We start from the raw sequence: 252,221 nt of genomic DNA, 5'->3' as shown, positions 1-252,221 counted from the left end.
ATTCGTAGCTTTGTGATTGATGCATGCCTATGTAGTGATTCAGAACGATTTGAAATCAAATGATGTTGTTTGCCCAGGGCCAGGGAGTGTCCCCTAACCAAATGGGCTAATATTGCCCTGGAAAGGTTAGATCAGAGCTCATCAACCCTGTTCCTGGAGAGCTTCCCAGACCCAGCTGTAACTTACCTGATTCTGCTGGTCAGTGTCAACCAGCTAAAGTTAGAGAATCACAAGCGCTTATTAGGGTTGGAGTTTTTACCTGATTGAGGACAGGGGTGTTACCGGTCCCGAGGCTTTCGGTGCTCTAGTAATGGATTATTTTGGGTCCTTGAGTGTTTTGTGAGCTAACATTAACACCGCATGCAACGGGAGCTGATGGGCACTTAATTTTCATGCTGGTGTTTTGTTTCAATTGTGCATTGGTCAGCCATGTCATCTTTGGGTGATGAGCTTTGATGTGGCCCAAAAGGTTACATACTCTTTTCCTCACCCGGCCCAGGCAGAAGACTGGCCAACCCTTAGTCTAGTTCCTCTCTAGATTTCTTCCTAAATTTGGACCCTACTACAGTGTTTTTTTTTCCTAGCCACTGTGCATCAACTCTTGTTGCTTGCTCTTTAGGGCTTCAGGCTGGGTGTTTGTAAAAGCACTTTGTGACAACTGCTGTTGTTAAAAGGGCTTATCAACATTTAGGGCTCCACAATCAATCGAATTATAATTAAAATTGCGATATTGACGTGCAATATCCCAATCGCCAACTTGCGCGATTTTCAGATCTGAAAAGGTGAATGATATGCGCTTCTCACAAGGCAAATTTTGCCTAACCGTCTATGGTAATGGCACAAACACTGCAAACGCCACTGCATTAAATGAGCAGTTAAACAGATTGTTCGACACAGGCTGCACCTTCAAATTGGTACGAAGTGTAATATAGAAAGCATTTTAACTAGATTTTTATTCAGTTTAATAGCACATTGTAGGCTATGATCTCCATTTTTAAGTGGGATTACCTACGCCGTTTCATGTTTGAAAATCGCAAATCATAACCGTAATTGCAATATTTGTCAAAGTATTCGCGATTCAGTATTTTATCCAAATTGTGCAGCCCTAATCCAAATACATTTGATTGAGCTTGAAGCACAGGTGTGCTTCTCTGGGGCTTCGATTTAAAATGTATTTTTCGGTATATTCCAGGACCTAAATTCGGCGCTATTGGTCCACTCTGTGGCCAGAAATTCTGTCTGATTTCATGAGATCTGAGCTTGTCAAAATGTCACTTCACCACCCGGGTCACAAAACCAAAATGCTGTTCTTTCCCATCTCCCTTTGGTGGATATGAGTTAACTCTGCGTTTCAATAACTGGGTGACTGATTTCATCCTGATATCTGGTCCCAGGTGATCTGTGTCTCTATTGTCGTTAAGGTTCCATCCTGACGTTGTTACATATGTGAGAGGCATCATGTCTGGCCTGTTTGGTTGGTTGGTACATGGCTGTAATCCTGTGGTTGGAATACCGAAGGCATCTGGTTGGTTTAGTTTAGAAAGATGGGACAATAAATAATTCAAAACTAATTATTCCTTCAGTTTTATGGCCCATGTGCTCACCAAGGCCTTAATTGGGGTGATGTACGATGCTGGAGTACTTTTCTTTTCATTTTATTTTTATTCTGCCCTTCAAGCAATAGGTTTAGTCAAATGCTTTCCATCAGACGATCAGAGTGTGGTCATCCTGGTTTTGTCAAAGGGAAAGTAATAGAAAATGGCTTTGTCTAATAGGAAATAGTAATAACATTTTAATGGAGTGAAAACACCACTCTGGTAAGTGTCTAGACCCGAGGGGAGTTGATAGTTTAATTTTATTTAATTTCTTTGGCCTGCCACCATTTTTGGTGAACAAAGTTTTTGTTTTTCACTTGGCATGCCCTGGGCTAGTACTGTAGGACCAATCCTGTCCTGACCTCACAAATCGAAATCACTTCATTACTCAGCCATTTACAGAATGTGTATCTTTGTATTTGTTTACCTAGTGAGACCCAGATGTCCTCTCATAATAAACAAAGGGGCATTTTGACAGATGAGGACATTTGTCTAGTCTTCACCTAGAAGTTAAAAAATTTTTGGGTTAGGTTTTTGAAACATTTTGAATGGGAATGCGTATTGTCCTCAAATATTGAAAAACAAAAATGCTTGTGTTAACAGTGAATAACCCCATCCCATCCAACATGAAGTCAGAGGCAAAGAAAGCCGCCAAGATCCTCCGACAATTTACTGAGATTTCAAAAGGCAATGGGCCTGACAAACTCATCCCAGGTTTGTGTTCTTCCTGTCCCTCACAAATAGCTTATTTCTCGGGGTGTTTATATTAATTTATAATTATTTTTTTCATTATTTTCTTTTCAACCTTTTATACAATTTTGTCTCATTAAGATAAAATCTATTTTTCAAGAGAGAAGTCTGTCGCCTGTTCCCCCTCCTCGGCTGTCTGTGTGCTGGTTTAACCTGCCTTGAGTTGACTCATACCCGTTTGTCTTTCTCTCACTGTCTTGATTTAATGGAGATTTATTGCCATGTGAAACCTTTTTATTGTTGTTCAGTGGGTGGAAAATTAGATAAGTGTTATTAACACAAGTGATTTTAACACTCTCAAACTCTAAGTAAACATTTCCCTCGATCTCAACGTGGCTTGGTGATGTCATCTGGGTTTTAGCCGTTGAGAGTTGTCCATACCGACATCAACAGTCAGTGCTGTCACCCATGCTAACATTCCGGACCTGCTAACATGGTTTCTTCTGCCTTCAGCCAACATAATAGCGAAGTGCCAGGGCCTGGCCATCATCACCGTGATAAAAGGAGGCTTCATGATCACGGCCCGGGGTGGCAGCGGCATAGTCATCGCCAGACTGGCCGACGGACGTACGTGCACATGCACACACGCGCACACATTGGACACACTCATCGTCACTGTAGAGACATGTGCTCACTAAACCCTGTCTGTCGCCTGTCTGTCTGTCGCCTGTCTGTCTGTCGCCTGTCTGTCTGTCGCCTGTCTGTCTGTCGCCTGTCTGTCTGTCGCCTGTCTGTCTGTCGCCTGTCTGTCTGCAGGCTGGTCCGCTCCGTCAGCCATCGGTATCGCTGGTCTCGGTGGGGGGTTTGAAATCGGCGTTGAGGTAAGTTGACCCGCTCGATCATTTAATACCGGTTCTACTTTTTTATTAAACACTAGATCACAAATCACTTGGGCCATGTGTTGTAGTGTCATTTATTTCAAAGAAAATTCACGTTGATATTTTGATCACACAGCAACAAGGGCTGTGTGATTAGGATAAAATATAGCTTCTTTTTTTTTATTACCAAATTCTGCCATCACGATAGATTTTTTTCATTTTACAGTTTTGAAACATGGGTGTAAACCACTTTGATAATCTTACTTAAAAATAGATCTTAGAAATCCTAGCCAACCTTATAACTTCAACTTTTAACACGCATTACTGATTTGTTGGTGCAGCCTGTGTCAAAACAGCCTACTAAACTCATACCGTGGGGTTTGCTGTGTTTCTGCCAGTCATAGTTAGGCAAACGTTGTCACCCCTTTGAGGGATATTTTCTCCCATATTAAAAGTTTGCCGCCACTGACGTTTCAGCCGAAACACTTATCTGCTGTTGTTGTGTATGTTGGACAAGGTATCGGTAGCGCTCGCTTGCTTAAACCTGAGGTCTCTGCTAGCGGTTGCATTGTTAACTCGAGCTAAAATTAGGAAAGTTAATATGTTGGAACACAATTAGTCCAGCTATCTAAATAATCCACTAAAATACCTACAGCACCAACAGGAAAATCTGTTCCTGCCGGGTGACGTGTGTCTATATTCTGTTATGTTAATTGTCTCTATTAGCTGACTCACTGTGTTTCTATTTTGGTGTGTGGAACTTGATTCCTGTCAGTTTTCTGCTGAGTCACTGCTGGCACATGAGTCTCGTGGTGTTCAGTCTCAGCCGCAGGGGAATCAGAGCGCCATTGTTCTCTCCGCTGTCTGAAGGTTGCTAATTAAACCAGACCTGAAAATATCAGCTTCTTCTCTCCCTAAATCTCTCCTGCCTCTCTCCCTCGTTCTCGCTCGCTTTGTCTCTGAATTCAATTCAGCTTTATTAGCATGACAGTTATTACAGCCTGTTGCCAAAGGTACAGTAACAACAGGAGGTTACACTGTAACAGCACCATTCAAAGTGACATCAAGAACAACAATAACAAGCTTTTTCAGAAATATTCGGCAATAACAAAATGCTCCGAGTGAACAAGAAGTGCAAACAAACCAATAACCGCCATTACAATCGTATTGCTAAAGCTGAAGGGACGCCAAAATTAACACTAAGAACACAAATAAGTCATTGTCTGAAAGTAGCAACAACAAAAACATCAAGGTGAACAGTAACAATAAACATTAATACGCAAATAATAAATAGAAGGTAACAGTTAATCCCTTTGTGGCCCTCTCAGAGGAAGCGTCCAGTTGTGTCCCTCCCCCAGAGCATCGGCTTTTCCTCATCGGACAGTGTGGTGAATGATGGCACTAGTGGTTCATATGTCTTCTTATTATTTTAATCTCTCTAGGTATCGGACCTGGTGATAATTCTGATGCAGCGCAGGGCAGTGGATTCCTTCTCCAAAGGAGGAAACCTCACCCTGGGGGGCAACTGTACAGTGGCTGTGGGGCCAATGGGAAGGTACGCACAGACAGACACCCTTATCCAATGGGAAGGTACGCACAGACAGACACCCTTATCCAATGGGAAGGTACGCACAGACAGACACCCTTATCCAATGGGAAGGTACGCACAGACAGACACCCTTATCCAATGGGAAGGTACGCACAGACAGACACCCTTATCCAATGGGAAGGTACGCACAGACAGACACCCTTATCCAATGGGAAGGTACGCACAGACAGACATACTTATTAATAACTAGGTTCGGGTATTCATGATGGACTGACTGCATTTTGCAATCAATTGTCTTCTTTAAAACTTCTGCAGTTTAGTTTAGCATGCAAACTTTTGGGTAAAAGATTGGGTCATTGTGGTGTTCTGGCATGTGTGATTTGTCCTAAGTTTTCTTGAGAGGACCCATCTGAGCAATGTCAATCATATGGGTTTTATAAAAACCCTTTTTACATCATCAGTCACAAAGGGCTTATGCAGATACCCAGCCTAAAACCCCAAAGAACAAGCAACAACAGGAAATTGATGCACAGTGGCCAGGAAATACTCCCTGGTATGTTCAAAGACTGAGGGGTGGCCAGTCCTCTTGCTGTGCCGAGTGAACAAACAGTTTTCAAGCGGAATCTTGATCACCTGCACAACCAGGTAGACAAGGGACAAGCAGGTGGGATGTGGGCAGTGAAAGCAGGAATTGTCAGGCAGAAACTAGATCCGCAACCCAAGCGGGTAGACTTCAGACAGGGACCGGTTGGGCTCACCAGACAGACCTAAAGTTTGCTTCAAGGACTTCTGAAGATATTACAGAAGTTTTCTTATCCAAGAGGATACTTGAGCATAGAATTCAGATACATAGTAATCCCCTGGCACAACTAAGCACAGAACCTCTAAAGGGGTGGGGGGAATGTGGCGTACTGGGTGGGGGGTTGGGGGGAATGTGTCGTACTGGGTGGGGGGTTGCGGGGAATGTGGCGTACTGGCTGGGGGGTTGGGGGGAATGTGGCGTACTGGCTGGGGGGTTGGGGGGAATGTGGCGTACTGGCTGGGGGGTTGGGGGGAATGTGGCGTACTGGCTGGGGGGTTGGGGGGAATGTGGCGGCGTGGCGTGGGGGTTGGGGGGAATGTGGCGTACTGGCTGGGGGGTGGGGGGGAATGTGGCGTACTGGCTGGGGGGTGGGGGGGAATGTGGCGTACTGGCTGGGGGGTGGGGGGGAATGTGGCGTACTGGCTGGGGGGTGGGGGGGAATGTGGCGTACTGGCTGGGGGGTGGGGGGGAATGTGGCGTACTGGCTGGGGGGAATGTGGCGTACTGGCTGGGGGGAATGTGGCGTACTGGCTGGGGGGAATGTGGCGTACTGGCTGGGGGGAATGTGGCGTACTGGCTGGGGGGAATGTGGCGTACTGGCTGGGGGGTTGGGGGGAATGTGGCGTACTGGCTGGGGGGTTGGGGGGAATGTGGCGTACTGGCTGGGGGGTGGGGGGGAATGTGGCGTATTGGCTGGGGGGTGGGGGGGAATGTGGCGTATTGGCTGGGGGGTGGGGGGGAATGTGGCGTACTGGCTGGGGGGAATGTGGCGTACTAGCTGGGGGGTGGGGGGAATGTGGCGTACTGGGTGGGGCAATAATGGAAGTTTATTTCGTGTATTTACAGGATAACCCGAGATAATGGGATGTAGTCATCTAATCTCATGGTTTTGCTTTTCTGCATAATCGTTCAACCCAAAAAAATTATATTCCGGACATGCAACTGTTCAACAAAAGGACAATCAGGATCCAGAGTTTATTTTTAGAGCGAGGTTCATTCTGGTATTTGACAGCCAGTCTTTGTCTCATGTCAAATGAGCATTTCAGTTTTTTTTATTAAAGTTTCGAATATGGAATTGTATTCTCGTTATTTTTTAATGACCATGACTGGCATGTCACTCCAAATAAAGTGTGCGTGCGTGCGTGCGTCCGCGCACCTTGGAACCTGTTCCACGGATCATTCCACCGGCCCTCAAACAACAGTTAACCTGCGCCAACACGAGCAACCCCTATTTACACATGCACACCTTTTCACCACTCTCACGTCTGTCACAGTCAGGACTTTCCAAAGCTCACACATGATCCATTATGACGTGGTTCACAGACAAACACACACAAGTTGATAGAAAGTAAAAACTGTCAGAGTTACAGCTTTAGGTAAGTCCGACACTGTATGTCACAGGCTTTGTGCCATTCTAATTGTCTTGGTGCATTCATAAACACCACAGGTAATGTCTGTATACTGAATTGCATAAGAACCGCCCTCAGCCATGGTTTATTGCTGATATACCACACCCTCCTCAGGGCTCACAACTTAAACCTACTGTATGCAATGTATAAATAAACGGTTAACCACTGCGTGGTGTCACTCATAATTTAGGCCAGGATTCCCCATCTGTGTCCCAAAACACCTGGGCAAACACTTGTGATTCAACCTATCAGCTGTTTGTCAGGGTTGAATTGTGTACGTCCGTGTGCTGTTGGGGTATTGGGGGACCAGAGGTGGGGCAGCCCTGCTCTGAACATCCAGATTCAAGTTCCTCTGTCTTTTTGTAGGAACGTGGAGGCCGACGTAGCTCTGCGTAGCACTGCAGCGGTCTTCACCTACTGTAAGTCCAGAGGGCTGTTTGCCGGAGTGTCTCTGGAGGGATCCTGCCTGATCGAACGCAAAGACACCAACTGCAGGTGGGTGGGTGTGTTCTCCTGTTCTGCGACGAGGCCATTTGGCCAGCCCCCACTATCTGTCCTGGGATTAGGTTCAGAATTTGGGATTTCTGGGTTAGAATTATGGGTTAAGGTTAGGTTAATATCAGGCATAAAGTTAACTTTAGGGTTAGGTTAATGTTAGGGGTCAGTTATAATAGTCAAAATTGCCAGTCCTCAACTTGATTGGTTGTAGGGAGGGGAACATCAATACAATGTAGTATTACACTATTGTTTTTGACAACTTGTGAAATGGCTGAATACAGTAGCATATATTTTGTTAGCATATACATTGATCAGCCATGACATTATGACCACTGACAGGTGAATTAAATGACACCGATAACTTCTTTATCATGGTACCTGTCAGTGGGTGGGATATATTAGGCAGGAAGTGAACATTCTGTCCTCAAAGTTGATGTTAGAAGCAGTAAAAATGGACAAGTGTAAGGATCTGAGCAAATTTGACAAGGGCCAAATTGTGATGGCTAGACGACTGGGTCGGAACATGTCCAAAACTGCAGCGCTTGTGGGGTGTTCCCGGTCTGGCGCGGTCAGTACCTATCAAAAGTGGTCCAAGAAAGAAAAAGCGGTGAATCGGCGACAGGGTCATGGGCGGCCAAGGCCCATTGATGTACGTGGGGAGTGTAGGCTGGCCCATGTGGTCCGATCCAACAGACCAGCTACTGTAGCTCAAATTGCTGAAAAGGTTAATACTGGTACTGATGTATATGGACCGTTAACCCTAGGTACAATGTGCTTTTGCATACATAGAAGATTTGTCTTGGAAAGTTCTGATTAACTTTCATTGACTAACTCATGATTCTACTGTATTATTCAAATCTTTTTGGCAGAATTTGTCCTTGGAAGTATGATTTAAGTGTGTGTGTGTGTGTGTGTTAGGTTCTACTCTCAGGAGATCCGTGCGTCGGCCATATTGAACGGGGATGTAGAACCTCCCCCCGAAGCTCATGACCTGTACGCTATACTGGACAGCTACGCAGAAAAATACAACATCGAGTGGGCGGCCAAGCAATTAGGACAGAAGGTACTAAAACACCACCACATAGTGGTCAACTAAGCTCCCAACACAGAGGGTAGATCTGTAACTGTGTGTCTGTATGCCCTGTGCTTCTGTGTCCCTACATCACCCAGGCTATAGAGTCCAGCAAAGCCCCAGTGAGACCCAGAGCCCCTGCCTCACAGAGATCTGCCAGCGCGTACATGACTGAGGGTAACAGACACGCACGTGCACACCGTTACATATGTGGGAGTTCACATGCGCGTTGGCCGGGATCCTCCTCACTCTTGCCGCACTTTCCTCTGACTGACTGTTTTTGTGTTGTCTGTTTTAGCGGTGAAGCCCTCCCTCTATCCAAGTGTCTCTGCCTTTAAATCCGACAGCGCAGGTTAGTGCCCCCCCCCCCACCCCCGCCTTATCCTTCTCCACTAAATGGATTTGGGGAGATCCTGGTAAGTTTGAACTTCAACCGTGTTCCTGGAGATCGTCCTACAGGAATGTACTCTTTTTAATCTAGAGCACCTGGTTCTATCAGTGTGATGGTTGATGCTTATCAGCTGAATTAGGTTGGAGGGTAGATCCCCTTCAGGAACAGGGGCGGAGTTAAAACCTACAGGAGAGTAGATATCCAGGAATAGGTTTGGCGTGTCCAAGCAAAAACAAAACAAATCCATCATGTGAATTGAAGACAGGTTGAATCCAGTATTGACTCTTTCAAGCACACACACACACACACACACACACACACACACACACACACACACACACACACACAGTCACATTTTCTCCTGCTAATGGCTGTCTATACTGCTGACACAATTGTTTGATCATTCTTCAGCAGCTCAGTGACAAGAGGAATGCTTTCTTTTACACAGTGGGTGACAGCCAAAAGCACAAACCAATGTCGACGTGTGTGTTTGTGTGCGTGCGTGTTATTGCTGCAGGTGTGAGGTGATGGCAGATATGTTTATGTCCAGGTGACGTATTAAACTGTGACCTCAAGTCCCGCCAAAATAAACATACCGCCTTCTCAAAGCACTTTGGGTAATGTGATCCGCTAGCTACCGTAATATTGTTTTTTGTTTTGTTGATCTTTTGCTTAACCAGAAAGGTTACACTGAGATTTACAAGAGAAACTTGGCCAAGATAAAGCTTTTAATCTCTCCCTCTCACTGTGCTGGTACTGCCCTCAAGTGGTGAGACAGGCTCAGTGTTTGTGACACGGGGGGGGCGTCTTCTGAAGTATTGTTTCTTGTGTTCCAGGGTCCTATAAGAGCAGTCCAAGAACTGCCCAGAAGGACAACGGTATGTGTGATTTCACGAGAATCTCTATAAAATATACATTTGTGATATTATATGTGCACCCCACATTACAAAAATATATAAAAAAGAAATCATTGTACTTGTCAACATTACAGATGGTCGAAAATAAAGGTTTAATATTCAGCATGTGAAGCTGAAACTATTCCTTCACACATTGGTCAACATTTGAAACGTTTCGCAGGCGGTTGATTTTTGAATGCGCTGCCTGACATGATTGTCCCTGGTTCCTAGGTGGGCTTAGGGCATGGGACGATGAGCCTGTAGTCGTCAGGGCGATACACCCATTCACAGGGCAACAGCCTGGCGACTTGAGCTTCAACCCTGGCGACGAGATCACCGTGGTTACCAAGACGGAGTCACAGTATGACTGGTGGGAGGGGACCCTGAACGGGCAGACCGGAATATTCCCTGCTAATTTTGTCGCCTACCCCTGAACACGTGAACACACACGCCCTACCCCATCACACACACACACACACACACACACACAATTATTGCAAGGTGGAGAATTTTTGCACACCCTTAATCTCCCAAGATTTACACACACACACACACACAGCGTGCCTTACTGTGTTTAAAGCGATCTAGGGATGAAAGGTCTTTCTTCGGGGTTGTGACTGTGTCTGTCAGCACTCACTGCACTTTCCATACTATCTACATGAACTGTGCTTCTCATCTCTTCCTGGAGGATCCAGGTCGGCTTAAGGTCAGCGTTACGTTTCCCGCTGATCGCGTCCAGGCTGGTTTGGGGGGTGGGGTCATGGAGCTGGCTCCTGGGCCTTAATGGCGCATTGAAGAGTCGATCACCTTTGTTGTGGTCACTCTGTCCATGCTGGCATTTTATTATCATGATGTAAAAGGCTTAGCAGAGCCAATCATCACTCCTATTCTGCTTCTCTGCCAGCCATCACAGCTGCTCTCTGGCAACCTAAACCATAACAAAGAACCGTGTGGAAGGACAGATTAAGCTCAGCCCAGTTTGGGTCTGCTTGAAGCTTTCTTTAAGGGCCTGGGACAGAAGAACATGGTGTTATCAGCAATGCTGCCTGCGCTCCTTTTAATTTGCTGTCGTTCTTTTATACTGTAGCTGTTATAGTCCCATAGAACTCTGACTTGAAAGAGGGATTAGGTGTAGTGAAGTAAATAAAATGTTTTGTTTCCGTGAGGAAAGCATTGCAGAGAATAATGTATTCAATGTTCCGAAGTAGATGTTCTCATTGTGGAACATGGCAATACGGCCATTTTTATGATACTCGATCAATGTATTTAATGTTAAATAATATTCTTATCTTAAAGCCTGTATGCCTTCCTTAATGTGTGGATATCATTAAAGAATACTTTGCCTGTAAGGGTGTTGTTTCTCTTCTGACCGGCAGGGGGCGATATACTGTCTGTTCAGCTCCACACCTGTCCTGTTCTTTTAACCTTCAAGTAACTCTTCTGTCATGTTTCATACTATTGGATTTTTGCATGCTAGTTTTAATGTAACATTGGTTATTTAAAGTTACTGCAGTGTTTTCAACCATTTGACCTATAATTGAGTGTTATGGTTCTCTACACCAGTCTTACAATGTGAGTAGATTGCTAATTGGCCACTGCATCTTTACCTAAACTGCTGATTGGCCAGCTCCCATGCCCCAGCATGTCAGTGATTTTTGTATTTTTTGTATTTGTCGTCCCAACTTTCTGAGTGAGATTTCGTTATTTTTCATTCAAACTTTGGCCATATACAACTGAAAGCTGGATGAGCTAAAGTCATTTGGATATGAGTTAACAGAATATTAACCTTTCCAAGTTACTGGTTACTGAAGTTGCTCTCTGGGGTTTCAGGTGGGGTATCTGTATTTGCTCTGTGACAACAGCTGATGTACGAAAGGATTTGACTGGACAGGTCCACAGACCGTGAAATGTCTGTGTCCATGTGTTCAGGGTGAATGAGGGCTTTATCTTGATATGGTGGATTACTGCCCAGGAAAAGGCACACACATTCTTATGAAATGGAAAATTCCACAGATCGCAAAGGACAGGAAATAAAGACACTGTAGAACATTCCTTGACCATCTGTTGCCCCACAATGGCACGAAATAAAGGCCCGGTCAGTCATTACAAAAGGGCAGGCAATGTCACTGGACATGACAACATTCTTATCAATAAACCACAGTGAGAAACGTCTACTTTTTAATATTTTGGTTATCTGTCTGACAATGTTATCCAATGTGACTTACATTCAGCAGTCATGGCAAGAAACATTTCTATAAGCGCAATTTCTACATCTGAAATATGTACAGTGCATGTCTTTGGACAGTGACACCAGCTGTGTTGTTTTGGTTCTGTACACAAACACTTGAAATGATTAAATGATGATGTGGTTGAAGTACGATTTTTCAGCTTTAATTCCACATCAGATTAACCATTTAGAGGTAACAGCATGATTCTTGGTTTGGGATTTGGAGTTGGTTACTGGTGTCTAAACACAAGGACCAAAGAAGATTGCAAGTCGAGATGGCCTGATGATGCAGATAAGTCAGAAGAAACCAATTGGAAATGGCCAACACTTCAGTCAAGGCCAAAGTCAACCATTTGGTCCATTTAGAAGAAAGCCCTGGTTAGTTTGGCCATTTGCCGAAGACTACACCATACAAACTACAACTACTTGTTAGTGTTTTTTTTAATCCTTAGACAAACATTAACAAGTCCAAGGGGTGTGTAGTCATGGGACTGTATGGCTGGCACCTATTAGCTGCCACTGGAACTGGCTCAATTCAGGACACGATATTCTGACTATTTCTGAGGTGTACAGGAACATCTGGTCAGATCCAATCAAATGTCTCGGCATTCATGGGACTTTACCTCGCAGCAGGACAATGAGCCAATTACAATGGTGCAATGTTCTTGGCTGGCCAAGTTAATCAACTGGCCTGAATCCATTTGAGCGTAAATTTCACTTGCTGAAGACAAGACTGAAAATCCCCAGAAAAAAAGCAGGACCTGAAGAAGGCTGTAGCACACGCCTGGCAGAACATCACTAGGGGAGAAACCCAGAATTCGCTGATGTCGGTCGGTTACAAAATACAGCCATTAATCAAAGAACTCAATATGATGATTTCATGTAATTACTCTCTTTCTGGAGCTGAAAACTCAGTTTTCGCAATTTCTGTTTTGACAAAGCCCACTCAATTACTTTTCCAGCTTTCATGAGTAACCCCCTGGAGTACAGAGCCAAAAGAATGAAATGTGTGCAACTGTCCAAATACTGAAGGACTGCAATGTATCTTCAATGTCCAAAAATACATAGTTTAAATGTCCAGAAGATATATACATAAGCTTTTTATTCAAAACCAAAATGGAAGTTATGTGGTGGGAAAAATATGCTAATTGGCTCCCTAGGACACTGCTTTTATTTTTTGAAATAAACACGAGATGAATATGGTCCCTTAGACTCAATAACCAAAACCACATCTAAGTCGAATTATTTCCAGTGGTTTATCAATGTTGATCCTGCTTTCAGGTCAGCTTGACATGAAACACTGGCAGTTTAAGTATGGTTAAAAAAGATTAATTTTGCAAGAATAACTGGTGTCCGCGCTCTCTCTTAACATCTGTTTTTACATAGGTTTAGGTAATCACGTTTCCTTACATCACACGCAGTGTTTAAAGAATGCTCTCACCAGGCCTTTACAGGAATTAGAAGATGCTTAAAGTTCAAAAAGATTAAAACAATTAAAGAAAATAATGTCCAAGGGATAGTTTTGGATTTCATCAATGAAGGCTTCAATCTATATCCCCAGATTCAGATGAATGACAGTTTAAAGGAATCCAACTAGCATCAACTAGCACAATAACTGGAATGAGCATGATAGCTGTTGATTATGCTAATGCTAGTTAGCTATAGCTTGCAAAACTCATGCTGGATACAGAACCATATAACTTTTTTTTGCCTCAAGTGGAGGAGTTGAAGTATCTAGGGGTCTTGTTCACGAGTGAGGGAAGGATGGAACGGATTGACAGACGGATCGGTGCAGCTTCTGCAGTAATGCAGTCGATGTATCGGTCTGTCGTGGTGAAGAAAGAGCTGAGCCGCAAGGCGAAGCTCTCGATTTACCCGTCAATCTACGTTCCTACTCTCACCTATGGTCATGAGCTTTGGGTCATGACCGAAAGGACAAGATCCCGGATACAGGCGGCCAAAATGAGCTTTCTCCGCAGGGTGGCCGGGCGATCCCTTAGGGTGAGAAGCTTGGTCACCCGGGAGGAGCTCAGAGTAGAGCCGCTGCTCCTCCACATCGAGAGGGGTCAGCTGAGGTGGCTTGGGCATCTTTTTCGGATGCCTCCGGAACGCCTTCCTGGGAAGGTGTTCCGGTCCCGTCCCACCGGGAGGAGACCCCGGGGAAGACCTAGGACACGCTGGAGGGACTATGTCTCCCGGCTGGCCTGGTGGGAACGCCTCGGTGTCCCCCCGGAAGAGCTAGAGGAAGTGTCTGGGGAGAGGGAAGTCTGGGCATCCCTGCTTAGACTGCTGCCCCCGCGACCCGGCCCCGGATAAGCAGAAGAAGATGGATGGATGGATGGATAACTTTTTTTTTTATTATTCATGCTCTGTGGGATGATTTTTGTTCAGTAAGAACAATGTATTTAAAAAAGGTTAATCTCCTGTATATCCTAGAACAAACCAAAGGTATTCCCATGTGCATTAAGTTGTTTTGTCCTCTGGCTGGCTCAGCTGGTTTTATATTTAAAAAAATGAATAAAGTAGCCCCCCCCTCACATCCCCTAAACCTGTCAATTCTGTGGGTGCTCTCCCTAGAATAAGTTCAATTAGCTTCACATTCCAGCTCAGGACTACAACTTGTCCACCTGTCACTAACGCGTGAAGGCTAGTAAATACGTGGCTTGTCGGCTGCTGAAATCTTGAGACAACACTAAAACACCAATGCTTGGGCTAATTGGTGCCGACGAAATAATCATGAAAGAAATAAAGCAAGGCTATGCTGTGAAGTGGGGTATTTGAAGTGACATTCCTCGTTACGGATCGTGCTTGGCCGAGCAACATTTCTCCAGACAACGGTTATTAAAAGAATTGTCCAGTCACACAAAGGTTTTCTGTGCATCAACTTTGAACTGCATCTTTAAATGTAATGCGATAGACATTTTAAAATTCACATTGTTTCGGAAACAGAAAGTATGATGAAAGCAGGAAATGAAGTGGCTGATTGCAGTCTGGTTGTGCTGGTCCTCATGTCGTGTAATAGTCACTCCACTCAAGGTCAAGGCAAGGTTAACCACGAGCTGGCATGTAAATTCTAAAGGATTCATCGCCATAGTAAGAAATGTGTCTAAAGGTGAGCCACTTCTGTGTGACGATTTAACCCGAGTTGAGCTCAGAGTGGACCAAAGTAACCCCGCAAACTCCTCAACTCTGACTTGTGGGATAGCGTTTTGGTGTGTCTTGTTCGAAGGAGTCATATCTTGGAGCGCCATGGCACTTTACATACAAGTGTCTAAAAATTGTGTGTGTGTTTTTGACTAGTGTATGTGCGTGTGGCTTGCGTCGGCTGAGTTGAGTTCCTGTGGATTGTGGGAGGCCTCTGGGTCCGTCAGGAATGGACAGGCCTTGGCTGCCTGGGCGTTAGCTGAACGCCTGTCAGAAAACACAAACATACGTCACACACACATTACAGCCGGGAAGACTTAAACCCACAGTGTGTCTCTGTTTCAATGGCCTTCTCAGTCTGGGGCTGTATCAAGATGTTATCCAGTGGTCTTACAAAACAGCAGACTCACAAAAATACAAAACTTGGATTTAGCTTTTTAAATGAACCAGAAAATGTGTCGAAATGTACAATCTTCCTTTGAACTCTGACCAAACTGAAACAGGCAGCCAGAATTCAGAGGTTGAAAGAGATCATATTACATGTTGCTACAGGGAGGAGGGGAAATGGAAATGGAGACAGAGTAAATAGCTGATCTGAAATTAGAAGTTATGTTACACACAGACACATGTTTTTCTATCCTTCTGTTTTCCCTATTCCCTAACCTCTAAACCCTAAAATGAACGTAAACAACCCTATCTTTATACATAAACCCTAATCTAACCCCTAATGCTTACACCTAACTAACCCCATTTCTAACATTGATCTCAGCTGTATGATTTTCTGTGAACATCAGCTGGAGAAATAGTTTTTTTCTTGTGCTGACAGGTTAAATATCTATGGGGTGACTCCCTATAAGTACAAACCCTAACCTTTACCCTAATTTTTATTTCTAATATTTTGCTATTACAAATCTTTTAATTCCTGAACAATGAATTCTGTAATAATCTGACATATAATTATAAAAAATTAAGAATATTATAATTATTAGTTCAGTTTTACATAAATCAACAGGAAATAGTTAAAGATAGCCTATATAAATATATAGTATGTAGCTTTAGAAACAGTCATTGAAATAAGACATTTTATAATCTCACATAATAATTACAAAATTACTTAAGCCATTTCCCTGACCAGTTTAGATAGCATATTTGATAATACAGCAGTAAAAATACAGCAATATAACATGAAGTTGTTGCAGTATATATATTCAGAGCCATGTTCTTGTAATGCTTAGATAAAATATTTCAAATTAAGAAGTTCTGAGGTTGCTTGTACACCTGCCTCACTTAAAACTTCTTTTTTTAGGCCTCGTCTATAAGCTTCTAAACACTAACTTTCAAGGTATGGAGAGTTTGTGCGTGATGTTTGATAAGGTCTCTGACCCTAACATAGAAATGTTTTCTTGGTGACCTGAACATTGACTCTTATCATCTAGTTGCCTGTTATTTGAGATGGGTTATCACTCAACCAAGTAGTGTTTCCCAACAGTGTTAGATATCTGGGATATCAACGTATATTGATTGTATCTTCACTAGTGTTGCAAAACGTTGCTACAAAGCAATTCCAGTTCCCATTAGTTGTTGTGGCAATAACAGCGAAAGCCAAAAGAACCAAAGGCTTGAAGTCATTTTTTAAGAGCTCATCCAAAACATTTCCTTTTTTTGAAGATCTAAAACATGTACTCTGCTCTGATGTGTGAACGCGATTCAAGATGGAGCACTTGATTGTTGTTTGTACAATTATCCTTGACAGTTGTTGACAGACATGTTCCTGTTACGAAATTAACTGTGAGAACACTTATAGCCCTTGGAGTAATAACGAATTTGGAGTTACAGAGACTTGAAAAGTGATCCGCAAAAGTTGGCAAACTAGTCAGTAGATGAGACTGGACTGATGTCAATTAAGAAATGTTGCAAATAAACATTACAAACAAGAACAAGGAAAAAAATAGATATTATTAAAAACAAAATGAACCACAACCAAAAACAATGTATCAATGCCAACCTCAAAAAATATTATGGGCAGTAAATCAAATTCATATCCATAGTTTATTGAAGTTGACGGTTCATTTTTATGAACATGACCTTTGTTCCCTGTGGGAGGGAATGAGGTACCACTAGTAGGGAAAGACGCATCATGCAGCATAACAGTAACACAGTGATAACTGATAAGGCCCAATCGGTCTGAAGCCACCAGCAGCCCCACCTCTGAGCTCAGTGTACCAAGCAAGTACCTGAACTCACTAACACCTTGCCAGATCTAAAACCCGCCCAGTCAGTTCTCTCCCTGTTCTTAGAGAACTCATGGAGACATTCATTTCAAGAAATATGAAGGAAAAAATCACTGAAATTGTACTGCACAGAGCTCAGAGAGCCGGTGATTAGGTAATCCAAATGGATAATAAGATTATAGTTGGAGCTGTAGTTTAAATTTCACCGCAGCCAGTGATGTTATTTATTATAATTGGCCATTCCATGGTTGGAGAGTTTCTCTACAAATAGAACCCAGAGAGTGTTCTTCAAGAGGAGCGTTGGAAGTATGTTCAGTTCACGACAGACCGTCTCTATACAGGAAGTCACGTTCATTCAAAGCGCGACAGTAATTAGCCAACGGGGCTTACAGTACTGAGATGTGTATTCCGGTTGCGATGCCTAGAAAGCAGAGGCACGACCGGAAGTTTCTTTGAGATTGAGTTATGAAGACAGAGTCTGTAACATCATGAACAACCGACTACCAAATTGCTGCAGTGAATAATTGAATTAATGTCCCTTGACGACTGGGTACGAGGTCATAATTTCAGCCACTTTACGAAACGGCTGGTTTCCAACAGGAGCGTCTCATAAAATCCTACATACAGTGTGGTGTCCCTCAGGGCAGGAGCCTTTCTCAGTTAAACAACTCTATCTTCCATGTAATTCGTCACTTGTCAGACAGGAAGGCACAGTGACTTGTAAGCCAAGTGATGACCCATAGGCAAATATTCCAGATTATACAGTACACACATGCGGTAATTCCCTATCATAGAAGTGTTTGCGGGTGTTTGGGACGCGCATGCATGTGTCAAAGGTCTCTTACCGTCTGAGGCATGATGACCAAACGTGTGGCAGGGTTGATAGGGAAAGTCTAGGCTGTCTGTCACAGTCCGCCAGCGAATCAGGGAGCGGCACACCACTGGTCTCCGGTAGCAAGAGACAAAGTCCCGCCCCAATAATGGGGCCACTCCCAAAAATAATCATGGAGGCCACTGGGATGGTTTCCCCACTGGGACTGATGACTGCATTAAGAATACAGCCAAGCCTGTAACACAGACACACCAACCCCACACACTTCTGTCTGAAACACATAAACACACAGACACACACACAGTCAGAATAAACCCCAACCAGTGACAGACAAACCCCACACACTTCTGTCTGAAACACATAAACACACAGACACACACACACACAGTCAGAATAAACCCCAACCAGTGACAGACTAACCCCACACACTTCTGTCTGAAACACATAAACACACAGACACACACACACACACAGTCAGAATAAACCCCAACCAGTGACAGACTAACCCCACACACTTCTGTCTGAAACACATAAACACACAGACACACACACACACACAGTCAGAATAAACCCCAACCAGTGACAGACAAACCCCACACACTTCTGTCTGAAACACAGACACACACACACACAGTCAGAATAAACCCCAACCAGTGACAGACAAACCCCACACACTTCTGTCTGAAACACATAAACACACAGACACACAGACACACACACACAGTCAGAATAAACCCCAACCAGTGACAGACAAACACTAACCCCACACTTACAAAAGTACTTACAAAAACACCCTCATATCTCAAACATACACACATTACATAAATGGACAGGCAGTCTGTTAGTAAAGCATGGAGATGAACAGGACACACTTTGATCCACGTGAGGGAAGTGGATCAGGATTGACTGACTGGTCCTCTAAATGAAGGTATGTCACAAGATATATGAATCCCTATCTTTTATGAATCCCTATTCTTTATGAATCCCTATCCTTTATGAATCCCTATCCTTTATGAATCCCTATTCTTTATGATTCCTTATCCTTTATGAATCCTTATCCTTGATGAATCCTTATCCTTAATGAATCCTTATCCTTTATAAATCCCTATCCTTTATGAATCCCTATCCTTGATGAATCCTTATCCTTTATGAATCCCTATCCTTGATGAATCCCTATCCTTTATGAATCCCTATCCTATATAAATATCTGTCCTTTATGAATATCTATCGTTTATCTATCTATCCTGGGACAACATTTTTCCCAGTGAACCTTCAACTAACCCTACAACCTACCCCTAAATTTAACTCCTAACCTTTTGCCCAATAAATGGACTCACACAAAAACACACAAAGATTCCAAGAGAGACAGACTGACAGAAGCAGTCAGACAGGGAGACAGACAGGGAGACAGACAGAGAGACAGACAGGGAGACAGACAGGGAGACAGACAGAGAGACAGACAGGGAGACAGACAGGGAGACAGACAGGGAAACAGCATACCTGATGACGGTTGGAAAGAGTTCAATGCCGTACAGCAGAGAGACAAAGACAGTGGTCTGCATACACAGCTTCCCTACCAGGGCCAGAGCCATAACCAGGACCGGAATATCTATACACACACACATATACACAAACACATACATACACAATTATACAAGCCTTTGAAATGTGTGTGCGCTTTGTACATGTGATGTACATGGCTGTGTGTGAATGTGTTTTTGTTTTGTGGCTGTGTGCGTATGTGGTTGTCAGTGTATGAGGCTGTGTATTATGTCTGTGTGAGTGTGTCTGTTTTTCTGTGTGAGTGTGTCTGTTTTTCTGTGTGTGTGTGTCTGTTTTTCAGTGTGTGTGTGTGGAAATATGTTTGCATTTCAGTGTGTGTGTATGTGTGTGGCTTTTTTTCAGTGTGTGTGTGTTTGTGTATCTGCATTTCAGTGTGTGTGGATGTGTTTTTGCATTTCAGTGTATGTGAAAGTGTGTGTGTGTGTGTTTGTGTGTGTGTCTGCATTTCAGTGTGTGTGTTTGTGTGGCTGTTTTTCTGTGTGTGTGTGTGTGTGTCTGCATTTCAGTGTGTGTGAATGTGTGTGTGTTTATTTACCACAGAAGCGTGATACCAACAGGGATAGCAGACAGAAGGAGCCACTAAGGAGCAGAGACAACATGCTGGTTGGACGTCTGCCACACCGGGCCAATAGAAATGGAACAAGCAGGCAGGGGGTCTCTGATAGGCCACTGAAGAACTGAGCCAGGAAGACGTCCACCCCGAACCGCCCCACATTCATACAGATCCCGTAGTAGGTCAGAGCTGATGCTAACCTTACACACACACACACACAGAACAGAATTGTCAAATAGTCCGGACAACTTTTGTTAAACACACACCCTACACAGACACACACACTATACTCACACTACACAGACACACCGTACAGATATATACACAAATACTACACACGCACACACACACAACACAGACCCACCATGTACAGTACACCCACTATACACACCATACACACACACTACATACTACACATACACCATTCACACACATTATATACTACACACACATTATATACTACACACACACACCATACACACACATTATATACTACACACACACACCACACACACACATTATATACTACACACACACACCATACACACACATTATATACTACACATTCACCATACACACACATTATATACTACACATACACCATACACACACATTATATACTACACATACACCATACACACACATTATATACTACACATACACCATACACATAAACACCTACCCAATGTAACCCATGATGGCCAGTCGCAAGAGGATGGTGGGACTCCTCATGTGTCCTAAATCGGAGAGTGTGTGTTCCTCCTGGGATGGAGTAGCTGTCTTTGGTGTGTGTGTTTCTTTGTCAGGAGTGTGGGTGTATTTCTCAGGTATGTGTGTGTTGCTGTCAGTTGTGTGTGTGTCACTGTCTGGTGTAAGTGTGTCCAGGGGGACGTCCTGCTCGGTCCTTGTGTCTAACAGCTGGAAACAAACAGACCACACAGACCACAAACAGACCACAAATAGACCCCACAGACCACAAATAGACCACAAACAGACCACACAGACCACATTTACCATTAGTCACCATTTTCTGGTTCAACAACAGTGTGGGCGCATATAGTTCAATTAGAAATAAACACTTGAGTTATTTACTGGAAAGTAATGAAACAATAGGACTGACAACTGTGTAAGACTGGTGAAATGTATGAGGAGATGGTGGGGGGCAGTAGAGTTGAGCTGTAGATGCTATGCGGATGGTGTTGGTAGTAGTGTTGGGCTGTAGAGATGGTGTTGGTGGTGGTGCTGGACTGTAGAGGTGGTGTTGGGCTATTGTGGTGGTGGTGTTGAGCTGTAGAGATGGTGTTGGTGGTGGTGTTGGGCTATAGAGGTGGTGCTGGTGGTGGTGTTGGGCTATAGAGGTGGTGTTGGTGGTGGTGTTGAGCTGTAGAGATGGTGTTGGTGGTGGTGTTGGGCTATAGAGGTGGTGTTGGTGGTGGTGTTGGGCTATAGAGGTGGTGTTGGTGGTGGTGTTGGGCTATAGAGATGGTGTTGGTGGTGGTGTTGAGCTGTAGAGATGGTGTTGGTGGTGGTGTTGGGGAGGTGGGGAACAGAAGCCCTCTGCTGAACACAGACTGACTGGGTAGTTTGATGAATCTGAGCTGACTAGCCAACAACACTGGTCGATGACTGGGTTGGATCGGGGTATCTGTGTGTGTGAGTGTGTGAGTGTGTGTGTGTGTACCAGGTCTAAAAAGCGTTTGTCTTCTGGACTGTGTCTGCTGTACTTCTCCAGGGTGTCTGTTCTCCTCTTCACAAGCAGCCAGCTAGGAGACTCAGGAATATAGCTAGGAGGGAGGGAGAGATGGTGGGGGGGTCAACACTGATATGACCATGATACGCTGGGGGGGGGGGTCAATACTGATAGGACCACGATACGCTGCAGGTTTCTTCCTGATCACACATGTGGGCGTGGTCAAAACACACGGCTCACCATCAACAAACAATGTTGATTGATTATAACACATAAGACTGTTGATTGATTTTAACACAAAACCACATTGAATTTTGATTTTGTTATAGTTGCTAATGAGTGTATGAATGTGTATTCACCTGTCATACCTGCTCGGTATGGGGGAGTTTAGCTATTATTCCAGGAAACATCCAGTCATTCATCTGGCATGTAAAAGCTAAGAACTTGATCCTATATATGACAAGTGTGAAATTCATGCCAAGTTAGAATGGATTACACTTGGTACAGCCTACTGCTTTTAAGAAAAGCCCATCTTGTATTGACAGAAATAAAAGAGAATTATAAGCAATGTTTTTAGCAGCAAATAATTCAGGTTTCAGCTTTGGGGTTAGGGTAAGGTTTAGGGTTAGGAGTAGTAAAAGTTAGATTTTTTTAAGGACTGTTAACTTTGGTGTCCCCATTTAAATGGCTTAGCCAGTGTGTGTGTGTGTGTGTGTGTGTGTGTGGGTGGGTGTATGTGTGTGTGCATAATTAGTACTTTGAACTTTTGTTAAAACAATTTACCTCTCCCCACCTGGAATGCTGCATAATCAAGTAATACTCCGTCACATTCCACACAAACTCTCATCAGTCACTTTCACTGGTGATACCAATCAGAGTCCTTTGTTTCAGGGAGTTTCAGGAAGGTGATCCCCAAATGTCACACATGGAGGGAATTCAACTTGCTTGGCCACTGTTGTCCTCCATTTCAGAACTGCTTCTATGGCCTTCCCTGACACTCCTGCCCCACAATTCAATTCTGCTCACCCCTGCCTACAGGCAAAAACTGAAACAGGAAGCGCCAGTGGTATGAACTGTACAGAGTGTTCACAACGCTACCAGGCTGCCCAGACGGACAGGGGAAATTTCAGGGCAGGCTGACAGTAAGTGTGTGATGGTGTGTTTGTGGCTCTGTGTGTGTGTGTGTGTGTGTGTGTGTGTATACTCACAAGAAGGCCGGCAGACAGACGATCTGGGGTATGGCCAACGCCAGGTGCAGCTGGACCCAAGTGTGTGTGAGGTAGACCAGCGGAGCCATGACGATCATGCCCAGGCTGAAGGAGAAGGACAGGAGTGCCGGGGGCCACATGCGATGCTTGGGGAGACTCCACTCCACCCCTAAACAGACACACAGAGACAGTGATGGGGGAGGTCCTCGGGGTGCTTGTCTTTGTCTCTTCTTGGACATTTTGTTTTGCTCTGTTGTTTGTTCCAAGTGCCCCTCAGGCGACCTCTGACAGTGGGGTCATGCCCACGGTCATTATTGGCCATGACATTGGAGCAATTAGGGTCAAGTGTGTTGCTCAAGGGCAGCTCAGCAAAATGTTCTCCTTGGGATTTAAACTTGCAGCCTTTGGTTATGGGTCCTAATGTCCACTACTTGAAGATTGGGGCAATGTTAATTCTAGGGAATAGGAAACATGGATTTCTGGGTCTAAGGTCCCCACAAGGACAGAAAGACAAACATATATTTTTGTAAGTGTGTTTGTGTTATTGTCTTGCTGAAATAAGCAAGGCCTTCCCTGAAAAAGACATTGCTTGAATGGCAGCATATGTTGCTCCAAAACCAGATGTGCCAGATGTGCAAGTCACCCATGCCATGTGCACTAATGCACCCCCATACCATCACAGATGCTGGCTTTTGAACTGTGCACTGATACCAAGATGGATGGTCCCTTTCCTCTTTAGTCCACATGGATGCGGCGTCCATGATTCTCAAAAATATTTTCCAATTTTTATTTTTCTGACCACAGGACACAAGACATGCACTCAGTCCATCTTAAATGAGCTCGGACCCAGAGAAGGCAGCGACGGTTCTGGATCTTGTTTATATCTGGTTTCTTCTTTGCATGGTAGAGCGACGTACTGTGTTCACAGACAATGGTTCGCGGAAGTGATCCTGAGCCCATGCAGTTATTTCCAATACAGAATCGTGTCTGTTTTTAATGCAGTGCCACCTGAGTGCCTGAAGATCACAGCCATCCAGTACTGGTTTTCCCCTGTGTCCCTCGCGTACAGAGAAACGTTATTCAGAGACATGTTATTCTCAAATTGCTGCACAATTTGCCCACGGTACACATTCTTTCACAGAGTGGTGAACCCCTCCCCATCCTCACTTCTGACAGACCCATCCTCTCTGGAATGATCTTTTAATACTCAATTTGCGTGCGCACGCATGTGTGCGTGCGTGTACGTGTGTTTGTTTGTGTGTATTTATGTGCTTGTGCGTGTGTGTGCGTGTGTTTGTGTATGTGTGTGTGCTTGTGTGTATGTTTGTGCGTGTGTATTTATGTGTGTGTGTGCGTATGTATTTATGTGCTTGTGTGTGTGTTTGTGCGTGTGTATTTATGTGTGTGTGTTTGTGCATGTGTGTGTGTATGTGTGTGTTTGTGCGTGTGTGTGTGTGTTTGTGCACGAGTATTTATGTGTGTGTATGTGTGTATTTGTGCGTGTGTTACCCAGGCTGAAACTACAGATATTTATGCAGCAGCAGGACACGCCGGCCAGACAGCGCAGGGCGAGGAAGAAGACAGCGTGATGAAGGACTGCCGGCAGTGCAGACGTCACAGGGTTGACACACACACACACCAGCAGTAGCACCCGTTTGCCGTACCTGGGTACACACAGAGAAGAAACACACAAACCTTGCATGTGCTATACTATATTGGATTGTATCATCTGGGCTACTGCATTTCGACAGCCAGAAAGACTGTGATTTTTGGCACATTGTGTGTGTATGTCACCTGTCAGAGACGGCTCCACCGAACAGCGATCCCACCAGAAGGCCAGTCATAAACAAGGTCTGGCCGTACGATAGAACCTCCGGGTCCAGACACTCTGTTCCCTGCGACACATTAACATTTTACAATTAAGTAATTTAACCCAGAGCGACTTACAGTTTGTATATACGTCGCTTGGTGAAACAAACACACACAGCTAAGTAGCGAGTGTATTCTAATCAGTGAATTGTCCACCACTGAAAAAGTCATAATTCGTAATACACATAGTTTACAAAAGACAACAGAGGTGGTGGCAGTGGAACTATTTTAGGTCCTCTCAAAAATGTTGTGTAAAACAATAGTAATTAGTAGTAGTAGTACATGTGTAGTAGAAGACAGTAGTAACTGTTTAGTACTAGTGGATAGTAGTAATTATATATATATACATACATATATATATATATATATATATATATATATATATACACTCACCTAAAGGATTTTTAGGAACACCATACTAATACTATGTTTGACCCCCTTTCGCCTTCAGAACTGCCCTTAATTCTACGTGGCATTGATTCAACAAGGTGCTGAAAGCATTCTTTAGAAATGTTGGCCCATATTGATAGGATAGCATCTTGCAGTTGTGGAATGCACATCCAGGACACGAAGCTCCCGTTCCACCACATCCCAAAGATGCTCAAATGGGTTGAGATCTGGTGACTGTGGGGGCCATTTCAGTACAGTGAACTCATTGTCATGTTCAAGAAACCAATTTGAAATGATTCGAGCTTTGTGACATGGTGCATTATCCTGCTGGAAGTAGCCATCAGAGGATGGGTACATGGTGGTCATAAAGGGATGGACATGGTCAGAAAAAATGCTCAGGTAGGCCGTGGCATTCAAACGATGCCGAATTGGCACTAAGGGGCCTAAAGTGTGCCAAGGAAACATCCCCCACACCATTACACCACCACCACCAGCCTGCACAGTGGTAACAAGGCATGATGGATCCATGTTCTCATTCTGTTTACGCCAAATTCTGACTCTACCATCTGAATGTCCCAACAGAAAGCAACAAAAAGTTGCTCTTCTATCAGCTTGAATCAGTCGGCCCATTCTCCTCTGACCTCTAGCATCAACAAGGCATTTTCGCCCACAGGACTGCCACATACTGGATGTTTTTTCTTTTCACACCATTCTTTGTAAACCCTAGAAATGGTTGTGCGTGAAAATCCCAGTAACTGAGCAGATTGTGAAATACTCAGACCGGCCTGTCTGGCACCAAAAACCATGCCACTTGAATATTGTACTATTATGTATGTATGCTTCCCTGGGAGATACTGATGTAGTTTCATTTTCTTGATGCATGGTCTGCCTTTTCACAGAATGGGTTTAGGATTAGAAAACGACTTGACTCAACTTGCTTCTCAATGCAAACACCAGTGATGAATGTTTCTTAACAAACAGCAGTGATGAATGGGACACATTATCTGAGTGTGTTTAAGTAGTATGAAAAATAACAATCTGATAGGATGACTGCAAATCATGCTAGAAAATCCTAAAGGATTTTTTAGCTTGGCCATTCAAGTATTACATCACACTCAATGGTATTTTTTAGGTGGGGCTTTTTTCTCCAATATATGCTTTGTCCACAAAATAATCTGAATATGAACATCTGAACGTGAAATGTTCACTTGCAGTTACTTTGAAGACCAACATAGATTATATCACTTTTGCAACAAATTGTGAATATGAAAATCAGGATGTGTTTCATTGTTACTAAACCTAAAGCACCTGTTTCGTAGTCAGATGATTATTGGTGAATGCCATGCAAACTGTAACAATCGAATTACAGTTAATTACGCCAAAGGAATCTATTCATGCAGCATAATTGCTGTTTACGCTGATTAAGACAATCATAATAACTGCCAATCATCCTGATACAATAATTGCTGTAGGGAATTTCAGTCAAGTCGCTAGGCAAGAGTTTACTCACATTTTCCCTTTTCGTATCGTTCCACCACGTGATCTCATCTTGCGTGTGTATAGATACCAATTGGAGTGACCCGTTCCCCTCGTGCTCCTCGGATGTTGAATGATTTTGTGTGCTTGCGTCAGAAGGGACCTCTCCGCGGCTTCGCTTTTCAGCCCCCAGCTCTCTGGAGAAGTTAGTACACAAGTAGGATGTCCGGCTGACCGTGAAGACGTCGACTAAAAATATAAACGCCGTGAAGATAAATATGAGAGCGAGTCGCCAGTAAACCGCGAGTTGCAATGGAGCCATGGACACTTCTGTTTCACCTTGTTTCTCCCTCGCTATCGCTTCCCTCGCTATCTGCCCGGCTGCAGGGTTGTTTACTCCCTGGTTGAGATCTTGAGTAGACTACACCGGGCAACTCCTGGAACTCCTGTCAACTTTCTTGTCAGCACGTGATGTAACCGCAAACTGTAATCATTACGAGGTCTGCTGGGGTGAATAAATAGCTACCTACCTAAAGTGGTCGTCGACCCCCCTCCGCCCCCTCTGCACGCACGCACGCACGCACGCACGCACACACACACACCTCAGGCACACAAACCATTGTAAGGATGCAGTTTAATGCAAGTGCCTGTGGAAAGCAACACACACAAACCATTGTAAGGATGTAGTTTAATTCTAGGATACTTATGCCTGTGGAATGCAACAAACACAAAGAAATGGGACGTGTTCAATAATGTTATGGTTTAAATTGAGGTTGGTCTTCATTTTTCACCTTAATACGTCAGTGAACTGTGACTTAACCATTTATACAACAGTCAATAGACTTCTAGCCCCATCCTCTGGCAGCGATCGGTCTGCACACACGGACTACGTGTATTACTGTTTAAGAATCTCTCTGAACGCTCCCTTGTTCTGCACAAGAGGAAACCGTAGACAGGGAACAGACGTCAGACCTGGCCAGACCCCTCTCACTCTAGTAGGTGTTCCCAAAATACATCTTGCTTAATTATCATGTCATTAGCCCTGATAAATTGTCCTTATACCACATCCCTTGAAGCATAATTACTTGACCGGGCAAGAAGGGGTTTTAGCCTCTCTCAGTTGAATTTAGCACCCTGCCCAAAAAAAAATCGCCCCTTTTAACTGGCCCCTTAGTCACTTCATCCTAGCGCCAGGCCTGTAACCTTAATGCACGCAAATTATAATCTGGACCTCACAGAAGTTCCTCCTTTTCCTCTTCATGTCCCATTTTGTGCGCACTTTTTTATTGGCCACCACGTGATTTCAACCCAGGACCCTGGTGGCAATGCGTGGAGTGACCGTTCGTAGAGTCACGCGCCTAAACTCAAACCCGAGTTTATGTCAGGCCTACTTACCTAAACATATCGAGCGAGACGCAGGCAGCGCTCACATTTCCCGTGATTGACGGCCACATTTCTGCGTGGTGCCTCTCGAACAAGCCGTTGTAAATTCAAACGCCATGGAAAGTAGTAAGATTATTATTTTTTACGTTTTTTCTACCAAGTGCATTTTTATTCTCCATTTCGTAATGTACACAAGCAAGGCAGTATGCAAGTTTTCGGCTCGTCCCCGGTGATCAGCAACCCTGCCTGGACCTAGCCTCCGTTTTGCCCCCCTAATTAAAACTTCCTGTCGCCTAATTAAAACTACCTGTCGCCGCTAGTAAAATGTGAATACCTCTGCTGTAACTAGTTCATAATGTGACATGAGTTCATTTTTCTCTAATGTAAAGTGTAGGTATGGGATTCAGACTTGTGTGAACCTTTACTGCAAAGACAAGCAATTGGGATGCCTGCGCTAATGAAGGACAATATTTTTTGATTAGTCATGCTTCAGATGAGGCATTTCTATCCATATGACTGTGAATACGTTTGGAAACGTATAGACTCCCACCTTTCAACTCCATTCCTCACTTGTTTTAGGCGTCCTCATTGTTTTAAGCAAATATTCATTTGTTTAAGGAATGTAGTTTTGTATCAAACTAGACCTGTTTGTGAATGACGAAGCCCATATTACCACAGTATTTAGGTTTATTTTAGCATATTACTACAATATATAGGCATAGCCTATTTTTACTAAAGTATTAAGGCACACAGAAATAAAGCCTATTCTTACTATGGTATTAAGGTCGATACTTAAGGCTACTATATAAATACTATAGTTTTAAGGCCTACTACTGTCACAGAATAAAGGCCTATTAACGCCACAATGTTTATGCTTATTAGTACTACAAAATAAAGGCATATTATCACATCAGTATTAGTAAACAAATATTATTATTATTTTATAACTTTAATTCGATGGCCATTTCAGTCTCGCTCTTGCTATCTATCTACAGTTGTTCCTTAGTTCTTCTTTGTCTCAATTAACTTCTCGGTTGAAATTCCAATAAACAAAAAAAAATAAAAAATTAGTAGCCTAGCCTAAACATCAAATAAAAGCATTCATTACAAACACATTTTCAAGCATTTCAAAATGTGATCATGTCATCAGAGTAAAGCTAAACAAGCGAGGTTAACATTACATAACAGCCCGATTTCATCCTGGAAACCACTAGTCATATATGGTGCTGGCCTAAAGGCAAAGAACAGTACAGTTGAAACTGTGTGTTTGTTAGTCCAGTCCTGCTCCCATCACTTCTAGCGGTTAGTTCTGTGGACGTTGGTCACCAGTGTAGCTGTAGCCGAAAGGGGCGTAGCGTATCCACTCGCCAAGCTCTGTAACCCGGCAACCAGACATTTCCAGCCGAAGCGCAGAGCCTTCCCCACATTCTAACGAGACAGGGGTCATGAAGACAGTGTCAGACACGCGCAGTCAGATACATGCACACACACACACACACACAGGGTACGCAATCAACAAGCTTTGACAAAACAGTAGGAAGACTTCAGGCTATTAGGTAAATAACTGAGATTTGAGGAAATGATCAGACTGGGTGTGAGTGTGTAACTGTGTGAGTGTGTTGTGGACCAGTTCTCAGTGTCAAATGTACTGTAAGAGCTTAGTGCTGATTTATTCAGTTTGCTGCTCTGCAGTAACTCTCCTGAGAAACAGCTAACCCACTCACCTTTATACGTAAACCAACCTAGGGGCAGCATAAAGCAAATAAGATAGAGCACATTGAAAGGTTGTGAGATAGAATCCCAGAAACAGTAATGTGAAAATAAATCTTTCATTTTGTCCTCAAGCATGGTAGTTAACTTACCCTAGTTTCTCCCCAGGTTGTGATTGTAACTAAGAATGTGTTCCTGGTAGGCCTAGTTCTTACCTGGTAAAATAAAAAATAAAAACACCCGGTCCTTGACCCGCCCCCTTCTGACCATTTGGCCAACCTCTAGATATTGAGCACCCTTGCACCACCTAAACCTATAAAAAATAGATAACTATCTGCAATATTGTGAGTTGGCACAACATTAAAATCATTTATGCGGTGAGAGAACGTTTTTGCTGCTGGTGGCCTTATTACAGTCATTGATTCAACAGTATGCATAGCATGTACAATATGTAAACACAGTTCACCAGTTAGTGAATATTTAACTGGATGAGTGACACAGCAACATGAAATAAATCAGTTCCAGGACACAGTGAATGTCTATATCAACCCAATAAACAATCTTAACTACCCAAAGCAAAATATAAAACATGATATTTTCTAGGCAATATGTTGAACCAGGTTCGGGTTCCCCGATAAACGCCTACCTTTCTATACTTCTTGTGTTTCTCTTTTGTCCTCTTCTTCTTCCCCTCTATCCTCTCCTCTATTCCTTCACTGCTCTGCTCCTCAAGAAGAGGTTTGTATCTGTCTGGTAGGAAGGCGATGTGAACTTCTCTGGAAGTTTTCCGAGTAGGACTGGTCGGTTTTCCTGGGCCATCGCGCTCACCCTCAATACCCGTGTCTCTAGTCCAAGGGGCTGTCTCCTGCGGGGTCTTCTTTCTATCCACCCCCCCTACTTTTTCCCCATCCTCGTCGTCGTACTGAAGCTCTACAAACTCGACTATTCTTGTCAGTTCCTCTGAAGCAGAACTGAATGACTTATTGTTAGATTTTGAACATTTCCGTCGCAACATGTCCGGTGTTTCGCAGGCGTGCTCGTGAGGTGCAACCTGAAGCAGACCTTTGGAACGACGGAAATCCACACATTGCGGGATCAGATCAGCTAAACATTCCCACCACACAAAGCGTAGAGAACTTTGATACTTTTATATAGTCTTAATAAAAAACATTTTCTTTTTATAGTGTGTTAAGGGCAGGAATTGACATTAACTAAAGTTCACGCTGTCTCTAAATTATAAATGAATACATGGGATCACCACAAACAACCATTAAACAATTTCAATTTAATAAGATCAAAAGAATAATTCAGCTTAGCTGTCCAAAACATTACTTTACATTGTTGACGGGGTGTAGCCTATTGCAGCAATGAAGAAAAAAACGAGGCCGCTTGTAGCGTACTTGAATTTTGTTTTTCCAAGTCCTTGACGAAGTGAAAATTGCATGAATTAATATATTTATTATTTAGTCCTATTATCTTGAATATATTTTATAATATAATTCGGCATACAGTCGGTATTTCACATTAACCCACCTAACACCTATCCGAGATCCGTGGCTAGACCTAGGTCGGGTTGATTTTTTCTTTTGTAGAGGCTTTGAGAACACAGAATTCTCCTCAATGTACATAAACTAAGTTTAAAAAAGCTAAGATAAAATAAAAGACTTGCTCTAATAATGTCCACTCTTTGTAGAACTATCTGTGGAAAAAAATTAAGAACTTGCAGTAATACACCACAGTAGGGAATTAAATAGAAACATAATAATTGCAGCAAAAATAAAACACAAACAGGTGTTCAACAGGATACTTCAGGAAAATGGTAGTTACCATAGGAAATCACAGTCAGATAACCTCCTTTATATGGGCCAAGAGATTATGTGAACTACTACAGACTTTTATAACAGTGAATAAACACACAAAAGTCACTGTGTAAAGAGACAAACTCAGACGTCTGTATCTATCAGTGAATTTCAAAGTTCTCCCCTGGGGCCCAGAAACATTTCTGCAGTTATTTTGTTGTAAAACTGACTTAACTCGGATTGATGATGAGTTGAATCAGGAATGCTAACTTTGACATTGTTGAAATTCACTGAACAACACTGCTGTTGCTTGGGCTTTCAGGCTGGGTTTTATGTAAAAGCACTTTGTGACAACTGCTGATGTAAAAAGGGCTTTATTTGATTAGAAATATATGGAGAGACGGGGGGCTAGTGGAGGGTTTTTGTTAACCCACAGTCTTGTGAATCTCAGTCAGTACAGCATGTCCCTTGCAATGCTAGGGTTGTGGGTTTGACAACCACAAGAAGCCTATATGAAAAGGTCTGCTTTCACAACTGTAAACTGCTCTGGAAAAAACTGCAACATTACTAAAGTGTACATGCGTTATGTCTGGAGATGGACACTAGAGGGTAGTACAATGCTACCCCTCTCGGTGGTGAGACAGACACTAGAGGACAGTAGAGAGCTAGTTATACAGTCAGGGAATGTTTAGGGGCAGTAAATGTCTAGTCCTCCAGGTTATTAAGTCAGGGAACATTTAGGGGCAGTAAATATCTAGTCCTCCAGGTTATAGGCAGAGATAGTCTAGGGGCAGTTAAGTCCTTCAGGTTTTATAGTCAGTCCAGCTGCTCCAGATGTCTGTGTCCGTCTTGCTGGCGGTGGGTTTTCATGTGGGCATTACGACTCTTCACTTTAGAGAAAACCCTGAGGAATGAGAGGGAGGAGGAGGGTGTTGGTTGAATATCAGGTCTGAAACATAGCTCCATTGGTTGTGGATGGCTCTTCTGCAACACCAGTATTCAGGGCTTGACCTCGTCGGGCTGCCTAATACGCCAAATGTATGCATGTATGACTGGGCTATGTCGCGGCTGTAAAATTGTATTGACTATGATGATGATGATCTTACTTGGTACACTCCCTGCACGGGTAAAGGGTGGTTGGCTGTGGGTGGGGCTTGAAGCAGGGGGGGCGGAGGGAGTTGTTAGGTGTGGGGCTGGAGCTGGCTGAAGAGGGGGAGGCCCTCAAACAGACAGGCCCAGAACTGTGAGTCCTGTGGGGCCTGTCTGGCTCTCGTTGGACTGGGCTACAGCCTCTAGAACCAGGACCAGCCTGGAGCACCGGACAGAAAGAGCTACTGGCGATCTGCTGACAGTCGTTCTGGTCGGAAATGGTGTGGAGATCCGTCTGGCCGTTCAGGCTGGGCTGAGTTCAAGAAACAGACAAGGATAAAGGAAATGTAATGGTATGTAATGGTATTATCTTTCTTTAATACTCTCTCACTTCAGTTCAGTTAAATTTAATGGAGCATGAGAAGCATGTGCATGAGGTTAGGAAGTCCATTTCCCACACTTTGTCAGCAGTGTGCTCATGGACTGTCTTCTCTAGACAGCCAGGTCTGCCTACAGAGTTTGCACATATGTTGGGTCTGCCAGTGATCAGTATTCCACGACTGTACTTGCAGTTTAGTGCCAGATTGCATTCCAGTTGGTTCAGGTATTCGGTAAAAAAATGTTTTATTCTATTTTGCTTTCCTGAGGCTCTTTGGGGTGAGCTTGTGTTTCTGGACAGAGCCCCAGAAACAGCTGGCTAAAGTTTTTTTTTTTCCAGCTTTATCTCTCTATTGCTGAAGCCTTTGCTATGGAAGGTTTGAAAATTGCTTTCTAATTCTGTCCAGCATGAATTCTGGTTTGGCGTTGTACATAAAACATTTTCATAGAATTCTGCATGCCATCAAAATATGGTGTTTGTCCGATTTGGGTAATTCTTGATTGGTAAGTGAACTGTAGACTTCAAAAACATTGAGGCCACTGGGTTCTATAACTGTTCTATAACTTATCTAAATAGATCATATCCTCTCTGTTTATCTCTACACAGAGACACTCACCTGTTCATCCTTGTTGCCCCCTCTGATGAGAGAGGAATTAGAATTGGCTGTGGGCTCTGAGTGTTCAGGTGATCTGGTGATTGAGAGCCTTTTATTGGTGAGGGTGCTGTTCACTTCAAGCCCCTCCCTATCCATTATGCCACCCTATCAGAGAGCAGAGATACAGTGTGCGTTTAAGCGGTTAGTCAATATCAGTCAACAGTAGAGTGACAGGGAAGGGGCTTCTGAAACATCTGAAGGTCAGAAACTGTAATGGTTGTCTTACAGCAATGTTCAGATCAGCGTTGTTTAACATCTGTTTAACGAAAACATTTATGACATTTGATCACATGATGTTTTGTAAAGTGAGTCAACATGTAGGCACAAGTTGGACACTTTTTATCCTCATAATGCAACACACTTTGAAAGCTGGTGACCTCTGGACAAAAGTGCTTTAATTACCATGAAATAATGAATTTCTGTTTCCAGCTTTAACTGCGGCATCTGAAGTTGTGGATAAATAATCAAAATTTGTGGCCAGGTAGTAGAAACCATGAGACGAGTGGTCCTTACATTGTCCTCAGGCAGTGTGCTGGGCATCTTTACCGGGGTCCTTACATTTCCTTCAGGCAGGTAGCTGGGCCACCTAACTGGGGTTCTTATTTTTCCCTCAGGCAGTGAAGTGGACAGCCCGACCGGGGTCCTTACATTCAGACGCAGCCTCCTCTTCCAAGTGTAGTAATACTCCACACACTGAGACACAGACTTAGTCCCCACCTAAACACAATCCACACGTTAAATACTTTTTTAGAATCCACAAATAATATGAATTGCTGAGGGTGTGTAAAGTAGTTGGTGATGGTGTGTAAAATAGTTGGTGAGGGTGTGTAAAGTACAACCCCATTTCCAAAGAAGTTGGAACGCTTTGTAAAATGTAAAGAAAAACAGAATGCAATGATGTGCAAATCATTAAACCCTACTGCTCTGGAAAAAATTAAAAGACTACTGAACCTTTTTATATATGCCCACTTTGAATTTGATGCCAGCAACACGTTTCAAAAAAGGGAAACAAGCTGGAAAAGTTGTGTACTCCACAGAAATCCCTAATACGCAAGGCACAAAACCTGGCCATGATCTCTGCATTAAAAACAGAGTTGGTGGGGTGCATAAAGTAGTTACTGATGGCTGGTGTGTATGGTAGTTGCTGAAGGTATGTAAAGTCACTGAGGGTGTGTAAAGTAGTTGCTGAGGGTGTGTAAAGTAGTTGCTGAGGGTGTGTATAGTAGTTGCTGAGGGTGTGTATAGTAGTTGCTGAGTGTGTGTAAAGTAGTTGCTGAGGGTGTGTAAAGTAGTTGCTGAGGGTGTGTAAAGTAGTTGCTGAGGGTGTGTGAAGTAGTTGCTGAGGGTGTGTGAAGTAGTTGCTGAGGGTGTGTATAGTAGTTGCTGAGGGTGTGTAAAGTAGTTGCTGAGGGTGTGTAAAGTAGTTGCTGAGGGTGTGTAAAGTAGTTGCTGAGGGTGTGTAAAGTAGTTGCTGAGGGTGTTTGAAGTGGGAAAATTTTATACCCTTACCATTGCATGTATGCTGTGGAAGTCTTTCTTGTACATCCTAAAGGCTTTATTCACCAACCTCTTCTCTAAAGGACTCCAAATATCACTCCCTGACAAAGAGAGAGAGAGAGAAAGGAAAAACAGAGACAGAAGGACAAAACCTCTCAGATAAAGCTGCCAATCATATGAGTAAAAAACAAAGAGAGCTGTAGACGGCCGTCTTTTGTCTATAATGTTACGGTTGTATGTTTGTTTTCCAACCCCCCGTTGCTATTTCACGTCTTTTATCTTCAATTGCTTGTAACGTTTGTTTTTAATATTATAATTTGTAATATTTGTTTGGACAAAAGCGAAAGTGACAATGAGAGAGAACAAGAAAGGTAGAAAGAGACCATGAAAGACAGAGATTCAGAAAGGTGAAGAAAGAAATCACGAGAGACCTTGATTAAATAAATTCAACAGTAGAAGGAATAGGAGCAGAGGAATGACGCCACACGACAGGAGAAAAGGAGAGCCTAAGAAAACAAGAGATGTATGCAAAGGGGGGCGCTAACAGAGGACAGACTACAGTCCCCAAGCCACATCATAAGACATACAAGCACAACCGATCTGAGAGCCCAGCAGGAATGAGTAGCCACATCACCCCTGATCACACCAATCTCATCAGAGGTGTAGAAGAAAGACAGACAACGGGAGAAGCACAGAGAAAAAGATGGACAGAAATACAGAAAGGAGCAGAGAGAGAAAGAGGGAGACAACTCCAACAGGTGATGAACAAGAAGCAGAAGAATTAGACCAAGACGGAACAAGAGAGAGATATGAAAAGGGGTTGGCAGTGAGGCGGGGCTAAAAGAAGAAATGAGAAAGATGGAGGAAGTGATAAAGGAATGTAACAGAGAGCAAACCCAACAGTCAAACTGCCCAGTCCCCCAGAGAAACCAACTGAACAGACCACCTCAAATCATGACCACAGCCTCAACACTAAAGCAGAACAGCTAATACCCGACCCAGCCCACCGACCCACAAAATCCACAGACCCAAGTCCTTATTGACTTATTGTATATATACATACAATAACAATAAAATAGTCCCCCCAAACAATCAGGGACACTAGCGTCCCCAAGGCACACCAAAAGACCCCACGGGCCTCAAGCAAGCACATTCCCAAACCCGGAAATATTCATCTGTACCCTGCTACCATGAATAGGCGTGCACCATTGTATAAGAGTATGTAAGCTGGAGTGGATCAAGTGTGATTTGGCTTGATTGCTAAGCGGGTTTGGAGTGGTTGCCAAACTGGCCTCTGCTCATATCCAAATCTCTCAAGTTCACTCCGGTACCACTCACCAACAATTCTGGTAAACTCTTTTAAACGTTGTAAATGCAGGACACCAAATGTAAATTCGTGGACATTTGTGAAACTAGTGTAGCCCCTCCCGCTGCAATTGAGCTAACTGAAACCTATGAGCTAACTGAAATCTACGAGCTAACTGAAACCTACGAGCTAAATGAAACCTACAAGCTAACTGAAACCTACGAGCTAACTGAAACCTACGAGCTAACTGAAACCTACTTATTGAGGAATATTAATTTGCCAGGCACAATACTGAGTGAAACAGAAATGAAGGATGCACAATGTGTATCACTTTAAAATGCACTTGTTAAACATGCACGTTTTATCCACTCATAAAATAATTTGTTGAATGGAAAGAGACACTTGTTACAAACAAATGAAAATGTTGTTACATTTGGTGATTGTATTGTCAACCATTAAACACGTATGTTTCTGCCACTAATCTCCAGGCTCCACAACATTTTTGTTTTCTTGTCAGATCATAACGCACTCTGTAACCTGGTTTCCCTCTAGGTTACAGAGTGGTGGTGATCCCATTCACCCAAGTGCCTGTCAAACAGGGAAGAGTCATGTGGAATGCCTTCTTTGTGTAAATCTGGCCTAACACACTGTTCTCAAACCAGGATTTACTTACTAATAAATCAGGACATTACCATAACAGAGGAAATTGTCCTGTTGTGTGTCACCCTCTCCCAAAATAGAATCCCTCTGATTTAAAAAAGAAAGTTTCTCCATTATTTAGAGTGAGGCCAAAAAAGTCCAGGCCAATGTGGTGACCTACATGAAATGAACTGAAAGAGAAACAGAAACCCTCAGCATACAAGGGACGAAAATCTACCTGAAGGTGACAGCATTCCACGCCATAATGTCCCCTGAGACTAAACTATGATAACAGAACCGCATTACCCAAATTCACAATGTACCTGAGTAGAGAAACATTCACTGATAAAGCATCAAAACCCAAATAAACCACATGCAATTAGGAAACGATATAGATTGGAAGGGAGATTTGAAAACCACCAAAGATCAATTGATGAAAAACCAATCAAATTCCTGCAATAAAGCTATAAACCAAGCATTAGAAACCCTGAGTAGTTAACATATCAGCTAAAAAAATTCAAGCAGAAAATTTAGTTAATTTTATTAGGTTAACAAATATGATAGTTTGAAGAGGAATGTAAAATGAGTTTGAAGCACCTACAAAACCAGTAAACAGCACACACTTTTACTAGGGGAAAGTGCTAAAACACTACAGAAACACATGGGTGACAAAAGAAAAAAGGGTAATGTGACTGAAAAATGTACAGAATCAAATCACTTGGAAAATCTAAAAACACAGCAGGCTAACCATGCAACATTATGAATTAAAGTGTGGATAAAACCTCTTATCCAACATTTTTGGCCATTTAACAAAAACAACTAAATCAGCAAAACCAATTACATGATGATTTACAAACTCCAAAAAAGCTATTAAAGACACCAGAAACCATGGGATTCTTTTAGCTACAGGACTAAATACAAACCTCCGACACAAAAAAGCCTGTATTACTATAGTATACTAAATCAAATGACAACATTTGTAGACCACAAATTCTAATTTGCCATTTAGAAACTCTCATCATTATTTCATTTTATATCCCATTCCGTCAGCTCTGGCATCTTCCACAACATTTGTGTCCAAGTTGGTGACTAATTGGATTACCGTGAGCAACCTTCTTTTGCAGGATCATCATCAGCATACATCAGCCTTTCCTCATTGACTAACAATATCCTGAACAAACGTCAAATCAGTGTAAAATTTGACCCCCTTTTTTGATTTAGTCTAGTCTTAGTCATTTTGACTAGAATATCTGATAGTTTTAGTCCGATTTTTAGCATTTGAACAATAATAATCTAGTTATTTTCAAAATGACAAAAACAGTGAGCTAAATTTAGTCAAAGTATTGCCTCATTAACTTATTGTAAACACATCTCTGATTTCTGTTTACACAAACATGTAGTCTAGTTCAACCAACACATTTTTCTGCATAACATTTTTTTTCTCAAATTGGTGGAAGAACACATTAAACTGCAGGAAATAAATGGGAAGAATAAATGCAGAAACATTTTATTGTATAAATGTATTTTAACAATTCTAAAACACTTGACACAACACAAATGCCATGCATTTGTCCAATTACATCAGATATGACAGCATCAACTAGTAGGAAGGAAAGCAAATCGAACTTATGTGAACATAACTCTCCCAACATATTGTAGCTAGCTAGCGTCATTATTATTTATGTGGTGGGGCAATGCACTTTTTAAATTAGGCATTGTGTATACTTAATTCCATATGGATATACACTGAACAAAATTATAAATGCAACACTTTTGTTTTTGCCCCCATTTATCATGAGCTGAACTCAAAGATCTAAGACTTTCTCTATGTTCACAAAAGGGCTTATTTCTCTCAAATATAGTTCACAAATCTGTCTAAATCTGTGTTAGTGAGCACTTCTCCTTTGCAGAGATAATCCATCCACCTCACAGGTGTGGCATTTCAAGATGCTGATTAGACATAATGATTATTGCACAGGTGTGCCTTAGGCGGGCCACAATAAAAGGCCACTCTAAAATGTGCAGTTTCACTGTATTGGGGGGGTCCAGGGGGGTCTGAAAACCAGTCAGTATCTGGTGTGACAACCATTTGCCTCACAAAGTGCAACACATCTCCTTTGCATAGAGTTCATCAGGTTGTTGATGGTGACCTGTGGAATGTTGGTTCACTCCTTTTCAATGGCTGTGCGAAGTTGCTGGATATTGGCAGGACCTGGAACACACATGTCCGGTGAGTATGCTGGCCATTCAAGAACTGGGATGTTTTCAGCTTCCAGGAATTGTGTACAGATCCTTGCAAGATGGGGCTGTGCATTATCATGCTGCAACATGAGGTGATGGTCATGGATGACTGGCACAACAATGGGCCTCAGGATCTCGTCACGGTATCACTGTGCATTCAAAATGACATCAATAAAATGCACCTGTGTCCGTTGTCCATAACCCACGCCTGCCCATACCATAACCCCACCAACACCATGGGCCACTCGATCCACAACGTTGACATCAGCAAACCGCTCACCCACACAACGCCATACACGCTGTCTGCCATCTGCCGAGAACACCTCTCCAAAGTGCCAGATGCCATCGAATGTGAGCATTTGCTGCAGTCAGGTCGAGACTCCAGTGAGGACGACAAGCATGCAGATGACCTTCCCGGAGATGGTTTCTGACAGTTTGTGCAAAGATTCTTTGGTTATGCAAACTGATTGTTGCAGCAGCTGTCCGGGAGGCTGGTCTCAGGTGAAGATGCTGTATGTGGAGGTCCTGGGCTGGTCTGGTTACACGTGGTCTGCGGTTGTGAGGCCGGTTGGATGTACTGCCAAATTCTATGGAACACCTTAGGAGACGGCTTATGGTAGTGAAATGAACATTCAATTCACGGGCAATAGCTCTGGACATTCCTGCAGTCAGCATTGCAATTGCACACTCCCTCAAAACATGCGACATCTGTGGCATTGTGCTGTGTGATGGAACTGCACATTTTAGAGTGGCCTTTTATTGTGGCCAGTCTAAGGCACACCGATGCAATAATCATGCTGTTTAACCAGCATCTTGATATGCCACACCTGTGAGGTGGATGGATTATCTCGGCAAAGGAGAAGTGCTCACTAATACAGATTTAGACAGATTTGTGAACAATATTTGAGAGAAATAGGCCTTTTGTGTACATAAAGAAAGTCTTAGATCTTCAGCTCATGATAAATGGGGGCAAAAACAAGTGTTGCGTTTATAATTTTGTTCAGTGTATGTCAAAATAGTTTACTGGAGCTATCAAATAAGGATGATGAAAAATATCAGAATGTTTAGCATTGTGCACATGTGAAATATCCAAAATGTAATTAGCTACTAGAAAATTATTACAGCACCTGTTATCGTTTGAGCAGTTTAACTGACATGTATGGAAATATCAGTTTCAAATGTAAGGAAGGAGGAGAGAACCGAAGATTCAAAAACATTTAGATATTTGACAAATTCGGGTATACCCACATCACGAATATATTGGGATGATGGGGTTTCAGATGTCTTTTGATGTTTGTTGTATCTTTCTACCTATAATTTGTACCAGGAGAGTAGCTATAGTGAACCCCATCACTCCTTACTAGGCTGCCAGATTAGAGAACAGTCGGAGAGGTTCCTCAGAAATTACCTGGGCAAAACATTTCTTTTCCACAAATGATTAACTTGGAAAGTGGAACCGCCCATATTTCGCCATCTTGGCTCCGTGGGTCACGTAACACATTCATTTTAACCATAGACGTTTAAAAAAGGGAGTGGTTATGGATGTTTGCAATGATCAGTCAGTCCGCAAAGCTATCAGGTGAACGATCACCTTCAAAGCTCGGAAATCACTATTGAAATGTAGATATATTGGAAAAAGAAAAGGGTGCAACACTGTGTACCTTTCGGAGAGTGAGTGGAAAAATTAACTACAAATCCCATCAAACATTGCGTCCTGTAGTGTCAGATCACCAACTAAATACACGTCACCTGGCCTATTTCCACATAGAGTGCGCAAACACTGATGCAGAGAAGCCAGTGTTGCCAGATGGGGCAGTTTCCCATAAAATTGGGCTATTTTTTATGACAGCGTGTGGGCAAAAATGGGCTTGGGGTGGTTTAATTGCAGATAGGGTTGTTTAGTAAAAATAGCGTTTGGGCTGTTTATTTGTGGAGTCTGCAGGGAGTTGTGGGTTATACTGTCACTAAGATCTGGCAACACTGTCGGGATGCAAATAGCTAGTATAACTTTGTTTGGTTACTAGCAGTGGTTAATTTGAGCCAGATCCTGCTGGAACAGGATTCTGCACCTCTCAGATTTTCTTCAGTTTGTTCTGGCACCTACTTTTCACAGATCTGGTGTACTGCGCATTACTTTTCCATCACTGTTTTCGCTTTGCACTGTAAACATTCCACTAGAAGCAATCAGAGTTCATAAAGTTTTCTATTCTTGCAGCCTCTTGAAGCCTTAGCACTCTCTGACAAGATTGTGAAAGTTTTATCTTTTTGTTGTCCGCTAACTGCGCTACCGATGTGTTTTATTTGCATCGATTTGCCAACTGGATCCATGTCTCTAACATGGCCCAATAGGTTCCAGGACCTCCCGATTTACAAATTAAGCATTGGTAACTAGCTATATTGTTATATATATATATATATATACACTCACCTAAAGGATTATTAGGAACACCATACTAATACTGTGTTTGACCCCCTTTCGCCTTCAGAACTTCCTTAATTCTAAGTGGCATTGATTCAACAAGGTGCTGAAAGCATTCTTTAGAAATGTTGGCCCATATTGATAGGATAGCATCTTGCAGTTGATGGAGATTTGTGGGATGCACATCCAGGGCACGAAGCTCCCGTTCCACCACGTCCCAAAGATGCTCTATTGGGTTGAGATCTGGTGACTGTGGGGGCCATTTCAGTACAGTGAACTCATTGTCATGTTCAAGAAACCAATTTGAAATGATTCGAGCTTTGTGACATGGTGCATTATCCTGCTGGAAGTAGCCATCAGAGGATGGGTACATGGTGGTCATAAAGGGATGGACATGGTCAGAAACAATGCACAGGTAGGCCGTGGCATTCAAACGATGCCCAATTGGCACTAAGGGGCCTAAAGTGTGCCAAGAAAACATCCCCCACACCATTACACCAACACCACCAGCCTGCACAGTGGTAACAAGGCATGATGGATCCATGTTCTCATTCTGTTTATGCCAAATTCTGACATCTGAATGTCCCAACAGAAATCGAGACTCATCAGACCAGGTAACATTCTTCCAGTATTCAACTGTCCAATTTTGGTGAGCTCATGCAAATTGTAGCCTCTTTTTCCTATTTGTAGTGGAGATGAGTGGTACTCGGTGGGGTCTTCTGCTGTTGTAGCCCATCCGCCTCAAGGTTGTGCGTGTTGTGGCTTCACAAATGCTTTGCTGCATACCTCAATTGTAACAAGTGGTTATTTCAGTCAAAGTTGCTCTTCTATCAGCTTGAATCAGTCGGCCCATTGTCCTCTGACCTCTAGCATCAACAAGGCATTTTGTCCCACAGGACTGCCGCATACTGGATGTTTTTCCCTTTTCACACCATTCTTTGTAAACCCTAGAAATGGTTGTGCGTGAAAATCCCAGTAACTGAGCAGATTGTGAAATTCACAGTGCAACACATCTCAACAACCATGCCACGCTCAAAATTGCTTAAATCACCTTTCTTTCCCATTCTGACATTCAGTTTGGAGTTCAGGAGATTGTCTTGACCAGGACCCTGTTGGACCCTGTTCGGGGCCTCCCCCGGGTAGGGCCACAGTGTTGCCAGACCCCCCCGTCTCAGTTCCATGGTGTCACGCTGCTATATTATTGTGCTGGGGGATATGAGGGATGCACATTCTAACTTTTCTCAGTCTCCTCCAGTTTTAAATTTTAGGAGGAGATGAGGTCCTGGTCCACACCTGCGGAGTACCTGGTTTGGGGGCCCGTTGCTGTCCCTGTCCTTGTCCACCTGGTCATACTAGTCTAGAATCAAATAGACTCTGGATTTAGCCCAGAGAAATGTATTTATTATTCTAATTGGACTCTTAATATCTCACCCGGCACAGCCAGAAGAGGACTGGTCACCCCTCTGAGCCTGGGTCCTCTCTAGGTTTCTTCCTAAAATTCGGCCTTCTTAGGGAGTTTTTCCTAGCCACTAAAATCCAACACTACTGTTGTTTGCTCCTTGGGGTTTAAGGCCGGGTGTCTCTGTAAAGCACTTTGTGACAACTGGGCTTTATAAATACATTTGATTGATTGATTGACCACACCCCTAAATGCATTGAAGCAACTGCCATGTGATTGGTTGATTAGATAATTGCATTAATGAGAAATTTAACAGGTGTTCCTAATAATCCTTTAGGTGAGTGTATATATACACTCATCATTAATATGGAATTTATATATGCATAATTAATTAATCTTTCATATTAGCTACAGAAACGTTATGTTAATATTTAATATCTCTATGGCTCAAAACAATGGATATTTTTCTTCAACAGTGGATCCTTTCCAAGTCTATACCATTGCGATGAGAAAGATGAAAACAATTCTGCTAATGCTCATTCATCCAACAGTGAGAAGCTCTCTTTCCAGAATCCTCCTATCCAATTGTAGTTAGATGTTTTCTTTGTATATATTTTATCAGTTAACGTATTGTCAACCGCCACTGAAATATAGGTCTTTAACAAATATTTTCGTAAATATTTTTGATGACGAAACTAACAACGCTACAAACACCCCTGTGACCCCCCCTAAAAACATCTGATATATTCAGGATACCGCACACGTGCACACACACACACACACCTGCGTAGTGGTAAGGTGTAACAGAGCTGGTTGTCTGTCGTATGAGCCCTGGCTGAAGCAGCATCTTCTCCAGGGTCACCTGGAGACGGAGAAAGAACAATGGGGTGCTGAAATGTTAAGACGGATTGAATAGCTGTATGAAGAAAGTAGTGGACTGTTCTAACTGTAGGCATTATAACAGTATAAGACACTGAGTATTTTCTCAACAATGTATTTCTGTGTTAGAATCTCAACTGCATTTCCTCGGTTCCCAATGGCCTCTGCCTTTGCATCCATCTTCAAACCCTTTGCATGAGAGAGGTTTCAGCCAATGAGTCTTTGATGTAAAGCATTTCGAGAAGGAAACAGGAGATGAGAAATGCAACTGAGATTCTCCCAGAGAGTGATGTTGCATCTTTCTGCCACTTCTTTGTGACTTCTTTCTTTTGCTAATTTTCCCTTTAAGACAAATAACATGTGATTAATGAATGTGATTGAATGTAAACTCTGACCAGGAAGTCTCCTTTGCTCTTTGATAGGCTGTGCAGGGCGTACTCTGAGTTAGTCCCGCCCCCCGGACACACACTGGAACATGACATCTTCAACAGACAATCCACTAGAGAGAGAATGAAAGAGAGACTTTTTTTTGTGTGTTTTTAACTATATAATTAACTTTTTTAATATTTCTAACATTTGTATTATTTTCCATTTTAGAAACTGCTCTATTTTAGTGTAAATGTTTCAAAGACATTGGGGAATAGCTAGATTGGAATATTGACCTACTGATTATTTTATAACAGTTTTATAACAGAAACCTAATAAGAAAGCCTAATAAAATGATTTACCGTTTGTTGCATTTCAGTTTTCTGTGATGTATAATAATGTAATATTGGGATTCCTAGTGTGGGACACTAGGCATATTACAAATGTGTCACATTGTTACATGAACTTGATTGAAGCTGTATTATAGTGTAGCATGAGCGCAATCCATAATTGTTCAAATAAAAATGCTATCACGTTTAGTCAAATCACAAAATAACTTTTGCATCAAAGAAGTGCTCTCTGGACTTGGAATTTGACGCTTTCACAGCTGAATGCATTACTTCCAGACACTTTGCTGCTAGTCAGTGCTAATCGCTCTCCAGGCTTGGCAACATGTTATTGTCCATGTCCAAAAAAAAAAGATTTTTTTTTAAATTGCATATTTACATGCAGCCGAGAACAATTAAATTGATGGTCCTATTGCTAATAGTTTTCTTGGTATTTCCTTTTTATCATTGTGATAGGCTCACGCTTTACCAACATGGCCTTCTCCCACTATTTACTTTGCCAGTATGGCGTGCCGGAATGTACTGGCCTACTTTTACTTTGGTATTTAGCCTGTTTCTGGCGTCTGGTTCATGAGTGTCCGGTGTCTTAGAGACGTCCATCTAACCGAAACGCTGCCCTACATCGAGTCAAACTAGTGCCTGTCGTCCCAAGGCGTGGTCACAGGATGAGAGTACCTCTATGCTGGGTGGAGGGGTTCTCCAGGTCATCCCATGGGGTCCACAACATCACTGCATTGTGCCGGTCTGAGTGGGCGTGTCTTCGGTCATGAAGAGGTGGAACTTCAGCCTGAAATCCCACCCCTATGTTGATTCTCCTGTGAGTGACGGTTCAGTAAGCAATCAGAGTTGTGTAGGCCACACAGACAAGAGTCTCTGCACTAGAAATAGTCTTGAAGAATGAAAGAAGATTTGCGCGTTGTGAGTCTCAAGCATTTTGCCGCTTCAGTTGTTGACAACGAATGAATAAATAAGGCAGAACATTTCCCTGTCCATAGTCCTGGTTGTGTTGCACATCAAGTTGTTGCCTGACTATTCTGGCTGCCACTGCTCTCCTGTCCTTGTCAATCTGGTCATGCAGCTGACTAGGATTCTGTTTATAGACCGTGGACACATTCCACATGCATTCATTAATTATTATAATCTTGTTCTCTTATAATCTTTACCCAGCACAGCCAGAAAAGGACTGGCCACCCCTTAGTGTCTTCGTATGTTCTGACCTACTAGGAGGTTTTTCCTACTGTGCATCAACCTAGTTGTTTCTTGCTCTTTGGCGTTTAAAGCTGGGTATCTGTAAAAGCACTTTGTGACAACTGCTAATGTAAAAAGGGCTTTATAAAAAACATTTGATTGGTTCGTTGAACAATTGAAGTTATGTTTCAGTGTCTGAATGGACCAGGTACACGTTGTGGCATCTTCAGTGATATAAGCAAAGTTGGTTAGCATTCTTTTGTGATCAAAAGTATATTTTAGCATGGACACTGCAATCTGAAGCATCTTCCATTAAAATGGTCTGTGGGTGGGACTTTGAACCTCTTCCTTCCTAATAAACCGGTGAACTCTTTGGGACTTGTGATTTCACCACCTTATGAGGCTTACAATCATACCCACTTACTACAAAAACACTGTCAATGGTGATGTGATCAGGTAGGAAGTCAGTAGAGGGTGATGTGATCGGGTAGGAAGTCAGTAGAGGGTGATGTGATCAGGCGGGAGGTCAGTAGAGGGTGATGTGATCAGGTTGGGGGTCAGTAGAGGGTGATTTGATCAGGTAGGAGGTCAGTAGAGGATGATGTGATCAGGTTGGGGGTCAGTAGGGGGTGATGTGATCAGGTTGGGGGTCAGTAGGGGGTGATGTGATCAGGCAGGAGGTCAGTAGAGGGTGATGTGATCAGGTTGGGGGTCAGTAGGGGGTGATGTGATCAGGTTGGGGGTCAGTAGGGGGTGATGTGATCAGGCAGAGGTCAGTAGGGGGTGATGTGATCAGGCAGGAGCTCTGAAGGGGGTGATGTGATCGGATAGGGGGTCCTTACGGTTTTATCCTGACCAGCTGCTTCTCAGGCGTCACCATGTCTCCGTTGCCCCTCATTAGAGAGCAGAACAGCCCAGTTCCTGCCCTATCAGGGCACAGCATGGGCGCTGGGGTGTAGGCCCCACTGACCCCCGTAGAACGGAGGAGACTCCGGAAGACCCCGGTGCACCCCCTGGAGGCCTGGCACGGGACGACCAGAGGTGAGGGTTGATGCTGATGCCTCTTTTTCTTCCACCCTCTCCTTACGTCTTGCTCCGCCTCCGGGCACTCCTCCGCGCCGGGAGCAGGGTGTCTGATGGGCACAGACACGGGCATCACTATGGCGACGGGAGACAATGGCCCTGCCCCCTCCCTCTAAAAGAGAGAACAAGAGACATTGAGAAAGAGAGTGAAAAGGAAAGAAAGAGAAAAACAGATATGTTTACTACACAGAGCTACAAGTTATCGTAAATGCATATTTCAGTTTCGAAACGTGTGTGTGTGTGTGTTGTCTAACCATCCTGGGTGTTGGTGTCCTGCTGGTCTGTCCTCGGAGGCCTCCGTGAGAACGCAGGTGTCCGTTCAGAGCCGGAAGACTCCTGAAGACCCTGTGACACACAGAACACAGAAGCCTGCTGACACACACACACACAGACACACACACACACACACATGCACAGACACACACACGCACATGCACACAGACACACACACGCACATGCACACAGACACACACACACAGATACACACAGACACACACACACAGACACACATGCACACACACAAACACACGCAGACACACACACAGACACACACACACACCTGCATCATCATCATAATCAATACATACAGGCTCCCAAAAACAACAAATCTCCAGGAAACCACTTTAGAGGTCAGGGATAAAACCTTTTTTGAGCCCTGTGTCATATAGGGACTTGGGTTTGCGCTGAGACGCTACAGCAATTAACGTCTCTCTCAAATGAGTCCCAGTTAGCGGGACTAACTGCATTCACACTGGCTGTTCTCAGCAACTGACGCTTTGTAGAAGATATATTCTGCGCTTGAGCAAGAAATGCAAAGTCCCCCTCCCAAGTTGACTCCCTCATTGACTAGCGGTTTCTTCCCCCATTTTCGAATTGTTTCAGAGGTGTGCCGAAGTTGAAGTGATGGGAAAAATCTTTGGAATAGTGCACATTTTCAGTGTTTCGATTGCCATTGGAAATCCATTCATTAAAATCCATCAGTCTCGTTCTTGTCTGGAAAACGTGTCGACAAAGCCCAATAACGTCCTTACCCCGCCAATTTTCTATATGTCACAACAGATTTGAGGACAACGATCCTAAGAAAGAAAGAAAAACAAGGAACATACCTACAGTTTGACGTCTCATCGTTTTCCAGCTGCTCTGTCAATGTCACCTAAAAGACAAGGAACATATAACAACCAAAATTAACTCAACACAGTGAAGTACAGCACAGTGAAGATTGAGCACAACAAGCTCATTAACTCAACACAGTGGAGTACAGCACAGTAGAGACTGAGCACAACAAGCTCCAACCCCATAGCAAATCAGAACACTAAAGTACCTGCATTTGCTGAGCTGGTGGGGAGCAGAGAGGCCCTTTATGATTCAAGTGTCTCATGTAGTTCGGGTTCAGGTGTGGTCCTTTGCTCTCTGGACTGACCCCCCTACCTGCTGCCCACCCTCCACACGGGAGGACGGGGGGGGAGTTGGAGAGAGGGCTTGGGCTAGGGTTATAGTAGGGGCTATGGTTTGGATAGGCGTTGGGCTGACAGCTCAGGCCGTAGTTATGGCTGGATTGAATGTGAGCATTTGGATTGGAGTAGGGACCAGCAGAGGAGGGGCTAGAGCTAGGATGGTTAGAATGGGGACTGGCGTTTGATTGAGGGCTTGGGTGTGGGTAGGAGTAGGGACTGTGGTTGGTTTGGGGGCTGTAGCTGGGGGTGGGGTTAGGCTGAGGGCTATATTTGGTTTGAGGGTGAGGGTTAGAGTTGGGGTGGGGATGGGCGGAGTTAGGGTACAGGCTATAGGAGGGGTTGGAGTTGGGGTAAGACTGGGGGCTCAGGTACCAGGGCGAAGTGGGTTCCAGAGGGGTGAGGGGACTCTGGGGGGGCTGCGTGTACAAACACTGGCTTGGCTGTTGACTGGCAGGGCTCTGAGCATGCATGTATTGGCTTGGTTCCTGGTGCTGTGTTGGCGTGTAGGACATGTGTGTGTGTGACTGGGTCTGGCTTTGTTCCTGCGGGGTCGGGTCTGCGGTACTGTACGCAAGTTCTTGTCTTTGGAGCTGGGCCAAGATATGGAGTCGGAGCTGATGGTTCTGGAGCTGGCTCTGGACTGACTGATGGTCACCGCTATCCGCCAGCTGGCTCTGAATGTCCTGAGACTGCTGTTCCATGAGACGGCTCTCCTGGTTGCTGTACATAGCCTGGTGGCTCATTTGGTCGTCCTGATAGCTGGCAGGGTTCTGATGGTCCATTGGATTGTCCTGATAGCTGCCGGGGGTGTTATCCAGGTCCATATGGATCTGTAGCTGCCTCTGGTCCACGTTAGCTGGGTGATCAACATGGTGGTTCTCGCATTGGTCCGGCTGATGGTTGAGGTTAGGTTCGTAGGCACGGCTGTGGTTCTGCTGGAAGCTGAAGGCGTAGCCTCGCACACTCTCGTCAGGGCGGCTCTCAGCCTGTTGGTCTGTCTGGTCCTGGGAGTAGTCCTGTGTGTAGTAGGGTTGGGACGGATGGTAAAGGGGGGACAGGAGCTGACACGTGTCCACATCAGAAGGGACCCCCCTGGGAGTTAAGTCCGTTTCTACCAGGTCCTGAGGCTGGGCCAGCAGCTGGGACTGAGAGAGAGGGGGCAAGCGCTTGGGGAAGAACAGGGGAGCTGGCTGATGGGCGCAGGGCTGATGGGACATGGGGGAGGGAAGGGGGGAGATGGGGGAGTAGAAACGGGACATGTGGATTTCCTCAGGGTCCATTGTGCGAAGACGCTGACTGGACGTCGAAACACTGGTAGTCACGCTAATGACTCTCACACCCGGGGGAGAGCGCTGTACTGCGACGCCTGTTGGTCCCTCACCAGCCCGCCGTCGCTGTCATCCCTAACACAACCGAGAGGAGAGAGGGTTAACTCACACGCGCTTCTTTTCCTACTACACTTCTGAGGACTTCTTATGGAGTCACTGCCAAACAAATCTCCAGGTCACCTCACCAATACGCCTTAGCTATTAGATCCACTGGATCATTCGAATACCTTAGAAACATGCCTGCAGGTAGAAGCAACCTCAGCAGGTAGAAGTAACAGTCACTGGCTGCCAGCTGCCCTCCACGGAAAGGTGCCCTCCAAGGAAAGGTGCAGCCAAGATGCTGCCATCCCATCCCTCCCCCGGGACACTTCGCCTGCCAGAGGATCAGAAGATTATCCTCTGGCAGGCGAAGGGAAAACAGGTACTACAGGTCAATCATGACATAAAAAGCCCTCTGCAAAAACCCACCTCTTCCACAGAGGCTAAAATTACTATTCTCTCTGTCAATCCACCTCAAAACTACCTCAAAACTTCCTGCAACCAAACATTTCCCTGCATCTAGATTGCTGAACATACTGGAACTTCAAACTGAAGCATGAATCAAATTATGCGCCTAGCGACTATTGTATGTCATTCTTTAAATTATACCAGGTAACATTCTGGGAATGTGTAACACCAGGTAATAGGGCAGCACGATATATCCTTTCAGCATTGACATTGCGATGTACGCATCCGCAATAGTCACATCGCAGAACATGCGATTTAGTAAGGTAAACATATATCAGTCTACAATATTTATATATTTTAAATTTTTTAAAACTAGCATTATATGTGTATGATATAATGTAATTTATTCCGATTTATGGGTTATTGGATACACAGTTTATTATTATTATTTTAAACACAGTGTTTGTTGCTGCACGTGGTTGACATAGGCTCTGCTTGCGCGTGACGAAATGATGAGCGAGAAAAAGACCGAAATTGATAATTTGGTTGCAAAAAGAAACGCATCGTCAATTATATGGAAATATTTCGGCTACAGACAGGATGATGTTGACCAAAAACAGGTACTTTGTCGAGAGTGCCTTGCAATTGTTGCCACAACTCGAGGCAACACGTCCAATTTGTTCGATCTCAATGCCCTCCAAAAATCTATTTCGGATGCCTTATTCAGTATTACACCATACGAGAAAGGTTCCAAACGGCAGAGAGAAATCACAGAATCAATCAAATTTCACGTCGCAAAAGACATGGTACCAATTAACACGGTTTCCAAAGAGGGTTTTGAAAACATGAATCGTTTGCTTGACAAGCGGTATGTAATGCCATCACGCAACTATTTTTCTCAAGTTGCCATCCCAGAGTTGTACGAGAAATGCAAGGCACAAGTTGAAAAAGAGCTGTCACAAGTGGAATATTATACAGCAACAATGGAATTAAATGCATCTATATTATGGGTTATCATTAAGTAAAATAGTTAGTGCTAAATTCATGAGATATAAGTTATATGAGAATGAATGTTTTTTATTATCAGTCTTTTAAACATAAAGAAAGCATGCTAAAACTCAACGTTTTATCTGTAAATAACTAATTGTGTAATCATTTGCAAAACAGTTTTATGAACCCAGAAGGAACTCAATCTACCTTCACATTCCCCCTTTTAGAAACAAGAATGGGGTTCCAGACAGAAGACGATCAGCAGGATACTAGAGCAGCAGAAGGCTATAACTCAGGTCCTGTCTGAGGACACAAAGACACGGCATCTAATTCTAACTTGGCAAGATATGGATGTCCTGGAATCTGTCAGTAAGTCACTGGGTCCACTGCTGGACTTCACAGATGCACTCTCAGGAGAAGACTGTTAGTGTCTCATATGTGAAGCCAGTTCTTCACCTCTTCAACACTTCAATGCTGCTAATACAAGAGGGAGACACAGACTTGACCAAGACCTTGAAAACTGAGATGTTGCACTACATCAACAAGAAATATAGAGATGAAGCTACTCGGGAGCTGCTAGATTCTTCTTGTTTGGGCCCCCGGATCAAGATGGACTTCATCAGTGAAGACAACAAGCCCCAAGTCAAGGCCAGAGTGGCATCAGAAATGATGGAATGCCAGGAGGAGACGTCAAGCAGCAGCACTGAAGTGGGGCCTGAAGTTGCTGATACGTCCCAGGCAAAGAAAGCCAAGAAGTCCTTGGGAAGTTTCTTTAAACAGAGCGGAGCTGCAGCAAAGGGTGATTCCACTCTGACCCACAAGGATGATGTGGAAGCAGAATTAAACAACTACCTGCTAACACCTTCCATAGACAAAGAGGAAGATCCACTTGAATGTTGGAAAACAAATAGAGTAAGCTTTCCACATCTCGCCAAGCTTCCCCACAAGTATCTATTCATTGCTGCTACAAGTTCCCCCTCAGAGAGGCTTTTCAACATTGTCACTTGCCAACGGCCATGTCTCAAGCTTGTAATGGTGAATATACTGGTATTCTTGGCCAAAAACCTTCATGTTTGAGTGAGCAATGTATACATGCTTAAAGTCAAGTTATTATATTTGAACAGAATTTAGATTTACTATATTATTCTACAGTTGTGAGAAAGACATTTATTTATTTTACTAGGTACTCTGTTTAGAAAGAAACCAGATTTTATACAGTTGAAAAGTTTAATTTAATCGGGACTTGTCTAGCCATGATGATCAACAGAGTCATTTTCCTTTGGCACTGTTGGTAAGAAACGTTTATTTTAAAAACAAAAAAAAAAAAAAAAAAAAAAACAAAAGTTTGTCCCCTCCAAGAACTGCCACCTTAACGTGGTGGAGGGGTTTGAGTACCCGAGTGACCCTAGGAGCTATGTTGTCTGGGGCTATATGCCCCTGGTAGGGTCTCCCAAGGCAAACAGGTCTTAGGCGACGGGTCAGACTAAGAGCGGTTCAAAACCCCCTAAATGAAGAAAAACATTTTGAGTACCGTGACGTCGCCCGGTATGGCGCAGCCGGGGCCCCACCCTGGAGCCAGGCCCGGGGTTGGGGCTCGTATGCGAGCGCCTGGTGGCCGGGCCTTCCCCCATGGGGCCCGGCCGGGCTCAGCCCGAACGGGCGACGTGGGGCCGCCCTCCCGTGGGCTCACCACCCACAGGAGGGACCATAAGGGGCCGGTGCGAAGAGGATCGGGCGGCAGTCGAAGGCAGGGGCCTAGACAACCCGATCTCTGGACACGGAAACTGGCTCTAGGGACGTGGAATGTCACCTCGCTGGCGGGGAAGGAGCCTGAGTTGGTGCGTGAGGTTGAGAGGTTCCGATTAGAGGTAATCGGGATCACCTCTACACACGGCTTGGGCTCTGGAACCACACTCCTTGAGAGAGGATGGACTCTTCACCACTCTGGAGTTGCCCATGGTGAGAGGCGGCGGGCTGGTGTGGGTTTGCTCATAGCTCCCCAGCTCTGCCGCCATGTGTTGGAGTTTACCCCGGTGAACGAGAGGGTCGTTTCCCTGCGCCTACGGGTCGGGGATAGGTCTCTCACTGTTGTTTGTGCCTACGGGCCGAACGGCAGTGCAGAGTACCCGAACTTCTTGGAGTCTCTGGGAGGGGTGCTGGAAAGTGCTCCGACTGGGGACTCTATTGTTCTACTGGGGGACTTCAACGCCCACGTGGGCAACGACAGTGACACCTGGAGGGGCGTGATTGGGAGGAACGGCCCCCCGGATCTGAACCCGAGTGGTGTTCAATTATTGGACTTCTGTGCTAGTCACAGTTTGTCCATAACGAACACCATGTTCAAGCATAAGGGTGTCCATCAGTGCACGTGGCACCAGGACACCCTAGGCCGCAGGTCGATGATCGACTTTGTTGTCGTCTCATCTGACCTGCGGCCGTATGTCTTGGACACTCGGGTGAAGAGAGGGGCGGAGCTGTCAACTGATCACCACCTGGTGGTGAGTTGGATCCGATGGCGGGGGAGGAAGCTGGACAGACTCGGCAGGCCCAAGCGTACTGTAAGGGTCTGCTGGGAACGTCTGGCCGAGTCTCCTGTCAGAGAGATCTTTAACTCCCACCTCCGGCAGAGTTTCGACTGGATCCCGAGGGAGGTTAGAGATATTGAGTCCGAGTGGACCATGTTCTCCACCGCCATTGTCGAAGCGGCCGCTCGGAGCTGTGGCCGTAAGGTCTCCGGTGCCTGTCGAGGCGGCAATCCCCGAACCCGGTGGTGGACACCGGAAGTAAGGGATGCCGTCAAGCTGAAGAAGGAGTCCTATCAGGCCTGGTTGGCTTGTGGGACTCCTGAGGCAGCTGACGGGTACCGACAGGCCAAGCGGGCTGCAGCCCGGGTGGTTGTGGAGGCAAAAACTCGGGCCTGGGAGGAGTTCGGTGAGGCCATGGAGAAGGACTATCGGCTGGCCTCGAAGATATTCTGGCAAACCATCCGGCGCCTCAGGAGAGGGAAACAGTGCCCTACCAACGCTGTTTACAGTAGAGGTGGACAGCTGTTGACCTCAACTGAGGATGTCGTCGGGCGGTGGAAGGAGTACTTCGAGGATCTCCTCAATCCCGCTGACACGTCTTCCATTGAGGAAGCAGAGGATGAGGGCTCAGAGGTGGACTCGTCCATCACCCGGGCTGAAGTCACTGAGGTGGTCAAGAAACTCCTCGGTGGCAAGGCACCGGGGGTGGATGAGATCCGCCCTGAGTACCTCAAGTCTCTGGATGTTGTGGGGCTGTCTTGGTTGACACGCCTGTGCAACATCGCGTGGCGGTCGGGGACAGTGCCTCTTGGATGGCAGACCGGGGTGGTGGTCCCTCTTTTTAAGAAGGGGGACCGGAGGGTGTGTTCCAACTATAGGGGGATCACACTTCTCAGCCTCCCCGGGAAAGTCTATGCCAGGGTTCTGGAGAGGAGAATACGGCCGATAGTAGAACCTCGGATTCAGGAGGAACAGTGTGGTTTTCGTCCGGGCCGTGGAACACTGGACCAGCTCTATACCCTCTACGGGGTGTTGGAGGGTTCATGGGAGTTTGCCCAACCAATCCACATGTGTTTTGTGGATTTGGAGAAAGCATTCGACTGTGTCCCTCGCGGCATCTTGTGGAGGGTGCTTGGGGAATATGGGGTCCTGGGTCCTTTGCTAAGGGCTGTCAGGTCCCTGTACAACCGAAGCAGGAGCTTGGTCCGCATTGCCGGCAGTAAGTCAGACTTGTTCCCAGTGCATGTTGGACTCCGGCAGGGCTGCCCTTTGTCACCGGTTCTGTTCGTAATTTTTATGGACAGAATTTCTAGGCGCAGCCAGGGGCCGGAGGGTGTCAGGTTTGGGGACCACACAATTTCGTCTCTGCTCTTTGCAGATGATGTTGTCGTGTTGGCCCCTTCTAACCAGGACCTTCAGCATGCACTGGGACGGTTTGCAGCCGAGTGTGAAGCGGTGGGGATGAAAATCAGTACCTCCAAATCTGAGGCCATGGTCCTCAGTCGGAAAAGGGTGGCTTGCCCACTTCAGGTTGGTGGAGAGTGCCTGCCTCAAGTGGAGGAGTTTAAGTATCTAGGGGTCTTGTTCACGAGTGAGGGAAGGATGGAACGGGAGATTGACAGACGGATCGGTGCAGCTTCTGCAGTAATGCAGTCGATGTATCGGTCTGTCGTGGTGAAGAAAGAGCTGAGCCGCAAGGCGAAGCTCTCGATTTACCAGTCAATCTACGTTCCTACTCTCACCTATGGTCATGAGCTTTGGGTCATGACCGAAAGGACAAGATCCCGGATACAGGCGGCCGAAATGAGCTTTCTCCGCAGGGTGGCCGGGCGATCCCTTAGAGATAGGGTGAGAAGCTCGGTCACCCGGGAGGAGCTCAGAGTAGAGCCGCTGCTCCTCCACATCGAGAGGGGTCAGCTGAGGTGGCTTGGGCATCTTTTTCGGATGCCTCCGGAACGCCTTCCTGGGAAGGTGTTCCGGTCCCGTCCCACCGGGAAGAGACCCCGGGGAAGACCTAGGACACGCTGGAGGGACTATGTCTCCCGGCTGGCCTGGGAACGCCTCGGTGTCCCCCCGGAAGAGCTAGAGGAAGTGTCTGGGGAGAGGGAAGTCTGGGCATCCCTGCTTAGACTGCTGCCCCCGCGACCCGGCCCCGGATAAGCGGGAGAAGATGGATGGACAAAAGTTTGTGAAATACAATGGTTCTGTGTTGATATTTGTTATTCATGTTAAGTTCAATGGTATTTATTAGTCTGGTGAAGACATCCTGTATTATTTCATATTGCAATATATATTGAAGAAAAACAAAATATCACAATGTCAGTTATTTCCAATATTGTGCAACACTACCAGGTAACATTCTAGGAATGTGTAACACCAGGTAACATTCTGGGAGTGTGTAACACCAGGTAACATTCTGGGAGTGTGTAACACCAGGTAACTTTCTGGGAGTGTGTAACACCAGGTAACATTCTGGAAGTGTGTAACACCAGGTAACTTTCTGGGAGTGTGTAACACCAGGTAACATTTTGGAAGTGTGTAACTGTACTTAGTCAATAAAGATGATATAAGAATGGAGTAACCAATGGATAATACATTTATAGAATTTATAATATAGAATTTCTTTAAGTGTGTGTGTGTGTGTGTGTGTGTGTGTTTATTTGGACTGTGTTTGTGAGGTGTGAGAAAAAACAGCATATGCAAACTATCTGATAGGACACTGTCATACGCATTCAACCACTAACACAATTTTTCACATTTTCTTACACCCCCACACTCACACGCACACAAACACACAGACACACACACACATACTACCACAGACAAAGTCATGCAGTCAAACGGACACATCACTTTCACACTATCAGCCAGCCCCCCCCGCTCTCAAGATTAAGATTAATGTCACATATTTGTCATTGGAACACAACTCCTAAAAGTTGGAGAAGTACTGAGGGCCGCAACTTTTGGCTAGGATCAATTTAGTCACAACAAACAAATGTTTTACCCTGATGGCATTGGGTTGGGATCTAGCAACCTTTGCCTTTAACCACAGGGGCATCTGACCACACCCCGAATTGTACTTCTACCCACAGTCTCTCTCACACACACAAACACCACATCTTCACTGTCAGCAAGCATAGTATAACGTCCTGTCACATGACCCTGAGCAGCTTAGGGAGTAACTCCTTTAAAGGAAAAGACTGAAAAAAAAAGGTGTCTGTAATGGTAATAGGGCCATATGGACACCAATTTAAAAAAAAGTGTGTGTGTCAACGTGTATGTGTGTGTGTGTGTGTGTGTGTCAATGTGTATGTGTGTGTGTATGGGTGTGTGTGTGTGTAGGAGAGGGGGCAGTGTGGTTCAGAGTTTCCAACCACTGCTTACCCTGCTTTCGCAATGACTGCCACAGTAGTGTCACACACACGCACACACACGCACCCAGAGACTCACACATTAAAAATACTTTGTATCGACAAGTTATTATTAAATTATTCTAAAGTGCAGGCTAATCTCAAACTACATTTCTTTTTCAATTTTCTTTTTTGTGTCTGTGGCTACAGTGGCAAGGTAAGAAAATGCGTTATCATGAAAATGTTGAGCATCCACCCAGGATGTCAGAGAGGAGTGGAGAGGAGGAGGCAATCACCAAATCATGGGCTTTTAACTAATACTGTTACTGTTACTGTACTGTAATTTTACTAACAAGTGTTTCACTATGAAGTAAGGATCACAAGACTTAACGACTACAGACCCGTCGCCCTGACCTCTGTGGTTAAGAAATAATTTGAGTGCCTTGTACTGTCCCACCTCAAGACCATCACCGACCCTCTACTAGACCCACTGCCGTTTGCCTACAGAGCCAACAGGTCTGAGGATGATGCGGTCAACATGGCTCTACACTTCATCCTCCAGCTTCTGGACTCCACTGGAACCTACGCCAGAATCCTGTTTGTGGACTTCAGTTCCACATTCAACACCACAATTCCCACTTTGCTCCAAGACAAGCTCTCCCAGCTGGGTGTGCCCGAGTCCACATGCAGGTGGATCACAGCCTTCCTTTCCAACAGGAGCCAGCACGTGAGGCTGGGGAAGCGCCTGTCTGACCCCCTGACCATCAGCACTGGCTCCCCTCAAAGCTGTGTCCTGTCCCCCCCTACTCTTCTCTCTGTACACCAACAGCTGCACCTCCAGTCACCACTCCGTCAAGCTCCTGAATTTTGTGGATGACACCACCCTCATCAGACTTATTTCTGATGGAGACGGGTCCGCTTAGAGGTGGGAGATTGACCATCCAGTGTCCTGGTGCAGTCAGAACAACTTGGAGCTCAACGTTCTACAGACAGTGGAGATGACAGTGGACTTCAGGAGAAGCCCAGATGCCCCACCCCATTGCCCTGGGTGGCTCCACAGTCAACTCTTTGGAGTCCATTCGCTTTCTAAGCACCACCACCACCCAGGACCTCAAGTGGGAGCTGAACGTCACCTCTCTTACAAAGACAGCAGAGCAGAGGATGTACTTCCTGTGACAGCTGAAAAAGTAAAACCTGCCAACGACTATGATGGTGCATTTCAACACTACCATCTTGAGTCCATCCATACTTCCATCACCGTCTGGTACGCTACAGCCAATGACAAAGGCAAGGACAGGCTGCAGCGCTTCATCCGCTCTGCAGAGAGGGTGATTGGCTGCAGTCTGCCGTCTCAACACAACCAACACACCTCCAGGATACAGAGGCAAGTGGAAATGATTGGGGCTGATCCCTCTCAACCTGGAAATGTACAATTCAGAGCTCTCCCCTCTGGCAGAAGGTTGAGGTCTATCAGGACCAAAACGTCTCGCCACAAGAACAGTTTCTTTCCTACAGCAGAGGGCCTCATGAACCTGCCCCTGGATCCAAAATGACAATAGCCCCCTCACCACATACACACACAACCCACAACTGGACGAATCTATTACCCCCACCCACATACACACAACCCTCAGCTGGACAATATCTCGCATCTTACATATATTTCTTTAGCTATTTTCTTTATAATTTATTAATTCTCAGTCTGCTATTTTTCTGCTCGAGCACAGTTCTTATTTGTTTTGTATTTCCCTTATTCCTTTAGTATTAATGGTAGCACCAATGGCCAGAACAAAGTCCTTGTTTGTTGTGAAACTTACTTGGCAATAAAACTCTTTCTGATTCTGATGAGCAACGTGCTGCGCTCATCTCAAAATCTTCAAGTGTAGCTCTCATGATGCCTCCTCAATCACATGCAGGAGAAGCATGGTGTTAGCGTGCCTCTGTCATAGTTTGTTACCTTGTTCACGGTAAAGCCACTCTCTTTCCCAGAGCAACTTAGAATAGTGAGCGAGTCCAGTTTCATATTGGCCCGCCCCGGCGACATAACCTTTTTCAACATGGCTTACTGAAGAGGTGAAATGCTCAGCATTTCAACAGCATGACGGAGGCCATGTCAAGTTCTAAGAAAGGGTGGATGAAGCAACTTTCTTAGTACTTGGACCGTGCCAGATGTCCTGCCTTTAAACCTGCCCAGGTTTGTCGCCCTGAGCAATGGAGCCTGGATGAGGAGAAGAGGCTGTAGAGGAAATCGATAACTGCAACATTTTAAAATGCAATAGCGTAATAAAACACCAACAGCAGTAGTTTGAATTTATTGCCCTGTTTCCCCATTAATGTAGTCGAAAGTTAAGGAACCCTCTCCCTACAATTACAATTATAGCAGAAAAAGGCTAATTTATCAACCCAGAATCCACTGGTTTAGGTGATTAGTACATGATAGCGTTGTATATATTCAAAGGTCGACAAGCTGAACCGATAAGCACGTTTTATTGGCAGGACACAGGAACTTTTTTCGAATAAAATTTGAAATTTTCCAATTGATTTCTAAAGATTTATCCAGGTCCTGCCAGGCGTATTAACATTGATTTTAAAGGGCACACCTGGACAGGTGTGTGACAGACAGGAGGCCGTGACCACTTGCACAGGGGAGTCCCGTCTTGCTGCTTCAACACTGATTCATGTAGCAGTCTAATCCTATGAGCCTGAGAACATGGCCAAGACTCCCAAATATCAGCATCACAAGCTCACAATGATGACCAAAGCTCCTCCGGCGTAATGTGAGGGGCTGATATTAGCTGGCTACAGAAGATCTGCTGATCACACACAGAGCAAGACTTAGTGAGAGGGGGAGAAATGGAACAAGGAAGGGAGCAGGAGGGAGAGGCAGGTGTTGACATTCATCGACAGTGTATTTGTGAGTGTCTAATTGTGTGTGTGTGTGTGTGTGTGTGTGTGCGCGCATGTGTGTGTGTGTATTTGTGTGTGTATGTGTGTCAGGAAGTGCAGTCATCTCTCTCAAGGCAAGACGTTTCCTGTATACACTAAACACTCGAACACACACTCAAAGCATGACTGAGCATATCTAAGCAAACTAATCACCCAAAACACAGATAACTTCAACGCTTCATATTAAGAACAGAACTAATCCAACATTCATACACCGATAACTTCAAAGCTTCATACTAAGAACAGCACTAATCCACCACTCCAACACCAACAACTTCAAAGCTTCATACTAAGAACAGAACTAATCCACCACTCCAACACCAACAACTTCAACGCTTCATACTAAGAACAGAACTAATCACCTACTCATCCACCGATAAATTCAACACTTTGTTCTATAAATAGAACTAATCACCAAGACACACAAGAATAATTGAATGGCTTCATACTGTGAATAGAACGGTGCCACAATGAGACAAACACAGAAGTATAATGAAAAGATGGCCCAAATCCACAAGTCTGCTTCCTCTATCAACATTCACTCTTTAAAACTATTACTACTACTTGACATATTGCCACATTAGCAGAAGCCAGTATGATAAAGACATATTATTTAAAACTTTACATTCTTCTGGTATACGCTCGTTATTAACGAAATCAGCAAAATGGGACAGTCTGTATTTTCTGTTTCATCATACTAGCTTTTCACAAACGTATCGATCTCTTTTCACACTGATGCACAACATACTAGTAAACTTTCGCCGCCATAAATGTCAAACTCACATATCAACACATGAACTGTACATGCCTAATTGTTTGGCTGTGGTTTCCATACCTGCGTAGAAGGCAGTGATCCAGGAATATATGTTGAGCGTTGGTCTTGCAATGCTTTCACTGACTCAATGTTCAGACACAGACTCACAGATAAGTGTGTGTGTGTGTGTCCATGTGTGTATGTCCGCATGTGTACATATGCCGTAACGAGCTCTGTCAACGACAGGTAGAGGATGTGGTTGAAAACCCCTCAGCTATAATCAAGTACATTACCAAAGTCACAAAACACATGCGTACAAACACACAAACACGCAGACAGCTACGAAGACGAAACCCAAATCAGTTGATGCAGAACTTATGTCAGAGGCCAGGTGAAAGACAAAGTGAGAACGGAAAAGCAGCCTTTAAAGGCACATAAGATTGTCTCAGCAGATGAAGGGCAACATCAGATGTTTATCCAGGTAGGTAAAACCTCTACGTATGTCCTAAAAAGCAGCTGTCTTTGAGCAATGATGACTTTGAGTGCAGAGATTGTGATTGTGTGTGGAGACAACTTTTATTTTTAAGACTTTCTTAAACCTTAAACCTAACTTTATACCCTCAAAACTAACATCCAGTCCCATCTGTAATACCTTAAATGTACACTAACCTTAATGCCTAAAACTGATGCTTACACTTAAACTTAAAAATCTATTCCAGGACTTGTGCAATAATACCATTTTGTTTTTAAACACATTTTTGGCTGAATGTGTAATTTATTATTTATTTGCGTATAAAAAATATGTACAATCACTATCATACCTCAGTCATGAAATTCCAAGTATGAAAGCGAGTGGTGTTGATGACATGGGGCAGATACACCGATCAGCCATAGCAATAAGACCACGGACAAATGAAGTGAATAACACTGATAATCTCATTATCATGGCACCTGTCAGTGGGTGGGATATATTAGGCAGCAAGTGAATGTTCTGTCCTCAAAGTTGATGTGTTAGAAGCAGGAAAAATGGGCAAGCGTAAAGATCTGAGTGACTTTGACAAGGGCCAAATTGTGATGGCTAGATGACTGGGTCAGAGCATCTCCAAAACTGTAGCCCTTGTGGGGTGTTCCCGGTCTGCAGTGGTCAGTACCTATCAAAAGTGGTCCAAGGAAGGAAAAGCGGTGAACCAGTGACAGGGTCATGGGCGACCAGTGCTCACTGATGCACGTGGGGAGCGAAGGCAGGCTTGTGTGGTCCGATCCAACAGATGAGCTACTGTAGCTCAAATTGCTGAAAAAGTTAATGCTGGTACTGATAGAAAGGAATCAGAACACACAGCGCATCACAGTTTGTTGTGTATGGGGCTGCATAGCCGCAGACCAGTCAGGGTGCCCATGGTGACCCCTGTCCACTGCTGAAAGCGCCTACAATGGGCATGTGAACATTAGAACTGGACCACGGAGAAATGGAAGAAGGTGGCCTGGTCTGATGTATCGTGTTTCCTTTTACATCATGTGGATGGCCGGGTGCGTGTGTGTCGCTTACCAGAAGAACACATGGCAACAGGATGCACGATTGGAAGGAGGCAAGCCGTCGGAGGCAGTGTGATGCATTGGGCAATGTTCTGCTAGGAAACCTTGAGTCCTGCCATTCATGTGGATGTTACTTTGACACGTGCCATCTACCTGAGCATTGTTGCAGACCATAAGCACCCTTTCATGGCAATGGTATTCCCTGATGGCACTGGCCTCTTTCAGCAGGATAACGCGCCCTGCCACAAAGCAAAAATGGTTCAGGAATGGTTTGAGGAACACGACGACATGTTCCAGGTGTTGACTTGGCCTGCAAATTCCCCAGATCTCAATCCAATCAAGCATCTATGCGATGTGCTGGACAAACAGGTCCGATCCTTGGAGGCTCCACCTCGCAACTTACAGGACTTAAAGGATCTGCTGCTAACATCTTGTTGCCAGATACCACAGCACACCTTCAGAGGTCTAGTGGAGTCCATGCCTCGATGGGTCAGGGCTGTTTTGGCAGCAAAAGGGGGACCTACACAATATTAGGCAGGTGGTCATAATGGCTGATTGGTGTATGCCTGCATACATCCTATGTGCCTGGACCATCTGGCCAAAGAAGCAACCACCCATGTTTAACCCATTCCTTTGTGAGAAAATGCAAATAGGATGGCAGTTTGTTTATATCTCAGTCACCCCTGCGAGTTATACTGACCAACCATCTCACTTTCTCTGTCCATCTACAGGAAACACCCTTAATACTCTATATGGAATGTAATTGGCTCCTGTAGTCTCATCCACCAAAAGCCTTTTTTTTTATATCAATCCATAAGTATTCAGACTCTTTATTCAGTACTTTGTAAATGCGCCTTTAGCAGCAATTTCCATCTTCTTGGGTATGCTGATACCAGCTTTGCGGACCTAGATTTGGGCAGTTTCTCCCATGCATCCACGTGGATCCTACCAAGCTCTTTTAGATTGGATGATGAGCATCATTGAAATGTAATTTTCCGGTCTCCACCCAGATGTCCAGACTTTGGCCGGGCCACTCGAGTACATTCACAGACAGAATTGTTGTTGTGCTGAAAGATGATTTTTGCCCCAGCCTGATGTGCTGTGCACTCAGGATCAGGTTGGCTTCAAGGAACTTTCTGTATTTTGGTCCATTCCCTCAATCCTGACCAGTTTCCCAGTTCCTGTTGCTGAGAAACATCCTCATAGCATGATGCTCCCACCACCATGCTTCACCGTAGTGATGGTTTTAGCCATGTGATTAGTAGCACCTTGTTTTCTTCAGACTGGCATTCAGGGCTAATAGTTCAATGTTGGTCTAATCAGACCTTTTTCTCGTGCTCTCAGAGTACATCAAGTTATGTGCCTTTTACTCAGTAGTGGCTTTTGTCTAGCCACTCCACAATAAAGGCCAGATTGATGGAATGCTGCAGAGATTGCTATCCTTCTGGCAGGTTCTCCCATATCTGCAGAGGAACTCTGAAGCTTTGAGTGGCCATTGGGTTCTTGGTCACCTCCCTGACCAAGGCTGTTCTGGCTCAGTTGCTTGGTTTGGCTGGACAACCAGCTCTATTAAGAGTCTTTGTGATTCCAAACGTCTGCCATTTCGCTGTGCTCCTGGGAACTTGCAATGCTAGGGCAATACCTTCCCCTGTTCTATGCCTACACACAATTCTATCTTGAGGTCTATGGAGAATTCCTTGGACCAAATGGCTTGGTTTTAGCACTGACATGCAGTGTGAATTGTGTGACCTTATAGACAACAAAACTGGGTGGAAATGAATATTTTTTTGAAGACAGTACATCCCATTTCAGTAATTTAGCTGACGCTCTGGAGACTTTACAGGAGCCACCATGGAACTGGTGCTAAAACCTCTCTATTCTCCAAAGATGCAACACATTAGAATCATTGAGATTTTAACCAGCAACGTTTGGTACCCAACAGTCTTAACCAGTAGGCTTCAAAGCAAACACTAGGACACATTTCCACAGTTCAGATCTACAACAATGCTGTAAAGGATGCAGTGAGATTAATAATGTTAGGTACATGTCATAGTTGCAGTTATGTAAATAAATAAATATGCTCTGGTGGCAGTAAAAACAGTCAAGCTCCCTATTTGCTCAAAGCATTTTTTTTGTTCAAAGGCCAAAAAAGGTCAAAAAACGTTCTTGAAAGAAAAAATTTATATAAGGACTTGACATTTAACTATTTCTATATATATATAAATATAAAAATATTATAGAAATATTATAGAAATATAGAAATATACATACATACACTTTTTTTTGCATAAGTCATTTTGCAGACACTTCTGTCCACAGAACCATGGCAATATAATGGTAATTTTTTTTAAGCTATGATATTTTTTAGGTGCATGGCTCTACTGACATTGTATGAGGCTAAAACGAAGGTGCATTAACATCGTTCAAATTATACCACGGTGTAAGTGGAAGTAGCAGTAACATGGTGTACATGAAAGTATCACAGTAGTACCACTGTATATTGGTATTATGTTATTATAGTTAGTTGAGAATTAGGTTTTAGTCAAATGGAATGCAGAAATACGTAATTTACCTCGAGTTCTACTTGTGTTTAGGTCAGGTACCGTAGCGAAACTTATTCGGCCGAGTTTCAGTCGAGGTCCATCAATCCACGTCCTAAGGGTGTATACAGATGTGGTGCGAGCGGCAGACCTGTGCAGATACGAGCTCAAGTGTTGTTCCTGGGTAATTAGCGCCCTCGTGTGTTTGTCTAATGTGAACTAATTTGTAAGTCGTAAATAGTCGCTTAGAATGAATCTAAACACAGTTATGTCCGTTCTGTGTCACTGACCTGCGCTGTTTTAAACGTAAGAAAGTGGTAGGCTTTATTGCGAATTATTCTGTTAGACCATTTCAGCCCACTTATAGTGTATGCCGCGCCGCACCGCCCCCCTCCCGCCTTAGTTTACCCAAAATAAAAAGGACGATAGTCTACACAACTGATACAAAGCACGCTTACTCTTGTCTTATTTGTAAGACCAGGAAGTAAAAAAAAAAAACAGCCTGGGTGTGGCCTCATCAGCGAACTACCGGCTCTAGTCTTGTTACACATATCAACACTACAACCCAGGAAGGTCTGGTGTTTAATCAGTGTCTGAGTCCTCTCCACGTTCTCTCTCCGCTAGAATAACGGGTCGGGTGCATAGCAGAACTTTAAGCTACTGCGCGCCGGGCTCTGGGCAGGTTGGTAAACGAATTCATGAAATTGCGCATCGTCACATTACGTTCTAGATATTGTTAAAATGTTGCGTGTAGTGTGTGAATATTAAGATACATAAAAAAAGTGTAGGTAGTGGGTGTTCAAATGTCACATTTCATGTTTGTCTGATGGCTATGGGTTATTATTGTGCAGGTTTAATGTGATATATAGCTATTAGGCGATTAATAAGTTATTCAGCAGACGGGCTTTTCCGATATGACGTATTAGTGAATTTATGTTAATATGTCTACACTCAAAAAAGAAAAGGTTCTTGGAGTATCCTTAACATTCAAATGTAGGCGAACCCCATACGTTCTTCAAGTAAATGTCAAAAATGTATTTTATATAGCTGTTTATACTTGTTACTCAAGAAAACAACCTACTCAGCTTAAAAATATACCTCGAAAGGAGTTATAGGAAGATCTAACCGGGGTACCCAGACAGCTTCAGAGTAAAGGACCCAACCCCCAGAACCATTTCTTTTTTGAGTGCACAAAAACTCAACCCAGTGATGCTAAGGTCACCTTACTCAAGGGGTGTTATTTCCTGGTTCACTCAATACCACACACACACTCTCACTCACTGACAGGTGTTTTGAAATGTGCTGATGTTGAATGCAATGTAGGGCAACTTCCTGTGTTGTGGATCACACAGAGGAAAGAATACCCTGATTATACTATTGGGCAGCTGTTCGAAAATTATGCTGTGGTCACTGCTCCACAAGGGACAAGATATTTGACAAAACTACTCGTTAAATTCAACTTATTGGAGGTAATGCTGTCTTCTCTTCTCACTTCTTCTCCTCTACCCTCTTTCTTGTCGTCTGTTCACCTCTCTTCTCTCCTTTTGTTGATAGTGTGATAATGACGGGGAGATGACAGGGTTTCTTCGTTTTTTCTTGTCTGTCACTTCCTCTTCCCCTCCGCTTCTGTTTCCTCATTTCTATTCTCCAGAGGTTTTTTTTTTTCTCCGGTTGGTCCAATACAAAAAAGCACGCAAAATGTGATGTCAAAGAACATAAAACCCAAGGTGAGATTAGCCCAACTAGATGAATTGGGCGGTGTCTTTCTGTTCAGGTGCTGAGTACCTGGCTGGATTCTGCTGCTCCCTGACAAGGATGTGGTTTGTTTTGCTAAGGAGTGCCTCAGGATTGCTCACCTCTCGTGTGCTCAAGCACGCAGGAAGTGTTGCTACATCCCCACATGTGGCTGCGTGCTGAGCTACTCTCCGTACAGAAGAAGCTGAGATAGTCCCGGGATAGGCTGGGCAGGCTCCAGGGATGATGCTAGTAATGTCACTCCCCATCCAATGGGATGATCTCGTGCCACCGCGGTTTTTCTCCTCCCTCACCGTTCTCTTCCCTCTCTTCCCTTCTCCAGGTGTGAAGTGAGGATACTGTGTGTGTGTGTGTGTGTGTGTGTGTGCAGGCACACGTGAGTGCGTGTGTGTGAATGATGAGGTGTGTGTTGTGGTGACAGGGTGTTCTGTGATGTCAGACGACAGCAGAACATTGTCCTGGAGGGGGGTGGCACCCTGCGGCAAGTTAAAGCCAGAGGACGCTTCCCAGGCGACGGTTGCTGGGGAAGGCGGTTTGATGAAGATCATCAAAGTGTGTTTCACCAGCAACAGTGCGAACCTGGGGAAAAACTTCAAACTGGTCCGCTGTCATGAGGGGATGACAATACGGGTATGTAACGTTATACCGCCTTGTGACTACAAAGTAGTGCTTCTCAATCCTGGTGTTAGGGCTGCAAATTGGGGCACATTGGGTTTTTAAGTGGGAGGTGAGAGGTGGGATTTGGGGGGGTAGTGAAGTGACCTGGTAATTGTGTTTGATTTGTGTTTGTTTGGCAGTGCCAGTTTGTAATCTGTCCCATATTTTCCCATAAAGAAGAGCAGTCATTGCCGGAGAATTGATTTCCCACATAGATTCCAGACTTGTGTTTTCAAACATTGTTGCTGAATTGAGCTTTTTCTTGCTCTGCTTTTTTCTTTCAAGTTTTGTGTAGTGTTATTTTGTGTGTGTGTGTGAGTGTGTGTGTATATTATTTAAATATTATTTTATTATTTTATTTTATTTTGAACCCTTCTTTCGTAGGGTGTCATAGCTGCCGTGTTGTCCAGTGGTTGTGTTGGTCCAGACATAAAGAACTCCCTCTGCTATGGCCTTCTCCTGAAACACCTGAAGTCACCTGAGATCCATTGGCTGCACCTCGACCTCACCGTGGCAGAACTGCAGCTACGCTATGAGCAGCAGCACCTGGAGGCGGAGTGGAGGTAACCCCTGACCGCCGGCCCGTGTTACACCTCTGCTAACTGACTCCCCCAGCTTTCCAGAACTTCAGTTGGAGGATTTCTATCCTTTCCCCATTCTTGGTATCTCCCGGTGGGAATTTCCAGGGAATGTTGGGAAAGTTACCTGAATGTTCCATCCTGACCTTTTACCCCTGGCATGTGACCCTTGACCTCTAGTCCTTAACCTTAGCTCCTGTGTGTTTAGATATGACCTGCGTATCAGGTACATTCCTGCAGACTTCATTGACAAGTTTAAAGAGGACAGAACCACACTGCTGTACTTCTACCAGCAGGTCAGTGTCTTACTGTCGGCCTGTCTCTCTTCCTGTCTGTCTTCCTGTCTGTCGTTTCATTGTCGAGCCCACTAACCATACACCTGTCTGTCTTCCTGTCTGTCGTTTCATTGTCGAGCCCACTAACCATACACCTGTTTCTCTTCCTGTCTGTCTGCCTGTCTGTCTTCCTGTCTGTCGTTTCATTGTCGAGCCCACTAACCATACACCTGTCTCTCTTCCTGTCTGTCTGCCTGTCTGTCTTCCTGTCTGTCGTTTCATTGTCGAGCCCACTAACCATACACCTGTCTGTTTCCTGTCTGTCGTTTCATTGTCGAGCCCACTAACCATACACCTGCCTGTCTGTTTCCTGTCTGTCGTTTCATTGTCGAGCCCACTAACCATACACCTGTCGGTCTTCCTGTCTGTCGTTTCATTGTCGAGCCCACTAACCATACACCTGCCTGTCTGTTTCCTGTCTGTCGTTTCATTGTCGAGCCCACTAACCATACACCTGCCTGTCTGTTTCCTGTCTGTCGTTTCATTGTCGAGCCCACTAACCATACACCTGCCTGTCTGTTTCCTGTGTTTCCAGTATGTGATGATTAAGAAGTGTCTTGCTGGGATCCTCTTGTCTTTTCAGGTGAGAAGTGACTACATGCATCATTTTGCCAGTAAAGTGAGTGATGGGATGGCCCTGCAGTTAGGCTGTCTGGAGATCAGGTGATGAAATACATATACACACACACACACACACACACACACATGCATGCAACCCTAAATTCAGTCTTCCTATCTCTTGTGTGTTTGTGTGTGTTTGTATATCTTCCAACAGGAGGTTCTATAAAGACATGAACCCTAACGGACTGGAGAAGAAGTCCAACTTTGAACTTTTAGAGTAAGTAACTTGTAGCAGTCTCTGATGAAATATAATTAATTAGCTTTTCCAGAAAGATCCTAACGTGCATGTGTGTGTGTGTGTGTGTGTGTGTGTGTGTATAGGAAGGATGTGGGATTGCATCTGTTTTTCCCCAGGGAGTTGATTGACAGCATGAAGGTATGCTTTTACCATTTTCTTGATTTATTGAATAATAAAGTCATTAATTACATTGAGTGCATCCAGTGAACTCAGTGTACATGGACAGTAAAACATTCTTTGTAGCTCTGTATACCTGCACTTTGGGTTTAACGTGATACAATGACTACAGGTTTAAAGTGCAAAACAGGAATTGGTTTAAGCGCAAAGCGTTTTAAACGGTTTCTATTCTATATTTGGGCATAGCCTAAGAAGTTTGAATTCAAATTTGACCTCAAACCCACTTTGACTTGATTGGTCCTTTGCAAGCCCCCTAATCAGGGACATAGCCCTCTGTTTTACCTCATCATTAATTGGGGCCACCTGATGTCCCCGGTCTAAATAATGAAACAATGGATTGGAAATGTCTTCGAGGGACAGATTTGAATACTGCAGGCCTAAGACATGCGTATGAAATGAGCTACTTCTAAAGCAAATGGTAGCCAGGAGAATTACAGAATGTGTTTATTAAAAAAAAGTTGTAGGATGTATCAAATATGGAGCAAACTTTGAATGTTTTTCTAAAGAGCGGGGAAATGAACACAGATAGGACCACTCAGTGAGTGATGAGTGGGAGAACAGACAGTTCACCTGTTCTCAACCTACTCTTGCTTGTGTTTTGGGCACCAAAACTGCAGTAGCCAACCAGCTCAATATGACTAACAGCAGCACCCACTGTACATAAAGGTGAAAGACAGAGTCCCACGGAGATACAGACCACATTAACTCCAGGCCAGGTACATTTCATAAAACAGATCTACCTGGTTGAAAATGTGTAAATGAACAGCAAAATAAAAGAGCATTCCATTTTATTCGCTGGGTGTTGTAAGCTAGTAATCCCCAATCATGACGATACAAAAACATTTCCAAATCGAAATGTACTACAGTTTCTTACCATTGCAATCATACTGTTAATTGTCAGTTTTAATACTCAAGTTCAAAAGTTTGAATGCAACACCACCAGACACTGAATATTCCCCTGTAGAAAAACTGACGAAGCCAACCAACACAAAGCCAACTGTCCAATTATGTTTGTCTAAAATGGGGGACTATGTACAAAACTTGCTATTTCCAAAGGTTCATCCCATATGGATGAAAAATGCCCTCAAACCCTGAAACACTTACAATAAACGCTGGCAATCCACATGCTAACTCTTTGGTCATATACCCTGGCAATCCACATGCTAACTCTTTGGTCATATACGCTGGCAATCCACATGCTAACTCTTTGGTCATTTATAAATTCAAATCCAATGTACGGGAAGAGCGGGAACAGATATAAACATGTCACTGTCCAAACACTTTTGGAGTTCAATATGTACCAATACTGTATTTTAAATCCTAGCCGAAGGTACTGCGTAAGATGATCCAGCAGACATTTCAGAGGTACTCCTGTTTAAAAGAAGAGCAGTGTGTCGTAAAGTTCTTCACCACACTTGCAGACTGCTATGACTACACACAGGAGAGCTATAGCTGTCAACTGGTGGTGAGTTTCACACACACACACATACGCACACCAGACATACTTTTTAAGAAATCTACTGCCCACTTCAGGTTCTTCACTTCTTGTTGTGTCAGATCACCACCCACTAGTTAGAGGCACTGTGTAGAATCCTGCCCTTGAGCTTTTACCAGAAGGATTTTAAATGAATAACACAACTTGCCTCCTTTTCTGTTACCGAACAAGATCGGGAATAGCATTAGCTAGTCCAAGGGGATTTAGGGTGGGGATGGGAAGTAATGTGATTGTCGAAAAGTGAGTATTGGGAGATTCACATGCCAATGCAAACTGATAGTCAGACCAGAAAGAAAGGTTAAATGGTAAATACCTCAGGCACTCTGAACTATTATGGGAAAAAAATACTTCACTACAGATGTCTACCGGATATTTAAGCTAGTAGCACGGTAAAACTCTTACAGATGACCCCTTTAATATTTGGTGGAAGCAATTTATTCCTCCAAATTTTGCCAGTTGCATTTACTTTTGGCAGTTACAAAACTGTTCTCTGCTCATGTTACTAGGGTGGCATCAATAGACAGCAATATTCAAGTACTCCCACACAGATTTAGATCCAAGCTCTGTCTGAGCAAATCAAGGACATTCACCTTATTGCAAACAGACATTCCAATAATTCACCACCAAAAACTCTCTCATCATTTGTTATGGCTCTCTCTTTGTTTATCTTTCTTCCCGTGTGTGTGCGCGCACATGCCCGTGGGTGTGTGTGCATGTGTGCGTGTGCGTGCAGCAAGGCTGGAGTCTGGCAGTAGACCTGGTCATTGGGCCTGAGGGAATCTGCCAGCGGACAGATAAAACATCTGTGGTGAGTAGTGGGTGGACACCAGGATGTCTCATTACCCCTGACAACACCGCAACCTCAGCTAGTTTATAAATCAAACAAACACAAAGGTTCTAAGGTGTATGTATGTTAATGTACCGGTGTGTGTGTGTGTGTGTGTGTGTGTGTGTGTGAAGCCTGTCTGTCTGGCCAGTTTCTCTCAGGTATGCGGTATCAGGTTGTCTCAACAGAACGATGGCCATGTGCTGCTCATTGTTGACATAAAGGGAGCCAAGCAGGTAACCACAAAACATTTCTTGTAATATATATATATATATATATTAGTAGTTCAGCAGTAGCTCTCACCCAGAGTGTAATTAATTTATCAGGTGTTTCATTTGTGGTTCTTATAAACTGGTCGCCCGCGGGAATTGGAACCTACAGAAATGCTCCACCAGTCGAGCCTCACTGGACAAACATAGACTCTCTGATACACACACACGCAGACACACAATAACCAGTGTCCATCCCCAGCCTCTGTCGGTGACCATGGATTGTTTGGCCACAGCCGAGAACATGGCCGACCTCATAGACGGCTACTGTCGACTGGAGACCACCAGCGAGACCTCCCTCATCATCAACGCTAACAGAGGTAACACACACACACACATGCTGCCACGCACATGCTGGCACATTAGGCCTTAAGTGTTAGCCTAGCATTGTTATGATTAGGCATTAAGTGTTAGCCTAGCATTGTTATGATTAGGCATTAAGTGTTAGCCTAGCACTGTTATGATTAGGCATTAAGTGTTAGCTTAACATTGTTATCATTAGGCCTTAAGTTTAGCCTAGCATTTCTGACTGTCTAGCTTATGGTTTTTAACTGTAAAACTGTGAAATGATTTTACCCACAGACAGAGACAACAGGAACACTCTACCTCCCATTCCTACGTAAGGCCACTCGTCAGTTCTTTTTATAACTATTTTTCTCTCTCTTTTCTCTTTCTACTTTTCCATACATCTTTAAAATTGTCTTTTTCATTTGAATGTGAGGCACTTTATATGCATGGGAAACATTTGTTTATTGCAAGTGTGCAATACAATGATAAAAAACAGTGTGTTAGTGCCTTAAAATAAAATCGAGAATGAATAAAAACACACATGAAACAATACCCACAAACATTTTAAAAGGCATTTTGAATTATATTTGTAAACCTATGTACAGCACTGTACTGGCATTTTCACAACGGGTCACACATCTTACTGTTGTGATTGCACATTGAGATATTTAGCCTAACGAATATGAGAGTGTACACTGTAGAGCTGGCACAATTTTTTGGTGGAAACCTGTTAACATAAATACATTGAGTAACTCAATTCAAAGTATTGCCATGATAATACTTAAAATCACTCCCATTATAGCTATTTTAAGCTCTAATACTTGTGCACTGTTATGTGTTTCATTAATTATAATATTTGTCTTAGTAAACAAAATATAAGTTCCTGTCTACTTAAATTATTAGCCTTCATTTAATTTTTGTCTTTCACCCATGGTAGAAGGCATTATCTAGCATGCACAGTGCTAATTTCTCTAGCAGTACCTGGATTAAGAGCTGTGGCAGTACATAATGCTGCATTAGTCTCTGTGCTGCACATTGGCTTTTCCAAAAGTTTTTTGTAATTGATATCCATTCATCTTGAATAATTCAACATTTTCCTTTGTAGTATGTATTGGGCATTGTTTAATAAAACAAACAACAATTTGACACAATTGTCTAACAACAGTCTAAAAACACAATTATCTAACAACAGTCACATGGTGCTGTTGGTACCCCCATTTTAAGCCATCTAGAGCCTAACAAAACCAAACCCATGTTTCAGCCATCAAGAGCCTAAAGAACCAAACCCATGTTTTAGCCATCTAAAGCCAAACAATCCAATCCCTGGTTTCAGCCATCTAGAGCCTAACAAACCAACCACATGTTTCAGCCATCTAGAACATAATAAACCAAACACATGTTTCAGCCATCTAGAGTATAACAAACCAACCCTATGTTTCGGCCATATACAGCTCTTGAAAAAAAAAATTCTGCGAAAAGGAGGAACAGAAGCATTCAATTTGCAGTGGTCTCTTAACTTTAACCCTTCTGTTCCTCACTCAAAACCTTCCTTTTCAACATTTTTGCAAAGGAAAGAATAAGGTGCAGTGGTCTCTTAATGTTTTCCAGAGCTGTAGACCCTAACAAACCAACCCCATGTTTCAGCAATCCAGAGCCAAACAAATCAACCCCATGTTTCAGCCACGTACAGGCTAACAAACATACTCAATGTTTCTAATACAAATTCCCCTGCCTGATAATATGAACTAAAACTAAACATACACGTTTTTAACCAATATGGAGTTTTATGGAGTTGAATATCCACAGTACCAAAATGCTTTTACACAGTCCTATATCGTCTATTGAAACTGCTGATTCTGTCTGGAAACAGTCGGTTACCACTGATTCTGGTTGGCGAAGTGTCAGTGTAGGGTAGTATGTTTGCATGTGGTAGGCTGTGTGTGGTTTAGAGAAACGGTGCTTTAACACCTCAATGTTCCATTCGTTGCTCTAGCTTTACTGTAGCTGTGTCAGTGGTTGAAAATATGTGACCTTTATTGTTTGTTTTGTGTGCATGTAAAAGGAATCATCTCTTCAGCCTGTATTGTGTTTTTATCTTACACATTTAACATTTTTGCCTGTATCTGATGTTATCTCTGGCTGGAACAGCCTAATGCATTCAACTGTCTATTCAATCAATGTCATCAATTAATCACTGAGTCAATCAATCTGTAACAGTGACAGTAAAGATGTCCCCGGGAAGAGTAAAGAAAGGAAAGATATCGGTGAGTGTTTCTGGCAGCATTAACCCTTTACTCTCTGTTTCAAAGAGATAATCTGATGCTAGTCTGAACCAAACCCTCAGTTTGTAAAAATGCATTCTGCAGGTTCAGATATCTACGCTGAAATCCCTGAAGAGAAGTCAGACTCTGGTGAGTGATATCCAAAGGTTATTTTCTTTAGGACCACATTTGATTTTGGCCCGTTTGTTTACACCTGGAAATGTGTGTGGGTGTGTGTGTGTAAATATGTGTGTGCTTATCTCTGGGTGTTTGTGTGTTACTTAGGGAGGGACTACAGTCTTGACAGAAATGACATTGTCCTTGGGCGTATCTTGGGTGAGGGCTTCTTCGGAGAGGTGCATGACGGGGTCTACAAAAGCCCGGCAAGTCTCCGACATCACTTTCCTCCTTCTCTGACCAAGAAGAAGTCAGACATTTTCACACACTTAGGTTTCAACCACTCCACAGATTTCATGTTAACAAACTATAGTTTGTTAGGACATCTACTTTGACGGTTAGGACATCTACTTTGTGCATGACCCAAGTAACTTTTCCCACAAACATTGTTTCCAGAACAAAAAATTCACTTACAATTCACTATATCACAATTCCAGGGGGGCAGAACTTGAAATTCACTAAGTTGACTATGTCATTAAACAGCTTGGAGCATTCCAGAAAGTGATGTAATGGCTTTAGAAGCTTCTGTTAATTGACCTAATTTGAGTAAATTGGAGGTGTATCTGTGGATGTATTTCAAGGCTTACCTTCAAACACAGTGCCTCTTTGCTTGACATCATGGGAAAATCAAAATAAATCAGCCAAGACCTCAGAAAAATGTGTAGACCTCTACAAGTCTGATTCATCCTTGGGATTAACTTACAAACACCTGAAGGTACTATCCCGCTCAGGAAGGAGACACGTTCTCTCTTCTAGAGATGAATGTACTTTGGTGCAAAAAGTGTAAATCAATCCCAGAGCAACTGCAAAGGATCTTGTGAAGATGCTGGAGGAAACAGATAAAAAAGTATCTATTTCCAAAAGAGTCCTATACCGACATAACCTGAAAGGCCTCCCAGCATGGGAGAAGCCACTGCTCTAAAACTGCCATAAAAAAGACAGACTACGGTTTGCAACAGCACACGGGGATTTACTTTTGGGAGAAATGTCCTCTGGTCTGATGAATAATCTAACTGTTTGGCCATAATGACCATTGTTATGTTTGAAAGTAAAGAAGAGGCTTAATACCTGAAGAACACCATCCCAAACGTGAAGCATGGGGGTAGCAGCATCATGTTGTGGGGGTGCTTTGCGCTAGGAGGGACTGGTGCTCCTCAAATGAGGAAGGAAACTTATGTGGATATATTGAAGCAACATCTCAAGACATCAATACAGTCAGGAAGTTAAAGCTTGGCACAGAATGGGTCTTCTAAATGGAAAATGACCCCAAGCATACTTCCAGAGTTGTGGCAAAATGGCTTAAGAACAACAAAGTGAAGGTACTGAAGTGGCCTCAATCCTATAGAAAATGTGTGTGCATAACTGAAAACGTGTGCGAGCAAGGAGGCCTAGAAACCTGATTCAGTTACACCAGTTCTGTCAGGAGGAACTTATTGTTGGAAGCTTGTGGAAGCATACCTGAAACATTTGACCCATATTAAAGGCAATGCTACCAAATACTAATTGAGTGTATGTGAACTTCTGACCCACCGGGAATGTGATCAAAGAAATAAAAGCTTAAAATGAATAATTCTCTCTAATATTCTGACATTTCACATTCTTAAATTAATGTAGTGATTTTAACTGATCTAAGATAAGGAATTTTTACTAGCATTAAATGTCAGGAAATGGGAACAACCGAGTTTAGATTATTTTTCCTCTGTCTTTGAAACTCCTTAACTAATGTCTGTCACATTCATTCCCATCTCTAAGATCAAATAAATTCTGTGATATATTTTCATTTGTAGTATTTTTGCAGATGCTTTTGTCCACAGTACTTGCAAACATTATTGATGACTTTTTGTATTTACATACAAAGTATTTAAGGGTGTGCACACTTACGCAACCAGGTTATTGTAAGGTTTTTATTTTCCATCTTTCCCCCTAGAAGATTTCAGTTTGTTTTCCAATTGAATTGATCACATTACAGGTCACATTAAATGTGGAAAAAGTCCTGACATGATTTATCTTTGTCACATTCTTTTACAAAAACCTGGCATTTTTACAGGGGTGTGTAGACTTTTTCGATCCACTGTATATACTTCACTGTTTCTAGCAGGAAAATGGGTGATTATGCCAATTGGAAGCTGTAGATGATAAGGGCACCACGACAAAGTGCCACAATAGAAAGGTAGACCAGACATTGGGATTAACGTGGCAACTACTACAATATGTGCTATCAGGTCGTCGTTTTATGTCCCATCTGAAATACAGCATATTTTGCTGTTCAGTGTCTCCTCCACCCTGGGACAGTCAGCTTTTATCTTTATGCCAGATTGAATGGTGTCCCCTGCTGGCCCTGCAATGGCAGCGCCGGATCTCCCATGCAGGGACTGACCAAGACTGACCAAGCCAGCTATGGGGTGAAGGTGAAGGCTGCTATGCTGAAATCGTATATTAGATTTGATCCAACTTAATTGTCATTGAACAGTAGGAGTACAGTACAATGAAATTCAGTTAGCATCTAATCAGAAGTGCAAATAGAAGAGGGAAGGAAGTATTAATTATAGTGTATTTTACAAGTGGAATTTATAGATGTGCACTGAAGGCAAATACAGTGCACATGGCAATTGTAAATCAGCAATGAAGGCAAATAGGGGAGGGCAGAAAATGTATAATTATTAAGTATATGTATGTACAAGTGGAAAATGAATAGTTGTGGGATGAGGCAAATGCAAGTACAAATGGCAATTCTGACTGTGCAATCGAGCAAGTTGGAGGTATAAGGTAGTATGTGCAAATGAAATGTAGGGATAGCAGCGATGAGGTTTCTGAGGTAGACATGTACATGTAACAACTGAAAAAGGTCCTTGGAGGTGTGGACACCCAAGAATTTGAAGCTGGACACACTCCACCTCAGTGCCATCGATGAGAACTGGGGCATGACAGCAGCCTTTTGACTTTTGTAATCCACAATTAGTTCCTTGTTCTTCTTTGCATTGAGGCCCAGGTTGTTTTCAGCGCACCATGCCGCCAGGCACTTGACCTCCACCCTGTAGGCTGGCTTGTCAATGTCACTGATCAGGCCTACCACCGTGGTGTCGTCTGTGAACTTGACAATGGGGTTGGAACTGTGTACAGGAAGGAAGTCATGGGTGAAGAGGGAGTACAGGAGGGGGCTCAGCACACAGCCTTGTGGAACACCAGTATTCTGGATCAGGGTGGAGGAGGTGAAGTTGTCTAAACTGACAGACTGAGGTCTTTTGGTTAGGAAGTCCAAAGTCCAGTTGCAGAGAGAGGAGTTGATCCCCTGGTCATTGAGTTTGTTGACCAGCCTAAAGGGGATGACCATGTTGAATGCTGAGCTCTAGTTCTATGAATGACATTCACACATAGGTGTTTTTTTTCAGGTGGGTCAGGGCAGAGTGTAAAACAATGGAGATGGCGTCCTCTGTATACCCGTTCGACCAGTGGGCAAACCAGTAGGGATCCAGTGTTGGGGGGAGGCAGGATGTAAGGTAGAAGCACTTCATGATCGTGGGGGTGCACAATGGTAGCGTTGTTGAATCACGTTGGGACCACCGCCTGGGCCAGTGTCATGTTGAAAATGTCAGTGAAGACCTTTGCCAGCTGCCCAGCACATGCTCTGAACACACCCCTGGGGACGCCATCAGGACCAGCAGCCTTGCGTGCATTCACCCTGCAGTGGATAGTCTGAGGGGGGGGGGGTCGTCTGGGGGGAATTCAGCTTTATTGTCTGCCTCTTTGTTGTCCCTGTCAAAGAAGAGCCTGTTTAACTCGGTGAAGGAGAGATTGCTGGCTGTGGGGATACGGTTCTTTGGCTGGTAGTCAGTGATAGCTTGGATGTTCTGCCACGTGCGTCGGGGTTCAGAGTTGTTGCAGAAGTGCCCCTCAATCCACAGTTTGTCCCTTTTCAGATTGGTCCTGGATGAGCTGTAGACCTCTGCATCGCTGGATCTGAAAGCAGCGTTGCGTGCCTTTAGCAATTCTCTGACCTCTCTGTTCATCCACGGCTTCTAAACCTTATTAATTTATGGGTGGTGACGTTGATGCAAATGTTGATGTAATTCAGAACAGAAGAAGCTTGTTTTGATGTCCATATGGGAGTCAAGGGCGGCTTGACTATATATTTCAAATATTCAAATTTTGCTTGATGCAGATTGGTGTCCACTCCAATAATCTGCCCCAAAAGTTCACAATGATACCTGTCTCGATAAATGAGAGATTTTATATTAGATATGTGTGTGGGGGAAACATATTGCTGCTGGCGCCCATCCCTAACCCTGTGAATGCATGACTCTACCTAGGGATGCACTTCTTGACCGTTTCTAAAGGGAACTACTCTCCTGGGTTTGTGTGTGCGTGTGCTTGTGTGTGAGTGCAGACAGGGGAACGCGTGCGTGTTGCAGTGAAGACATGCAAGGACTGTACTGATGACGTGAAGGACAAATTCATGAGTGAAGCTGGTAAGTTCTGCTGCTGTACTGCAGTTCTTTTAAATATTTTATCTGTTAAGGTAGACAAAGATAAAGGTTAAAGACATACCTACCCAGGTGGTCCTAACACCCTCTCCATCTGGTGACCCACCGGTTCAGTTCATTCGGCTTGATGGATTCAGTCATTTAACTGAGTCCATTGCTGGGCTTGCAGTATCTGATTGATGCTAGGCTAAAAAAAAACTGTTGCTTCGCTGCCTTGGAGGGTCAGAGCATGTTTGGGAGACTCAGCTGAGCCGAAAAGCACTCAGATGCGGTAGTTCTCTTGGAGACACATTTCTCTAAATCCCAAAGTGCATTTCCTCGCCTGTATCTGTTTCCGACGGCGACCACCAACTGCTGTGTCAGTGAGCAAATCAATCCGCGGCAAACCCACAGGGCTTAGCTGGCTCATGCAAATTTGGGGGGCTTGCAAGACGAAATAATACGCGAGCAACTCATTGAGCACACTGACAATGACAAAGTATGGGAATGATTGTTGCTCGAGCCCGATGTTCTGTTTCCGGCAAAATCGCTCCAGCTGGCTAGCCGAGAGGAGTCCGCGGTTGACTGCGCCACAATATTAGCCACGTCTCTCTAGCCACTCACTCTCACCAACACATGCTGCCACGCTCAGACCCTGCAGACGGGCGCTCCAGCCCAGAGATTGCATGGGTTGTTCAGAGCAAGGGCACAGTGTTTCCCCAACCGCCGACGGGGCGCCCTTCCGCTGCCCGATGCCAGAATGACAACCCAAAGAAAAATACATTGTTTGGTCTCTTCAGCCGCCTGTCAAAATTGTGACCTGGTGCCACTTCACCCCAGCGTCTGCTACCTCGCAGCTTTCACCCCTGAGCTGCTTCCAAAGGGCTGTAGTGTTTTTCCTTCTGGGCATCTCAGGAGGTGGCCGTCTAATTTGATAGCACCGCCATTCATGAATCGATTGTGAGCACTGGCAGGACACAACCTCACACTCAATGGAGAATGGTGCCATTGAGTTTGTGGGGTTTCACCTGTCGGCTAAGGGCGTTTCCCCACAGCAGTCCAACACTGACACAACCTGCTGTGTCCCAGAGTCCACCTCCTCGGGTTGCAATCCTTTCTGGGGTACCTCCAGTTCCCGCTGCAGTGCAGTGTGATGTCATTGTGTTCAGTTGTGATATTTGAGAGTTCTCTCTTATTTGGCCTCATGGGCAAAATCCCCAAGTATTTCAGATATTCAGATCTTTTCAATCAAGGTTTGTTTGTTGTGTGTCTCAGAAGTCACAACGCTCTCCCTCTCTGTCTGTCTGTTTTTCTGTCCCTCTCTCTCTCTTGCTCCTGCCACTTTCTCTCACCCTCTCTGTCTCATTCCTCCCCCACCCTTTCTGTCTCGCTCCTCTATCACCCTCTGTCTCGCCCCTCTATCACCCTCTCTGTCTCGCTCCTCTCTCACCCTCTCTGTCTCACTACTCCTCCCCCACCCTTTCTGTCTCGCTCCTCTATCACCCTCTCTGTCTCACTCCTCTCTCACCCTCTCTGTCTCACTCCTCTCCCACCCTCTCTGTCTCACCCCTCTCCCACCCTCTCTGTCTCACTCCTCTCTCTCCCTCTCTTTCTCACTCCTCTCTCGGGCTTCACATTCGGTTTGTCTCTCTGTCTGTGTTTCAGTGTTAATGAAGACTCTAAATCATCCTCACATTGTGCGTCTGATTGGGGTCATCGAGGTGGACCCGGTGTGGATTGTTATGGAACTGTACACGCACGGAGAGGTGAGGGGTCACAGAGAGGTGTCTTAGTCAATGGGGTCAGAGGTTACAGGGGAAAGAGTTATGAGGTCACTAGTTTGCCTCAGATTGCAGCCCATGCTGGCCCAGAATACATTACATGAAGGAGTAGGGCACCATGAAAAGAGAGAACCTGTCCCCCTCTGTCCCTCTCTTTTTTTACATCTTAATTCAAGTCAAAGGGGCTTGGTTATTGGCATGAAAATAACTTTTACACTTTTACGTTTACATTGCCAAAGCCAGTGGAAAATAAGAGCAAATAAATAATAATCAATGTAAAATAAGTGATATGAACAATCAATTTTAACATTACACAAAAAAGGCAAAAGAAATGTTGAATGTTGTAATATTAACTGTTTGTTATGAATGTCAATTAAATTTATACAAAATGTGTAAAATGAGTATATACAATGTATGCAAAGATGCGTACTCTTTATAATGTTGTTTGTGCTCGCCTTCTAATGGCAACAGGTTAAAAATGTATGTGTGTGTGTGTTTGTATATGTGTGTAGTTGGGGACCTACCTTGTGGAGAATCAGAGGTATCTGAACAGTGTGACTCTCATCCTGTATAGCCTACAGATCTGTAAGGCCCTGGCATACCTGGAGGGGCTCAATATGGTGCACAGGTAAGTAACAGCAGCAGTAACGGTATCTGTAACAGTATCAGTAACGGTATCAGTAACAGCAGCGGCATCAGTAACAGTATCAGTAACAGTAGCGGCATCAGTAACAGTATCAGTAACAGTAGCGGTATCAGTAATGGTATCAATAATGGTATCAGAAATGGCATCAGTAACAGTATCAGATACATTGTTGCCTGGTGGTAGGGAGGGGGAGTTCCCTTTGCTGCTCTGTAGGCAAGCCACTGTATCTTAGTGGCACTGTTCATCAGAGGCAGCATGTTCAAGTGTTATGGAGGGATTGGAAGTGGGAGGAGTCTAAAGACAAGGCCAAATCACAAGGGAAGGAAACAGTGAGGTCAAAGGAAGACGGTGTAATGAAAGGTGTTAAGAAAGGATCCAAGGTTGAAGTTACACACTAATATGACTGTTGAGCCATAGTAAGGAAATTATCACATGAAGTGTCAGGCTCATTGAGGAAGTTGCAGTAGATGGATGATAAATATACTGTTGATCTTGAATGGTCACGCAAAATAGGCTAGACTGCATGGAATTCAAAGCAGGACATGAACTGTCCTACACACACTCGCGCACACACACACACACTGTATACAGATGTTTAGATGAATTAGTATCCATAGTTTGCACATGTCGTTACAATGCTGTTTTCAGCATTCATTTTGGGACGGTTGTCTGTCCGACTGCGCATTCTACTCAATACTTCCACAATGGAGCTCAAAGTCAAAGTATTTTATTTAACAAATGCACCAAATAACAAAGCATCATTCTGAACAATGAAATTCTTGGGACATGGCACACAACTTCTACGCAGTAAGAAAAGGATGCAATACTGAGGCATTAGAGAAGGCAAATAATTAGTAGCTAAACCCATTTTTATCCTTTTGATGTCTCCAAATGGATGCAGTATAATCTTAACTCGCTTGTTAATATTGAGGTGAGTCCATTGAATTTTAGGTAGCTAACGTTGGACTTAATTAACGTAAAATATTCTTAACTGACTTTGCTTGATAATGACAACATTGCCACCTGTCAATAGACATTTGATAATATGAAGAAGATGACAACATTGTTTTCTACTAACATTTAGCCTACTTAAGCAATACTGATGTATTTCCAAGTCCTTCTAGTGTAATTTAGATGAAACTGTAATCCTCCTCTGTTTAACTTCTGATTCAGGATCAGTATGAATGCAAAGTCTATAGAATGTTAGTGACCACGGCAACAATTCAATTAGAGTTGGGAATGTTCAAACCATGAATGAAGTAGCATTCTAATCTCTTTTGTGATTGGTTAATGTTGATACTTATCTTTACTGTGATTGGTCAATATACATATATCCCTCCGGTTAGAGATATAGCTGTGAGGAACGTGTTGGTGGCATCTCAGGAATGCGTCAAACTGGGAGACTTTGGGCTGTCACGATACATAGAGGAAGAAGAATATTATAAAGGTACAACCGTGCAGTACATATAAACAAACACAAACACACGTGAAAAGACAAACACACATTTACAAATATGTGATCCAAGGCTTATTGAGCGTTTTCCCTAAAGCCTCAGTGAGCAGGTTACCTATCAAATGGATGGCCCCGGAATCCATTAACTTCAGGCGCTTCACCACGGCCAGCGATGTCTGGATGTTTGGTGAGTCACAGCTGTCTGAGGTCCCTGGTGTGTGTGGGTTTTGCACCTGTGTGTGTGTGTCAGAAATGTGATGGTTGACTCAGAACTGCGTTCCCCCGGGTTCTGTCTGCAGGGTGGGCAGGAATAATTAAATATTCCAGGTGGATGTAGAATAACAAAATATTCTGTGAATAAAGGGCAGGTTTAGGGTCAGCCAGTACTGTGTGGGGGAGGGTTTGGGTTTATGGTAGTTAAATGCAGGGGGGTAGAAAGGTCAATGTTACAGAAAGATCAATGTGACCCCCATGGAAAAGATAAATTTAAAGACTGAATATGTTTGTGTAGTAATATGGTGTGTGTTTTTCAGGTGTGTGTGTGTGTGTCTGAATATGTTTGTGTAGTAATATGGTGTGTGTTTTTCAGGTGCGCGTGTGTCTGAATATGTTTGTGTAGTAATATGGTATGTGTTTTTCATGTGTGTGTGTGTCTGAATATGTTTGTGTATTAATATGGTGTGTGTTTTTCAGGTGTGTGTGTGTGGGAGGTGATGTCTCTAGGCCAACAGCCGTTCTTCTGGCTGGAAAACGGACAGGTGATCAACCACCTGGAGAGCGGTGTCCGCCTGCCCAAGCCCTCCCTCTGCCCGCCCACACTCTACAATCTCCTCACACACACCTGGAGCTACGATCCACACACAAGGCCCACCTTCACACAGCTGGTCTGCAAGCTAAGGTACACACACACAACACACACACACACACACGCCTGATCAATAGGGCAGACACTGAATCAGCAAACTGACTTTTCAAAAGCGTTTATTTATGCACCTCCGCACGTTGTCCTGGAGTGGGTAGAGACACAGGGAACCCTGGAGGGGGCTGAAGTAAGATGGGTAGCAGGAGCGGAGAACCTGGCTGTGCGCACGGTGCCGGTTTTGGGGGGATGGGATCAAGGAGGTGAATCCTGGGCTTCTTCTCCCTCCATCTCTGAGCTGCTTCCTCTTTTCATAGTCAGTAACATGACATTGCCTGATGCCAGCAACACACAGTCTTCACTAAAACCCTGGGGAGAAATACTAAATTAGCACAGGTTTAACCAGTCACCCCCAAAATCACATCACAAGGTAACCGACAGTCAGACCAATGTTTCTGTGTGTTTGTGTGTTCATATGCTTGTCTGTGTGTGCGTGTGCATGTGTGTGCGTGTGTGTGTGTGCGTGCGTGTGTAGTGATATCCATAGGATGGAAAAAGATCAGGAAGGACAAAGAAAGAGAGAACGTGCTCAAAGTGTTACACAATACAACCTGAAGTCAACTGAGCCCCCACCTAAGGTACCACACCCACACACACACACCCACCTACAGACACACATAGACACACATAGACACACACACTTAGACACACATACACACATAGACACACACCCACATATACACACACACACCCACATAGACACACATACACACATTGACACACACCCACCTATACACACACACACCCACATAGACACACATACACACTTAGACACACATACACACATAGACACACACCCACATATACACACACACACCCACATAGACACACATAACTGTACACCCATTCACTTGATATCTCTCTTTATACCCCTCTCTCTCTCTCTCTTTCTCTCTCTCTCTCTCGAAAAGCCGGCAAGGAAACATAGCTTTCAGAGTCACACCTTAGGGCCTTCGATGAGGATACAGGTAACACCTCCCCCGTCAATCAAACTTAGCAACCTGTGTGTGTGTGTGTGCGTGTTTGTGTGTGTGTGTGTGTGTGTGTGTGCGTGTTTGTGTGTGTTAGGCATGACCCAAATTAGTCAGCTGGTCAAATGTCTGATCAATATGCTGTTGGTTGACCTCAATTATTTCATTTTTGTACTTTTAATTCTTATGACACGTTACTCAAAGGTGAGGCGTGGTGACCCTGGTATTCGTTCGGTTGTCATTTAGTGCCAAGAGGGTGTGTGTGGTGAGAGCCAACAAGCATGCACATACATCGTACATCCCTGACTGGGGGCTTGCAATGACAAAATGGAGTGGTACTGTCTTCGTGGGCCAGAGTTAAATACCAAGGTCCTAGATCTTAACGACGGAGAGTCTAGTCTTGACCCACCTACAACCTAGTTGTTAATGACACCCCAGGGCTTCTGTGCTTTGCCCAGCACTGTACCATTGTGGCTTAGCAACAGAGTTATTTCTGACCTGAAACCACTACCACCTGCCCCAAGATTGGCACATGTGGTTTGGCACATGTGGTTTGTCCAAGTAAAGATTGTACGTGAAAGATTGCACTATTTGATATGGTACCAAGAACAGTTGGCTCTTGGTCGACCGAGAATAGTTTTTTTTGTCAGGCAAAGCTTTATTTTGTGTGTGTGCGTTCATCGTTTCCTGCCGCTAGCATGTTGCTTTACAGCAGCTGTGGCGCAACACTTTATTTTTTACTTTATCACTTTGTGTGTATGTCTGTGTGGGTGTATTTTAGCTACCTGGGTGTCTGAATGCCAGCTCTCCGTCCCTTGCTATCTCTCCCAATGCCTGTCAATTCACCACACCTTATCTTTTGTCTCATTGACGATGCAGTGTTGGGGTCAGACCCAGCCTCCCATTACAGAGAGATGCAAAACCTAAACTGACTAAATGGATGAAAATAAACAGTACACTTTCTGGGTCCTAATTCAAGGTTTTGGGGATGGCATGAGGTTAATCATGTGGCTATGTTTAGGGTCAGGTTTCAGTTCAGTATATCGGAAAAGGACTATGTGGGCCATCTGACTTGGAAGTGACGGCTGTTAACCTCAATGCTGCTTCCTGTTGAAATGCATTGTGGGTTGTCGGAATGTACAGTGTAGGGGTGTACAAAGCAGCCAGTATTTGTATCTGTATTTGTATTTTTTAAGGGGGAAAAAGTATTTGTATTTGTATTCGAGTAAAATTCAAAATAGGCGTAAAAATTCTGGGGTTTTTTTGCGTAATGAAATAATATCCCGATCTAACTCCGCTTCCTGAAAGTTATAAATTGCCTTAACTGGAACCCAGTTAAGGTACAAAAATCTATTAAACAAAATTGTGACCCAGTTAAGTTTTTTCGCTCAGCCGAGCACTCTCTGTTGCTGTGTGGAGAATGGAGATGTGTGGAGAAGCCTGTGTCAGTTACCGCTTTTATTCTTTTCCCCTCCCCCGACTGAACGTCACTCACTCATCCAGGCATGTACTGCGGTCTCATGAGAAAACGCAGCTTTTTGATATTTTCTTGTCCCGAATACAAATATTTTTTTAAGTATTTGTTTGAAATAAGTATTTGTAAAAACCACGTTATTTGTGACTTTCCGAATACCGTATTTGGGTTCGGCTCCACCCCTAGTGCAGTGGGCATGTAGCTGTGCTCAAAGCTGTGTGGCTTTTTCTACCATCACAACATCTCACCTGAAGCGCGTGTGAATGTGTGTGTGTGTGTGTGCGTGTGTGCCTGTATGTGTGTGTTAGGTCTTACTGAACGAATGGGGACCAAATGTCCCAATGAGTACAGTAAAACCAGAAAAAATTGACCTAATTGGGACCTTTTGCCGGTCCCCGTGAGGCAAAAGTCAATTTCCGACTCAGGGTTTAGGTTTAGGGTCAAACTTACAATTGATTTTATAGTTAGAATTGGGGTTTCTTTAAGGTCCAGGCGTTGTTGGTTAGGTTTAGGGTTAAGGTTAGGCATTACATCTAGGTAAAGTTTAGGCATAAATGTTACTTTATTGGGGTTAAGGTTAGGTTTAGGGTTAGGTTAAGGTTAGGTTTAGGGCAAGGGAGCATGCAATTTCTATTTTCTGGTCCCCGTGAGGGTAGCTGTACAAACTTGTGTGTGTGTGTGTTTAGGACACATGCGGGGCAGTGGATGCGAGGTGTACATGGGAGAGAGAGACAATGGAGAAGACTCTCCACAGACAGAGACAGGAGATGCTGAAAGACAGCCAGTGGTTGGAGCTGGAGGAGAAACATCTGGTAAGAAGAACAGGAGGTGTCAAACTTTGCGTTGACACCACATGTGGATGAATGTAGAAACTGCGTAGCAAAAAGCAACAATTCTCCACAAAGCTCAAAGCGCCCCCCCCCCCCCCCCCCCCCCCCCCCCCCCCCCCGCTCCACCAACCACAAGCACCCATGATGACCAACATGCGTGCGTAAGCACGTGCGCGTGCATTAACGTGCGGTTACACAAGGGTCCCCGTTTGGGTGTTTGAAAATGTGGTCACCCTAGTATAGACCCTCTTCTTCAACAACTCACCCGAAAAGTTGTGCGTGTGTGTGTGTGTGTGTGTGTGTGTGTTTAGGATCCATGCGGGGCAGAGGATGTGAGGTGTACATGGGAGAGAGAGACAATGGAGAAGACTCTCCACAGACAGAAGCAGGAGATGCTGAAAGACAGACCTTGGCTGGGGCAGGAGGAGAAACATCTGGTAAGAGGTTCACACACACACACACGTGCACACACACGTGCACACACATACAGCCACATACAAACACACATACATATCAACAGTTGGTTTTGTTGCAGCAATGTAATCCTGCAGCAGCACGTTTAGTTCCTACTGTTTTTCGGTTATTAACTGGACCAAACATTTGTTAGGGAACGAACTGGGCGGGCCTGGGGTTGTTCAGGATGATCGGGAACTTGTGTATGAGTAACTGTCAAACCAGTCAGAGGCTTTGTTCTACACTGAAAGAGAGGATGTTAGTCACAAAATTATTTGTCGCCAAAGATCAGGTATTTTGGAAACGGTAGAAAGAAAGTTTGTGGACCGGTGAATGTTTGAATCAGTTCTCTGACAGATACGTACTGCATTGGGATTCATTTGGAGATCTGCACTTTAATCTTCATTCCTTGAGATCCCCTTTAACAACCCCTGTATTAAATCATAAAGTCCATCAAAAATGACTTAACATCCAAATCCACAACTGTACTCAATCCCAGCCTATGGTTTTTAATTGTCTCATTGCCTGGTGGGTTATTTCCTATTGAACACAGCCGCAAAAAGAGCCAGCAGACCGGCACATAGACCCTCCTCCAGAAAAGCCCTCAAGGACCTCCCCATCACCTCCAGAAAAGCCATCTAAGACCCATGCTTCCCCTCCAGAAAGCCCCCCCAAGGCCAAAGACACCCAGGTATAAACATCAGTTCAAATCTCCAGGGGAGCCATGGTTGGGGGAACTGAAGTGTTGGTTGCCAAAATGCTAAACGTTACTTTTGTGTGTGTGTGTGTGTTTGTTGGCCAGCCCGTGGCCACAGCGGAGCTGGACAGGTCAGATGACCAGGTGTACATTGGTGTCATGGCGATGGTGAGAGAGGTGGTTAAACTGAAGAACGATGTGAACACACTGTCCCCCTCCGACTACCCCAATGCTGTCAAGGTACGTGTGCGTGGGTGTGTGTGTGTGTGTGTGTGTGCATGCTTGTGTGTAGGTGTGCGTGAATTCGTGTGTCGCTGTCAGCTCCAATCCCTCTTGATTCGTTTCTTGCAATTAAAATCTCTTTCTCTCATGTCTCTGTCAGGCGGTTGGCTTAACTCTTCGTAATCTGATTCATAGTGTCGATGAAGTTCTACCGTCTCTACACGCCGCTGCCCGAACAGAGGTAGTAACTGTTTATCCACCAGTGTCCAGTACAGCTCTGTTTTCCTCAATCACTCTGTAGCCTCCAGATGTGTTAGTTACTAGACTCAAGTCAATTAACAAAAGGAACCAGAAAGAACTAAAATGTTTGTCTGAAGTAGAAACTTAAGTGTGAGTTTGTGTCAGTATGACTCAAAAGATTTCTTCAACAAATGTGGCATGTTGGTCGCTAACGTTCTGTTACATTCCAACATGTAGTACCATTTGTAATTCAGTAATATGAGAGAATTGCTCGGGTTTTGAATCCTTTTGCTGGGAGGACCATGTTGGAAATCTTTTATTGGTGTTGATGTGACAAAATATGAACAAAATCGCTGTGAGGTACATTTTCAGTAACCAAACAAATTGTGTTCACGGTTGTCTAAAACTGGTGGACAAAACCAGAAATGAAAGACTCAAGCGTCATTCTTCACTTTGTTAAGGGGATAGTTTTGCTTTGAATGGACAATGGGACTAAAAGCTCTTGAAATTCAACCTTCCACATGGGAGAAATTTCATATCTAGAATCTTTAACATTCCTGTTTAAAAACATTTGGGGGAAAAAGCTATTTCACTCATAGGTAATATCTCTTAGAAATCTGGAAACGCTGAGAAGTTACTTTAAGGTATTTGAAAACATTGAATAGTTATTTAAGGTATTCTGAAACACTGGATTGTTACTTTAAGGTATTTGAAAACACTGGTTACTTTAATACATACAGGTTCAAGGCACTAAATTCTGTGTGTGCAAAGTTAACAAATGCAATTGTTTATAGTTAATTTTGTATTTGATATGGAGTTGTAGGATCTGTGTACCTTTCCAGAAAGAATAATGGAAAGTATTTGATAAGAATAAAAATTACTTTAGTGTCATTGTGCATAAAACCAGATTCTAGTTTTCCATGAAATTTGGGAAAACTATTTTTGTTTTGTTTAATTATTTACTCCTTTGCCTATTTTGTATCCAAAGGATACCATTTTTTATTTATTGTTTTGGGAAAAAATATTTTACTCTTATTGTCCATTGTCATTTCTCCAAAACGTATAGTGCTTACCCGTACCAGTATAGACCAGCCTGTGGGTAGCCTAAAGCAAAACCAAAATATGTTTTGCACCAACTAGTTATTTTCAAGGAATTTATGGCAATGAAATGGATAGTTACTTTAAGGTATCTGGAAGAACTTTCAGGAGAGTAGAAACATTGGGTAGTTTGCATCTGCAAACTTTGGTGAGTTAAAGGTATCTCATTATCTCCTCTCATTTCCAGATCCAAGGAACAGAGCGCCTACTGAATAAGGATCTGGGAGAACTGATTGCTAAGATGCGATTGGTGCAACAGAACTCTGTGACATCACTGAAGGCGGAGTGTCAGAGGCAGATGTTGGGTGCCGCCCACACCTTGGCCCTGGACTCGAAGAACCTTCTAGACGCCGTAGACCAGGCTAGGGCTAAAGCTGACCTGGCAAAGCCCTAACAAACACACACATTTTAGTTTTACTATCAAGCTGAGGACTGGCAATGTTGTGCCTCTAAAGGACCTGGTGTGTGTCATGTCTGAGACTTTTAGGACAATGAGATTTGTTTCACACGTAATTGGCTAATGTTTTTTTTTGCGCATCATAAAGCCCACGGTATAATGTCACTGTGGGTATTGAAGAGTGAGCTAGATCTGAATAGCGAATGTAGTCACATTTTGTTTTATTTCGCTAAGACTGATGTGTTGTAATGTACCGATCACGCTACAAGTTAATTTTATAAGTATCCTAGTCACGGTTGTCTTTGATTGATAGACTGTGGTTTGTTTGTTTTCAGCAATGTTCCTATGACCAGTATCGAGATAAATGTACAAGGTCTGTCAACATTTAGAAAACAACTCTACAAGCTATACTTCCTGCTCTGCCACTGTCCTTCCCCTCCACTCTGTTTTTTTTAACCCTCTGACAGCTAGGGTTTTAAAATCCGCCTGTGACTATCTTGACATTTTGGCTTCTAAAATGGTAATATTTTATAGTAGAAGTAAGTGCTTTATATTCTGGGATTCTGCAGACCCTCAGCTACATGAAGGATGCATTGAAAACACATTTTCTGAGACACTTACATGAGTAATAATGTGAAATAAAAATACATATTTTGGTTTTATTTTTGAAATAAAATAGTAAAATATAATAAGTAGCCTGTTTTACAATACATTTGTAAACCCCCAGGGGTTCAGAACAACTACAAGTTCAATGGTTTGGTATTTATAACGCACGGGATTGACACCTGCGTGTCAATCCCGCGATAGACCGGATACTGCTAGCTAGCTAACTTTACAATAAGCAATACATGGTTTTAAAAGACCACGGTAGCTGGATTTTATTGGAATTTTCCTCCCTAGTAAAGTGTGTTCAAAAACAGATATAAGAATGCATTTCATAATTTAATTTGGACCACAAAAGCTTCAGTACCAAAGCGGCAAATAAGTAAATTCTCTTGATTCGTGCCTTGCTTCCTCCTACTTTAACAGTGGGAATTTACTTATTTTTGTAAAAAAAATGTGTGGCTCGGTTAAGAAGCTTATTGTTGCGATCTAGCAATTTACAGTAAAATGTATAGCTACTGAAATCTATAGCTCTGAACATTTAGTAGAACAAACGGCAGCGTCCTTCATAGAACAAGCAGCTTTAGTGGAAAGTAGAGAAGGCATGAAGTGTTAATTTTACTGTTTAGTTTGTTTTGTGAATTAGTGAAATGCGAACATGGCTTTTACCAGTGAGATTGGTTGTCGTTATTTTTGGGTGCATTTCTGGCAGTGGCACCAAGCAAATTAACAGCGAAAGAGCATTTTTTGCATTGGGTTATAATTACTATAGACAAGCACAAAACCCCTCGTGGGCATGGTCAACGTTGGTGTTTCAGAAATAACAGTTGTTTATAAAGTACATTTTTCATCTTCTACAAACTATTGTATTTTAAGATTGCCATTTTGTTATGGAGGCGATATCTACAGTCACAATGAATTCTGCAAATTGTGGTATTTTACGAAAAGACCAATACAGCGGAAATTGATTATACCGCTAATTTCTAATTTGATCACTCAAGATAAAATAACGATTTTACCCAAACTTAACCCTAACCTTAATTTCAATAACCTAATCTTAACATAACCTGATCTTAACAAACTCTTAAACCTAACTCTAATTAGAGAAAATTCGGTCCTGACTCAGATAGTAAAACACGAACATGGCGCATATACACACTTCAACCATAAGACAGATGTTCTTTTTGATATTACTTTACTGTGCCTTTTCGAACAAAGTTTTAGAGATGTTGTACAGATGTTGATTAGGACATTGGGCACAACTTGTTCAAATGAGATCTGTAATTTATTGTATGCTGGATTTTTATTGTCTTTCTACCTGAGAGACTGAGAGGAATGGTAAATAAAGTGTATTTTACTGTTAAACAAAGTATCTGTCTTTATGTGGGTGTGTTTGTACTAAAATTCCTTTCAAGGATTGTAAAAAACAAAATGGCTATTGACTAGGCCATTACAAAGTTGTATATCTGTTATTACCTGAAGTAGTACAATTGAGTACAACATTGAGTACAAGCTGCCCAATACGTACACAAAATCACATATTTTAAGGGGCCATATGTAAAATGTTTGCTGTACTACTATCATCACTACAAGATAAAATGGCCAGTTAACCCGAAGTTAAGGTTTTGAGTTATTGTTTTAAATGGTGACACATGGAGACACATGGTGATGAACTTCCACAAGAAGATACGATCGATCACCATGGCAACATACTTCCAGTCCCCCTTTACCTGGAAGCTTAGCCAAACACAAATTGGTTAACCGTGTAGCAAAAAACACAACCAAGCAGATTCTACCTTGTTTTCTTCTATATTCCCCTCTCTCACTCTATCGCTGTCTTCATCTTTCTCCTTTTTCTCTCACTCTATTAGTCTCTTTCTGTGATTTTGTAGGGAGCAGTAGTTCCCTGTGCTTTACAGTAGGCAGTTGTAGTCCTCTTTGTGATGTAGTAGAGAGATGTAGGTCTCTGCAAGGTGTTGTAGTGGTGTTGTTTCCTGTAAGGGGCAGTAGGGAGCTGTAGTACCCTGGAAGATAAATTAGGGGGCTTTAGTTCCCTGTGTGATAAAGTAGGGAGCTGTAGTTCCCTGTGTGATAAAGTAGGGAGCTGTAGTTCCCTGTGTGATTCAGTAAGGAGCTGTAGTTCCCTGTGTGATGGAGTAGGGAGCTGTAGTTTCCTGTGTGATGCAGTAGGGAGCAGTAGTTCCCTCTGTGATACCATAGGGAGCTGTAGTTTCCTGTGTGATGCAGTAGGGAGCTGTAGTTTCCTGTGTGATGCAGTAGGGAGCTGTAGTTCCCTGTGTGATGCAGTATGGAGCTGTAGTTCCCTCTGGGATACCGTAGGGGGCTCTTGTTCCCTCTGTGATACAATTAAGGGGCTGCAGGTCCCTCTGTGATCCAGTAGGGAGTTGTAGTTCCCTGTGTCATACAGTATGGAGCTAATGTTTCCTGTGTGATGCAGTATGGAGCTGTAGTTCCCTGCATGATGCAGTAGGAAGCTGTAGTTCCCTGTGTGATGCAGTAGGGAGCTGTAGTTCTCTATGGTGTGCTTTGGGGGATTCTACTCACAGAGGAGTCCTGGTCCTCAGCTCTGAGGTGTTCAGCGATGTAGGTCACCCCCTCCAGGGCTCCAAACACTGTAGGAGATGGCTGGGGCCATAACAACAACAAGATGATTACGGGGGATGACAGGGGCGTAGCCAGAGTGGTGGGTGGAGGGATGATGGACAAGGGGTGGAGAAGCCTCAGACCACCATCTAATCTCAACCTCCCACACCCCCCTGGTGAGGCGGCAGTTGAGCAGACAGGGGATGATGTGGTTGTCGTCCGACCATGAAAATGTGGGTGAGGTCAGGGTAGAACCCGTGGCAGCAGTCATACTTCTTGGTGTTGTATGTTCCCCACTGCGTTCACTTTGGCCCACTCTCCCAGTTGTCCTGGAGTGGACTTGGAGATCGAGCAGGGTTGAGGGAGTGTCTGTGTGTGTGTGTGTGTGTCTGTTTCAGCGTGTTTATGTCTTTGATTGCATTCATTCATGAATCTTTACCAGGTAAATATGCTAAGAACACAATCTTATTTACTGCAATTTATTTACACTTTTATATCCAGAAAAGTAAAGAGTGAAAGTGTCTGGCTGTGTTCACCAGTTTAGGGATGTTCCTAAGACCTGACTGACCAGCTAAATGGACATCATAACTAATCTATCCAACCTTCAGGTCAACAGTATCCTCTATGGGCTCCAGATATATCTTGGCTTCATGTTTATAGAACAGGAGGACCTATAGATGGCTGGTGGAACCCAGCCTACATGACCACTATGGAACAGATGGGCCTTGGTCAAATGGGTCACTGTAAACTCACCATCTGCACTGGAGAGAGGAAGAGAGAGACCGGGAGGGAGGGGGAGTGGAAGAGAGACAGGGGGGAAATGAAGGGACAGGGAGGGAGGGAGGGAGGGAGGGGGAGAGGGTGAGAGGGGGAGAGGAAGAGGTCATGTGTCTAGTATATTTGTAAATTATTCACAATATAATCATGAATATGAAATAAAACATACATTCAGCTCTCGAAAATAATGTGACCACAATGTATGGCAGCCATTCCATTCCAGTGTCTGTTAAATTCCAACACAGGCACACCTCATTTTACTTAATGAGGAACTGATTAGGTGATTACCTGAACCAAATCTAATTAAACGAAAAAGTATAAAAACCACTGCTGTGGTCATCACTATCCTCTTGCAATAGAACCAGCTGGATGGCAAAAACAGTAGTACCTCAAAGGTCATTTGAATAAAATAATAACTATTCAGCATGACAAAAGAGTTGAAAAGAAAAGCTTTGAGTGAGGAAAAGAAGGGTTTAATTCTGGCTTTACTGGCAGAGGGATACAGTGAGCGTCAGGTTGCTTCCATCCTGAACATTTCAAAGACAGCGGTTCATAAGAACAAGGTCAAGCAACAGACATTGGGGACAACAAAGCTACAGACTGGCAGAGGGCGAAAAACGACTGTCCACTGACCGAGATGACTGTCAACTCATTTGAATGTCACTCAACAACCGTAGGATGACATCAAGTGACCTACAAAAAGAATGGCAAACAGCAGCTGGGGTGAAGTGCACGGCGAGGACGGTTCGAAACAGGCTCCTAGGGGCAGGGCTGAAGTTGTGCTAAGCTAGAAAAAAGCCCTTCATCAATGAGAAGCAAAGAAGAGCCAGGCTGAAGTTTGCAAAAGACCATAAGGATTGGACCATAGAGGAATGGAGTAAGGTCATCTTCTCTGACGAGTCAAATATTCAGTTATGCCCAACACCTTGTCATCTAATGGTTAGACGAGACCTGGAGAGGCCTACAAGCCACAGTGTCTCACAACCACTGTGAAATTTGGAGGAGGATCGGTGATGATCTGGGGATGCTTCAGCAAGGCTGGAATCAGGCACATTTGTCTTTGTGAAGGATGCATGAATCATGCCTAGTACAAGGTTATCCTGGAAGAACACATGCTTCCCTCTGCTCTGACAATGTTCCCCAACTCTGAGAATTGTTTTTTCCAGCAGGACAATGCTCCATGCCACACAGCCAGGTCTAACAAGGTGTGGATGGAGGACCACCAGATCAAGACCCTGTCATGGCCAGCCCAATCTACAGAGCTAAACCCCATTGAAAACCTCTGGAATTTGATCAAGAGGAAGACAGATGGTCACAAGCCATCAAACAAAGCCGAGCTACTTTAATTTTTGTGCCAGGAGTGGCATAAAGTCACCCAACAGCAATGTGACTGACTGGTGGAGAGCATGCCAAGATGCATGAAAGCTGTGACTAAAATTCAGGGTTATTCCACCAAATATTGATTTCTGAACTCTTCCTAAGTTAAAACATTAGTATTTTGTTGTTGAAAAATTAATATGAATTTGTTTTCTTAGTATTATTTGAAGTCTGAAAACAATGCATATTTTTTTGGTCATTTTGACCAGTTGTTATTTTTTACCAATAAATACTCTAAATTACAATAATGTTGTCAGTAGTACATAGAAAAAAACTAAAATGTAAATTTTACTCAAACACATACCTATGAATAGTAAAACCAGAGAAACTGATAATTTCGCAGTCACTTAATTTTTTCCAGAGCTGCATACGGACAATCAGTGGGAAGCCATTGTAATGATTAATTCATCTAGAAATTACACTTGAGTAAAGGAACCCTATGCAAGTCCATTAAAACACTTTTTGTGTAAGAGCTGTTCATAAAGAAATGCCGGGATCAGGGGGTGGGCAGAATTGAACAGAATCACAGACAAATAAATCGGCTAAAATCCAAATTCCTACACAAATTATTGATCACTCACATTTTAAACTCTCACATGAATCCTTCAGTGTGTGTGCGTGAGAGAGACTGGCTTCTTGTAGAGGACAATGTCAGGTACCCAGATGAGTTCGGATGGTACTCTGATGGGCGTTACATTGTCGTAGTCAGATGAATGCCAACGCAGCTTGTAGTCATTCCATTCCTATACAGACACAGCCAGAAGAACACACACACGGCTAACAAAGACTCCACTCCTAGATTTGTTAACCATAAGAATTGTCTTGATCACCTCAGGAACTTTCACCTCAGGAACTTTTTCCCGGTATGCGGAATGCCTTGCACATTATTGACTGTCTTGAACTTTGTATTCAGAGAATTCCCAGACTATATATAATATTTAAAAGAATCTTCCAACCGGGATATCTGGGAAACTGAGGTATTTAAGAACTTTGTAATGTTGATAGAGAGTAGATGTTCCACCACTGTAACCTGTTTCAGCCACACATTGGTCATCATCATCTGGTTCTTCTCGTCCTGAGGAGGGACAGGGATGTTTCTTAGTTGATTATTTGACTGAATAATTGGTTCATTGACTGGCTGATGGAGTGCTTCTGCCCTCTGACCCCACTGTCGGTGCCACCAGAATTAGAACACCTGGTTGCAGTGGTGCAGGTGAACTGCAAGGGACCATTTGTTAGACCCTGGTAGCTCATTTATTGATAGATTTCTTTTACTTAGTTGATTGTTTTTGGTGATTCCTAAATAGGTTGATGGAGCTGTCGATTATACAGCACATTCTAGATTCAAAGGACGGTTACGTTGTTAGTATAAAGTCACTGATTCTCTTGTTGAGTCTGAAGTCACACAAGTTGAAGTTGCATCTCACCATGTCTATAAGCTGTGCGATGGACAGACCGAACTTCAGGTTGACGACGTCAGTGATGTTTTTCACGGGTCTGGACCACTTGTTGTAACCAATGAACAGCCTCTGATACAGCTGGCCCTCCACGTGATAATGGGACCACTCGTCCGTTAGCACTGAGAAAGAACACGCGCACTGAATATACACGTTTTGTAGGTCCAGCTACATCCCACACCCGAACGAATGGGAGATTAAGCATGACTCCTAAATGACACTGTAGGCAATTTGAAGGAGTGAATGGTGATAGGAAACAGTTATAATTCTAAAATGCTGTCAAATAATGTATTGGTTATGTTTTTTAAAAATCCATGTCAATGTGCGAGATACATTCGTGACCGTAACTCTATTTTGAACAAAAAGTTGTTAGACAATTTCGTACTTTAAAAAAATATATTTTGACCTCTTGGATATTTCTAATAATACATTTTTTTTGTCAGTTGGGAATCCTGATTAGTATGGGATAATGTAAACTGGACGCTGTTTTTCTAAGTTATCTATTCACATTTTGCCTGTTGTATACAAAAACACGTGTTTGTGTGTGAGAGAGAGGGAGAGAGTGAGAGAAGAGAAAAAGTCCAAGGAAAAAACGAAAAGATGGAGAGGAAGATTGAAAGAAACTGCGATAGACAAGTCCACTAGAGTGTAACGTATTCTGCTCTGTCACTGCCGCTGTGCAATGTTCATGCTTCATCAGTTATGAAGGAGCTTTTCCAATTCATTCAATATTCATCATGGTCAGTGGGCAAATTTGAAGCATACACGTCTAAAAGCATACATAGCTACAATATACTTTTTTTTTTAAATATATGACAATAAAATAATGTCAATGAGTCTCTAATGATGGTCCGTGGTTGTTTAAAAAAAAAAACGGCAATTCATTATTACTCTTCTGAGACCAGCTGGGGCCCGTTTTAACTTACTACTACTTCTAGTATTCCATAACGGGCAAATGTGGCCTTAAGCCTAGTAATGACCTGGAGGCTTGTAGTCGTAGGTAGGTGGAGTTCTAAGAATCTAGGATAATAGTCAGACACCACCAGGTCATTTTGCTTTTTGTGTTCATATAGGTCTACAGCTACTTTCCGCCAAGGCCTGGAGGGCAGTTCACTGGGCATCAGTGGCTCCTTTCTCTGTGTGCTCTTATGCTCTCTGCAGAAGATGGATTGTTAGACTCGTGCGGTAACCCCTTGTGAGATTTTAAGCCATCAAACTGACTGATTTGCCCTCTCCCTGCACTTAAGTAGGCCTTGGTGCCCATCATGAATCATGTCCAGGATTTCTGTTCTCGGGCTTGTGGGAATGACTATACGGTTCCCTCTAACCACTAGCCCATTTGTCTCTGACAACTCTCCCCTCACCTGATAAAAGTCTTTAATGATTTCAGGTGTTTTTTCCCCTGCATACTCAGGCCACACATTCCTGATGAACCACAACACGGACTGTAGCTTATAGTCAGCTTCTGTGTTCATTCTGATCTCTTCCATCTTCTGTGGAGTTGCTGGCAGGTGACACACGATGGCGTTGATGTAGGTTGTGATGTCATAGTGTGTGTCAGTGTCATCGGAGTTCTTCCCTGGACCCCCTGGAGAGCGCGTCGGCAACTGTGAGGGTCTTCCCAGGCGCGCACTCCGCTGTCGCACTGAAACGCATGAGCCTCATTAATAGTCTCTGGCATCTGATAGGGACGTTGTCTAAGTCCTCACTGTTCATGACAGGCACAAGGGGCTTATGGTCAGTGACCAGTCTAAAGTTTTCGAGCCCAAACAAGTATTTGTCAAACCGCTCACAAGCCCATATACTAGCTAAACACTCTCTCAATCTGAGCGTACCTCGATTTTGCATCACTCAGGTGTGTCCCCCCCCAACAGACCGTAGCTGCTGGCATCTGCTTACACCACCACAGGCTTCCTGTAATCGTAGAAGGCTAACACTGGGGCAGTGGCTAGTGCTGTTTTCAATCTCTGAAACGTTGCCTGCTGTGTGTGTCGCCATGACCACTCCGCTTTTGTCTCGAGTAGTGCATAGAGCGGCTGTACCGCCGTGGAGAGGTCAGGAACATACTTCCCTAGATAGTGTACCATCCCCAGGAATCTTTGGAGCTCTGTCACATTGTGTGGATGAGGAAGGTTCTCCATCCCCATAACCTTCTCCGGGTCTGGCCTGACACCTGTCTCGTCGATGATATGTCCCACAGAGTGTATCTTTCTCTGTTAGAACTTGCACTTAGCCTTATTCAGCTTGAGACCAGCCTCCTCTATGACCTTTAACACCTTTGCCAACCGCTGGTCATGCAGTTCCTCTGTCTCTGTGTGGACCAACATATCGTCCATATAAACCTCGGTGCCCTCTAGCCCCTGAAGAGTCTCTGTAATTTTCCACGGAAGGATTTCAGGAGCACCAGTAATCCCAAATGGTAGGTGGAGGAAAACGTACCTCCCAAATGGGGTGATACAGGTGGTAAGCTTTGTGCTCTCCTCTTCAAGAGGGATCTGGTAACATCCACTTGCTGCGTCCAATGAAGTAAATACCTTGGACCCTGAGAGTTTTGGCATTATCTCCTCCATTGTGGTTATCATATATTTCTTGCGCTTCACTGCTCTATTCAGTCTCCTTAAATCAGCGCAGCAGCAAATCTCAGTCTTGTTTGGTTTCAGTACTGGCACCATAGCGGCACACCATTCTGTTGGCTGAGTGACCTTCTCTAATGTGTTCTCGTCTTCCATGCGTTTAAGTTCTTTCTTTAACAAAGGCATTAGCGGCAACAGAATTCTCCTGACTGCATGCACTGCATAGGCTGGGCCTATTCTCTAAGGATGATTTTCACTGGTTCTGTTTTAAGTAATCCACTGGACCCAAACACATTACCAAACTCATTAACCTGTTTTACTAGGCCCATCTTTATACAGTGGGGCAAACAAGTATTTGATACACTGCCGATTTTGCAGGTTTTCCTACTTACAAAGCATGTAGAGGTCTGTCAAAAATCCAGAAAATCACATTGTATGATTTTTAAATAATTAATTTGCATTTTATTGCATGACATAAGTATTTGATTACCTACCAACCAGTAAGAATTCCAGGTCTCATAGACCTGTTAGTTTTTCTTTAAGAAGCCCTTATGTTCTCCACTCATTACCTATATTAACTGCACCTGTTTTAACTTGTTACCTGTATAAAAGACACCTGTCCACACACTCAATCAAACAGACTCCAACCTCTCCACAATGGCCAAGACCAGAGAGCTGTGTAAGGACATCAGGAATAAAATTGCAGACCTGTACAAGGCTGGATTAAAATCCTGCAGTGCACGCAAGGTCCCCCTGCTCAAGCCAGCGCATGTCCATTAACCATGAAGTCAATGCGAGCCGACACATTGGAGGACATGCTCGCTCACATTAACTTATATGCATGGCCAGGTCAGAGGCACCTGTCCCGCCAGAGAAGTTGGTGGAACGCAGTGGAACATGGAAGTCCTCAATGCTGATTAGCTCCCCCAAGGCTACATCAGCCCAATAAGCACCACCCTACTGGACACCCTGGCCACAATCAACAGTGGCTCGAACCCGCGGGCGTAGCAGAGTTTTACATTTATAACCACTTAGTCAAATGTGACAATGAAATATAAACAAAAGCTGCAACAGGAAAAGCATTTGTTGGTGAGGAATGTTAACATAATTGTGTTTTACTAATTCCCTTAAATTTACCAAAATTTTAATTGACAAATCTAGGGGCTGTACCCTTGACAAGAAAGGCCCGTGAACAAAATGCAAGTGGTTTTAGATGTCCATGTCATCTGAAGCTATTAAAACTGGTTCATGTGAATTGGGTAATAGGGTTGTAATAATGCATGTAATTGTAAAATGAACTTCATATAATGAATTTGGAAAAGCAAGAGGTGTATCTTTCTGAAGTAAAGAAACACAACACACTTGTTTGTAGATCTCTGAATCATATGGATAGTGAACTATTAAAAAATAGTTGTTTAGAAAGTTAAATTATTGTAAATTCCCTGAAATGGAAAATGTCAAATCTAATGGGCATACCCTTGACAAAGATGGTTAGTGAACAAAATGCAAGTGGTTTTAGAGGTCCATGTCATCTGGATTGGAAGCTATTAAAAATAGTTCATGTGATTTAGGAAATAGAGTTGTAATAATGCATACATTTATAAATAGAAATACAGATAATGAATATTGATTAAAGAGGTGTACCTTTCAGAAGAGAGGTAAAGGAACAGACCACACTTGTTTGTAGGTCTCTAGCTCATATGGATATTGAGCTATTAAAAACGTGTTGTATAGAAGGATCAATTCTGATATAATCACCGAAATGTAAAAGGGCAAATCTAAAGGTCAGTGACTAACATACAAGTGGTTGTGGGTGTATATGTCACCTCTATAGGAATCTATTAAAGAATGAAATATATAAGGTGTATTACAATTTGTAGAATATTACAATTTTTTTTAATAACATAAAAGTTTTCTGTACCTATGATTTTTCTTTACAGGGAAAGGTATTATTATTTTAAAATATACATTTTTTTGCCGTATTGCACTTTCATGATGGTCCCTAAACTACTGAACATCGTTCGACAGCGTTTAGCAAAATGTTGTCCTCTGCTGAACGAAAACTTCGATTTTCGATCAAATCAAAGGGTGTAGTTTGCTCTCTACCCTAATCCAATTGTATATATTTCACTGACGTCTTTGTACGATTTTTTTTGGAAGAGGTATTCACGATCAAACTCCGAATATCAAATATAAAATTTGATTTACCCCGGTCCGTTACCGTTCATCTGTCGTGTGTTTTGGTCTTGGAATGCCACATAGATTGTCGTTGCCCTTTGCTAGAACCTGACTAACAACTAAAAAAAAACACTACTAGTACTAGTGATGGGAGAAAAGCTTTCCGAAACTACTAGACAATTTAAAATAATTGCATCAAAAAAGGATTTACCGTTTCGAAACATCGCAGGCTGGCGACATCTGCTGGCCAAATACTTGTAATGGAACTAGAAGACTCAGAAAATAAACTGAGCGGTGTAGCGGATGACATACGCTGGCATTGCGTATAGGCCTAAACACTGATAAGTCAGTTGGTAAGTGAACAGTCAAGTGGAGCTAAACGCGGTATCCACTTATGGGACATATCACAAATGTTTAGCTTACAATGTTAGTAAATGAGCTGTTACATCTTAATCGCAGCAGTGTGCGCGGTGGAAGATATAAGCACTCAGTTTCCTAAATCTGGAAATGCAGACAGCATTGGAGCGTTTTCATGCGATCAGTGTTTTCATAGACATATGGAAATATCAGTTAACAAAATATCAGTTTACAATGTAACAATGCCAGCAACAATTGCAAATACACACTCCCCCTTGATTTTTCTGGCATATAATTACTCTATCGACTCTCCTGAAAATTTCCTACAATACATTCACTGCGGCGTATTTAATAGTTTATTTTTTTCTGTATGAGTCGATATGTATTTCATATCCATTGAGTTACATTGTGGCCAATGGGATGGGCGGAGTAAAATGCCAGCAGCAATTGCAAATACACCGTATCCTTTGATTTTGTTTTTACATATAGTCACTCTATATAGTCTCCTGGACATTTCGTACAATACATTTTTACAATACATTCACTAAGCGACTTTTATTTTGATAGCAAAATCAGAAAACCGGAATTCTCTAATGTTGCCAGCCTTACGCTACTTCGAAAGGTTTCGGAGCGTTTTGAACAGCCAGCACCCATCAAAGACTACAAGACCCATGATCAGGAAGTGATTTTTAGTAATTATGTGACGTCATACTCCGGGAAATTGCAGTATGTACACAATGGACCCTCGAGGAAGTTAGTAAGAGACTATTTTAACGGAAAATATATGCTGAAAGACAACTTAAGTCATTGTAAAGTTCGCTTGTGGATTAGCGTTTATATTTTCCAAAACCACTGTTAGGTAATTTGGTATTCTGTGTTTGTTGTGTCATAAATACTGAATGCTAGCTAGCTAAGTTAGCACTAACGCTATATAACTGTTATGGGTTACACTTACAGTAGCTAGCCACCTACACAACGTTAGATCATATTCAATTTGTTAGCCAGCTTTCTGTAAATGTAAGTCATATTAGATATAGCTGGTTAGTAATGTTCATGGTTGTGTTAACGAGCTGGAATTGCGAATTAGTAAATTAACGAATTTAGTGAGCTAACGTTAGCTTACTAGTTAGCGTGCATACGTAAGCCGTAGGGTGAATTCATACACTTTAAATGTTGTTTTATTGCGAAACGTTTCGTCAAACCGATTTTGTTTTCGACTAAATCAATGTAGGTGTATTCTGCTTCACGAAAGGTTTCGTGACTGGACGTTTTGTGTATAGGTATGAATACACTGTGTGCGTTTCTGAATGTGTTATTTGGTGATACTGAAAGTATTGTTTTTGTCCGTTGGAGGAAGAGGAAGATGACAGAATAGGGGAATGACGAACTGACGGAACCTGCACACCAGAACAGACTAAACCACCGAGGGAACTGTGACTGACTGACAGCGAGGCAGACAAAGAAGAGGAAGAATGCCGAGAAGAAAACAGTCGAATCCACAGCCCGTCAAATGTAAGTGTAATGTAACGTTTTTTTTGTGTGGCATTCCATTTTCATGTTATCAGCTGGGCGGTGAAAGAGTTAACTAGTTTAATCCTATGAGTTTTCAGTATTTTAATGTCAACGATGAAGTTGTATGTTCGTGACGTTTCTTGAACTTAGTAGGGGAGTGGTCCCTGGCTTCTCAATGTGGTCTCAGGACACTACGTATACTAATTTACGAAAATCCATGTCACCCAATTTCGTATGATATGTGACGTTAGGTTACATTACAATACGCCACCAAAACGTATGATACATAACCAAATTATTATAAGGTCGCTAGAATATGTTATAAAAGCATTTTATTGTTAACGTTAGGCATCACAGCACTGGGGTCAAGGTTTGGTTAGGGTTAGGTCTCAGAGCTCTGGAGTTCAGGTTAGGGTTAAGGTTCGGTATCACAGCACTTGGGTTAGGGTTACAGTTTGGGTTAGGATTATAAAGAAAATCACAAACATAATTATGTTGTGACACCACCACTCGCCTTCAATGGTGACATATTCCTCGTTAGAGCAGTGGGTAGCACACCTGTCTGGGATTTGGAAAGTCACATGGTTTTCAGTTTTTTTTTTCTCCATTCAGACTGTAACGTTATTTTACTGAACTTAATATATATTACGAAATCCCCTGGCTAAAATGTACCTAAAATAGTCTGCGTAATCCTTCTGAGACCAGATTGGGCTTCTGGGTTGTTAGCTAACTAGCTAGATCACAATTTCTCAACTTTAGGTTTTTGATTGGTGCTTAAAATGAATGATTTTGATTTGAGCATTTAGCTTATTGTAGTGTAGTCTGTTTTTCTCTGACTTGGTTTTGTGACGGTGTATTTTTGTGTGTTTGGTGTTATCCTTGTCCTCCTGCACGTGTGTGTGTGTGTGAGATGGTGGGTGTTATCTCTTCCTGAATGGTCTGTCTCAGTTGGACTTCCTTTCTCTTTCCTGTTACTACTTCCCCTCCCCTCCCTGCCTGACCCCCCTCCCTGCCTGACCCCCCTCCCTTTCCATCCCAGTTTTGTCTTCCTCTGCCAGACATCCCTCTCTCCTCCCCCTATTTGTTTTAATTTCCCTCTAGTCTCCTTCCTCTTCCCCCCTCTCCTTCTCTCCCATCCTTATTCCTTCCTCCCTCGTCTCACCCCCAGGCTGTTACGGTACACACATTCGGTATACTTTTTTATTGCGGGCTGGCTGAACTAGGCTTGACTGGTTTCTTGTTCAAAAATAAATTATTAACTATGCTATGTAGAGGTGTAAATTACATGAAGAGGTTCTATCTTCGTGCACTTCAAAGCTATAATGGTTGTTAGCGCGTTTCCAGCTGTTCTTTGACCCAAACAGCTATTTCTATAATGGTGAGTGGTGGTTTGGCTAAACCAACATCGTAAAATCTTCCAGACTCATTTACATCTCCAGGTTGCCAGCATTTTGTGATTCCGGTTGACTAGAACAGTGATGGACAGAGAGTGGTTGATGAACATTTACTATATGTTGCCACTGCTTCACAAAAGTACCCTACACAGCTGCCAACACCTCAAACATGTGGACACATGTTCTACGCTAGCATCACCTCAGGATCAATATCCTCAGAGCCATATGGAAAAGCAAAAAAAAAACTGTCTCCCCAGTCTATTCATGAATCAGTCTAATTGGGCTGAAGAAATGGCACGGTGTGTGTGGTTGCATGTTTGCGCCTATACTCTGTTTTAGAAATGCCCGAGCCATGGAATGTATGTCCCTTTCCTACTGATTTCAGCTAAAAGGCACACAGTATGATTGTAAGACTGTTTGTGCCTTGTATACATATTGTATTGCATGTTATTTTATATTCTTCCTGGATTTGCGGGGCATCATTGGCCAAATAAACAGGCATACCATTGCATCTCTAATGTTTTGTGTATTCATGGTGTGTTTTACAACAGATGGATGGTATTATGTAGTTATGTTGTGTGTAACAGATTGTATGGTGTAATCGTGTGTGTGTGTTACAATAGATGTAGCTTAACAATGTTGCATGTCACACCTAGATGATGTAGTTTAATCATGTTCTGTGTTGAACTGGATGATGCACAACCCTGTTTCCAAAAAAGTTGGGATGCTGCGTAAAATGTAAATAACAGAATGCAATGATGTGCAAATCATTTAAACCCTATGTTCAATAATGAAATGTTGAAACTAAGACATTTTGTTTCTTGAAAAATATATGCCTGCTTTGAATTTGATGCCAGCAACATGTTTAAAATAAAAAATTATAATAATTGGGGACAGGCCACAAAATACTGCAAAGGTTGTGTAATACTAAAAACTAAACCTGGTTCACCACTCTGTGAAAGACTTTGCCTGCAACAATTTAAGAATAAAGTTTCTCAACATAAAACTGCAAAGAGTTTGAGAATCTCATCATCTACAGTACAAAATATCATTAAAACATTTAGAGCATCTGGAGAAATCTATGTATGCAAGGAACAAGGCCAAAAACCAGTATCGGATGGCTGTAATCGTCAGCCCTCAGATAGCCCTGCATTAGAAACAGACACGGTTCTGTAGTGGAAATTACCGCATGGGCTCAGGAACACTTCCGATAACCATTGTTTGTGTACACTGTACGTCACTGCATCCACAAATGCAAGTTAAAACTACCATGCAAAGAAGAAACCCCATAAACAAGATCCAGAAATCCTGCCGCCTTATGTGGGCCTATGCTCATATAAGATGGACTGAGGCAAAGTGGAAAGCTGTCCTGTGGTCTGACGAATCAATATTTGAAGTTATTTTCGGAATCATGAGTGCTGTCGCCTGCAGACTAAAGAGGATAGGGACCAACCGTCTTTTTATCAGCGCATAGTTCAAAAGCCAGCATCCGTGATGGTATGGGGGTGCATTGGTGCACATGGCATGGGTGACTTGCACATCAGAGAGGGCGACATTAACACTGAACAATATTTACAGGTTTTGGAGCAACATATGATGCCATGCAGACAACATCTTTCTCTGGGAAGGTCTTGCTAATTTCAGCAAGACAATGTCGAACCACGTCCTGAACGTATTACAACAGCATGGCTCTGTAGTAAGAGTCCGGGTGCTAAACTAGCCTGCATGCAGTCCAGACCTGTCACCCACTGAAAACATTTGACGCATAATAAACAGAAAATACGACAAAGGAGAAATGTTGAGCAGCTGAATTTCTATATCAAGCAAGAATGGGAATTCATTTCACTTTCATAACTACAGCAATTGGTCTCCTCATTTCCCAAACGCTTACAGAGTATTGAAGAGGTGATGCAACACAGTGGTAAACATGCCCCTGTCCCAAATTTTTTGAAACTTGTCGCTGGCATCGAATTCCAACGTGGCATGTATTTTTCCAAAAACAAAAACATCAACATCATTGCATTCTGTTTTTATTTGCCTTATACACTGAGTCCCAACTTTTTTGAAAACATGTTGTGATGGTTCAACAGACACAGATTAAATCCAGTCTAGGACTAAAAAAAAAACTCAGTTTTCTGTTTTTAGTCCTAGGCTTGGCTTAATCTGTGTGTGCGAAACCGGCCTTAGATGATGTAGTTTAATCATGTTGTATGTCACACTAAATGCTGTAGTTTAATCATGTTGTCTGACACACTAGATTATGTAGTTTAATCATGTTGTGGTGTTTGTTTGTGTCACACTAGATGATGTAGTTTAATCATGTTGTGGTGTTTGTGTTACAGTAGATGGGGTGGAATGTGATCCAGGATGCCTGGTCCTGGACAGTGATTTCCTCCTGAGTGCAGAGCTCTGTGAGCTTGGAGACACAGAGATCATGGGACTGGACAGAGACACAGGTCAGATGCAATTAATTTTCCCAGGCTTAGTTTAGGTTCAACGTTGTCATTGTACAAGTACAGTACAACGACATGCAGTTAGCACAAGTTCAAATAGGAGCATGCTGATAATGTAAAACAATAGTGAAACAATTTAAGAGCAATATATGTTATAGGTGGGATGTATAGATTTGCAACGAAGGCAAATGCAAGTACACATGGCAATTATAAATGTGCAATGAAGGCAAATTGTAGGTAGCATGTGCAACTGAAATGCAGGGATAGCAGCAATGAGGTTCCCGAGGTAGATGTGTACATGTGTCAACTGCAAAGCAGTGTCACAGTCCAGTAATACGAGGAGAGTAGTGCAACACGGTCCCTTAGAGGCAGAACTAAGTGGTGGGCTGTAGGGTTAGTGGTTAGTGATGAGTTAAACTGGGTTACTGTAGCTGGAAAGAAACGGTTCCTGAGCCTGCTGGTGCATGAACGGATGGTAGGAGGGCAAACAGTTGGTGGCCCGGGTGATGCCCTATGCAGACACCCCTTGCGCTGGTAGTCTATAGCCGTGTTTCCACTGGTGCCAAACAGTGGTGTTTCACCCTAAAGTTCTGTTTACACTGACACGGGCCAGTAGCCCGGTTCTCACTGGGTGCCAAGCCCTGGACTTTAGGACTCTGGGCGGGGTTTGTGTGACGTGGTGTGGAAACACGGCATGTGGTTCTATTCGAATGGCGACGCATCTCGTTTATTTAGGCTTCTCGTAATTGTTTTCATCTGATCTAACAAACAGATCCCTGATCAAATAAAATACAGCAACAAGATCCCTGTTAAAATAAAATACAGCAACAGTACAGGGAAGCAAAGACTCGGAAAACAGATAACCCCTGCAGAACTTATAACAACAGAAAATTACGTCAGAATACTCTCAAATCGTTCTATTGAAGGTTGACAGTTTTGACAAAATACTTATTAAACTGGTTTAGTTGCAGTGTCACAAGTGTAGGAGGAGAAGGAGCCGGTCGCAGGAGTTTGAGGAAGAAATCTGTTTTATTAATTGCGTTCAAACGCCGTACTGTAAACAAACTGAGCATGGCGTTATCGTTGATAGGTTACTCCTCCCTCCCCAACTGAGCCCCTCCTTAAGTCCTTTGTACCAAATGTATAGTGGAAACAGAAAAGCCTAGGGACACCACCTGTTGCAGGGCCTTCCGGTCGGCTACGCAGTATCTGCCCCACTGTGGCGCAGTTAGTCAGAATGCTCTCAATTGTGTAGCTGTAAAAATTCACAAGGATCCTGGAAGACAGACGGGCCTTCTTAAGCCTCCTCAAAAAGTTCAGGTGCTGCTTCGCCTTTTTGACCAGTGTTGAGGATCCAGGAGAGGTCCTCGGAGATGTGGACACCCAGGGATTTGAAGCTGGACATGCTCCACCTCAGTGCCATCGATGAGAATTGGGGTGTGACTGCAGCCTTTAGACTTCCTGTATGTTAAAATGAAACATTTTCATGATGGAAAGTTCTTTTAAAGTTTAAATGAATCAAAGATTTACAGAAACAAACACCAGCACAGGTTGTGGTTCTATATGCAACTAAGTAATATATCAAATAAATTAAGATAAAATAGCTTGAAAGATACCTGAAAAGTTGTTTCTATTAGAAAGCTAAAGTATGATACTGTATTTGGGAGCAAGATGCAGTGCAAGAACATTGTATCGATCGTGTGAGTGAAAGAGAGAGTGTGCATTAAATAAGTAAAACTAAAAGGGTAAAACCAATGAAACCAAAGAAAACCCCCATCAACCACAAAGTCCCATGGGTCTAGTTGGAGCTCTCTGGGGGACATTTAGCCGATTTGTGCTCATCTCCAGGATGTGGGGTCCATCAGTGGTATTAGGTTTGGGTTGTATGATTACCAGAGTGTATGTTGTGGTTTGGGCTTCTATCTGTGGGAAATCCCACTAGCTCCCTGTTCTGTCCTGACCAGGAATGGCTGTGTTCTCCCTGAGTAATGACGGATCCAGCCTTCCAGCTCCAGATGACTCCGCCTTCCCAGCGTTCCTCTCTTGTAAGGGGTGCGGCCAACTGATGGCGACCGACCTCGACCTGGGGGCGGGCTTAGACTTGGGGGCAGGTCTCTACTGCCTGACCTGCGAAGAGGGCGTACAGTCAGAGTCTCACACTGCCGTGGAGGACACCTCGCAGGGAGAGGAGTCAACCCCAGCTGTCCAATCCCGTTCCAGAAAGGACAGGAAGAGGAAGAGGAATAAGGCGGGAACTGAAGAAGGTTCTACAAAGCTGTACATGTGTTCTCTGTGCAGTTTCTCCTCACGCTACTCCAACCATCTGAAACGCCACATGAGGACCCACGACGGAGAGAAGCCGTACCGCTGCCCTCACTGCCCCTACGCCTCCACGCAGAGGGTCAACCTGCAGCGACACACACGCACACACACCGGGGAGAAACCCTACCTGTGCAGCTCCTGCAGCTATGCCTGCAGTTCCCTGGGAAACCTGCGGAGGCACCAGCGCTCGCACAGCCAGGAGCCGCGGGCACGGCCGCAACGAACGCATGCGCTGAAGAGATGCAGCCGACGGAAACATGCACAAGCAGATACTGGTGAAGGTAAGGGCTTGTCGTCAGCTGCACCTCAACACACAGACACTCAATGTTACAGTCCCCTGCAAAACGGCTGGTCAATTTGGCTCCCTTAATTAAAAAATGTTTTAAAGACCATACATTTAACAATGAGTTCAAATGACATTGTCTTGGTCACACATACTGGTGGTGAGTTTTGATTTGGAAAAACAAACTGTTCAGAAAGGTTCCTCATATCTACTGTAAAATATGGTGGTGGACCATGTGGGGTTGCAGCTCTTAAGGCCGCTGTTAAGATCATGATCTCTTAAGACGTGTCAGGATATTTTACCCAAATGCCTAATGGTCAGGATCTGAAAGCTGGCCGCCTGGTTGGTCCAGTGGGACTGTCACTCAGCAGACATTACTATTCACACATTAGTGGTTAACTGGCAGATTACATTTTACATCTCCGTCTCTGGACTTGAATCCCAATGACAACCAGTGATTTGAATTGTTGAGGGACTAGCAAGGTTGCGGAAAGATTCTCTCTGCCTTCTGCAAACATTTTCCAAAGTCTTGTATTGTACTCCTGACAAGGAGTAGTAGCCAAAACAGGGGAACCAAGACTAGTCCAAGTCAAATATTTCTCTGCATTCATTTCTTTGGATAATCAAATCGAATTTTCCAACTGAATTAATTGTTCAAGGTAACTGCGTATAAAACCCCATTTACAGACATTTGCCACAAGTGTCCAAACCGTGTAACTAACTAAAAAGCTGTTCTAATAAAGGAGGGTTGTACTAGCACAGCTCACAGCCAGTAGCAGATGTGAAAGGAGAAGTGTTTGTTAACTTCCTGAAACTGGAGTCGATTTAAAAGAGGAAGGAGCTCTGTTTGGTTGGTTACTGAAAGTCACAGGGCAGGGCGTGTACTAGGATGTGCATGTTAATGTATGTGTATTGTTCTGTCCTCCAGAGGCTGTGGTGTCTGACCTGACCGTGTGTGTGAGGGAGGACTCTGACTTCCTCCAAACCCTAGGGGGGCTAGCCTCTCCCTCCTCCCCCCTCCTCCCCCTCTCCCTCCCCAGGCTGCCCCCCTCTGCCCCGCTCCCGGACCTCCTCTTTCCCCTATGCTGTCGCTCTTGTGGCCTCACCCTCGAGGGTGAGGGAGAGGAGGGGGAGGGAGGAGAGGAGGGGGAGGGAGGGGGGCAGGTGTGTAGCCGGTGCTCTGAGTCCGTTCCCTGTAAAGCTCCTGGGTCACCAAGCCCCACTGACACTGATAAACCCAGCGACAGGGTGTCCCAACCGCCTCGCCAAGGAAACAGTAAGCTGTACCGCTGCTCCCTCTGCCCTTTCCTCTCCCTCTACCCCAACCACCTGGCCCGCCACGCCCACACCCACAGCGGGGAGAAACCCCACCGCTGCCCTCAGTGCCCATATGCCTCAGCCCATTTGGACAACCTGAAGCGCCACCTCCGCGTCCACACCGGGGAGAAGCCCTATCGCTGCCCACAGTGCTCGTACGCATGTGGGAACCTGGCGAACCTGAGGCGACATGAGAGGATCCACTCTGGGGCCAAGCCGTTCCAGTGCACTGTGTGTGGCTACAGCTGCAACCAGAGTATGAACCTGAAGAGACACATGCTGAGGCACAGCGGGGAGAAACCGTACGGCTGTGCTGAGTGTGGGTACACCACAGGACACTGGGATAACTACAAACGACACCAGAGGAAACATGGACACAACACAGACAGCTGGGACAAACACACACACCAGGACACTAGCACAGCTCACAGACACGACTGGAAAACACAGCAGACTGCCACACACACAACACTTACAAAACAGACACACCACAATGCACCTCATACCAACACTGGCTGACACACACCACATACTAACACTGACACACGTCGCTGTATGTTAATTGTCTAAATGATGGTGGAACACACATTTACGTGTGTGTGTGTGTGTGTGTGTGTGTTCCACGGTTGACCCCAAATCCTCTGCTCTCAGGCCTCAGAGGGGCGGGTCTTATCTCAGGAGCCTTTAGAGGCAGAGCTACACAAACTGCTTAACTGGAGCAATGCACTGACTTACCTACAGTAGGGCATTAAGGGAGTGGATTAAAGATTGACATGGTTTTTCAAGTTGTTTTAATTCAGTGGCTGCAATGTCTACAACAATGTTTTTAAATTGTGGTTTTACATGTGTGTGACTTATTTTTTGTAATCTGCAATGAACTAACCTAATTGTGAAACAGAAAGCATTTATATTTTGCAACAGATTGATATATTTTTGCGTTTTTGTTGATTTGAACTATTCCCGAACACGATACTGTGTTCTCATTGGCTGAAGCCTGAACAGGTGTAATCATTAATGCACAATATAGACGAGCTGCAAGACAAAAAAAACTATTGGAGAAATTCAGGTAGCTTCCGACTTACTGATTCCTGTTGCTTCTGTCTGTTTCTGTTTTGGTTTTTGATGAAAACACCCCTGCTAAGGGGTAAGCCTACTCTGAGAATACAGAAGATCAAGGTGACATAGGACTTCAAGAATCTCAATCCAACTCGCATCTCAGTATTTACACAGTAGCTGTTTTTCCCATGGTCTAATTTAACTACCAGACAGGTCTTGGTTACTGTGTAAAACCTCCTACCTATGACTCTAACTAGTCTGCTTTATATTTTCAGATTGAGAGGTCTGTGAGGTACATGATGTAAATAAAGCCACTGTAAACATTTGATGTGGCAGTTTGAATGAAGCCAGCCTTTCTCTTGTCTGTCTGTACACTGTGCCTTACACATCCCTCAAAAATATTGAAATAAAAATGTTTTAGCCAATAGCTTTTTTTCTTTTGCGTGTTTGTACCGATAATACGAATGTGTGTGTGATGGGGGACGCTGAAAGTCTGTTCACTGTAGCGTCTCAACAGGTGTTTCCTGTCTGATTGAAGGTGTGGGGCAGTGTAGGCCCATATGCAAAATGTGATTGGGGTTAAGTAATCTAAATATGCTGTTTTGGGCGTCTCTGAAGTGTGTGTCTGCGTGTGACCTGAACTTAGAAGCACACTGAGAAGAAGACAAGAAACACCATGGGTCTGGTAGGGTTCTGCTACATCATATTATTACCGATGTTTACTAATCATGGATATTGCATTGTAAAATTATCAGATTTATATTTATTGTCAAAGTAAATTTTTGTTAGAAGGTCTATTCTTTAATTCAGGAGTTGGCAGGTGGGTTTGTTTCAGTGTTTTTTGGTTTTGTTTTTAAGATCCGTTTTATGGTTAAAACAAGAAACCAGGCAAGCCTAGTTCAGCCGGCCCGCAATAAAAAGCGTTGATCGTTGTTGCCCACCCTAGATTCAAACCGGAATGGCCCACGTGAAAGACTGTCTTTAACCACTACGCCACCAAGCTATACAGCTGCCGAGTGTCGGTATAGCCTCTTGACATTACATAATTCTGTCATGCATTAACATCAAGTTTGAATATTTCTTTAGACCCCTTTGACCAGTGTTAAACTGAGTACAATTTCTGACGATAACTGACTTTCTCGTCAAGTGAAGAGAGAACCGTGGAAATCCCAACACATTTACTGCCCAAGGGGTTTGATAAAGCTTAACTGACCTTTGATGTTGTGGACGGTGCAGCGATTTTCAGCCAATGCAGTGGGCGTGGTTTCCTTGGGGGGTTTATTTAGCTTTACACTTGGAGACACATTTAGATATAACATTTAGATATATATTTAAGATTTTGATATATATATTTAACATTTAGATTTAACATTTAGATATAAATTTAAGATTTAGATTTAACATTTAGAGATATATATATATATATCTATATATATAATTACTGTCTCAAATGTGAGGAAAATGCACTAAATGTGAGGAAAGTGAGCTAAATGTTGAAAATGTATAAGCAAAAAAATTGTAACTGAACTTTTACATTCGGCACCCCATACAATACTGTATAACTGTAAACAATTGTATTTTAGACTTACTATAATGTAGATAATGAAGGTTATAGCCAGCTAAGTTTTTTTCTATCCAGAACAAATCTAAATGTATACTTTGTTTTGACTATGAGATTCAATCACGGAACCTATAACTTGCAGGTCCGCTTCTCTAACCACTATGCTATTAATTCGGCCGGTCAGTGACATTCACCCTTCTAGGCAGGCTCCGCTTACGTGGTACAGGAAAAATAAGAGCAAAATTGGGGCTCCTGAATGCTACGGCACTAAAGTCACTTTGATACCCAGGTTCTAAACCTGGTGGAGGCGTTCCGACAGTCCCTGGGGATCCATCGTTTCAGGTGGGGTAGATGCGACACAGATTAGCCTGGGTCCTCGTATCAATCATATGCGTACGCACAAACATGCTTACGCCAGTTTTGACGCAAAATATGGCATTTACCTGACGGCAAAGTGTGCGTATCTCTATCCAAATTTCAACCCATGCGTATGCACAGTCTAGCATTTGAATTTTTGGAATGAAGTTCACGTTATGGGAAATCTATTGTCTTGTAAGTTTTTTCAGACCGGTCTTCACCTTGATTCGTGTATCGACTGAAATTGCATATTCAATAGGGCTAATTTGGAGACCTTATGTATAATTCAACCCACTCTCTTCCTTTTGCGTACATATAACACGGGTTCACACAATGTCGTGCTATGCATACGCCAAAAGTCCTTTTTTGCGTGCGGTTGAGATGCGATCTCCTCCCATTAATAATAATGGTCAATAAAATCGTTTCATTGACACGCACCAACTGAAACCTATTTGACGTCACCATCATCGAGGCACGGATTTCCCGAAGAGTGACTAATCGTTTAAAAGCCATAGATTAACTTTTTTCTTGAAAGAACGTAAAAGGGTAAAGGTAAAACTTTAATATCGCATTTATTCACCATTGTTCTTAATTGGAGGAGATTGCGTCTGAACTGCACGCAAAAAAGTACTTTGGCGTACGCATAGCACGAAATTGTGAAGTGTAAACCCGTGTTATATGTACGCTAAGGGAAGAGAGTGGGTTGGTATAATTCTAAGCGTTCTTTGGGCAGAGACCGTAAGCTTGTTCACCTGCGCAAAAGTATAGTATGGGTCTGATTTATCAACGAAAGCAAGCGTATGTGTTGCCAGTTCGATAAATCCCAATAATTTTGTGCGCACGCAAATAGTAGGATTCCCACATACGCCAGAATTTAATTAGAAATAGTGATGGCCAAACGAGGCCTCATTTGTGTTATTTTGGGGGCAGAATATTATGCTGGCCGCACTCAGATTTTCTTTATCACAATAAAAGCCATCATTGAAATATGTAAGGAAATATAGTTACAATCTAGTCTGAAAAAGAACAGACAAGAACAACATTGGAACGGACATTGAACAGACTAGATCAAGGGTGTCCAAACAGTTCCACGGGGGGCCGAGTGTCGGCAGGTTTTTCCTATAAATTGGTTCCCAGTTCACACCTAAACAACCAGGTGGGGGTAGAAACTAACCAATTAGTAACCTAGTCAGTCAATCAAGTACAAGGGGAGAGCAAAAACGTGCAGACACTCTGCCCTCCGTGGAACTGTTTATAGTTCTGTGGAACTATTATGCCTTATATATTTCAATTATTTTATTTTGAAAAAGAAAATCTGAGTTAGCGCTGCTAGCATAATATCCTGCTGCTAGAGGAAGGTTAATGAAGCCTTGCATGGCAATCACTAGCTAGAAACATAAGCATGATCTCTGCCTTGTAGGGGAGTTCCTGTCCAAAGCCTTTTCCAGGAGACATCCTGGAGTTTCCCCGGAATAAATACTTCTCCCATTTTGGAGTTTACTACGGAGAGAGAGATGGAGTTCCATATGTAGCACATCTTACATGCAGAGGTCTGTACCGAATGCGTGCCCACACACATATACACACACACAATATGCTGCAACAACTGACTGTGTGTCTGTGTTGGTACCTGTGTGTCTGTGTTGGTACCTGTTTTGGTGTAGACGCTGAGAATAAGCTCCTGCTATTTGGTCGAGCTCTGAAGTCAGAGGTCAAACTGGATCCACTGGATCTAGTGGGAAAAAAATACAAGGTAGCCAACACACACATTTTTATGTCCTTGTGAGAGAGCTTAGAAATCCATGTTTCCTAACTCTAATCCTAGCCTTAATTTAGCTCTAACCTTCAGGCCTGGACTTAACTTAGCCCCAAAACCAAATGCCTGAACCTAAAACTAAAACCAATTCTAAGACTGCGCAATTGTACGATTTACCGTAAATCAAACATACTCACAGAGATACTGTAAATATTGATTCTGCTAGACTGTGTGTGCATGTAGGTGAGGAACATGCTAGACGATGTTCACCCTCCTAGGGACTACTACTCTGTGGTGAAGCCCGTGATAGACGACATGCTGGGTAGAGATGTGACCTTTGACATCCTTTTCCATAACTCTGAACACCAGGCCACGCTCTTCAGATATGGAATCAAGAAGTCCATCCAGGTAAGGACACACGACTGCATGCTGAAATGTGCAGTTTATAATATTCAGTTGTGATTGGTTACGGATTAAGGTCTGTTGTGATTGGTTGCAGATTGAGAAGGTCTATGTCCGGATCGTGCCCACCTGGAAGGAGCTGTTTGAGAAAAAGAAGCTGTAACCGTAAATGTCAACTAAACTTGTAACAGTGGCAAATATGGTGTCTGTGTTCTGGAAATATGTCTACAATCAGATTAAAACTAAATCTTCTTAAATTAAGACCTACATACTTTCCTATGTTGTGGCAAATTGACTTGCCAATGTAATTTTTAGTTGTAGTATTGCTGGAATGGAATCGTTGTTTTACCGATGTAATTTTTAGTTGTAGTATTGCTGGAATGGAATTGTTTAAATCACCATAGAAACCATGTATATGACATATTTGACACAATTCTACTTAGTCCTTTTTCCTGTATCTACTGATTGCCTATCCTCCCCAATAATGGCATCAACAGCCTCATGTGGTGGAAACCCCAACAGATTAAACAGTTCTAAACCACACCGGCAGATGGAAGCATCTCATTGTGGTATATTATTTCGAATAAAAAAAAAAACGAGTGTTTAACTTGTGTTTAAGGGATGAGTTAATTACATTGCATCTCATATTGTTATTATTGTGATGTCTGGTGATTAAACTATGGAGAAAATATAAATCTACAATGTTTATATTCTGGGGAATGCAGCCACTGCACAATAAAGAAATGCATTTACTTTCAAAAAAATAAAGTCAAAGTCTTTTTATTATATTCTGCGAATATGATTGTGTTAAGATTAATGTGTATGTCATCCCTGAGAAAACTTTTCAATGATATCAATTCATCTGTAAAAACGTTTACTGTATTCCTAGGCGGTCTCCCATCCAAGTACTAACCGGGGCCGACCCTGCTTAGCTTCCTAGATCAGACGAGATTGGCGTGCTGAGGGAGGTGTGGCCGTAAGCCTATTGGCCCGTTTAATCCGGGCCTTTTATAGTGTGTGGACATGTGTAAACATTTTAGTCTGCTGTGGCTCTGGGACGCTGCACCGTCTCTCTGTTGTTTCAGTGCGCACAGAGACATTGGTGGTATTGATCCACAAATACATTGTTGCAAATAAATCCTAAAGCCTTTTGCTTGCTCGTGTGAGTGTTGTCCAGCGTTCTGTCACACACCTACATCTGCTCAGTCCCAGAGACAGAGTACTGGAGTTATTTTTAGCATTGGAGATTGGGCTAAAACACAGACGTACAGAAGAGAGAGACAGTACGTTTTGTGTGTGCAGCGGAGGTCAACTGTGCCACAAAAACACGTTACGGACAATGAATATGCTACTCAGCTGGTCTCTACTCAAAATAACAGCAGGAAAGTCTCATTGGCTGAGTAAGAGACACTAAGAGAGGAGGCATGATGAGGTGAATTGATGAATTGTCTAGATACAGTATTTAGACAATTACTTGACTGAATCAACAAAAGAGCGTTTCGCTCAGAACAACACAAACAACACAAAAAGTCAAAGATGAACAGTTTCCACTGTAAAAGCTATACTCGATCATATATCTACTGTTGGATCTAGAAAAAAATAAAAGGTGTGCATTGTTCCTCAACCTCCCCTGATCAGGAATATGTACTTTTCATAGTTATTGTATACTTTTTGTAAGAGCTATTGAAACTAGAAGTTTGACGAAGATGGCTGCATTTGTACACACTTTGAACGCTCCCACAACCAGCACCGGCCGGAGATCGCTTCCTTTTCAGTTTCGGCTCTGATACACTGCGGTTAGTTCTCGGTGGCTCGCTAACTTTATGCTCGGTTAAATATCGTTAAATAAGGGCTGTGCAACATCGTATCCACTTTTGTAATCACAATGAGACCAACATTGGATTACATGAATACTTCGTTAAAAAGCTATTGAGATTTGAAGAGCCAAATGTCCAATCTAAAACAATCTTCACCGCAGCAAGAAACTGGTTTCATTTACACGCACCAACTTAAGCCTATTTGACGTCACCATCATCGAGGCTCGGATTTCCCGAAGAAATCGACGATTTGTTTAAAAGCCGAAGATTAACTTTTTTCTTGAAAGAACGTCAACGGGTAAAGGTACAACTTCAATTTCGAACAATATCGTTGCATTCTGTACATTTATATGTAAATATTTTGATCCTTGTATATAGATGGACATTTCCCCTGGGGTAATTGTTCAATATCTACACTTGACTACGTTAGTTGCAGTCTTTTATTTTTTTGTAAAATATCATAGCGGTTCTCTAATTAGTAAACTGTCTTTGCTTGAATATTACCCAGTTTGTTTAGCGTATTTTTGTAAATGAGCCATTTGCAGGTTATCTATTATCCATAGGAAGATAAAGACCTGTAAAATCAAGATTTAATGTGTATTGTTTTAGCTTCCTAAATAATATATATTGAATGTTTTCTTCTATCATTAAGCCTGTCCGAAAACCTTCCCATGTTTGTTGTTACATGCTTTTATAAAACTCAAGGCGCTTGGTTACTTCACTCTCCTCCTGTGGGGGAAATACTCACCACGAAGTCAGCCCAGCTCCAGTGACCCTTTGAGCTGTTTTATATATTTTCGGTTCTCTTTTTTCTTTTGCGAATCGTGTGTGACACTTTAGTTCCTAATTATGCCACAACAATTATCCTGCTTCTATGTTTTGAGGAATTTAGAAATATTTATTTATTTGTACAATGACAGTATCTGCTTTATCATTCTGTATCTTCAATTCTATTTAGGAGCTTACCTAATGTACACAGACACTTTACCTATTGTGCAAAATGTACACAGACTGAAGTGTTTCGCTATGTAAAACTACAGTATGGTTAAAGGTAGGGGTAAGGTTAGAAAACAAACTTAAGGTTTTTAAGGTTAGGGATATGTATAAAATGTATATTCCTCTCTCAAACAAATGCATGCAAGGTCAATATACTAGTATACATGTGAAAATGTACTTATTAAATTCCCATAACTTATAAAATCAGTATTGGGCATAAATGTAGCTGAAAGCCTTTACAATTTCGATATTACATTTCCACTACAACTGATTTTGTAACTTTTTTTCTACAACAGATAGAAATGTACTTTCTTTTGTAAGTTGATCTTTGTGATGACCTTGAGTTCTGTGTCAATTTCCATCCCCATCACACACACTGGTATGCCCCCCTTTGGGTTGAATTTTTAACAACCATGCTATTCTTTTTCATTTTTAAATGTGATATTGCCGTGAAAATTGGCATATGGTCTTATATTGGGGAGCTTTTAAAATAATATTAGAACCAGTGTTGTAGCTAAAAAACAAATAGCTTAAATCTATGCTCACCACATAATGAACTACTTGTGTTAATTTTGAGATGAACCGCTATGTCTGAACTGAAAGGAATGTTTACTAGTCCATATTCTTTAGTAAAAATGTCTAATTGTTTTTATGCCACTGAATAGTTTGGTTTTGATTGCTATTCCTCAAAGAACTACAACTCCCATGTAGTGTTGAATATTGTAATATTGCCGCTAGCGACAAAGCAGCCATCTTTGTAGTTTTTATTTTCCATTTCGGATATTATACTGTAACTTCTTTACATATCCTAACTGCTATAAAATTATTAACTTTGTAAATAACGTATGCACCTAAGGTAAATATTCAAATACAGATACTGATCAAGATGGTTGTAAAAGGTTAATGAAATGTCCCTAACATGACACCAACATGTTGGTAGATATTGCCTGTGCAGACATATTTTCAGATAACTCATAGCTTTCATACAAATCTTGGCCACTTTGGCAAAGTACGGCAAGTACCTACAGGTTACCTCCATGGCCAAAAAGGTTGCACCCTGTAATCCTAAAACATGGCCAAAGAACTTGGGTTCTCTTAAGATTGGACAGGACACCACAGTAATTAGCAAGAGCATTCCTTAGATCCTATAAGATACCTCAGAATTCAGACTGACCCTTGTCCCCTGGCACAAACTGTTGCAACATAAAAACTAAGGACTGAGACGGGGGTGTTGGAGACTATGTAGTATCCAAGTAATGTTATGGAATATTTACATACACAGATGCATGTTTGGTATTAGTAGAAGGATAAGTGGCATTCTTCTTGAAGGATGTTTAGCCGGTAGTTTTCTCAGCAGTCAGGACCCACGGTGGAACATTGTGATCCAGAATACTGATGGCCAGAATTGGGGACAGAGGGTTGGGCTCCAGGCAGTTAACCTGGAAACCGATTGAGATTGAAGAATGGCAAACATTGAGACAGGTGAGTGACAACAAAACCAAATCTGATACTGTACAGTTTGTTTGTCTGGTTATTATCCAAATTCCTTACGCAGCAAGGCCCTTTTTATTTGGCATTCATCGTCCCACCCACCATCAGTCTATACAAATGTTTACATTGGAGTGATTTATCAGACAGTATTATACAGAAAACTTGCTTTCTCAATGTTAGCAAAATACTTTCCATGCCAATAAAACCATTTAAATTGAACTGAGACAGCGATATAAGAGAAACAGACAGACAAATAGAGAGTTTGTGAAATACAGAGAGAGATAGGAAACTGAGAGTGTGATAGAGACAAAATGAGAATAGAAGGACAGAGACCGAAAGAGCAAGAAAGATTAAGTGAGAGCCGGGAAAACACAGAGGGGCGAGACATTAGACCTCCGCGACAGAGAGTGAGGCAATGGGTGACCCTGTCCAAGTCACCCACTGCTTCCTCTCCACCTCCACCCCCTAACCATTACCCTAACCCATACCACAGAGAAAAGAGGAAGGCAACAAACAAAGACGAGATGTGGTGTCTTTCCATTTCTCTTCGTTCTTCATCTCTCCATTCCATCCATCCACCCATTTATCCCTCCCTCTAAAACTTAAAAGAACACATCAGAATCCAGTTAAGTTGTCTTTACTGGGACATAAGTCAGTACATAAGTCAATACCTACCTGTTGGAAAAATGTAATGAAATCACATCAGAATAGGTTCAGAAGCTCCTAATATTTTCCCATGCAGTCACAGTCCATGAAACTTTCTCAGTGGCATTTAAATATAGACTTTGACAGCAGAAACAGAAAGATAAACAGATGGATGGATTTTTATCGGCATGAGAAAATATAATCAACATAAACAGCTCAAATAATAATTCTTTAATTATCTTTTTTAGATAGAGATATATATATATATATATATATCTATCTACACACAAACACACATTTTTCTTGAATAACATTGATTTTTATGGTTGTTAGAAGGCATATTAAGATGGTATGGCAGCAAGTTAATAAAGCTAATAACAATTCAAACGTCTTTGTTTTTTAGCAGATAGCCTTATCCAGAATGACTTTGCGAAGGAAAACCACATAACTCAGGATTAGCAATAACACCTCAGCCAACATAGTGGTAGCCATCAGCAAAGTCACTCCTAAAAAATTGACACTCTAAACTCTCACCGATCATTAATGTGGCCAAGCTCCTACGTACCACATTCTGATCCTTTGTTGCAAAGTGAGAATTTAATAATACTGTAGATTGCAGCTTCACTTCGAGCCGCATATGTAATCACCACTTTCTTATTAAATGTCTAATGAAAAGAAAGATTAAATCCATGCTAAAAGTGTTGGGTTTACTTTCTATTTTGCTGCAGGGAGTTTGTGCATGAGCAAACATCAATAGAAGCTGGGATAGATACAATAGAGTAAATTGGGTAATGCAATTTCAGACTAGAAAATTTCATGTAAATTATAGTCAGCTGTGAGGTATTTCTTATACTGCACTATCATGCAGTATAAGAGGAGACATAAAAGGAAAATCAGAAAAGCAAAAACTGAAACTTCTCAATGGGTGGGTGGTGACTTCAATTAGGATTTAGAGAGTTTTTTAGTTATTTTTAAAATAATATTGTTGAAAAAATACTTTAAAAGTCTTTCAGTTTGAATTTAAGCAGCAAATAATAAGCTTGAACAAATCATTACAAATATAGGCTTACGTAAGAATATGAAATTAATTCCAATACATTTACTGTCAATACAGCATAGCATTCTATATGTACTTAACATTTTCTGAAGTCACATGACTCTAACATGATGATACAGTATAGAACAAATTCTGAAGTCACAGCCCTATCCATAGTCACTTTGATCATTCACTAAATGATAGTGGCAAAGAATAAAAAACTGCACTATGGTATTAAGGTACTCGTGGTTACTGATCACAGCTTGGGTGTCATGGCAACCCCAATATTGTTGTGGGTGTCCTTCAGCCAGGAAATCAAAATGGTGTTCAACTCCGAAGGCCTGAAACAAAAAACAACAAAGACAGGTCACAGTTTTTCTTAAGCACTTTGGTACTATTTTCACAAGTATGAGGTGATTTTTCTAAACTGTTAGTACAAAACTCCAAACTGATCAAGAGCAAACAATGCAAGACACGTGTTTTCAAGTGACCCTTTGCTGAAGGTAATTTGAGACAGTAGCTTTAATTGTTTTCACAATAGGAAAACTCTTATTGTACACTACCCATCACAATTGACTGAAACCAATTTCTGTAATATCAATCCAATTATCAAAACCAAAAGACCAATTAAGTCATATTCAGGGGTGGGCCAACTATGGCTCATGTGGCAATTCCATCCGGCCCGTGGTAGATGCTAAGAGGGGAAGTAAAAAAATAACTCACCAGCCCATTCTTACATCTGAATCAGAATTGAAAATGTTCAGACATTAATGAGGGGCCTACCATATAAATGTTTTAACCTTTGTCCTTGTCTAGCCTGCAAATCATTTATGATTAAGAAATTATAAAACAAATGTGGCCCTCGAGACAAAAAGTGGGCCCTCACCAGTTCTACATGCATCGGTGCAAAAACACACAATTAATTTATCAAGCCCTGCAGGAAACAATGTTTGGCATGCTGAATCTAACCCTGACATTGGTCACCAGTGATGACATGGCTTAACCGTGAGCTGAAGGAGGGTGACATGCTCATGGGGATGGCGGCCATCATTTAGAAACTCAGTTTTTTTGGGATATGTCTGCATGAAGGATATGTTTCGCCGCCGTTGTCCAGGCACATACACAGTTTTTGCCAGGATGAAACTTGTTTCATCAGCACAGATGCACCTGTGTTGGTTACAACAGCTCAGTTTGGAGTTCTGGACCAGCCCAGGGGCTCTCTGACACACTGATGTTTGGAGTTCTGGAACAGCCCAGGGGCTCTCTGACACACTGATGTTTGGAGTTCTGGAACAGCCCAGGGGCTCTCTGACACACTGATGTTTGGGGTTCTGGAACAGCCCAGGGGCTCTCTGACACACTGATGTTTGATACTGTGTGTAGTACTCAGTCAGTGTAAAATGTGCTTAGAATTTTGAAAAGAAAAGTATTTTTGCTGATCTGTTGGGTTTCTCGTATTAAGAGTTGTGAAAAATGACCATATACCTGTGCAACTAGTATCAAAGCGATACAATTTTTTGCAATACTGTGCACTCTCATTCACAAACACACTCAGACATATACACACTCTCACAGACACACACAAACACACTCAGATTGTCTGTCACTTTGAAGCCTACCTTTCCATCTGGGTCCAGTGGCCACACTCCTCAATGTGTCCTCTGGTGAGGTTGGTGATCTGACACACACACACACACAAAGAGAACATAAATAAAAAAGTGTGTGTATGTGTTTTGGTGTGTGTGTGTGTGTGTGTGTGTGTTCTCACCAAGTTTTCCATTCCCTTGGAAAAGACAGGCAGCAGGACAGGGTCTTTACCAGCAGTCACCATGAGAGCTGGCATCAGCAGCTACACACACACGCGCGCACGCGCACACACACAGGAAAACAGAAGTACTCAACGGTCATACTTGAGTAAAAGTATAGACAACTTGGTAGCACTTTATAATACACATTCATTAGTGCTTACGAATCACTAAATAATTCCTCCATTATTTGTATGTGTTATTAACTAACTGACATTTAAGACCTTTTAAAGTATACAGAAATAATTTATGAGATGTACTATCGAACCGTTTAATAATTACGTTTGTCTAAGTGGCATCCTCTTCTGTGATGATTTATACATCATATTTACTTTATTTATACTTGGGCTGGTGTTACACATATCAAAATGAAATACAATGTATAAATCTTAAATACAAAGAACAACAATTACTTTTGTGTTCCAATTATACATAGGTAATTAACAACATGAAAATAAATAAAATAAATGCTAAAAGAGACTGGACTGGGAATAAAGTAATCAAAGACACACCAACCTTAGCCCTGGGTCTAGAGCATAGCCATTTCCAGTTGCGCTCTGTGTTTCGGTACCAGTTCAACGGTCCCCTGATAAAACATGACATTACATAAATACCCTAAATAAAAAAGCTGACAAAACATATTGTACTTTAATCTTGTAATAATCATTTGATTTTAAATACATACTTTTGAAGTATTGAACAAAAAGCAAGACAGGAATGCCTACTGGACAAAAATGTATTTGCTTTCTTACATAGGAAAAATATGTTTTATGGGCAAAACATTAGACCTTTCACTCAAAGCCTTGGTTGCACAAAAAGCATTTATCTATTAAACTTTTATTTTAGCAGAGGAGGTCAAGCTGAGAGCAAAGGACTCTTTCTGCCCTGTATCAATACAACGAATGGGGAGAAGGCCCCAAAAAGAAAAACACAATTAATCGGACACAAACACATCATGGTTAATATTCCTTGATCATCCTTTTGAGTTGCTCTAGAGGCACTAATTAATTCCTTTTAAAATGTTGGAATTTATTCCAAATGTGAGGTGAAAAAAAGTTTACCTAACTCCATGGAGATTGCAGGTATCTCTAGAGTTGACCATCCCTAAGACCTTGTTTAATAGTTTGTACTTCTTTATGTCAGCAGAAAAGTAAGGTATGGTGGGCCAGCCTACTTTCTGATACCGAGAACGATGATGTGTGCTGAAACAATCCCCAGTAATAAAGCGTAATGAACTATGATAAACTGTATTAAGAAGTTTTAAAATTGAGGTAGAACCATTCATACTGTATAAATAATAAACATAATCAATAACCAGCATGAAAGTCAACTGAACCGTATGATTTCTGATAAATAATGTTGTAAAGGAAAGATTTTCATCAATCAATATGCTCAGGTATTTGTATGCATGAACGCATTCAATAGGAGCACCATTAAGAAAAAACTAATTCAAATTAACAGGCAGTTTTGGGATTTTGAAAATAACAACTTGTTTTTTTCAGAATTTAACCCCAACTTCAAATCAAAAAGAGATCTCTGCAGGACATTAATGTAAAGGGAAAATAAAATTGTGCCAAAAGATGATCCTCGAGGGATAAAAAAAAAAAAGGATTTCACCCATTCTTTAAACTCAAACGGTCCTAGAGTTATTTTACTGTTAAAAGACTGCATTTTTGCCTTTATCTCAATTAGTTAATCAGTGGATAAAATGAGTGTAGAAAGGATTAAAGGTCATGTAAAACACTAAGTGGAAAAATATATGGACATAGGTGGGTTGGGCTTCTATCCTTTCTCTTCTCTGCTTGTGTGTGTGTACCTGAATCCCTTGTCTTTGTACTGATTGATGTAAAACTGCAGGGCATTCTCACTTAGCATGGAACTCCTGGGGATCTCCTCTGGCAGTCCAACAAGCAGACCACCTACATGCACACACGCACGCACGCACACACACACGTGAAAAAGTACACCCCTTGGAAATGTGTCTTTGCTGACATATTTGGATACATGATAATTAAGTGAAATTCCGACAACATTAATTCATAAAATAACTCAATTTAAAAAAAAAAAACACAAACGATACTTAAAACCATTTATGCAAATAAAAAAAACAGGTATGCAATTTCCTTAAAATGTTTTAATTATTACAACCCCGCCTTTTTCTTCACTAGAATTGTGTGCAGCAAACGGCTACATTAAGTTATTTCAGTCAAAGTGGGCACAACCAGCTTTTCAAGCTAAGGCTGTACTTACCGTACTCACTGCAATTGTGTTTCTGTTGAATATTGATGAATAAATGATTGCCAAGTATAATCTTTCAGTTTCATTTGTTTAATTAGTTGACCTTTATCTCACAATTGTTGAAGTGAAGATTACATATGCATGACTGCCTTACTTTTTACATGACTGCCTGTACAAACACCGGAGTGCTGTATGTACATTTGCATTGTACCACACATTTCACAGCACAATTTATCTTAGTCTTAGATTACAGTCAGTATTGGTCAACCCTTCAGCCCCAACCCAGACATTGTGTTATTTGCAACCCGATACATGGAAACCCACAGAACAACCCCTTAGTCCCAACCCACCAAACAGAATCAGTGTTTCCCCTACTTTTTCCGCAACAGGAAGGGGCTGGTATTGCATGTTGAAACGCTGACATCAACGACACAAAAGGCTGGATGTGTGAAATACTACAAAAGCGTTTTAATGTACTGTAAAAATGTCCTCCCTATACACCAGTCTCTCTTGCTTGTCAACTTTATTTTCTTAACATTATTTGACAATCATTTCTATAATAAGTCAATCCCTAATAATAACCTATGTACTCCCACTCAATTAACATTCTCTAAAACTGTTCATGAATCAACTCCCAGATTCCTAATAAAAGCAACTAGCTACAAACTAATGAGGCAATATATATTCCATGAACAGTATATTTATAACACAATCCCTCTCCAAAACTAATGAGCACAAGCAAATAAACAACAGTAATAACATCAAAATAGTACTTTTTAGGGGGCCAAAAAACAAAGTTGCTGGAACCCACTTATGTTTGTGCGTTTTATTATTATTATTCTCCAGGGCCATTTACAGTGGTCCATAGCTCGGTCCCCTCTGGTTCAAAACGCTCCAAACTTTGCCTGATTGTAGACAGGCAAGGTCCGAAATACCTTGGCCATCATGGTACCCATACTCCTCATGGTGGCGCTGTAGCACTCAGTCGAAAATGGACAAAGTGAGGCTCAGATCTCATGAACCGAATGTCGTAGAGACACGCAACCAAGTTCCAGATATACCCCTTCTTGTGCTGACCAAAAAAGTATTTTAGGTCTTTCAAAATCGCCCCTTGGATTTTCCTCCATTTTGAATTTGGTGAAAAACTTGTTAACGACATCTCTTCCGAGACCTCTGAACAGATTTGGTTGACAATCTGTGTAAAGGACCACTGGACCATTGTCTTTAAAAGTTAATCTCAATATGGCCTCCATTTTAACTTCTGAAAAACTCGTTAACGACATCTCCTCCGAGACCGCTGTACGGATTTGCATGCCGTTTGGTGTGAAGGACCTTTGAACCATTGTCTTTAGGAAAGTTGATTTCTGAAATAGTACGGCCAAAATCAGCGAATGAAATTGAGCTGGGTGGGTCTATGATTTTAGAACTCCATTAATCCCAAATGGAACAGCTAACAGCTACCAAACGAAACATACTTGTAAATGTGTCTGTCAGGAATGGACAGAAAAAGTCACATACAGAAATACCTCTTGGGGGCGCTAGAAACATCAGATGTTTCTCATGATTTTGCCGTAAATAAAAACACACTTAAACAACATCTCCGAAACCACTGAACAGAATTGGTTGAGAATCTGTGTAAAGGACTATTGTCTTCAAAAGTTATATAAGAAGAGTTGATATCTCAAACAATATGGCCTCCATTTTGACATCTGTGAAAAACCCATTAACGACATCTCTGAGACTGCTGAACACTTTTCAGTTGGCCAACATTTCTACAAATATTAGTTTTTATTAATATCCTTTCTGAGATACTGAATTTGGGAATTTCATTAGTTGTCAGTTATAATCATCACAATTAAAATAAAGAAACATTTGAAATCTATCAGTCTGTGTGTAATGAATGAATATAATACTTTCACTTTTTGAATGGAATTACTGACATAAATCAACTTTTTGATGTTATTCTAATTATATGACCAGCATCATATATGCACTCCTCCCTCCACACATTATATTCTCTCCACACACAATCCACACTCTTCTCCCCCCACTCCTCACCAAGAAACATTCTTTGCTCCACACACATATTCCTACCCTACCCTCAACTCCCTCCAAATACACTTTCTTTTATCTCTCTTTAAACACACTCTTTTATCTCCACAATGACACACACATGCTCCTGTCACTCAGCAAACAGACATTCCTATTTTCATCCAAGAAACCAGACTCCTCCCCCACAAGCTCAGTGTCCCATATCTACACACACACACACACACACACACACACACACACACACACACGGTTTTTGCCAGACTGCATAAGTGAATCTGGCCAAGAAGAGCGAATGTCTCTTACTGAGTAAGTGAGGGAGTGATATGCTATCCCTTGTTAAAAAGCATAGTGGTTAGAGACACAGACTGCCATGCAGCCGACCGCTGTTCCAGCCTCGCTGCACACAAAACAAATTAAAAATTAGGATTTGTTCAGAATAGACAAAAACTTTGGTGGCTGCAACCTTTAGTAGCTATGTTATAGTATGCCTAAAACAAAACGGTTATATTGTAAATGTTTCTGGTGGATTTTCAAAATATGCCGCTATGTGCGCTATTTGGGTTATTATAGATCACAACCCATTCAGACTATTTGGACTGCCTGCAGGCCCTGCGGTGTAGTGGGAACATCCCAGTCCTTTAATATTGTGACCCCAGTTCAATTCCCTTCTCAGACATTCCAAATTCTGTATCTCAAATGATTATCCACTAGGTGCTTTTCAGCCTTCACACAACAATACATATTTCTAATACCATGATTTTCATATATTTGAGAGAAGAATTGTATTACTTGACCCTTTAATACTGTTATTGTTTTCCAAAGAAAGTAACCAGCCATGAAGTGATTGGAGTCATTGATTTCGTAATAAGTAGGCTGTATAGCTATTAGCTAGCCATCTATAGTAATCTTTGTACAACAGTACACTTCAGTTCCGTTAACAAATGTTTTGTTGCCCACTTTATCTCATCAAAATTATAATGGCTGGAGTAAAATTTATATTTGGAGAGGATAGAGAGCTGTAGGGGCTAACAGTAGCCCCTGTGGTGTAGTGGGGACACCCCTGTTCTTCAATATTCTGACCATGGTTTGATTCCCCTCTGAGATGTTCCAGATTTTGTATTTCAGAAATGTATATCCACTCTGTAGTTTTCAGCCTTCACAAAACAATATATATCCTCTCTGTAATACCATGATTCTCATATATTTAGGAGAATAATTGTTTTACGTGACTCTTATTGTTTTCCAAAGAGACGAATCAGCCATGGAGTGATTGGAGTCATTGTTTTCGTTATAAGTAGGCTGTATAGCTATTATCTATACTGTCTTTGTGCAAGACTACTCTTTAGTTCCATTAATAAATGTTCTGTTGTCCACATTATTTCAGCAAAAATGTAATGGCTGAGGTAAAAGCTGCATTCTGCTGTTTATATAGCGTAATGATTAAAGACAGTCTGCCACATAGAAAACCGGGAATTGAAATCTGCCAGCGACAACAATATTCATCCCTTCTAATCGGAAGAGCTAGGATTGCCTGGTTATTCTTTACCTTACATAAAGAATTATTCAAACAGTAATTTTGTTTAGTGTATATTTTTCAACTAACAATACACACTATATATACACCACTGACTTTTATTTTGAAGGCAAAATACGAAAATCTGAAGTCTTGTTGTTGGCCTTAGAATCTATAATGTTGCCTGCATGACACAAATCTATTGTAGGCGATTGTAGCTATCCAGTTGTGACAGTTAGCTAGCTAGCTTCTTACCTTTGGTTGTCGCTCAGATGATGGCTAACTTCTTTATCAGTCACTTACTGACAGTTCAACACAAACGTGTGCATGCACAGACATAACCAGTTACGTTTCTCTGACCTCATTCGCTATCTAGATACTCCGACCGTCGGGTGCAGGACGTTGTTGCTCTGCTCTGATGCTCGCGCAATGGTAAACTGCGCACAGCATGGTAAAAATGTTTTTCTGTGGTGGTCACAATTTAGAGCGCTGCTCTGATTACAATACCCTTTGTCCCAACCCACCAATCAAAATGCTAGTTTGACACATGAATCCCCATAGATCAACCCCTTACTCCCAAACCTCCAATAAGAAATGTAGTTTGACTTCCTGTCAGACTCACCTCTGGCACAAACTCCAGCAGTGCTTAATGATGGAACATCAGCCTGTAGAAGAGCATAGCAGACATTTATTCACTGAAAGGTGAGATTTGCAAAAGGTCACTGTTTTCCCCTGTGCACTTGTTATTGCTTTGGTTGATGAAGGCATAATGTTGTTCCCAGAAATGTCCACCCAAGTGTGAAAGATCCAGTGGACCTATCTGTCAAACTTGGTTTTCATTAGAATACAGAGTGCCTGGAGAATCTCCCAGCGCATTACTCATAGTCATAGTTTAGAGAACATCATCAAATGTCATAAATACCACCAACTTAAGCACCAAACCCCTTCATTTCATCCCTTGATGTGAAATGAATGAAGATCACAGGACTTTAGCACACTATTATCCAGACCGACTTGCAGTAATGCACACATAAAATGTCATACCACCCCCCCCCCCAAACCCACGACCCAGGGAGTCAAACCAGTGTTACAATCTCAATGCTTTCACCTGATTTCAGGAATTAGATGTAAATGATTGAAAATATTGAGCGTTTGTGTGTACGTGTCTCACCTCTCCACTGCCACGGAAGAAGATCTTGAAGGTCCTTGCCAGGTTCTTCTCCAGTTCAACCTCAGCTACACCCTGAGGATGCATTCCATTGGGTTAGTCTTTATTTAACCTTGAACGGCAATCAACAAAACAAGTATAAAAGTTAAGGTTTCCTAACAGTTTAATTTTGGTTTATTTTGTTGCAGGTTGAAACTGATTCAGTTGTTCCTAAAGAGAGGCATTTTCATCTTGTATACCGGTTGACTTTTCCCTTTAGCCCTACCCATGGCTCTATTAGCAAAGCAGTGTGATCCGTTGACAATTATTTTTCTCCTTTACACCATTGGACAAAATCTAAATTTGGGGCTAACCCAAAATCATTCTGGGCTAAAACCCTGGACGCCAGGTCCTGCTTTTTTGTCCAAGCAACCATTATTTAATTGAACTAAGGTTTGAACACACAGAAATTCAACACTTTCACACAAACACACACCGGTTTCTGGAAGTAGACCTGGTAGTCGAAGATGGGCACAGTCTTCATGAACTCCATGGGGTTTTTGGAGGGGTCCACAGGAAACAGAGGAGTGTTCAGAGATGCTACAGCCCTACACACACACAAACACACACACACACACACACACACACACTTTACTTATTTACTATACCTTTACTGAAGGACTGTCAAAGATAACTTGTTACTACGTTCAGTTACTTTAAAACATATGTTCAAAACATAATCAGTGCTTAACTTCAGTGGGAGCTATTGAGATCACAATGTAGAAATTGTGACCACTTTTAAGCCTAGACATCACCTAAAAGGACAATGCCTTGTAAAGGTTAGGAGGTGTGATTCAGGGTAGGATGAAATACCTGCACACCCAGCAGTTCTCCACACAGGGGGGATGATGTGTTTTATACAGTAGACTAACATAGCGGTTACTGTACTTGGTACCTTGGTCAAAAGTACATTGCTAAGAGATAGTAGAACCATGGCATCAGAGACCACCACCCTCCTATTGGATTTACATGGGCTTTTGAGGGGCAAAATGCACAAAAACATAATGCAATTGATTTCATACAGATTCTTTTTTATTTAGGGACAATTATAATCACATTAAAAAATTGTGATTAATTAGTTATAATAAGTTATTATTTCAAATCGTTTGACTGAACTACTTTTCAGGGAGTTTGTGTGTGTGTGTGTGTGTGTGTGTGTGTGTGTGTGTGTGTACATACTGGACTCTCTCTGGATGACACTGGGCCATGTTCCAGGCAAAAGATCCACCCCAATCATGGCCAACCAGAGTCACCTGGGGAATACCCTGTTGAGAGAGGTAGTGTTCAGCTTTTCCCGAAGTATCCAGGATGGCTTAATACAAAGGGCTGAATATTAGACTGGGACCAGAGCTATAGTGGTAGACACTAGGAGTAGGACCAGAGCTATAGTGGTAGACACTGGGCGTAGGACCAGAGCTATAGTGGTAGACACTGGGCGTAGGACCAGAGCTATAGTGGTAGACACTGGGCGTAGGACCAGAGCTATAGTGGTAGACACTGGGCGTAGGACCAGAGCTATAGTGGTAGACACTGGGCGTAGGACCAGAGCTATAGTGGTAGACACTGGGCGTAGGACCAGAGCTATAGTGGTAGACACTAGGCGTAGGACCAGAGCTATAGTGGTAGACACTGGGAGTAGGACCAGAGCTATAGTGGTAGACACTGGGCGTAGGACCAGAGCTATAGTGGTAGACACTGGGCGTAGGACAGAGCTATAGTATAGACACTGGGCGTAGGACCAGAGCTATAGTGGTAGACACTGGGCGTAGGACCAGAGCTATAGTGGTAGACACTGGGCGTAGGACCAGAGCTATAGTGGTAGACACTGGGAGTAAGACTAGAGCTATAGTGGTAGACACTGGGAGTAAGACTAGAGCTATAGTGGTAGACACTGGGAGTAAGACTAGAGCTATAGTGGTAGACACTGGGAGTAAGACCAGAGCTATAGTGGTAGACACTGGGAGTAAGACCAGAGCTATAGTGGTAGACACTGGGAGTAGGACCAGAGCTACAATGCTAGACACTGGGAGTAGGACCAGAGCTATAGTGGTAGACACTGGGAGTAGGACCAGAGCTAGGGTAGTAGACACTGGGAGTAAGACCAGAGCTATAGTGGTAGACACTGGGAGTAAGACCAGAGCTATAATGGTAGACACTGGGAGTAAGACCAGAGCTATAATGGTAGACACTGGGAGTAAGACCAGAGCTATAATGGTAGACACTGGGAGTAAGACCAAAGCTATAGTGGTAGACACTGGGAGTAGGACCAGAGCTACAATGCTAGACACTGGGAGTAGGACCAGAGCTAGAGTAATAGACACTGGGAGTAGGACCAGAGCTAGAGTAATAGACACTGGGAGTAGGACCAGAGCTAGAGTAATAGACACTGGGAGTAGGACCAAAGCTAGGGTAGTAGACACTGGGAGTAGGACCAGAGCTAGGGTAGGACACGTGGAGATAAGTTCCAAAGAATAGTAAAGAATGCAAAGACTAAGACCAGGTGTGAGACATCTTTTACAGTTGAATGACTCACCATTTTATCCATGAAAGTCACAAGATCCTACAACAGATAAGAACGGTCAGCAAACCAGTACAATTAAGCCAAGAAAGATCCACAGACATTTAGTGACCGTGCTGTACCTGGCAGATCTGTTCCTGTGAGTACTCCTCTATGTCTGAAGAGATGAGAGAAAGAGGGAGAGAAAGTGAGCAAGAGAGAGTGAGCGTACGAGAGAAAAAGAATGAATGAGAGAGAGAGACTTGAAAAGTGTTTTGAAAAGGAAAATCATCTCAGTGCTGTAACTGTTCTCTGGAAAATGAAAATAACATTCCACAGAATAACACACAACAACCACAGCCCTTTGGCAATTATCCAGTTTACACTGAGGCTAGAATTAAACATCCAGTGCATTTGAAATAATTCAGACCCCTTCACTTATTCACTCCTTCCAAATTGATTATTTTCATATCGATCTAAACACAGCACCCCATAACTACCAAGCAAAAACAGTACCACGGTTGACACAGCATGTCGGAGCTAAAACGAAGCCACAAGGTTGAAGGAAGCTCAAAGATCGGATCCATAGAGCTCAAAGATTGGATTGTGTTGAGGCACAGATCTGGGGAAGGGTACCAAAGAATTTCTGCAGCATTGAAGGTCACCAAGAACACAGTGGCCCCAATAATTCTTGAATTGGAACCACCAACACTCTTCCCAGAGATGGCCAAACTAGAGATGGCCAAACTGAATAATCAAGGGAGAACAGCCTTGGTCTGGTAGGTGACAAAGAACCCAAAGGTCTGACAGACAGTTCCCAAGTTCCTGTGTAGAGATGGGAGAACCTTCCAGAAGGATAACCATTTCTTCAGCATTCCACCAATTGAGCCTTGCATGGTAGGGTGGCCAGGCGCAAGCCACTCCTCAGTAACAGGCACTTGATAGCCCTGCCACAAGTTGTAGAAACATCTCAGGGATGATCAATGGAAACAGGCTGCACATTAGCTCATTTTCAAGCATCATAGCAAAGGGTTTAAAAAACATGTAAATGTAATATTTATTTTTTAAAACAAAAATGTAATTCACTTTAGAATAAGGCTGTAACATAAAATGTGGGAAGGAGCCTAAATACTTTATGAAATGCACTGCATTTGCCGCAATTAGAGAATCTGACCAGTAATTGAAAGGTTGCTAGATCAAATTCTGTGCCAGCAAAAAAGTAATTTCTTCCAAGATGTTGCTGTAAATTACAAGGTGTTCTCAGTCAACGTATTTGGAAAAATAAACATACAAAAATGAAATAAATGTAACAACATTCAGTGAAATATCTACGTATACTTGGTATAGTAGCTTCCTTGGTAACAAAACAAAAGAAAACTGTCTTGCTAAACCAAACCACCATCCATAGCTTGCTTCTGTTACTTCCATTCAAATCCAATTCAACAATTGTGTTACTTCCATGCTTCGGTTACATGCATTCAAATCCAATTCAAACATGCCAACATAGTCATTTGATTTCTGCTTTCAAAAGCAGCAAATTAATTCCTACCTGGCTTATATACAGAACATGGTAGGGAAATGTTCTAGTCACCTGTGAGGAAAAAAAACCCTCTTCTAAGCTAAGCCTTAGAAACACTTAACTCAGTGTGGAAATCTTGTCGTGGTTACAGGCACACTGAACAATGTCTGTACATCAACAAGGCCATGGAGCTGACTGATTAAATAATATCTCTGGTTTGTTGGAGTTAAGGCCTTTTAAGGCAATTGCATAACAGTGAAGCATATTACACACTACATGATGACGAGCCGGTTCAAACCAGTCTATTTTACAGAAGAGAAATGAGGAAATGGTTAATTTTAAAAGATGCGAATGGCACAAAATGGCAAAAGGGTTGTATTTTAAACTGTGAAAGCATTCAGCACATCTCTAATGTGAGAAAGTATAAAACAAAACCAAAAAGTGATTGCCTCATGCACATCATGTACAGACAGACACAAACCTGGAGGAGCTGTGGATTCCCCAAAGCCCTTCATGTCCAGAGCTAACACCCTAAACCCTGCATCAGCAAGGGCCGGGATCTGAGAGACAAACAGACAGACTGCAAGTTAGCAGGGTGTGTGAGAGAGGGAGAGAAATAAAAAGTTTGTACTAGTGTGGGTGTGAATTTACCTGGTACCTCCAGGAATACCAGGACTCAGGGAAGCCATGACACAACAAGACAGGAGGTCCCGCCCCCATTTCAACATAGTGTACTTTAACACCAGGCTAGATGGATTAGATAGACAGAACTTTAGACTTCCTTTATATTGAAGCACAACCCCGCTTCCAAAAAAGTTGGGACTCTTTTTAGAACTGTGTCACTGATATCAAATTCAAAGTGGTCATAGATTTTTCAAGAAACAATAAAATGTCCCAGTTTCAACATTTGATATGTTGTCTTTGTACTGTGTTCTATTGAACATTTAGGGTTCAAATTATTTCCACATCACTGCATTCTGTTTTAATTTACATTTAACACAGCGTACCAACAATTATGGAAACAAGACTTGTTCAAAATACATTTCCATTACATTATCTCAGCCGACCCCATAACACATTAGTTATACTATCCAGACCCAGTCTAAATGCCTGACCCTGTGTCTCTCCTGTAGAGGTCAGCGAGAGAAAAAATATTAAAAACCACAAAAAGACGCAAATGACATAAAACAGAACTTCCCAATCTTTCAGTGTTTGTTTGTTGTCACCTTGATGCTGACGTATCCATGGGAGACGGTCTCTGTGCTGCAAACGGCTGGTAAGATTTCCCCTTTTATAGCCTAAGACACACACACACGCGCACGCACACGCGCACGCACACGCGCACGCACACGCGCACACACAGATGTATGACTTGTCTGTGAACACTTTGCTGATTACATTTTATGTCTTAAAGTGTGTGTGTGTGTGTGTTACCTGTAGTCCAGCGAAGACCTCCACTTGTTTTAAAGCTTCAGTCAGGTCCTTCACAAAGACAGCGGTCATGCCTAACGCCTCTGCTGCTCCCACCCCCTCATCATCATCAGCCAACCACAGAGCCTGAAATATAGATTGACAGGTCATGTGTGTACTCACAACCTTTGGGACACAGACTGGCCACAGCTAGGCAAAAGGTTAAACTGCTAGCTTTTCTCATAGGGCAACCATGGGAAAATGTACCAAAATGCAAGGGGTTGTCGAGTAAACGACTACATCCAGTCACTAAATCCCAATACAATTGTCTATGTAGTTGGATCAAACCCTTTTAAAGCCTCCTAAACAAAAGTGCAGTGTCATGTTAAGATCAAATGACCTCTATCACCCCTAGACACGCAAGGAAAATCTGCTCATGAAAGTTGACACCTAAACTGTTTATAACTAATTTGTTAATGACCTTGTTCGCAGATTTAATCGTTGATACGGTAGCGAACTTAGCTAGGTATCCAAAGCTACAATATGTACTGGATGAGGATGTTGAAATAGTAATTTTGACATGACACCAATTAAATGACACAATTCACAATTTCGATACTATGAAAAAATATTTTATAAAATAATTGGCATTCCGTGACACAGATTTCCTCAGAGCTTAATTGTCTGACCAAATATTTTTTTCAGATTTGATAATATGAAATAGTTCTGTAATTATATATATATATTTTTTTTAATAAATAGACCCGTGCACTTCAAGCACTCTGGGTCCATTTATTTTCACAGCAACAAATTCTTGCAGATGTATGACGCAATTATTCCGCGGTATCATTGAAACTGCCTCACTGTGAAAAACAGAGATCAGATCAGTTTCTTCCTTAAATTTGGCACCAAATTAGAAACTATCTATCTATCAGTTCTTGTGACATCCTTATTACTGGATCTACAGAACTGCCTCTATGGACAGGCAGGTGAGCTCTACCTATTCCAGGAGAATTACTGCTAGACCCTAGGTGTGTGTAAGTGTGTGTGTGTGCGTGCGCGTGACGCTCATGTGCCAGTGTATGCTTGTGCCCCAATTTGTGTGTGTGCTTGTGTTCCAATGCATGCTGTGTTTCTGTGCGCGCGCACATGTGCGCATGTGACTCAAATATGCGTCCACCTGGTTGGGAGACACTCCCAGCTGTGTGAGAGCAGAGGTGAACAGGTCAGCCTCCGGGACCCTGTGGCCGGTACGACAGGACTGCAGCACCACGTCGAAATGGCCAGCCAGCAGATTGAGGAGCCGGCCGGAGCTAGAGCCACACCCACTGTCATCCACCCACCGGTTGGCTAAGACACCTGTCAGCAACCCTGGAAGACAGCCCAACCTGTCATGTGACCTTAGAGCAAGACTGTACTTCTGCATGAAAATGTATCTTTCAACCGTATTTTAATATGCATCGACTGTACAGCAAAGACAGGCATTTTTATTTTATTGGCCCAATATTTATGGAGGGTAATGGGTTTACTGTACGTGGACTATATCAAGCATAAGGGTTCATACGAAGAGGCACTGAGAGAGTTTCTATCCACGAGTGGTCACGGGATCTGCCAGAACATCTATATTGACTGATCAGCTGGGCACACATGCAGTCAAATACACATGCTCTCACACACACGCGCATGCACCAACGCATGCACATATTCACAGGCACGCATACACACACACACACACACACACACATTTCAAATGTGAATGCAAATACTCTACAATTAACACCACAGGCTACTTCTTTCTGTTACTTCTATTGCTTCTGTTTCCTCTTGCATTGGTGATTGAAACTGAAAGTAGGATTGTCCGTGTGTGGTTTGCCTGATTTGGCTGCGATTTGATTTTCACATCAACATTTTCAGTTAACTTTAACATTTCGTGTGGATCAATCAAAAAAAGCACGAAACACGTCCCAGGGTTGGCCATGTAGACAGGGTTGGCTCTGTGTGTCAGCAGTGCGTGCGTGCGTATTACCTTCTCTGTGGAGTGTAGCTGCAGTCTGCAGAACATTTGCGTTGACAGTGGACCTCTCTCTGAGTTCTTCTAAAAGGCTTCTCACTGAGAACCCGTCAGGGAGATTCACGTTCTGTTCTGACGCTGAGTTCACACACTCGGCGTCAAACTCTGGGATCATCTACACACATGCGCACCCACACACAGTTAATAATAAATGTGTTAATATTATAATATGCTGATGTCATTTTCGATGGATAGATAGAGTGCGTGTGAATGTGAATGTGTGTTGCATGTGTGAACGTGTGTACTTGTGTGATAGTGTGAATGTGTGCATTGTGTTGCATGTGTATGTGTGTGTGTGTGTGCCTTGCCTGAGACAGTGTGAGTTTGCCCCTCTCTGCTCGTTTCATGGCACTGTCCTTATTTGCCACAACCTTCCCCAGGAAACCCCTAAAACACATCAATACCACATACCTACATTTACACACCACATGCATATTACATAAGTAGACACTGAGGTAAAGTTAGTTTTATATTCAGAGATTCAACAGACATTCAACAGAGATTCGAAGAAAACATTTAAACATTAAAAACCAATTGCATTCCTCACTGACAACAATGAGTGACTTATCAAAATATTCTATATTAGGTTGGATAACTTTCACAAGCCTTTATTTGATCGAACAATCAAACATAGATTTTATGCACATTCTCTAACATTGAAAAACACTACTATATCGTAATAACATTTTCAATGTTTCATAGAAACTTAATTAATGGCGACTCAGACTGGCGCAGGGGAGTTGGAGATGAGCTGCACCAGTTGATACTTTGACATTAATCATATACATCAATCTGTATTTACGGATCCCTTTAAAGCAGTTGAAAAAATTTGTTGAAAATGTATGTTTAAGATTTGGATCAAATTAAAGGTTGTAAAAGTTGTTCAGCCTACAGTGCAATATTTTGAACTTGGAATTAAGTTTATGTGATACTTAAAAAAAAAAAAAGTTATTGCCATATAATAAAGTTTTTCAATGTTAGAGAATGTGCATAAAATCTATGTTTGATTGTTTGATCAAATAAAGGATTGTTAAAGTTATCCAACCTAATATAGAACATTCTGATAAGTCAGTCATAGTTGTAAGTGAAGAATGCAATTCGTTTTTAACATTTAAATGTTTGCTTTGAATGTCTGTTGAATGTCTGAATATAAAACCAACTTTACCTCGGTAATGTAGACAGTAACAGAACCACTCAACTTTTAATGGGTTATGTATTATATTCCCTATAGCCTACTTAAAAGAGCGTAGACATATTTTCGCCCATGTTAATTTTATGGACTCCGTACAAAATCGATTGGCCTCAAACTGAACACTTAAACGCTGGCCAATTTGGGATATGGGCGGACTCGACCTCCGACTAAACATTGTTGCATAGAATAATGTGCATAAACCATTTAACGCCAAATAAACAACAACTCACCTTTACACAGAACACAGGCAAAATAATATCTAGTTCCTACCTCGGGAGTTTGTGAGTTTCTTCGAATTTGAGGAAAGTTTCTGCAGGTCCTGGAGAAACAACAACTCCCCACAGATTGAACAAAACCGCTTTCTTGGTTCCCATTTCAAAGATGTTTCTGTCCGAAGAGTCTCGAACCAAGGCTTAAAGGATACAAAGTGTTATTCTGGCAGTATAGGTACCAAGCCGTAATAAAAAATACTTGTTCACAAATGTACTTTGACAGAGAACTCTCGTTAAAAACTCCTCCCCAAAATGAATAGATGCGTTCCACCTTTTCTTTTAGGCGAATTGCTGCTGGCGAGCAGCGAAGAAAATGCCCCTCCCCTCTTCAGGCAGTTTTTTCTTTACAAAGATACAAGGATTTGTAATTTGGACTATATATTTCTTGCTTCAAACATTTTGTTTCTCCACATAGGAAAACAGTGTTTAGCTTTCATCTAACTATAGACAAACGTATATAATGGACGCACATAAAAACTCAGGTATTACGGTTTACAGGAGTACATATTTGAAGTTTTTCCAATAAATTCAAAATGGTGAAAAATCCATTATGGCTGACTTCATATTTTCCTGAGGCAAATTAAAATGTCTTGAAAAATGACATGCTTACTACAGCACTACCCATGGACCAAAAAGTTACTGTAATTTATTGATGTGTTTTTAATTATATTTTTAACTGAGTGTTGTTAGGCCTTTAGCCAGGTCATAATTGTACATTTCAATTGTTTCTAAATTGGCTTACCTGATTACATGCACACCCTCCACTTCTCAGCGCCATGTAACCATGGAAAGCTCTACCACCACGAACATTCCCATCTTTCTCCTGTATCGTCCTGAAACAAGTTTCACATGAAATCGCTGTTTGATAGCCCAAATGCCTAGAGAAAGTGTATAATCAGACCCTCTGTTGGCCTACTTGTAATGGCTTTCCATCACATCAGAAGTTCAACAGAACCCTCGCACTCACACTGACGACGCCAATGTCACAAAATGAGCCACGCCCCTTGTTGAAGTGAGGAGCGATAAAAGGCTTTCGTACAGCATCCAGATTAGGAACATTATCTTTCCTCCCCAGAAACTCCGTTCTTCCTCCTTCTCAGTCATCACCCCTCCCCCGGTCAAACGTCGCCCCTCCCTTGGTCAAGTATCCGCTCTCCACTTGACAAACATCACCCGTTTAAGCTTCAGTCCTCTTGACGATTGACAAGGGGAGTGCTGACGATTGACCAGGAGAGGACTGAAGCTTAAACGGGTAATGTTTGAGTGGAGAGCGGATGGACAGTGGAGAGCGGATACTTGACCAAGGGAGGGGTGATGACTGAGAAGGAAGATGAACGGAGTATCTGGGGAGGAATGATAATTTTCCTAATATGGATGCTGTATGCGTGCATTCCGTCATGGGTCCCATCACCCATGGGAGTACGCGGTCTGAAACTAAAGACAGAATGGTTAAGAACTGGGATTTTAAGGACTAGTTAATGCTTGACTTTTCTGTATAGTTACCGCGCTTTCTAAAAAAAAACGGATATGGAACTGACCCGCATGCATTTTGTCCTCACGCGCATGGTGGTGGTTTATGGTTTAATGGTCATCCACACTGGTAAGTTCTGTAGAGCCTACGCTTCGCTTATTACGTGTCCGTAGGCTCGCCACACCAGCATGTGGTGGTCTAATCAACCCGCCGAAATTAGTGAGAAAGTTAAGCAATTTATTTGACTTAAAGCGTTACTATTCTAACTAATAGGTTAAGGAGTTCTGTGAAAACTACAACTTTGTGACATCCAGCCCACATCATGCTCAGAGCAATGGGCACGCAGAAAGAACTGTTCAAGTAGCCATGGTTATACTTAGGCAGGGAGATCATCTGCTCGCTCTGATGACATACAGAGCTACACCCTCCTCCTCAATGAGTGCCAGTCAATCAATCAATCAATCTTATTTATAAAGCCCTTTTTACATCAGCAGTTGTCACAAAGTGCTTTTACAAAACACCCGGCCTTAAACCCCAAGGAGCAAAAAACAGTAGTGTTGATTTTCAGTGGCTAGGAAAAACTCCCTATGAAGGCCGAAATTAAGAAGAAACCTAGATCCAGGCTCTGAGGGGTAACCAGTCCTCTTCTGGCTGTGCCGGGTGAATATATTAAGAGTACAAATTGTAATAATGAATAAATGCATGTGGGCTCCAGAGTCCAGAGTCTATTTAAACATAGTACAGGTCAGAAGCATGACCAGATGGACAAGGACAGGGACAACACAGGGGACGGGGAGGTGTCTGCACAGGGCAGCTGAAATCATCAGGTGTCGTCTTGATCTGCAACACAAACAGGAGTACCTTGGACATGGAAAGCAACGGGTCTTTCAGGCCAGGTACACCTCAGGTGTGGGCCAGGACCTCATGTCCTCCTAAGTTTAAAACGACTGGAGACAGGGAACATTTAGAAAATGCATTCCTTATATCTTCAAGGATTTTTAGTGGAGAAGGAGAACTGACCCTACTCCCCCAGCACAATAATATAGCAGCGTAAGACCTTGGGGCTGAGACAGGAGGGTCCAGTGACACTGTGGCCCTATCTGGGCGAGGCCCAGGACAGGACTCAACAGGCAGGAAATCAATCCACCCACATTGCCAGGCATCAACCAAAGGGACACCCATCAACCGCAACCACCCTGAATGAGGGCCGAGTATTGCCAGCAGAGTACAGCCCAATTGCACAAGTGCGCAAAAGAGAGACAACAACAAGCCAATGACTCCGCCCCTGAGAGGCATTGGAGGGAGGGCATTCCAGTGGCGATGAGACCCCACCTGGCAAGACAGCAAGGGTGGACAGTATCAAGCCTTTCTGGTCACCTTCACACCCCTGGGCCAGACTACACTTAATCATAAACTGTGCTGTAGAGATGAGTCTTCAGTTGAAAATTTGCACTGAGTTTGCATTTCTAACCTTAATTGGCAAATCATACGTGTAGGTATGTATGGCTGGATCATTTCAGCGAGGTAAGTAGGAGCAAGTCCATGTATTGATTTATAGATTAACAGTGAGCTTTGGGTCATGATCTGGGATACAGGCGGCCCTTTCTCTGCAGGGTGGCTGGGCGATCCCTTAGAGATAGGGTGAGAAGCTCGGTCACCCGGGAGGAGCTCAGAGTAGAGCCGCTGCTCCTCCACATTGAGAGGGGTCAGCTAAGGTGGCTTGGGCATCTGTTTCGGATGCCTCCGGAACGCCTTCCTGGAAAGGTGTTCCAGTCCCGTCCCACAGGGAGGAGACCCCGGGGAAGACCTAGGACACGCTGGAGGGACTATGTCTCCCGGCTGGCCTGGGAACGCCTCAGTGTCCCCCCGGAAGAGCTGGAGGAAGTGTCTGGGGAGAGGGAAGTCTGGGCATCCCTGCTTAGACTGCTGCCCCCGCGACCCGGCCCCGGATAAGCGGAAGAAGATGGATGGATGGATGGTTAACAGTAAAACCTTAAAATCAGCCTTAACCATAATGGGCAGCCAGTGTAAGGACGCTAGTACAGGAGTAATGTGTTCAAATTATTTTGTTCTAGTTAGGATTCTAGCAGCAGTGTGCAGCACTAATTTAAGTTTATTTATTGATTTGTCAGGGTAACCAGAAAGAAGAGCATTGCAGTAATCTAATCTAGAAGTAACAAAAACATGGATTCGTTTTCTGCATCAGTTTTTGAAAGAAAGTTTCAGATTTTTGCAATATTTAGAAAATGAAAATAAGCAACTCTTGAGACATATTTTATATGTTCATCAAAGGAGAGGTCAGTCCCAGGGTAACGCAGAGGTTTCTTACAGTTTTTTAGAGATACGACCATGCAGCCGCTGAGGTTCACAGTGAGATCTGCCAACAAAGCATTTTATTTCTTGGGTCCTAAAATGACCATTTCTGTTTACCTTGAGTATAAAAGCAAGTAGTAATAACTGAAATGCATGCTTACGAAGTAGCTACTTTTGGAGCTTCTCCATGCTTCATTGAAATATAAAACTGTGTATCATCAGCATAACAGTGAAAACTGACATTGTGATTCCGGATTACAGAGGCAGCATATATAGTTTGGACAATAATGGGCCCAGAGGAACACCAAAACATACCTTTAATTTTTAGAGGATATGCCATCCACACATACAAACTGATATCTTTCAGATAAATAAGATTTAAACCAGGCTAGAACATGTCCATATAGCCTAATATGGGTTTCCAGTCTCTCTAAGAGAAGAGAGTTATCAATAGTGTCAAAAGCAGTACTAAGATCAAGAAGCAACAGAACAGATGCAGAACCTTTGTCTGAGGCCATTAGAAGGTAATTTGTTACCTTCACGAGTGCAGTCTCAGTACTAGGATGGGGTCTGAAACCGGACTGGAGCATTTCATAAATGTAAAAGATTTGTGAGAGGAACGGGAGGTTCGATATTGGCCTATATTTGTTTAATATGTCGGGATCCAGATAAAAAATGTTTTTGAACAGTCAGCCAATGTTGAACAAATTGTTGTGAGTTTGGTACACATCCGGAGGAAAGTGGCCAATTTATTTTGTTCAACATTGGCTGACATAGCACAGGAAATAGCTCCCAAAGTAATTTTGTTGGAATCGGGTCAGGCTTGATGAGCTGCTGATGGGAAGGAAGACCCTACACACTTTGAAGGAGAACTTGAGACCAAAATGGACTGATCAGGAGATGGTCAGACAGGCAGATGCCACTGCTAAAGAGAAACAGGCATTCTACTATGACCGCAGGAATGGTGTAAGAAGCCTACATCCTTTGAGCCAAGGAGACACTGTGCTCATGAAACTGGATGGACAAAAACAATGGGAAACCCCGGCCGACGTCAAAGGTCCCAGCTCTACCTCACGGTCATATCTGGTGGAATGTCCTCAAGGTGCGCAGTATAGGCGGAACAGAGGACACTTGCAGTGAGTGTCAAACTCAATCACCCCCACGGCCACAACCTCAGACCAGGCCACACAGGAGGTGTCTATGAACTCTGAGATGAGTGGGAAACCGGTACAGACAGTTACTGCCCCGACACAGAGGCTCACAGAGGCGGCAGAGGCACACACCCAAGAGTCTAAAATCACGGTAGACTGAGTAAGCCAGTTACAAGGCTGGACTGGTAGCATACAAGACTGAAAAAAGATAAAGAGAGAGAGATAAATATGTTCAAATTGTTATAGACATGTTGATTAGAATGTCACATAACAACCTATGAAAGGTGGTTATGTTTGTATAGTAACAACTAGTGTTTGGAACCTTAAGCAGATGTTTTGACGACTGACAGGTCGTCTTGGGTAGTTATATTTTCATTGGGTAGTTAACTTACCTGGAAAAGGTATATTTTGGGGGGGAGATGTAATGGATAGGGATTTAGACTTTGGTAATAAATGACTGCGCATGTCAGTCGAGTGGCCTATAATAAGATGGCCATAGAGCAGGGTTGGCAGTTGGTTTGTTGCAAGTTGGAACATTAAATAAACTTGTGACACTAGGACCCAACTTATTCATGTCAGTTATTTTATATGTGTCTCAACAACATTACATTACGCTTGACAAGAAAATTCAAATGGTTTTTGTGGTCCCTGTCGTCTGGATTGGAAGCTATTCGAAATAGTTCATGTAAATTAGGTAATAGAGTTGTAATAGAGTCCATCCTCTCTCAAGGAGTGTGGTTTAGGGTGGCTTGCCCACTTCAGGTTGGTGGAGAGTGCCTGCCTCAAGTGGAGGAGTTTAAGTATCTAGGGGTCTTGTTCACGAGTGAGGGAAGGATGACAGACGGATCGGTGCAGCTTCTGCAGTAATGCAGTCGATGTATCGGTCTGTCGTGGTGAAGAAAGAGCTGAGCCGCAAGGCGAAGCTCTCGATTTACCAGTCAATCTACGTTCCTACTCTCACCTATGGTCATGAGCTTTGGGTCATGACCGAAAGGACAAGATCCCGGATACAGGCGGCCGAAATGAGCTTTCTCCGCAGGGTGGCCGGGCGATCCCTTAGAGATAGGGTGAGAAGCTCGGTCACCCGGGAGGAGCTCAGAGTAGAGCCGCTGCTCATCCACATCGAGAGGGGTCAGCTGAGGTGGCTTGGGCATCTTTTTCGGATGCCTCCGGAACGCCTTCCTGGGAAGGTGTTCCGGTCCCGTCCCACCGGGAGGAGACCCCGGGGAAGACCTAGGACACGCTGGAGGGACTATGTCTCCCGGCTGGCCTGGGAACGCCTCGGTGTCCCCCCGGAAGAGCTGGAGGAAGTGTCTGGGGAGAGGGAAGTCTGGGCATCCCTGCTTAGACTGCTGCCCCCGCGACCCGGCCCCGGATAAGTGGAGGAAGATGGATGGAGTTGTAATAACAAAATTGTAGGGACCGGTGTTAAAGTGCAGTCCTCAGAACGATGGCTTTTCTGATATAGTTGGTAGCTTATTACTTGAAATAGATATTTCATATTTCTGAATTTCATCTCCACTACAGTCTATATGACATTGTCTAAAAGCCTCAACTTAGATTTTTCACAAATAAGGAGGTACTGATTTTTTATGAATATTTTAAAGTTTATTTTTGAAATAGCTTTTTCAAATTTTGAGATATTAATCCCAAATCCCATCTGCATATTCTTCATTACATTATCTAAGAGCCTCAACATGGATTTCTCACAAACAATGAAGCATAACGTTTTTGAAAATATTTTAAAGTTTCCTTTTGAAATTGCTTTTTTAAATATTTTTAGATATTCATTCCATATCGCATCTCCATAATCCTCATTACATTTCCTAAGAGCCTCAACTTTTATTTTTACCAATTAATGAGATACAGAATTTTCTTTTGAAATAGCTTTATCAAATTTTTAGATAAACCGCATCCATATATTCTTCATTACATTATCTAAGAGCCTCAATCCTAAATTATGAGGTACAGAATGTTTAGGAATGTTTGTGTCAGAATGGGTGTCGTTGTGGTGCGCGTAGAATGAAGGAGTCAAACGCAGGGAGGCAGTTAACGTAACTTAGTATATTAATACTTAAATGGCACGCAGAAAATCAAGCGCAACACCAAGCGTGCAAAGTTTCTTGTACAACACCAGACATAGAACAATACCTCACAAAGACGCCCAGCAACACAGGAACTAATATAGACAACCTAATGAGGGAATGGACACCAGGTGTGTGCAATAACAAGACATGACAGTGCCGTGGGAGGAGGAGCGGCGTGACTAGAAGGCCGGTGATGACGCACGCCGAATACCACGCGAGTCCTCGTTACAGTTTGAATGTTTCCTTTTGAAAAAGGTGTGAAAGATGTTTCCTGATATTCATGTGACAAAGTGATAATAAGAGTGAGATTCCATCAGTGACACCGCCACTGCAAAAGAAGATCAGGTTAGGAACAACTTGAACGACAAGAACAACTGTAACTGGTATGTGAGCGCTTATAAAGCCATCCAAGTTTTCCTTTCACCACACTCTCCATTTCTGAAACCAGTTAGGGATTATGACATTTCGATTTATGACAAAATATTAATGGAGTACCACTTGAATTACTGACCTTCATAATCTATAAAATATTACACTATAGGTAACCAGGAGGTCTTTAGTAAAACACAGTGTCATTTTGATGTGAGATGATCCTGTTGAAACAAATATGGGCCCCGTAAGGACATATTGCACCTGGGCCTGGCCTCACCACGCTACGTCAGTGCCCCAGACACAAAGTTAACTCAGGTTTGCCAAAATGCTTCTAAGAGACAAGCGTTTAGATTTTGTGGTTCTGCTATGTTTGGTGAAAACCAAAATGTTTTCCACCCATTAACCTCATCCTGGGGACGTTGATAAAGGACCCATTGACATATGCGTAATCCTGTGTCCAGGCTGCGTTAGTTTCTCTTGGGAACGGGGACGATGGAATCTAGGAGACCAGCGACGACGAACGGCAACGTTATGATGTCGTCTTGAGTGCAGGCATCCCCGGGTCTGTGAGACCTTCCCTTTACATTTGTCAGTGTCAAACGGGCTTGATAATTATTTAGGTTTCAGCATACCAACCATTTGATTTGATTGGGGCTGTTACTGTGGAAAGGCAATTTGTTGATCTTCAGTTGAAATGTATTTAGTAGACATATATAGACGTTGCAGTATGTAGAACATGATAGAGCTCCCATTATGCATACATTTTGATCCTTTTTCTTTATTCTTTGTAGAATACACTGTCATAAAGTTTTCTTATAGAAGCAAAAAGGGTTCTATTTTTTAGTTCTTGTATTGGAGAATCCCCAAAATCAAATGCTCTACAGAAAATCTGTAGCATTTCTACTGTATACTTACCCTTACACTTATTTTAACCCTTATCCTGTTCTATTCTGACCTTGACCAAATAACAGTAAATAAAATGAAAACAGTAAATAATAATAAAATCACAGTAAGTGGGACGGCAGACTGACAGGGTGGTTTGATGCAGGACGGTCCGATGTACGAAACACTACTGGATGCTGAATGTCTCAATCATGCAGCATGTCAACCTTCCTGACAGCTTCACACAGGATGAGCTGGGTAAGCTGTGTTTCTAATTTCTTTTGAACACAATCTATTTCCCTTTGATAAATGAATCTTCTATTTTAGGCTATTCTGAAATATGATTGTTTTAGCTTTTGTGTTCGTCTCTAACAATTGTGTGTGTATGGACACGATGTGAGCTTATTTACTCAGCTGTCCATTTTTCTCCAACTGAAAGTTAAATGAGGACCACAATGCAAATTAGACCGTATACTTGTTTTCCGCTTGGCTGAAATGTTTCACTTAAAGGCAATCAGACTTCTTGCCTTTCTTTTCTACTTAAAGAAACCCCATCAACACCCTGAAGCATACATCTAATGTTTGTTTAACCCCTACAGTATTGTCTATTAGGGGTGACAAAATGTTTGTTGCCATAATTTAACTTAGTCCAGGTCAGAAGCATGACCAGATGGACAAGGACAGGGACAACACAGGGGAGGGGGAGGTGTCAGCACAGTGGCAACTGAAATCGTCAGGTATCGTCTTGATCTGCAACACAACCAGGAGGAATTTGGACAGGGACAGCAACGGGTCTTTCAAGCCAGGTACCCCTCAGGTGTGGGCCAGGACCTCATGTCCTCCTAAGTTTAAAACGGCAGGACACAGGGAACATTTTGAAAATGCATTCCTTATATCTACAAGGATTTATAGCAGAGAAGGAGAACTGACCCTACTCCCCCAGCACAATAATATAGCAGCGTTGCCATTTGCACTATATCCTCGCAAACAACTTGGCTGCTTTCATCAGCACTTTTCAGACAACTGACCTTTTGCTGTTCATTGTGAATGTTTTTCATATTTGTATGTTTTTAACACACTGCATCTCAGGGCTCATCTGTATAAGAAGCCAAGGACCCAGTTTTACACTGTATTAAATGCATGTTAAATACATAATGGTGGTTAGACCGGCATTCCAGCTGATTCTGGCAGACATGCCCTGACCGAGCTGTTCCTGCTTGAGTAGACATTGTGATGACAGATGACGGTGGCCTGCAATTGGTGGAGGTGATTGTCTGTGACCCCTGGTTGGTTGACCCTAAGGATCCACAGGACCAGCAGGAGGGAGAGGCGACTCTGAATCCTGCAGACACACACACACGCACGCACGCACGCGCGCGCACACACACACACACACACACACACACACACACACACACACACACACACACACACACACACAGACACCCACAGCCGTACAGATCAGAAATTACACAATGGCATTTAACATGGCAGCTGCGTGTCCCCACATGTTTGTCGACACAATAGTTCTCTGCGCGAAAATCGACCTTTGCGTTCCCCCCCAGGTGACCTACCTCACCCACGCGTGCATGGAGCTCACACTCGGGAGAAAGGGCCCGGCCTTTGCCAGGGGCTGGTGGCTGCTCCACGAGCACCCAGCAGACTCCATGGAAACAGTGCGCTGGGCAGACCTCATCTACTTCAGCAACATGCACTCCGACCATCTCAGGTACACAGAGAAAATGGCGCCGGACCTAGCGCAACATTATTTGTCAGTTATATTGTTTAATCAGCCGAATCACGTTAACAGCATCCTTCCAGCCCCGTCCGTCAGCTATTTGACTGAATGAGACGAGGGCGAGTTGAGTACTTAGCTGACAACTAAATGGCTTATTCACGCAAGATGTCTTGTCAGCTACCCAACCCTGTCTGAGAAGAGACCTGATGTTTCCGATTTATGTTGGAAACACTTCAAGGCCAGTGTTCTGGTAAGCGTTATATATTTATATGCACTAAGGTGACAAATTAAAGACGGGGGCGTTGTCGTCCTGGAAGAGACCCAATAATGAACCCTCTTTCAAAGTCATTTATATCCAAAATCCAGATCAACTGGGCCTGATTGTCACGGTGTGGTGAGCAGCAGCGCCACCGTTCTGTGCACCCTCAGTTCCCGTCACTCATGAACACATCCCGGACTTGTTTTGTGTCACATGTCTTCAATCATGCACACCAGGTCCCTATCATATCGTTTGTAAGTGTTTAAATGTTTCCCCTCTGCTCCCCCCATTTGTGGATCATTGTGTTTGCTGTTTTTGATGTGTGGTGCCGATAGTGTACGTTTCTATATGACCATTGTGTACAGTAGTTTTTGCTGCTTGAGTCAGCCCCTTTCTTTGTTGTTTGGTCGTGCGTGATTTTTGTTTATTAAAAGAGAGAGTGTGCTGGGCAGAACTCATCTACTCATCTATTCCTGTGCCATTTAGGTAGCATTTACAAGTTTTCAAAATGTCACAACACTTAAGTGACCCACAGATGAAATCAGTTCATTTTATTGACCACACACCCACTTGTGTCCTTGTCGCATCAATGTCGCATTTGTTGATTGACCATACGATTACTCACGTCCAATAACTAATTTCTTTGTTTGCTTCTATGCAAAATCAAATCTGCCAGCAGCACCACCATGCAAATAAGTGTAACCTCCCCATGCAGGTCCTCAACACGATGGTGTGTACGAGGCCAAACAATGGCCGGATGCCCCACAATGTGGACCTCATGATGAGTGATTTTGCCGGTGGGGCATCTGGCTTCTCTATGATTCTCAGTGGAGGGAAATACACAGGTTAGATGTGTGGGAATACTGAGTATAGGTGTACAGATAGACAAAGAAAAATTGAATGATTAAAACAATGTTTGTTTCAGAAAAATCTTTCACGTCAGCAGTTTTCCTGTAAATCTTCTGTCGTCAGAGACCTGGAAAGCTGATTTCATCAAGATTGAAAGGAAGAAGCTCCTCAACAACAATGTCCGGCTAGTGAAGTCATCGCAGCCCAGGATCTACTGCCCATTTGCAGGTTACTTTGTGAAAGCACATGCATCTGAGATACACAATATGTTTATGTCCCCGTTATCCTGTGTTTATTCTCACAATTCTCACAAATGTGTGTGGGTGTTTATGTTTGTGTGTGTGTCATATTGTATGCTGCTGGTTGCCCCACCCACAGATTGATGTGATGCATTTAATAGAAATGTGTCACGTTTCGATATAAAGATGTTTAAAAGTAATTGAATGCTTTATGTTTTGGTAAACTTTTACTGGCTTTGCTGTTGTCATTATAATAAAGTTGTTTATTACAGTTGTGCTCATAAGTTCACATACCCTGGCAGAAATTGTGAAATTTTGGCATTGATTTAGAAAATATGAGACTGATAATAATAAAATACAGAAATTCATTTAAGGATATTATCATATGAAGCCATTTATTGTCACATTGTTTTTTGGCTCCTTTTAAAATCCTAATGATTACATAAATCACCCAAATTGCACTGATCAAAAGTTTACAAAAGTTTACCCTTGAATGTTTGGCCTTGTTACAGACACACAAGGTGACACACAGGTGAAAATGGCAATTAAAGGTGAATTTCCCACAGCTGTGGCTTTTTAAATTGCAATGAGTGTCTGTACAGTCAATGAGTTTGTTAGCTCTCACGTGAATGCACTGAGCAGGCTACAGTAGATACTGAGCCATGGGGAGCAGAAAAGAACTGTCATAAGACCTGCGTAACAAGGTAATGGAACTTCATAACGATGGAAAAGGATTAAAAAAGATATCCAAAGCCTTGCAAATACCAGTCAGTACTGTTCAATCATTTATTAATTAAGAAGTGGAAAATTCTGGGATCTCTTGATACCAAGCCAAGGTCAGGTAGACCAAGAAATATTTCAGTCTAAACTGCCAGAAGAACTGTTTGAGATACAAAGAAGTAACCTCAGGTGAAATACAGGCTGCTCTGGAATTAGAATGTGTAGTTGTTTCAAGGAGCACAATACAACGATACTTGAACAAAAATGAGCTGCATGGTCGAGTTGCCAGAAAAAAGCCTTTACTACGTTGATGCCACAAAAAAAAAGTTATAATATGCCCCGCAACACCTTGACCCGCCTCACAACTTCTGGCACACTGTAATTTGGAGTGACAAGACCAAAATAGAGCTTTATTCCAGTGGTTACAGCAGAAAAAGGTGAAGGTTCTGGAGTGGCCATCACAGTCTCCTGACCTTAATATCATCAAGCCACTCTGGGGAGATCTCAAACATGTGATTCATGCAAGACGACCAAAGACTTTGCATGACCTGGAGGTATTTTGCCAAGACGAACAGGCAGCTATGCCACCAGCAAGAATTTTGGGCCTCATAGACAACTATTACAAAAGAATGCCCTCTGTCATTGATGCTAAAGGGGGCAATACACAGTATTAAGAACTAAGGGTATGCAGACTTTTGAACAGGGGTCAGTTAATTTTTTCTGTTGCCATGTTTAGTTTTATGATTGTGCCATTCTGTTATAAACTACAGTTGAATATGATTGCCTGCTCACTCATGTTTTCTTTACAAATGATACATATATTATCAATTCTCCAAGGGTATGCAAACCTTTGAGCACAGCTGTATGCCTTCTTGTGTACAACTGCCTAAAAACTCCTTTGAGGACAGGGCAACAAACAAGAAATGTTTCAGATTGGTAGCCCTATCAAAAATGCCTTTAAGGCTGGGTGTCTCTGTAAAAGCACTTTGTGACAACTGCTGTTGTAAAAAGGGCTTTATAAATACATTTGATTGATTGATTGAGTAGTTCTGTTAATTATGTCCAAAAAGAGTCCCGGTGTAGTAAAGTTGGGTAAGAGGTCAACAGATAAATTTTTTTACATTGGTAAAACTCTTAGAGTAGAATTTGACCAATGAGCTTATATAAAGTAAATTAGAAAAAGTTTGGCAGGTAGCCAGGTAGGTAACAGCAGGCAGTGTACAGCATGTCAACAATCCCACAAAGCCCCTTGTGCAGTAAAAGTGATTTATGTCATCATTATGATTTAGAAAGGAGCCAAACAACTATGTGATAATACATTCATATGATCACTATCCTTAAATACAATTTACAAAAATTGCACGATCAGTAACATATTTTTAAAACCAATGCCAAAATTTCACAATTTCTGCACACCTATGAACACAACTCTATCCTGCATTCTGAGTTGAAAGTTCAACTGTTTAAAGTTTTCAAGTTCAAAGTCTAAGACATTCATTGTTTTAGTAGTTCCATTTACTGCTTTACTGCTTTTTTTTTCATTTTACACACTACACAGTTTACATTTTGAAGTTCAGAGTTTTCCTCTTGTAGTCCACAGCAATAGTGCTCAATAATTCTCTCTTAAACAGTTAATGTTTTGAACAAAGTCCTGGTAATAAAGAAATAACTTCTCATCAAGTTCAAAGACTACATTCCTCAAAATACAGCATTGCACTAAACCCCTGTAAATTTTTGGCTAGTTCATGTTTTATGGTTTTCCTATCGGCTCTAACTTTTGCATGTGTTACTGTTATTTGCATGATCATTTAGGCTACCTGAAAAAAGACAGTGCAAGGTATTGTTCAGCATATCAGTTAAACATTTCGAATGCATGAACCATATACACTCACCTAAAGGATTATTAGGAACACCTGTTCAATTTCTCATTAATGCAATTATCTAATCAAGCAATCACATGGCAGTTGCTTCAATGCATTTAGGGGTGTGGTCCTGGTCAAGACAATCTCCTGAACTCCAAACTGAATGTCAGAATGGTAAAGAAAGGTGATTTAAGCAATTTTGAGCGTGGCATGGTTGTTGGTACCTGACGGGCCGGTCTGAGTATTTCACAATCTGCTCAGTTACTGGGATTTTCACGCACAACCATTTCTAGGGTTTACAAAGAATGGTATGAAAAGGGAAAAACATCCAGTATGCGGCAGTCCTGTGGGCGAAAATGCCTTGTTGATGCTAGAGGTCAGAGGAGAATGGGCCGACTGATTCAAGCTGATAGAAGAGCAACTATGAGTGAAATTATCACTCGTTACAACCGAGGTATGCAGCAAAGCATTTGTGAAGCCACAACACGCGCAACCTTGAGGCGGATGGGCTACAACAGCAGAAGACCCCACCGAGTACCACTCATCTCCACTACAAATAGGAAAAAGAGGCTACAATTTGCACAAGCTCACCAAAATTGGACAGTTGAAGACTGGAAGAATGTTGCCTGGTTTGATGAGTCTTGATTTCTGTTGAGACATTCAGATGGTAGAGTCAGAATTTGGCGTAAACAGAATTAGAACATGGATCCATCATGCCTTGCTACCACTGTGCAGGCTGGTGGTGTTGGTGTAATGGTGTGGGGGATGTTTTCTTGGCACACTTTAGGCCCCTTAGTGCCAATTGGGCATCGTTTAAATGCCACAGTCTACCTGAGCATTGTTTCTCATTCAATTATTCAATCAAATGTATTTATAAAGCCCTTTTTACAACAGCGGTTGTCACAAAGTGCTTTACAGAGAGACCTGGCCTTAAACCCCAAGGAGCAAACAACAGTAGTGTTGAGTTTCAGTGGCTAGGAAAAACTCCCTAAGAAGGTCGAATTTTAGGAAGAAACCTAGAGAGGACCCATGCTCAGAGGGGAGTCCTCTTCTGGCTGTGCCGGGTGAGATATTAAGAGTCCAATTGGAATAATAAATACATTTCTCTGGGCTAAATCACGAGTCTATTTGATTTTAGACTATGTCAGAAGTATGACCAGGTGGACAAGGACAGGGACAGCAACGGGGCCCCCCAAACCAGATAATCCGCAGGTGTGGACCAGGACCTCATCTCCTCCTAAAATTTAAAACTGGAGGACACTGAAAAAAAAAAAAAAAAAAAGTTAGTAGTGCATTCCTCATATCCCCCAGCACAATAATATAGCAGCGTAACACCTTGGAACTAAGGGGGGTCCGGTGACACTGTGGCCCTACCCGGGGGAGGCCCCGGACAGGGCCCAACAGGCAGGAAATCAATCAGGCCACATTGCCAGGCATCAACCAAAGGGACACCCACCAACCGCAAACCCCCTGAATGAGGGCCGAGTATTGCTAGCAGCGTACAGCCCAATTGCACAAGTGCGCAACAGAGAGTCAACAACAAGCCAGTGACTCTTCACCCGAAAGGCATTGGAGGGAGGGCATCCCAGTGGCGACGAGAGCCCACCTGGCAAGACAGCAAGGGTGGACAGTATCAAGCCTACTGGTCGCCTTCACGCCCCCGGGCCAGGCTACACCTAATTATAAACCATGCTGTAGAGATTAGTTTTTTGTAGACACTTGAAAGTTTGCACTGAGTTTGCATTTCTAACCTTAATTGGCAGATCATTCCACACGAGTGGAGCTCTTTGAGAAAAGGCCCAGCCGCCAGCTGTTTGTTTAGAAATTCTAGGTACAATTAAAAGGCCATCATCTTTCTGACCATGTCCATCCCTTTATGACCACCATGTACCCATCCTCTGATGACTACTTCCAGCAGGATAATGCACATAGCTCGAATCATTTCAAATTGGTTTCTTGAACTTGACAATGAGTTCACTGTACTGAAATGGCCCCCACAGTCACCAGATCTCAACCTAATACAGCATCTTTGGGATGTGGTGGAACGGGAGCTTTGTGCCCTGGATGTGCATCCCACAAATCTCCATCAACTGCAAGATGCTATCCTATAAATATGGGCCAACATTTCTAAAGAATGTTTTCAGCACTTTGTTGAATCAATGCCACGTAGAATTAGGGCAGTTCTGAAGGCGAAAGGGGGTCAAACACAGTATTAGTATGGTGTTCCTAATAATCCTTTAGGTGAGTGTATGTCATATTGACATATGCCAAATAATCTTGTTCCATCATCCTCCCAGCAAGTTAGTAGTTTAAATATCGTCTCAGAACCTTTAACAGTGTTTAACTGCATATAATATGTGCTTGGGGTTATGGTGTTCTCAGAGTAATGTGATGGTTACGTTATCTTTTGTTTGTTCGTTTTTGTTAATTTACTAGAGGGGGCAGATGTGCAGCAAAGGAAAAGTATATGTCTAGTATATGTATTTTTATGTTGTTATGTACAAATCTCTATATTTATTCCCTGCATGCATGGTTTGTGATCAGCAAGGCTGAACTCAATTGCTTTTTTAACGATAGTGCTACTCCATAAATAAGTAAAATGCCAGCCACAGACTTTAATAGTTAGCTTCCTCTATCCAAAATAATCATAAAATTCTCAAAGCCACAGTTTATTTAGCAAGAAATAAGGCACAAATCTATACAATTCACTGTCCTGTTAAACTGTTGTGGTTCAAATGCGATTAGTAAATTAATTCTTCAATCAGGCCCAGACGGAAAATACATGTATTTTTGCAATGCAAAATGCATGTAAAATGTATGATGAATATATGTACATTTTACTTTATTCAAAATACATTTCAGGTATGAAAATGTTTTTAACTTTTTATTCCGAAATTTATTTAAAAATGTATAAATACATTCCAATTTTGCCCACATATATTTCAAAATAATTATTGTTCACACCCCAAAATGACATTCATCTAAGACTTGTTATACTTTTTGCATTTTATATGCATTTGATAATATACAGTGAGGGAAATAATTATTTGATCTCCTCTGATTTTTACATCTGCCCACTGACAAACAAATGATCTGCACCCGGGCCTGGCCTGATGTAGGCCTACTAACCCTCAAAGTTGTAGTGTTTTAGAAAGAGGCAAAAATATTGACACCTTGTACATTTATCAATATACTGAGAAGAAAATCACAGAAATACATTTGATAGCTCTGTCAATCGTGGATAACCACTACAACACAAAATGTACCCTTCACGTGATTGGTATAACATTGAGATTAATTGAAATGAAACAAAACATGACTATATTGATTTTTCAGACCTCACTTGCCCATTCAATCCAGACTTTGATGTATAATATGGTGGTTTTAGTGAGAAAAAAAAAACTTTCCTTGCTACTTCAGCACAATTTATGCCCTAGAAATCTCTCAGACTAAGGTCCCCCCAGGGTGAAGTGCCCCTGTGTTTATTACGTTCTTTTGTAATAATCGCACATGGAGCATCAGATAGTAAGCTGCAGTGTTATACCCCCCCCCCCCAGTCTAATAGACAGGACTTGTACTTCAGAATAACCCAGTCTTAGGGATTGTAGATTGTACATTAGAAACTGGATCATCGCTGACACACTTAAAATCTTTCACTCAGAGCAACGTCTCCTGGGGCATGGCAGGTTTAACTCCAGCTGTATGAGTACTCAAATACACAATGCAAACTGAATAACTAGCTGGCTTTGTGAGCAACGCTACACGTGTCTGAAGTATTTCCTCATGGAAGGATGAAATAAATTATACATTTAAATAAGACCAATGTGTTTACAGTTTTTTCTGAATGCTTAAACCCTAACCGTGATTGTCATAGCACAATTCCTAAAACTATTAATACTTATAGCAAAACCACTCACTGAGTTTGCAAAACTAAAAGCACAAACACTGCTTTGCACTCAGTTTGCAATTTTTTAACACACTCTTTTGTCACGGTTTGTCATGGTTGTGGAGTGCAGGATAGGAACCAGGCGCAGGCATGTCTCACGTTCGTGGGTTTATTTTTGTTTAAGTGCGCAACACCGCTTCTTATACATCCAACATTCAACACAGTTAATACAATGGTTGACCATTGTATTAACTGTATTAACTCACCAAATAAACCCAGTGACATGAAATAATGATCCATACAACACACACGAAGGGAGCCAACTAAATACACAGATAACGAGACTAACACAAGACAGCTGGGAGTGAAACACCGGTGTTAGACATCAACCTAATTAACTAGGGTATGGACAAGACAACATCACACAAGGACCACCAGAGGGCAGGACAACACGATAAACAACCTGCCCTACTCATTACAACTTTGCAAAACTAGGTACAATCCACTGCACAGCAATCTTTCTGCGGAACTGAAACACAACTCAGTGGTTTACACTCATTTTCCAAATGATCAACACACTCCTAGCAAAACTATAGACATGCATGGCTATTATTTACACTATTTTGCCAACTGACTGGCACACTGTCACATGTGAAAACTGTTTTAGATCATTAGTTCACTTTACAATCAGCCTAAGCACTATAAAGAAGCCACAGGTGAGCTGTCGGTGTGGAATACAATGGAGGGAGCAGGAAGAGTGAGAATTAGAGGAGGCAGAGGAAGAGGAAAAGGAGGTGAAGAAGTAGGAGGAGGAAGAGGATGCAGCGGTGAAGGAGCAAGGGGAGGATGAGGAGGGGGAAGAGGAAGGGTAAGAACAGTAAGAAATAGAATTAGTGATGACATCAGAGCTACAATAGTGGACCATGTAATCAACCATGGAACAACCCTGAGGGAAGCTGCCAAAGGGTTCAGCCGAACTTGAGCCGCTACACTGTAGCAAGCATCATAAGGACATTTAGAAATGAGAATCGGTAAGTACAGTCACTTTGCACTGAGTTTTGTAGCACTGCCATACTCTAATGAGAAACACAACAATACCATACATGTAAAAATACTGAAATTGTTACTTTACAGAATTGCTAGACGTCCAAATGCTGGGAGCAGAGGAAGAATGTTCACTGCAGAACAAGAGACCAATATGGTGATTGCAAATCATTTTATAAGGCTATGTGAAATACAGCAGCGCATAATTGAGGATGACACCACCTTCCAAAACATACACAATGTGAGCATTTCTGTATTATGTCGTGTACTTGACCGCAACAGAATCAGAATGAAACAAATCTACAGAGTTCCTTTTGTAAGAAACAGTGAACGTGTGAAACAACTGCGATATGACTGTGCAGGTAAGCTATAGTATCATTGGTACTGAATCTGGAAGTGCATACTGTAGTGCTGTGCATGGGCCTGCTGTGCTGCATTTGTTTTGTCTTGTCCCGAGAGTGATGGAGCTAGAGGCAGATGCCATGGGTCATGAGCTGCTTTTTGTGGATGAGGCAGGTTTTAACCTCACTCAAACAAGGAGATGTGGCAGGAACATTATTGGACATTGTCCCAGGACATGTCCCAGGACAATGTGATGGTAACATAACTATGTGTGCAGCTATAAGTCAAAATGGTGTTGTTCACCATCATGCAACCCTAGGCCCATTTAACACTGCACACATCATTACATTCCTGGACACCTTACATGACAGTCTCACTAATGTTCAGAGGCCAGAGCAGACCCGATACGGCATCATATGGGACAATGTTAGTTTCCATAGGGCTGCTTTGGTCCGCAACTGGTTTACAGATCACCCACTCTTCACTGTACTCAACCTCCCCTCATACTCTCCATTCTGGAATCCAACTGAAGAGTTCTTCTCTGCCTGGCGCTGGAAGGTCTATGACTGTCATCCCCATCAATGCATAGCCCTTTTACAGGCAATGGAGGAGGCATGTGGGGATATTGACCAGGCATCATGTCAGGGCTGGATACGGCATTCCAGAAGATATTTTCCCCCGGTGTCTAGAGGACATTGCATGTGATGTAGATTAAATGTTGTGGCTGGACCCAGAGAGACGACACGATGTGGACTGATTGTTTATTTGTTCTCAGTGAAATTACTATTTTCTGTTTTGACTTAGAAAAAAACACTTGTGTTTGTTTTGATGTGTGTAAATAAACAGTAATACTTGAAGTTCGGATCCCTGTATGTTTACAGAACTATGACAAAAGTATGACCTCAAACTGACACCGCCTACCTTGTGCACAGAGAAAGCAAAAGCCAGATGTGTTTTTTATTCATGCCATCAGTGTGTAGTTGGCGCATTGTGTGCTTATTAATGTGATGGCTTGTTTTAACTGTTTGATACAAAAATAAAAATGTTACGAAAGTTTGAAGAGTTAAGCAAGGTTTATTAGCTTTTGCAAGAGAACTACAATGTTTTGCTGATTTGGTGAAAGTTTTTTTTATTTGTTTGTAGAGTTTTGCAAAAATAGCAAATAGTTACAAGAAATGTGCCCAAGCAATCAGAAAAAACTGTAATAGAAATATGTCATATGTACTTAAGAAAAAATAATTCAGGTTTAGAGTTGAGGGCCACCACTATTAGAAACTGGATCATTGTTGGATTACAACTTGGCTGTCAAACAGATTGGCAGCCCTAACCAAGCGAAGGTTGAGGTCAAGAAGGTCTTTGGGACAAATCTACACTGGGGACAGGATTTTTGGAGCAAAACCATCCTAAATTCTAAACAGCAGTTCAAGATATCACAGAGTATTATCTATTGAATGAACCCATTCTCACAGTTACACACACCAATAATGGCAGAATAATATTTATCAATCTCTGCTAAGAGTCATGTACAAGGGAAGATGCAGCATTAATATATTCCTTGAGGCAGGCTGTTAACAGGGATTGAGGCGTGTGCCTTTGGGCCTGAGGTACTATGGGAACTACGGTGAGGTATGTCTTTGTGAAAGACATCTACCTTGTGTCTGTTTTCCTTTCTGTTTTGAGTTGTGGATAGGCGTCCTCCTTCCTGTTTTGTGTTGTGGATGGGCGTCTTCCTTCCTGTGTTGTGTTGTGGATGGGCGTCTTCCCTTTTTGTGTTGTGGATGGGCGTCTTCCTTCCTGTTTTGTAAGGTGGATGAGCGTCTTCCTTCCTGTTTTGTAAGGTGGATGGGCGTCTTCCTTCCTGTGTTGTGTTGTGGATGGGCGTCTTCCTTCCTGTGTTGTGTTGTGGATGGGCATCTTCCTGTTTTGTGTTGTGGATGGGCGTCGTCCTTCCTGTTTTGTGAGGTGGATGAGCGTCTTCCTTCCTGTTTTGTAAGGTGGATGGGCGTCTTCCTTCCTGTTTTGTAAGGTAGATGGGCGTCTTCCTTCCTGTTTTGTAAGGTGGCTGGGTGTCTTCCTTCCTGTTTTGTAAGGTGGATGGGCGTCTTCCTTCCTGTTTTGTAAGGTGGATGGGGGTCTTCCTTCCTGTTTTGTAAGGTGGATGGGCGTCTTCCTTACTGTTTTGTAAGGTGGATGGGGGTCTTCCTTCCTGTTTTGTAAGGTGGATGGGTGTCTTCCTTCCTGTTTTGTAAGGTGGATGGGTGTCTTCCTTACTGTGATGTGGAAGGGGTTGTAGGGATAAGAAAGTGGGATAAGAGAATAACACATAATACCTAAGCTGATGTCACTGTCTATAAGTAACTAAAGTAAAGTAGGTTCCTGAAAATAAAATGATCAGAATAATCAAATCCTAATGTGTTCAACAAGTTTATTAAAAACATTTTATCTTGCTAAATAACATCTGGCATACATGATCCAGTCATATGAGAACATAATCATTTATTCCTATTGTAACAGGGTTCTCAACTATGCTTTAACAATTTGAGATGCCAACACTGTCTATCATATCGTCCATGTAACTATTCATATTTTCCAAACTATATTAACACTGTGGACGGTGTTGTATAATCTCACTATGTAAACTCAGATTCTGTTAGTTCAGGGGCTGGCAACTCCTGGAGGTTTGAGTTCTGTTCTACCTAGGAATCTGCCTCACAACATTACCAGGGATGCTGACCAGTATACTGGTCTATAACAACATTACAAGGGATGCTGACTAGTATACTGGTCTATAAGACATTACCAGGGATACTGGTCCATTACAACATTACCAGTGATGCCGACCAGTATACTGGTCCATAACAACATTACCAGTGATGCCGACCAGTATACTGGTCTATAACAACATTACCAGGGATGCCAACCAGTATATTGGTCTATCACATGCCCAGGGGAGGATTCACAAGCAGCCTACAGGAGCAGTCTCACAGAGTCTCAATGATACAGGGTATTAGTCTGTTAGTTAGGCATGTACAGCAAGGTCAGATGTTAGTATCTCTGTCTGTTGTTAGTAATGGTGTCTCTATACAGGGTCCATGTGTCTGTTGTTATTTATAACATCTCTTTGCAGTCAGTGTCTGTTGTTACTTATAATGTCTCTACACAGTCAGTGTGTCTTTTCCTTTTTACAATGTCTCTTTTAACACTGTGTGTCTGTTGTTATTTATAATGCCTCTGTACACAGACTGTGTGTCTGTTCTTTTTTACAATGGCTCTTTTACAAGCTTGTGTGTCTGTTGTAGGTTATAATATTTCTAGAGAGGCTCCGTGTTTAGACACACACACCTGAAAGTAGATCTTACACATTGTGGTCTTGACAATATTAAACTGTAAAAGGTTCTCTTAAGCACTGATAAACCACTCCAGTAAATGTAGTAAATGAGGGTTTAAAATGGAGGGTTACTTTATTTACAACCAAAAGTAGAAGTTATGTTGCTGAGTCTCTTTCCATTTCCTTGGAACAGGGACAGTAAAGAGGATCCTGTGTGTATGTTGTTTACTATTCCGAACAACAGGGGGCAGTAGAACACAGTTTCATCACTTCAGTGGAACACGAATTCCACAGATTTCGTGGCAATGGAATCTAATGGAAAGCTTTACATTTGCCTTTCCCTTGGTATTATAACAGTTTTGATTTATGGCATTGGTGCAGTCACTGTATTGAGAACCCCTCTCTAAAATACTCAAAATACTCAGTTCTGAGATAGTAGATGGATTGAGGGAGTGACCAAAATAAAGATGAGTAATCATAAAAGGGATCTGAGCATGTACTTTTTTCCAATTGGAACAAAACAATTGACAATCTTCTGTAACCATCACTGGAGTGGTAGATTAATTGTGTAATTAAGTCATCAGCTATGTTGCATGTGGATTGTTATTTTGACCTCTCCCACGTCGCAGCTTGATGATGTAATTTAGCCATCGCCCAAGTGGCAGGGTAAGGATGCCATTTCAGCCATCAGCCAGGTCGCAGCTTGATGATGTAATTTAGCCATCGCCCAAGTAGCAGGTTGATAATGAAATTCAGCCACTGGCCATCTTGACGGTTGATTTAGCCATCTCTTATGTCACAGGTTAATGATGAAATTAATGTTCCTCCCAAGTTGTGTAAGTTGATGACAGCTGTGAGTCTTCTCCTGTCACACCCTGATGATGCTGATGGACGAGGAGGTTCGATGGAACTGACAGAGAGAAAAGATAAGAGCTTCATTATTGACTCACACAGACACACTCACAGAAACACCCTCACAGACAGACACCCACACAGAAACACCCACACAGACAGACACCCACACAGACGGACACCCACACAGACGGACACCCACACAGACGGACACCCACACAGACGGACACCCACACAGACGGACACCCACACAGACGGACACCCACACAGACGGACACCCACACAGACGGACACCCACACAGACAGACACCCACACAGACAGACACCCACAGAGACACAGACCCTAATCGTTGAAGGTTAGTTCACCTTGCTGCCCTGCACCCCCCCATAGTGGTAGAGTGGTGTGCTCTGAGCTGAGGCGGTGGTACTGTAGTACGATGGTTCGGTCCGGACAGAGGGGCGTTTGGTTTTGTCCTTACTGCTGCTGGAGTCATTGTCCTTGATGATGTCATACTGACGGCAGAACAGTGCTATAACCGCTGCGGGGTACACATATCAAACAGAATTATAAGAGACAATCATATTGTTGGAACTAATCCTTTGTTGGAAACACACACCTGCCCACAGGAGGAGAACAGTGGTGACGATGAGTAGCTCTCCAGTCTGCAGGTTAGGGGTCATGTCCAGGCCCTCCATGGAGGGGTCATCTGGGGGCGAAGAGGGGGGCACTTAGAGGGCGTCTGTATGTGTTAGTGCATGCGTGTGTGTGTTTGTGCAAGTGTGTGTGTGTTTGTGCAAGTGTGTGTATGTGCATGCGTGTGTGTGTTTGTGTGTTTGTGCATGCGTGTGTGTGTTTGTGTGTTTGTGCATGCGTGTGTGTGTTCTCTGCTGCCGGGGGTGGAACCAAAAAACCCCACAATCATCACAAAACAAAAACCTATTTGACTGTGGCAAAAATGTTTTTTCTGGTTTAGGGGTCAGGTTTAGGGTAAGAGTTTTGACTGGGTTTAAGGTTAGAATTAGGGTTAATGGTTTGTTTAGGTTTCTGGGGGTAATGGTTAGGGTTAGTTTATGTTTCTGGGGGTAATGGTTAGGGTTAGTTTATGTTTCTGGGGGTAATGGTTAGGGTTAGTTTATGTTTCTGGGGGTAATGGTTAGGGATAGTTTACCTTTCTGGGGGTAATGGTTAGGGTTAGTTTATGTTTCTGGGGGTAATGGTTAGGGTTAGTTTATGTTTCTGGGGGTAATGGTTAGTTTATGTTTCTGGGGGTAATGGTTAGTGTTAGTTTAAGGTTTCTGGGGGTAATGGTTAGGGTTAGTTTATGTTTCTGGGGGTAATGGTTAGTTTATGTTTCTGGGGGTAATGGTTAGGGTTAGTTTATGTTTCTGGGGGTAATGGTTAGGGTTAGTTTATGTTTCTGGGGGTAATGGTTAGGGTTAGTTTATGTTTCTGGGAGTAATGGTTAGGGTTAGTTTAAGGTTTCTGGGGGTAATGGTTAGGGTTAGTTTATGTTTCTGGGGGTAATGGTTAGGGTTAGTTTATGTTTCTGGGGGTAATGGTTAGTTTATGTTTCTGGGGGTAATGGTTAGGCTTAGTTTATGTTTCTGGGGGTAATGGTTAGGGTAAGTTTATGTTTCTGGGGGTAATGGTTAGGGATAGTTTATGTTTCTGGGGGTAATGGTTAGGGTAAGTTTATGTTTCTGGGGGTAATGGTTAGGGATAGTTTATGTTTCTGGGGGTAATGGTTAGGGTAAGTTTATGTTTCTGGGGGTAATGGTTAGGGATAGTTTATGTTTCTGGGGGTAATGGTTAGGGTTAGTTTATGTTTCTGGGGGTAATGGTTAGGGTTAGTTTATGTTTCTGGGGGTAATGGTTAGTTTGTGTTTCTAGGGGTAATGGTTAGGGTAAGTTTATGTTTCTGGGGGTAATGGTTAGGGTTAGTTTATGTTTCTGGGGGTAATGGTTAGGGTTAGTTTAAGGTTTCTGGGGGTAATGGTTAGGGTTAGTTTATGTTTCTGGGGGTAATGGTTAGTGTATGTTTCTGGGGGTAATGGTTAGGGTTAGTTTAGGTTTCTGGGGGTAATGGTTAGGGTTAGTTTAAGGTTAGGTTGAGGGTTAAGTGTAAGAGAAAATAGGTTGTTGAATGGGAATGTTTTGTGTCCACACAGGAAGTGAGAATCCCAAAATGTGTGTTGTATGTGTGTGTATGTAAGTATGTCCACCTTCCAGGACTCCTATTGGGTAGTGGTCAGTCTTCTCCAGAGTTCTGAAGTGAATAGTCCGACTGGGCTGGCTGTCTCCCTGAAGCCCAATGGACTGGACCTAAGAAACACAACACACCTTTAACCCCCAACCTTGAAAACCCTGACCTTTAACAGACCATTTTGTCCAGGGCGAATTGCAGCTCGAGCATTCAAAACCAACCCGGGATCTGTAACTCCTAAATCTTCACCTGTATGCTGTAATGAGTGTCTTCCTCCAGGTCCCACAACACACACACTCGACTCGACGAGTTCACCTCCCGAATAGAGCGTTGCATCAGCCCGTCCTGCCTCTACGCACACACACACGCACGCACACACAATGGAATCTGCAATTAAACAGCATTTTCGCATAAACTCAGAAGTACACACACACAGGCGTGGGGCACCTGTTGAGATATGACATATCCGATGACAGCGTCTCCCTGCGGGACACTCCAGGTGATGGTGGCGGAGTCCGACCTCAGCTGGGTAACTGAGACGTTCACCGGGGCCGCCGGCACAGCTGTTATAACACAGTGATTATGTATTAATATACGAACATATTTTGTGTTATTACACGGTGACGACATTGCACATGACCCATAATATCTAATGTATTACATCTGACATGTTCGGTCTCATAACACACTGATATTGTAATACATATTACACTTTGTGTTATAACACATGTCATTATGTTATATATCGTGCATATTTGGTGTTATTACATAGCGATAATGTACTGTATAACATTTTACATGTGTTTAGTGGTGCAACACAGCAATAACGTATTACATTTTACATGTTTAATGTTATAACACAACAATCATGTATTACATATTATACATGTTCAGTGTTATAACACAACCGCAATGTATTGCATAATGCACATTAGGCGCTAAAACACAGCTACAAATGGATTGCACGTTACTCATCTTTAATGTTATAACACAGGAATAATGTTTAGTGTTCAGCAGGACCCATTGGGATGTCATGAATATTCAATGACCTGGTCTAACATTCCATCATGACCTCAGATATGAGATGATGAATATGTAAACATTTAAAAAAAACTGGAAGAATGGAGAATGGGAGTAAGAAAAAGAGAGAGAAAAAGAGAGAGAGAGTAGAGCGAGAGAGATGTATGAGAATGACACGGTCCTGTCAACAATTAGCATTCTTACACACACACCCACACACGCACACACTTTTGTTCCACTCAACTGTCTTTTCCCCGACCTGACTGATTGCTGTCGATAAAATGATTTTGTTGCTAATGGATTCAGAGAGCAGAATGAATGGGGTTTGGATGGACTGGTGTGTGTGTGTGTGTGTGTGTGTCTGCGCACACAATGAAATGCACAGTAATATCACTCACACTATAACCCTTTTAAGTCAATTGATTGAGCTCTATTTGTGCTGATACAATTAAATAAACTGAGGTGGAGGGAGGGAGGGAGGGAGGACGGGTGGGGCGAAGGGGAGGCAGGAGAGAATACAGAAGGAGAGAATAAAGGAAGAGAAATAGGAGGTTAAGGGCGGTGTGAGAATAGAGGCAAGAGAATAGAGGAGGAGAAGATGAAGAGGGCAAAGTAAAAATGAGAGAGAACGAGAAATGAAAATTGATTTAAGAGTGAATCATAGCAAGACAAGAAACTCAGAGACACGAACACATGCTACTTTAACAGACTAAAGTACCCTAACCTCAACAGCAGCCAAGTGTTTTTAATAATGTTTACTGATCATAGCTGAATCAGGCAGAGTAAACACATACATTGCAGATGTAATTAATCTAACAGCTTGTCCCTGTCATGTACAATGATGTATGGATCAGCTCAGAGCAGACCAGGGCCCGTAAATCAGTAAAACAGCCCTGAGATCAATATAGACAGCATAAGCCTAATGGGTCCACTTATAACTGTGAAGGATCGGTGTGTGTGTGTGTGTGTGTGTGTGTGTGTGTCGTTTTAGAGCGAGTGGTGTGCTTGCACCAGTTAATAAATCAGGATAAACCTCTCAATCCAGGGAAGTGATTCTTAGGTCGTGTCTCAGGCAGTCCTCGTTTGTGACATGAACATAAACCACTACTGTCAATACAAAAGAAACAAACACTGACACATACCCCCACCCCAACACAAACACACACGACCGAAAGTGGAGACCTTGAGAAAAGGTGAATACAGCATTGCCAATGAGTCCGTAAAGGTGACCAACACCAGGGTTTCTTTAGCTACATGCTAACCCAGCCTACTTACTTGCTACAACCATCACTGTGTGCCAGGTCGCCAGCAGGAGGGTAGCGAGACTCAATGAGACAGCAACATCAGCAGGCATGTTCCCCCTCCCTCTCTCCGCCACTACATCACATCACAACCAATTCGCTCTCCCACAACCGGTAAAGATATCCAGAATGTTTGGGGTAAATATTATCGATGTTCCAGTTTAGTCCAATGTTAGTCCACACGCATTTGAAGCAGCAGGGTTTCCGATCGATAACGGTCAGTGGTCCACTAAAAGAACACCACCACAACGCGACATTCGTGGTTAAATGACGTCGTTACCACGCGTGATGTTGCTTAAATGCAGGAAAACAGCTGTTGCTCGTTTAATGAGAAAGGATCCGGAGAAGCTACTCTTGTTACGGTGGCGGGCGTTTTAGAGCCTCGCAAACCGCGTTCACCAGTGTCATTAAGAAAATAGCTGAAGGGAAATGGACACAGAAGACCAGAACATAAGGATCTTGTCACCTTTCTTCGGGTCTGCGCGAGAGGATCCACCTGACTACGTGCTCTTCCGTGAGCCTCCTGCTCCTCTTCGGTTTGGTGAAAGGCGCGCGCGCGCAACGTACTCTCTCTGTCTCTCTTAATGGTTCTAGGCGTCCAATTTTTCAGGGTTTACTTTCTTATCTTCGTGGGGACAGCAGGTGTCGACCACACGAACACACACACATGGCGGATTGTGACAAAGTTCAGCCCTGGAATTCTCATCACAGAGAGAAGCCCAGTGGCCAGGAAGCGGGAGATGGAACTGGGCCGGCATTCGTACCCCTTTTCGCATTGATTTACCATGTGATCGTGATACCGTGTTAGGTTACCAAAAGAAACATACACAACGAAGAGTTTAACAGGTCGATGGGTCGCCACCAGTGTCATTCCACCTACCAGGCAGAGGTCTTGTCAGGGGTCAGAGGTCTTGTCAGGGGTCAGAGGCCTTATAGGGTCAGGTAGGATCAGGTCTTAGGGACACACTCATGCACCTCGTTAACCTTTCACCCTGACTTTTAACCTTAGAGACACCTAAGTACACAACCTCTTCTAAGTTATTTTGTTATTATTTGTTTGTTTAATTGTTTTTGCTCTGTTTATATTTTTAATAATGGTAATGTATACTTATGAATAGTTTTGTTGAATGTAATTGTGAAATGTTGTTAACTTATATATTTATTCTCTGTGACTTACAGCAGTGAGTTACATTTTCAGATGGTAAACTTTCCTCATCATGTCTCACTAATCTCAATTGACACTTACATTTTGGTTTAGGGAAGTAGGCTACTTTTCTCCCCTACATGGTGTTCAGTGATATTAATGTGAGTGTGTATGTGTGTGTGTGTTTCAGAGGCTGTTCAGCGACAATGTAGTCAAGTGTGTACCATACAAGTGTTGATCCAGATGTTGGAGTGCAATCCCAGGGTAAAATGTCTTTGTCAATATATTCCTAGCCGGGGAGATTAGTTTCTAGAGGGATATTATATATTTGCACACACAGACACACACAAACACACATTGAATATCTTTAAGGTTCAATGTTTTATGTTCTGTGTTAAAGCTCTGATGTTCTAATTTCTTCATTGTCTTTCTGACAAGCCTTGCTGACACCCCAGGAGTCCTAAGAGGCCAACCCTAAACTGGGCACACTCACACTAGTGAAAGGTGTGTGTTCTTTCTCTTGTGTTCTCGTCCTCTGTCATTCTCTAGTTGTCTTTGTTTTGTCTTCTCTCCCTTCCTCGCTGTCATGTTCTCACTTTCTCCTTAGTCGGTCCCACTGGCGTTGGTCTGTCAGCTGATTGGTTGTTCTCACAGGCCAAGTCTCGCCAGAAAGCTAACCCAGTAGTGTGTTACGCTGTACAGGCCTGGTGACATCATTGCCAGGAGACCAGGTGGCAGCAGAAAATCACGCATTACCTCTAGTTTGACAGCTAACATATAATAATAATGATACTTTAGGTATATTCTTATACTTCAACTATAAATATTTATTTCAATATCATTCATCTGTACCCACTAGGATTTCTGTGAGTGAATCCTACATAATGTATTTCCCTCCACGGTTTAGAAACATACTTAATGCTTGGATGAACATGATATAGTGTCAAATATTTACTTTTGCAGTACAAATATTTAGTATGGAGTTACTGATTCTCCACATAGGCAGTGCTGGCCCACTCCCATTGGGCCACAGTCAGACATAACATCACTTGAGTCAATTAAAAACATGGACTTAAGCTTACGTTATGTCCCAAGTCCATGTTGAGTCGACATTGGTTCACTTGAGTCCATGTTAAGTTGACATTGGTTCACTTGAGTCCATGTTAAGTTGACATTGGTTCACTTAAGTCCATGTGAAGTTGACATTGGTTCACTTGAGTCCATGTTAAGTCGACATCGGTTCACTTGAGTCCATGTTAAGTCGACATCGGTTCACTTGAGTCCATGTTAAGTTGACATCGGTTCACTTGAGTCCATGTTAAGTCGACATCGGTTCACTTGAGTCCATGTTAAGTCGACAACGGTTCACCTGAGTCCATGTTAAGTCGACATTGAGTCCATGTTAAGTCGACATTGGTTCACCTATGTTATGTCGACAGTCTGAATAGGACCCAGAGTACATGTATAATCATGACATCAAGGAAACACTAGAGGGCAGTCAAATGTTAAGAAAAACAGTTATCTGCTTCTGGATCCAGAGCCAAAGAGACTTTGGCCAGCTACAGAGTTCCAACCGGGTGCCATTTTGTTGTCTCCAAGCATTCCGTTTGCCCGTTCATTAGCTTTAAAAATAAAAAAGAGAGACTGAGAGAATGTGCTGCTATTGTTAAATCTGTCTGAGAAGGCTTCAATATGGCTGCCATAAAATGGAGTTGTCAAATGGTTATATCTTCTCCTATTGTTAGTGTTTGCCAAAATATAAAAAACTGTGACCTAGATTTTTTGTTGTTGTTTGAGAATACTATTTTGACAGGACTCAGTGGGGAGTTTTTTTTTTGTTCAGTTATATCAACCTATTGTCTACACAATTTCTGAAACGCATGTTTACTTACACCTGGCATACATGAGAGACCTCGGCACATCCTCTTGTTTTATGAAATGAATCCAAACTTAACATAGGCATTTCGTGTATGGTGGCATCTCAAGAGTATTTATCGGAAAAACTGTGAAAGTGTGCCTCATAGCAAAAACAGTATCATTTATGTAAAACTGACATAACCTGTACTATACCTGGCATAGTGCTTTGTGATTGTCAGGTTACACCCTGGATTGGGCTGTGATGTAATGTAACCTCAATCTCCACACACGCGCGCACACACACACAGGTGGAGGATTACAGTGACGTGGATGCTGCGGTCTTCAAAGTGACTGAGCTGCTTCAGATCCTGTGGCCTAATAGCCATGGGGCATGTGGGCTGCTGGTACCTAAAGCTGACAAGCCGGACATCTATCCATGTTACGAAGAACACCTTATAGAGGTTGTATAGGGCACGCCATAAAGTCTTCATTAAAACTAGACCCTTTCCAAAATAGGTACAGTTATCTAAAATGGTCATTCCACAGGGGGTACTTGAGAAAACTCATGACACCATGGTAAAATTACTAGCAAATCATGAGTGGGTACTCCCGAGCAGAGCAAAATTCTGTTGGTGGTACAGTAACTGAAAAAGTTTGTGAACCACAAGGAAATTCTGCAAGGAATCTTTGAAAACACAAGCAATGCATTTCAGTAGAAAATCTTGTACTTTAAAACATTTTATTTTGTTACTGACGTTAAATTAACATCATACATTAGGTTCTTTATTGTAAAACCTTACTTGGTTACATGATGTTCCTAAGGGTATGTCACAGAAGAAAACTGACAGCCAAACAGACCAATAGCAACATCAGACACATCCCCAGCGTCACACCAACCAACCAATATGAAATTAGGCCTGGCCGAACAATAAAAACATCCTTAGCATCTGAGCCTGAGAGAATCATGGGCTGTGTTCAAATGGCTCAAGTGGTGCAGATCTGTACTTTAACCCGGTAGAAATATACAGTTACTGTAGGTCTAGAAATAATTGGACACTGACACAAGTTTTTTTATTTCGCAGTTTACCAAAATATATTCAAGCTACAGTTAAATAATGAATATTGGCATAAAGTGCAGTCTCTTAGCTTTAATTTGAGGGTATTCACATGCAAATTGGAGAATGGGTTTAATAATTACAGCTCTTTAGTATGTAGCCCCCTATTTTTCAAGAGGCCAAAAGTAATTGGCCAATTGACTTAAAAGCTGTTTCATGGACAGGTGTGGGCTATTATCCAAGTCTACCATAAAGAGAATACTTCATGAGAGCAAATACAGAGGGTTCACCACAAGGTGCAAACAATTCATAAGCCTCAAAAATAGAAAGGCCAGACTTTGCCAAAAAACATCAGAAAAAGCCATCCCAGTTCTGGAACCATTCTTTGGACAGATGAAACTAAGATCAACCTGTACCAGAATGATGGGAAGAAGAAAGTATGGAGAAGGCTTGAAACGGCTCATGATCCAAATCATACCACATCATCTGTAAAACACGGTGGAGGCAGTGTGATGGCATGGGCATGCATGACTTCTTCCAATGGCACTGGGTCACTAGTGTTTATTGATGATGTGACAGAAGACAGAAGCAGCCAGATGAATTCTGAGGTCTGGAGGGATATATTGTCTGCTCAGATTCAGCCAAATTCAGCGAAGTGGATTAGATGGCGCTTCACTTTACAGATGGACAAGGACCAAAAATATACTGCGAAAGCAACCCAGGAGTTTTTGAAGGCAAAGAAGTGGAAAATTCTGCAATGGCCGAGTCAATCATCTGATCTCAACCCAATCGAGCTTGCATTTCACTTGCTGAAGACGAAACTTAAGGCAGAAGGATCCAGGAACAAACAACCACTGAAGACAGCTGCAGTAAAGGCCTGACAAAGCATCATTACATTTGATCCCTTGAAATAAGGGGACTGTATGAAAATGGTTGCAATTCCTAAATGTTTTATAAAATATTTTTGTATTAAAGCTAACTTGAATTAAAGCTGAAAGTCTGCACTTCAATTGCAACTTGGTTGTTTCAAATGATGAATATTGTGTCCAAATATTTCCAGACCTAACTGTATTTTACACAACAGCATCTCTATCTCTCTCTATATATATTAGATTAGATTAAACTTGTCATTGAACAAGTACCGTATAACGAAATGCAGTACATATATAGATAGATAAGAAATCTTTACCCAGAACTACAATGGTCAAAGCACATCCTGTTTCACCAAATCCATAAATATACCCAATATATATTTATAGAATCCGCAAATATATATATTCAACATAACATTGTTGTTGGAATAAAAACCTTGTAACACATTTTATGACAAATGCCTGAAGGATGATGACAGTGGACACTCCTTTCACTGTAGTCAGGCCATTTTAATGACCAATGCCTAGAAAATGTCACTACTGTTTTATTTAACAGGAATAATTTGGAAATGTCCTGAAAGGTGTCTGTTTGGAAAGATTAAGCAATACATCCAAATACATTAAAAACTCTCAGTGAGTTTCTCCCAAAAAAACAGCCATACAAAAAAACAGCCATACAAAAAAACAGCCATACCAGCTGTACCATTGACAATGACATGAATAATAGACTTTCTCCCTCCACTCTCTTGTCACCATGGTTGCAGGAAGGCATTGCAGTAGTTTCAGTCTTGAGTAGATTATGTGATTATTGTGATTTAAACACCTGGCTAGTTCCCTGTGATTACTGTCATATATATAACTGGCTAGTTCCCTGTGATTACTGTCATATATATAACTGGCTAGCTCCCTGGGATTACTGTACTTATATATCTGGCTTGCTCCCTGTGATTACCCTGGTTATATTCCTGGCTAGCTCCCTGTGATTACCCTGGTTATATTCCTGGCTTGCTCCCTGTGATTACCCTGGTTATATTCCTGGCTTGCTCCCTGTGATTACCCTGGTTATATTCCTGGCTAGCTCCCTGTGATTACCCTGGTTATATTCCTGGCTTGCTCCCTGTGATTACCCTGGTTATATTCCTGGCTAGCTCCCTGTGATTACCCTGGTTATATTCCTGGCTAGCTCCCTGTGATTACCCTGGTTATATTCCTGGCTAGCTCCCTGTGATTACCCTGGTTAAATACCTGGCTAGCTCCCTGTGATTACCCTGGTTATATTCCTGGCTTGCTCCCTGTGATTACCCTGGTTATATTCCTGGCTTGCTCCCTGTGATTACCCTGGTTATATTCCTGGCTACCTCCCTGTGATTACCCTGGTTATATTCCTGGCTACCTCCCTGTGATTACCCTGGTTATATTCCTGGCTACCTCCCTGTGATTACCCTGGTTAAATACCTGGCTAGCTTGGGTGTGACCTCCAATGACACACAACAACAACCCTGAGAGCAACAACGTGACCCAAGAACCAGTTACACAGCGACACACAAAGTGTGCAACTCCACAATGTCTGAAAAGCGAATGCACTGCAGTGAGCAAATGAACCAGTGAGTTAATCTGGCCATGGGGAAAAGGGCTGCTGGTTAAACAATGAGATGTGGGCTCGGGTACAATCCATTGTAGGCTATGTGTGCATCCTATAAGATGCTATAGACATATATTAAAGGTCCATCCATGCGCATCACTGTACGTTACACAACCCTGCTGTCCAGAGTCCCTGAGATTTCAACATTGACACCCCGACACTGAGCTTTGTAATAACCCTACAGTAATCCTAAAAAGTACATGGTGTGGTGCTTATCCTGTATCTCAGACATATATTGTGTGGTTGTTACTCTGAATACATTCCCCTCATGCCTACAGCCACTGGGAGGTATATGTTAGGGCTATGTGAAACTACCCTTCATGTGAGGTCCAGTAGACCTGTGCTAGTGTCTATATTCTGGGTGTCCTTAGAGCAGTGCTTTTGAAACGAAACCATATTTCAGGCCTTAATATGAGGACTTGGTCTCTGCATGGGCCCCTGTTCAGGTAAAACTGCTCCGGGGTGTGTTTGACGTCACACCTATTCAGAGACACAAACACTCGCATCCTCATGCAGTACACAATGCACAGGCCTCAATGAAAATATCATCATACATAAATACACATAGTTCCTAGAAATATACAAATGCAATTTTTACACATCTTATGGATTGTATAATGTTAGGATTGTTTCAAGTTTCAGTTAAATCCTTCAATAAAAACAACCAGTGTATGCCATTCTGTCCTCAGACTTGGCAGAATCTACCTTCATCTTTCCAGTCCCTCCGGTCTGGATATTCCTAACCCGGAGATGGGATTATAAAGTGCTTGATGTGACTGTTATGTAACACCTAAAGATCTAGGACGTCCAGTTATCTGTCCTGCAGTGGTTACAGACACTTGATGTCCAGTTCTATGTCCTGTCAGGATTACATGTCTAGTTCTTCTGGCTCTATATGCCTGTCTCTGGGTTTTCTGCGTTTGGTTCTCGCTGGTGAACGGCTCCTCCGCTGACCTTTCCCCCCAGAACCCTCACCTGTAGATGCCATCTTGTGTCCATCAGTGCTAGTTTTCTTTGGTTTTACGGGAATTAAGGAGGACATTGTTGAAACTGGGTCCATGTTCTCCAAAGATCCTGGCTGGGACTCCACAGATGTTCTGGTCATCTGGTGGATCACAGGGATTTGTCTCTCTCTCTCAGTCGCTTCACTCTTTTCTTCTTCAGGTTTTAACTCCTCCTCCTGCATCACCTCCTCTCCTCCCTCCACATTACCTTCCGCTTCGGGAGTCTCCTCCTGTCCTCCCCCTGTCTCACCCTCGTCTTCCCCCACCTTCAATTCAGAAACCACATTGTTCTCCTCTCCTCCTGATCCTCCCTCCTCTCCTCTTGACCCTCCCTCCTCTGTCTCCTCTTTAGCGTTGTCTGTATCTCCTGCAGTCTCCTCCTCAGCTGATCCTTCCCCCACCTCAGTTTCATCATCTACTGCTTCAGCTGCACTTTCACCTCCTGCCTCTCCTTCCCCTGCATCCTCCTCCTCCTCCTGCCCAGTTTCCTCCACCTCTTCATCCTCCAGATCTTCAGCTTCTATTTCCTCATCTATCTCCTCCTGCCCTTTCTCCTCTTCCCCCTCTTCATCCTCCTCTGGGATCGTTTCCTCTATGACAACAGTTGGCATAGCATCCTCTGTCTCCTCCTCTGTCTCCTCCTGGTTGTTGTTCTTCCCCTCCATGGGGCTAGGGGGCGCCGTAGGCTCTGGGTCTTTCTTCATCATCAGGATCTTACGCAGGTCAAACGCCATGATCACAGGCGCCGTTGTGACCATGGCCTCCATTTTCATCTGCTGGGCTTCCGCTTTCTTCCGCACGCAGGTGTCGCAGGGGCAGTACTCGTCCTCGCCCTCGCTGCGCTGGTCACTGACGTCCGCGCCCGATCCCTGTTCCCCGTCGCTCTGGTTCACCGAGTGGACCTTCATCACCTTGAAAGTCACAGTCAAAGTGTGTTACGAAGACATTTGGAGCTGGAAGCCGTCACCGCTGTCGATGCGGCTGAATGTTAACACTCCTGATTCATGGATATCTGGGTGCACATCAGGTGATACTACAATATCAAAATTCGTGTTTAATCATGTTACAAACCGAAGTAGGGATAAATATGTAAAAAAAGGGTAACACTGTTTTGAGAGTGTTTCCCAAAGCTGTTTCTGTAGATTTTCTACAGATTATCGATAGATTATCAGTAACATTTTAACCAACTACTTACACTTACCATATCTTTTACTTTTATCCTAACCCTGAACATAACCTTTACCCTAAATGTTAATCTAATCCTAACCTAACCCTAATCTTAGCAAGCAGTTGCTTATGAACAGATAACAGAAAATAAGCTGTTCAACTAGAAGAGCAATACAATCACTAATTTCAGGGGTGAATTAGAAACCTCAGAAGATGTCTCCTCCCACCTTTAGCCTCCGCCTCCTCTGGTCTGTCGCGGATGATTCCCGGGACAGAATAGGGGGGCGTGGCTTGCCCACCCGCCCTGCCCTCCCCTGGATCTTCCTTAGCTCTCGGTCAATGCTCTTCTGGATCCTGTTCTTCACCTCGTCTTTCAGCTCAGTGATCATGGCATTCAGCATTGCGTTGTCATCCAGGTCCCAACGCACCTGAACAAACACAACAGTATTATCAGGAACATTTGTTGAAACAAAATGCACCGTCACAGTTTAAGTGAAGATGATGGTTATCAATGACGTTGAAGTTGTTGTTTCGGTACCTTGAACTCAGCCATGGCGTCTATGTAGTGGGTCATGAACTGTTTCTCCAGCTTCTTCAGCAGGTTGAGAACCCAGACCGGGTCAGGGTCCTGAGAGACACGTTTGGTGAGTGGCGCTCGCTGAACTGAAGGTGGTGTCCCTGAACTAGTGTTGTCCTCGGTGGTGTCTCTCTCTGTGTCCGTTGGGGACTTGTATGCCATGCTGTCTGAAGAGCAGGGGCTCCTGCTGGCTTTGAGGCTCTCCGGCGTCTGCAGTGGTTCTCCTCTCCCAAGGGGAGAGTCCGGGATCACCTCATCATTTTCTGGACTTCTCTGCACCCGGCTGGCAATGTCTGGGGCTACTGCGTCAGAAAGCATCTCTGCGGATGCTGCTTTCTCTGCCTCCACATCACCTCCCTCTGCCTCCGCTTCAACTCCCTCCGCCTCCGCTTCACCTCCCTCCGCCTCCGCTTCACCTCCCCCTGCCTCCCCTTCACCTTCTTCTGCCTCCACTTCACCTTCCTCCACTTCCACTTCACCTACCTCTGCCTTCCCTTCACCTCCCTCTTCCTCCCCTTCACCTCCCTCTTCCTCCCCTTCACCTCCTTCTGCCTCCCCTTCACCTCCTTCTGGCTCCACTTCACCTCCCGCTTCCTCCCCTTCACCTCCTTCTGCCCCCACCTCACCTCCCTCTGCCTCTTCCTCCACAATGGGAGTGAAGTCAGCCGCTGTGATGTCATCTGGTCGGCTCTTCCCAGAACCACCCGACCCAGCGGAGCCGGAACTGAGGTCCACACCAGAGTCTTTTAGCCTTTCTTTTTCCCCTCCCACCTCCTTCCCTTGTACTTCCTTCTCCTCCCTCTCTCCCTCTCCCTCCCCAGGGTAGGGTTTAGACAACCACAGTGACTCTAGTATACTCATGACCTTCTGGTAGCGGTGATCTCTGTCTGGACTGGGACCTGCAGCTGGAGGAGGGGGCGGGTCGATGAGCTGCAGCTGGGCCAGACAGTCCAGCAGACCCTTGGCTGAGGAGCTCAGTCTGCGTCCGTACACTGGACTTATCTGGAGGAAATCAGACAGGTGACAGAAATGAACTGTGATGTATGTGAGCACGACTGCAGGAACTTACAACACGTACAATAGAATGAGTAGACCTGCTGCAATACCTCTGGTAGGGAGTGGCATCGGCCTATCGTAGGACTCAGTAGGACCTTCATCACCGCTACAGAGGAGTGACAGCTCAGGGGAAGCTCTTTACTCAGGCCCAGGTGGTAAGGACCAGAGGGCGTGCTGATACTGGTGAGTGGGACAGGGTCAGCACACTCAGAGCACTCTCCCTCCCCTTCTGCAATTTCCTCCTCTTTGGCGGCATCCTGTACTTCCTCTTCTGGCTGTCTTATTTCAGACATGTTCGCATCTCCTTTCTCCTCTGTCTCCTCTCCTTTCTCGTCTGTCTCCTCTCCTCCTTTCTCCTCTGTCTCATCTCCTTCTTGCACCTCAGTCTCCTCTCCTTTTTCCTCAGTCTCCTCTCCTCCTTTTTCCTCTGTCTCCTCTCCTTCTTGCACCTCAGTCTCCTCTCCTGCTTTTTCCTCTGTCTCATCTCCTTCTTGCACCTCAGTCTCCTCTCCTTTTCCCTCAGTCTCCTCTCCTCCTTTTTCCTCTGTCTCCTCTCCTTCTTGCACCTCAGTCTCCTCTCCTGCTTTTTCCTCTGTCTCCTCTCCTTGCAACTCAGTCTCCTCTCCTTTTTCCTCTGTCTCCTCTCCTTCTTGTTCCTCTGTCACCTCTCCATCTTGTACCTCTGTCTCCTCTCCTTCTTTCTCCTCTGTGTCCTCTCCTTCTTGTACCCCTGTCTCCTCTCCTTCTTTCTCCCCTGTCTCCTCTCCTTCTTGTACCTCTGTCTCCTCTCCTTCTTGTTCCTCTGTCTCCTCTCCATCTTGTACCTCTGTCTCGTCTCCACCTTTCTCTTCTGTCTCCTCTCCTTTCTCCTCTGTCTCCTCTCCTTCTTGTACCTCTGTCTCCTCTCCTTCTTTCTCCTCTGTCTCCACAACTTCTTGTACCTCTGTCTCCTCTACCCCGTTCTCCTCTGTCTCCTCTCCTTCCTGTACCACTGTCTCCTCTCCTTCCTGTGCCCCTGTCTCCTCTCCTCCTTTCTCCTCATCCTTTACTTCTGTTTCTTCAGTTGTCTCATTCATTTCATCTTCTGGGTTTTCCATGCCGCTGTCTGCAGGGATTCCTCTCAGCCAATCACTCACAACATCATTTGGAGAGGTATTTGGCAGACAGAGGGGATCCAGATCCTCTAGCTCCACCTCTTCCTTCCTGGGATTTCTGGTCTTCTGTATCTTTCCGTTCTCAGAGAGGCTAACCTTCGACCATGCAGAGCTGGATGGACACGAGGCGGCTATGTTGTCTCTGAGCAGGTCTGCGGCTGACAGGGATCGTGAGAGGAGGCTGTCAATGATGTCTGCCTTCTGAGACTGGACGGTGGTTTTGGAGACTTTAGGGGGACCTGCGTTTCGTGTTTGAGAGGATTTTGTTCTTGGGTTCTCTTCTATCACTGTTTTCTCAGTCTTGGAGGTTTTCCCAGAATGAACACTGCTTGTGTCGCTCTGTGCTCTGGCCCTGTGGCCTTGACCATTCACTTGCAGGAAGCCGGAAGAGCTAGTTTTGGGCCTCTCCTCTTCCTTGGCATCACTCGGTTTGTGAACTTTCACCTCGGACTTGGTGGGGCGGGAGGAGCCCTGGGACACAGCCCTGGAGTCTCCGTGTGTTGCTTTAGCAGCGCTCTTTGAGTGTACACTGGCTGTTTTCTTATCGTCGACATTATCTCTGGCATAATCATCTCTGAGGTCAGTTTTGCTCATGGAGTGTCCGGCGCCTTGACTCTGAGACGCCTCGTTTGCCGTATCAGTGATGTCAGCCAGCGCTTGTCTGGTTGATTTAACATCTGCATCTGACGCTCTAGAAACTGGTCTGATGGCGGAACAGTCTAGTTTACTCTGGGGTTTAGTGCACGCGGCAGACTTGACACTTTCTCTCACAACGCCATCTCTTCTGGTGCTGCAGGCAGGGCTAGCACATCTCTCTTTTTTCAGATGCGGGAACATAATTCTATTGCTGCCGTTAGACTTCTGCGATGTAGCAGACTTTTGGGATGTAGCCGATAGGGCGCTAGCTGGTCTCCCTGTTTTCCCTCCCTCCCCGTCAACCTCTGTGGTTTCAATGACAGGGATTTTTGAGGTTGTAGGAGCTGGAGAAAGAGCTGTGGTAACGCCGTTACAGGTGGACTTCCCAGTCTTAACCGGAGCATCTGGTCCATTCCCATCTCCTCCAGTGGTCTCAGCAACGGCTGCTCCAGTCGTCGGACTTCCTGCCTTTCTACTACTACTGGAGTTTTGAGACGTGTTGGACTTGACAGAGGCGTTGGATTTAGCTGACATGACACTGGCTGGTCTCTCCTCTGTGGTCTCTCCCTCCTGGTCTCCCTCTTCTTTTTCAACTGTTGTCTCGATGACCGGTATATCTCGAGCCACTGGAGCAGTAATTCTAGTACATCCACCACAAGTGGACCTGTGAGATTTGCAGGACTTTGCTGTAGCTTTAGATTTAGCTGACCTGACACTCTCTGGTCTCTCCTTCTCCTCTTTGACCTCATCTCCTCCAGTCGTTTCAACACTAGGGATATCAGCAGGTTTGGGGTTTGGAGCCGCTGCCCTCCTGCTGCAGGTCGACCTGTGAGCCCTGGCGGACTTGACTGAAGCAGTGGTTTTAGCTGAGACGGCGCTAGCTGGTCTCTCCGCCGTGTCTCCTGCAGCTGCTGCATCGTCCACCTTCTCCTCGTTCACGGCTGTCTTCCCAGAAGCACTGATTTCAGCTGACATGGCACCCTCTGGCCCCTCTCCCTCACCTGGAGCCTCGACTGGAGTTCCACAAGCGGCTGGCTTTGGAGAGATGCCTCTAGTGCCGCCCATGCAGGCCGACCTCTGATGCCTACCACACTTCGCCGAAGAAGCGGTTTTGGCTGACATGGCGCTCGCCGATCTCTCCCCTCCCTCATCCACTCCTGCAGGTTCTGGTTCCGTCACCGGTGCCTCCACTGAGTTCGGGGAAGTGTGTCCTTCTGCACTGCAGGTGGATGTATGCGACTTCGCTGACATGGCACTCGCTGCTCTCTCCACTCGCTCGGCTGTTTCGTTGACCGGGGTTTCAGACGCTGCTGGCTTTGGCGAGACAGCTCTACCACTCCTACTGCAGGTAGACTTATGAGATCGGCTGGACTTGCCTGAGAGGTTGGACTTAGCTGATGTGGCGCTTGATGCTCTCTGTTCTCCGACCTCGTCGGCAGCCTCTTCAGTAGCTGGGGCCTCTGGTGAGTTCAGGCAGGGGAACCTTTCTGCTTTGCTACAGTTGGACTTTTGAGACTTACAGGTCGTTCCTGTGGCGTTAGATTTCGCTGACACGGAGCTCTCTGACCCCTCCTGTGATTTATCTCCCTCTACCCCTCCTTCTCCTGTTCTCTCAACAGCAGGTACACTGGTTGTTTCACACCTGGCAGAAGTAGCTCCTAACCTGTGACTGCAGGCCGATCTATGAGATCTGCTGCTATTTGTCGCTGAAGTATTCGTTTTAGCTGACGTAGCACTGGGGGCGGTCTCTGCTGCTCCTCCTGTGTCCTCAGCAGCATCTTCTTTAGAAGTGAGAGGTGCCGCTCCACCCGATGCTTTGGTGGACCCATCTGCTTTGTTATAGGTGGACCTGTGAGACTTGCCAGACTTGGCTGAGAGGTTGGATTTAGCCGATAAGGGGCTTGCTGGTCTTTCTTCTGTCTCTCCATCTCGGGAGGGTTCGGTAGCCTCTGGTGTCTGTGAGCCGGGGGAAACTGCCCTTACATTCCTACTGCAGGTAGACTTATGAGATCGGCTGGACTTGGATGAGAGGTTGGACTTAGCTGATGTGGCGCTTGATGCTCTCTGTTCTCCGACCTCGTCTGCAGCCTCTTCAGTAGCTGGGGCCTCTGGTGAGTTCAGGGATGGGGGCCTTTCTGCTTTGCTACAGTTGGATTTATGAGACCGGCTGGACTTGGTTGAGAGCTTTGATTTAGCCGACATGCTACTTGCCGACCTGTGCGCTACACCCTCTTCCCCCTCACCCTCTCCCCCTTTCTCATCTCCCCCCATCTCTTGACCAATGTCTGCAGGGCATTCTGAAGCCTTACGGCCGGTTCTGACTGGAGAGGAGGTTTTGGCTGAAAGGGCACTCGATTCTCCCTCCTCTTTCTCCCCCTCCTTGCCCTTCTCTCCACTCTCCTCCTCTGCCTCCTTCCCACTGTCCTCTGCCGCGTCCTCCTCTACGTCCCTGGGAGAAAGGTGGGACATTCCGCTGGGTGCCTGTCCCTCTTCATAGCAACGTGTACAGTTTGACCTGTTGGTCCTCTGAGAGCAACCGGACTCACCTGAACCACCTGAGAGTCCGCTCCCTGACCTCTCATCCTCACACCGCTTTGAACAGTGTGACCAATGTGAGGCGCCAGACGTAGGGCTGGAACCCTGGCCACACCCCCCACAGTGTGGACACGCCCTGGACCCCACAGAGCCCCCGGACCCGATGGTCCCCCCCGAGTCACCGGAGAGGCCGGTGTGAGTGGACATAACGCTGACCGCCCTCTCTTTCTCCTCGTCCTCGTCTTCATCATCACCCTCCTCGGGAGCCACGGGGATCCTGATTCTGTTCGAGGGAGATCTGGATCTCTGGGAGGATCTGGATCTCTGGGAGGATCTGGATGTGTGGGAGGCTTGGCTGGCTGCTCTGTCCTGATCGGCCTGAGAGGCAGCTTCTCCTCCGCAGCAGGAGCAGGAACGCTGCGAGGAGGCTCCACTTGCCCTCCCCTCGCCATTCTCACTCCGCTCCTCTCCCCCCTCTCTCCCTTCCTTTCCTGGTGGGTTAGGGGTGAGGGCAGGGATGTGTCTCTCGCTGGTGGGAGTGGACACGTGGCTGAGAGGTTGCGGGGTCAAAGTGAGGTGGTGCTGAGGGGGGTTTTGATGGCAGCAGCTTGAGGCGCTGGGAGGTAGCTCATCCACATCTTCCTGAAGTGCCTGGAGCACGTGGGAGGAGTTAGACAGAGGTCGCTCCTCCCCTTGGTTGTCTGTGCCACTCAGGTTAAGCTCACTGCGGCTGCAGCTGCGACTCACCGTACACACCACCATCCCTCCGTCCCTCTCCATCTCCACCCGTCGCTGCACCTCCTCCCTGACACAGCACTCCTGGACGACCCCTCCGCGCTCTGAGCCCTCCCTGTGAATCGCCCGCCTCCTCACCACCCTGCTGGAGCGACAGGAGGAGGAGGAGCTGGAGGAATGGGTGTGTCTAACCCTGGTGTGGGAGTGTTTAGAGGTCTGAATGTGGGCGGGGTTCTCCCAGATGTCGTACTCCCCGGCCTGTCGCTGGTAGCAGCAGGCGCAGTGGGGCGGGGGCTCCTCCAGGAGGCGCGGTGGAGGCTTGGGGGCATAGTCAGCAGTTTCAACAACACAAGAGTCAGAGTCAGGGTCCAAGTAACTTTCTGATTGGCCCTGCTGTGGAAAACAAAACAACAGATCGCATTTGTCAAGTGAACTAAGATGAATATAATTTGTATATTAATGTTAGTTCAATAGGACAAGGGCATTTATATAAAGATTATATAACATGTTGTTAGCTCATTTGTTTCTTTTGTATGATCAATTTGTTTTTCCCTTTGATTAGATATGTATCTTTAATTTGTGACATATTCTAAATAAAGTTGTTTATGAGACCTGACATGACTCCTCATACATTTTAAACATATTGGCAATATTTGAAATATCCTATTAAAGTTAAAATTTGCTACCACTGTTTTCTTAGTACCGTATAGCTATGTTTTTTGGAATCGTTCTGTGAATTCAAGCGATTTATGCCTAGAATCTGGTATATCAAAAACATATCAGGTTTGTTTAAACTTAGTGTTGAAAATCTATTTAATTAGTCTATCTTGCAATTGTTTGTTCTCTCATTATTATTTCACAAATGACAACTTTCTTAAATGGAACTCCGCTGGATTCATTTGACGGTCGATCATGAGAGAGTATAGGACAAATACAACACGTCCTGCGCTACACATTGTGGCCTGCATTGTGCTCGCCGCCCATTTCCCAATCTGCATACATTATTCCTGTGCATTAGATCAACAGTCTAACTTCCACATACAGAACGTGTTGAGCTAGGCTATGCCAAACAGGGAAGAGGCCTCTGTTTGGTGTCCCACTGCCCTGCACTGTTCTACATTGTCAGACTGCAGCAGCACAAATGTAATGTAACAAAACATTAACCATCACCATAGACGATGGCCTGATCACATGGCCCTACAACCAAGTTTGAAAAATACATACTAAGCGTACCTGTAAGTAGCGGGGCTGGCCTTCCCTGAGAGGACAGCAGTCATTGGTCAGAGAGTCAGGCGGAGACTTCTTAATCTCCGTGGACCACTGGACAGTCTCGTCACTGTGGAGACGGAAGCGCACTCTCATCTCCACGGAGAGGCTGCCATCTTTGTTGACCAGGACGCGCTTCTCTATGTCGTCGTTCAGCACCGCCTCCCGGCCGCCGTGTGAGTGGGGACAGGTGCTGAGACCGTTGGGATAGGACTTCTCAGACGACAGAGAGAAACGGGTGGAGCGATTGGAGGAGTCTGAGCGAGGGTGGATGATGCTCTTCTTAGTCTCCAGACCAAAGTTCACTACCGGGTGAGGGAGAGATAGAAAGATCAGAGACGAAGAAACAGAGGAAACGAGAGACAAAGAGAAAGATTGAGAAAAAGAGGGAGGGAGGGAGGGAGAGAGAGAGACAGCATGTTGGTGTGTGGGCAATTTGTTAAACAAAAATACCGGAAACGTTCAATTGATATTCAATAAGAACACGCACGCACCCGCTACTACTCACACACACTCCCACACACACCATGACCTACCATTCCTCTTGCTCTCAAGTCCTTCACTGCAGACACTAGACCGTGACCGAGCGCCGTGACCGTTACCGGGTGAACGGGCCCCGTTGCCAGGAGAACGGGCCCCGTTGCCAGGTGATCTGTTCATCAATCAAGTAACCAATAGATATGACACAAAGTAGTCGCAGAAGAGAATGAAATAGATACGATTAATATCCCAGTACAGGTAGTATCTATTTGCAGTACTAACCCCAACCCCAGTCCAGGTAGTTTATATATGTGGTACTAACCCCAACCCCAGTCCAGGTAGTTTATATATGTGGTACTAACCCCAACCCCATTCCAGGTAGTTTATATATGTGGTACTAACCCCAACCCCATTCCAGGTAGTTTATATATGTGGTACTAACCCCAACCCCAGTCCAGGTAGTTTATATATGTGGTACTAACCCCAACCCCAGTCCAGGTAGTTTATATATGTGGTACTAACCCCAACCCCAGTCCAGGTAGTTTATATATGTGGTACTAACCCCAACCCCAGTCCAGGTAGTTTATATATGTGGTACTAACCCCAACCCCAGTCCAGGTAGTTTATATATGTGGTACTAACCCCAACCCCAGTCCAGGTAGTTTATATATACAGTACTAACCTTGTCCCCAGTCCAGGTAGTTTCTGCTCAGAGTTCTTTGTCACATATTCCAGCAGAAGTGGTCTGAAAGGCTCCCGACCAACACATACCAACACACCTGGACATGTCATCAGGCTTTGAACACTGTCAATCTAAACACACACACACACATTAACACACCTGGACATGTCATCAGGCTTTGAACACTGTCAGTGTAAACACACACACACACATTAACACACCTGGACATGTCATCAGACTTTGAACACTGTCAGTGTAAACACACACACACACATTAACACACCTGCACATGTCATCAGGCTCTAAACACTGTCAGTCCAAGCATTCACAAACCTACCTTGCGTCCTTCCAGTGTGTAGAGCTTTCTGATGTGACACTGCATCAGTTCTGAGATGTCTTCCAGAAACACCCGGAGGCTCCGGGCTGAACGCCGGTTCAGGATTACACTCCTCCTCATGGAAGGGTCGCTGTTCCTGACCAATAGGATGCGTCGCTGCCGTGTAGAGATGTGGCTTGGACCACTGGGAGGGGGAGGGTCTTCTGCTGGTCGCTGTGGAACTCGGTGGCTGTAGCTACACACACAGCATAATACAGACACACACACACACACACACACACAGAGGATAATACAGACAAGCACACACACATTTGATAATATAGACAAACACACAGTTTAATAAAGACACACATACGCACACAGGGTAATATATACACACGTCATACGTACAGGATTATAAATACATACACAGATATTCCTACAGTAGCAACGCTCACCTGTTGTGGTGCCAGAGGGTGGGACGTTTGCCAGCCAGCTCCATGTTGATTGGTTTGGCCTGCCGTCTGTCAGAGCAGAGGTAGCACCCCCTGTCCTCCAGCTGCTCTAGATGTTTAATACTGTGAGTTCCTCTAGGGGTGGTTACTGTACGCACCCCAAATGGCAGGGGCACCTGCACACACACACAAACACCCCACACACACACACACACACACACACACAAGGACACACACACAGACACAAACAAACACACACGGGAAAAGATCAGATACACACTCAGGTTCACAATCACATCAAGGGTTGTGTGTGTGTGTGTGTGTGTGTGTGGGAGCTGACCTTCTGTGACAGGTCGTCCAGTAGTGCTTCAAAGCATTTGAAGCTGCGCTTGTGGATTGCCATCTTCACTCCTCCAAACTGGGAGTCGCCACTCTTGTAGAAGGTGATTCGCTTAGCCGGTGGCGCAGCAATCACATGGGAGAGGCGAGAGGCGGAGCGGGCGTGCAGGGGTGGGGATGTGAAATCTTTAGACTGGGGTCCACGGAGGTCCCACAAACCAGCTGACCGCATACTGCCCCCTCAAATATGTCTAGAGAGGAAATACACACGGAACCCTATTAGAATATAACACACATACTTAACACACACTCATCGTGCGCCACCTGGTGGCAGGGAAGGCGTATTCAAGATGGGGCCAGTTTGTACTTTGGTGAGCCGTCACATCGAATTTCTCTGTACGTTCATGTTGTTAGTCTACATGTCTGCCCAAGTCGCCTCCTCGCAGTATATAAACGCCAAGCCCTCCTCGATATTCGGGCCATCGCAGCTGATCTACGCAGTCGGAGTCCAGGGGGACAGGAGTTCTCTCTCCCTTGTTTACCAGCGAGTCCGTGCCAGCTCCCCTACTGCACCTCTCAAAAGAGAAAATGCTTCAGAAAACGTGGAAAACGAGGAGGCATATTAATCAGGATTAAACGAACCCCTTGGCAAAGTGGTTCAGTGTTTCCTGGAGATCGTCCCTGCCGCAATCCATTCATCTCTCTGAGACGTACCTGCCTCGTAGCTATTCTTCCGGATCCAGCACAAACAGCGCTGTACCTGCCTCACGTTTGTAAGAGAGGAATCAACCACTGTAATTTACGTTCATTGGGCTACATTCCCATTCCAAAGAATCCTGGCGATCCTGTTGCATGCCATCTGCCCGAACAAATCTCCATTAAAATGGCCTTGGTAAAGGTCTATTTCGAACATAACTTTTATTCTGAATTCTTTCTTTCTATCTCGTGAATTAGATTTCTTGTTTGTGTCTAAGACATGGCTTAACGTTGATGAGTTAAGTCCTTTTTGTGAACTTTCTCCCAGTGACTGTGATTTGTTTAGTTCCCCTAGAATCACTGGTCGTGATGGAGGATTAGCAGTTTTAAAAAAAAAAATTTTTAAGTGTCGCACTGTCAGTTGATACTAACGTTTCGAAGAATAGCTGATCAAGGTGGAACTGTCCAGTCCAATGCTATGTACAATTGTATATATACCTCCTAAATACAATAAGGATTTTATTTTAGATTTCTCAGACTTGCTATCTTCTATTGTACCTATTGGTCCCAGTATATTGTCCATATTAAATAGCTGCCTCATCATTGGCACTGTCCCGTCATGTTTTAAACATGCAGTGTCCAACCCCTTATTAAAAAACCTAATCTTGATTCCACTGCCCTTAATACTTTCTGTAAATATTGGGAACTTCTTCTCCTCTTCTGCATCAATCACCTGTGGGGTACCTCAAGGCTCTGGCCAAGGCCCTATCTTATTCTCGTTATATATGCATCCCTTGGGCTCCATCTTTCAGAAATATAACATCTCTTACCATTATTATGCTGATGACACTCAGTTGTACCTTCCAATGAAAATAAATCCCTGAAATCACTCTGATTGTCTTAGAGACGTTAAATACTGGCTAGCTAAAAACTTTCTTCAATTAAATAATACAAAAACAGAGGTTATTGTAATTGGCCCCACAGATTCCACCAAGGTTGTTGTTAATAGCTTAGGGCCCCTATCCAACAATGTACATAGCTATGCAAAAGTAAATGCTGTTGCCTTTGCCTAATTGAAACCCATTCTTTCCTTTAAGGATTTAGAGGCACTTATTCATGCGTTCATTTCCTCCCGTCTGGACTATTGTAACTCTTTGTATATGGGAATCTGTCAGTCTACCTTGTCCCGCCTTCCTCATGTTCAAAATGCAGCTGCTGGGTTTTTAACTGTTCCACAACCAAAGCCTACCTTTATATATTATGTCCTCTACTAGTAGCAACGTTTTTTAAATCCCACCTTTTTTATTTAGCATTTGAGTCTGCAAATGGGTAGGAAGCTCTGTTTATGTTTGTCATGTCCTATAAATATGTTTAGTTGGCTATATGTTTTGACTGTACAGCACTTTGGTCGACATAAGTGGTTTTTAAATGTGCTTTGTAAATACATTTGACTTGACTTGACTTAACATGCAACTTCCTGGAAATGAAAAACGTGGAGACACCATGTCACCCACCAAGATAAGCTGTCCAGAGCCACTGACTGGGGGCGGGACCTTGTCAGCTGCCTGGCTTTTCTTTTTGGCAGTGCAAACAGTCGACTCAGAAATCAGGAAGATAACACCTGACCCGTGGCTATAGAGTGCATATGACTGATTATAAAACGGATGCTTCGAATCCTGAATACTGATTGGCTGAAAACCGTGGTATGTGATACCAATGGCATGACAATGCATCACTTAATACTGTTGTAATTGTGTGGGTAATCAGTTAAGTAAGAGCAATAATGCATCTCGGGGTTTGCGGTACAAAACAATACCAATATACCACGACTGCTGTCCAGGCACTACGCAAAGCGTTACCATGGTATATTGGCCATATAACACACTGCTACTTTTCAGTTTTAAGGATTGAACAGAAACGATAAAGTTGGATTCATATCATGATAGTTTGAATGAACAAGAAAACAAGCCAGACATATTCTTTAACACCTCATAACCTGTTGACGGCCTGTGATGGCACCAAACTTCCTAATTGAGCTCTGACAACCACGTAATCTTAATCTCAATTACGTACACAAATCTGTGTCCTAGCTAAAGGTAGAGACTAAAGTCAGGACAACCCAGGCTATGTTTAGAGACGTGTTTCTGTATGCTGGACAATCATATTTGGGACTGTAAACAAGTCGCACATGCTCAGATCAGCTCTGGCCTGAACACACTGACTAGTCTTTAACACATTACATATGCCTAGTCATACAGGTTGAACATTTCTACCGGAAGTTGTAAGACCAATGACTCCATAACAGTTCGAAATATTACCTAAATCATACATGTTGTTAATTATGTGAATTCACTGCATTTTATTTTTTTATTTTTTTTATTTTTATGATTCCCTTTTTAATAGACTGAAACTTTTTTATTAAACCCACTGAATGTAGTTTTTCTTTCACACTGAACATAACAGACATGTGATATTTAAGTCACATATTATGTGGAAGTACTTTTGAGTGAAATAACCAGCTGTTTTGGCTCTGCAATATGACATTTTCATACACAGTGGGGCAACATGTCTGAAGTCTCCTCTGTCGCCTCAGCCCACCTGATCCTCTGACGTGTAGCATACACAAACACACACAAACACACACACACAAACACTCACAATCACACACACACAAACACTCACAAACACACATATGAGAGATACACTGAGTTGCTTAAGAGAAATAACACCCCACACCTCCGCTTATGGGACATTCAGACCAGTACCAGACGATCCAGACCAGACCAGTACCAGACATCCAGACCAGACCAGACATCCAGACCAGACCAGACATCCAGACCAGTACCAGACGATCCAGACCAGACATCCAGACCAGTACCAGACGATCCAGACCAGACATCCAGACCAGTGCCAGACATCCAGACCAGACCAGTACCAGACATCCAGACCAGACCAGACATCCAGACCAGTACCAGACGATCCAGACCAGACATCCAGACCAGTACCAGACGATCCAGACCAGACATCCAGACCAGTACCAGACATCCAGACCAGACCAGACATCCAGACCAGTACCAGACGATCCAGACCAGACATCCAGACCAGTACCAGACATCCAGACCAGACATCCAGACCAGTACCAGACATCCAGACCAGTACCAGACCATCCAGACCAGACATCCAGACCAGACCAGACGATCCAGACCAGTACCAGACATCCAGACCAGTAGCAGACATCCAGACCAGACCAGACATCCAGACTAGACCAGACATCCAGACCAGTACCAGACATCCAGACCAGACCAGACATCCAGACCAGTACCAGACGATCCAGACCAGACATCCAGACCAGTACCAGACATCCAGACCAGACCAGACATCCAGACCAGTACCAGACGATCCAGACCAGACATCCAGACCAGTACCAGACGATCCAGTACCAGACATCCAGACCAGACCAGACATCCAGACCAGTACCAGACGATCCAGACCAGACATCCAGACCAGACATCCAGACCAGATGATCCAGACCAGATGATCCAGACCAGACATCCAGACCAGACCAGATGATCCAGACCAGACATCCAGACCAGACCAGACGATCCAGACCAGACATCCAGACCAGTACCAGACATCCAGACCAGTACCAGACGATCCAGACCAGTACCGCCACATGCTCCGCAAACCTTTTCTCCCTTTACTCCTCCTCCTCTTGTTAGACCAGCAACACCACAACCCTCGTCTCCCACTTCTCCCTTTCTTCTCAACAGACCAGTAACCCCTCTGGTACTCCCAAACTGTATCCTCCTCCTCTTATCAAACCAGCAGCCCCCCAGTGCTCCCCAAGCCTCCCCCCTCCTCCCACCAGTCCAGGAGATCCTTAATTTCATCCTCTGGTCCCTGGGGACCCTGGAGGGGAAGCATTTCCATTTCTACATCTTGCCAGAGACATGCTGGTTGAATCTGCGACAACTGTGACTGTATAATAACAGGGGTCCTCTGCTCCACATTTAATGACCTGTTTAAGTGATATATTGAAGCTGTGACAGAATTCGACAATAACGCTTATGTCTATATTGTGCCTAACTTGTAGGCCTTAACTGGGGATTAATATGGAATCACCTCATCTCCTCAGCCTGTAACCGGCTACTTAATCCCACCTTCACCCGGAGTGTTACACAATCCTATACACACACACACACACACATTCACTCGCCAGTGGTGTGTTCATTACAGCAAAGAAAACCTTTTTCCATTGAATAATATTGGTCCCTCCCTGCTCAGTTTTGGTATTATTCTATTTTTTTCTGGACGGTTGGGGTTGTTGTGCTGTTTTGCTAGCACTGAGTCTCACTGGACCAATAAGCACATTTTTATCTGTTTCCTCACTGATTGGTCTGTTGACCAGTCAGATGAGAACTGGGCCGTATGTGTGACGATAACATGGCAACTAAAAACCTAAAGCAGTCAAACTCCTTCTCCACATTCAACAGCTGGGCACCCAAATGGATCCAACAAGTGAACCAGAGACTCTTCGGCATAATACACACACACAGAAATCCACAGGCCCGTGCACACTAACCCAACAGACACAGCTTGACGTACACACCGGCGCTAACTTCCAAACGTCCTACTCACATAGTCAGAAAACATGATCCAAACTGAGAGAAGCCGTCTGAGAGGAATTCCTGCCTGTCTGCTCTGTCCAGCGGCGTGTCCACACACAGCCGCCGTGTCCACCTTTAGCCGTTATTTCCCACACTGCGACTGTGTTTAGCGTTAGCGCAGACACTCCAGGTTACCACCCACCCCGCTAGCTAATCAGGCACGGGAAGGAGGGAGAGAGACTTGGGGAGGCTAAGGATAGAAAGCAAAGCCTCTTTAACGAGCTGAGATCTGTGACAGAAGAGCTAAAGGGGTTGAGATGTTAACCCGAAACTAATAGACACTGACTGTACAACCACTACTTCCATTTAAGAGCACAGTGAAGAATGAAGAACAAAGAAAAGAGCATACACAACACATTTAGAATCGGAGATATAAGTATATGTAGTGTTTTCAAGGGTTTTCTAACATCCCTAGATGCGTTCAAACATCAAAAAGCACGAAAATTGTGAAGATAATAATGTAGAAAATGGGTAAACATGCCATTTCAGGCATGGGTTAAGGTTTAGGGGTATGTTTAAAATTTTATTTAGAGAAAATATAGCTTGGATTTAGTCATAGCTATCAAGTAAAATCTAAGATTCTTGGTCCCATTCAGATTGTCATATTTTATAACAGTGGTTTGCTTTGATATCTAGCCATCCAGTTGTGGGAGGTCTGGCCATATCTCTGTCAACACATGTGCACAGTGACTTCTACTGGAATGCAGTTATGATTGTTAAAACTATAAACCATGATAACTGCATTCCAGAGGAAGTCCAATAACTTCAGCGAAAGGCATTCCGCACCGCAACAACTCCTCAGCAGCCTTGTACGAGCGGCCTCATCCCCATTCTCAGGGTAGGGGAGTGGATCTGCCAACACAGTTATCGGGTACTGCCCAGCACTGAGACCAGGACCTGCGAGATGCCAGGCAGAAAACATTTCCTAAAGATCACTAATGATCGGTCCATTGCTGAGACACAGTGTGTGTGAGTACATACTGGTCGTCGTGGACTACGCCACCAAATTCCGGGAAGCCATTCTCCTCCGGAAAGAGATCACAAAGGAGAAGTTCCATCTTCAAGGCAACCCCATCATGTCCCGGCTCAAGGAGGATGGCTCCTGACAAAACACACAGAGAAGGCGGGTCTCACTTCAAATCTGACGAGGTGCTGTCTGGGGTTGTTGGAGGCCAAAAACCTTGGGTATTCCGCGAGGAATGGAGAAATCAAACCCTAGCAAAAGAGAACCAGGGCTATTCGGGGCTGGTCACGCCCCCAGGCGAAGCGGCATAGTGGGGAACTACTGAAGATTTATGCCACCCTCACCGACCTGAATGAGAAGCACCAGCCCTCCCGCACCCTGAAGAGTACCATGTCCAACCATGTCCAACAGGTCCCATCCTGGCACAAGGCAAGGATGAAGCCGGGAGGCCCATCCTGGCATGAGGCGAGGTAGGCCGATCCTGGCACGAGACGAGGATGAAGCCGGGAGGCCCATCCTGGCACCAGGCGAGGGAGGCCCATCCTGGCACAAGGCGAGGATGAAGCCGGGAGGCCCACCCCAGTACAAGGCGAGGGTGAAGCCGGGAGGCCCATCCTGGGACGAGGCGAAGGTGAAGCCGGGAGGCCCATTCTGCACATCAGCAGGAAACTCAGCGACCATGAATGACGTTTCGCTACTGCAGAGAAAGAGCCCCTCGCCATTAAATGGGCTGTGAAGTATCTACGGTACTACCTGCTGGTTTTTGAATTCTGCTTGGTCACTGATCGTTAACCCTTACGTGGATGGCAGGTAAAAGTACAAATAATAACAGAGTGGCAAGATGGTCTGTCCTTACAACCGTTTACCCACTGTGTCATCCACAGGCCGGCTCAAAGCTTATCAACGCAGACAACCTGCAGTGTACTGGCTTGTGTTATTCCTTCACCAAAATAAACAATAAGGCTCAAAACTGACTCTGGATTTTAAGCTTAGTATTTTTCCCCCTGTCCTGCTCTGATTAAAAGGCTGTATTGCATGGACATTTTACACATGACTTTTGTTGTTGTGACGCGGCATATGGCCTTGTGAAGACTGCGTACAGTTCATTGCACGCAATGCAGTGATGTAACCAGGTGTCCTGTGGTGTGTCAGGGGAGAGGACAACGTGGATGCCAGCTGAAAGGATCTGTTTTGACAGGAGGTTAAGGATTTGCTTCTGGGTAACTTTGGCACTTACCAGTAAGATTATAGATGTACATCTTACGTGCAACAGAGAATTAGAGACATCACACAATGTTCAACCTTTTAGAAAAAAAAAGTCAGATGTCTGTAGACACGGGAAAAGAAAACACTAGTTGTTGGATACCAGAGAAATGTTCTCTATTTCTCCATCTGCCTCTCCTTTCTCACTCTCTTCATGGCCCTCTCCAATCTCTCCTTTTTGCCCCTTTTTTCTCTCTCTCCAATCTTTCTCCTGTCTCCCTCTTTCAAGTCTCCCTCTCTCCAGTTTCACTTTCTTCTGTCTCGCTCTCCTATTTCTCCCAGCCTGCCCCTCTCCTGTCTCTCGCTCCAGTCTCTCACTCTCATATCTCTCCCAGCCTGCCCCTCTCCTGTCACTCCCTCCATTCTCTCTCTCTCCTATCTCTCTCGGCCTGCCCCTCTCCTGTCTCTCCCTCCAGTCTCTCTCTCTCCTATCTCTTTCGCCCTGCCACTCTCCTGTCTCTCCCTCCAGTCTCTCTCTCCTATCTCTCTCGGCCTGCCCCTCTCCTGTCTCTCCCTCCAGTTTCTCTCTCTCCTATCTCTCTCGGCCTGCCACTCTCCTGTCTCTCTCTTCGTGTCATGTCATCTGGTTATTAGCAGAGCCCTGCTGGTAACTGGAGGTGGATGTTGAAGACAGTATGCATAATGCGAAGCCATAAGTAAGCCTGCTGCTGGTGAGTGGTTGGGATGAGCTATTTTAATGGGCGCCGGGGGCAACATCTGAACTCAGTTTGGGGTTGGGGGGCTGGGACTGTTGGTTGTGCGTGCCAATATGCCACACTTTTTCTTGACATATCTCCTTACAATATGTCACATATTATATGTCATGACAGAGTTGAATAGGTCACATAACGAATTGCTGGGGAACGCCAACTCTGTTCTCTAATATTATGTATAGTGATAGATAGAATCTAGCTATGATTCACAAATTATTTTGGGGCTGGAGACATGAGGGGCAGGATTGCTCCCTGAGATAAGTGAGGTGAGTGAGATGAGATGACTGAGTTCCACCTTTAATGTGACCTATAACATGAACAATTCAATTGACAAACAAACTGATATCTTTGAGGGGGAAAAATAAAAAACTTACAATAACCTGGTTGCATAAGTGTGCACACCCTTAAACTAATACTTTGTTGAAGCACCTTTGTTTTTGTTACAGCACTCAGTAATTTTGGGTAGGAGTCTATTAGCATGGCACATCTTGACGTGGCATGCTATGTCAAAGCACTCCATAATCTGTCAGATTGCAAGGCCATCTCATGTGCACAGCCCTCTGGCTGGGCCATTCCAAAATGTTAATCTTCTTCTGGTGAAGCCAAGCTTTTGAGGATTTGGATGTGTGCTTTGGGTCGTTGTCGTGCTGAAAGGTGAACTTCATCTTCAGCTTTCTAACGGACACCTGAAGGTTTTGTGCCAAAATTGCCTGGTAGTTGGAACTGTTCATAATTCCCAACACCCTGACTAAGGCCCCGGTTGCAGCTGAAGAAAAACAGCCCCAAAGCATGATGCTGCCACCACCATGCTTCACTGTGGGTATGGTGTTCTTTGGGTGATGTGCAGTGTTGTTTTTGCACCAAACATACCGTTTGGAATTATTGCCAAAAAGTTCAACCATGGTTTCATCAGACCATAACACATTTTCCCACATGCTTTTGGGGGACTTGATGTTTGTTTTTGCAAACTTCAGGTGGGCTTGGATGTTTTTCTTTGTAAGAAAAGGCTTCCATCTTGCCACCCTACCCCATTCATATGGAGAATACAGGAGATTGTTGTCACATGTAGCACACAGGCAGTCCTTGCCAAAAATTCCTGCGGTTCCATTAATGTTCCTGTAGGCCTCTTGGAACAGTTTTCTTCTCGTCTTTTCATCAATATTGGAGGGACGTCCAGTTCTTGGTAATGTCTCTGTTGTACCATATTTTCTCCACTTGAAGATGACTGTCTTCACAGTGTTCCATGGTATATCTAATGCTTTGTAAATTCTATTGTACCCTTCTCCTGACTGATATCTTTCAACAATGAGATCACTCTGATGCTTTGGAAGCTCTCAGCAGACCTTGGTTTTTGCTCTGCGAAAATGTCAGGAAAAAATAGAACAGCTGAACTTTATTTGTGATTAATCAGCGTCACTTGAAATGATGGCAGGTGTGTAATTACTTCTATTTAAAATGAGTTTGAATGTGATTGGTTAATTCTGAACACAGCCATATCCCCAGTTATAAGAGGGTGTGCCCACTTATGCAACCAGGTTATTGTAAGGTTTTTATTTTTCATTTTCCTCCCTTGAAGATTTCAGTTTGTTTTTCAATTGAATTGTTCAATTTAGTTTTTCAATTGAAAAGTTTAAGTCTGAGCTGACCACTCTGTACAACCACACTGAGCTTCACACTGGTAAGACGGCCCTGTCTCTGTTAAGATCCATCCATGAGAACAAGCTAGAGGAGGCTTTTGCTGAGACCGTCACTCTGCTGAAAATTATCATAATAACACCTATGACGACATCCGAGTCAGAGAGGAACTTCTCCACCTTGAAGAGGGTAAAAACCTTCACTCGCAATACCATGGGACAGCCGTGACTCAACGCATTGGCCATGTTGTCGATTGAAAGCCAGCTGATTCAGCAGCTACAAAGTCTTTGAAAAGTTTGCCCAGAGGAAGAACCGCCGTGCCACCTTTCTCTTCAAGCGAGCCCTCAGCCTTGGTGAGTGAAAGCGTATTTTATCATCCTGCCTTTGTGGTCCGTGCATTGGTCATATTTTTGTGCGGGATCGATTGATATAGATTGTGACGAGTGTCAGTGTGTCCATGCTCATCTATTAAGGTTGTTGTCATAGAATGGATCTGTATCCCTAAAAAGTTGTCTTTCCGCTTCGTTGTGGCCTTCAGTGGTGTTGAGCTCATTGCTGTTCGCGTATGGCCCTGTAGGCACATTTGTTCTGCGCTTGGTTGCATTCCTAATTTAGGTTTGTAAATGTGACAGTGGTAATTTTACATGTGTGTGAGAGAGAAGGAGAGCAATTACACAAGAAGGTCTCTCTCTCTCCAGTATGTGTACTACAGCACCTGGAAGAAGCAAGCCGCTCTGTCTTTAAAAGTGTTTTATGGAGCCATGCTGTTTGTTGATGTGTTAAATAAACACATCAGTAGCAAGAGGGTGTTTTGTAGCTTTACTGGTATGTATCCTATATCTTGAAATGGTTTGTGCCCCACCAATTTTTTTTTACATATACAAACGCCACTGCATGGACCTCTAAAACCACTTGCATTTTGTTCACTGACCTTATTTGTCAAGAGTACGCCCTTTGGATTTGCCATTTTCAATTTCGGTGAATTTACAGGAATATATCTTTCTAAATAATTAATAATCAACTCTGATTGCCAAAAGAAAAAAACACCCAAGCTTGTGTAAAATATTTTTTCTAAAATTTTATATTGACGTTTGTCATTTTCATCCATATTTCCTAAGTAGATGATACGCATTAAAATGCATGGATCGAAGTATATGTTGTCCCCTTGCATATTAACGCTTGAAAATAAAATGAATCGTCCTTGTACATTTTTCACTGAATTAAGAGTGTTGAACTGAGTGTTGAAACACGTCTTGCTAGGCTATGTGAGGAAGGCTATTTCAATAACTTGGATATAATATTTGCGGTAGAGCGAGAGGTGAAACGCTACGATGTGCAGGAAAATGTGATGTGCGATGTGCAGGAAGAAGTCATTGCTTTGCGGTTGCGTTTTGTGAAGAGCAATCGTTAACTTCATTGATTAAGTGGTAGTTAAAAACCGAACACAACTGCATTTCGGTTTTAAACTAAATGAAAGAGATGAGCCCAATTATTTTGAGGTAGCGAATTGCTGGATATGTACCAGAAAGGTGGCGCTCAAAAGCGCAAACACCACAAATCTGAAGAACCAACATCGGATCTGTCACGTGTATTTTTAGGACTACAATATTATTAGGCTTACAATATAATAGTGGCATACAACTTACAGTATAAACAATTAAATCGTTAATCGCAATTATTTGTTCACATTAATCGACAATTAAAATGTAATAATCGTGACAGCCCTAATTACAAGTTCAGTAAGCAGGTAGCAAGATTACCAAATCATTTTTAAAAGAGCAACTGATGGACCAATGGAGTAACCTGTAATGGCAAGCTGTTCTTGCCATAATATGAGCATACATAATGACGGTGTTCTGTGACCCTAATTTGTCACAACAGAACTTATGGTCAAATGCATTAAGAAAGGAAAGAAACACCACAAATTAACAAGGCACATCAGTTAATTGAAATGCATTCCAAGTGACTACCTCATTAAGCTGAATGAGAGAAAGCCAAGAGTGTGCAAGGCTGTCACCCAGGCAAAGAGTGGCTACTTTGAAGAATCTTAAATATAAATCTATTTTGATTGGTTCAACCCTTTTTTGATTACATTATTCCATGTGTTTGTTCATAGTTTTGATGTCTTCACTATTTTTCTGCAATGTGGAAAATATAAACAAAAGAAACGTGTGTCCATACTTTTGACTGGCACTGTATAAACAATGTCAGCAGCTGGGTAGGTCTCTCGCAATCAATGCTGTTGGATATATAGGAATATATAGGAAACCATAGCTTTCATCATGTTTTATATTATGTAGACAAATTGACAACTGCTGATACACCACCACATTTTGACATTGAGCCCTCTACTTTTCTAACTCTGAACAGTTGTGAAGTCAACTGAGTTCCTTGGTGGGGAGTGAACACAGACCTAGAGGGCCACCAGTTGCACATTCCTAGACTGGGCTTCTCGCTCATAGCCAGTGACAGAGTCATCTCACAACATTAAAATGTATCCACATCTTCTTCACCTCTCCTTTCCTGTGTGTGTTTTCAGATCCACTTAAGTAATTTTGAGACACCAACCCCACTGGTGTGTGTGTGTGTGTGTGTGGGCAGGGTCCCCCTGGACTATGGCAGCCTGTCAACTTCAGGAACAGAAGCTAGACAATTTTACCGGGAATTGTGTCTCCGGGGAGGTCTGATTCAAGCCTCTGGCTCCGTCTCAAACATTTCTTCATGCTGTTTATCTACTCGCCAATTATTCCTCTTCTGCTTCCTCTGCTCTCCTCTTTCTTCATTCCTGCTTTTGTCTCCTCCACACCAATTCCTCTCTCTCTTTCTTCATCCCAGACCCACCAGCCAAAGCAGCTGTTACTCGGCACAAATATGCTAATCCACTTTAACACTGGAGCTACTGGCTAAATTACAACAACAAAAACACACACACACACACACGTCCACACACTGTCGTCACTCTCCTGTGCTTACCCCAAAGAACCCATCCTCAGCCTAACCGGTTTATTTTCCACCAGCACATCTTCAGGTCACAGTAAGCAGAAAAACAATATGATTCGGCCAGGCAACTCAGGTGTACAATCCATTCAGGTTTAGATTGCCTCTATTCTCCCGTCCGTTGGTCCCCACCACAGCCCTCTCTCCGCCTTAATCCACAGGTAGAGGCAGTGCCTCAGAAGTAATCCCCAGACAGGGAGTGGTAAACTACAGGTCTGCCTCTATCATGAGGGAGAGGTAGGAGGCGTACTTGCTCAGGTCCTGGTCAGAACTGTCCGCATCTATTGTCTCTCTCGGTTTCAAGTGCATTGTTGGTGCCCACGCGCTATCGCTCACTCTGTTTAACTAATTATGATCCCAGGGACACTGGAGGAGAAGAAAGAGAGGAGGAGGGTTGGGATTCATAAGAAAGAGGATTAGAACGCTTGAGCCATCTGTGTTCTGGGGGAATTAACCCCCAATGCATGATGCACACGTAGGAAGACAAACATGCAGAGCTAGAGACATACACAAACACACAACACACAGAGACAGACAGAGCTAGAGACACACACAAACACACAACACACAGAGACAGACAGACAGAGCTAGAGACACACACAAACACACAACACACAGAGACAGACAGACAGTGCAAGAGATGTACACATTATACACAGAAAACCAGGGAGACAGCAATCAGAGCTAGAGACACACACATACACATCATACACAGACAATCAGAGAGACAGCCAGACAGAGGTGGAGACACACACAAACGCATCATACACAGTCAATCAGAGAGACAGACAGAGCTAGAGACACACAAACACATCACACAGAGACAACCAGAGAGGCAGACAGAGCCAGAGACACACACAAATAAAACACACACAATTAGAGCGACAGACAGACGGACAGACCCATAAACACACACACACATTACTCAGAAGATAGGACATATAGAGATTTTTAAGATTTGGTAGCTACTCAGTAACAGCAAGAAACATCTAAAAATAGACATTCGCATTAACTCCTACCGGAATCGGGGGAGATTCCATTTTGCTGACGTCATCAGTCAGATGAACACCCGCGCCGTGGTTCCCGTAGCAACCAGAACGCCGTCTGACTGACAACGCAGCGATGGCCGCCCTAACAGACAGAAAGATGGCGAAAATAGCCAAACTTCAGGTAAAATAGAAAGAAAAAAATACATTTATAAACGTAACTCCAGGTAAGGACAACGGGACAATAATCAATACGTGATTTATGCTAATCACCTTAATTGGGGGATCACAAAGAAAAAAACAACGTGTAGACTACGCTATCAAACGTGTAGTGCACAGCTGCAGTAGCAGATAGCTACTGTATAGTACTCTAACGTCTTAACAAGTTCACATCTGCTGTACCTGTAGTGTACAGTACATCGGGATGTACAGTATCTAGCCGCTAAAGAGCCAATTTTTACTTCTCAACATCGACAGATTTAGGCTAGACAAGAGACAAGACATCACAATCAAGGGCGGGAAGGATGCCAAATGTGTGGAAGGTGGATGAGACGAGAGAAAAAGACACCGGCGTTTAACACATGCACACAAACCACACGCAGTAGAAATGTAGCCTACGTTCGGAGAAATAAGTTCTCTTCGCAGCTAAACCTTTCATCGCTGTTCTGTTGTTCTGATAACACTCACCATAGCTAATTAAGTGCGTTATAAATTATGTCACAAAGTAGAAGCATACGAATCTGGTTCACCAGGATGAAAATCTGAGGCTTATGTATCTATCTTACCTTCAGTAGAGAGGCACGCTGTCGGCCCACACAATACCACATGACAGATTGTGCGCGCAACAGCAGGGGCTGGTGATTCTGCGCGTTACTTGTACAAACACTAATACCCACAAATACTATCTACTACTATAACAATAATAATAATATAGTGTGCTTTTGGGAAGGCTAACTTTTTAGGATGCTGGAGGATGGTAAGGATGTTGTACTTGGACTTATGCTACGTTTGTAACAAGTACATGTAGGAGGTGAGAAATGACCAGTTGGAAAGTCATAACACCAATAGGATGCAAGTGTTTTTAACTCATGGAGAAATGCTGATTGGATGATAGCATCAAACACAAACTGAAAATACAACCGTAATGCTTGTAAACTAATAGTAGTGTTTGTCATATACTTTCATATACACATTTTTTCAAAAAACATATCAAGGTATATGTATAGGTTTTTCAAGGAATTTATTGACAGTAGGAGTCATAGAGAGACAGGTGAGGAGACATGGCATTGAACGTGGAGGTGGGTATTGAACTGATTTGGGATTGTTCCTACGCCATTAGACAGTCAGGGCATCCAACAGGCGTACCTTGCCTAAAAAGCAATAGATCTGTGTTTTTTCCCCCCATGTGTTTCTGTGTGTGTCAGAGAGAGGAGGGTGTGCAGAGGCTGAGCCGTCACTTCTCATGGCCAGAATTCTCCGGGGACGAGTTGCGACACAGTGCCCATCAGCAGTTTGTGTATGATTGTGCCATGTTTGCCTCGGCCCGAGGTTTGGCCTGGGGTGCTGTGAGATCAGTGGCCGGAATGACCAGGGATCTGTTCCCACAACTGGCTGGTCCGTTTTATTTCTATACCCTTTATAGTTTTTTGCATTTTGTGTGAATGACATTATTCACACTGAGTCAGCAGCTCCATTGATTTCCTTCAGATCTGGACCTGCCCAGAGTGCTGTCCCTGATCTCGGATTGGCTGACAGAGTGCTTGCCCTGCCTCCCTCCTGCCCAACGTAATGCGGTCTTCCACTTCCTGTCTGACACATGTGTCACTAGGTAGGTAGTTGGATAGCCGTGTATGTACGTCTGTGTTTGTGTGTTGATGTTTTCATAAGTAACACAAAGTTCTGATCCTGTCAAACATTTAGGCAACGTCTGCTACAAACTGTGACCAGCGGTACCTGCCACCTGACAATCAGCCAGGAACACCTGGAGGTGCAGGTACCCCCTACACCGCTTCCTCTGGTGCAGGTGATTCAGAAAGAGTGTGTGTGTGTGTGTGTGTGTGTGTGTGTGCAGGAGAGTGTCCATTTTCTCCGGGAAAAATTGTAATTTGTGTTTTAATTTATGTAATTATGGAGAAATGTGTAAATAATATAGACTATGTATGTATTATAGGTACTTCTATTTATTCATTGTATTGGTGTACAGTTGCAGTAGATTTTATTATTAATAAAACTATTTGTTTTCTTATTGTTGAAAGCTTTTGTTTCGGTTTATTGCTTATTGATGTTATTAATTATTGTTTGTTTTCTTTACACTATTTCTCCTATTTTTTTCCATTTAGACACAATTGACAATGAGCTGGTACTTCTAAAGAGTTTTTATTCTGCAATTTTCAAATAAACAGTGTTTGTTTTGTCTCCCAGGGCTTTGATGAGTGTGTGTGGGAGCGCCAGTGTGTGTGTGCCCGGCTCCAGATTGCTGAGCAACAGAAGAGGGAGGAGCTCCGCAGGCTCAGAGAGGAGGAGGGGCCACAATTGGGGTCAGAGTTCACACTAGACACAACAAAGGACCATAGATTGGACAGACAGGTAGACACACACATCTCTGCAACACACACACTTACAACAACACACACACCCAAATACACAAATTGCTGTCGCCACCACCACCTAGGGGTTGTAGCCAAGCCCTTGCAATTAAGTGAATTAGAATGTTCACCAAAACTCAATTTCACTTTCAGTGGCTTCCTATTAGATTTAATTGGAATGTCCGTTTTATTTCCTGAATGTACTTAATTGTAATGAGCAGCCCCCAACGCTGTGTTTATTGAGTTTGTATAATGTTGAAACCCTAAGCTGTAATCATTTAATAATGTATTTGTATTGCTTCTCCAGGAGGTGGCAGCCCTTGTCCGTTCAACTGTGAGGGCCAGAGGAGACCTGCTCATGGGCATACTGCTGAAGGAGAGCAGGCTGGTATATGAGCTGCTGGAGCTCAGCCTGCAACAAACAGCCCTGACCACAGGGGGGAGCTCTACAAAAACACATCTCACACACACACCCCCTGACATCACACAAACCAGTGACTTCAACGGGGCCACAAAAACAGCCAGAACCTAGAGGAGGTGAGAAGGTCTGGGCAAGAGGCAGAGGTTACACACATTGATAAAACAATGGTTTAAACTTTTTGAATAACCAAGAAACAATATTTAAAGGTACTGTTTAAACCTGATGCATTTGTTTGTCTTGGGGCACCTTTACCAGATACTTTCATAAGCTGTGTTTCATAAGGTGGGGTCATATTCAACACTGGTTAGTATAAACATTTATCAGGGGCAGATAACTCAGATTGTTCAAATAATACCAAGGTAGTTTGCTAAAAATGCATTTTGGAATCCCAGCTGAGGGTATTGCAATAGGAACAATGCAACATTAAGATTGCTACAGGACCTCATCTTTGCTTTTCAGTATCAAATCCTAACCTCTCCTCCAATGGCTTCACAGGCACCGGACCACATCTGACACCAAAGTAGAGCATTTGGGGCTTAACTCAAACTGGGAATGCCCAGAAACCACCATAACCGTTTAGCAAAAATGGCTACAATTATTAACAGTTTTGTTTGGTGTTTGGTTGGGACACAATATTTTATTTGTCAAGACAGACTTATTTTCATTCCGTGTTGCACGTGGGTCATTGAAAGGTGTCAGCATCTCAAAAACACAGAGAAAGCTGACGAATGCAGTTATGGTAATTGATCTTACAAAGCCTTTGATTGCACATGCTTGAACTAGCTAATTGGCCATAAATGTTTTCCATGACATACCCACCAAATACACTCATGAATAAATAGTTAACCAGCAAAGGATCTGATTTTCTCTTCCATGTACATTCCTCACTATTTGTAATCATGAAAAGATTTTCAGAGTTGAGATATTAGGCAGCAGTGTTTCATTCTCACCTCAAGATTTGAATAACACCTCAAGCACTTCATCTCATCTGATGAATAGATTTTTCTTTCTTCAAACTGCAACATTTTCATATGCCAGTAAAATAGCTTGCCCCCTGTGAACAGACCTCCTCCTTACAGTGCAAATGAATAGCCTACTCCATTTCAAAGTCTGGCTGAAAAAAACAAGTGAAATCTAAAATGACAGCATACTTGAGAATGAAGACATCAAAAAAGATGTGAATTATTGGTTGAAATTAGAGTAGTCTATATCATGAACAGTTGGGCTAGAGAAGAGAGACCTGAATTTCATCTGAGAGGGAGGGTTCACTCAAGTAATGAGCATCTCTTTAGCATCAGATGGCCTATTCTTTTATGAACTTTCTTGATAAATTATTGAGAAGGTACTTCTAAGGACTGTGATATTTGGCCATCTCACCTAGCTATCTTGAGATAGCTCTAACAGTAAGTAGCTCTTGATGTCTGCTATAATACTATAAAATAGTAACCTTTGAATTCTTACCTTCAGAGTTACTTTTGGTTATTTATTTAACCGTGGTTTCCTGGAAGGAGCAAGGAAGAACATATGGAGGTACACTCTCACTGCACGCACAAACCTGAACAAACTATTCAGTCATGCCTTTCAAGGCCAACAATGGCTCGAGCAGGAGTGGAATCACTGCCTTCCAATTGGTATTATCTCAGCTCCCACTATGCTGATTCAGGTCTGCTCTGAATCGAGCCTTGGCAGCGTGGAGCTTTCAGGTCACAATTTCAGATAAAAATATCACAAACCCACCAATAGGTGTTATTGCTTTTATAAACTGGTTTCCAACAAAATTAGAGCAGTGAAAAGTGATGTCATGTCACCCTTGACTTACGGTCCCATATACCAGCCAGTATCAGCCATATACCAGCCAGTATCAGCCATATATCAGCCAGTATCAGCCATATACCAGCCAGTATCAGCCATATACCAGCCAGTATCAGCCATATATCAGCCAGTATCAGCCATATACCAGCCAGTATCAGCCATATACCAGCCAGTATCAGCCATATATCAGCCAGTATCAGCCATATACCAGCCAGTATCAGCCATATATCAGCTAGTATCAGCCATATACCAGCCAGTATCAGCCATATACCAGCCAGTATCAGCCATATACCAGCCAGTATCAGCCATATACCAGCCAGTATCAGCCATATACCAGCCAGTATCAGCCATATATCAGCCAGTATCAGCCATATACCAGCCAGTATCAGCCATATAACAGCCAGTCAGCATTCAGGATTCAAACCACCCGGTTTATATACAATGTTGTTTTCCCTTTCAGCTGATCCCTTTTGAGTCATAACTCAAAATGGCCAGGAAGAGCATTGAGCGTGGCGGCACATGGCAGCTTACCCAAAGGAAATGTGGGACACACCAGTTGTCCCTTAGGGCAGAATTAGCAGACTACCTTTTTGCCCAGTGGCCTCTCCTGCCCCTGAACAACAGCAAACGTTTTTGTCCGGGAGCTGTGACTGAAATGCAATAAAACCTCAATCGTGTGACTTGATGCCCAGCTCGCCACGGCACAGATGTCTGCCACAGTCAAGCCTTTGAGAGGTGCCCAAGATGTCGGCCACAGTCAACCCTTTCAGTGGTGCCCAAGATGCTGCCACACAGTACTGGGACCAAGGCACACCATGTTCAAAAACCATTGCCCTTTGCAAGCATATGCCAGGGAGATAAGTATGGGATAAATACCAACATTCTGTACATTACCTTGGAAATAATGTATGATGCAACCCAGTCGTTAATTCAATCAATAGGCGTGTTAAATATTGATCTAATTGAATTTAACTACTGGGTCGGACGTCTGTAGCAACCCCAACGTGAGAAACCATAAATGTACAAATGAAACACTATGCTGTTTATTACTTTCCAAATGTAGTGGTTTAGGGGCTTTTGTGTCCCGTACATCTGTCCTGAAGACAACCAACCATCTTGTACGTCAAGAATTCATGCACATTTTAGAACTCAATTATGGCCAATCAGAAAACATGTACTAAACAAAACAATGTGGTCTAATGAAGTAATACGGCATGAGGGGGTGTGGTATATGGCTTGACACATTTCTAGAATCTGGTCACAGTGCTTAGATATGAAATAGTGGCCACATACAACGAACCCCTAAGATGCCTTATAGCTATTATAAAGCAGTTGGTGCAGTTTAAGTGTTGTGATGTCATACCTTTCACGTCCTGGCATGGCAGCCCTCATTCGGGCCACGGACACCTGTTCCTGAGCACACTTGTACTTTTTGCCCTCACCTGGGTTCCTGGTCAATCAATCAATCAATCAATCAATCATGATGATTGATTGATTGGGTTCCTGGTCACTGTCCCTATTTAAGTTCCTCCTTTCCTAGTGTGCCTTGTGGGTCTTTGTTTGGCTCCTTGTTTCAGTTTTGTTATGTTGTAGTTCTTTTATTAAACATCCTCCATTCTCCCTGCACATGTGTCCTGCCTCCATGCTTCCGCGTTACCATACCTGTGGTGTACGGTGTCATATACCACGGCTGTCAACCAATCAGAATTTAGCATTTAAAGAGCAAGTTTTATAGGCACAACTCTTTGGTCCATGCATAAGGATAATACAGGCACAAGGCATAACATTAGTAGGTCTTTGGACGCAAACTGGGTAGGCATTAAGGGAAAAAACGTTTACGCTAGAGTCCTGTAGGACGTAGACAAGGCCTTAGGCGTAACATATGCATTTGTTTGCAATGTTCCTTTAGCATAGCTGTTCTGCTTCTAAGTTATAAAGCAACAGCAGGTAGGCAGCAGTAAAACTAGCATAGCCTCTGAGAAATAACCAAAAGGGTTCTTGATGAATGAATGAGCAGGAAAGGTGCCAAAATAGCCTTTCCCCCCCAATAGATGGCAGTTAACTTTGGATAAGATGGTCCTCTAAATGACTCAACTGAAAATATCTATTCAACCAAATTTGCTTTACACAAAATTTGCTTTACATCTATTCAATCAAATTTGCTTTACACTCCCTAAAATTGGCTGACAATTTTAGGGAGTGAGTTGGTATTATGTTAGTTTATTATACTTAGTTCAAAAACTTTTCTGGGTGAAAGACGATTATGAAACACTTATATACTATGGAAGTCTTCTGCTACTACAATGTAAAAAATAGACATCTTGCTCCTTTAAGTGAAGGTTGACAGCCCAAGGAAAACAGATGAAAACGAAACAAAGCATAGACAGGTAGAACGGTATAATTCATGTTTTGTGCTCTCGTGATAATATGTACTCTGTGCAGAGGGATTCCCTAGCAGGAAGGTGACCATGAACACCCGGCTGTAGTGTGTCTTCTAGTCTGTATAGTTCTCAAAATCATGATACTGAGTTATTGGGGTGGGCCTGGTTAGATGACGCCATTGCACATCTTAATGAGGGCTTGACGATGCGATGTTAATTAGCAGTGAACAAAGTTAACATGATGAAGTTATTGGTTCATGTTTGGGATGACAAATGTGAATTATATCAATATTTAGAGTATTAACTATTTATTTAGTAACTTATATAAATGAATAGGATCATTAGAAATAATTTACTAAATATAATTATATATAGCCTAGTGGCATATGACTGATTTAGTCAGTAGTCCTACATTGATTGTAAACTATAGCCTAACTAAATCGAGTTTATGTTAGGGAATAGACATTAAGGAAGCAGCAAAGCTTGAAATCCAATCTGATTAAATCCCTGCTTAATAATATCCTCCGTCACTTTGGTGGATCGCCTGAATATTATCGTCAATCATGGAATTTTAAAAATTTTGTGAGCGAAGAGGTGGCTTTACGTCCTGCTGTGGCATGTGACAACAGAGGATGAGCAAACGGTTAATCCGTATTCGACTCAGCGCCAACGGTTAAAAGTAGGAGGCAGGAAGAGGCGCGCTAAGCACCAGGTGGAGCCGAGACATCATGCAGGCGGTGTCCTGCGCCTCACCGATCACAGCGGCGTAGAATGCCGTCCGGAATGTAGCACCGGCAGCAGTTTTCTCCTCAATTATGGATTCTTCTATCTGACACTTTGAGCTGTGCGTTAATTGTTCAGATAGTCAGCAGTTAAAGCGTGACTATCCTTTCCAGAAGCACCGTCGAAAAATGTCTCATTGCGAATAGAGACAGTTATGTGTTGAAAGCACGCAGGCTACTCTGCATACCTTTGAAGTCTACTCCGTTGCGCAGTGGGCTGTATATGCTCTGTCTGCCTCTTTCGTGAACGAGATTGAGCAGCATTAATGACTGTTGTTGGATAAATGACTTCTGGCAGTCTCTTCGAGGTCTGTGGACGGAGCCAGCGGCTGTATGGGAAATGAACGTGGCCGGGAAAAAGCAACGTGAACTGATAGAGCGACCAGCCAGCCTCTTGGTTCCAACTTGGGCAAGTATAAGTACTCTAAACCTTTCTTTAACGTAGGCTACTAAAAATACATGATGTTTAGTTTTTTTAATCAGATACATTCCTGTTCTGGATAGGAAAGGTTAGTTTCGGGAATTATCACAACATTAGGCTTGTGTAGATAGCACGGAGCAGGCTTGAGAAATGGGATGCAAACACGTTCCCAGCATTTTCTCGTCTAGCACTCCTATAAAGTTTTTTTTAAATTATTTTTGTTTTACCTTGACTTAGTCTATTCTGTGTTCCTGCATTTATAGCGTTGCCATATTGGTACCTGAATACTATTGTTCACGGGCTTCTGCTTATCAATGAGTGGCCAGATGTTTTCCTTAATTGTTATTGGTTAACGAAACGTCGAATTTGAAGTTGTAATTTAGAAGATTATTACAGTACCTCTATGCGCTTGATTTAAAAAAAAATCCCAAACCACTACAGAATATTTATTTATATATTCAGCATACATATTCATTTTAACATTATTTTTTATTATCACATGTCGTAAAGGGTGGGAAGTTATGACGAATGTACGTTGTCAGTTTTCACATATGCGTCGAGGTGCACCTCTAGTCTATAATCTCCATCTGTGAAGGTTTGACATTGGCCTTAAACCTATTTTAGGATGGCACTAGAAAAGGCTGCGGGGAAGGAGCTGTGTTTTTCAGACAGGCAACGTTAGTTGGCAATGTACAGAGTGTACCGTGTACTCATTGCCCTGAAACAGCCGACTTATACTAACGAGACATTATTGTATTTTCCAGAAAAAAGTTATTAGGCTGTGTTTATACTGCAGTCCAATTCTGATCCTATTCCACTAAATTGGTCTTTGAGAAATCAGTTGACTCTCTTCAGTGCACATCTTTGTAAGACATTGGAATTGAGCTGCCTGTGTGTACACAGCCTGGTCTGCTGGTGGTGTATGCATGGCCGACAGAGTTTGGTTGTTAACACTATACTGTGGACATCAACACCCTTGATGTGTTTGCACAGGCAGCTCAATTCAAACCCCCCCCCCCCCTCCCCCCCAAAAAAACCATAAATAATTGGCCTGATTGGTGAAAAGTCCAATTACGGTAACAAACATTTGAATTGGACTTAAGTCAGTCTACATCATCTGTAGTCTACACCTCTTATTCTTCAGTTTTTTAAAGTGAATTCCCATTTCCTGTTTGAAAAGGGTGAAATTACTCCCCAATGTCAGAAATATACCTGCTGTGACAAAAGTTGAGTCTTTGATGTAAAAGGGAGATAGGAAGTAATTAAATGTAGCTGGGCAACTTCTGACATAAAGTATGAAGAAAAAGGCTGAACTCGTTAGCATTTCTTGTCAGGCAGCGCCATCACGATGTACGACAGAGCTAATTCCTGTGCAAACTCACAGAGGCTTAGTCTTTATTTTATTTATTTTTTACAGATTTTGGCAGTAAATTCTTAGATCACGTTGTTATTAACTTATGAGCAAACCTGTCAGTCAGTATTTGTTTTCTCTTCCTTTATGAATCTCAATAATTTTTAAAAGGTGTTAAATGCCACCATTACCTTCATTCACTGGGATCAACAGTTCATATATTTCCATGGATGGGTCTGATTTTTGAGGTGATTACAGAGAGTATTTTTGTCTCTGCAAAATCCTTGAGATGTTCTTTAGCTTTGCAGTGCGAGCATCTTACTGTATGCCCTTGTCTGCCCCTTTGTCTTTATAGAGGAAGGTTTATGCTCTATTTTTAGATGAATCCATGTCCCACATCATATACAGCAATTATGGTTTCTTCACATTCTGCAGTGGTTTCCCGAACACGTTGGGTATACGGGACCCTTTTTTAAATCGCAAACCTTCTCTAATCAGGGCCTAACTTGTAGTAGAGAGAAAAAGCATGTAGTGAGTTTGACTGTGCATAACTGAATGAACCAAGTCTTGGGACCAGTGAAGGAACATTGTGCCTGACCCTGGACAAGTGAGCGTTCAATTTCTTTTACATTTCTAAATAATTTCTTACAATGCAGTAAGTATTACATTGACAAGTTGATAAAATATTAAACCGAGACGTGAAAAGGTCTAAGAAAAAGTACTTTGTTCTGTTGAGGGAAGTTCCTAAGACTTTACGGGGCATTTCACCCTGGGGGCCTTAGCTGGTTTGTATCTTGTGTGAGTGATTTCTAGGTCATTGAGATTTCACACCTAATTGGCCAGAAGGAACATTGGAATGGGATTTGCGTGATAAAACAACACACTATTAGGTTAGAACATGTACTAAAGGAGGAGCAAGATCTGAAAAATAAATTGAGTCCTGTTTTCCTTCATTTTGCATAGCCTCTTAGTTTTGAGCATGCTAATAGTCAATTGTTCTGTAGTTGGAGTTGTCCTTGATTGATAAAGCCATCAAGTGTCTTTCAGCGATGGTCCTTCCTATCAGCTGATATCTAGATAAATGTACAAGATGCCAACATTTTTCCTCTGTGTAAAAGTACTTCCTGTATGGGGGAAAGGACTGCCCCTTTCCCCTCCCTATCAACTCCCCAGTTTCTGAGAACATCCTGTAGACTAGCAATTTCTAGCTAGCTAAATAACTTCACATTATGCAACACAATGGCGTGCATCATGGCATGGAGGATTAATTTTTGAAAGTGATCTTACATGGTGATATTGAACCATGCATGTTTGAACTGGAGTAGGCTCACAAATATGATTTGAGAGAAAATGGAAGCTTAAAATATCTGGATCAGCTAGCTACATTCTTCAGCCGATATCCTGAAACATGTACAAATACAGCTAGAAGAATGCATTCACATATTGCATTTGTGTTATATATATATTGCAACAGTGTTATTGGTGCCAATTTGAAAAATAAATTAATTATATTGATTTGTGCTTTGTTTATTGTTAAATAATGGCTGTGGGAATTAACTCACTACATCTTTTGGGTAGTGTCTCATTGCAGTTGAGAGAGGACAGGCCCAGGGAGAACGAAGGACGTTTAATAAAAATAACTAAGGTACAAAACAGAATGGTGTTACAAATAGGAACAGAATCCAAAGCATGTCCAACAAGATACATTAGGGAAGGAGGAACTTAGATAGGCAGACAGTGATGAGGAACACAGGTGAGGGCAGTAACAAAAAACAGTTGTCCGTGATCCAAATGAGGGAGAGGGTAATCCAAATGGATTTCACTGGCATGGCAGGCCTGCCCTTCCAAGATGTGACAGGTAGGTTTAAAAGCTACAGTAACTATCTGTGTCTAACTATCTTTAACTGCAAAATGCTAACAGTAATCTTTTTCCATATTGGCTTCAGTACTATCATTAAAACATTTGAGGAAACCTGTTCTACCCGGGGGAGGCCCCAGACAGGGCCCAACAGGCAGGAAATCAATCCACCCACATTGCCAGGCATCAACCAAAGGGACACCCACCAACCACAACCACCCTGAATGAGGGCCGTGTATTGCCAGCAGAGTACAGCCCAATTGCACAAGTTTGCAACAGAGAGACAACAACAAGCCAGTGACTCTTCCCCTGAAAGGCATTGCAGGGAGGGCATCCCAGAGGCGACGAGAGCCCTCCTGACAAGACAGCAAGGGTGGACAATATCAAGCCTTCTGGTCACTTTCACACCCCCGGGCCAGGCTACATCTAATTATAAACCGTGCTGTAGAGATGAGTTTTTAGTAGACAGTTGAAAGTTTGCACTGAGTTTGCATTTCTAACCTTAATTGGCAGATCATTCCACAGTAGTGGATCTCTATGAGAAAAGGCCCTGCCTCGGGCTGTTTGTTTAGAAATTCTAGATACAATTAAAAGGCCTGCATCTTGCAATTGTAGGTTACGTGTAGGTATGTATGGCTGGATCATTTCAGCAAGGTAAGTAGGAGCCCTAACAGGCAGCCAGTGTAAGGACGCTAGTACAGGAGTGTGTTCAATTTAGGTTCAATTTAGGATTCTAGCAGCCATGTGCAGCACTAATTTAAGTTTATTTATTGATTTATCGGGGTAACTGGAAAGAAGAGCATTGCAGTAATCTATTCTAGAAGTAACGAAAGCATGGATTAGTTTTTCTGCATCAGTCTTTGATAGAAACTTTCAGATTTTTGCAATGTTTCGAAGATGAAAATAAGCAACTCTTGAGACATATTTTATATTTTAATCAAAGGAGAGGTCAAGGGTAACGCCAAGGTTTCTTACAGTTTTTTGGGATATGACCATGCAGCCGTCGAGGTTCACAGTGAGATCTGCTAACAACGCTCTTTGTTTCTTGGGTCCTAAAACAAGCATTTCTGTTTTTCTTGAGTTTAAGAGCAAGAAGTTCTCTGTCATCCACTTCCTAATATCTGAAACGCATGCTCCCAAAGTAGCTAATTTTGGGGCTTCTCCATGCTTCATTGAAATATATAACTGTGTGTCATCAGCATAACAGTGAACATTTACATTGTGATTTCGGATGACATCGTCCAGAGGCAGCATATATAGTGAGAACAATAATGGGCCCAGAACCGAGCCTTGAGGAACACCAAAGCATACCTTTGACTTGTCAGAGGAACGGGAGGTTCGATATTGGCCTATAAATGTTTAATATGTCAGGATCCAGATTCGAAGAGGCTTAATGTCCGCTATTTTAATGAGTTTGGTACACATCCAGAGGAAAGGGAGTAATTTATTATGTTCAACATTGGTTGACCTAGCACAAGAAATAGCTCCTTGAATAATTTTGTTGGAATCGGGTCTAGCTGACTGTTTGTGGATTTAGAACTCATTACAAATTTAGTGAATGTGTCGAGCAATACGGTATAAAAATATTCAAGTGTCCCCATTGACACCTGGTCAGGGAGGTTCAGGACATTCTCAGGACAACTGAGATTTTGAGGACCATAACGATTTAAGGAGGAGTCAGTTATTTATTTTCTAATGGTGATGATCTTTTCATCAAAGGAGTTCATGTATTCATTACAACTAAAGTGAAGACCCACTTCACTTGTTGAGCTTTCCTTTTTTGTTAACTTTGCAACTGTATCGAAGAGACATTTTGGATTGTTTTTGTTCACCTCAATCAGGATGGAAAAATAAGCTGATCCAGCAGACGTGAGTGATTTTCGGTGTTGTAGTGTACTGTCTATCCAGGCTAGTCTGAATACTCACTTTCGCTCCAATTTTCTGGAGGTTTGCTAAAGTGCTCTAGTATTGTCTGTGTACCAGGGAGCAAGTTTCTTGTTGCGTATTTCTTTTGTTTTTAGTGGTGCAACTGTATCTAATGTATTTCGCAGTGTTGAGTTTAGATCCTCGATTTGATCGTTTACAGATTTATTTACTCTGTCGTTAATGAGCGAACTTGTAAGAATATCAAGGAATTTATTTGTAGTCCGAGAATTTATAGTACGGCTTTTGAAACTCATGGATTTCTTGTTTTAACGGTAAATGTAATAAGACAGTCATCCGATAATCAAATTATTAATCTAAATTATTAGATCTAAAATATCTATTTCTTGTGACAGGACTAAATCTAAGGTGTGATTGTGGCAATGTGTTGGACCTGAGACATGTTGGATAAAACCCAAATATGGCTTCAAAGGCTTTTTGAAGGGGATCATTGGACTTGTCCATATGAATATTGAAATCGCCAAAAATTGGAATACTATCTGCCATGACTACAAGGTTAGACAAGAACTCTGGAAACTCATTGAGGAACATTGTGTATGGCCCGAGGGGCCTATAAATAGTAGCTATGTAAAATGATTTATCGGCCTGGTTAACTTTCATGAGTAAAACTTCAAAAGATTGAAAATCAGTGATGTGTTTGAGAGTAAATTAATATTTACTGTCATAAATATTAGCAACACTCCCTCCTTTTCAGGATGGACGAGGGACATGATCACTAGTATAGCCAGGAGGAGAGGCCTCATTTAAGGCAATGAATTAATTAGGCTTTATCCACATTTCACATATACCAATAACATCTAGTTATCTTGTACATTAATTTACTGCAACTGCCTTTGGAGCAAGGGATCTAACATTTGGGAGTCCCATTTTGAGATGCGAGGTGATACAGTCATTTTTATTTTTTATTTGTGACCGAGGTGGAGGAAGGCTTTATCTTAATAAGGTTGTTTTTGTTAGCACTACCTTACTTTTCTCAGCCTGGAATGAGTCACAGTGGCAATAGGTAAAGCTGTACTAACTACTCTGGCTGTGCAATTACATACTCCATTATGCTAGCAGGCTGGCTAACAGCCTGCGGCCTGACCTGAACCCTATCTCATGGTGAGGTTATAGGAGTGAGACTCCTGTCAATGTTCCTAGACAAAAGAAGAGCACCACTCCAGCTAGGATGGGGTCCGTCGCTCCTCAGCTGATCAGGCCTGGCCCTATTTCTGGGAGAGTCCCAAAAAGAGAGCCAGTTATCTACAAACTCTACCTCCGGCGACAGGGCAGAACTCCGTTTTCAGCCAGCGATTGAGTTGCGCAAGTCTGCTGTAGAGCTCGTCACCACCCCTAGCTGGGAGGGGGCCAGAGACAATTACTCGATGCCGACACATCTTTCTAGCTAGTTTACACGCTGATGCTATGTTCTGCTTCGTAACCTCTGACACTTTCATCCCAACGTTCGTATGAACAACAAGGTCAGCTTTCACAGTGCAACTGCGATCCTCAATCGGCAAGGGAAACGGTGAAACGGCATGAATTGGCTTATCAGTAGGAAATTATCATTTGGAAAGGTTGTTTCTACTGGTAAATGTGTCTGTGTTATTGTTTGTTGGCCTGGTATAAGCGGGATAAATGTGTCCATAATGTCCCCTCTTTGGTACCTGTGAGATCTTGACATGGGGTTGCATTGGGGTACAGTACATCTCCACCAGGGAAACGCATACGCCTTTTAGCGTGTTTGCTTGTAATATGCACACCTTGGCACAGAACACCACACGGGCATGATCAAGGTTAGTGTTTCAAAAATAACTGTTGTTTTATAAGTTATGTTTATTTAATTCTCCTACCAGTTTTTCTCTCTTTTCTCTATTTGCTATTTTGTTAGGGAGGTGGTGTCTATGTTTGCTATGAATGCTGGAACCTGTGGTGTTTTTCAACAGTACATGTAATAATTTACTTTAAACAAAAGTGTTCTGGTTTCAGAAAAGAGTGGTGAGTGGTGACTCTCCATGGGTGGTCAAAATGAAGTTATCGCTGTCATCTAAGGCCAAGCCCAATGCTCCTCAGGTATTTTTAATTTGATTAGATAAGGATGCCACATGTGCTGTAAGGCCCACCTCCAATAAATGTGGACGACATCTGAACAAGCTATGTAATTATGTACACCAATCTGGCAACCATATTTTTTATGAAAGGACTGCCACTGTGAACTAGCACTTATCAAGTACTTATCAAGACCTTGACTACTTGGTTCGGTTGAGTTTGTCTTGGACCGTGTCAAAATTCTGAAATGTCTGTGGTTCCCCAGGAGAGGATCTTCGACTAAACCAGTGTACTCTGTGGGTGGCCATGAAGTATCTCTAGAACTGTCAAACCGTGTTCAAATCTTCCTTCAGGACTGGATGTTTTCAGCTATGTTCTGTAATGAAAACTTTGAGTTACAGAAGAAAAGAAATAAAAATCATGCAACCGCCCACAACCCCCCCCCGTCCGTCCATCATGGAGGTACCTCTGAGCATGGGCAACAAAAATATAATTATACCCTGGTGGAGTGTGAAAGTCGATGGAGTTGTGGCCAGGAAATCAATCAGGCTTAATATTAAACCAAGTGAGTACTCCTGGCGGATCTGCTTTGAAAATGTCACATCTAGAGCTACCTTGGTGGCTTTTAACCTGTCTCCCTATCATACTGTATGAACACAATGCAATCTCAACAAGATAATAATTCTCTCATGATTCCTATAAGATTAGCTGGCTATTTACTTAGCCAATAAAAACAAATGCAACTCCTCCCCTGCAATTATTAATGCTCCGCAATCTTTTGTTGTGATTTTCATTTTGACTTAAAGCGAGGACTTCATGAATTTTAATGATGTTTCCCATGCATTTCAAAAGAAGATTTTTTAATCTGCCTTGTCTCTTTTAAAATCGGATATTTGTGAGTTGCATACCAGGTTCTGCTGATTTGCATGAGATCTATTTACTTTGCAGTCATACTGTCATAATGAAGTGTAACATTCATATTATATTTACTATGTTTCATTGTGCATAGATTGTATCAATGAAAAGTAAGTATATAAATTATATGCATACCATGTGCCTGTGAGCTGCCAGGCGATGAAGTAGTCAGTCAATCGATAGTCACGGCCAGATATCTCAAAAATATGTGTCATTTTACAGCCTGAAATTCCTTACAAGTCAGGTATTCCTGCACAACTGCAGGACCAAAGTATGCCTGGTCCTCAACTGAGCATCACTTTGCTCACATTATCCCTCAAGGGCAGATTTAAATGACGGCAAAATAGAGGAAAGCTGCCATGAGTGCTGGTTTCTGATCCTCTGCCTGTACATTTTGATTCCAGGCAGGAAAGATCATAAAGGGAAACAGATGAAAGACCAAGCCTGACAAAAGCACTGATTGTGACACCTGCCAAGAAAATCCAGTACTTGTAATTTATCCACGTCCTTTTGGAACTGAGCATTTCTACCCATTGCAACATGTGAAGCAGGTTGCGTCCAAAATGGCACTCTAGTAGTGCCCTACTTTTGACCGGGCCTCTAGGGTAGGCAGTACAATATTACAGAATATAGGGTGTCCTTTTGGATACACCCTTGGTCTCTAAAGTGGTGTAATTATTGTCCTTGCACTGGGTCTATTTTACTCTTGTTGATTACTGCTTCGCACTGTGCTCTCAAATCTGTTTTAAGGGTCTCTCTCCGTAAATGTGAATGCCACAGTCATTCTGCATGCGTTTTTATTTTGATGTTTGTTTGCCGAGCTGTTGCTGCTTCTCAACACACTCCCTGCTTAACCAGGAAGTATTCACCGGTGCATGTGTGCTTGGAGGACAGAGCCTTCTCTCGCTAACAGACACAGTTGGGCATGCATGCTCCACGACGAGTGAAGGCGTTGCTGGGATGTGACGAGGCAAGGCGTTGCTGGGATGTGACGAGACAAGGCGTTGCTGGGATGTGACGAGGCAAGGCGTTGCTGGGATGTGACGAGACAAGGCGTTGCTGGGATGTGACGAAACAAGGCGTTGCTGGGATGTGAGGAGACAAGGCGTTGCTGGGATGTGACAAGACAAGGCTTTGCTGGGATGTGAGGAGACAAGGCGTTGCTGGGATGTGAGGAGACAAGGCGTTGCTGGGATGTGAGGAGACAAGGCGTTGCTGGGATGTGACGCAATAAGGCGTTGCTTGGATGTGAGGAGACAAGGCGTTGCTTGGATGTGACAAGACAAGGCTTTGCTGGGATGTGACGGGACAAGGCGTTATTGGGATGTGACAAGGCGTTGCTGGGATGAGACGCGATAAGGCATTGCTGGGATGAGACGTGATAAGGCATTGCTGGGATGAGATGCGATAAGGGGTTGCTGGGATGGGACGAGACAAGGCGTTGCTGGGATGTGACGAGACAAGGCGTTGCTGGGATGTGACGAGACAAGGTGTTGCTGGGATGTGACGAGACAAGGCAGGCCAGTCCAACGTCCCAACCACTGAGTACTGACGGTGCTCAGCCAATTTACACAGCTCCTGCCTGCAATCACACAGCTGTACTGCCATGCAGTAACTTATGCCGCATTTCCACTGGTGCTTTACCCCGATCCAGGGCTACACTAGTGATTTATGCTAATGTTGGCTCTTAACATTCCTGTTTCAGCTATACGTTTGGTACTAAGGACTTAAAGAGGGTCTCAGATGGGGAGGGAAACCGTCTGTAAAATGAAGGGGTTACTAGAATTTAAGAGGTTGCTTTATAATGCTGGAGAATTTAAGATGGCTTACGCAAATGTCTTAATGTAAAATATTTCATATTAAATATGAAGATTGATGTTACACTGTAGGTATTTTTAACACTGGTGTGAGATTGTTTGTCAGAAGAAATTCCATATTGTGTATCCCAGACCAGTGTCCTCATAAGTGCATTGTTGTCATAGGGTATTGGACCGCAGCCTAGTGTTTTACACAATTATGGGGGTTTGGCAGACATTACCAATTAATTATAAGCCTTATCCAGGAAATTCCACCAAAATTGAAAGCAGTGCTTGGTCCTGGGCCAAGAAAACGGTGGGTCATTTGTAGTGTTAGACCGATGACCGATCCTGATATTTTGGAATTAATTTGACCGATAACCAATTTTATATGCTGATTTTACCCTTTAAATAAAACAGGTTGTCCAAATAATAACATAAAATTAATTTGTATGTGGCACATTGCTGGTCTTTATTTAATTTACAGGTGTAGTTTGATTTGTGTCACAGATTTTTATCCAAAGACTCAAATAGGAAAGTACTTTACTTTGCTTGGTTGTTCCTAGAACCACTGAAAAATGACTGTATCACACTGCTGCATATTTCTTTTGATAACAGAGGATGCCTTCCTGTTAGCGGTGGCTGGGAGCAGTTTTTAGATCTTCGCACCAGCGGGGCATTTTGATCAACTACATGAAAGGGATTATCCAAGGGCTGATGTCCAAGGGCTGATGTCCAAGGGCTGATGTCCAAGGGCTGATGTCCAAGGGCCGATAACCGCTAAATTAGTAAAAGGCAAAAAAAGTTCCAGGTAGGTCAAATAATTGAGTCAAATACCTGGTCCTAGGCATTTCACCACTTTCCCCTGGTTTCTATGTGGGCATGGCAGGTTTCTGTGTGGGCATGGGCAGTTTCTGTATTGGAGTGGCTAATTTCTGTGTGGGTATGACTGATTTCTTTATGGGAATGAGTCGTTTCTGTGTGTTTGTGACTGGTTTCTGTGTGGGTTGTCTTGTTTCTGTGTGGGTGTGGCTGGTTTCTATGTGGGTGTGGCTGGTTTCTATGTGGGAGTGTCTTGTTTCCTTGTGGGTGTGGCTGGTTTCTGTGTGGGTGTGACTGATTTCTTTATGGGAATGAGTCGTTTCTGTGTGTTTGTGACTGGTAGCTGCGTGTTTGTTTCCGGCATTATTTATCGTATCTTATTTAGCAGTGACAGTGATGTGATTGGACAGTTGACAGCAGTGTTAAATGGTATCAATATCTACCAATATGTACCAATAGCATAGTACTTCCAAAGCATTCCCTGGATGGTAGCAGTGCTGAGGGGCTCAACTGATAGTCACTTAGGGATGAGTTCAGTACACATCCAAGCATAAATGTAGAGAGAAAAACCCCATTAGCTAAATAGAATGTAAATTCATTTGCAACTGCCAGGTAGAGAACGCCAGGCAGAAAAATGTGCTGCAGGAAATGCAAACTTTTAAGGTTTTAAGACTTTCTAGTTAGTTATTTACACTCTACAATGCTTATGAAAAATTCATCAACCTCTGCAAAAACCCAATTCACATAAAAATTCTGTACTTTCTAATTTATTTTCCTGCCATAGCGAGCTGGATATGATGAAGGTGTAGCATCCGCGCTTGTGTTGTGTTCCTCGTATTGTCCAGCAGGGTACCCCCTGAGTTTCTACAAGTCTTTAAATAATAGTTATTTCCGTCGTAAATGTAAGGGAAAATGCATGACCTAAATTCCAAACTGTCTTTGAAAAATAATTGGACCCTTCTCTAAAACTTAAAAAGAGGCACAGATCAAACATTACTGCTGTCTAGAGATTACATCCCCTCTACTTCTGTTATAAGGGAAGGGGATCTGGCCTACCTCAGAGGTGAGGAGAGGTTACTCTTACTCTAATAACTCAAAGCTCATTGTGGTTTTTGAAAACATTACCGACATTAACATAGATTTTAATCTCAGGTCTATTTTTGTAACAGTGAATAATTCAAATGCAAAACCAACACCTGTACAAGAGTTGCTTCGTGCCAAGTAACGTGGTTGAAAGCAAGGTTCAACAAAAGTTTCAAAATCTAAATAATGGAACACTTTTTCTGGTGTATTTTTTGTTAGTGTCACGGCCTTTAAAAAATGTTTTATTCTGTGGAAATTTCAACAATCAGCTTTTTTTGAGTATGTGTGTGATCTTTCCCAGCTAATTCCATCACCCTCTCAGCAGGTAGTGATAGAGACATGTAAGTAGGTGATGGAGTGATCTGACAAGACGGGAACATGACATCAGTGAAGAAATCAAATCTAATGTTATGTGTCACATGCCTAGTTAACAATCAGTGTGAGACTAGCAGCAAAACATTGTCCCTTTCCAGGAAATTCCAAGTAAACATGTTCACGTAAATATAGCAATTTAAAGATATGAATTAGTAACACAAGGAATACACATTGCCAGTCAAAAGTTTGGACCAGTACTGTATTTAGAAATACAGTGATTCACACAACAGTGACATAATACAAAAACAATAATGCCTTTTACAGCGATTACTACAGAGTCTGTCCAGGGGTATGAGGTCATTTTAGTTTATTTCCATATAGGTAGGTGTAGCTGCAGATTGGTAATAAAAAGTCAAAACAGCAAAAAGAACGTGTGTTTTTTGTTTCGTTTCTTTAGGCAGTAGAGGGTTTACTCAGCACTACATCTGCCCACATGGGAATACAGCAGTAAGCATACCGTCTGCCAATGGGACAATGACTTCAGTGGTTAGACAAGGCCATCTCGGCATTATATAATGTCTCTGAAAACAAACTCCCTTTTCCCACTGCCATGTTGCTGGTTTAATTTTTTGTGTGATCAAACACCGGGCCCAGTCTTGAGATGTTGGCGTGATTTACAGTTTAATGCATGGTTCTGTACATTGATCCTCTTGTGGAATTAATTGACAGGGTGCTTTGTGATGTTGTTTTGTTTGCCTCTTTGTCCAGTTTTTCAAAGAGCTCCTCTAAGCCGAACATGTTGGCCTTCTTAAGAAGTTCTTGTGATGTCTCCATAAAGGAAAAGATGGTGCTTTGTGCTCAAGCAAAAATGGTTGTTAGACAAGCATTGCTCGAATTCAAACATATTACTTTTAAACCAAAGCCCTTCAAACATATTGTGAAGTTTTACCGGAATTACTTTTAAATCAAAGGCAGTTATACCTGACTGGAGGTATAGTAAAAACAATGCAGCATTCTAGAATTCTCAGATTCAAATGTGAATGTTGAAAACTGTTCATTTATTATCGTCCATCTATTGTTTTCCCAGCCCATTATGGTGAAAACAAGAGACGTAAGGAACAGAAAGGCATAGAAAAGATGTATGGGGGATATAATCTGAACAGAAGCAATAGCACAAAACATTAGTGTCTTAAAAAAATCAAAAAGCATTTTGCTAGTATTTTTTTTAAAGAGGCAATGAGGCTTCTGTTGTTTTTGCGAGAACTAGGCCACCAGAAAGACTGGTTGTTTGGAAGATCGAAAGCCCCGGGAATGGAGAGAATGCTGAATGCAGAAAACAGATGGTTATGTCGATAAGCTATTGGCTTTACACACAGACTTTCATGTTTTGAGTGATAAGATTAGTTAGTTACTGTAGATAATAAATTATTTCTCTTCCGTCTCAAACCAATAAAAGATTAATAAAATTTCACTGCGGTCAACTTTTAAAATGTTTTCATCTTCTCATGGTGTAGCCTCACAATCATTAACATATCCTTATGTGGACATCATCATTTGGATAAAGATACCTGATAATGAGTGGGCCTTGGACTCATGTTACAGTAGGAGACAGTAACATGTCTAGGTCAGAGTCACTCAGGCATTTAAAATGCTGTTCTTCTCAACAGACAAAATCTGGAATTGCCCTGCTGTACAACAAAGAGACCAGGAATACTTATGACGTTCGTCTAAAGCTGACAAAAGAGGTGTTAACCATACAGAAACTGGACGTGGTGTGCACAAGAGGGGGTGACCCACGATTAAATGTAAGTACTTAAGCTATATTGTACCTTGATGTGGGTGTCAGAGTAGGTTCTCACTAGCCTGAGAGCCAGCCTTCTTCAGCTGGATCATTCCAGTGTGCCACTCCTTGTCATTGCCATGGAGCACATGGGGTGGACTGTACGCTGAAGAGACTGGTCCTCGGGCTAGGTTTGCCCATACTTGGATTCACCAGGCACCGATACTGTAACTAGCGGTTGACTCCAAATTCAATACAGTCTCCGCGTTTCTTTAAATCAGCGTCCATTCAGTGTGACCTGAGGAGACTTCAGGTCCATTCATGTTAATATAAATCCCTAATGACGAACAAGAGCTGAGCTGGCACAAGCTTTTCACATCCTGATTCAAGTGACGTGAATAGCTGATGATAGCTTTCGCTGGATGTAATGGGGACACAAATATGTGATCCACCTTGGCTCTGGTATAGTAGTTCAAGCTACGCTTTGTACCTATGGAAAATACTTCTGGACATAACCGTGGGTAGCCTGATGTTATGCAGTCCAACCTTGTTTTAGCGTTTCAATATAATTTTACCAAGGTCAATTCCCGTTTTTTAAGCACAGAACTGTCGTACTCCGAAGACAATCAGCTGGAGGTCTGGGTCTAAGCATCAAAGTAAGTGTTACACTTTCATCAATATAAATCGAAAGGTTATTGGCCTTTTAAAGATTTTAAGCCACGTGAGTCATGCATTGTGTAGACGGCAAGGTCACTGTGAGAGACTTTCTTTTAGATCAAGGCACCATTCTCTGTGGAATTAAACTTTGATGATCCGCTTTGTTGTTCAGTGCAGGAAGGCTGATGTATTCCTGGTAGATGAATAATGTTACACTTTGTGATTTAATAATTACCTTTCTCATGTTACTCCTAGGGGGGGGCTGAACATAAAGTGCCTGTGGTCATTTCAAAGATTTTTAAAGATCAAGTAGGTAAGGCAGTATTGAACATTTCTCACAGTGCTGTGTACTGAAAGATGTGGCATTTATTCTGTGGTTATGAGGGATATCAATGTCAAACACTTTACAGATGTGTCGTGAAAATGAATTGAGCCAGTTTTGAACTGTTATGTGGATTATAATTCATTTGTTTGTTGTTTATTTGGTTGTTGTTAATTGTTTATACTTTTATTGTTAGCAAACCAACTGTCACATTTTGAAGTGGAAAAGAGAAAACTTAAGTTTAAGACTTACAAAAAGTATTTTTTTAAGATACACCATTGCCACACACTTCATAAATACTCTGATAACCAGAATTAAGTTGCTCAACTGGAAAGTTTCTGATTAGGTTTATAAATAGTTTATTTGGAATAAATGAAAGACAAACAGTTTCAAATGAGCTATTAGAAACCCTTGGTGGTCAGGATAAGCCTGTGATAGAGTCCCAGAATAGCCAAAACCCCTAACCCTTATTTGGTAGTGAAAGCATGAGAGCAATCCCTCTAATGCCCCGGAGAGCGAAGTTACATCTCTTCTAAAGAGACTTGTGGAAATATTATGAACAGTTAAGAAGTTTCATTGTTTTGTTAGCTCTGCTGCAAATTAGTTAATATCCCGATTAGTTCCGTATTTCATGGTTTTCTGTGTTCTTCAGAGCTCTGGGATGTCAGTGAAGATTTGGCAGACAGAAACATTGATTGCTATTTCCATCACATTACCATGTATGAAATGAGTAATTATTTTCTAATGTTTTCATTAACCTTTGACACTCAATGATTGGCGCCTACAGCAGATCAGACCGGGAGGCTATTCGTTGGGGACGCTATGCTACAGGTTAGTGCACCAGTTCTTACCTCGTATCCATCCAAGCTGACTGAGGTCAGATGTGAGAGACGGAGAGATCTGCTCTTTGAATTTTAATTGTGCTCTTCTCATCCATTGAAACGTGAGAACTTGAGGTTCATGGAGGGAAAAAATACTTTGAGATATGGACATGGTTACACTGATTATAGAAGCAACAGAAATCTCTGAGCACATTACTTTGCTATTATAAGTATTGTCCCTAACAGGCAATTAGCATACGGTGCTGCTTGAAAGTATAGGAACTACAGAGGGTTGGTCATTCTTTTTGTATAAAACACTACATAAAACTCTAAATCCTGATTGCATCCCCAATTCAAATAAAGGACAAACAAAAGCACATCATATATTTTAATTGTTTATTTAACAAAGGTGGTTTATTTAACAAAATATATGTGCAGAAATATGTGAAACCCTTCATTCAATAGTTTGTGGCACTGTAGATAGCAGCTGTTGGAAGACAGGTCAACAACTTTAGCTTCCCAACTGATTTCCTGACATTCTGTTGAAAAATCTCTTGATATATCGATGGTTCCCTTGACGATGTCCAGTCCACCCGGTACAGAGAAGGAAAAGCAGCCTCAGATCATTCCCACCAGCATGCTTGATTGTTGGGTTAGGTTCTTAATGGACTTCCAGAAACCTTCAGATTTGTTAAGACAGGCAGTTCAGTTTTTTACAGCACACGCTTTTTCCAACAACCCTCCCTTGAATTTAGATTGAGTGGTCGTCTCATTATTGAAACATGCACGGTAACCTGATATGCAGCAAGGGAGGTTTGCAAATCTCCAGACGCTATGTTTGGGTTGGCATTTACCTGATTTATTATTTTTCTTGTGGCCCTTGGGGATATTTTGGGAGGGCGTCCACTTCCAGGCTGAGTTGCTGTCATGTTAAATATTCTCTTTTGTACATGATTGGGCCCACGGTGGACTGAAGGAGCTCCAATCCTTTTGAGGTGGTTGGTTAGCCTTCCCCAGACTGATGTGCTGTCACTCCTTTCTTCTTGATGTTCTCTGACATTTGATTTCTTCTCAGCATGACTTGTTTTGCATTCACCTGTATGGATAACACCAAACTGCCAGTGTTGCTAAATCCTATTTACAATATACAGTACCACTCAAAACATAGCAGCTGTACACGCTTTACACTGGGTTATATCCAGTTTGCCATCCAAAAGTAAAACGGCATCTATTTGCAACTGTTGAATGTCAAGGTCAGTCTTGTTGTGCATTGGATTCAGTGTCTTTTCTAAATGAATGTTTGTAGCTAACTTTGTGTGCTTTGTCTTTTCTCCTGTCCTTTGTCTAGATCAATGGCATTAATGTTGACAATTGTACTCATGAAGAAGTTGTAAGTATAATTATATCAGCTGCTGTAAAGAAATTGTCACATGTAATCTTTTCCAGACTTGAAAGAAAAATCATTTCCCTGTGAGCCCAAAGCTAAGACATGCTTCGCCAAGCAAGAGGAGCTCTGTCATTTTATACAGGAGACTAATTTCGTTTGTTTTGTTTTCTAGTCTGGACTGTGACAAATCGATAAGGAGTAGATTCATCACACAAAGGCTGTGCAGAAATTGAGCTCCCAGTTTAGGAGAGCTATGATTCATCAGCTATCACCCCCCCACCCCTCCCCATTTCTATACATCTCTACCTCTCCCCCTCTCTGTTTCTCTCTCCTTCTCCATCTCTCTACCTCTCTCTGACTCTCTCTACCTCTCTCTGCCTCTCTCTACCTCTCTGTACCTCTCTCTACCTCTCTCTGCCTCTCTCTACCTCTCTCTACCTCTCTCTACCTCTCTCTGCCTCTCTATACCTCTCTCTGCCTCTCTCTGCCTCTCTACCTCTCTCTACCTCTCTCTGCCTCTCTACCTCTCTCTGCCTCTCTATACCTCTCTCTGCCTCTCTCTACCTCTCTCTACCTCTCTCTGCCTCTCTCTACCTCTCTCTACCTCTCTCTGCCTCTCTATACCTCTCTCTACCTCTCTCTTTCTCTCTCTCCCTCTCTCTCTCCCTCTCTCTACCTCTCCCATTCTCTCTTCTTCTCTCCCTTCCCCTCTCTCTCCCTCTCTCTCCCTCTGTCTCTCCCTCTACCCCCTCTACCTCTACCTCCACCTCTCTCTCCCCCTCTCTACATCTCTCCCTCTCGGTCTCTCTCCGTCTCCCAACTCTCCACCTATCCCACTCTCTCTGTGTGCTGTAGCTCCAAACAGCTGTTATGTGCTATTCACCTCGAGAACGTCAGAGATATCATGAGAAGTGTCACTTATGAAAAACATTAAGCGCATAAAGGCAAGCTGTCTCAATAGTTGCAGGCTATAGCAACAAAGGTGGCAACTGATGTTGTTGGGAAGAAGTAGAATATATCAACTGTAGACAATAGCCTAGGGTAGTATCAGTCTTGAAATGCTAGTGTGTCATTGGCCTCTGCACATTTTTAGGCATACTACAAAAACTATATATTTCTTGACTTGGATCTGACTTGTCATAACAAGTGCAAATAGCTTGCACAAGTCTGAAAGGGGTTGTTAGATCTCAGACACTGAAAGGGTAATTACTGCGTTGTTAGCTTGGATTTTTGCTAGCCTCTCACAAGAGAATGAAAGGCTATATTTGAGTAGTGCATGTAATCACCAAAGTGACATGTGATTTTAGACAGGGCTAAACTGATGATTGCATATTCTGTGCTTAGCTCAAAGTGTTGTAGACAGGTCTGCCGGAGTTTTGTACCGTTTTATGTACTTGTTGCCTACTGTTCCATTGATCTGTGATGATCAGCTCTCATCCTGTCTTCCTGCCTTGTCCTGTCTTCACTCTCATCCTGTCTTCCTGCCTTGTCCTGTCTTCCCTCTCATCCTGTCTTCCTGCCTTGTCCTGTCTTCACTCTCATCCTGTCTTCCTGCCTTGTCCTGTCTTCACTCTCATCCTGTCTTCCTGCCTTGTCCTGTCTTCACTCTCATCCTGTCTTCCTGCCTTGTCCTGTCTTCCCTCTCATCCTGTCTTCCTGCCTTGTCCTGCCTTCACTCTCATCCGGTGGCCTGTCTGTTCTCTTTTTTTCTCTCTCTCTCTGTCCCTCTGTCTGTCTCTGTATGTCTGTCTCATTTCCTCTCCTCATCTCTGTCTCTGTCCCATTGTCTTAATCTTCCTTTAACTCTCTTTCTTTCTTCTCCTCCATTACCTCCCCTGGCAGGTTAATCTCCTGCGGTCTGCTGGGGATGAAGTCACCATCACAGTTCGGTACTTCAGAGAAGTTCCGTCTTTTTTAAAGCTGCCATTGGGTAAGAGTTTTTGGAGTGGAATGACTGGAAGGAGCCTTGCCACTGTATTAGCTGTGTCCTACTCTGCTCAGTGACTACATTCAAAACGGCGAGAGGGAAAAACAACGATGAAAAAAAGCTCAAGTGGGGACGTCAGTCGTTTGACTGTCACCCTGTCATTTAAGACTCGGCTCACAAACCAGCAGCCCGCTAATAAGCACTGCTTTGTCCTGATTGGCACCCAATCTAACTGAGGGTTTCTGTATTCTGTAGAGGAATAACAAACACAACAGCTGGGGCTTCAGTGCCAAGCTAATATCATATCAAAGACCTGCATTTGCCTCTCTTGGCCTCCCGGACTGGCCTTCAGCTTGCCGGAGACCGGAGACTGAATGTCGTGCTGTAGACAGATAAACAGACTTGTGTATCACATTGAGAACGGGGAGCCAGAGTGTTCACCAGATGTCAAATGTGAAGCATCCCTTTGGGATTTGCCCTCCCCACGTCCGGGCCGTGGGAGGCTATAGAGAGAGGTGCCTCAGGGCTTTCTGAACATGTTTTCCTCGATTAACTACAGTTTTGTGTTCTCAAAAGGGGAGTATGTTACGAATAGAGCAGACAACGTTTTCGTTTATTTTACGAGTGCGGGCCAGTAAGTGAGCTTCCATACCCACTTCACGACGTAGGCTTTCCCTGATGGTTGTATGCTGTGACATTCTGGAACACGCCAATAGGATGTCACTAGATCCGGTTTGTCACTGCCCGCCTCCTTCCTAGGTTCTGCCCATTCAGCTGCACCAGCCTCCCATTGGAAACGACTTTGCATGGATCTTGGGGTAGTTAATAATATTTGTCTGTGTTGTTCTTATGCATCTGCTCCTACATTGAATTGAACGTTTTGGTCGGGTTTCTTTTGTCTCCACCCACCCCCCCCCCACCCTCCCATGTGAAGAAGGGGTTGGCACCCAGTAGCTTCAAGCTTGGTGCCTGGAATCCTAGAGGCCATTATTGGTTGCCTGCTAGCTTAACGAGGTTGGAAATGTTTCTTTTAAGTTAACCGCTTGACAAACAAACAATGTAGCGGTTTCCCTTTGTGCTGATTGGTTTGGATGAGGCTAGGATAAACGATTTAGCGGTGCCTCTTAGCTGTGCTAATGTAGCTTTTGTTGCAGGACAGGGTTCCAGTGGTTTTACAAAGACTTAAAAGCATAAGACTTTGATGACTGGCCTCGGGATTCTGACGGTAAACACACTGAGCATTTAATCTTTCAAAAAAAACATAACATGTCCTCTTATGGTTTTCAGACTCTCCTGGACCACCCAGTGATCAGAGTAGCAGAGGATCCTCACCACAATTTGACAGTGGTTTACATTTAAATGGAAATTCCAGCAACACAGTAAGTAAACCTTTTATGAAATTGCATTGTATTCCTTGAGTTGAGTTTGTTTGTGAGTCCAGTAGCATGCATTATTGTCATCCTAATGCACTCTGGCAGTTGTAGGAAAATTCACAATACCTGATTTGAGGATTTGGTGTCTGGTCTACACCGAAGTAGGAGACGAGGATGGAGGCTGACGGTTGAGGAGCCCCCACTGTCACCCCACCGCTTATTAAAACAAGGCCTAAAATAAAAACCCCAATACTAACCCTGACTGTGAGCCAATGAATGGAGGCGTTGCCTAGTAGTTAGAGGGATGTTTTATTATGTATATTTTTGAAAGGTTTTGCGTGTCTTCTAAGCCTGGAAAGCTAGTGAAGTAATGAATAACGATTAATCATATGATTTTCTGTAGTTAATTGTGATTAATCGTAGTTTTGTCTCTAAAAATATTTTTCCTCTTAAAAACGTACTGTTAACTCTTCATCCATTTTTAAATGAGTGGTCTTCTGAACATCTTCAGACCTGTCCAGCAAAGTTATAAAGAAGACAGAAGACATAGCAACGGATCAGCCAGGTTCACTTTGAGCTGTAAGCTATTGATCAGTGTTCATTAACATAAACTCAAGCTGTAACTACTGGAATTACAATAACTAGGAATTTGGATAATTAGGTGAAACAATAGCTAAATGTACTTTATATACTGTTCAGGATTCTGGAATGCATATACTCAAGTCATTGAGTCAAATCGCTGTAAAAAATCACAGTTTAATCAATGCACAAAGCACTCAGCAATGGCATTCAAAACATTATTTTGGTTACCTAATGGTTATCTAATGTTAGTATGTAGGTGTTTATGCTGTTATGTAACTAACCCCTGGCGGTGGTTCAGTGGCTGAACTGTGTGCGTTACAACAGAGACAGCAGGTACTGATGCAACTCTTCAGAAGGACAGAGTTCACACTGCACAGAGCTTTGTGTGTGCTGCTACAGAAAGTGTCAGTGAGAATGCATGCCATTGACTACAGGAGGCTCCACCAATGGTAATGCCAGTGGAACAGCATCCCAAGAAATGTCTGGCATTATAAATGTGTTTTTAATGTGTTTAGCGCATTGACTATTCAATAATGTCTTGGGACAGTGAAAATGAAACGAGACATGCAGGAGAGTCACCAAAGGGCGAGGGTCAAACTCTGGTAGCTCAGGCTTTGGCTTCTTCTTATTAAACACCCTTAAATGTCACAAATGTGATTTCCCTGTTTTGCTGTGGGGGATAAATCCTCACTATGAGATTAAAATAACCCTGCAATTTTAAGAAATTGTTAATGCCATTTTTGTGTAACAGCTGTTTCAAGGAAATGTCTGGAATTTCATCCAAATCTGGTGGGAAGATGCACAGAAAAAAATATATGGAATATTTAATATAGGAAATCATTCCTCCAACAACGTAACGTCACACAAAACGAATGGTTCTCAGATTCTGAGCAGAGATCCTTCAGACATGCTGAGGTTTCCATGGGGAGGTTTCCATGGGGAGGTTTCTACAGAGGAGCTTGAAGGGAGGTGCATGTAATAGTTGTTGGCATTTCGCTTTTCCTAGACACGTCCCTTTCCTCAGACCTGATGTATCCCCTGTAAAACATCTAGGACATCCGTGGTACACTAGTGTACAGGAAGCTGAGTACAGTACTGGTGAAACCAATGCCGTGCACATCTTATATGCATGTCGGGCTGCTTAAATATCTTATTAAAATTAGTCAATTTGTTAGTCACTAACTAATTAGGAAAATGCAGCATATACCTTCACTGAAACCGTCTTTTTTTTTTTGCCCAGTTGCTCCCTGCCTGCAGCTAAAGATTATTCCTCATTCTTCTTTTTTTCACAGGGATTTTGAATGTTCCCATCTTAAAACACTGCAAAATATTTTGCCAGAGTGCACTTTTCCCTCCATGCAAATGGACTCACTTCAAAACCAATGTAAAGCAGAAGCGCACAGGAGTGTCTCTAGTGTGGTTGGAACCTGACTGACCTTAAGATGTATTATGAATAAGTGCAACTGATTCCATTCACAAAAGACATCATTACCTCATAGAATTGGAGCATGAAATATGTATCATTAGCAAGCAGGACGACAGAAGACCCCGCTTCCAGACGAAAACTTGACTTGCCTCTGTTGGGTCTATTTTTATTTCCAGCAACCGCTAGAGAAGACAACCGTGCAGCACTAAGCACTGAGCTGTGTGGACTGCATTATTTATCACGGTATTAAAAACACGCAACACTCCTATTATTTATTATAATTTTATTTAAAAATGCTGCCTGCGGTTTGAAAAGTAGCAAAGCAGGCAACTGCAGCTGAGGGATGGAGTTGAAGAGTTGTTACCACCTTTGAATGGACAGAGCAGACGGTGAAAGGTGGTTTTAAAATGACATTATTTACAGAGACGTAGGGAAGCTCATGAATAGGGTTGTGATGGAGTATCGCAGCTGAACTAAGCTCATGAGGGAAGTTATTTTCTTTCAAATTCAATGGGTAACCTGTATATCATTAATTTCCATTTTAACCAACTTTTAAATGCTTGATGCTTCACACAACAACAGAGGGAATGAAATTATCGGTGCATAGCCTATAGGTGAAATGGAAGACCTTTTCCCTGAATTCTGCTAGTTTCAACTGTGGGAAAATCTACCCTGACATATACTTACTCATGGATGAACAACTGTCTTTTACTTAATGTAACATCATGGGTTAGCCGGGTGGGTTGTCTGAAGTAAATTATGAAGTTGAGAGGGCAGGTGGCTGACAAAAACGATTAACTAGGTGGTTTCGTCACTTAAAACGCCCTCCCGAGGTCAAAGATGTGCAATACTAAAAGCTGCCTACAAGGTTCGACCAACTGCATACGTCAAATTGGATCATACATGCTCTGGATAGGGATGTTAATAGCGTTTCTTTTTATTGGCTGTCTTTTTCATTATGCATTGTCGTGTTCCTCAAAGCGAGAATGTAGGGCAGAAGAACAGGGCATGTTTTAGTTTGTTGGTTTCCTCTGCAAAGCGATACATGATGTATCGCTCAACAACCTCGCACCATGTCGTCTGCGTACATACAAAATAAAACGTGTCTGCCATTTATTGACCTCTCCCTGCAAGTAAGGGAGGTTCCTGAAACTATTCCGAAGTAATTGCTTCAGAAATAACTCCTGTTCTTAAACCGTACAACCCCCCTGTTTGTGTGCTAGCCTACAGGTGATTGTAAACCACTAAGCTTTTCATCTCCTGTAGGTGTCGTCGACGTTGAAGTGATTGACTGTTCCATTCACTGCGTCAGGAGGGGCCTCCTATCGATTCATTTACATGACCCAAAAATAATTACCTTTGGGTCTTTTGAATATCAAACATGTTTGGTCTTTTGTCGTCTCGGAAGCATTACAATCAATGACAGGATGACTGATGTGTTCAAGTGTGTCGGCCTAGCTTTTCTTGGTAAAATAAAAACCTGATGAATTGTCAGACGGTATTTCATTACTGGTCATCCCTAGAACTCTTTTGCGCATCAAAACTTGAAAGTCCAGTCAAGTGTGATTACTGCGTGCAGGTCTCTACATAAACCGAACAACGGGGACATGTTTGCTGTGGAAAATTTCCAAAAGTTGTAGCTTTTGATTTGCTCAGAGGAGAGAAAACAGTTACTCGTTAATACTATGGCCAGTGCTAAAATGTTCAACTAACATGAGCCTTATAAGATTACTGTATCTACATCACCAATCACAGGTACCTACATGCCTACAAATAACATACCCAAGTAACAAGGACCTCTTCACGATATAAACGCAGGTGGTTTTGCACTCTTTGAATGCACAGTGATCCAGATGACCTAGACAGGAAATAAGAGGAGACCCATGGCTTTCTTCATTTTCACCACGTAGGCTCCGTCCTCGCCCTCCTCGCCCCCGGCTAATGAACCAAAGTACGAGAAGCGCTGGCTGGACGCTGTGTCCCTACCCTTGGTGATGGCCCGAGTCTCCAGATACAAGGCTGAAAGGGATGTATTAAGGTAAGGTAATCCCACGTTATGTAATTCACCTCCAAGGTGCCCGGTTTCGCCGTGCTCTGCCGTTGGCCCCGCCGGGCACTTTTCATTTCAGTTGAAAGCCAATATCTATGCACGGTCATGCCGCATTTGAAAAAGGTCAGAGATGCAGACTGGCCCCGGATGGTGAACTTTATCTCACTGAATTGGTTGTTCTGGAAAGATATACAGTAGACAATATCAAATGAATGGCCGGAAGTCCCAAGACATTTTATTTTCATCCCATCTTGTTGGTTAACATGGGAAGTATGAGATATGCCTGTCGTCTGGAGATCTATTTGAGCCTGTCTGTGTATCCTGAAACAGAAAAAACATGATGATCCACTATTTGTGTCAGGATGACCTTTTGGCTGTTTTCCAAAATGCGTAGGTAAAAAAAATGCGTAACTTCTCAGAGCTTCTTTGAGACAATACTGTCTGAAACTGGAGAATGCAGAGAGCCAAAAATCTGTTAAATGTACAGGTCTGTGCAAAAGTCTTAGTTCACACAAGACATTTGTTAAAGCTATTTATCTGGCCGGTAAGTGTTTCTTTGCATTTAAAAACACTTCAGCACTAAAGATTGCAAGTGTTGTTTCTCAGCTGTGCAAGGCAATTTATTATAAAATTTCTCACGGCCAAAGCTTGTACATTGTTGCCAGATGACAGTTGCGGAGCAAGCACTTCAATGGTTTCCCTGTATCCCTCAAAACATTTACCTGTAAGTACTTTTCATCAGCTGCCTGGGTTTTCTTACTGCATTTCTTTCTCCAACGTCTCCAGTGTATTGACATTTCTAAAAGCCATTTGACAAAATATCAATTACCTCTTGGACAATACAATATTTTCATGCATATCAAATACAGTCTAAAAACACTTGCTGGAGATATAAATAGCTTTAAACAATTTTCTCAGGTGGCTAAAGACTTTTACACAGTCTTTAGCCTTTTGCACAGTCTTTTAAATATGTTATTAAGAACCAAAGTATGCAAATTGTGCCTGCTTTTATTATTTACCAATACTTAAAGACAGGTCCATGCAATAATGGAATGGAAATTCAGGACACAAAGCAAATGTTTGAAGAAAAGATCTTAGGTTTGGAATCGCTCTTGAAAAATGGCTGTTGGGTGCCATATACGCTCTCTAAATTGAACACAATAATTTTTCAAGCCTGCACAAATGGACACAGTCATTTAAATGATACAGTGATAGTATCGCAAAATACGGGTTCATTGAAAAATCTCTGGCTGCGTCTTATTGCCTAACCAAGTATGAAAACATTGAAAGCTGAAAAGAGTGAAATTACTCTCTTTATATTATAATTGACACCAATAATTACACTTTTCACTCTTAATTAATAAAGCCCAGATTCAACTGACATATTCTACAAAAAAGCAATTATCTGACACTCAGAAAGAATCTATAAAGACACTGCTTTAGCATATTAATACACATATTTAAGATTCTTCTTAGTCAGGCTGCTGCAGGTTTTGATTGCAGATATTCCATTTGATGAGTTCAATCAAATCAAGTATGATACATTATTAGTGTTGATAGAGTCGAAAACATGGTTTAACTTACTTTGAATTATGGATTAGTTATGATTAGATGTTTTTCAGAATGCATAAATATGAGACATTACTCGTCTGTGAACATGTGAACTTCTACCTCTTCTTTGCAATGTCATGCCCCAGAATCTCACTGTCAGTATTGGTCTTAGCAAAGACTAAAGGTAATTATGCATATTCACTACCGGCCACTTAATTAGGTACACCTGGTAGTGAATGCATGTAACCAAACAGTGAATCAATGTGGTTCGACATATAAGGTAAACTGTCATGGCTAAGAGTTTAAGCTGTGGCGTGACGTAACATTAGAAAGGGGAACAGGTGTGGTCTGAGCAACTTTGGTGGTTTCATTGTTGACGCCAAACATGGTGGTTGCAGCACCTCAGGAAACACCTGACACACTACCGTCTCTTGAGTTTACAGAGAACAGAGCGATTAACAGAAACCATCCAGGGAGTGGCTGTTCTGTGGGTGAAAACACCATGTTAATTAGGGAGGTCAGAAGAGAATAGCCACCCTCCCTCAGACAGACCTCAAGTACTGGAAGAGACAATATTCACAACATCTTTGAATGCTCAAAACTAAGGAAGGGATTGGGGATAAAGAGGGTTCTCATCGAGACTAGATATGTCTACCTAAAAAACCAGTGTTTATATTCACAACCAGTCAAAACTTTGGACACACTCAACCCTTCCTGGTACTGTGGATTTTATTTTGCATAACTATATTGAGCTAATTTCATTTGAGTGACTGCAAGAGGAGCGTCCATCAAGGCAAACTTGTTGGAGCGACAAATCATTACTAAATGTTGCTGTGACACATCAAACAGCTAGTTTCTGTTAGAATTTAGAACTGGGGAATTTTAGAATAAGTAATAAGAACAGACCTATAATGTGTAATGTTGAGTAATGTTGAGTTCCATGTAACGTAGCACTTTTTGGGATTCATCTACATTATTTCCATAATCTTCCCCCGAAAAAATAAGTTGAGCCACATCCCTCATGTGCTGAAAATGGAAGCATTTGGTTCCTTTTTAAAAACCTTTTGGTTTTAGATTACCGTGTATTAACTCGAGTGTGTTCAACGTGGAACTCAAAGTAGGTTCAGAGAGTTCTCTTATTGGAACAGCCAAAGAACCCTTTTCTTAAGAGTATGCAGCGTACTGTAATATTCCCGCTGTCCTTTTTCTTTCTCTTGAATTTCAACGTACATTCCTGGCATTTGTTTTCCACTGGGTGTTATTTTTACCTCAATATCCGAATGACTAGTCAGCAGAAAATAGATTTATTTTCCTCTTCAGGACATGTGGCTATCACTAACAGATATAAATTATTCTAGCACCTTGTGGAGCTGCCAGTGTTTTCAAGAGATTTCTTTATCCTTGGTGTCCACTTTTTGGGGAGGATTAACCTGAGCCATTATTTGTGTGGCGGTCCCACTCCTTTCACTGTTTGTTTGTTTTTTATGTATGTGATGGAATGAGAAGTAGAGGGAAAGTAGTGGGAGGTCCAGTCAAAGGCAGTCAGGCAGGTTTGAACCCAGGCCGACTGAGATGGCATAAACGTGTGCCGGGGTCAGCAGCTTGGACCGCTCAACCGTCCTCGGCTCACAGTGAGCTCTTATTTCATCCAGCCCCCATTCCCATTCCCCTTTCCTATTCCTCAATGTGCTCATCAATTCCCAACGAGAATGGAACACTGTGGGCTAATGGCATTTTTTTTACAGTGCTCTGTCACTCACTAAGACAGTGAGGGTTTTAGAGGACCAGGCAGCCGTGTGCTGATAGTTGGAGCAGAACATTGCAATCTCCAGGCAATCTCAGAAACAGGTCAGACTGGGTATAGCTATCACTGGACTTGCATTACCTCAAATAATGCTATCACAAAAGGGCTTTTTGCAGGTTTTAATCTCTCTCTTAATGGTAAATATACTATTTGATTGATATTATTATATTCATTGTACAAGAATAATTCCTAAAGTTCATAAAATAGAAGGTAAAATAAAGAAAAATGCATATAAAAGCAAAATAACCGCAACATAAATTAGTCTAGGAGGATGGATATATGCACTGTATAGTTTCACTGCATGTTTCCAGTGGGGTTTTTCCACCTTTTTCTACACATGGAGAGGATTTGTATGAATTTCACAATTGAGCATCCCTCAGAATTATCTCTGACTAACCTGTGTGTCACCTCAGTGGAACAAATAATTTTAACAAGCCTATTGTACACATGCGTGAGGAGTTTTAAGGATGTTTTCATCATAAGAACCTAGCTTCACTAATGGATTAGAGAGCCAGGCTGTTCTGACTTGTAACATTATAACTTGGTTTTAGTCTGGGTGGCTGGAGAGAGTAGTGTGTGCCAGCTCTAGGGACTTATTTTGGATTAATCTACCCAGATATTAACTATCAGATGATAATTAATATATTGAAAACATTTGTTGATCAAGTGAATCATTGACTTGAATCTATTCATTCTATTTCTATGTATATTTATTTCCTGTCCAAAAACACTTAATACTGGTGGATATCTTTTGGAAAATCTCTATTTAAATGTTGACCACAATGCTTTCATTATGCCTTTTATTCCTCGTCTGACACCTCATCCGGCCTTTGGAGGATTTTCTTAACATTTGTCGCTTTTGAAAATCTAAGTGATAAATGCAATTTCCTAAATATCAGAGAAACATTTATTTGGCATCGTTGTCAACTTCAATGCTATTTCTGTTGAATACTACTGACAGTGGTGTCTGAGTCTAATTCATCTTGAATATGTTTCAAACTCTCAAAAATGAAATGTCAAAAAGCATCACATTAAATATAGGTGATGAATGGGATTTCAGTACGTCTGTATGCCATTTTAGTGTAGCAGTTTCATTATCTATGACATACAACAAATCATGATGTCCTTTCAAACCAAGTCGTGACTTGTAACCGTCTGATGTTGTATGTGAACTTCTAAGTAATTTCGGTGCTGTGGCAATTATGTTATATAATCAATTATTTTCAAAACCAATTCTATTTTTAAGTAATGCGTTGTCATTTTCTCAATGCTTTTGTCTTTATGAAAGTGTGGATTATGTTGTAGACCAGCCAAAATTGCAAGCTATGGGCTGCAAATCATGAAATCTGTGCAGGGTTGTAAGAATACTTTTTCAAGGCATTTCCCTAATGCTTTCATAAGTTGCCATAGTGAGTGAACACTGACTGACCTGAGGTCAGTGATAGAACAGCTCGGTAACGGCTTTTCCCCTGAGGACCTAGCTCGGTCCAGACCTGCTTTCAACTTACTGCACAACTGTAACCTGAACTTTCATACACCCTCCAGGTCGAACAGCTTTGAAGTCTGCACCATGGATGGGGCAAGCAGCAATATTCTTCAGTTTTGCACGGCAGCAGAATGCACCGACTGGCTTCAGGCTATCTCTACCAATATCAGTGATCTGACGCTGGACCAGGTAGGTCTGTGGCATGAACAGACCTTTTTCCACCATAGATCCGGATTGATTAGACAGGGTTCACAGTGGCAACTGCCAGTGGCCGAACACTCACTTGAGACACACTTCTCGAGACGAGCTTACAAGTGACTCACCAATGTTCTACAATCTGAGCGGCGCCATACGACACCGAATCCTCCCATTCCCGTTAGACTTGCGAGAATAATTCTAGTCCTCTGTTCCCTTTCTTTTAGAAGGGGGTGTTCGTGGGCCTAATTAATTACGGCTAAGCAGTAATCCCTCATTGATGCGTTCACATGGTCACAAGTGTTAAGCTATCTAATTTCCTTTATTCCCGTTTGATCAGGGCACTGTGCTCGGTGTTCGTTCCCGAATACACAACCATGTCGCCACGCGTGCACAGCCGCATGGCTGTTTTTTTTTTTTTTTAAGTACGATTAATTCACTCATGCGTCACCTAATTATAGATGAGAAGTCTGATTGCTAAACGTCCAATCAGGAGGTGATTGTGAGCCGTGCTTGGGGAGCAGAACTGGGACTTTTATTGTGGTGACCAACAACCTATAAATAGGCAGCAACACGTCCCCTGGGTTCTGGTATGTTAATCAGCGGAGAGTGACTTTACATGATACGTCGCAGCCGACATGAAGCTTGCTTGACGGGATGGTAGTTGTTTTGTTTTTCTCATTCGTTTGCTCGAGCCACAGTAATTTATTAGAGCTGGTTAGACCATACTACAGTATAAATATTAGATCTGATTTGACCATGTTACAGTATATATATATATATATTTGATCGGTTTGACCATGCTACAGTATAAATAATAGAATTAGTCTGACCATGCTACTTTTGTTCTCCTCCCAACAGATGAAAATGATTAACAGAAATTGTTCCCCGGGTGATCAGGTATGTTGTTATGCAAGGAGCTGAAGATATTTTAAAAGCCTTATCCGCTCGTAGTGTGTAGGTGTATTGATAATAACCAAATAAGGCATATGAGATTGTTTCAACCTTGTTTCTGCAGATTGTCCACATGGGTTGGGTGTGTGAAAACCCTCAAGCTACAAATGGGAGTTCATTAAGTACCTTCAAGTTCCTGGCATTGAGAGGCCCTTCGCTCTACATCTTCAGGAGTCCTCCTGTACGAAACTCATATTGATTTTCTCTTCGTTCATTAACCTTTAAATAGTCCAAGGATTGACCAGTTCGGCTAGTATTTAACCATGATGACCCATTAACTGGTCATTCAGCTGAAACATGTTTATATATATATAAACATGTTTCAGCTGAATGAACAGTTAATGCCATTATTTTGCTTGCATACTGTGTATAAGCGGTTATTTGGGACTTTATTATTCATACTTTACAAACACATCTATTTTTTAACTAAGTTTCAAACTGGAACCCAAACCACATACTAAACAGATCATAGATTATGTGGCCTGCGGTGTTCTACCAGTCTAAGCTGCTGTGGTATGGTTTTGATTCCAGCCCACTGCAATTGAAGCACGCTCTCTATCTTTACCACCTTCTCTCATACATTAGTTAAGCATGAAATGGATAATTAAACCATTTAATTTCCTGCCCTCGTTCAGAGGTCATGTTTTTGAGTGAGAAGATTTAGTGAGTTAATGCCGAGCTTCCAGATGCCATTTCTCTTCAACACTGTATGTTGATTCATTTATTTGGCTTAAATGTATCGTACATCTTGCCTGGAAGGCATTAAATCTCTAAAAAAATGTAACAAATGAAAGCTCATAAAATGATCCATGCTCATTTGTCTCTCAGGTTAACGCCACAGACTGGGAAAATGCTGAAACGATGTATAACCTCTATGAGGTTCTGTTTAAGGTCCACAAGGTATGTATGTTATCTTTCGTACATTTACTTTGTTGTTTTTAGCAGATCCAAAACTTTCTAACATGGCTAGTTAATTCAATCAAAGTTCAATTTTGTTCCTGGAGACCCTCACAGTGGACTGTTATTTTTCATCAAGGCCCAAAATATTAGCCAAATAGTGAACAATTTGTGATAGAAAAAAAAAATAATAATATTTAGACAGATTCACAATTCAAGGGATGGATCAGCCCATCTGGCATTTGCCAGAATTGCCCCTAGGGCCTGTTCGGCTCTAAGCAATGTCCAACTAATCCCTAAATTAGGCTTTTTATTAATGTCCAGGATGATATGCCAGGGCCAAAGTTACTTTCACCTACGCGCATGTAACTCATGTGTTCGGGTGAAACAAACGTTTTGCTGTCAATTGAGAAACCGGCATAAACATGGGAGCTTCGACGGCAGCACCAGGGAAGCGCTGACATGTGACTTCCTCAGAGTCTCTTCGTTGGATGTGATGTGTTGCAGCCTTGGATGGCGGAGGACTGCTGGATCCAGGCGCGGCTCTACCTTGGCCTCCAGCCGGACGAGGAGCCACGGGACGGGGAGCCCTTCTGCTTCAGCATTCTGGTTGGCCACGGTCAGAGCCACACCTTCAGTGTGGAGATGACCTCGGACCTCGCCGCGTGGGAGAAGTCGTTCCAAAGAGCCGTCTTCGTGGAGGTGCAGAGAGTAGGGGTGAGTGGGATAGCAAATCTTGGCTTGATGGGAAATGGCGTGACTCTCTCCGGAGTCCAAGGCCTTTGGCACCAATAAGTGGTTCGATTGACATTTCTCCAGATTTTGGGCCACATTCCCCCCCCCGGGGAGCCTTCATAGTGTTATCACAACTGGACAAGCATTCGCTGCAGTGCTGATACGTACGGTAAATTCTAACGGTGTCTTCATTTTGATAATGTGTTCCTTTTTAGTGGATTACCCTGGAATAGTACTTAAAGTCCATTTGTGACAAAGCCAAATGGCATTATGAGGAATTATTCTACCGGGGTGGGGGTGTGGGGGATCCTTTGTGATTGTTATTTTACCGGCAACCTAACTCTGTCCACAAAGGCTGCACATCCAGGGCACAAAGTGCACTTAATTTACCGATGCCGGGCTGATTTTAATTTCCCCTACAGGGAAATCAATTGGACAGAGAGTTGGAAGCCGGGGAGCCTTCTGTTTCTGATTTGTTCCTTTTAAGAAACATTATTGTTATTTTAATTAAATTCAGCCCAAAGGAGATGTCCCCACCTCATTGAGCCATTAAATTGCTTGTTACAGGAGGGGATGCGGCATAATGCTGATGAGGTCTGGTAGGACTTGTGCAGGCTACAAGGTTTGCCAAGTCAGTAGATTACTAATTCTCATAAGTCTTCTTTTCAGCAAATATTTTATTTTTATTTAACCTCTCATTCGACCTTGGCCTGTATATGTTCAATATGCAGTTAAGGTCAGACTACATTAAATTATTTAGCTCCTAATATCACAAGAAGGTACAGTAGCTTCAGCTAATGATACGAATATCCTGCCAGATATATACCATAAGACAGCCACTGGCTGTGTATAAGTGTTGTCTTTCAAAATAAAGTGACCAATGTTGTCATTTCTGATTCAATTAAACATTCTATAAAAGATAAATACAGGCAATCAAAACACGTAAATGTTTCATAATATCTTCATGAGCGTTGCACTGTCCTTCCATCACAACAACGGTTACCTCTCTCTGAAACTCAGACGATTGTCAAAACCATTACAGGCATTTTTCCAAATTAGAGGGGATCTTTCCAGAATATCTACTGGAAATGCTCTTGTTTTGAACTCCTTTTCACAAGTATTCATTTGAACCAAGGGTTAAAAAAGTCTGCTGGATGTCAGGCCCTGGACCTCATGGAATGGCCAGCAGTGTTCTGTATAATTCCCCCCCCCCCCCCCTTCAAACGCAGCCAAGCAAAGTAAAAGGCTAAAACACACTAAACCCTGAGGGCTGTGATGCTCAGAACCCTTTACTACAGACATTTATAAATAATACAAAGGAAAGAACTTGTCAGAAGAGGTTTAAATCACTGCAGTGCTGAAATACTGTAAGTTTCAAGGGCAAAGTGTGAACCCACAAAAATCCATACTTTTGTTCTGCTTCAATTGTCCTCACCAACCTGTATCAGTGTACACAAATATAATCATATAGCTCATTGGGTTGACCAGACGCAGGATCTTAAAATAAATTGGCTGTTGAGAAAATAAGTTATCAATGTGACAGTCTTTTAGGGCAGAAATAATCCCATTATGTTCCATACAGTGAAAGCGTGTTCATGGATAGTTTAGGATCGCGATTCTGCAGGGCTCAATTAAGTTTCAACTTCATTCTTCGAACTTCAAGTTCGTTATTGTACCAGAGAAAAATGTCAGCATGTGTACTGCAGACTGGAATTGGGACTAGCCAATCAATATTATTCTACTGTGAAATGACAGCCTCTTGTAATCGGGCAAGCACTTAACCCCTGGGAAGTGTACATTTGCATTAATCATAATGGCCTTTGTCCCTTCACTTTAGACAGTGGAGAGTGAGCTTTGGTTTCTTGTAAGACACAAAACGGAGAATACAACCTGAATTTACAGCAGAGTGGGCCTTTAGAATACATCACTCGTAAGGCCCTGCAGACTATAAAGGTAGCCCTGTCCTGCCAAAGACAAATTAAATCCAGCCCAACTGATCTGGGTTTTCTAATGAAGCTTATTCTGCACATTATCCGGAGGTGTTAACAGTTATCATGGTGTGGGCAGCACAAAAGGCATAATTAAAATGTAGACTTTTACCCCTTTTTCACTCTATGAAAAACCTGAGAATTTTGAATTTTTCTGCCTTCTGGTGATGTCAACTCGGGACGTCGTCCTTTGAGAGGCCAATGGAAATGTTGCCTGATTTCAATTAGCCAGTGATGCTCTCTTCTCTAGCCAATTAGACAAGCCTCCCGTGGTTTCAGAGGAGCTCTCAGCAGAGTTGAACTTGGGCTGAGCCCTGAAACTTCCTGGACAGCAGCGTTAAATAAACATTACTGTGGAAAAAACCTGGCTGCACTATTTTCTTTACAGTTTTACAAATGTGTTTTGTCTGGACCTAGCTGCTGTTGGAGTACTGACATGAAATGTGGACAGGCTGTGTACTGGGAACAGTGAGCGTGTGAGCAAAGGTTGAGAAAAGGCATATTTTAATTGTAGTAGATTGAGTAGACCTACAGGGGTTCCCCTTACTGTGGTATAGAAATAACCTGAAACTGCTGCATGTTGTATTCTCCCTATCCGTGTTGAGGAGATGAGGAAGCCTCCCAATTAAAAAGGCAGTCTGGGACTTCTGGGAATAGCAACACTTTAGTTTTTTTAAACCTCCCATTTGTGTAATATGTTGGTTTATATGTGCAAAATGTATCAGTAGGATCACTGTCATACCTCAGCTAGCCATGGAATACCAAAGGGAGTGGTTTTGACGGCGTGGGGCACAGGACCCCATTTTGCGGAGACCTGTTTTGACTCGACAGTGCCACATTTACAAACGGTGGCCAAACATCCCCAGGATGCATCGTCATCAATGTACGATCGGTATTTAGCATGACGCTGCTCATTCTCAAACATCGAGAGTATAAGTTCATCTGCCCTCACAAATCTTGTCATTTCAGTATATATAATTTGTTCAAATTTTTTTTTGGGAATATTTTTGCTGTTTCATACATTTTACAGGATTAAAGTAAGTGGGGGGAAAAGCAGAAGAGAGTGTTTTGAGACGAAACAGAAGATAAGGTTGCTGCGCAGTGTTACGTATTTACACCAAGATCTACAATGCCCTACAGAGGCAAATTTCTTGTGGATTGGTGCTTTCAATAAGATTGTGAAAAGCAGTGTCACACATTTGGTGGTTCGCGTTAGGGCAGTTAATGGAAGCCTAGAGGCTCCAGACAGCCACAGATATATTACTTTGCTCTTGCATTTTATACAGAGCAGTGGAGATCAGTACAGCTAAACTATGAATAACAATGCAGAACTAGTTTTGAAGTATTCTCAATTGACAATCTAAATTCCTCCCCAGCATAATGGATTCAAAACACCTATTTCGGTGGACAGACTATTTCAGCATTGGATGATCACTTCTTTTTGTTGAGCCCTTAAGGAGGTGGGTGTCCATTTCTGTAATTATTCAAAGCTCAGAGGGAGTTCAAGCATTTACTTGGAAGTAATTTATTTCACAATAATCCATAGATTATTCTCTGACCCTGGTGGCACTCCCTTAGCTTTCAAGCATGAACAGTGTCCCAACGGCTAGCTTAAACCACAGCTAAGTGAACCACGCATCGACATGACATACGCCTCGCAAAAAATAACTATAATGATAATGCACATTATTTGAACTATCTTTTCAGTACCGGCCTCATCAGGTCATGTTAAGATTTCCCAGAAAAATCTTTCTGTATGGGATTCTGACATGTTTACTCTTTTCATGACGGAATCTCTAAAAGCCTGATTGTACGTCTAAATCACAATGTTCCTCTTTCAACAGTCGAAGACCTACCTGTGCAGTAGCCAGGGTAAAGTACTGTGTTTTACCATAGACTTTGGATCTGGCTTCACCTGTTCAGAGAGCTCCTCGCAGGTCAGTCTTTTACTCACTATTTCCACACTAGGGGGTCGTTTTTTGATGCCGGAGTTATCCCCTAAACCATTAATTGAAGAAAAGGTGTAAGATACCCTTAATTGCTATATTTTCTACTCTTATCCCCCATAGAATATATTATGGAGATACAAATTCTCTCAGCTGAAAGGCTCATCTGATGATGGTAAAACAAGGGTAAAACTCCTCTTCAAGAATGCTGAAAACAGACAGATAGAAATGAAGGTACAGTGTGATGCTACCTGTCACATTCTGTTATATTACATTGCAATGGCCTCTAAGGAGTATCAATGGATACTGTAGCAGAATGTTTAAATATTGTGGTCACATTCATATCAGGTTTTACAATCTCATTTGTATACACAAACACTTTCTGGTAAATGTCATGTGGGGAACCCGTAAAGTGTTTTTATTATAACACTATTGGCTATTTCTTACAAAATAAATTGTGACATTTTAATGTATGCATACATTATGTAAATGTTATGCGAACTGTTAAGAATATTTCTCAAAATGTTTATTCATTGTCTTTATTTTCATTGCAGGAGCTGGAGTTTGCCAATCTGACGGCAGTCCTACATTGTATTCATTCCTTTATCGCTGCCAAAGTGGCCTCTGTGGATCCTGTCTTTGTCAACAGTCAAAGCATCTCTGGAAAGTACATGAGTTAGACAATCCTTTTTGTTGTCATGTACAGTTGCTCACATGATCTAATTAACTATTTTATGCACATTCAAATTCAATTGTTATGTATATCTTGTTCCTGTTATTTTTGTATGGCTCTTGTTAAATAAGGAACATAAACAAATGTATATCGGACTTTGTTGTGGATATTTATACTTGCATTCATTGGTTTGTATTGGTATTACGATTTGATTATAGAAACGCTTACAGTTCCTATTGGCCTTCTATCACAGAAATGGTTTATGTTCATTTATTTCATTGGAGACTGCTGTTTTGAACTCGTGTAGATACAAGTAAAGTTTTTATATTTTCAGAGTTAAAGCACAACTGTTATTCCGCACAAATCTAGACATTTGAGAATTATTATTCTACCTAAGCAATAAGGCACGACTTGGGGTGGTGTATTGCCAAAATACCCCATGGATAATGGCTGTTCTGAGGCTTGTTTCATCTTGTAGTGCCTGGACACAGTCCTTAGTCATGGTATATTGGCCATAAACCACAAATCCACAATGCGCCTTATGACTATTATTATGATCTCATCATTGTCGAACCTGTACTGTTTGATATACCGCATATTATAGCCAATCAGCATTCAGGGCTCAACCTAAACAGTTTTTAATGGGCTAACAATGTAGCAGGCATTCAGAAGAAGGATAATAGGCTGTACCTTATCTGATTAATTTTAATTAATCCCTGACTTCAGCATGACTACAGATGTTATGGCTGCAGCATGATTTTGGAAAAAGAGTGGCTGAATAGTTTGTATTGATGGTAACTGACCAAACATTCCCAAAAATCCTGGGCTTACTGCTTTTTTACGGTGCCAGAGGAGGTTTTAGTTTGTATTTCAAGTGTTTACAGTCACTTAAGGTCACTGATATGCACCCATAATAAAGGAAGCGTTGTGTGGAATACCAAACAATGGCAAAGAAGACAGGCTTCTTGTAGCAATGGTATCTTATGATGTTTTGTGACTAAAATGTTAGTTTTGTCAAATAAATTGACATGTTCCCTTTATGTTTAGTAATCCTTTACTAGTATTTGACCAGTCACTGCCTAGTGGTCGTAAGCTTACAAAGATACAAATGTCTATATTTCTATTCCCTCACATATTAACTTTTTTTTTTTTTTTTTTTTACCATTACAAAATGAATCCAAACAGATTTTTCTGTGTCTTATTGTCAAATAGTTTGTTTTTCTTGAAATGCAGGCATTGATGCTGGAAATAAAAACACTAACAAATCAATATTTTTGATTTGCTTGGGAACAAAAGCCACTTGCTGTTTGAAAATACTTTGAGGGTGACAGAGGTATTGAGACTACTGACATGAAAGACCTCAGTCTTTTCAATTATACAACGCTAACATCTTGCCTGCCTTCTTAGATCCAAAATGTGATTACTGGGCGCTGCTTGCCATTTGATTTTCCTAATTGGTGTCTGTGTGTTTGGTTCTCATCGGTACTGAACCGATGCTAAACAACTGTTTACCTCTGACTTGGTTGGCTGGAGATTCAAAGGGTCAAGACAAAAATGTACATTGACATAATGTACATGACACAATGTAATTATTCTATGTTCCGAGTCCTTAACAAAATTCTTCCAAGTCTGTCTTCGCCAGTCCCCTCAGGTTGGGAACAGAAGGGGCAAGCTACGGCAATTATTCTCAGTTGTACAATGCACCTGTTAGAGCAGCACATCCCAAGAACATAGGTGTTCTTTCCACCCTGACACTATACACCTGATTGAAATAAGTCACCACAAGGCTTCGAATGTCATTATATTCCGCTTCAGTTCTGGGACAAACAACACAGAGCGCTCAGCGGGAGGCATAGGCGGTTTCTGTGGTAACAGTAGGTGTTTTACCCAGGCTGATAAAGAGTTCCTCTAACACCTGTTGTCCGAGTAATTTACACTGTGCGCTTTCCTTCCCGAATGCCATGATTCGGTAAAGCGCAGTAACCCAGCCAGAACCAATATATGTCTCTGTCAGAGAAACCAGGCACCATGAAGAGCAACAACAACAAGCTTCTACGAACAACTCGAAGTGATGGACTGAAGTGAAGTCACTGCCTGCATGGTAATTTTATGCAGTTGCATCAGCAGTTTGTCGAGTGCGGAGCTCAAGTGCCTTGCTCAGTCTGCCGAGGGGCATGACACCCACTCATGACGACACAGGCAACAGTAAGCCCCGCATGCTAACTGAAGCGTTTGTGATTAGGGGCTTCTGAAGTTGACTCCAGCATCGCTAGTGCGTAGGCTACTTGCGTTTCAAGCAGTCCTAAAGCCTGTTTTGGAGAATAGGAAAACAGGTTGCTGCAGTGCTGAATTAAGCATGTTATAGTGTGAGGACAGAGGTACAAGGATGGGAGCTGTAGCATGAATGCGATTTTCTACAGGATTATTTTATGAAAGAACAGCCTATGTGGTATAAGTACAACCTGAATCACTGTAAACGGACACATAGACTGCTGTAGATAAACAGTCATTCACAGTTGAACTTGGAATATCTTGGGACAATGAGCATATGTGTGTGTGTGTGTGTGTGTGTGTGTGTGTGCTGAAGGCAGTTCATTTGATTAATTTACAAATGATTATGCCCTACATGTATGCATGTATTCATGAATGTGGTATATTGACACCTGGCAAATAGAGCACATACAAGCATTTTACATGCATGCACTCATAGAAAAAAAGGATCTGTACAGACATAGGTAGAACTTGATTTGAATGACAGCCCGTTTCAGTCTTGGTTCTTCTGTAACTCACGTTAGGCATGGATTCAATCCAAAAAGAGGATATGCATTTCGGCTTTTGAAGGCAATGCTCTCAGAGATCACCGTTCATGGTAGAGACCGCAGATGTCAGTTCAGTCGGAAATTGCCTTAAAATTCTGCTATGCCTATTGCCCACATTTCAAAAATGAATCTGCCGAAATGAAGACAACATGCTGTGCCGACATATAATTAGTATGATGTTTTGTAAAATAACTACCTACTGTTCATGCAGTTGTCATCGGCAGCAAATCCTCAGCCTGTGATAGTTGGGCTATGGCCTGGATGAGAAAAGGCTAGACAAGGGTTTAAAGGATTTATTTTTATAGTATTCTTATCATTTAGATAGAACATTTAGATTCAGCGTAATGCTCATCGCGGGTACAACAGAAACACTAATAAAACAGCCAATCACCAATATCAAAAATGGTAATCAAATTTAAGACAACTGTATATGTCTAGCCAATATTTTGTCATTGATAAGTGATGAATATTTAAGTACAGAAGCAGAGTCCCTCTGAGAAAGCACAGGATTGAAATGTAGTTTGGGCTAAGCATAGATTGATTCTACGTTTGATTGGTCATCCCTTAGGCATGTGAGGAATGGATTTCTATCCCTAGTTAGAAGAGCAAAATCGACATTCTCCTTGTGGTAATCCAGCTAGCTTCTGAGAACAACTTTTGATTTTAATTGCCAGAGCAGGTCATGACAGCCTCTGGTCCCATTACAGACAAAATGTACGTAAATGTGTGATGGTTTTAATAATCACATTTCCTACTAAATCAAGTTAAATAGTTTAAGGAAATTCCTTTCCTGACACATCATTTTAATTCAAACCAATTTGTGTGTAAGATGTAATTATTTTATGATAGACATACAGAACTTACACAGGGGTTGATTCACTTGTTTCATTAAAGTTGTGGCACATACTGCAGAATCATGAAACTTTATTAGGATTTACTTGACAAAGTTTCACTAGGCTGGTTTGTAGACATTGTGCTTTTTAAGTAGTATATGCTTGTTTTAGATGATGTGCAACATTTTTTGCAATAGTCAGAATATAACCTCTCATTTAGACCTAGACATGTTGTACAGGTATGTACTCACAACAGTGACCAACAGACATCACAGAGAACAATGACCAACAGACATCACAGAGAACAATGACCAACAGACATCACAGAGAACAATGACCAACAGACATCACACAGAACAATGACCAACAAACATCACATAGAACAATGACCAACAGACATCACAGAGAACAATGACCAACAGACAAGGGAACTCAGGAGACTAAATTAGGAGGTGATGAGGGGAAGATGAGACAAAGGTGGGAACATTTAAATAAACACAGCTGAAATCAATAAAAACAGAAAGACTTAAACTGAAATACATTTAACATAGAAATGGAACAACTGGCACGGCAAGGTCCGTGCTTGGAAGAATGTGTAGTGTACTCATTAGTCAGCTGAGCTGTGGGAACAAGAGTACAGATGGAGCAGTAAAAGTGGTTCTAGTGCTTCTGGAACATGTTGAGATAGATTTCTATCTACTATTTTGGCTCCTGATTCAGAACAGTTGAAGCTGTTTTAAACGGTGACCCCTTAAAAAATCTCAGACCATTTTTTGTACGTGGGTCTAAATAAAGCTCTATAAAAGTGTAAGACTTGCAAAATCTTTCCTATGTAGGACAGACAATTCTAACCTTGATCCTTTTGTTCAAATTCTTTACAAATCCCTTACGAATTAGATTGAAATGGGAATACCACTAAAGGATAACTGTACTTTCAAATAATGTATACAATCATACCTGCAAGGGGTCACACGATAACTAATTAGAAAATGATTTATTTTATGGAGGTTTTATTTTCAGATGTAATTATGGGCTATGTTACAAACGTTAGAATTAGTGAGGTGAATGTGTGCACATTGTACTGTTTTAAACTTGGATAATTTTGAAAACAAGCATTACAGTTACCAACAACTCCCCCAGCAGCAACACTGAATATTGTGCCTGACACCCATTGCAAAGATGGCTTTGTAATTGCTTGCCACAGTGAGGGATGCACCCATGACACTGTAGGGATTTCATTACATTAATTTTACAGCACAATGTTAATGGAGCACTCTAGAAATAAAACAGACTGGACCTGATATACTGGACATCTGCATCAAACCAGCTGCTGCATCAAAGCACAGGCAAACAAATATACTCAGAACCATTCACTGACATTCTATGAAGAAAGGGCATGGCTGTGTTGCTGTCAGTTTGGAATAATGATGACTACATCTAGCTGTCAGGTGACCAAAATCATGCTAATATTAATAGACAAAACCAGAAAGATGACAGGAATTGGCACAGCTTGAGATAGAATCAACAGGTTTTGTCAAATTCTACTGAGCTTTTGAACTGCTCTTAGTGGGCAAAATGGAAACCATCAAACCAATGAATCAGACCAGTGCCGGCTCTAGCCATTTGGGGGCCCTAAGCAAAAATGTTGTTGGGGCCCCCTCTCCTTTATATCATTTTGGTGTTCTGATAGACTCAGGTGATATGTTCACCAGTCATATCAAAGCGGTCACAAAAACAGCGTTCTATCATCTTAAAAATATAGCCAGAATCAAGGGCTTGGTTTTCCAAAAAGAACAAGAGAAGCTCATTTATACTTTTATCTCTAGTAGGGTTGACTACTGTAATGGCCTCTTGACTGGACACCCCAAAAAGACTGTAAAACAGCTGCAGCTCAATGTTAACCAGAACCAAGAGAACAGAGCACATCACTCCAGTTCTTAAATCTTTGCATTGGCTTCCAGTGAGTTACAGAATATATTTTAAAGTGGTGCTTTTAGTTTATGAATCACTGAATGGTTTAGGCCCCTATTACATTTCTGATATGTTTGAAAATTATAAACC

The 252,221-nt window shown here is 42.9% G+C and overlaps 13 protein-coding genes across 27 annotated transcripts in view; 7 read left to right on the top strand and 6 right to left on the bottom strand.

Annotated features, from left to right (window-relative positions):
- The window catches only part of sh3yl1 (SH3 and SYLF domain containing 1), a 20,256-nt gene extending 9,127 nt beyond the window's left edge, over window positions 1–11,129 (top strand). For both annotated transcript variants that reach the window (XM_010901676.4, XM_010901677.5), the window contains exons 2-11: window positions 2,199–2,309; window positions 2,799–2,912; window positions 3,102–3,166; window positions 4,606–4,718; window positions 7,290–7,418; window positions 8,340–8,484; window positions 8,592–8,670; window positions 8,792–8,845; window positions 9,721–9,762; window positions 10,012–11,129. In XM_010901676.4, coding sequence (XP_010899978.1) covers window positions 2,199–2,309; window positions 2,799–2,912; window positions 3,102–3,166; window positions 4,606–4,718; window positions 7,290–7,418; window positions 8,340–8,484; window positions 8,592–8,670; window positions 8,792–8,845; window positions 9,721–9,762; window positions 10,012–10,214 — 1,055 coding nt within the window. In that variant the 3' untranslated portion in view covers window positions 10,215–11,129. The remainder of the gene's footprint in view (window positions 1–2,198; window positions 2,310–2,798; window positions 2,913–3,101; window positions 3,167–4,605; window positions 4,719–7,289; window positions 7,419–8,339; window positions 8,485–8,591; window positions 8,671–8,791; window positions 8,846–9,720; window positions 9,763–10,011) is intronic.
- A 3,178-nt stretch (window positions 11,130–14,307) lies between these two features.
- Window positions 14,308–27,512, bottom strand: LOC105028733 (solute carrier family 22 member 13). Of its 3 annotated transcripts, none has more exons than XM_029125362.2 (10): window positions 26,998–27,512; window positions 25,023–25,123; window positions 24,738–24,892; window positions 23,229–23,397; window positions 22,012–22,114; window positions 21,013–21,248; window positions 20,313–20,530; window positions 19,715–19,823; window positions 18,228–18,449; window positions 14,308–15,418 (listed from the first exon to the last, which is right to left on the bottom strand). In XM_029125362.2, the coding sequence occupies exons 1-10, from the start codon at window positions 27,283–27,285 to the stop codon at window positions 15,304–15,306; spliced, it is 1,716 nt and encodes a 571-aa protein (XP_028981195.2). In that variant the 5' UTR covers window positions 27,286–27,512; the 3' UTR covers window positions 14,308–15,303. The 3 variants fall into 3 exon arrangements, with proteins under 3 accessions (XP_028981195.2, XP_028981194.2, XP_028981197.2); XM_029125361.2 differs by having other exon boundaries at window positions 18,228–18,485; window positions 26,998–27,511; XM_029125364.2 differs by lacking the exons at window positions 19,715–19,823; window positions 20,313–20,530 and having other exon boundaries at window positions 18,228–18,485.
- A 124-nt stretch (window positions 27,513–27,636) lies between these two features.
- LOC105028734 (uncharacterized protein C1orf115 homolog) lies at window positions 27,637–31,167 on the bottom strand. The gene is made up of 2 exons (XM_010901680.3): window positions 30,703–31,167; window positions 27,637–29,774 (listed from the first exon to the last, which is right to left on the bottom strand). Exons 1-2 carry the CDS (start codon window positions 31,069–31,071, stop codon window positions 29,643–29,645), a joined length of 501 nt encoding a protein of 166 aa, XP_010899982.1. The 5' UTR covers window positions 31,072–31,167; the 3' UTR covers window positions 27,637–29,642.
- Window positions 31,168–32,213: 1,046 nt separating this feature from the next.
- LOC105028735 (transcriptional-regulating factor 1) lies at window positions 32,214–65,675 on the bottom strand. Of its 3 annotated transcripts, none has more exons than XM_010901682.3 (13): window positions 65,242–65,675; window positions 48,664–50,199; window positions 48,449–48,495; window positions 47,597–47,714; window positions 47,102–47,454; window positions 45,747–45,886; window positions 44,754–44,857; window positions 44,263–44,341; window positions 35,488–35,576; window positions 34,492–34,695; window positions 33,940–34,083; window positions 32,962–33,257; window positions 32,214–32,759 (listed from the first exon to the last, which is right to left on the bottom strand). In XM_010901682.3, the coding sequence occupies exons 2-13, from the start codon at window positions 50,074–50,076 to the stop codon at window positions 32,672–32,674; spliced, it is 3,075 nt and encodes a 1,024-aa protein (XP_010899984.2). In that variant the 5' UTR covers window positions 50,077–50,199; window positions 65,242–65,675; the 3' UTR covers window positions 32,214–32,671. The 3 variants fall into 3 exon arrangements, with proteins under 3 accessions (XP_010899984.2, XP_010899983.2, XP_010899985.2); XM_010901681.3 differs by lacking the exon at window positions 65,242–65,675 and adding an exon at window positions 61,218–61,392; XM_010901683.4 differs by lacking the exon at window positions 65,242–65,675 and adding an exon at window positions 61,218–61,392 and having other exon boundaries at window positions 47,597–47,711.
- An 86-nt stretch (window positions 65,676–65,761) lies between these two features.
- On the top strand, window positions 65,762–92,494 carry ptk2ba (protein tyrosine kinase 2 beta, a). 2 transcript variants are annotated; one of them, XM_034297299.1, is made up of 29 exons: window positions 65,762–65,891; window positions 67,287–67,594; window positions 68,006–68,184; window positions 68,408–68,495; window positions 69,118–69,197; window positions 69,310–69,372; window positions 69,477–69,531; window positions 70,895–71,035; window positions 71,799–71,873; window positions 72,026–72,127; window positions 72,363–72,480; window positions 72,743–72,779; window positions 74,666–74,712; window positions 74,815–74,859; window positions 74,995–75,092; window positions 79,271–79,352; window positions 81,012–81,112; window positions 81,640–81,755; window positions 83,120–83,220; window positions 83,324–83,413; window positions 83,920–84,124; window positions 84,621–84,723; window positions 85,057–85,113; window positions 87,277–87,402; window positions 87,732–87,857; window positions 88,427–88,564; window positions 88,676–88,810; window positions 88,953–89,033; window positions 90,318–92,494. In XM_034297299.1, the coding sequence occupies exons 2-29, from the start codon at window positions 67,397–67,399 to the stop codon at window positions 90,522–90,524; spliced, it is 2,994 nt and encodes a 997-aa protein (XP_034153190.1). In that variant the 5' UTR covers window positions 65,762–65,891; window positions 67,287–67,396; the 3' UTR covers window positions 90,525–92,494. The 2 variants fall into 2 exon arrangements, with proteins under 2 accessions (XP_034153190.1, XP_034153191.1); XM_034297300.1 differs by having other exon boundaries at window positions 88,988–89,033; window positions 90,318–90,356.
- Window positions 92,495–103,105: 10,611 nt separating this feature from the next.
- LOC106023834 (zinc finger protein 513) lies at window positions 103,106–113,217 on the top strand. 3 transcript variants are annotated; one of them, XM_029125611.2, is made up of 5 exons: window positions 103,106–103,206; window positions 103,807–103,965; window positions 107,702–107,815; window positions 109,777–110,415; window positions 111,346–113,217. In XM_029125611.2, the coding sequence occupies exons 2-5, from the start codon at window positions 103,926–103,928 to the stop codon at window positions 112,251–112,253; spliced, it is 1,701 nt and encodes a 566-aa protein (XP_028981444.2). In that variant the 5' UTR covers window positions 103,106–103,206; window positions 103,807–103,925; the 3' UTR covers window positions 112,254–113,217. The 3 variants fall into 3 exon arrangements, with proteins under 3 accessions (XP_028981444.2, XP_028981445.2, XP_028981443.2); XM_029125612.2 differs by having other exon boundaries at window positions 103,120–103,210; XM_029125610.2 differs by having other exon boundaries at window positions 103,142–103,312.
- Window positions 113,218–113,394: 177 nt separating this feature from the next.
- plaat1l (phospholipase A and acyltransferase 1-like) lies at window positions 113,395–117,623 on the top strand. The gene is given in 5 exon segments (NM_001303954.1): window positions 113,395–113,475; window positions 116,129–116,258; window positions 116,373–116,461; window positions 116,708–116,872; window positions 116,964–117,623. Coding segments are annotated over 5 exon segments (459 nt in total). The 5' UTR covers window positions 113,395–113,466; the 3' UTR covers window positions 117,030–117,623.
- Window positions 117,624–122,031: 4,408 nt separating this feature from the next.
- On the bottom strand, window positions 122,032–141,680 carry ephx2 (epoxide hydrolase 2, cytoplasmic). 3 transcript variants are annotated; one of them, XM_010901689.4, is made up of 22 exons: window positions 141,595–141,680; window positions 141,370–141,460; window positions 140,899–140,969; window positions 140,626–140,767; window positions 139,472–139,550; window positions 139,119–139,278; window positions 138,273–138,463; window positions 137,117–137,239; window positions 136,909–136,980; window positions 136,334–136,429; window positions 136,164–136,242; window positions 134,307–134,341; window positions 134,200–134,226; window positions 132,846–132,931; window positions 132,103–132,214; window positions 131,631–131,702; window positions 131,082–131,124; window positions 126,473–126,575; window positions 125,173–125,242; window positions 124,620–124,700; window positions 124,471–124,529; window positions 122,032–123,192 (listed from the first exon to the last, which is right to left on the bottom strand). In XM_010901689.4, exons 4-22 carry the CDS (start codon window positions 140,727–140,729, stop codon window positions 123,108–123,110), a joined length of 1,677 nt encoding a protein of 558 aa, XP_010899991.1. In that variant the 5' UTR covers window positions 140,730–140,767; window positions 140,899–140,969; window positions 141,370–141,460; window positions 141,595–141,680; the 3' UTR covers window positions 122,032–123,107. The 3 variants fall into 3 exon arrangements, with proteins under 3 accessions (XP_010899991.1, XP_019909889.1, XP_010899992.1); XM_020054330.2 differs by lacking the exon at window positions 141,595–141,680 and having other exon boundaries at window positions 141,370–141,576; XM_010901690.4 differs by lacking the exons at window positions 140,899–140,969; window positions 141,595–141,680 and having other exon boundaries at window positions 141,370–141,576.
- A 7,438-nt stretch (window positions 141,681–149,118) lies between these two features.
- On the top strand, window positions 149,119–150,956 carry cmah (cytidine monophospho-N-acetylneuraminic acid hydroxylase). Its single transcript, XM_034297591.1, has 2 exons — window positions 149,119–149,161; window positions 150,469–150,956. Exons 1-2 carry the CDS (start codon window positions 149,123–149,125, stop codon window positions 150,751–150,753), a joined length of 324 nt encoding a protein of 107 aa, XP_034153482.1. The 5' UTR covers window positions 149,119–149,122; the 3' UTR covers window positions 150,754–150,956.
- Window positions 150,957–161,767: 10,811 nt separating this feature from the next.
- Window positions 161,768–169,550, bottom strand: fndc4b (fibronectin type III domain containing 4b). Its single transcript, XM_013131909.3, has 7 exons — window positions 168,522–169,550; window positions 166,674–166,789; window positions 166,476–166,577; window positions 166,246–166,345; window positions 164,640–164,729; window positions 164,389–164,561; window positions 161,768–164,080 (listed from the first exon to the last, which is right to left on the bottom strand). The coding sequence occupies exons 1-7, from the start codon at window positions 168,598–168,600 to the stop codon at window positions 164,039–164,041; spliced, it is 702 nt and encodes a 233-aa protein (XP_012987363.1). The 5' UTR covers window positions 168,601–169,550; the 3' UTR covers window positions 161,768–164,038.
- A 4,882-nt stretch (window positions 169,551–174,432) lies between these two features.
- rp1l1a (rp1 like 1a) lies at window positions 174,433–193,075 on the bottom strand. Its single transcript, XM_034297420.1, has 13 exons — window positions 192,854–193,075; window positions 187,521–187,770; window positions 187,184–187,356; window positions 186,747–186,981; window positions 186,410–186,540; window positions 185,784–185,899; window positions 185,215–185,552; window positions 179,824–184,374; window positions 178,972–179,445; window positions 178,387–178,867; window positions 177,827–178,344; window positions 177,516–177,716; window positions 174,433–177,032 (listed from the first exon to the last, which is right to left on the bottom strand). Exons 2-13 carry the CDS (start codon window positions 187,749–187,751, stop codon window positions 175,986–175,988), a joined length of 8,496 nt encoding a protein of 2,831 aa, XP_034153311.1. The 5' UTR covers window positions 187,752–187,770; window positions 192,854–193,075; the 3' UTR covers window positions 174,433–175,985.
- Window positions 193,076–201,568: 8,493 nt separating this feature from the next.
- Window positions 201,569–207,768, top strand: c15h8orf74 (chromosome 15 C8orf74 homolog). Of its 5 annotated transcripts, XR_002197869.3 has the most exons (8): window positions 201,569–201,624; window positions 202,865–203,054; window positions 203,148–203,268; window positions 203,361–203,463; window positions 203,862–204,026; window positions 204,333–204,562; window positions 205,914–205,976; window positions 206,719–207,768. XR_002197869.3 is itself a non-coding variant. In XM_034297536.1 (7 exons), exons 1-6 carry the CDS (start codon window positions 201,577–201,579, stop codon window positions 204,555–204,557), a joined length of 852 nt encoding a protein of 283 aa, XP_034153427.1. In that variant the 5' UTR covers window positions 201,569–201,576; the 3' UTR covers window positions 204,558–204,562; window positions 205,914–205,990. The 5 variants fall into 5 exon arrangements, 4 of the variants coding, with proteins under 4 accessions (XP_034153427.1, XP_019909355.2, XP_010900000.2 ...); XM_034297536.1 differs by lacking the exon at window positions 206,719–207,768 and having other exon boundaries at window positions 205,914–205,990; XM_020053796.2 differs by lacking the exons at window positions 205,914–205,976; window positions 206,719–207,768 and adding an exon at window positions 204,942–205,301.
- A 1,510-nt stretch (window positions 207,769–209,278) lies between these two features.
- sntg2 (syntrophin, gamma 2) lies at window positions 209,279–247,793 on the top strand. The gene is made up of 17 exons (XM_010901694.4): window positions 209,279–209,830; window positions 223,622–223,759; window positions 224,334–224,390; window positions 224,647–224,704; window positions 225,501–225,544; window positions 226,883–226,924; window positions 228,764–228,851; window positions 230,136–230,227; window positions 234,140–234,267; window positions 239,180–239,309; window positions 240,177–240,215; window positions 240,334–240,450; window positions 241,098–241,169; window positions 241,674–241,883; window positions 245,734–245,826; window positions 245,959–246,069; window positions 246,390–247,793. Exons 1-17 carry the CDS (start codon window positions 209,762–209,764, stop codon window positions 246,513–246,515), a joined length of 1,614 nt encoding a protein of 537 aa, XP_010899996.1. The 5' UTR covers window positions 209,279–209,761; the 3' UTR covers window positions 246,516–247,793.
- The last annotated feature ends 4,428 nt before the right edge of the window (window positions 247,794–252,221 follow it).

The sequence above is a fragment of the Esox lucius genome, chromosome 15, assembly GCF_011004845.1.
Source record: "Esox lucius isolate fEsoLuc1 chromosome 15, fEsoLuc1.pri, whole genome shotgun sequence".
Classification (NCBI taxonomy): Eukaryota; Metazoa; Chordata; class Actinopteri; order Esociformes; family Esocidae; genus Esox; species Esox lucius.
Note: the sequence above shows the minus strand (reverse complement) of the source record. Positions and strands in the feature narration are given on the sequence as shown.

Coding starts and splice junctions, on each gene's coding strand:
- rp1l1a (XM_034297420.1), bottom strand. CDS start 187,751: ATGCGGTCAGCTGGTTTGTGGGACCTCCGTGGACCCCAGTCTAAAGAT. Junction 186,541..186,746: donor ACACACTGGAAGGACGCAAG/GTAGGTTTGTGA, acceptor GTGTGTGTTTAG/ATTGACAGTGTTCAAAGCCT. Junction 178,345..178,386: donor TGAAGGGGAGGAAGAGGGAG/GTGAAGGGGAGG, acceptor AGGCAGAGGTAG/GTGAAGTGGAAGTGGAGGAA.
- LOC105028734 (XM_010901680.3), bottom strand. CDS start 31,071: ATGTTGCGACGGAAATGTTCAAAATCTAACAATAAGTCATTCAGTTCT. Junction 29,775..30,702: donor AACACAAGAAGTATAGAAAG/GTAGGCGTTTAT, acceptor CTGTCTCGTTAG/AATGTGGGGAAGGCTCTGCG.
- fndc4b (XM_013131909.3), bottom strand. CDS start 168,600: ATGCCTGCTGATGTTGCTGTCTCATTGAGTCTCGCTACCCTCCTGCTG. Junction 166,578..166,673: donor GATATGTCATATCTCAACAG/GTGCCCCACGCC, acceptor GTGTGTGCGTAG/AGGCAGGACGGGCTGATGCA. Junction 166,346..166,475: donor ACACTCATTACAGCATACAG/GTGAAGATTTAG, acceptor TGTGTTTCTTAG/GTCCAGTCCATTGGGCTTCA.
- LOC105028735 (XM_010901682.3), bottom strand. CDS start 50,076: ATGGACCCTGAGGAAATCCACATGTCCCGTTTCTACTCCCCCATCTCC. Junction 48,496..48,663: donor CACCAGCTCAGCAAATGCAG/GTACTTTAGTGT, acceptor CTTGTCTTTTAG/GTGACATTGACAGAGCAGCT. Junction 44,858..45,746: donor CCCCTCCACCCAGCATAGAG/GTACTCTCATCC, acceptor TTCTCTCTCTAG/TGGATTGTCTGTTGAAGATG.
- c15h8orf74 (XM_034297536.1), top strand. CDS start 201,577: ATGGCCGCCCTAACAGACAGAAAGATGGCGAAAATAGCCAAACTTCAG. Junction 203,055..203,147: donor TCTGTTCCCACAACTGGCTG/GTCCGTTTTATT, acceptor GATTTCCTTCAG/ATCTGGACCTGCCCAGAGTG. Junction 203,464..203,861: donor CACCGCTTCCTCTGGTGCAG/GTGATTCAGAAA, acceptor TTTGTCTCCCAG/GGCTTTGATGAGTGTGTGTG.
- LOC105028733 (XM_029125361.2), bottom strand. CDS start 27,285: ATGGCTCCATTGCAACTCGCGGTTTACTGGCGACTCGCTCTCATATTT. Junction 25,124..26,997: donor ACGATACGAAAAGGGAAAAT/GTGAGTAAACTC, acceptor AATGTGTCGCAG/GGAACAGAGTGTCTGGACCC. Junction 15,419..18,227: donor TGGTCATCATGCCTCAGACG/GTAAGAGACCTT, acceptor GTTTTCTGACAG/GCGTTCAGCTAACGCCCAGG.
- sntg2 (XM_010901694.4), top strand. CDS start 209,762: ATGAACGTGGCCGGGAAAAAGCAACGTGAACTGATAGAGCGACCAGCC. Junction 230,228..234,139: donor ATGGAAATTCCAGCAACACA/GTAAGTAAACCT, acceptor TTCACCACGTAG/GCTCCGTCCTCGCCCTCCTC. Junction 241,170..241,673: donor TTCTGTTTAAGGTCCACAAG/GTATGTATGTTA, acceptor GATGTGTTGCAG/CCTTGGATGGCGGAGGACTG.
- cmah (XM_034297591.1), top strand. CDS start 149,123: ATGTCAACCTTCCTGACAGCTTCACACAGGATGAGCTGG. Junction 149,162..150,468: donor CTTCACACAGGATGAGCTGG/GTAAGCTGTGTT, acceptor GTTCCCCCCCAG/GTGACCTACCTCACCCACGC.
- ephx2 (XM_010901689.4), bottom strand. CDS start 140,729: ATGGGAACCAAGAAAGCGGTTTTGTTCAATCTGTGGGGAGTTGTTGTT. Junction 136,430..136,908: donor ATGGATACGTCAGCATCAAG/GTGACAACAAAC, acceptor TAATCCATCTAG/CCTGGTGTTAAAGTACACTA. Junction 123,193..124,470: donor CACTGGACCCAGATGGAAAG/GTAGGCTTCAAA, acceptor TTTTTGTTTCAG/GCCTTCGGAGTTGAACACCA.
- LOC106023834 (XM_029125611.2), top strand. CDS start 103,926: ATGCCGAGAAGAAAACAGTCGAATCCACAGCCCGTCAAAT. Junction 103,966..107,701: donor GAATCCACAGCCCGTCAAAT/GTAAGTGTAATG, acceptor TTTGTGTTACAG/TAGATGGGGTGGAATGTGAT. Junction 107,816..109,776: donor GGGACTGGACAGAGACACAG/GTCAGATGCAAT, acceptor TGTCCTGACCAG/GAATGGCTGTGTTCTCCCTG.
- ptk2ba (XM_034297299.1), top strand. CDS start 67,397: ATGTCAGACGACAGCAGAACATTGTCCTGGAGGGGGGTGGCACCCTGC. Junction 81,756..83,119: donor GGGCTCAATATGGTGCACAG/GTAAGTAACAGC, acceptor CCCTCCGGTTAG/AGATATAGCTGTGAGGAACG. Junction 83,414..83,919: donor CAGCGATGTCTGGATGTTTG/GTGAGTCACAGC, acceptor TGTGTTTTTCAG/GTGTGTGTGTGTGGGAGGTG.